This window comes from Equus quagga, unplaced genomic scaffold, assembly GCF_021613505.1.
Source record: "Equus quagga isolate Etosha38 unplaced genomic scaffold, UCLA_HA_Equagga_1.0 146_RagTag, whole genome shotgun sequence".
Lineage (NCBI taxonomy): Eukaryota > Metazoa > Chordata > Mammalia > Perissodactyla > Equidae > Equus > Equus quagga.
In genome coordinates this window covers 10,720,683-10,977,495 of record NW_025796728.1, presented here as the reverse complement: position 1 = coordinate 10,977,495, position 256,813 = coordinate 10,720,683, and the positions used below count along the sequence as shown (strand labels likewise).

Sequence of the window (256,813 nt, the reverse complement as noted above, 5' to 3'; positions counted from 1 at the left end):
TGGTGTGGCCTTCCCACATCGGGGGAGGGGAGGAGGGGGGGAATACTTAGGGCAGAGGAGAATTTGTGTTTCTTGCAGGCAGCTCGCTCCCAGGAGGAAGAAAGGAAAACCTGAGCTGAGCACGCCCAGTATTGTTCCCCAATTCACCAAGTAGGTTAAGCCATCTCCTTCCTCTCCTAGCCACTACAGAACGTGAGAGGAAGAGAGTCCAGGAGGCCACTCTTCACAGAGAGGAGAGACATCAAGGAGCTTAAGAGGAGTTCGCCCTTACCTGTTGGCAGAGTGTCGTGAAAAGGGGATAAAAAAAACTATCACAGTTCTTGAGCTCAAGTCTCTTACATATATGTATAGTCTAATCCTATTGTTTTAAATTGATTTTTATGAAGATATTGTATTTGTGCACGACTTGTGTAGATAAAAAAGAAAGAAAAAAATGCATGAAAGTAAACATCGCGTGACCTCCACTTCCATACAGGAAGGAGTGGTCTATAGTACACCAAATCTTCTGCCAGGAAAAACTGGAAAATCTAGACACCATAAAAAAAAATCTTTTAAAAGCGTCAGAGAGCTGGATGAAGCAATAAGGATTAGAAGGGACCTGAGTCTGGACAAGGGAGAACTGCAGGGAGCTGAGCTGCTAATTGGCAGCCACGTTTCCCCTGGGGGCTCCTCATCCTGCAAGCAGCAGAGCAACAGCCACTTCCTCGAAGGACCCTACCTTTATCCTCCATTACAACTGTCTGGTAGCATGCACTGCGATTTGTAATTAAATGTTGATTTAATTGAGTTTTTATCTGTCTTTACCTTTAAACTATAAATTTCTTGCAGTCAGGAAAAGAGTTTATCTATCTTGTTTACTGTTGTATTCCTAACTTCCACACAGTGCCTGGTACACAGTAAATATTTAGTTGAATTTGTTGATTTGAGTTGAGTTGAATTGAATTAAATTGAATTGAAAACAGTGAATGCTTTCTGGCCCTTTCAGATTTCCTGGATTCCAGAAGCACCTCTTCCCCCTGGAGGCCCTCTTCCCATGAGACTTTGTCAATAGGGTCAAATTCAAGCTCCTTTCTGTCTACAACTGAATCCTCTGTATCTTGCTCTAATATCTCTAGGGATTGGAAGTGGGTGGGGTTGGGAGCCTTACTATCAACCCTCTAAACTCCCAGGTCACACCCAAACCAACACCCTTAGGGCCCCAGGCCCCTCTCTCCCTAACCACAGAAAGTCCTGAGGCTCTAACAGAAAAAATCTAAGAACTTCTACCGTGAGACCCTATCAGACATCCAGTTTATGTTTAACTCAACCTATTTCATGATCTCTCCAAAGCTCTGTAGGTTCCTGAAGTCCACTTGCTCTCAAACACCTACCTCAAGATTCCAAAACCAGGCTTGTCCACCTTCAGTCCCACTGCCTCGCCTCTAGGCCCCATCTCCCTCATTCCCCCCCCCCCCCCCTGGGCTTCCCCCCCCACTGGGGGTTCCACAAAGTCCCCAACCCGAGGGAGCCCACGCTCCATGAGTGAAGACGCTGATAGGAAAAAAACTACGTGGGACCTATTTAAGCCCTCAATTTCGAGTTACTTTAAAAGTATGTTTGTAAGTGTGACTTGACATTCTCCAAACTTTATTCCTGTGCATTTCAGGTCCTCCTTTCCCTTTCTTTAGTATGAAGAACCGTGACTACAGCCAAGGAAACTGGGTTCTAGTCCTAGCTCTGCTACTGTATGATGTTGGAGCCTTGTTTTCTGATGGCACTCTGACTTACTCGCTTTCGAGTTTGGTCCTTTGATGTTCCCAGCAGGGAATTTTATTTTCTTTGAGCACCCTGAGGCTACGAGGCTCAGGGAAACCAACACACGGCCCACACTTACAGGAGACTTGCATATAAATCTGATGCCACATAATTAATTGCAATGAGAAGTATGCCTGAATTGAGTCCTACCCCCACCCAGGATCAAGTGACCAAGGAATCCAAACCGCTCATGAGAGGCTCTTTTGGTGCCTGTAGAAGAACCCCTGGTGCTGTGGGTGAGAACAGAGGTCCTGGTGCCAGGTCGCCCCTCTCTGCTACCTGACTAGCTGTATGAGATATTCACCTTGAATAAATTACTTAACTTATCAAAGCCCCAAATTTCGTAGTTGTCGCGGAGACAGTACATCTACTCCATAGATTCGTTGTGAGGATGAAATAGACCATCAGATGTCAAGTGCTTAGAACAGCCCTGGGCACAGAGGAAACCTCTTTAAATACTAATGCGACAAACTCACCCAGGTATGGAGAGTTTGAAAAAGCTTTCTCCGGCTTAGGCAGCTCACACGTCTCCTGATCAGAACCTGGGCCCCGTGGGGCTGGATACACACCAATGGAGTGGCCTCAAATACCTCCTTTCAAGGATCCATATTGGCCACACACTTTTATTGTCACATTGAGCTTTAAACACTCGGATTAATTCAGTTGACTAAGTTACACCTTTCTGTGTTTACATTTAGTCCCAGATTGTGCTCTGAGGCACCTGAGGGCCAGGGCTGGGGTTTGTTTCACCTTTAAATCCCCACTGTTTCACATAGTGCCTACAGAGTATAGTCCTCCCTCAGTATCCGAGGAGGATTGGCTCCAGGACCCCCTCCCCACCGCCGCAAGTACTCATATCCAAGGATGCTCAAGTCCTTTTTATATAATGGCTAGTATTTGCGCATAACCTACTCACATCTTCCCATATACGCACTTTAAATCATCTCTAGATTACTTACAATACCTAATACAATGTAAATGCTGTGTAAATAGTTGTTATACTGTATTGTTTAGAGAATAATGACAAGGAAAAAAGTCTGTACATGTTCAATACGGATGCAACCATCACAGGCCTTTCCGTCCGCAGCTCGTTGAATCTGAGGATGCGGAACCCAAGGACACAGAGGACCGACTGTATTCCATAAATGTCTGTTTCATAAATGCATGGATTTGATTTTGAGTGTTTTGAGTGTCCCTGGCAGCGATCTGCAGCTCATTTTGGGGGTGGGTTAGACCTGCAGATAGCCCAGCTCATCAACTACTTTCTCCCTAGTTTCTCAGTGAGTGACATTTTCTGACCTCTTTGCCAGAATCTGGAAGCAACTTTCCAAAGCCCACTACATAGAGGAGGCCCTTGCTCAGAGGGCTGTGTACCCTACTAGGGTCTTCCCTTTCCTCAAACCCTTATCAAATCTTTCTAGTCTTTCAAGGATAAACTGATAACTGATAAATGGATGATCAATGTCTCTCCCAGTTTCTTTCTTTCTTTTTATTTAACAATCTACTTTAAACCTCGACCAAGAAATGGGAATTTCAAGAAAAATGGGGTAGATGTTTTTAGTTAAGGCCCTAAAAACAAGTAAAGAAGTTCAAGAAATTATCCAAATGGAGTTGCAGGCAGAGAGAATCGCTAGACACGTAAGGGTGCTCAGTCCCAACACAGGGGCTTTTCATTGTTCCCAAATTGGCCTGTGGGCCTGTGAGCTCCTTGGGGGCAACACCAATGTCCTCCTCGTGGAAATGGATCCAGGACCCAGCCCAGCGCCCAGTCAGAAGAGCTCTAGAAATGCTTGTGAATTGAGCTAAATTGGAACTTCCAACAAATTAAATAAGGTCAACACCACCATGGCTCATGGTCAGGCTCTCTGTCAGTGTTTCTTCAAGGGAAGTTGGTAAATGAAAGGCAGTCAGTCACAGTGACTTTGGACCCAGAGTTTGAGATTCAGACTTAGATAATCCTGGGCTCAAATCCCAGCTTTGCCTGCTTCCTTGAGTGCACACAGAGCCTGTCCCCTATTTCACAGGATTATGAGAATGGCGTGAAATCACGCGTGTGAAATCTACATTAGCAACTGCTAATACTTTCCCCACATTACTTGAGTCAGAAGCCATTCTAGAGCTTTCTCACTTAGTCCTCATACAACCCAAAGAGCAAGGTGCTGCTTTTTTTCTTTTTCTAACAACTTACACACACTTTTTTTCCTTGATGGAAAGGCTTCTCATGGTCCATAACGTGTTTTGTGTAGTTGATCTCAGCTTTGTTCACATTAACTTCAGTGAGTCATACTTTGGTTTTCTGTGCTCAAGACTGCTCAGTTACTGCTGTCGCCAGTCGGTTTATTCTGTTTCAGGATCAAGGTGGGTACTTCCATACAGAATCTTATTTTTAGTTCCTTCTCTGGCAGTTCTTTCCTGGACTCTTAGCTCTACACACTCACACTTGCGTGGAACCAGCATCCTAAAGTCGCCGAGATAAATCCCCCTACGTGGACATCACATGATGTAAATCTACCTTCTCCTTCCTGGGGTCACCAGGCGCCACCGCCTTGGCTGTGGGGTCAAGTGGGCACCTCCAGCCCTGCCCTCGAGGAAAGAGCTTTTAACCACTCTACTTCTTAGAGGATGTTGAGAAATAGAGGGGTTAAGAAAAGTCCCCAAGGTCATGCAGTTAGTGAGTGGCGGTGTGGGGACTCACGAGCAGCCCATGGTCTTCACAATTAAGGGAGAGCTATGGAGTGCCACGCGTGGCAAGTAAGTACTCGGTAAAGGTATGCTATTATTATTGCTGTTGTTGTTGTTGTTGTGTTTGGGGAGCTCAGAACCTGAGTTCCCGCAGCTACTGCACAACAGAGCAGGAACCACAGCTGGCCTCAGCATTCAGACCTGGGCCACCCTGGCTTGTTTCTCGGCTGTTCTCTCCAAGGCCTGTCCTGGGCAGCCACACCCAGCGTTCTCACCACACCCTTGTGCTCTTGCCACCCCAGAAGTTCTGGCCACACCCTGCCTGCTCCCGGAAGGCAAACAGGGCCACGGAGAAGGGCTGCATTGTTGCGCCTGTGGTCTTGGCCCTGGAGGTGGAGCGCTTTGGCTTATAAATGCCACAAATCAATAAACAGTACAAGTCAGAATTGAGGCCCTTTTGAACTTCAGCTGACCTCAACTCCCAGCCAGTTAGTCACGAGGATACATGCCCAGAGAGCTGATTCCGGGAGAGAAAACTTCCATACGGCATTTGGTCAACTACCTTGAAGCAGGGAGCTTACGTCTGGAAGAGGTGAAGTGAAGGGGGAAGTCATGTTCTCCAGGGGAAGACAGGAAGTTTGCCAGTGCCACTCAGGGCAGAAAAAACTGTCCTGGCACCAATAGAGATCGCAGTAGTGAGCGGGCACAAGATTCCTTTTCCACGGAGGGCTGGGCGGCTTGAGTAGGTTTAAACACAACAGCTAAAATTTACTGAGGGCTTCCTGCGTGCCAAGCACTGTGCTGAAGTCCTCACGTGTTTTCATTTATTGCATGCGCTCAAAGACCCTCTGAGGTGGATTTTACTGTCTTCATTTTACACATGAGAAAACCATGGTACAGAGAGGGTGAACACACTGCCCAGGGCTGCTCAGCCCAGAAGAGGCAGAACTAGAATCTGAACCCGGGTAATCTCTGATAGCCGCTCCCTGGAGGCTGGCATTGGGGTATTTCTCTCTCTGTTTCCCCTCTCATTTAATTTTGAACCAGATTTCTTATACCAAAGTATATACAGAAAAAAGATCACTTGAAGGGGCGGATGAGGGTCTCCTGAAGCCCCCTGGGGCTCCTCAGGGCAGCTGGGGAATGGACAGGATGTTGGAGAAACTTGTATTCCCAGGCAATCAACTCTGTTGCTGCTCCTAGTCTGAGAGACCCCCATTAAAGGTTAGGCCCCTCACCCATCTTTATTGCAGAGTGTTACAAGGTGGAGGGAGTGTCTGGGACCGGGACAGACCCCCCACGGAGCCGCTCTCCTCCCGACATTGTGAAAGGGACACATTTTGCCAACCCTGGTCTCCTGGCATTTCTGTTTGTGGTGCAATTTGAAGTTTGGCCCTCTGGGGTTCCTCCTGTGAGCTAATTTCCTGTAAAGGATGTGACAAAGGTCACTCGAGAGAAAACGGCTCAGCCCACGTTCCAAAGGGGCAGTGTAGCAAGTACAGCATGGGCCCCTGGCCTTACAAACCAGGTGGAAGGAGCGGGGTTCGAGGCCACCCCGAGAGCTGGGCTGGTTTGAATAGCATGCCTCCTGAGTGCAGTGAGGAAAATCCCTGCCTCCAATGTCGTTGTGGTTTCCCTGGAGTCAGGAAGCGCTGCTCTGAGCTGGGGCTTATGCAGGTTTATTGGGCTTGTGGTGATCCATGCCCATTGCAGGTCCTCCAAGAAATGTGCTGGATCGTTCAATTGTCTTCATTTATTGAAGTGCTTCTTTGATTAACACACTGTAAATACTTCAAGAATGATAGACACAGTTTTAAGCTCAGGACTTTTCGTGACAAGGGTCAGGAGTTCTGGTTCTCAAGAGCCAAGTCATCTGTGGTTAAAAGGGAATGAAGGAAATGTGGACTGTGGGCGCCCCCTGCTGGAGAGGGGGACCCAGAAACTGGGGGCCTGAGTTCAGAGCCGCCAGGTCTGAGAGTTCTTGGAGCATTTCCTGCTCCCCTCAGATGGCTCTTCCACGACTGGATTGTATAAAAGTAGCGGAAAGCAACCTGACTTAGCAGTAAAGAGGGTGGACTCTAGGGTGAGACTGCCTGAGTTCAAATCCTGTCTCTCCCACTGCTGTGTGACTTTGGGCAGGTCACTAAACATCTCTGTGCCTCACCTTTCTCATCTGTGAAATTGGGATGATAATGTTAGAACTTACCTCACAGAGCAGTTTTGAGATACAAATGAAATAATATGTCAACCACTGAGACGTATATGAGGTAATATGTGTAAACAAGTATTATAAATGTTAATTATACACTATATAATTATATATGGTTGGTTACTGCTATTATTAATGCTATTATCATTATTCTCATCTTTATTATTAATAAAATCTAAGAGAAAATTTCCCTCCTCTCTCTCAGCCCTAAAGGTCTCTCTCAGGGCCATCAAAAATTCTATCAATTTTAGGGGCTGGCCCCGTGGCCGAGTGGTTAAGTACACGCGCTCCGCTGCAGGCCGCCCAGTGTTTCGTTGGTTCGAATCCTGGGCGTGGACATGGCACCGCTCATCAAACCACGCTGAGGCAGCATCCCACATGCCACAACTAGAAGGACCCACAACGAAGAATATACAACTATGTACCAGGGGGCTTTGGGGAGAAAAAGGAAAAAAGTAAGATCTTAAAAAAAAAAAAATTCTATCAATTTTAGGGGCTGGCCTGGTGGCTCAGCGGTTAAGTTCGCATGTTATGCTTCCACAGCCTAGAGTTCGCTGGTTTGGATTCTGTGTATGTACCTATGCACCGCTTGTCAAGCCATGCTGTGGCAGGCATCCCACATATAAAGCAGAGGAAGATGGGCATGGATGTTAGCTCAGGGCCAGTCTTCCTCAGAAAAAAGAGGAGGATTGGCAGCAGTTAGTTCAGGGCTAATCTTCCCTTAAAAAAAAGAAAAAACACTTCTATCAATTTGGGAGTCATTAACAGGCAGGGAGGGGGTAGCGTGTAGATAATGATGTACATAAAATACAGCCCCCGTCCCACCCCTCAGCAAATATTCAAATTACTGTGAGCTGTCAGTCATTCACAGCTTGGCCTGTATCACAGGAAACATTCTTCTAGACACCAAAGGAAGGGGAGAAATCATGAACACAATTCCAATAATAAAGCTTTCTCAAAGGAAAAGGGTAGAACAACTTTTGTATCAGTCAGGCACTTTCAAAGTTGGTTGGGTCGTTGGCCTTCTCTTTGATAGCCAGATAAGCTGTAGACTGCCTTTTATTTTTGTTTCTGGGGAAATTTAATAAAGTTTGGTGTCTGAGGCAGCAACAGGAACCCCAATTAAACAATTAGTTTTCTTGGAAACTTAGAGATTATACGTATGTATATCCACATATATGTACATGCATTGTTGTGTGTGTATGCAAACATGTATATCTATATATTACATTTACAGCATTTTCATATATACATATATAGTGAATATTGTTGACTATACATACATACATACATACATACATACACACAGAATGCCTTAAGGATGTTCATGCCCTTTTGACTGTCACATTGGTGGTCGTGGGGAAGCAGCTAGGCACGAATGAGGTTTTGATAGCTATCAGGCTCCACAGGGCACTGTATCCTTAAGAAGTTTGGAAGCTGGGCAGGCATGGCTTAGAAAGGGAGGTAATGATGATGATGTTGGTGGTGGTGATGCTAGTGCATCTAAATGATGCAGCTGGCAAGTGGAAGACCCCAGTAGCCTGATTTCAGGGGTAGCTGGTAGCTGTAGTAGAAAGAGCTTTGCCATCCTTTCACCTGGAAAAACTTGTGCCTGGCATCATTACTTGTGGAATGCCTTTCCCGGCCCCAGCTCCTGAACCAAGTGCCTTCTCCGAGCCTCCACAGCACCCTGTACTGGCTGTAGCATTGACATCCTCCTCTCTGACTCCTCCTTCAAGTGGGAGCTTCGTGGGAACAAGGATGTGCCTTTCCTTTCACTTCTGCATCTCGAGCACAGAGTCAGCGTGCAATACATGTTTGTTGTGTGGATGAGTGGATAAGCAGACAGATGGACACATGCATGAATGGACAAACGAATGAAGGAGGAGTTAAATGAATAAGAGAAGCAGAGGGCCAAGAGCCTGGAATGAGAATTATTCCCACCTGAAGCCTTCCAGAGAGGCAGAGAGCACCTCGGATTCAATGTCTGCTGGAGGCTGCCTCCTGGTAGAAAGAAGGATCCATGGCAACAGCAGTGTACCACAGCCCAAGGACACAATTTAGTATTCTGAGCCAGGAAGCCTTTTTTCTGAGACCGGGGAATCTCCTAGCTGACAAGATGCTCTCCGAGGCAGCCAGAGCTAGGTGGGAAGTCATTTTGGATGAAGCTACCCTGTGGCAGTTAAAAAACCCCACAATTCTATCAACATCTAGAATCTGTGATTAGAGTATTTTTCTATACCCATTATAGTTCAAATTTCACGTCAGCCCTGTGAAGTTGGCATGATTATTCTACAGATCAGAAAACTACACCTCAAAGAAGTTGGGTGACCTGCCTGAAGTCATACTGCTGGGAAGTAGCAGAGCCAGGATTCAAATCAAGCTCTTGGATCCAGTATCTCCCCTGAAGCTGTTGGGGAAACAGGAATGATGAAGCCGATGCCGAAACAGTGAGGAAAGTCTCTCTGCTGGTTGGGGAACACTCGCTGCTACAACAAACTCTGAAATTTCTAATGGCTCTAACACTAGAATTTCGTTTCTCTCTCATGTGAAGTCTAACGTGGGGCTCCTGATGAGCAGATGGCTCGCCTCCGAGCAGGAATCCACTACGCTCCTTCCATCTTGTCATTCCACAATTTCAATATGTGACTTCAAGCCACCATGCCCATTGGCATCAAGCTGGCAGTAAGGGGAAGAGCATGGAGGATGGGAGGTTTTATGGGTTAGGCTGAGAAACAGCACATATCACTTCCAATCACATACCTTTGACTGGAACTCAGTTACCGCATCAATACTTAGCAACAGTGAAACAGCGAGGGAGGCTGCAGAATGCGGTGCAGCTCGTGCCCAGGAAAAAAGGGAAATGAATCTTGTGGATCTGGGCAGTCTCTGCCACAACCCATATCCGACAACTAGGAACAGGAGATTGCAGGACAGAGTGAAAGCACAGGGCGGACCTCCACTGGGGACATTAGCCCCCAGGTAAGCTCACAGGAAGCTAAACTTTCTGCTGCACCTCAAGCTGCAAATGTACCCAAAGCCTTTCTGTGGTGAGTCTTGATTGTTCTGCCCTCTTCTTTGGGGAGCTACTCGTCTCCAGTTTCAACCTTGCCAGTCCCAGTAACCCCAGGCCCCGGTGAGAGATGGGCACATGCCCCAGGTGGACCCAATCATAATTCCTCTTCCCCTTAGAATCAAGGGCTGGTTTCAGGAAAGTCATGTGATCCAAGGAAAGCCTATTGGCATCCTTTCCTAACCACCTAAGAAGGCTCTTACTTCTCTGGCTACGAGGCTGTAAGGATGAAGAGTGGAGGGGTCTAGCATCATGCCTGCAGCCTCATGGAGACAGCTGGAAGAATGAAGGCAGCGTGCAGAAAGGACCTGAGCAAGAGAAAGAGATTTAACAGTTTAAGAGTCCCTGGATCCTTAAGGCCGTTCCTTCCCTCTCATTTCTGTATTTTGATTATATAACCCAATACTTTCTCACTTTACTTAATCTAGTTCAAGTTGAGTCTCTGTCGCTTGCAATCAAAAGAGTCACATTTAACACATCCAACGTGCCAGAAGCCAAGAGACATTCAGCAGGTAGGTGGGCTCCAACGAGAAATCTTACCTCCCCTGAACTTTTTTGTCCAAGGCTACCCCTGCTCATGTTTTCTCTTACACACACACACACACACACACACACACACACAAAGTCTTCTATACACTGTTATTGGTTGAATTGTATCGCCCCAAAAAGATGTGTTGAAGTCTTAACCCCCGGTTCCTCAGAATGTGACCTTATTTGGAAACAGGGTCTTTAACACATGTAATCCAGTTAAAATGAGGTCATCAGGGTGGGCTCTAATCCAATATGACTGGTGTCCTTCTAAAAAGAAGAAATTTGGGCACAGAGACAGACATGCACAGAGGGAAGACCATGTGAAGAGACAGAAACACAGGGAAGACGCCACGTGAAGCAGAAAGCAGAGATCAGGGTGATGCTTCTGCAGGCCAAGGAACGCCGGAGACTGAGAGCAAAGGCCAGAAGCTAGGAGAGAGGCAGGGAACAGCTTCTCCCTCGCCGCCTGCAGAAGGAACCATGCAGATACCTTGATCTCAGACTTGTAGGCCTCCAGAACGGGGACACAATAAATGTCTGTTGTTCAAGCCCCTAGTGTGTGTCTCTTTGTTACAGCAGCCCTAGGAAACTAATACACACACTTAGTTTATTGGCAGATAACCTGAGACTTGACCAGAGTTATCTATTCCAGGAAGAAAAGCAATGGGTATATTTCTTTGTTGTCGTAAGCTCTCCGGAAAGGCCTTGAGGAATTCCATTTCTCCTTTCATGTTATATATTTATATACCGTGATTGACCAAATGAATAAAGAAGAAGGTTAAGGCAATGTAGTACACAGATCTTTGCTATTGTGTGTGCATGCGCGCGTGTGTGTGTGTGTGTTTTGGACTTGAGGGAGGAGGTTGCCATAACGATGGTAACAATAATTGCCATTTATTAATCGCCTACTTTGTGTCAGATACTGTTCTTGGGCCATTTTAAAGACATCATCTCATTCAGCTCTGGAAAGAGACAGAAGTGTCTGTCGATGTGAAGTCAGTTCAACCTGAGTTTGAATCCAGTTCTGCTCCTTATGAGGTATTTGACCTTGGCCATGTTGATTAACCTCCACGGGCCTTTTTTCTCAATGGAATAATAATTTCTATTTTGTGGAATTTTTGTAAGATTAATACAATAAAATGTCTAAGTTGGTTGGCCTATAGTAAGCCCTCTAATAAATGGTAAATATTAATATTCATCTTCAGAATCACCTTATATGATAGGCATTTATAATTCCTGTTTTATAGATAAGAAAACTTAATCCCATACAACTAATAAGTGGCAAAAAACTAAATTAGATCTAGATCTGTCTGGTGGCTTCAAAGCCAAGGTCTTTCAACTATACCCTCCTTGAAAAGAAAATGGCCCAAAAAGCAATAATTGGCCAGTACTACAACTACAGTTTAAGTGAATTTGAGTTACATGTATTTGAAGTTGTGTGATACAAAATATTCACAAGGTCTCATTTTGTGTTCTAAATGAGAAATCATGCAAATCCCCAAAATTAAAAAAGAAATCAAGAATTGCTCAAGTTTGAAGCTGCTCAGACAAGTAAATTTCAAACTGTACCACTTTGGTTCTAAAACAAAATCCTCTCATCTTTTTGTCAGCATCTCAGCAGCATCTATGCTGCTCTTCACATGGCTCAGAATTTTCATCAAGTGATTTTGGTGACAATTGTGCAGTTACTATATTTTAAAATACTTTTAAAAATTCCTGTGACCACGTCATCTGAGTTTTCATAATGTGGTAATGCAGAAAAACCAAAAGCCATGTGTTTATTCCAGACTTTGGATGTCATTAAAGGGCTCTGAAGAAGACCTAACAGCCACTATGATATGATATGCTTGCAATTTAGCAGATTCATTTCTGCAAAATATCAGGGACCATGCTGAAGAAATGAAAAGCACCATTAAAAGGAAGTTCCAGGCCAATGGGTATAGATTTATGTGCTCTGGGAACACATTCCACCATACTTTAAATTTATTAATGTGGGAAAATTTGCTTTGAATTACAGGAGTTTTGAATAATGCAAAGTCTTCAGGAATGCATTTATTGCATAAAATGAACCCATGCTAAAGATATCATCACTTGCTCCCAGGAATCAAATATCCAATGTACTTGGTAGCTATATTTCTCACTATGATTTATAAATTGAAAGTTTGATTTGTACATCAGTCTCTAATGAGCTTGATTATCATGAGTTGCCTCTGGATATCCTGAAGAAAATCAGTTTCCCAGTTTGTAAGCTGAGGGCCTGTCATTTTACTGTGGCCATCTGGTCTCGGGTATGCAATAGCATCTAGCATACCCAAGTGGACCTCCGTTCCATTTTTCCATTTTTTCCACAGCATGGACAGAGAGCCACGGCTTTCTGACAGGCAAATGGAAGATGTACAGTGGCATACAGTATACGGCTTACAATAGTAGCTTCCATTTATTAGCTCTTTTTTGTGTCTCAGGCACAATTCTACGTACTTTAGATACATTATTTCATTTTGTTGACCCAACAATCCATGTGTGTAGACAAAAGAGGAAACTAAGGCATGAAATATTGAGTAATTAGTCCAGGTCATTAGTTAGGATGTGGCAGAGATGATTGTTTCAATGTCTATAATCTACTTTTAAGTACTTCTGTATGTACAGTGTGATATATGGTTACTTTGGTTAAGCACCAACTCAGGTGGTCCATCCCAGTGAAGAATCCACAGGCTGGGCGTGGTCAGTGAACATTTGGTCAGGAAGCCTGGGCCCCAGAGGCAGCTACCGCCCATGCTTCCGTTATTTGTATCTCGATCAACATCGAATGTGTTACCAGTCAGCATAGCGAACGCCAGAACGCGTCTCCATTTGTGACTCTAGTGGTTTGTTAACTAACATGACGGATTTTAGAAATGGGCTCTGATTAGAGCAATTTATTTAAAATATGTGGCTTGCCTAAAACAGTTGAGATACTCCCCCCGATTGCACGAATGAAATACGTGGACCCTGGACTCCTGTGCCTTTCACCCTCAAGGGTAAAGCTCCAGGCTAAAGCCCTCACTGGTTCCAGGTGCGGCCACGGATGCGGAGGACCCCAGCTCAGCCTCCGTCCAACACCAGGTGAGAAGGAAAGACAACCTTGTGTCCGGACGTTCAGAGTCTGCTCTGAGTGACTTTATCAAGCAAGGGGTGGGTGAAGCACCTAAAGGGACAGAGGGCTGGGGTTTCCTTCAGCCTAGAGAACAGGTTCCAGAAATGGTTCCATTCTTGCTTGCTAATAAACTTTTGCTTAATAAATATCTATCTGTGTGGCAGAATTATAACCTGGTAGCAAGGCTGTGAGGAAGGGAGTCACTAATCCTCACTTAACCTCAAATCTCTGCTGTGACTATAGAAGAGACCGAGGGTTGTGTCTGACTAAATTGACTCTGGTTAGTTTCAACACTGGTGTTGAACCCACAACTGTCTGTCTCCAGAGGCAGTAATCTTAACCACTAGGCTAGAGTAAGAACTCTGATGGTTAAAAAAAAAAAAAAAAACAAAAAAAACTCGTAGGTAAAATAAGGGAGGAATCTTGAGATTCTGAGAAATAATGTATAGCCGACTTCAAATAGGACCATATCCGAAGATGTTGATCTCTCGCAGAAACGACTGGCATGGGTGAGGGGAGAAAAGACTGGTCAGCAGTTGGTGCTCTCCTACAAGCCCCTACCACACTCACCTCTTTGGGTCAATGTGTCAGAGATGATCATCACCTTTAACTCTAGAACGGATGGAACTAGGCTAAACCCAGTTGAGATGCTCTCAAAAGGAAGTTGGACCAGGTACTTATCATTAAATGTTGAATACTTCTTTGGGAATACTGACATATTTTGAAAACCAGAACACATATTCTGTTTAGGAAGCCTTTGTGTTTATTGGAAGGGGTGGGGGAGATTTGTTACCCATTGAGGGCCTTACTTCCCAGGTGCTGTGGCCTACATCCCAGCGCTCAGCTTCCTCCATGTTCAGGTCTCTGTACTTTCCAGCTTGCCCAGTTCTCCACCTCCACCCCAATGTACTGGGCCTTGACTAGATTTTAGACAGAATTTCTTCACTTCTGGTTTCATTAGTGCATTATAGAGAAAACTACCAAGTTATCCAAAACTCTGCTCACCACAGAGCATCTCAAATAGTCACCTTGACACAGATGCTGCCCTCCTTCTGCTGAGGTGATGAATTACACTGATTTTTGAAAGGGAGATCAACCTTGAATTTCCAGAATAAACTCTTCTAATGAAATAACTTGGTCATGATGTTTTATACTTTTCATACATGGCTGGATTCAGCTTACTAATATTTTATTCTGAATATTTTCATCTTTATGTGGGATTGGCCTATAATTTTCCTTTCTTATAATGTCCTTGTCAGATTTTGGTACCAAGAGTAGGCTAGCCTCTTAAAACAACTTGGGAATGGCTCCATCCTTCTCTATTCTCTGGAAGAGTTTGTGTAAAATTGGTCTTGTTTCTTGCTTAAAGGTTTGGTCAAATTCTCTGGTGAAGCTATTTCAGTCTAGAGTTTTCTTTGTGGGAAGAATCAAATTACAGATTCAATTTTTAAAAATATTTATAGGACTCTTCAGATTTCTCATGTCCATTTTGGCATGTTATTTTTCTAAGAATTTGTCCAATTCATCTAAAATTTTTGAATTTATTATTGTTTAGAATATCATCTTATGATCTATGTAGCATCTAAGGTGAGGTCTCCTTTTCCATTTCTGATATCGGCAAAATTCTTCTCTATTTTGTTCATGATGAGTCTCACCAGAGTTTTGCTTTGGACTTTGCTGAATTTCTCTATAGTACATTGTTTTCTAGTTGATTTTCATTTTATCTTCATAATTTCCTTCCTTCTGCTTTCTTTGGGTATAATTTGCTGTTCTTTTTCTAATTGCTTGAGACAGTTTATTGATTTTCAGCTTTTCTGATATAAACATTTAACACAAATTGGACACCTATGGAAATATAAAATCCTATACTAACAACCAAATTTAGCACCCCTAGGAAATTTTAAAGGTCAAGATTGTGTCCAATAGGAATTAAATTATTGCAGCTCAGTATAGATTTTACCATTACATTGTTTGAATTCTATCACTCAAAAATCTTGTTAAATGTGGCAAGTTGAAAACATCGGTTACAGTTTTGCCCCTACCTCCACCAGTCCCACCAAAATGACAGTGAATGGTTAAAAAAAGATATAAATCCACAATGACAAACGGAACATAAAGTGGAAAAGAAAATAAATATTTCTGGGAGCTGGAAAGCATATGGACAAGTGATTACTGACTTAGCTGTCTGAAGGATGCTGAAACCAATGTTAGCCCTTGGGCAGCCTGGAGGCAGTGATTTGGGTCACAAAACCTCGGAGAAACTCGGGAGTTGGTGCCTTCAGGGTGAAAGAGAAGGTGAGAGCAGAAGACTGGTTACAAGTCTGTGTGAGAAGCACACAGATACACCCTCTCCCCAAGGTCTGCCGACCTCTACCCTCAATATGCTAAGTTCAGAGGCTGACTCTCTAAAGAAGGTAGGCCAGAGACACTCTGAGATTCAGTGACATCAGGGCAGGGCACCATAGAGAGGACTGGGGGTCAAGTGGAGTTCTACATCTACAACTGTGGACCCCTATTCCCTTTCTTCCAGTCTAGTCTCAGAATGCTGGCAGCCAGGTTTATATCTCAAATAAGAGACTGGAGGATTCCTCTCTGGGGAAACTGACTAGACTAGAAGGGAAGACCCAAAGAAACTAACAAATGGAAGTCTCCCAGTGAAAGAGCTCAGAAAATCACCTTGCAGAAAAGTCCTTCCATTGGCAACTCCTTATAGCCCTCAACACCACATGTGCATACATGCACACACACACTAACACCCCTCACACAGCTTCTAATCAGTTCTTTAGTGACTTACTCTTAAATATGAGATGGGAGCTAAGAATGACCAAACATTTGAGAAAACTTTCTAATAGGAAAACTAAGATCAAAACAAATAATGCTTTGTTAAAGAGCTTGGTAGAAACAGAAATAATGTGAGGAGCAGAAGAAAACTTCAAAAAGTTATATCTAATATGCTCAGGGAGAAACAAAGAGAAAGAAATTAGGAGGCTATATAAAATCTCATTGAAAGACCAAAAACTGAGCTCTCGGAAATTAAAACTATGACAGCAGACATGCAAAATACAATAGAAAGATTGGAAGACAAAGTTTGGGAAATACTCCAGAAAGCAGAAGAAATATCAGAGATGAAAAATATAAGAGAAGAAAATTTAAAAATTTGTAGACCAGACCAAAATTACGAGATTCAAATAAAATAGGAGTTCCAGAAAGAGAACAGAGAAAATGAAGGGATTAAAATTATTCAAAAAATAATTCAAGAAAATTTTTGAGAACTGAAGGATATGAGTTTTCATATTGAGAGGCCTCACTGAGTCCCCTGCATAATGGGCATATAAAGTCGCACACCAAGACATACCATCAAAAAATTTTGGAATTCCAAGGACAGAGAAGATTCTAAACACATCCAGAGAGGAACTAACAAGCCTCATTCTAAAGATAAAATATCAGACGTCCCCATGGCTGCACTGGAAGTTAGAAGAGCAATGCCTTCAAATTTCTAAGGGAAAAATATTTTCAACTTGGAATTCTATACCTAGCCCAAGTATTGATCATGTATGAAGGTGAAATAATTTTTTAGACATTCATGATCTGGCAGCTGCTAGAAGCCGTGCTCATTTAAAATGAAAGTGTAAAGCAAGAAAGAGGATTCTGTGGGAGAGAAAAAAAGAGGATCCAACACAGAGGAGAACTGAAAGGAATGTTGAGGTTGATAAAAGGAAATCCCAGGGTGACGACTATGCAGCAGACATACAGAGCGGCCAGTGCAGACTGCAGCAGGAGGAGAGAGAGCTCCAGAAAGGATATCTGTACCCGCAAATTTACACTTTTAGAACGTATTGAGAGGAGATTTCCATTTCTGGTGGAAGGTTTGGGAATGACTTTAAGTAGAGGTATGTAGAAAACTAAGCAAACAAATAAACAAGAAAAAAAACCCACAATAATTATAAACTCCAGTGAAAACAAATAGTTGAACAAGAAAGAAAATACAATCCTAAGACTCTATGTGGCTCAGCGATAGATATTTACAAAGCCCTAATAATGTAGACACTAAACATTGATCTTAAAAATGTATGATGGAAAAATATTGGCCAGATGGCAGGAAGGGGAAAAGTGTGTGGGTGTGTGTGGCAGGGGGTATGTGTAAATAGAGTATTGTAACAGAGCTAAACATAATGTTTATGTAGCAGAAAGATAATAGATAATAACTAAAACTGAAAAGGTAATATAATAACAACAGTGCCAGGCACTGTTACAAGTGCTTTTTCTGAATTAATTCCTTTTAATGCTCACACACCAACCTTATAAACAGCAGTATAATCATATAATTTAGAAATATAGAACAACTCTAGAAGAAACAGCTTTAAGAAAAAGAACAAATCGCCCCTGTGCAGATGAACTCAGGGATGGAAAAGGACTGCTGGTTTTCAATAGAAGCCTTAGAAAACCATCTGACTTGTTAAACTTTGTACATGTCAAACTTTGATAAGGTTAAAAAAACAATTAATAAACACATACTCATAATAAATTATTTTTAATTAGCAAAAGGATCTACTTGTTATAATCATTTCTATGTGAAAAATTCACAGAAAGCAGCTCTCAGACTTTCCTCTTGTCTGCCTCAGCTTCTGGCGACGTATTTTCCTGTCTGCAGATTCCCCAGCCCAAAGAAACTGCCATCAATTCCCCCCTTCATGGAAGCTGGGCAGCTCAGTGGCATAGATTGACGGCCACTCTTCTTCCAAGATGTTTAGTAACTGTGTGCACCTACACACATGCACATAAATCAGATTAAAGACAGCTTAAACCAAACACATCAATAATCATCATTACAAATGTTTTTAAAGCTGGGAAAACCCTGTGCAATCACCTTCCATCTAAATAATCACTCTGGGAACTATGTGGTCATTTGCTTTATTTTCTGAGGAGAAATCTATTAAACAAATAGATGTAACAATAAAACCCAATTATAACATCTAGTTTTAATTAAAACACAAAATTAAACATCACCTTTATTTTGGTCAGTTTTAAGGATGATGATCCCACCGATATTTTTATGGAAAACAGTTGCTAATTTATAAATACTAGAGAAAGAAACGAAGTATCATGAATGCTTAATTCATTATTCAAACTGCCCTGGAGTGCTTGTTTTAATCTCCTCCTAAGGCATTCATTTAGTTCTGTGCCTTTTAAGGCTGAAGTTTTTTCACTGCCACTCAAGGCGAAAACAGAAGACTCCTTAAATTATGTTAGAAACACATCAGCTCCCAGAGAACACGCTCCACCAAAGAACGAAGGAAGGAAAGGAGTCCCGAGGTAAATGAACCCCTGATGGATATGGTCCAACTTTACCCTCAGGCTCCAGAGCAGTGATGCAAACACTAAAAATTCCACCAATGATTGCACAATTTGTTTATTTGCGAGAAGGCTGGGGAGAGGAAAGGAAGAGCTCCTGGGCACTTAGACAAATACAACCATATTTAAATGACTATTTTTTTAAAAAACAGCCTTTATTTTTTAGAGCAGTTTTAGGTTTACAGCAAAATCGAGTGGAAAGAAAAAAGAATTGAACAAAAGTGCAAAGATTTCCCATGTAAACCCCAGTCCCCACACAAGCACAGGCTCCCCCACCATCAACATTTGCTACATTCGATGAACCAACACTGATACATCGTTATCACCCAAAGCCCATAGTTTACATTAGTGTTCACTCTTAGTGTTGTGCATTCTATGGGTTTGGACAAATGTATGATAATGTGTATCGACCATTATCATGTCCTCTGTGTTCTTGCTATTCATCCCTTCCCCCCCAACTCCTGGCAACCACTGCTAGTTTTCACTGTCTCCATAGTTCACCGTTTTCATAATGTCATATAGTTGGAATCATAGAATCCATAGCTTTTTCTGAGGGCTTCTTTTACTTAGAAATGTGCACTTGAGTTTCCTTCATCTCTTTTCATGGCTTGCTAGGACATTGATTTTTTAAATGAATCTCTTCTACTATAATATAGTAGATATTTATAGATATTTATGCCTTAAAACTTTAGAGAAACGAAATAGAGTTCCACTCATTTCCTAGAATAGCTCTTCTTTTCCACCTTCTAGGTGGGCCCAGGGGTCTGATAGAACTCACAGTCAACCATTCACTAACATGTTTAGTGTTTGTCATTGACCACTGTTCCAATGACTATGGCTTCATAACAAAAACTCCAACATTTAGTGATGCAGTAGAAATGTTTATTCTGCTCACAGATTCTGTGGGTCAGGAATTTGGACACGGCACACCAGGGGTGTCTTGTCTCTGCCCCACAGTGTCTGAGGTCTCAGCAAGAAGACTTGAAGGCTGGGGGATGGAATCATCTGAAGGTTCCTTTGCTTATCTGTCTGGCAGTTGAAGCTGGCTGTTGACTGGGGACATCATTTGGTCTCCACATGGTTTAGTTTAGGCTTCCTCGCAACCTAGTGGCTGCTTTCAGGGATGAATGTCCCAAGGGAGAGAGTATCAGGCAGAAAACTCACTGCTTTTTATAATCTAGCCTTGGAAGTCACGCATTGGGCAGCATTCTATTAATTCAGGTCATCACAGAGTTCACCCTGTTCCCATCCCAGGTCTCAGGTGAGGGGAGAGAGATTCTGCCTCATGATGGGGAGCAGACAGTTTGTGAAAGATCACATGAAACTGGAAATACTGCTGTTGGCATTTTTGAAAAATACAATCACCTTTGTATGGCAGGGACTTTGCTAGGTCCTGGGGATTCCTCAGGAAAAGCCAAGATTTCTGACCTCAAGACCAGAGAAAGGATACATGAAGAGTGGGTGGACAGGCCACAATGCTATCAATTTCAAGTTCAAGGGTAGTGAATAACCGGAGCGCTTTGGAAAACATAGGAAAAGCATCATAACCCAACTTTGGAGCTCAAGAAAGGTTTCACAGGGAAACTGTCGCAGAATCTTACGCAAAATCTCACCTGCATTTGTGAAAATACAGATGTAGATATGCGGGATCCCACTGCAACACAGGCCACAGGGCTACCTCCCAAAGCCAGCAGCACAGAACCTGTGGGTACTCACCACCCATATGTGTCACCACAAATCTTCCTCAGTCTCCTTGAGAAAGACATGATGTTGGCAGGAACCTTCCACACCCCCTACAACGTGGCCAAACCAGCACAGAGGCAGTGGCTCTGACCTCTGGGGTCACCTGGAATTGCTGACAGAGTTAGCACGTCACAGAAACAGGCTTGTGAGAATGAAGTGCTCCACCACGTTGTGTTGAAAATGGTCTGAGGTCAAAGATGACAGAAACAGACATGGGCTAAATGGCTCAAATATCTCCATTTCCCTTCCTCTACCTATTCCAGGCTTCAGCGAGGACTCAGGAGGCCACTGTTTGGAAAGAACTGATCTAGTTGCACCTTCATTTGACAGAGAGGAAACGGAGACCAGAGAGATTCAAGTGACTCACTCGACGTGACCCAAACCCGAGGGTGGCTTGTTTTTCTCCACACTTCGCCAAGCACTAGAAAATATTCCTTCGAAATGCGTGAACAAATGTCCAATTTGCAGCAGGGTTTTGGAAGATGATCATTCAGTCAATTCCCTAATTCATGAATTAGCCTTTGGGATGCCACAGATTGAAACACAGGCGGGTATCCTACTTCTTAACGTTACCACCCCACCTCTGAGAAAACACAGCCCTTCATGCTCCCCCCGCCCCCTCCTCCTCCTCTCTCCCGCTCCTGGACGCCCTGCTGTACACTCAGTTCCCTCAGGGCTGTGAGAGGCGACTGCCGCCGAATGAATGATAGAGCCTTTTAATTTGCTTTTAATTATCATGGCCTGGTAACCCTTCCAAAGACCCTTCATGGAGAGTAGTTTTATTTTTCTACTTATTAACCTCACTCACTAGACTGGAAAAAGAATTCCCTGTCCCTCAAGACCTCTCACTTTCATTCTTCTAATTCCTTCTTTTTGCAGCACCAGGAAAGTAGTGTGTGTAAAACCAGAGCCAAGTATATTGTGGTTTCCAACGCAAGCCTGTTTGGAGCAGAAGCCCGTGGGATTGCTGTGATTCAGCCTCGGGGGATGGACCCAGTGGCCTCCGTCTGTGAAAAGGAGGGGTCTGAATGGCCCTTTGATTCAGCCCAAATCTGGAGGTGGAGAGTGGTAAGGGGCAGGCCTGTCATTTGACACCCTCTGTTGGGCTTGGCCCTGGGCCTCTTTCCCTATTCAGGCCTCCCTGGAGCCTGCGGGCCTCTGGGAGGATGTCCTGACTTGGCTAGTGCTGCAATGCCTGGAATTCCTTGCTCCTCGGGAAGTATACCAGCAGTCCCAAGGGTCTGGCGAATTCCATTCACTTTGAGAATGCTGCTCTTCATAAAGTTCCTCCTCCCAACACACACACACACACACACACACACACACACACACACCCCGTGCACTGCTTTAATAGGGCATAACCAAGTGCTTGCTAGTTGCCTTTTAAAGTACTTACTTTACTGTTTTTGTTGTTTACGTGGAAAACCTAAGAGAATAGACATGCAAATTATTAGAATTAATGCAAGAGCTTAACAAGGTTAAGAGGCGAATATGGTGTTGTGGTTATAGCCCTGCATGTTGGACAATTTACATAACCTCCCTGCACTTCAGATCCCTCATCTATAAACAGTTATAATAATGCTAGCTCTTTCACAGAGTCATTGTGAGATCGAATGAATTCCATACACACAAAATACTTAGAACAGTGCCTGGCACATGGTGAGGATTCTATAAATGTTAGCTAGTATGATACAGATTGCTGGCTTTGAGATCAAGATACAAAAATTAATTATGTTCTATACACTGCCAAAAATAGTTAAAAGATATAATTTTTTTAAAGATCACATTTATATTATTTATAATAGCATAAAAATAAGATTATCTAGGAAGAAATCTCACAAATGATGTGGATGCTTGAAGAAGAAAATTGTAAAATTTTGTGGAATATAATTAAAGATGACCCAAAGAAGAGGAGAGTTCATATTCATGAGAGGAAAATTCATTATCTTGAAGACGTTTTTTCTCCCCATATTAATCTTTAATTCAAAGAAATTCCAAACAAAATATTGGTCGGTACTTTTAGTGTGTGTACGTGGAACTTGACAAACTGATTCTAAATGAACATTAAAGAGCAAATAATGGAGAAGTGCAGTGTCAGCACAGAGGTTGATGAGCAGAATAATGAAACAATAGAGTCCAGAACGACACTCCTGCATTTATGGAAATTTGATATATGGCAGAAGTGGCTTTACAGATCAGTTCGAATGGGACAAATTATTCAAAAAACAATGCTAAGGTAATTGGTCAGCCATTGGCAAAAACTCAAAATTGGATCCCTGCCTCACCCATACTCAGGACTATTTCTTCCCGTGAGGGCTTGTAAAACAGAATACCCACCAGCATGTGAACTTACCTGGTCAACTTGGTAACTATACTTTTCAAAGCAAACTCATGCTTGGTCTTGAGAGCAGCCTGTCTAACTCTGTTACTTGCCACAGTTGTTTTTCTGTGTCTGTGTAGGACCTAACCCTGCATTCTAAGTGACTTAACCACGGCAATACTTCCCAGGGAGGGTCACCTTAGCCTCTAGGGGTCTCCTCTGAGGCCCTCATTCTCCAATGGCAACACAGAGGACAAGAGGAATGGTCTAGATGGAGCACAGAGGGCAGGAAGGGAGTGGCAACAAGCAGGTTGGCTGGTGTAAGATTTTGCTTTGAAAACCAAGGTAATCAGAATGAGCATTACCTCACATAACCAGCTGGGTGGAGGTAATTTTGAGTTGGGGAATAACCCAAACAGAACCATGTTTTAGGAAAATCATTCTTCCTGGGGTGTATAGGTTGGAGAACAGAGGGTTGGAAACAGGCCGTGGGCTCTGTTTGTTTCTATGCACAGCTTTTCAAGCTAGAAGTATAATCATGGGCAACTTCTCTGAAGTCAGTTTCCTCATTTGCTACTCCACCAAAGTCTGCCGTCCAAGGCCAAGGCCAGCCTGATCCTCTGGTCATCAGAGACCAGATGAAATCAGGCGTGTTCAGGAATGTATGGTAGAGCATCATTAAAGCATTTGGCGTGTGCTTCCCCATGGGGGCTCCCAGACCGTGGGCTGTGAACCCTTTGGAGATCTTTGGAGCTATGGCCAGAGGCCCCAAGTCGATGTATGCCTCAAACACCCTGAGGGCTGGGTAGATATCGTATCACAGACACCTGTACTACTCTTCCCAAGATATATATACATGCTTCTACAAATCGTATAGAAGTGATTGGGTTTAATTCAATGCAAATTCATTTTCAAGAGTTACTACATTTAGAATAATGGTTTCTTGTTAGTATAGATTTTTCTCAGCCAACAAATACTACAAACAAAATTGCTGTCAGCCTGAGATCTACAAAACAGAGATAATGTAGTGCCTTCTTCACTGAACTGTTTTGAGGTTGAAGTGACTAAAGGCATCCAGGCGCTTAGAACAGTGCTTGAAACAAAGTAAATGTTCAATAAATATCAACCATTATCATAAGGTGATCTTCATACTTAAAAGGTGGGGACCACTCCTCTAAAGGGTTGCCAAAAGGGTCTTTTGCGCCTCTTGTATTTTAATGACTTTATGAATTTTATGAAAAATCTTGTGAAGAGGCAAGAAATTCCTTGAGCTCTGTTAATCCTGCTGTTTCTAAGGCACAAGATGACTAAGCCTATAAGCCGTTCTAAGCTCAAGCAGAAGCCGTCATTGGAAGAGGGCCCATATCTCCTCAACTGGCAGCGTGGAGGAGAAAGGCCGAACTCGGAGACCTGTGGGCACTAGGACAACTGTCAGGTCCTCTGTTTCCTCCAGGGACTGACAAATACACTAACAGCTGTTGTGTCACACGTAGCTTGCCAGCCGGAAAGCTCAGCAGCAACTACTATCACAACCACAAGGTGTCGCTGTAACCCCAAATTTCACACAAGGGCCCCGCCCCTGGGGGCGAGACCGCAGCTCATTATTAACGCTTTCTTTCCCAGTGCTTCTCAAACCTTGCTGTGCAGAGGAAGCAGCCGGGAATGTAGTGAAAATGCAGATTCTGATTCAGTCGATCTGGGATGGAGCCTGAAATTCTCCATTTCTAACAGGCTTTCAGGTGAGGCAGCAAGGTCCTCTAGCTTTCCATGGTTTTCCATGGAAAATTTTCCATGGTTTCCAAGTGTGTTTTCAGTTGTGTCTGATTTGGGGCAGGAGTAAGAATTAAGTAAATCCGAAAAGCGTCCCCATTCTACGCCTTTCGGAGGTAGTGAAGGGGAAGAAGAATAGTGGGGAACAACAAAAGAAAACCAGGGCAGCTTTCTTGTAACATTCCAATCCCACGCACGAGTCGCTTGCAGTTCCGCCGTCTGAAGAATGTGATGTGGCAGGTGCCCCCGGTCAAGGTGAGCTGCGGAGGTCAGAATGGTTCTCACGGTACATTCTTTCCCTGACACGAGGGCTCATTAAGCAATTTATTGCAGAATTTACAAAACACTAAGTGGCCAAATGCTTCAGCAAACACTCCATAGCTTCCCGCAAAAGCCTAATCAGGGTTTCTAATAAAGTCCATATAAATGGGTTGCAAAGAGGCAACCTGAGAATTGAAGAAGTGGTCTAATAGGAAGAGATGCTTTGCTGATGGCGTTGCTCTTGCATGCACAATGGGATCTATTTTCATGTCATGAACTTCTGCTTTCCGAAGCCGGAAGGGCCAATGAGGGACCAAACGACGAAGTGAAACTGCGTTTAACCCCAGCGCTGGGCGTTCGGCTTCTCCGGGGCCCTTGCTGTAAGCGTAGATGCACACCGCAAAATGAGAAGTTGCCTTACGGCGGCTCCTGCTGTTTCTTTTTCTCTTGGTCTTTTTCTTTTTCTTTTTTTACTTGGTTTGGTTTTTCCTTTTTAATGATGGTCCTATATCATTTTGTCTTTTTTATTCTTGGGCCTGAAGCTGAGTTTTAAGACAGAGGGATTTAGAAATTAAAAACAAAATCATTGTTTGTTTCTATTAGTTCTATTATTTTTCTATTAGTCCAGCTTCCTGCTTGGGAAAGCTAAGATGTTTGCTTTAAGGTTTTTCTAAGATTGTGACAATGGAGTTAATTTCTCCCCCTCCATCCTCTCCTGGGCCTCCTTATGGGACAAACCTCCTCGTCCAACTTGCATAGAATATGTAGCAGAGTCTTAGCTGAACCCCAACTGGGAATAGACATTTGGCAGTTGGGTGAGGTTCACTCTCCATGTATACACACCAAGCGATATGCATAGGTAGGAGGAGGGAAGGGTATTTTGGGGGTTGAAAAGGAGAGGTGGGGAGGAATAAAGACAGGGAAAGGATGGGGTGCTGTTTCATGCTCCGTGCCCCCCTTGACTGGTTTGGAGCTCCCATGAAGTGTGGGAGTGAGTGCTGAACAAGGGGATTTCACCAGGGACTCTCTGAGCCTCTGGATCCCAACACGGCAGCTTTGGAATGCCGAGACGTTGACAGCCAGTTTTGAGGAGAGATCCTGAAGGTACCACCACAAGGAATTCTGCATAGCTCCTCACCTCAAGAATAAATGGCTTTGGGATTATCAGGAGAAAGCATCCTTAGCAAGGACATTAGCGTTGTCTAGAAGGAATCTTCATTCAGCAATGTCCATAGTGAAGGGCTCTTTCAAGGACTTTGAGAGACCCCAGGCCTAGCCACCTGAGTTGGCTAGGGCACAGTAGATGTTGATGGCACCAGATAGTGAGTGTAGCTGATGGTGTGGTGTGTGAACACAAGCTAGGCTTCTTGGGACTCATAGAAATACTCACAGGGACCTTTGCAGGAGGGCCAGAGACCTGCTTAAGCAGGTGGGAACGAGGATAAGAATTTGAGGTGGTTCATTTTGATGTCCCTTCTTTGTAGCCACAGGCTACAAAGGTGAGTACTGGTACCATTTGGGTTACACACTAAATGATGAGAATTGCTCTTAAGCAACAAGATACCTCCATCCAACACTAGGGTCTAGCAGGAACAAGTACTTCCAGGGTGACTATAAATATGAAAGAAGCCAAGAGTTAGTGACTAAGCTCTGGGAAGTTAGGAAAGCAGAGTAGATATGAAAGCAGGCTTTTTAATTAGAATGTCTTGGATTTCTGTCATTTACTAGCCATGAAAACTTAACTTTGTGGTACCTTCAATACTTTATCTGTTAAATGAGAATAAGGATAAGTTTTAATTCTTAGGTCTATGAGAATTAACAAATATAACTTATGACATCCTTAGAACAGAGGCCGTCACCCGTAAACCTCAAGAAGAGTTAGCAATTTGTATTGTCACACACAAGGCTAGGATATTATAGATAGCATCATGGAGACTGATTCAACTCTTTTCCAGAAATAAAAGAACGAGGAGGAGGTTGAGGGCTGATGAGTCTCTGGATCTCCCCAGGGCTAGTGAGTCCAGGAACCAAAAGAAGATATTAGTCTCAATAGACCATTAAAGATAACCTGGTATAGCTTCCTCCAGCATCTTTCTCTGGCCTATTTTTTTCCCAGGGTCACAAAGGTACTGCTGCCAGGAAGTTAAACACTGCAGGTCCTTAGGTTTAGAAAGTTCCAGAGCACAACAAAGGATCTAACTTCCTCTAGTGGGGGAACAGAACTTAATAATGTGGTGCTTTAACACATCATGACATAAAATAAGAAATCCCTCTTCCCCTTTCAGTTTTTTATAAAACCATGAGAGGAACTTCCAAAAACCTTAATGTGGTTCTAGTGTTTGCCTGTTCCATTCTGTCGGACCCATAAGTCTCACCACTGGATTTCACCACATCATCCATTAGCACTTGAAGCAAACACTGTTCTGCTGCCGGTGACTTACTTACTCTGAAACGAAAACAAGTCGTTGTGCCACCAAGAAATAAACAATATACCTCCTGGCCGCATAAAGCAGGATACTGTCTTTCTCAGAGCTACCTCCATGGTGTGCAGAGAAAAGATTGCTTGCAGTGCAGGGCTTCTGTCTATATAAATAATCTGATTTTAAAATCTTTCACAATGTATGCACCCATGTTAGGTATAGTGACTTATTAATGGAGGTGGGTAGAGAAGAGTTACTTATGTCTTGTTTACTGTCCAGTTGGTGAATGGAAGATTCTTTGTAGGGTCCAACCACCATCTCTTGCTGTTCAAATCCAGGGACCATCTCTTCGGGCATTTTATTGCCCAATGCACTGTTCCTGGTTAATTTTATATCATCCACCAGCAGCAAATGTTAGCAGTGCTGTAGTTAATTGTAAGGAGATGGCTCTTCAGCACCTGTTGACATTAAACAGTATATCTTCTTGCCTCCTCAGCTCCCTAACAGCATGTCTGTAATGTTGGTTATGTTGCTGCTCATGATGCTTCGTCATCCATCCACACTTCCATCCAGTGACTCTCTTAAAGGTTAGTACTGTGTTTCATTGATGCAAGTCTTCCCCAAAGTATGCAGGAAGATGTGACCCAATAATTGTTTTCTGGTCCTAAGTTTACCATTCAGAATTTTATGGTGTATACATAGAGCTAGGCATCTTCTAGCCATGTCATCTCTTGGACTCTTGAGGTGGTAATCACTGCATTCCTAGAATGGGAGCTGTTTCGATGTTGACTGAACTCTTCCCTTCCACACACAACCACAGTGGGGAGGGCAGGTGAGGGGTTCATGCATGAAGAGAGAGGCACATTTCCACTCCCACAAGATATGTCCTTCCCTCCTCAGTGTGGCTTAAGACAGAGAGAGCATTATGTCACCACGTCAATGGGAGGCAAGAGAGGACATTGACTGAAAGCCCATTGGTGTTCAGTCTTGAGAATCATCCTCGAAGGACTACCTAAAACATGGCTCAGAGCCTCCAGCAATGGCGATTCTCATCCTGGATGCTAGAGGCTGGGGGATGAGGGGGAGCACAGGGTAAGGATCATCTGCCACCACGCCTGCCATCCTCAGGTGCTGTAGACAGGAGGTGGCACCACAATGAAAACACAGATGGACACAGGCCCTCCCCACACTGGTAGCTCAAACCCAAGGGTTGGTGGTAAAAACTTGGTAGCCCAGACCCCTGAAGTTGTCCTGTGTTCATTGTGAGAGTCGCCCTAAATCAGCGTCAGCACCATGCTGGTGCTCCAGTCTTGGGTGACCCCACACTGCTTCAGCCAGCAGGAGTGATCTGCTTGCCAGGCTCTCTACCTCAAATGGGGGCCAAACCGCTGGTCTCTGAGAGGACCCCATAGGTGCGAGTTCCAGAGCTCCTTGGGATATATGGTTTGACTGTATGTGCAAGGAGGAGGGTCAGAAAGCATCTCAAAGAGGACAAATGAAGACCAGGGTCCATGTGGGTCTGGGTCTGGGCCAGGAACATCCCACTTAGAGAATACTGCCAGTCTTGGCAGTCCCAGGCCCTAAGATGAACTTAGAAAATTCAAGGAAGACTATCCATAGAGCTGAGGATAGGGGAGGGGAAAGAAGACTGAGGCAAAGGCAAGTGGCAGAGGCCTTATTGGGCCAGAACTTCCCCTTCTCCTCTTGAAAGGCTAATACAGCAACAAGAATAGGGGCAGCAGTGGGGGAAACCCATAAACCCCTTTTGTGGTGATTTATAGAATCTGCAGACTCTGAAATAGTGCAAGGGCTGCCCACGGCAAACCCCTGAGATCAAGAAGATCCCAATAAGAAGAAGTAAAGAGAAGAGCCAAAGGTGGAGGGTGAGGGGAGACAACCCAGTGATGGCAGGTCCCAGAAAATGTAAGCAAAAATACACTATTGAAGGTAAAGAATGCTTCCTGATGAGTAAAATCTATACCTCTGATTTACAACAATAAGCACTGACACTGAAGTGGGCAGCATCAGAAGAACAGAAGAGGCCAGTCAATAGCAGGTCCACAAACTATGTTTCCTTCAGGAAAATTTGGAGAGTAGCTATGTGCCAGGCACTGTTCCAGGCCGAGGTGGAGACAACATCTGTGAGCAAAACAGACAAAATGTCTGCTCTAAAGGAGTTTGCAATCTAGTATGGGAAGACAGAGAATAAGCTACATAAATAGAAAAATGAGATGGTAGTTTAGAAGGTGGCAAATGCTATGGAAAAATAAAAAGCAGGGAAGGTGGATAATGAGTGCCGCCATTTTCAACGAGGTCGTTCAGGAAGTCTTCACTGGAAATGTGATTGGAGCAAAGATTTGCAGGGAAAAGGTAATATTGACATGTTTTGGAAAAATGTGAATGGATTTAGAATCCACTCCACTGGATTTTCATTCAAATATTTCAAAGTAATTTTTAGAATATGCATGCATTGTTAGTATTTATCACTCAGTCAGCTTGGGCACCACTAACAAGACACATTCTAAAGACAAGTACCTCTCATTGTGAAGGGAGAGATTTGCAGCTGGTATTTGGAGTTGTGCTGGCCAGGAGGTCCAAACCTCCCTAACCCTGACCCTGAATAACCCCACCCATGGCTGCATCTTTGTCCTTGGACAACTGGAACACAACATATGCCGGCATCTGCATGGCCCCTTGTGTGTGAAGGGGAGCAATGTATCACAGCTGGCTGTTAAAATAGATGTCTAGCTGTGGACCACCTCCTAATCCACAGTCAGGGGTTGTTCACTGTGCTTGCCACCTTCGGGGACTTCAAAACGCGCTATCAGACCCCTTTCCTCAAGTGATCGTTCAAGGAGCCCTGTAAAGGGCTGAGATCAATACCAAGAGCACACCATGTGGCACAACACATCAGGTGAAAACTGAGCTCAGGGATCGTGGGAAGCATCCCCTGCAGGGTACCAGTGATGAAGTTGTCCTCAAAACCTCCAGGGGAAACCATGCTCTCAATCATTCTTCATCCGTTACATAGAGAACACGTTCTGCGTTGGGGACAAAAGGTGGCTAATCTGAGGAGCAGCCTCCGTAGTGAGTTCCGGATAGAACAAGAATGTTGTTTCAGGGATGTGAATCAGGGGGCAAATACAGGATGCTTTGGCAGTAGGGAGAGACTACCGACAGGGTCTAGATCTGAAATGATTATGGGAGTATAGGCAGGATATGCAAAGGGCCCAATCCAGAGCTCTGATCTTGAGAACAGAAATGAAAGGGTCCAGATAATAAAATCAAATGCAAAACATAAAAGCCACCTTGTTGTGGATTGGAAGGAAGAACATTATCTCGGAGTTAAAAGACTAATGTTTGATCTCCAGCTTGGGTGAGTTATTTAAAATTCTAAAGCCTCAATTTCCCTGTTTGAAAGTGAGAGTTATGCTTGAGAAACTCTAAATTCTCATTCAGTTTAGATATTCCTAGTCTGTGCTTTTCTTGAGCGGTTCACTAAAATAGATGAAAGAGTTGGACCTTAGGGAACGTTTGCCATGAGTTAGATTTAAACCTCGTCACTTCTTCTCCCAAACCACTTGAATTTGAGGATTATGACCCCATTTCAGTACAGCCCTCTTTGCCACATTTAGAAAATGTGGACCATTGTCAACACCAGACTGTTGACATCCAGAAAACATTGCCACTTATCTGCAGAGATGCATGGGGATTGTGAAGGCCGCTTAAGGAGTCCACAGACAGACTCCAACCACATCGATACAGAGCTCAGTCTCCTTAGGAAAAAAAAAGGGAAGAAGCTCCAGGTTGGCAAATGGCGGAGAAATAAAAAGAAACTTGCAAGTTCACCTAGAGTTGTTTTCAAAACACAAGCAGAGTTCTTACACTGGCATCTCTTAAAGCACACAGCCTGTGTGTGCTCTCTTTCCCATCAACATCACGATGCAGGAAAGTGGGTCATTTGCTGAAATCTGAAATTTCTTAGATAGAAGTATATCATCAGGGTTGCATTAGGCTAGGTCCTACTTGTATCTCAAGCCCCAACGTTAAACTCATGTAAAATTACTTTTCTCTTACCAGGAACCGAAACAGTCAAACCAAGCATATTAGGAAATTTTGGATGGTATGGAAGTTGCTGAGACAGGAACAATGCAGTGGTCTGATAGATTAGATTTAAAGGTTGTCCAGCTGCTGAAACAACAGTTGCTGAGAGCTAGGCCTAATGTGTTATTTACTAAGTTGTAATAAATTATATCTATTTTTAAAACTGTATTCCTAAACTGAGAATTTTACCATGGAGTAACTAAATCCTGGTGACTTTAGCGCTAATGTTACTTTCTTTGTAAGTTCCCAATTAGTTAATCTTTAGAAGTAAGAGTCTTGCACTGAGAGACTCAAGATTTCCTCAAGATTTCCAAAATCCTCGTACAGTTTCTGTCTGACTCCTCCAGAAGCCATGAGTCACACTAAGATCAGCAGCCCAGCTACTGAGAGCCTGGGAGGAAAGGTGTTCTCACCGTTCTCTGCCCTCACTCTACTGTGGTTTCCCCCTTCTACCAAAACAGGCTGTGGGCTCACCAGGGAGGAGGAAGAGAGACACTCAGCCTCAAAGTTGCTGAACTCTAACTCCTCCGAGTAGACTGGTCACCGACCAAATGGTAGCACAACCTCTCTTCTAAATAGACACCCAACCCTCTCCGTATACTCTCAGATTGACCATCTTGAGTACAATTTTTCAAATGACCACTAGTATGAGGAATTCATAAGAACAAAAACTATATGGAAATAAAATAGATGCTGAACCCAATCATACCCTGCTTAGGTTATCAGTTTTATTAGATTAAATGAGATGAAATAGATGTTTTTGTAGGTCAAGAGCAATCAAATATTGGCACTTTCACATGATGCAAGGTGTACTCAGGAATCCTTCAATTCTAGATTCTCTTTCTTCTCATTTGACTTTAACCTACTTCTGCTCTTCCTCTCCAGCTTCTCAGAATTTTGCCTCCAAATTCCACTACCTTTCCTGAAGCCAGTTGAGTCCCTACTAGCGAAGTTCCTCTAGCAAACACAACATCCACTCATTGAACACCTTCTCTGAACCAGGGACTGAGCAAATTGCTACTCATACAAAGGCAGAGGGAAGTCTATCCTAGCCTTTGAGGCGTTCATAGTCTAGTGGGAAAGGGAAACTTTAAAAACATATTTAATCAATTTTGTAATAGAGATATGCCCACAGTGTTAGGGAGAATCAAGGAGCAACATGCTTAGGGGAAGAAGTGAGGAAGGTTTCAAAGAAGAATTGACATTTGGATTATGCCTTGAAGGATCTGAAAGATTTCCTGAACAAACCAAGGCAGGAAAGATATTACAGGCAGGCACGATGCCAAATTCTAGGGTCTGGGGGCATGAAAGAAGATTCAATGTTCGGGAAATGGCCAATAACTTGATAGGGCTCAATGATAGGATGAGAGGAGGTCACAGAAGATTGGTGTCAGATCTTAAACAAGCATGAAATTTTCTTCCTTTGTCATGTGGGTGAGCCACAGAAATTTTTCTAATCAGGGAAGTAACATGATGTTTGTTTTTGAAATGTAATTTTCCAAAATTCAGGAGAGAGTGTTCTCTTTCTACGATCTGTGAGACTAGAAGGGAAGAATCAAGCAAAATGAGTAGGATACGTAGGCTTTAACAATTATCTTTATTGTTTTATCTACTTGCAAAAGAAATACAGATTCATTCTAAGCACGTCCAACATCATAGAAATGTACAACATAGAAACCAAATGCTCCCTATAATCTTACCTCCCAGACCCAAGCCACTGTTACTATGCCAATGTACTGGTATGGATTCCTTTAGACTTTTATTTTAGTGTATAAACCAATATATTAATATAATTCTCTTCATACCAGTAAATATATAACTACCTCATTCTTTTTAGTGGCTGTGTAATATTCTATTGCATTAAGGTACTATAATTTATTGAATCAATCCTTATTTTGTGGATATTTGAGCTGTTTATTTTTCATGATTATAAACAATGCTGGGATGAACACCTTTTTACACAAACCTTTGCAAACTTGTGTTTCTATAGGATACATTCTTAGAAATCCTTCAAGGAACTGACATAAAGGAACAATTGTTTTTCGTTTTAATAGATATTGCTAAATTGCCACCATAAAGATTGTATTAATTTATATCGTAACAGTGTATGTAGACCTCAATTTCCCTAGAGGAGGGGAGGGTTTTACAGGCAGTCTGTTCTTATCAGAGAAATTGCAGACCCTTGAGACTCTTCATTCAGCTCTATGAATGTCTGTAGTTCACACGTCTCTCTGGTTTCTACTAAATTAACATGAATAGCAGCTCGAAGATTTGCCCAAAAAAGTCTACATTTACGCCTATCCTTGGGCCATTCCAAGTATGCTTTCTTTTCCATGAGAGCTTTCAGCTTAGGATACCTGGTAGGAATGCAGTAGAGTGGAATGGGTTCTAGTAAGATAAGAATTATGTAATTAGAATTTTCATGACAGAGATTGTGATGGGTAAAGTCGAGTTCATAACGGTACCACTCACTCTGAACAAAGTCTGGAGACAAAACTAAGATGATTTTATAGCTTTTCTCAGTGTGGTTTATGATATTTTCAGTAATGCTGTTGCCAGGGTCAAAGTTTCCCTCGTGAAGGCAAATTAACACAGAACCATCTTCTTTCTCTAGCTTGGGGATCAATTCATGCTTCACCCAGGCGGAATCACGTTCACTATATGAAATAAACACATGGAATTGGACATTTCTCTTGAGTTGTCCTTGGGTTGCCTTCCTAACCCTGTGCCATGTCTGTGTCCATTGATGTAGCATCCTAAGATACCAGGGCAGGTCAAAGTGGAGGCAGCAGAAAGTCGCAGCCATCCCCAAAATGAGCATGACAACCACAATGGTGACAATCAATAGAGCTGTGTTGCAAGATAGTTCAGGAAGGTGAACATCCTTTAACTGAGTCCCCTTTAGACTTAAAGGGTACTCACAGATGTATGAATCTAACCATCCAACCATCATGCCCTCTGAATATTTTTCAAGCTGAATGAAATCTCTTAATTCACAAGTACACCGAAATGGATTTCTTCCTGCATTTAGAGTCTTAACTTCCTGGCAGCTCTGAAAAAAATCCAGAGATGGGCTGAGAATTAAGTTCATTTCAATGTTCAGAATTGAGAGTCTTCTGAAATGACTGCACCCAGGAAGATCAGTTAGAAAATTAAATGCAAGATTTAGCTCTCGCAAAGACTTCAGATGAATCATCTCTTTAGGGACAGTTTGAATTTTGTTATTATTCAGGTCAAGTATTTGAATACTTTGGGGCAAGCACCTGAAAACAGAATCAGCAAATTTATTGGATGACAGGTTCATAGTGATCAAGGTTTCTGGCCACCAGCAATTTTCATCATTTTCATGTTGTAACAGATTTTGGCTCAGATCTAAGTGCTTCAAGGATGTGTTGTTAGCAAAGCAACTCACTAAGGAAAGTGTCTCCAATTTATTGCCCTTCAAAATGAGAGTTTTCAAATGAGGCAAGTGGATAGATCTTTTAAACAGGTCATCTGTTAAGATATTATTAGCAAAATTTAAATATTGGAATTTTGAAGGACAAGTCGGGAACACCATATGTGGCATTTGTGCATCTGATATTGTCAGGTTTTCTATACCCATTTTGGTAAAAAGCAAGTAGACTCTCTCTTGTGGAATATAAAAAACTCTGTAATGTACATGCTCCAATTTTACAGCTCTCATTACAGTATTTGAGTAGTTAAATGAATTGTGGTCAAGATAAACCTTACCTCCAAAAGTCACATTTTGGATGTGGAAGTATTCCACTGATGTATGCCAAACAAATTGGAAGATAAGGAGGAGGTCATCCCAGAGTAAATCAACCTTATTAAGTAACAGAATAGATGTCTTGGCATTCTCTAAAATAAGATTTTGTTGAGTTTCATAGCTTGCAAATTGGCTTTTGCCATCTACATTTGTCATTTCTAATATTTTTGAAGTCTTGATTCCATCATGCAAAAGAACCCAAAAATTTGTGTTCATTGGTAAAACGATGTGAAGTTTTGTGGTGTTTAAGATGGGCAAGCTACCTTCTTCATAATGAGAAAGAGTTCTCAATCCTAAGAAGACAGTATTTAGATGTAAATGGGCAATTTTCTGGAAATCTGATTTTTGTATTTTTGCCCCACTCAAACCTAGGATTTCCAGGTGTGACATGTTGCCAGTCTCCTCAGAGATAGGCATGGTGTCAAAGTCATTGAAAGAAAGATCTAAATGTCTGAGACCTGCCAGTGAATACCAAGTTACAATCTTCAGTCTGTTGTAAGACAAATCTAAATATCTTAACTCCTTGTTGAATTCAAAGGTCTTGATATCCAGTTCTTGGATTCTGTTATGGCATAGAATCAAAACTTTCAGTTCAGAGACAGAATGAAAATCTGAACTCTGGAGTTGAGAAAGGAGGTTGTAGGATAAATCCAGGGTGGTGGTGGTTGGCGTCAAGTCCACAGGAACCTTTCTTAGAGACATATTGGAGCAGTTGGTTGTCAATTCTCTTTCTTCTGGCAGCTTTGAAGCCCAGCCACATGCTGACATAACAATACAACAAAATACATAAATGCTTCTGATGTGTCTCATTGTAATTCCAAGGATTTTATTGCTGGTTTCCTCATGTGAATGATGAAGGGGAGTTCAAAATCCTAGAAAGACAGCATGTAATGTTAAGTGGTTATGTGATTTGTTAAATCCTGTAGGGTTTTTATTTTTTAAAAATTCCAACATCTGACTCTATTCACCAAGAGTCTGGAATAGGGTCTCAAACTATGTACTGAGTCTTTGACTTGATCTCAGAGATTGGGTAATAAATTTCCAAATCAGTAACTGTGCCATATTCCCCTCTCTGAGGCAAGTCAGGATTCCCAGAAGGGAGAAATATAATAGTTGGCAGAAGTGCCTCAGTTCAACTTAGGAACTTCACTGCCAGGTCATACTCAACACCCTCCTTCACATCTCCTTTGGGTAGCCTGAAAGCTTTAGGAAATTTGAAAGTAATTTTTTTTTTCTTTTGCTGGCAAAGATTTGCACTGAGCTAACATCTGTTTCCAATCTTCCTCTTTTCTTTTTCTCCCCAAAGACTCAGTACATAGTTGTATATTTTAGTTGCAAGTTCTTCTATGTGAGCTGCCACCACAGTGTGGCTACTGACAGAGAAGTGGTGTGGTTCTACACCTGGGAACTAAACCCAGGCTGCCAAAGCAGAGTGTGCTTAACTTTTTGAATTTTTTAGATTAATTATTATTTTTTCTTTTTTTTAGAGCAGTTTAAGGTTCACAGCAAAATTAAGGGAAGTTACAGAGATTTTCCATATCTCCTGTATCTGCCCACATTCACAGATTCTGTTATCAACATCCTCCACCTGAGTGGTACATTTGTTACAATTGATGGACCTACATTGACACATCATAATCACCCAAAGCCGTTGTTTACATTACAGTTCACTCTTGATGTTGTACATTCTATGGGTTTGGACAAATGTACAATGATGTGTGTCCATCACTATGGTATCATACAGAGTATTTTCACTGCCCTAAAAACCCTCTGTGCTGCACCTACTCATCCTCCTCCTCATCCCCAACAACCGCTGTCAACCACTGATCTTTTTATTGTCTCCATGGTTTTGCCTTTTCCAGAATGTCATATAGTTGGACTCATACAGAATGTAGCTTTTTCAGATTGGCTTCTTTCACTTAGTAATATGCATTTAAAGTTCCTCTATGTCTTTTCATGGCTTGACAGCTCATTTCTTTTTAGCGCTGAATAATATTCCATTGTCTAGATGTACCACGGTTTATTTATCCATTCACCTATTAAAGGATATCTTGGTCGCTTCAAAGTTTTGGCAACTATGAGTCAAGCTGCTATAAACATCTGCGTGCAGGCTTTTGTGTGGACATAAGTTCTCAAAGAAAGGAATAATTTAACACCGACCCTGTGGACCTCTGAATTAATGTCATGAAGTTGTTCCTCAACTTTTGTATTTGTGGACATAGAGAGTCCCTTGAGCTAATATCTCACTTTCAACAACACTTACCCATACGTGTGGAAGGTCCAAAACATAGAAACAAACATGATGGTTCCTGTCCTTATGCCTCCATAGGTCTTCAGGTTGGTGGCAAAAGCAATCTGGATCACTGCCAAATAATAGTAATAATGACAAAACCAGTTTCCACTGGAGTTTCCTTGGAGGCTTTCTGTGTGCCAAGATATATATTACCCCTTCATATATATCATGTCATCTATTTCTCCCAAAACTCTGTGAGGGAAGTACTATTACCTGCATTTTACAGATGAGGAAACTCATGGGTGTAGAATTCTGAGGACTTTGAGAGAAGAGCCAGGCTCCAAGTTGTTTGACTAGACACAGAAGAGATGGTTGGAGAACTAAGATTATCACAATATTCATTATTCAAGATATTTATTAAGTACCGACTCTGCCAGGAACTTTTCTAGGCACAGGGGATATAGCGGTGAGTAGAACAGATGGAATTTCTGTTCCTAAGCTGTTCCTACACAGCTTACATTCTAGCAAAGCGTAAGAAAAGAGAGACAGTAAAGAAAATAATAAACGTATATGTTAGGTGGTGATGAGGGCTAGAAAGAAGAATGGCTAAGATAAGCGGGACAGGGGCAACTGGGGAGTGAGCTTTTGCATAGGGTGGTCCGAAAGGCCTCTCTGACACAGTGACCTTCATGCAGAGATCTAAAGGGAGGGAGGGAGCGAGTCATCTTGTCTGGAGAAAGAGTATTCTGCAGAGAGAGAACAGCGGGTACACGTTCAAAGACCTGATGTGGGAGCATGCTCGGAAAATGTAAGCAATGACTAGAGAGAAGTTGGGGAAGTGGACTGCAGACATCAGATGTTATGAGGACGCAGGAATTTCCTCTGGTTGAAATAAGAAACCAGTGGAGGATTTAGAATAAAGGACTGGCAGATTCTGACGTACATCTAAAGACTCCTCTGCTTGTTGGGTGGAAATAACTGGAAGAGTGCAAGGCTGGCAAGGAAGACTCCCTGGGACACTATAGGGCAACTCATGCAAGAAAGAAGGTAGTGGGGGAGGTGGCGAGAAGTGGCTAGATTCTAATATTGAATTAATAAACTCTGCAACTTCATGTCCTCCCACACCAGGCACTCTGAAAACACCAAGGAAAGGTGATCAGCAGTGGTGAGGGCTTTCCTGCTTCTACCGGCATGTGTCCAATACACATTGACCTCAATGTCCCACAGACTGGTCACTCCCGTAGACAAGCAGGAGGAACAAAAGGCATACTCTGCAGGGAAAACATGGTATAGCAAGACTTCTTGGTACTGTTCATGCTTCCTGTTGATCTGAGAAGCTGTGTGTTGTGCGCATGCACACGTGCACCCATGCACCCATGCAGGCATGGTGAGGGGACAAACTAGCAGAACTAACACAAAAAGACACCTGGAATAGGTCCTCACTCTCATCTGGATTTTTCTTTCTGTAGAATCTGACCAAGTTTGGGTTTTTTTTGTTGTTGTTATTGAAATGAAGAAATTCTAGAAAACGTGGCTATTTCCCGAAATAACTTAAAAATGAAAATACTTTATAAAACTGTTTCATAGAAAACAGGAAAATGGACACAGAAATGCTCAACCATCTGTGACATAACTGTGGAGAGAAAACTGATTTTGGTGTTCCTTGTCCATCTCACACTCAGTGGAAGAGGGTCAGGAAAGGCATTCTGTGGGATGGGATTGTGGAGATAGTAGCCTGGACCTGGCCTAGGGCGTTCACTTTCCACTGAGATATTCCCTCCAATCCATCCCAGGTAGTACTTTCTTGGTCACATCCTTTTTATATAACATTGGATACAGCATCCAATATCAAAATAAGAACAAATCAAACAAAAAGAGAGCCTCTTTGATGCAGCTTTACATCCATGGTAATTTTCCAGATTTCTGGAATCCAGCAAAATTAATTTGTTACCAGTACCATGATTCTAATCCATTACCCACATTTAAGATGACCTGAGTCATTTGTTCTGTTTGATGGATTTACATGTTTATATCAACTCAGCATGTCGGATGGCATCTCCCCTCCATACTGACTCTATCACGCAAATAAGGCAGTGGCCACTTGCTGCCTTTTTGGGTAACAACAACTACCATTCATTGGGCTAAGTAATACTAACTTGACATGGAGTGATCCTTACAACAACCACTTTGTAAGGTAAGCGCTATCATTATTCACCCTTTACAGATATGAAAAGTTGTGGTTAAGGAGGTCAAGTAACTGCCTCACAGTCACAAAATTAATACGTGGTGAGTCCGCAGCCTGGGCTCCCAGCCACTATGCTATCTTGTCTCTCTATGGTGAGTCAAGGTAAATCTATTTTCAAAATATGTTACAATACATTAATCACAATAAAATTATATCTCACTGAGTCATATTGATTCTTCAAAGTTTCCTAATACACAGTCCAGGGAACTGTAATGCCACCCAAATGCAAATGCAATACCACTCAATTTAGGTTTTATATCATTACTTACAAGCTCTGGCATGGATTGAGCCATTACATTGAGCGTTATCTTCTTTAAGCCACTGTATTTAGGGGTCACTTGTTATATAAGGCAGCTTATGTCCCAACTAATGTATTATTACACTTACGATAAAACCCAAACTCCTCCTACTGGATGACAACACCTCCACAAGCTGCTCTTGCTTCCTTCTGGGATCTCACTTCACATTCCTCTTCTTCTGGCCCTCCACACTTCATTCATACTGCCCTTCTTTTTCCTTGACCACACCACACTTGCTCTGACCTTAGGGACGTTGCACTAGCTTTTTCCTCTGCTTGGAATGCTCCTCTCCCAATCCTTCCTCATCTGGATCTTCCGTCATTTAGATCTTGACTTAAAAGTTTATCTCCTCTAAGAGACCTGACTTGACCACCTAATCTAAAGTGGCCAGCTTGCTACTAGTTCATATCACCTTATTTTATTTCTCTACAAAACAGAGCACTTACCACTATCCTAATGTTTTGTTCATTTATTTATTGACTATCTCCTCCACTTCTCATGCCCATGAGAGAAGGGAGCTGATGATCTTGTTCAGTTTTTTATCCCCAGCACATAAAATAGTGCCTGTCACATAGCACATGCTCAGTAAATACTTTTTTAATGTATATGAATGAATGAATGATTTCAATTTTATTCCTTAGCACAAGGTGGTAACTAACATGCTCTCAAAAATATGTTTTGAACAAATGAATTCATCTTGTGAATTCCTAATATGGTGCCGTGCATGATGGTTAGAGAATGAGTTTAGTGTAGGGATTAATAAATCTGTTTCAAGTCTAATCTTAGCCACTCACTGGCTGTGTTAACTTAGGTCATTTATTTAACTGCTGAAAGGTTCCATTTTCTCATCTGTAAAATGGGTTTTGTGCAGAGGCATAAAAGAGATAATGTATATAAATCACTTGTCATCATGCCTAGCATATCACAAATGGTAGCAGTTGTCAGGGCCAAGACTAGGGTGATTTCAGGCACAAATTATAAGGGGTGTCAAGAAACTCAGTAATCAAGATAAATAATGTTTTAATGAAATATTTTTAAAAGTTAAAATTAATGCAAAATCCGAGATGAATGAAATATCAAAATTTGTCATAAAAACAGGATGAGTATCACTGATTTTTCCTTTTGTCTCAGGCTCCAATATGGCTTGGCAGGACACTGGCAGTTATAGTCCTTAAGCTGACAAAGTTGTTCTTAACATTTTCTCACAGAGTACCTCAATTCTTAGAAACTTACTTTAAGCTCCTAGATCTGAAAAATGCAGCAGAATCTATCCCATTTGCTTTATCTGGAATCAACTGAGTTGAGATGTCTAGCTTCTATATTTACCCACCTTTTCTCACTGCCTAATACCACAACCTCATCTGGAACTTATGCTAACGAAGGGAGAGGCCCTAACTCTTCTTGAACTTCTCTTAATATAATAAAGCAAAAAGACATTATCTCTCAGGCAATGTATCTGCATTGTGACATTTCATTAAAACATTTTCAAAAGGAGGACTTGAACTTTTGATGGAAGATGCATTTAATAAATGTTATATATTATTATCACATTCCCAATACTATTACTACTATGCTGAGAGCAGACAAAAAGCAGAGAATGACTTTCCTTAATAGCTTGTGATTTAAAAATCCAAGTCAAAAAACACCATGAATGACTATTGGTAACTGGCCAAAGAATGCTTAATCATCCAACTCTTCCAATGGTGAAAAAAAACAGAAAGGACTTAAAAATCTATTGAATGTTGAATGATCTTTGCAACATAAGAGTAAGAATGACTGACCTTTTTTGAGTGTTTCCTATCTGCTTAGTATGGAGCTACGTGCTTTCCATACATTATCTTGTTCAATTCTCTCAACAACTCAGTGAAATGCTGGATATTTTTATCCCTGTTTTACAAATGGAGGGGTTAAAGCCCAGGGGTTAAGTGACTTGCCTAACGTGACCCAGTGAATAAGTGATAGAGTATGAATTTGAACCCAGACCTATCCGGTCCTTTCCAGAACCCAGATTGAAGGTGTTTCAAACCCTGAATGAAGTAGCTTAGGATGTGATTTCCAAGGTTGATTCCATTGGCAGGACTAGCTGCCATGGTGGCCTCCTCTTCCCTTCTCACCCATGTGCCTTTCTCCAAAGTGGTAAGCAGCTGCTGTGGGACACTCTGATAGATGTCACAAAGTATGAGAGGCTTTGCCTACATGCATTCTTAAGAGAGTTATAAGTTCGTGAGAATTGAAATAAAACTCAGAAAGTGGACACAATTCTAATTGATAGCTCAGTTTATGCAGTCTGTGAGAAAGCTCTTCTAGAAATCAAATGCTAATCATTCTCTGCTCTACAGCAGACATGTGACCATCTTTGGCCACTTTTGACTTTTAAAGGAAACTGAGAAAGGACTACATTATACAAAATTAAGATCAGATGTGCCCCAACTTTTAGACAGACCACACAAATGCAGAACTTTAAAAACTGGTAAAGGAGCAACGTTTGTTTTAAGTAGCCAAAGAGCTCATCCAGCAGATGTTGTTAACATGCATTTTGGAAAACAAAAGCTAGAGAAAACTCACCACAATGCCTAGGACCATCCACCCTGGGTAGAAGGACTGACCAGGTTTAATCGATAACCAGCGAAAGGAAACGCAAACCGTCCAGCGCCTGCAACACCGCTCCTCGGATCAATAGCCTCAAGGCCACTCACTAATCATTAATCTTTAGATTAATATAGGCAAAATTATAAATTCTAAAACTGAATAAGGCCGCTTTCCTCCCATCCACATGAGTTCCATCTCTTCTTTAGAAAAGACCCAGGGAACCCTTATTTCTTCTTCACGAGGTCACAAAAACAAAGATAACAGTTCTTACCCACCGAGATCACACCGGCTCCGGCAGAGCTGCAGGTGTGGATGACTGGTTGGCACGGCCAGAATTGGCTGCAGGAGAGTTTGAATCAAGCGTTTCTGTGAAGCTTAAGCTCCTTTGCCCTCTACTGCATGCTGCTGGCATTACATGTTGCATAGATTCATTGTAGTCTTACAGGACTTTTCAAAAAATTGCAGTAAAATACACAAAACACAAAATTTTCCACTTTAACAATTTTTTAAGTGTACCGTTCAGTGGCATTAAGTACATTCACATTGCTGTGCAACCATCACCACTCTCCATCTCCAGAACTTTTTCATCATCTCATTCATTTCATTCCCCCCTCCCCTCAGCTCGTGGTAACCACTGTTCGACTCTGTCTCTATAAATTTGAGTACTCTAGGTACCTCATGTAAGTGGAATCATACAGTAATTGTCCTTTGGTAACTGGATTATTTCATGTAGCGTGGTATTTTCAAGATTCTTCCATTTTGTAGTATGTATCAATTTCCTTACATTTTAAGACTGAATAATATTCCGTTGTGTATATATATATATACACCACATTTTGTTTATCTATTGATCCATCAACGGACATTTGGGGTGTTTTCACCTTTTGGCTATTGTAAATAATGCTGCTATGAATGTGGATGTACAAATATCTGCCCAAGTCCTTGCTCTCAATTCTTTCGGGTATATACCCAGAACCCAGAACTGGAATTGCTCGGTCATACAGCAATTCTAGGTTTAATTTTTTGCAGAACTGCCATGCTGTTTACCACAGCATCTTAGACCACTTTGATGGTGCCTTACTTCAAGCTTCGGGTAGTTATCTTGCTCATCAAATTGGATGGGAGGCCAAGCGGTGCCGAGAAGGAATAGGAATGGTGGCCCCATAATTTGAGCAATCTGACTGGACGAGCACAGGAAGGGGTAAGCTAGAGGCCTTGTCTTGAAAGGTAGTGAGAAAACAAGCATGGTGTTATTTATGCAGATTGCAGAGTACAGACCAATTTTTTTAAAGCAACACTTTTCAAGGTTTTTATCATACTTAAGATTCAGGTGACACTGCTGGAGATCACTAGTGAAGATGAAAATTTCCACATGGATTTGTCCACAGGAGGAACGACAATTTAAAAGGAATGATTATAATAGTTTTACATAAATGTGAGATTGAGGAGGGAGTGTGTTCTTAAAACAAGAATTTTTTTTACAATGATATTGGTGTTTTTTCGTTAAAATGTAATGCATGTATTTCTACATATATTTTAGGGGAAAAGTCATAAAATGAATACTGTATCAAGAAAAACAAAAACAGTCTGTTCTACTGCCCACCTTAAACATAGAAACATGTCTACATATACACGAAAACAGGTGCTGGGTGCACACCCTTCAGGAATGTTGGAGAGGGTACTCCCAGCTTGTTGGATGAACCAAGCTCTAAAATCTCTTCCATCTCAGAAATTCTCAAACAACTCTGATCAGCACATTCACGTTCTCTATTGCCCTCTCAAGGAAAAATAACCACTTGGGGTTTTTGGTATCCAAATACATATTCTTCCCTTTCCCAGAGCCCACTGTGTTTAAATACTTTACACCGTCAGCGAATGGAGTTTTCTTTCCTTATTTTTAATTTAATTAGTGAATCATGCCAAGTTAGAAAGTAGTATTTTGTGTCATCATCATCATCATCACCATCACTGTTGTTTGCATTTACTTTCTAAGTGCAAGATATTGCCTAATCCACACCACAAACTACATAGAACATATAGGTGACTCCCACTTGAGAGGTGAGGAAACTGACTCAGAGAGAACAAGAAACTTGCCCAAGGTCATCATCCAGTAAGAGATGGAGTCAAGGTTCAAAACTGAGTCTGTCTGGCTCCAAAGCCTACAATTTTTTTTACTACTCTAGGTGCCCAAGAGTTTGTGTACCACTCCCTCTGCCTTCACCTGGAATTTCTAAAATCTTTAAATCTTTATTTGCAATGAACACTAAGAATAATATGCTCAGAACAGTATGTGCTGATAACTTTGAGATGTAACATTTTTTATTCCCTTCAAAAATCTCTCCCCTTTTTCTCCCCCCATTTCTTTCTCCTCTTTTCTCATGCTGGTATTCAAAGATACCTGCCATTCCCTCTCTCTCTCTCACATACACACACACTCACACAGTCACGCGCTCACACACGCATACGTTTCTCCCCTTATACCCTCCCGTGATTTCAGACTTCTGCCTGCCCTATTTCTGCCTTCATATACAGGTTGCAATGAACAGAGAGCTTTGGGTTACTTCAAATGGATGGAGGTTTATTTTAAAGACACTACAGAAAAATAACTACATAAAGATACTACAGGAAGTAAGGAAGCACAGTAGCACACAGCCGGGACTCAGAGACATGGAACGAAGCCTTCTCAGGACTTCCAGAGGCAGTCCTGGTGGTCAGGCCATCTTGTTAAATCCTTCAAAGTGGGTAAGGGCTCTTCTCTACTCTGTTATGACTCGGCGTCTCTTTGACTCTTCGTCTTTCTCAATCTGCTTCTCTTTCTATTCCCAACTTCTCTTTATTGCTTCCTTTGCTTCTATTTCTTCCTACAGCCCCAGTAGCATGGCTTATAGGTAGGGCAGAGGCTCATCCTGAGGGCACTTCTCCCAAAATAAGAAATCTGATTGGATCCTATCTCACCATCCAAAATGGAGCATCTCCATTGGGCAGAGGACCCATGGACCACCTGATAGTCTGCTGGCCTATGTCATGTCTTGGCTTTGATAGGGACTGTGGCCCTGATGCAGGCAGGTAGGAAAGTCACATGACCCAAGGGTGCCCACTGGGTAGAAGGAAGGGCTGGGGCTGCTTTCACCCTACAGCTGCTGTGGGCTAGCTCATAGTCTAGTATGAAGCAAGTGTTAATTGAGAAAAGCTTCTCTAACTTAATTATAAGTATCAGTAAGAGGAAATAGTGACAGAGGTTATTTTTTCTGAATTATATTTCTGAAAAACAAATAAAATTCTCACGTGGTTAGGAAATTCAAATAGTTTATCATGCATTTACTACACTTGATGAGTATAAGGAGGGGAGAAATTTTTAGTTCAACTAAATAAATCAAAATGGTCCTGATAAATAGTAGGAACCTAAGTAAAGACTGCAGAAATTTGATAAATACTTTATCATCAAGGACTGGAGCAGCACTGTCCAATAGAATAAAGAAATAATGGAAGCCACATAAGTAACTTTAAATTATCTCGTAACCATGTATAAAAAACCAAAAAGAAACAGGTGAAATTAATTTTAATAATATATTTTATTTAATCCACATATCAAAATATTCACATGCATGCAATATTAAAAAAACTACTAACGAGATACTTTACATTCTTTTTTCACATGTTGTCTTAGAAATCTTGTGTGTGTTTTACACTGAAAGCACATTTCAATTCAGACTTGCCACATTTCAAAGACTCGATAGCCACGCATGGCTAGTGGCTACCATATTGGACAAATAGAGCTAGGGCCTCAAGTCAATAAATGACCCTCCTGCAATTAGCCAAAGAACTGGAACTCTTAATTCACCCACAAAATTTTCCCTAGTGGTGCCAAATATTGCTATTTCTCATGTCCCCACCTCTCCTGATTCCAGCTTCTGCTCCCTCTCTCTACTGACCCTGATCACTCTTGTGAATAATCCTGTTGTTGAGACATCTATCAGGACCCACACAAGAAAGAAAAAATAGATATATTAGAGGTGGAATGGGGAAGAGAAGAGGGAGGGTAAACAAAGACTAAGGAAAGATTAAAGAGGAAAAGAGAGAAACTGGAAGGTTTTGGAAAGCAGAAAGGATGGTAGGTTAAAAGGAGAAAGCAAAAAGATGGGGGAAACAATGGGAATGACAAAATGGGGAAAAACAAGATGGAACGCGAGGGACGGGAAAGGAATGGAGGCAAAAAGGAGAGAAAATAAAATTTATGGGCTAAACAAAGGAGTGGAAAAAGGAAATGAGAAGGAAATGGGGAGTATCTGAATTTCTCATCAGGTGCCAGTTATTACTACAACTTTATTAATGACTTTAACATTTATCCTAGACACAGTTATAGAGAAACTCAATCATGTAATAAACATCCTGTGAGACACATCAGCATGCAGAAATCCCCTGGATTTCCTTGTTTGCATGCAAACCACATGCCATTGTTTTCAAAGAGTATGAAAAAGTTATACATTGAATCCTGCCTACTAAAATATCCTCCAATACATCCAGTGGTCTGCCGGAGCCACTTTATACCAGCTCATGAGAGTCAACTTTTAATTTCAAGAATTTTGTGAGCCAGTTGTTAAAAATTAAATTATTGATTAATTATTAGTAGTTAATTATTATTAATTATTAAAAATTAAAGTATATATACTTTCAACTAAATAAATTATGTTAAAAACAAAATAAGAGATGCTCGAACCTCATCACTTCCTAATTATTTTACTGTATAGTTACTACCATTACCCGCTTGAGGTTATTTATGTCTAATGCATCTGTATGGTGGAAATACTATACAATGTACACTACTGGTGGATCTCCTTCCAGCTCCACCTTTAGTGACGTGGTGGCATTGGTACCTTGAAATTGACGATGGTGGGAATATTTACACCATGCAATTGGCAATCACTATAAATCAAGACTTTACTGTTTTGACAATTTTCTAGACTTATGAAAGTAATGGAGAAAATGTTCATTATTTGTCATAGAACTTTTTTTTTCAGAGAGTCTATTGTTAAACCTTTACCAGCACACCACTACATCTGGTGTCATTTATATCTATTTTTAAAGAATGAAATCATTTCTCTAATTCAATGACTTACTTTTTCAAAGAGTTATCTCTTAATTTTGGTTAAATCGTTGTTCAGTGTTTACATTATTGTGGCCTTTGTAAATGTTGGGGCACCACTAAAAACTATGTTATATATTATGATTACACTCCATGATTACACTTCTCAGTTTTCTTCTAGTTAATACTTGCCTTGCATTTCATTTTGTTAGTTTTCTATGTATCTGTGACAATTTTCCCCACATTCTCAAATCTCTGTCAAGTCAAATTTTTTAAATGGTCCGGTCTATCAAATAAACTGTCGCCTCCTCCTAATGACCAGTCATCCTGTCCCAGTATGGACTGAACGCTCTACAGGACTGCTGCAGAGTTGACATCCTCTGCCTTTAAGTTGCTGCCATCCTGGAAAGTCCTTGCTCCTCTTTCCTGGATTATAGCTCGCCTGTTTCCTGGAATGCATAGCATTTTCTTTCTTGGTTTGCACCTGTTGCAGTGGAACACGTCCTCCAGTAGTTTCCTAAGAAAGAGTGCTTTCATGGTTAATTTGGAGTGGGAGTTTAAATGTCCTGTCTCATATTTGATTGATTGAAGATATTGCTCTATTATTTTCTAGAATTGTATTTCTAGCATTGTATTGAGAAGTGCGTGCCATTTTGATCTCTTGCTCCTTGTATCTGCTTTTCTCTCTCTCTTTCTGGAAGCTTTTAGGATCATTGTCCTTGGTATTCTAAAATTTCAAGAGAAGGTGCCTTGTACCATTCATTTTTCTGGGCAGTTAAGAGATTCGTGTACTTCAGTGGAATTACTTTGTTTTATTTCTTTGATAATGTCTTCCCCTCCTTTTTTGTTTCTGGAACACCTATAAGATGGATGTGGACTTCCCAAATTTAGGCTATTTCTTACTTTTTCTCTTGCTTTGGCAATTAATCTTTTTGTTCTAATCCTTTAGAAATTCCCTTAGGATATTTTCCAATGCTTCAATTTCTTTGGGGGAAGAAGCTGTCATATTTAAATTCTAAGAAGTACCTCTATCTTCCAGTTGTCTTGTAAGAGAGCGAAACGTCCTCGTAGGCCTGCTTGTGACTGGATCATCAACATGCAGCACTCCTGTCCCCCGACTCTCAAAGGCATGGTGCCTGGGACATTGTTGATTAACTTTGATAACGGATTTTTATTAAGGGTTGTCTTCTACTTGTGTGGGTGTTAACTTGCAGTGAATAAGTGACTGTGTCCTAGTATGAGGATGAAGTCCATCGGAGAGGTCTGGAACAGCCAAGGAAGGCAGTGACTAGCTGCTTCAAAGTGTTGGGGAGCCATGGGAAGAAATAGTTCAGAAAGAGAGACCCTGAGAAGCAGCCAGGAAATTCAGCACGCCTCTGAAATCCTCAGAAGGGACTGCTTTCCCAGAACCAGGCGAGTTGGAGACTTGAATTGTTTTACCTGAAAATAAAAGGAAGTGATAACCCCAAACCTAGAAACTCTGGTGACACTCAGGTTGCATTAGTGAAGTCGAAGCTTTTCATGTGTTTGTTTTCTAACTGGATCCTGTTTTGAGCTGTCCATGCTCATTGCCAATATATCGATTGGGATCCTAGTACTTTTCTATTTACTCTATTAGTTATTTATATAAAAAAGGAAAAGAGAACTTTGTGATATTTGCTACCAGATTACTTTCCAATTTCTTGTTTCCCCATTTGTCATTTTTAGTTGTTTTTATTGCTTTGACTATTCATTTGCTTGTTTGTTTCCAGTTTTTATGTTGTCAAATTCTGTCTCTTTTCTCATTTTATTTAATCTTAGGAAGCCCAGGACAATCCAGGCTGAACATGATCAGCAGCTCAGCTCCAGTTCCACATCTGGTGGCTTGAGATAATGGAAATAATAATAATAACAATCATAATGACATCATCTTAATAGCTAACATTTATTGAACTTTCATTTGGGGCCAGACACTGTTCTATGCGCATTGCATATATGAACTCATTTAATGCTCCTAACAACAGTATGAGATAGGTGTTATTATTCTTCTCATTTTATATCCAGTGTAAATAAAACAGAGAGGAATTACAGAACCACTCAGAGTCACTAGAAGGAGGTGGAAGAGGCAGAATTCAGGCTGGGGTGGTCTGTCTCTGGAATGCTCCTCCTGCCCACTGTGCACTGCCAGCTCTGGAGTGAAAAGCCAGACCCTGGATATCCACACATTATACCACTGATTTCTCATAACAACCATATGAGAGAGGCACCATTACTATGCCCATTTTACAGACGAAAAAAAGGAGGCTGGAAGAGGTTAAGGAATTCATCCAAGGGCATAGAGCTACAGAGAAATTGAACCAGGATTTAATTCCAGAATGCTTGTGGGCAGAACCCACCTTTATAATCTTTATTCTCTGCTACTTCCAGTTCCGACAGTGACCTAGTTTGATCCCCTAAACCCCATTTCCTTTTTTTTTATTGGTTGCAAATTTTTCAAGCACAGAAAAGTATAAAAGCAAAAGCAAGCACCAACCGCAGCAAGCAGTGATAAATGTTTTTGTTTATTTTCATCCAGACTTTTTTTCTGTGCATATTTTTGACATATTGAAACTATACCGTGCATATAATTTTGTATCCTATGTGTTTCATTTATATTGTAACATAAGCATTCTCTTATGTTAAAAAACTTCCTATACATTATATTTTAAATTGTGGTAAAAAACATAACACGAAATTTACCATCTTAACCCTAAACACTGTCTTTTAATGGTTGTAAAATATGTCACTAAATGAGCACAGCACATTTCTCCATTGTTGGAAGTGTGGAGTGTTCCAAATTTTTCACTGTTAACAATGGCCCTGCAGTTAACGTACTTGTGAAGAAATATTTGTCCAGATTTCAACATATTTCCTTAGGATAGATTTTGAGAAGTGGAATTACTAGACCAAAGAACATGAATATTTTAAAGCTCTTCATATAGATTACCAAATTACTTTACCCTCCTGATATCACTATATAAAATGCCCATTCCACTGCAGTCTTGTTAGTATAACAGGCTGATAAAAATGGAACTATTTTAATATCAATTTGGCTGAGGCCCCTGGAGTGTGGTATGATATCAGATAACTGGCTTTGCAAGCCTTTGCTGACTTCTAGCCAATAAAATGGGTCGGAGAGTCTGAGAGGAGTTAAAGATTGGAAGATGACTTTGAAGAGAGCTTTTGGTGTGTTATGAGTTCTGTTTACCCTGAAGAAGGATGGATGGGGTGTGCCCCCTTATTCCTCAATTCAGGAGAATGGGCCTCTACAGAACCACTTGGAAAGCTTGCCGCGTGAATTCTGTACTTTGGGGGACATATTGCAACTAGTCTTTAATTCATACCTGGAGATCTGAAGGTCTTGGCTAGCTACTCTAAGGGTACATTTTATAAATAGTGAAATTTAGGCTTACAAAGTTGAAGTAAATTGTCCAAGGTCATTCACAAATAAGTGATGGAACTAGAGTTGAAACCCAGACGTTTCAAACTGAGCTTGTATATTTACCCATTATACAATATTTCTTCTCATTTACCTATGAAATCTTTCTTATTTTCATTACGTCACTTCTTATTTGTCCATATTTTGACCTGAATTCTTCATCTCCTCACTGGGAATTCTTCGGCAGGAAACTCCACCAATGCAATTTCTGCCTCCTAGCAGCCTCCTTAAAACCACTTATGAGAGCAGATATTTATATATAGGATTCATCTAACTTCTCTTCTCAAAACCTAGAGTTTGTTAGATAAACTTTAACTGACTTTATGCCTCCCTTTAGGGATTTTTGTTTTAGACCTGCTAGATGTAATAGATTGAATTGTGACCCCCCAAGATTTATTTGTTGAAGTCCTAAACCCCAATGCCTCAGAATGTGACCTTATTTGGAAATAGAGTCATTGTAGATGTTGTTAGTTAAGATGAGGTCATTAGGATGGCCCCTAATCCAATACTATTGGTGTTCTTATAAAAAAGGGAAATTTGGATACAGATAGGCATAGAGGGAAGACAATATGAAGAGACACAGGGAGAAGATAGCCATCTACAAGCCAAGGAGAGAGGCCTTGAACAGATCCTTTCTTCCTACCCCTCAATAGAACCCAACTCTACCAACACCTTGATATTGGATTTCTAGCCTCCAGAACTGAGGGCCAAGAGCTTCCATTGTTTAGGCCACACAGATTGCAGTACTTTGTTACATCAGCCCTAGTAAGCTAACACGCAACAGTGCTGAGCAACTGAAACTTGTTATGAAATCTTGAAGTTCATTACAGGAAGTTTAATCATCACAGAGAAAACTGGAAAATCCAGTTCTAACAACTGTTGCAACTTCTATTGCAGAACAAGAGCTTTCATACACTCTTAGTAAATATTCATGGTTTGAATTTACTTCCCACTATTATGCTTCATAGAAATTTAAATGATAACTTTCCTATATCCCTAAGTTTTAACTCCATAGCTGGACTTTCAAGACCCTTGACAATATGATCTTAATCTAACTTTCCATGCTTGTACTTCACTGTCGTTTTTCATAAAACTCATGGGTCCTATCAAACTGGGACACCAGTCCCAGAATAGGACTGGGTATTTCTGTCCTTGTTTTCTTCATCTATTTAGAATGGCCTTTTCATTATTCATCATCACACATTGCAAAATCCCAAGTCAAAAAGTCTTCCTTCAAAGCCCAATGGAAAAAACATCACTTCTGTGAAGATTCTTTTCACTCAATCTAAATGTTCTCTGAACTTCCGTTGTATATTTTTGTTTCATTGATTTTTATTTTAGCTAGCTGGATACATGTAATGTCCCCTGATTGACTATAAATTCCTTAGGGCAAGAAACCACTAGTTTATGAACTAATGGGTATAAAGGGTTCCTCCTCCCAAAACTGGAGACTGAGACAAGAACTTTGTGTTCAGGTCATTTGTATGAAGAAATAATCTCAGGGCTCAAGAGTGAGAGGACTGAGAAGAAGGAAACAAGGAAGAAGGGAAAGTCAATCCAAGAGTGCGTTATTGAGCTGGTTCCTCCTGTGGGTAAGCGAGGCTTAATCCCATTGGAGATTCTGAGAAATGGTGTAGACTATGCCTCTTTTTTGTGTCTGTAGACTTTTCTTTTTAATTGACATATAACTGACATATAAAATTATGTTAGTTTTAGAGGTACAACATAGTGATTCGATATTTGTGTATACAAATGATCACCACAATAAGTCTAGTTAACATCCATCCCTAGACTATGCCTCATTTTTTTACCCAAGAATAAAAGAGAGGAATATTTATCTAATATCTCCCATCTCCTAAATGGTCAAGGATCTCCTCAGAGGTATCTCTGGCACTTCTAGTTTTGTGCATATCCCAGAATGGTTGAATAGGCGTCTACAAACATCTTGTGCAGTGGCATTAGTGAAGCTATGGGACATAAAGTGAGAGATACATGGTGCAGTTATAACAAGGTGCTGTTAGGCTACACCTGCCCAGAGCTGGCTGCCAGAGTAAAAGGGTAGACAGAGAAAATGTTTGATGAGTACGAAAAATATCTGCTATAATAAAGCTGGGGAACAAATATCTACTACAGCATATCCCTTGCACTGCTCCAATCTGCTCATGCCCTATTTTAATAGTTCCCCAGAGACAGGGATGCTATTCATAGAGGCAGTACACATCAACTATATTCCTCCTTCTGATCAAAAGAGCAAAGGTTCTTGTGCACGCCAGTTCAGACAACTAGAATTTCAGCAAGATCTCCAGTCACAGAAAACCAGATTCAGAATTTCCATTTGGCCTGAGATGTAACACTCTTGGTTTGGGTTTCTCCAGATACAGACCCTGAGACAAGTATTCAACTGCAAGTAGTTTATTTCAGAGATGATCCCAGGAAACATCCCTGAAGGAAGAGGATATGAGATAAGAATAGAAAGGAAACCAATAAAGAATACCTTATCAAGCCATTTCTACTATGGAGAATCAGAATTCTAAGCTACTGGGTAACTCCAAAAGAGTTTAAAGTACACCCCAGATTTATCCCAAAAAGGGCTAAGAAAGTTGGAGTATTTATCCCCCAATTGACTTTCTGACATTGGTTGAGGGCTGGTTCCAAGGACAACTTCCAGCACTTCTGAATTGCCCTTTGTGGGCATTTCATGCAGAGGCAATGCTGAGTAGAAAGGAGGAGGGCACCCACAGCTACATTAATCTGCTGAAGAAACCCAGCAACAGGTGTAAAAGGCATGGAGTTTTCTAACATCGACCCTGGCACACAGGAATATATATCGCTGAAGTTGTTTGAACAGGTGCTTCTCTTAATTACATGATAAATTCAATGAATTCAGTCCTATCAAAGAAACAGGTGAATTCCTCATATGTTAGAAATTGGCTGGGGCCGGCCCGGTGGCCGAGTGGTTAAGTTCGCGCGCTCCACTGCGGCGGCCCAGGCTTTCGCTGGTTCGGATCCTGGGCATGGACATGGCACCACTCATCAGGCCATGTTGAGGCGGCGTCCCACATGCCACAACTAGAAGGACCTGCAACTAAGATATACAACTATGTACCAGGGGGATTTGGGGAGATAAAGCAGAAAAAGAAAAAGATTGGCAACAGTTGTTAGCTCAGGTGTCAATCTTTAAGAAAAAAAACAAATAGACCAACTGTTTAAATCAAGATTATATCACTTCATTAATTTTTATTACCACATATAAATGGTGAACGGGGGCCTGAAAGTATACATGTTATCTACATCATAAATCCAAAATCGTGTTTAGATTCAGGTCAATGCAAAATAAGGTCATTGTTGGAACTTCCAAAAGCAGCAACAGTGAAAAGAATACTTTTAGATCTACATGTGATCTATTTATTTTGATTACTCCATCAACTTAATATTAATGGCTGCTCTTAGGTTAGCCCAAAAAAGTCCATGTTTGCTCTTCTCCTTGGGCCATTCCAAATAAGTCCTCTTTGCCATGAGAATTTTCAGCTTGTGATAGCTACTGGGAATGGAATATTGTGGAATGGGTTCCAGCAAGATCAGGATTAAGTTATTAAAAGCTTCATGAAAGAGATTGTGGTGGGCAAAGTAGAGCTCATAATGGCACCACTCACTCTGAACAAAGTTGGGAGACAAAACAAAGATGGACTTGTAACTTTTCTCAATGCAGTTTATGATATTTTCCACAATGCTCTTGCCAGCAATAAAGTTTCTCTCATGGAGACAAATCTGTATATCCTCCTTTTCTAAGTTTGGTAGTAATTCATTCTTCACCCAGGCAGAATCGTGCCCACTATATGAAATAAAAGCATGGAACTGGAGAGTTCTTTGGAGTTCTTCTAAGGGTATGTTCCTAGCCCTGCGCCGGGTCTGCGTCCACTGACACACCATCCTGAGATACCAGGGCAGATCCAGGTAGATACAGAGGATGCTCACAGTAACAGCCAACACCAGCACAGGGACCACAATGGTGACAACAAGCAGAGCTGTGTTGCAGGATAATTGAGACAGATGAAAGTCCTTTAGTGGGGTTCCCTTATAGCTTTCTGGATACTCACACTTATAAGAATCAGGCCAACCCTCTACCACATCACTTGATACTTGGCCTATACTTTGGATAAATTCTCTTAGCTCACACGTACATTGGAATGGATTGTTCCCTGCTTTTATTGACCTAATCTTCTGGCAGCTCTGGAAGAAGTCAACTGATGGGTTGGAAATTGAATTATGGTCAATGATCAGTGTAGAAAGGCTGTTAAAGGCACCACATCCAGGAAGGTTGGTTAAAGAATTGAGAGCAACATTGAGTTTTTGCAAAGATTCTAGTTTCATGATTTGTTTAGGGATGCTCCTTATTCTGTTATTGTGAAGATCAAGTACCTTGATCCTGGGAGGTAAACATCTGAAAACAGAGTCAGTAAGTATATTTGAAGACATATTTAAACTTAATAAACTTCTAGTCCAAGAGCAATTTCCTTCATTTTCATCATACCTTAAAAAATTCTGGCTAATATCCAATTGATGTAGAGACTTCATCTCCTTGGTCATATGAGCTATATTTGTCAGTTCTTTTAATTGATTTATTTGTAAACTAAATGTCTCCAGCTTAGTCAATGTTCCACAATCTCTAAAAATCGTGTCTGTTAAGAGATTATTGGAAAAATCCAAATGCAGAAATGGGCTAATTTGAGATGGGCAAAGCATGTGGATCATGTGTGTACCAGATACTGTGAAATTTTGGATGGTCATATTTGAAAAGATTTTGTAGATAGAACTTTGTGGAAAACTGAACACATCACTGACAACTTGGTATATAGACAAGGCCTTCAGTGAAGTGTTAGAATAATCAAAATCTCTGAAGCCAAGGTGACCTTGTAGTTTCACATTTTTAATCGAGAAATTTTCTACACTTGTATGCCAAACCAACTGGAGGATCATAATAAAAGAATCCCAAGCTGTTTCAATGTTGTTTAAAGTAAGACTTGATAACCTTGGATTCTTTTGAAGTTTTGACAGAACATTTAGGAAATAAGAACATCGGTTATCATCCAGCACACATTTGATATTAGACAGTTCCAGATTTACTGCAGTGCTGAGGGACACATCCAAAATGAAATGGAATTCCTTTCTTGTCGGGAAAACAATGTGCAGACTCTCTGTGTTAAGGTGTCGAAGGCTCTCAGAGTCTTCTTTTTCCCCATAAGGGTCTCCTAAGACCAGTAAAACCTTACTGATATGCAAATGAGCAATTGGCAGCACACTAGATTTTTGTAACTGTGTGGCACTCAACCCCAGAAATTCTAGTTGAGACATGTTGCCAAACTCTTTGCATATGGGCAGGGCATCAAATGCATTAAATGAGAGGTCTAAGTGCTTGAGGTTCACAGTAGGGTGGCAAGAAATCTTCCCCAACTTGTTGTGGGACAAATCCAAGTATTCCAATTCCAGGTTGAATTTGAAAACACTGATATCAAGATACTGGATTTTATTATGAGAAATTATCAAAATCCTCAGCTTTGATAGTAATTGGATGTCAGAAGTCCGAAGCTCAGATATATAGTTTTGTGATATATCTAAGATTGTTGTTTTCAGAGATAGATCTTTGGGAACATGGGTGAGACCTGCTTTAGATCTGTCAACAAAAAATTCCCTTTCATCAGATGATTGGATTCCAATCTCAAGTATTAACACAAAGATGATGGCAAAGTGGAAGATGCCAGAATTAGTTTTAGTCATTTTCTAACACTAGAGATTCCTAAGGGTAGTTGCTATTCTTCAGAGTATTCTGATACGCAGATCCTAAAAAAAAACCAAACAAACATGAAATGATTGTATTAAATTAGGCATGGCTGACATTAAACATTTTTTACTGAAGACTCATAAAATGAAAGCAACTTTCTTTGGAGTCATACAACCTGAAGCCAGGGAAATATACATATTGATAAACAATTATACTACCTCTAATCAAATAACTTTTAATATGGATAGTGTAATGGATTGAATGGGAACCCTACCCAAAAGATGTATCCACCTCCTAACCTTGTCTTAATCTCCAGAAATTGTGAATATTATCTAATTTGGAAAAAGAGTCTTTGTAGAGATAAGTAAGTTAAGGATCTTGAGATGAGAACATCCTGGATTATCCAGGTGTTCTCTAAATCCAATGACAAGTGTCCTTATAAGAGAAAGGCAGAGGGAGATTTGATGGAGACATCAGAGATAGGAAGGGGTAGGCTGTATGAAGATGGAGGCGGAGATTGGAGTGATACAGCCACAAGGCAAGGAATGCCAATAGCCCGATAGCCACCAGAAGCTGGAAGAGGCTCTAGAGAGAGTACTGCCCTGCCGACACCTTAATTTTGGACTTCTGGCCTCCAGAACTATGAGAGAATAAATTTCTATTGTTTTTTTTTTTTTTTTCTTCTGAGGAAGATTAGTCCTGAGCTAACATCTGTGCCCATCTTCCTCCATTTTATATGTGGGACACCTGCCACAGCGTGGCTTGACAAGCGGTGCATAGGTCCGCACCAGGGATCTGAAATGGCAGAGTGCATGAATTTAACCACTGCACCACCAGGCGGGCCCCAAATTTCTGTTGTTTTAAGCCACCAAGTTTATGATAATTTGTTACAGCAGCCACAGGAAACTAATCCAGATGGTTTTACACACTCATGGAAAGTCGTCTGACCCCAACCCTTCAAAGATCATTTAGAACTCAACCTAGAATTCACAGCTGATGTGCTTTTTACCTTTGACACATACCCCCACGACTTTCTTGAGAGTTCCCTTCCCACGTGGTTGAATTCAGAGTCTTCTTGCATTACCTCTTATTACCTACACATGGTTTGGTGCCTAATTTTGGTCTTACTCAAAAGGTAATTAGATCATGATTAAAGGTCTCAGAAAATCCATCCATTCATCCATTTATTTATTAAACCAGCATTTATTGATAACCTACTGGCCATGTTTTAGGGACTGGAGATAGAGCAATGAGCAAGATGAAGTCCTAATTCTCCAGTTGCTTATTATCTAGTGGGAAGGCAGAAAATAAGCAAATAAATGACTAAACGTAATTTCGTGTAGTGACAAGTGCTATATAGAAAAAAAAAGCAGGGTAAATGAATCAAGAATAGTGGTAGTTATGTAACAGTGGTTGGGGGTGGCTTTTTTAGATTGGTTAGTCAGAGAGGCCATTTCTGAGAAGATGGCATTGGAGTGGAAACCAGAATGAAGTAAATGAGCAATCTATGGGAAGATCTGGGGGAAAGCGTTCCTGGAAAAGGAAGAGTCAGATGCAAAAAGAGATGGGATTGAGGTTAGCTTGTCTGAGGCACAATTAGGAGGTCAGTGTCAGCAGGGAGTGAGCAAGGACGAGAGGAGTTAGGGCCAAGATCATACAGGGTGTAAGTCATTGCAAGGATTTGGGATTCTATTCTGAGAGTGATAAGGGGACAGTGAGCACGGGAAGGTTCTGCGGGTGGGAGCAGTTTACTCTTCTCTCTTATTCAAAAAACTCTTTTCATTCATTCTTCCTATAAGTATTTATTCCCTATACATTGTAGGCATTGTTCTAGGTTATGCTCATTGCACTAGTTACCATCACACTATGGCTCAGATACTATTTTGTTAGCACCATTCCAAGGGTGGATGAGACCAAAAGGAGTTGTGTTGGTATGAACCCTAGAGAGTGATACATCCCCTCCCCACCAGAGACCCTTTCAGCTGGGGCTACGTGGCTACACAGATCTTTCAAGGAACTGATTCAAAATCCCCCAGAGCTGCATTAGACAAACAACCCATCAGTAATGGCAAAGAGTCAAATTATTCTTCACATATTGCCTCACATCTCTCAATGGGTACAGAAGAAGCTAAATAAACCAAGTCCCAGAAATAACCCTGGGTTGCAAAAGTTCCCCAAGTTGGATATGCAAACTCATCTGGTTTTTGCATTTCCAAGCATTGCTTGGACTTACGCTTTTGTAGAGATGCCCACTGATGCTTTGGTTATCCTTATTTCTTTGAACCCAGAAAAGGACCCAGTATACCTCCTCCATCACCGCTCGGAAAGACTCTACAAGAAAGGGGACACATATTAAAATACATGTTAAAAGTATAGTGGCATTTTTATGGCATTGATTATATTTGGCTGAAAGACCCAGAAATTTCCCAATTCTTCTTCTCCAGCTTCCTGAAAGAGCTACTTCCACAAGAGACACAATTAAATGAGAATAAATACCCAGTTACTTGGGTATTTGTACCCAAGTACAAATACTTGGTGCCATTGCCTAGCATCTCAAAACACTGCCAGTGCCTAATATTTCAAAACAGAACTATCTGGTAAAAGCTAGGTCGAAGTAGAAGTGGTTTGGGTTTGAGGCTCCAGTGGGCTTCCCTACTTATTGCTAAGGCTGAATCCAAGTCTGGGGATCTTTCTACTTTCTGGCCAACTCCTGAGTTCAAGACGGCAGTGATCAGCGTAGTCAGGCACAGTATACAGAGAGTGACCAGAGAGTCAAGGGGCGGAGACAGGACCCCATGCATGGATGTGAATGCTTCATGCATGGTGAACCCACCACAAGCAAGACAAAGTTGTCCTTGTTTTCTTAACAACAGCAACCACCTCAAAAGATTTAAATTTATAAAACTGCCCATCCCAAACGTTTAATGAAAGCACGGCTTCAGTTTTATATCTAGCTAAATTAATTGACTCAAATATCTTCTATTTACCCAAGCTCCATTTTGCCTTTTCATTTGTAGTCATTAATTTGAAGCACTCAGTTTATGATACTGTCTTCGTTTCTGTGATTAAGAAGTCAAAGTATTGGGGCTAGCCCCGTGGCCGAGTGGTTGAGTTCGCACGCTCTGCTTTGGGCTTTGGTGGCCCACGGTTTCGCGGATTCGGATCCTGGGTGTGGACATGGCACCACTCATCAGGCCATGCTGAGGTGGTGTCCCACATGCCACAACCAGAGGCACTCACAACTAGAATATACAACTATGTACTGGGGGCGCTTTGGGGAGAAGAAGAAAAGAAAAAAAGATTGGTAACAGATGTTAGCACAGGTGCCAATCTTTAAATAAAAAACAAAACAAAAAAGAAGCCAAAGTATTGTATGCACGAGGAACTGATGTTTAGGTACGTACAGGATCTTTAAATTTTACATACCAAACTTGCTAAATCAGTGAAAATCAATTTTTGATCAAAGTCCTAATGACTGAATCTCATCTATATTAGAAACTTAAAACTATTTTATTACCAAATAAAATGATTATTTGCTAAGTTGATTAGTAAAGGGTGCTTTAATTTGAAAGTATAAAAATATCTCTAGGTGCCTTTATGTCCATTTTCACGATTCTGTTAGGTTTAGCCTCACATTATATGGTACAATGCATTTGAATTAATTTGTTTGGAGCCTTTGGCGGCATCAAATCAGGACCCTGACTTCTCTTAAGGAATAATACCCATACAATCAACGTGCCCCACAAATTCAGTCCTGCGAATAGTAATTGAGCGTCTTCTCTGCACCAGGCCAACTAGCTATGAACCACAGAACAAAAGGATGAAAACCAGGTCAAGAGCTTTTCTGCTTTGTTTCCTATGTGGTTTTGTGAACTTTTGCCTTTTGTCATAAAGACACACTCACTTTCAACTCTTTTGATCAAATTGGGTGTAGCCTGGGAAACATTCTCAAAACCTACAATTCCACCTGACCAGTAGCACCCCAGAACAGTTTCAGCGGTCTGAGAAAACAGAAAAGAATAGCTCACGGGAACAGCCTCCAAAAAACAGTAAAATAAACCTGCCCATAAAAACAGAGGAAATGAACATCATCACTGCCTCCAGCAGTAATCTACCTACATCTCATGTCCCTCAGCATTCTCACTGGGAAGAGGTGGATGGAGAAGGGTGGGAGGAGGGGCAATACTCCCCGAAATTAACAACTAGTTGCTCTGTAAGAAAACCAAGAGACGTTTGTGACCTGATTCATCTCCCAACTCAAACATATCTCTTGAAAGCAAATCATGCATGAGATGAGGTGCCATTCAAGAAAAAAGTCCCCCTCGCCAAAAAAAAACCCGTTTTCTCTGATTTAGGACAGGGATCTGATAAACAAATGCTAGTTCAAACCACAGTAAGTACATCTCAGAAATAAGGAACTTAGAAAAACATCCAGCACTTAGTCTTAGAAACTTTTGAGATTTTTGTGTCCCAAAACTAGTTATATCATTATTTCCTTCTATAGAATTAAAAAAGATGCCGCTTACCAAGACAACCTGCCCGTCTGTCTCATTGGCAGTCTGTAGGAAATTCAAGTACTTCCTCAAACATTTATTTCACTGGTAAACACGTTTAATGTTAGGGCGGGAGGGCGGGGAGTGGGGGGAGCAGTTTTATGCCATCTACCGAATCCCAGTGAAATTACATTACACAGGAGGTGGAAACCTGCTTTCTCCTTTCATGTGTCGAATGGGGCCTGTGGGTTAATTGATAGACCTGTATTAAAATAGAATCACATCTACACGGCTCTGTATTTCACTGCAGTTGACTTACTATTGTCTACAGTAATGCAGTGAAGGAGGTGGTGTTAATAGTCCACAGATGATTATCGGCTGAATTCAAAATGCTTATCGTTGTAACTGTGCTGGTAGAGGAGGGCATGCAGGTCTGGGCATATTTCAGATGCCTTGCTTCTTGCCTTTTGATCAGTGCACTATTAAAAGTGACTGAGATGGGCCAGCCCAGTAGCTCAGTGGTTAAGTTTGCACGTTCCGCTTCTGTGGCCCGGCGTTCACCGGCCTGGATCCGGGGTGCAGACATGGCACCGCTTGGCAAACCATGCTGTGGTAGGCGTCCCACATATAAAGTAGAGGAAGATGGGCACGGATGTTAGCTCAGGGCCAGTCTTCCTCAGCAAAAAGAGGAGGATTGGCAGCAAATGTTAGTTCAGGGCTAATTTTCCTCAAAAAAAAAAAAAAAAGAAAGTGACTGAGAGTGGAAAGATGGTCAAGATCAAACTTTTGCTAAAACTCATTCATAAAGAGGGAAGATCATTCGTGTACTGATACAGAATGGATGCTAATCATGTCTTTTTTGACAAATCGGTTTTCAGAGAAAATCTGGTGCTCAAATTTTTTTCCATTCATATTTTCAAACTTTCTTCAAAAAAGTGATTTTTTTAAAACTCCATGTGAAAAATATGCTATCTAACAATCTCTTTTCTCTGATGTTTTCTCAGATAAGCACACTCAAGGAATCCTTTTTGATAGCTCCGCTCTTGTCTTTGAAAATAACAAAAATAACGAAACAACAAATAGGCAAATAAAGCTAAGAAATGCTAGCTGTCTGCCTCTGAACTTGTCCTCAGCCTAGTATTGCATAATGTCCAGTCACAGACTAGACGCAATTCTTCACTGTAATCAGCTTTGCTGCCACAGTGAGCAAGGTCAACTTCCCTAAACTAAGAACCCCGGGATTCTTTTTGACTTATTCTGTCTCTCTCTGTTTCTTCCTACCCGCTCATAATTTGTTTAATAGGGGAAATGCGTCTATAAATATATTTCTGAAACTGAAAGAATGAACCTCTTCCCCCTTCCACTCCCAATCTTTCTTCCCTCAGATCCATAACTGGAGATGAGGGTGGTCTTTGACTAGCCATTCAGTTCCTGGCTCCCAAAGGTATTTGACTCTGAGAAACAGGTCTAGAGTGTAACGCTCAGGAACAGGAAGTCAGCAGGGCAGTAAGCAGAGCACTTTGGCTCTCTAAAGTCCTGCTTCTCTTCAAACTCATCCCCACCTCTGTGAGTTGCCCACCTGCCTCCATTTTCCCTCCCTATTGTCATTGGACGAACACACACTTGTAGTCATGGACACCCCTGCATTGATATAACTACATCTCCTAAGGAAAAGCTTTAATTCTCAGAGAATATGGTTTCTTTTTAAAATTTTAATATTTTATTTAACCTAAAGTGTCCAAAATATTATTATTTCAACATGCAATCAATATAAAACATTATCCATGAAATACCTTATTTTTTTTCATTCTAAGTCTTCAAAATCCAGTGTGTGTTCTACACTTAAAGCACATGTCATTGGGGCCACCCACATTTCAGGTGCTCAATGGTCATATTTGGCTAGTGGCTACCATATTGGATAGCCCAGGCCTAGATAGAGTCATCATAACCGTGCAAATAAGTACAAACCTATATTCAGTTAATAGCAGCCCAAACAGCTAGCTCAAAATAGAGGTTCCATACCTTGGATTCTAGGCTTCTCTCTGTTCTCTCAGCAGCAGTTTCTGACCAGTGTAAATATCCTGCCAATTAGATGTGACCTCTAGTTGTTTGTTTGTTTGCTTGGTTGTTTTTTTTTTTTGTTTTTTGTTTTTTTGAGGAAGATTAGCCCTGAGCTAGCATCTGCTGCCAATCCTCCTCTTTTGGCTGAGGAAGACTGGCCCTGAGCTAACATCCGTGCCTATCTTCTTCTACTTTATGTGTGGGATGCCTGCTATAGCATGGCTTGACAAGCAGTTCATAGGTCCACACTCGAGATCCAAACCAGTGAACCCTGGGCCACTGAAGTAGAACATGCAAACATAACCGTTGCACCACTGGGCCGGCCCCTGTCAGTTTGTTTTTTAACAAGTTTTATCGAGATATAATTCACATACCATAAAAAAATTTCACCTGTTCAAAGTGTATAATTTAATGGCTTTAGGTATATTCACAGAATTATGCAACTATTACCACCATCAATTTAGAACATAGAACATTATCATTATCCTAAAAAGAAACACCACACAGCTTAACTGTCACCCTCCATTCTAGCCTTAGACAACCACTTTAGATTGTACTAATCTCCACAGATGTGCCTATTCTGGACATTTCACATAAATGGAATCCTACAATATGTGGGTTTTTGTAACTGTTTCACTTAGCCTAATATTTTCAAGATTTATCTATGTTGTAGCAGGTACCAATATTTCACTTTTTCATTACTAAATAATTTTCCATTGCATAGATATACTACATTTTATTTTGGGGCATCAGTTGATGGACATTTGTGTTGTTTGCATGTACAGCTTTAATGACTAATGCTGCATGAACATTTGTGTACAATTTTTTCTACAAACATGTTTTCTCTTGGGTATATACTTAGGTGTGGAATTACTTCATCATATGGTAACTATGTTTAGCCTTTTGAGGAGTGCCAGGATATTTCCAAAGCAGCTGCACCATTTTATATTCCCACCTGCAGAGTATAAGGCTTCCAATTTCTTCAAATCCTTGTCAACACTTGTTATTATCTGAGTTTAATTATAATCTTCTTACTGGGAATGAAGTGGTATCTCATTATGGTTTTAACTTGCATTTCCCTGATGCCTAATGATGTTGAGCATCCTTTCATGTGCAGATTGACCAATTTTATATCTTCTTTGAAGCTTGCTGAACTTGTTGTTTAGTTCTAGTTAGTTTTTTAGTGGATTCCTAAGTATTTTCTACAAACAAGATCATGTCATCTTCTTCCTTTCCAATATGGATGCCATTTATAATGTGTTCTTGCCTAATTGCTCTGGCTAGCATCTCCAGTACAATGGTGAATAGAATTAGGGAGACCAGACATCCTCATCTTGTTCCTGAGGTCAGGAGGAAAGCTTTGAGTATTTCACCATTAAGTATAATATTAACTGTGAGTTTCTCATCTATTCTTTTCATCAGGTTGAGGAAGTTCCCACCTATTCCTAGTTTGTCAAGTGCTTTTATCAGGAAGACATAGAAAGTATGATTTCTTAATCAATAAGGAAGAAAACAAATGCTATGACCACAGTGCCTAGTCTGGGAGGCTCCCCTCACAGCAGGGTTAGTACTCACACCATGTGCAAAGCAGTAGGGTGCCTTTCCTTCCTTCCTTCCCTACTCTCCCCACGCAACAATCCCCCACAATTCCTCTCACCTATCAGACCCTAGAGTTCAAATTGTGCCCTACAAAGCTGACTTGGAATGAAAAATGGCATCACTTGGAGATTTTCCTTTTAATTAATTTTCCCTTAACTACTTAAAGTTTTCCAGCCAAATTTTTCAAATTGCCACATGAGTAAATCGTAGGCCAAGGCCAGCCTCTTGTCTAGCTAATCACCTGAGGGGAGGTTCCTTCTTTCTGTTTCACAAAATGTCAACAAGCACCTTTGACCTTTGTACACAACTTTGGTCTGAGTTTTCTGTTGCTTTAGGATAAACCTCTGAAAGTAAGGGATAGGTTAAAGGGCATGCATGGACAATTTCATATTCCTGATGCATAACCACCAAAGAGCTCTCCATAAAACTTAGTCCAATCTACCTACTCCCAAGGGTGCGTCAGAGTACTCATGCTACCTGTTCTCCACAAAAGTACATTTTGTAGACCCGTCAATTTCATAGCTCATTCTTGTTTCATTTGTATTTTCTTTTATTATAAATGTCTTGGATGGTTTCTCACGTTTATGGGCTATTCATATCCCTTTTGTGAATTACTTGCTCATGCCATTTGCCTATTTCTACACCAGGATTATGTTTTTACTATTTATACATTCTCTTTTATGTTAGACAGACACTGTCTGTCGAACCTTTTGCAAATATCTTCCCTCATTGTCTACCTTTTCATTTCATGATCTTTTGAACAAATAAATATGTACGTTTTTATATAAACCAGTAAGTTGACTTTTTCTTTGCTGTTACTGTCATTCTGTTGTGTGCTGGTAAACCAATTTACCAAAAAAAGAGCCTGATTTGTAGCACTAGCCAACATCTGCAGCGTATACATTTCCCCTAGAGCTGATCTCTAGCTACCAACTGACCTGCTTGCAAAATTCCTGAATATTTAACAACTGACTCACACGAGTCTATACAAATCAGCTCACTACTACATTTTGCTTTTAGGTTTAGAAAGTTCTTCTCCATAACAGGGTCAAATAAATATGCATATGTGTTCTTAAAGATAATTTTTTAGTTATCTTAATTTTTTGTTATCCAAGTAATAAATGTTTGCTGAAGAAGAATCAGAAGATACAGAGAATAAAAAGAAGAGATCTCAAATCAACAATCATCTCACCACATAAAGATACATCAATATTATTTTTGTAGCCACCATGCAGACTTTCTCCCATACAGATGAACATGCTTTAGGCTCTTGAAGCCTGCTGCCAAGTTGTTGTTCAGAAAGTTTGGATCAATTTATGTGCACACAGACACACACACATACGCTTGGATGGTATTGCACTATGTATACTGCTTTGTAATCTGCTTCTCTTAATCCATACTACGTCATAAATACCTTTCCATGTCAGTAAACATCCATCTACAACTTCATTATTATTAGCTGAATAATATTCCACTTTACTTTTAATGCATTTTTAAAATATTTTAATTAATATATTTAATCTATCTATCTTCTATTGCTGGATATTTAAGTTGTTTCCAATTTTTGCTATGATAAACAATTCTGCAATAAGCAGCATTGTTCATATATTTCCTTAGGATGTATATGAATAATTATTTCCTTCAGTTATATTCCCATGAAGTGGACTTTCTGAGCCAATAGACACAAATCCAAACCATTCTTCTCTACCTTTTCTCCTGTTCCTGTGAATGATACGTCTTTTCCTTGGTTATTTAATCCAAATTTAGGATAGATTTTTAGGTTGCTCATCTGTCATGTGATTTAATAACCTGCCAATAATTCCAGTTTCTCTTCCCATCTGTTGGTTCTATTGATTACATAATGGGGTATTGACTGGAGCTTTTCCTATGACTTGGGTCCAAAACCAAGGACAAGGAAGTGTTACATACCGCATATTCTAAAGGGAGCTGCCAGCAATTGCGGCCTAGCACTTCCCTCAGGGCATTCAAAAGCAGTCGAACCAGATACTCCAGATACTACCGTCCCCACTATCACCCCACCCTCATATTTCCCAGCCACCTAAGAATGCTGGGAGGGCAATGAGAGAGTCAGCAGCATTGGGGTACTAGTGTTGATGATGTAAGGCTGAGCCCTCTTCTGGTGGGAGAGTTGACACCCTCTCCTTCCCAAGCCAAGTGAAGGGGGCATGTCAGTAGAATCACTGACAGAGACTGGGCGGGAAGGCTGGGCATCTCCTTCCTCAGGTGGATACTTGCTTTGATGCAGAAGTGTTAGGACACCTCCCTCCCAACTCTCCCTGAGGGTGGTCCCTCTCTGAGCAGTCTTAGAGAACACTACATGTGCCACTGGGAGTTCAGGAGTGTAAGTGAACAGAAGCACTGGTATCTACTCTCCTGGAGATTTCTGTTGGAGTAGCTCCTTCTGTAGGAATAACCAAAGGCAGTTAGAGACTGTGATGTCATGTGCCTGGGACAGGGAGTGTATCTCCAACTCAGCCTTCCTTGGTCCCACACTCAGAGAAAACTCAAGAGGACTTCACTTGTTCCCTTGGCTTCATCTAAAGGAGAATGGAGGCTGGAGGAGAAGATAAGAACTATGGAAACAGCCAAATGGCCAGCCTGAGCCCTAGAATGACTTTGTGGAGTAGAGACAGCTACCTATCCTAGACCTCCTGCCCATATTTGACCTTTTACTTAGAAAGAAAGAAATTTCAATCTTATTTAAGCCCCTGTGTTTGGGATCTCCCTGTCCTGAAGCTTAGACTGTATCTTAACCAACACAATCACAGAAAAGTATATCTGCCTCGCTACCCCTCATCCCTAGCCTCCACATCAGAAAGCTGGATCTGGGAGAGGCAGGAGCAGCAAGTGTGTATCTCCAGTAAACCGTGCCCATCCCCCATATAGATACCAAGCTTGAACTAAAGTCTAGGCTGTGCTGTGGAGAAGGAGAGGAGCTTTAGATGGAGCTGGAGATTAAAAACTAGACTGTACTGTTAATACCTCAAAAGGACCGGAGAGCTGGGCAATCCGCTCGAGATATCACTAAGGGGTATGAGGGGGAGAATTTCAGAATCCAGTTGATGGAATGGCAGGAGAAAAATAAAAACTGCTTCATATTTAGACTTGACTCTGCTAGATTCCTCATAAACTAACTAATTAAAAGCTCCCAGAAAGTCCCTGTGGCTTTAGAAACCTTCTTTCACTTTCGAAAGGTCTCTTTCACTGCCTGTCATTTATTCTCATTCCTTTTTAATCAAATCACTCTCCAGAAACCTGGACAGAAATTTCTAGACAGAAGTTGACTTCCTCCTTTCCCTGTCGTTTGTGTTCTCGTTCGCATTAAAACTCAGACTCTCCCCCATTTATATGCCCATCATCCCGTCACCGCCTCCTTCCCGTTCTCTCAGCCTCATCCATTCTATTCCCTGCGCCAGTCTCTCCCTTTTTTGCAGATATGACTCCCCCAAAAGCTTCTTCCATATTCTTTCCTCTCCCCGAGATATCATTTATTTTTTCTACTGCCACACCCAGCTGAGTCTTCAGGCCGTCAGAGACAGTGATGCTAACCCCAGGGTAGTAGACTGAATCCGGCGCCCCGCCCCCCACCAGAAAAACTGCCTGTGCACCTAAAACCTCAGAATGTGACCTTATTGGGAAATACGCTCTTTACAGATATAATTAAGAGTCAAGATGGATCACACTCATTTTGTTTGTGAGGCAAAAAATGTTATGCTCAGAGATTAAGATTATCTTTGCCAATAATTTATTTAACACAGGTTCACTGTGGGAATTACAATGATTTCGCAAGCCAACAGTATACAAAATAATGCCTCTTAATAAGCCAAAAAGGAAATAACACACCCAAAACAAATGATAGATTAATCACACTATTGTTCCAGGTTAAATGGAGATGAAAGAAATAAAGCCCAAATTTCATGAAAGTTCCTTGCTGCTAGAGCATGTTGCTAGAGAACGAAGATGTTGGTGTTGGTGGACAAGATAATCTCCTTCACGGGGTGGCTGCCTGGTTTTGTTTTGTTTTTTTTCTGTCTACTTTTTTCTCTTCAGATCCCCCCATAGTTGCGTATTTTAGTTCTGGGTCCTTCTAGTTGTGGCACTTAGGACGCTGCCTCAGCGTGGCCTGATGAGTGGTGCCATGTCCGCGCCCAGGATACGAGCCAGCAAAACCCTGGGCCGCCACAGAGGAGTGCACGAACTTAACCACTTGGCCACAGGGCCGGCCCCATGGCTGCCCGGTTTTCACCACTGCTGATGAAGAGTCGCCTTACCACTGGAGGAGCTGACACCCCACGGTCTTTGGAGATCTATTTAGATCAGCAAAGAGTCACTTTGCTCAGACTGAACACTCCTGAGTAAGTCCTCACAAACTCTTGGTATTTAAAGACTAAACATCCCCTAGCCACAGTTGGTTCTCCGCATGCTCTTATCCACAAGCCCCCAGCAGTGTCCGTCATCAGAGGAGCTGCTGAGCGCTTATCAATGACAACATCCTGACGCAGCTCCCTCAATGTGAACAAAGTCACTCATAGATCAACACAACTTCATTTAAGCCATAAACAAGTGGGCTTCAAATCATATCAAACCAATGCATGACAATCCACCCTGTGATTTCAAATCACTCACGCACTAATTAATCCTAAGGGCCTAATGTCCTGTACAAACCTAAGTTCACGAAAATGTCAACCCACCCTGTGATTCTAAACCACTTTCACTCTTAATCACAAATAACCGTATTATGTGGGGTTTTTTCCTTTAACACACATTGTTTTATATCATAGCTTAAGCAACCATATTCCTAATATTGTCAATATAAGCATGGTAAAGAACTCTTTAATATGAAGTCATGTCCAATCACCAAACAACCAAAAGTTAAGCTTCTTAAACCACTCAATTAAACTTCCTTGACAATTGTGTTTCCTTGGAAAAGCCATTTTTATAAAGCTCTAGGGGTACAAGCTTGCATGGCACTATCAGGCATGTGCTTGATTGCCATAACATCAGATTTCAAGGCTGTCATTATTTTAGAGAATGCATGTTTTTCTTCTCTTCAATTTCTGCAAAGTTATTTTTATTTTATTAGTCTCATCTTCCAGATATTCTTTTACTTGTCTTAATTTTTCTAATGTATGATTTACATTTATTAAATTAATTTTAGGAGGCTCAATGTGAAATATTTCTCTGGTTATTTTAAGGTTCCTCTATATCCTATTGACCTTGAATAACATCCTTTTCCTTCTATCATCACATTCATTACCTGTTCTATTTTTACACATCTCATCATGTTGTGTTTCTTATTTTTCCCTTGACTCCAATAGGTTAAGGTAAGATTCAGATTAAAGCATACTATCATGGTCCACTTTCCCATATTACACATAACTGATTGAGGAGGCATCAAGGCCATAGTCATGGATACTTGTACCATAGGTATATCCAAAGGTCTAGCAGTGATAAGATATTTTGGTTCCATTCCACCAATGTATCCTTAAGAACATGTTTTCCTTCTATATTAAAGGGGCTTTCTGTGGCCTGTAGGCTCCACTCTCTCTTTTGATATCAGGTAATCACAGAAGTGTGGTAACCCAATGTCATGTTTCCTCCTTTAAGTGCCAATAATCTAATTTCACAGTTATCCAAGGAATCACAGACATTAGGATGTGTGGTATCTCCTCTAGATCTGGTTAGATTGTCCATTATCTCGAGTGACCAGTGTTGCCCCATGATTACGGCTGCTCTAAGAATATTCCACATATCAACCAATCTCAACTGCAACCGTTGACAAACTACACTTAGAGAAATATCTTTTATGTCATTTTTCAATATTTTGTTATTTTTAGTGTTTTCTCCAACTGCCTTATGTAGAATTTCCATTGCTCTATTTACTTCCGTATGAAATTCATTTGTGTTTTGTAATATATTGCTAATTTTATCCATCTGTGTACCCAACGATGACAAAGCTGCCATTGCATGTATGTTAAATTGAGATTGTTTGGTTTCAAAGTTTTTAAAATTTAATGTGATTTGACAGGTTGGGAATTGAGAAAAAGCGCCCATCATTGCTCCTCCAATTAAACCTCCTACCAGTTCAACAAGGAACTGTAAGGGTTTCCTTCCTTTCAGGGAATCTGTTTAGGGCACAGGTTGTAAATTGGGCATAAGTGAAGATGAATAAAACTGAGTACAATTTAGGGATCAATATCTAGCTTGAAAGTTTTATATATTAAATTTCAAGGTGTAGGCTACTATTGTGGGTTCCAATATGACCATAAGAAGTTTTATTAGCATAGGTTCTCATATTCCTGGGGTAGAAACCTGTGGTGTGAGATGAAGCCCAATGTATACCCCCAAGGAAAATGACATGTATTATATGCTAAGTTTCCTATGTGTCCTCTATACACCTTACAAGTTATCGCTGTTCTTTTAAAGTCTGTACATGGTGGCTATGGATCTATTGTTAATTTTCTATTAAGTGAATATGGATTAAATTTGGGTTGTAGTAAATGATTGATTTTTGGCCTATTTATATTTAAAGATGTAATGGCCCAGCAGTCCTTACATGAATGTGCTGTTACAACATCTATTCCTAAAGTATTATCATTACCCATGGCTGGAACTACATATTTAGTATCCATGTGGTAAACTCATCTCTGTAATTTTTTAATGGTTTTTCTAGGTTATCCCATTTTTCAATTTATGATTTTACTTCTCACTCCCTGTTTCCACCAGTCATCTATTAATTCTTCGGGTGTTCTGTTCCATAAATAGAACACAATTCTGCTCCAATTGGCTATTTTCTCCCCTGGAGGAAGATTCGCCCTGAGTTAACATCCGTTGCCAATCCTCCTCTTTTTCTGCTTGAGGAATATTAGCCCTGAGATAACATCTGTGGCAATCTTCCTCTATTTTTTTGTATGTGGGATGCCTCCACAGTGTGGCTGGTAAGTGGAGTAGGTCTCCGCCTGGGATCTGAACCCAGGTTTGATGTAATATGACTTTTCCTTCGGTCATCTAGTAAGTTTTATTAGCAGCAGGTGCTGTAATTTCCCCAGTACCATATATCATCATGTTTTTAAATTAATTTTTTTCCTTTTAATTTAGGTTCTGGGGTACTGTTAGCACCAATTCTTATCTCTGTGGGTGCCTGCAATGTTAATTCAATAGGAGTTTTTCCATTTCTTCCATATCTATGATTGAGAAATTTTGCTGCCTTCCAGATCGCTTTTTTTTTTTTTGAGGAAGATTGGCCCTGAGCTAACTACTGCCAATCCTCCTCCCTTTTGCTAAGGAAGGCTGGCCCCTGAGCTAACATCCGTGCCCATCTTCCTCTACTTTACACGTGGGACACCTACCACAGCATGGCTTGCTACGCCCGGCCGCCCCGAACCCCTGGCCACCAAAGCAGAACGTGCGCACTTAACGCTGCACCCCTGGGCCGGCCCCTCCAGATTGCTTTAATCCAAGCTTTCATATCTAGATTGTTAGTAAGCAATCTAAGCTTTTGCTTAAACCAGCCATTATACCTTTCAATTGATGCAGAGCCAGCTGGATTGTAGGGTAAGTGAAAGTTCCACGTGATGCCTGTTCTTTGGCCCAATGTTCTATTATTTTTCCTGTGAAGTGGGTTATCTGGTCTGAGTCTATGAAGGTTGGGATATCATAGCAAGTAATACAGATTTCCAGTGCTCTGATGGCGAATTTTTGATCACTTTTCCTTCAGGGGTAGGGTAAGCCTATTCCTGACCATGTGTCTACAGTAGTGCATGCACATAGTTTATTCTGTGATATGGGCAAGGGTCTTACATAATCTATTTGTATAATTTGGAAAAGTCTGTCAGCTTTGACCTTATCTGGAATATTCATTGATAACCTCCAAGCTTCAAACCATCGGCAATTATCATATCTCTTAATTTGGAATTGGAGGTATTTGGTAGGTATATACGTGTTTCTTTTTTCTAACCATGTTCTAGTGCCATGAATGCCAGCATGACCTGTTTGGTGATGTACCCATGCAATGATCCTATCGATTGGCATACCTGTTTGTTCAGGTTTTATGTTCCATTATCCTTCTTGTTCATGCATGGTTATGTTTTGAATAGGTTCTCTTTCTATCTGTGAATCATTGTATTTTTTGAGATAGACTTTAGGGATTCTAGCCTCATTAGTTTTTCTACTGAGTTTGTCTACCTGGTTATTACATTTGGTTATTTCAGAGCTGTCCTTCTGATGTGCAAAGACATGTGTGATGAACATGGACATGTTAGCCAGTGCTATTTTCTGCCATATGTCCTTCCCCCCCATGTCCTTGTTTCCTATTTTCTAGTCACTTTCCTGCCATGTTACTGACCAAATAGCTATTCCATTAGCTACTGCCCATGAGAAGAGATATACCTCATTCTGATTTTCTGTGACAAAGAATTCAGTCACCAATTTTATGGCTATTAGTTCAGCATATTGTGCTGATTCCCCTGAGCCCAATTCTGTCAGGTTTAGACCATCTAACCCTCAAGGCTGTAGCCTGCCAGTGTACTCTAGATGGTGTCGTGGATGCTGATCCATCTGTAAACCAGGCATTATTGAATGCCATGGACCAGGGTCATCCCCATTGCCCAATTACTCGAGCTTGAATAGGTTCACCCCTTGGAAACTCCAGCAAATCCATCATTGGCATTGTTGAGATTTCCTCAGTTAATGCAGAGGGTCGACCATCCACCCATATGTCCCACTGGGAAATATACCATTTCCATGTTAGGACTTTATGGTCAGGGGTAGTTCCCTCTGTTTGTCAAGGATCTGTTTTACTCAATCCAGAATAGGTAGTTGGATTTAAATATAATTGGTGTATTCTCTGTTAGCGGCTTTGTGTCTCGTAGTGTAGAGTGCCCAAGTGAGCCTTTCAATTGGTAAGTATCCATTCTTGGACCACAGAAACTTCTTAGTACAAAACCCAATTGGGTAAAATTTGGGACCCTCTGGTGTTTTAGTCTACAGTGACCACGTTGCAAACCCTTATGAGTAGAGGCACTCTAGTTTACATTTAGAATCCTCATTAGCTGGTGCCAACGTGTTAAAAGTTCTGACAGCATTTTTCAAATAAGTAAAGGCTGCCTCTTTAGTCTCTGTCTATCTGAATTCCCTTTTTATTTTGTAGTTGGGTTTTTTTTAGCTTTAAAAATGTTTTAATTTTTTTAAACTGAGTTCATAATAGTTAACATCAATGTGAGATTTCACTTATACGTTATTTCTTGACTGTCACCACATAAGTGGTCCCCTTCATCCCCTGTGCCCCTCCACCCCCCTTCCCCTGATAACTACTGAACTGTTTTCTTTGTGCAAGTACTTGTTTATATTCCATATATAAGTGAAATCATCTGGTGTTTGTCTTTCTCAGACTGGCTTATTTTGCTTAGTATAATTCTCTAGGTCCTTCCATGTTATTGCAAATGGGATAAATTTGTCCTTTTTTTTGGCTGAGTAGTATTCCATTGTATATATATCCCACATCTTCTTTATTCAATCATCAGTCAATGGGCACTTGGGTTGCTTCCATGTCCTGGCTATTGTGAATAGTGCTGCAATGAACATAGGGGTGCATATGTTACTTTGGATTGTTGATTTCAAGTTGTTTGGGTAGATACCCAGTAGTAGGATAGCTGGGTCATATGGTAGGTCTATTTTTAGTTTTCTGAGAAATCTCTATACTGTTTTCCATAGGGGTGCACCAGTTTGCATTCCTACCAGCAGTGCGTGAGGGTTCCCTTCTCTCCACACCCTCTCCAACATTTGTTATTTTTAGTCTTAGTGATTATAGCCATTTTAACAGGTGTAAGGTGGTATCTTAGTGTAGTTTTGATTTGCATTTCCTTGACGATTAGCGATGTTGAACATCTTTTCATGTGTTTATTAGCCATCTGTATATCTTCTTTGGAAAAATGTCTGTTTCCTCTGCCCACTTTTTGATCAGGTTCTCTGCTTTCTTACTGTTCAGCTGTGTGAGTTCCTTATATATTATGGAGATTAACCTCTTGTTGGATGTATCATTTGCAAATATTTTCTCCCAATTGGTGTGTTGTCTCTTTGTTTTGATCCTAGTTTCTTTTGCATTGCAGAAGCTTTTTAGTCTGATGAATTCCCACTTGTTTATTTTTTCTTTCGTTTCCCTTGTCTGAGAGGACATGGTATTTGAAAAGATCCTTTTTAGTTCAATGTCAAAGAGTGTACTACCAATATTATCTTCCAGGAGTTTTATAGTTTCAGGACTTATCTTCAAGTCTTTGATCCATTTTGAGTTTATTTTTGTGTATGGCGTGAGATAGTGGTGTACCTTCATTCTTTTGCATGTGGCTGTCCAGTTTTCCCAATACCATTTATTGAAGAGACTATCTTTTCTCCATTGTATGTTTTTGGCACCTTTGTCGAAGATTAGCTGTCTGTAGATGTGTGGTTTTATTTCTGGTCTTTCAGTTCTGTCCCATTGATCTGTGTGCCTGTTTTTGTACCAGTACCATGCTGTTTTGGTCACTATGGCTTTGTAGTACATTTTGAAGTCAGGGATTGTGATACCTCTAGCTTTATTCTTTTTTCTCAGGATTGCCTTAGCAATTTGGGGTCTTTGATTGCCCAATATGAATTTTAGTATTCTTTGCTGTATTTCCGTAAAGAGTGTCATTGGGATTCTAATAGGGATTGCATTGAATCTGTAGATTGCTTTGGGTAGTATGGACATTTTAACTATGTTTATTCTTCCAATCCATGAGCAAGGAATCTCCTTCCATCTCTTTAGGTCATTATCCATTTCTCTCAGTAATGTCTTATAGTTTTCATTGTATAAGTCCTTCACCTCGTTGGTTAAATTTATTCCTAGGTACTTTATTCTTTTAATTGCAATTGCAAATGGAATTATATTCTTGAGTTCTCTTTCTGTAAGTTCGTTATTGGAGCATAGAAAAGCAACTGATTTTTGTAAGTTGATTCTGTACCCTGCAACTTTACTGTAGTTGTTAACTATTTCTATCAGTTTTCCAATGGATTTTTTGGGGTTTTCTATATATAAGATCATGTTGTCTGCAAACAGCAAGAGTTTCACTTCTTCACTCCCTATTTGGATTCCTTTTATTCCTTTCTCTTGCCGAATTGCTCTGGGCAAAACCTCTAGTACTATGTTGAATGAGTGTGATAGTGGACATCCTTGTCTTGTTCCTGTTCTCAGGGGGATGGCGCTCAGTTTTTGCCCATTGAGTATGATGCTGGCTGTGGGTTTGTCATATATGGCCTTTATTATGTTGACATATTCTCCTTCTATCCCCATTTTGTTAAGAGTTTTTATCATAAATGGCTGTTGGATCTCGTCAAATGCTTTCTCTGCATCTATTGAGATGATCATGTGGTTTTTATTCCTCAATTTGTTGATGTGGTGTATCACATTAATTGATTTGCAGATGTTGAACCATCCCTGTGTCCCTGGTATGAATCCCACTTGATCGTGATTTATGATCCTTTTGATGTATTGCTGAATTCGGGTTGCCAAAATTTTCTTGAGAATTTTTGCATCTATGTTCATCAGCAATATTGGCCTGTAGTTCTCCTTTTTTGTGCTATCCTTGTTAGGCTTTGGTATCAGAGTGATGTTGGCTTCATATAATGTGTTAGGAAGAGTTCCATCCTCCCTAATTTTTTGGAATAGCTTGTAAAGGATAGGTATTAAATCCTCTCTGAAAGTTTGGTAGAATTCCCCAGGAAAGTCGTCTGGTCCTGGTGTTTTATTCTTTGGGATGCTTTTGATTGCTGTTTCAATCTCTTTCCTTGTGATTCATCTATTCAGATTGTCTGTTTCTTCTTGACTCAGCTTTGAGAGGTTGTAAGAGTTTAAGAATTTATCCGTTTCCTCTAGGTTATCCATTTTGTTGGCATGTAGTTTTTCATAGTATTCTCTTATAATCTGTTGTATTTCTGCAGAGTCTGTTGTTATTTCCCCTCTTTCATTTCTGATTTTGTTTATTTGAACTTTCTCTCTTTTTTTCTTCGTAAGTCTGGCTAGGGGTTTGTCAACTTTATTTATCTTCTCAAAGAACCAGCTCTTTGTTTCATTGATCCTTTCTACTGCCTTTTTTGTTTCAATAACATTTATTTCTGCTCTGATTTTTTATTATTTCTCTCCTCCTGCTGACTTTGGGCTTTCTTTGTTGTTCTTTTTCTAATTCAGTTAGGTGTAATTTTAGATTGTCTATTTGGGATTTTTCTTGTTTTTTAAGGTGTGCCCATATTGTGATAAATTTCCCTGTTAATACAGCTTTTGCTGCATCCCATATGAGATGGTATGGCATTTTATCATTTTCATTTGTCTCCAGATATTTTTTGATTTCTCCTTTAATTTGTTCAATGATCCGCTGCTTGTTCAATAGTGTATTGTTTAGTCTCCACATCTTTGTCCCTTTCTCAGTTTTTTCTTGTAATTGAGTTCTAGCTTTATAGTATTCTGATTGAAGAAGATGCTTGTTATTATTTGAATTTTTTTAAATTTACAGAGGCTTGCCTTGTTTCCCAACATATGGTCTATCCTTGAGAATGTTCCGTGTGCACTTGAGAAGAATGTGTATTCTGCTGTTTTTGGATGGAGTGTTCTATATATGTCTATTGAGTCCAACTGGTTTAGCCTTTCATTTAATTCCACTGTTTCCTTGTTGATTTTCTGTCTGGATGATCTGTCCAATGCTCTAAGTGGGGTGTTGAGGTCCTCTACTATTTTTGTGTTATTTTTAATATCTTCTTTTAGGTTTGTTAACAGTTGCTTTATGAACTTTGGTGCTCCTGTGTTGGGTGCTTAGATATTTATAAGCACTATTTCTTCTTGATGTAGTGTCCCTTTGATCATTATATATTGCCCCTCTTTGTCTCTCTTTACCTGCCTTATCTTGAGGTCTACTTTGTCTGATATAAGTATTGCGACATCTGCTTTCTTTTGTTTGCCATTAGCTTGGAGTATCATCTTCCACCCCTTCACTCTCAGCCTGTGTTTGTCATTGGAGCTGAGATGTGTTTCCTGGAGGCAACAAATTGTTGGATCTTGTTCTTTAATCCGTTTTTCCACTCTGTGTCTTTTTATTGGAGAATTCAATCCCTTTACATTGAGGGTGATTATTGATGTATGAGGGCTTAATGTTGTCATTATATCACTTGTTTTCTGGTTTTCCTGCATTTCCTTTGTTTCTCGTCCTATGTGTTTTGGTCTACCCATTGAATTATGTAGTTTTTAATGATGTGTTTCCTTATTTTTCCTTATTTATTTTTTTGTGTCTCTGTTCTGCTTTTTAGTTTAGTGGCTACCCTGAAGTTTGTATTCAGAATATCATATATAAGATAGTCCATTCTCTGATGGCCTCTTATTTCCTTAGTCTAAACTGATTCAGTCCCTTTCCTCCTCCCTTCCTAAGTTATTTTTCTCATATCTTATTCCAACTTGTGTTGTGAGTTTGTGGTTAAAGTGACAGGATTGTCTTTATGTCTGGTGTTTTCCTTCCCTTTACCCTAATGCTATAGTTGAATGTTTGCTATCCTATTCTGATTCTGTCTACATATTTGTCTCCTTATTCTGTGTTTTGTGGTGCTTTTCTCCCTTTTTTCTTTTTTCAGGTTTGAGGGCCTTCTTGAGGATTTCTTGTAGTGGGGGGGATGGGGGGGGGTCTCGTGGCTATGAAGTCCTTTAGCTTTTGTTTGTCTGGGAAAGATTTAATTTCTCCCTCATATCTGAAGAACATTTTTGCTGGATAGAGTATTCTTGGCTGAAGACTTTTATCTTTTAAAGTTTTGAATATGTCATTCCATACTCTCCTAGCTTGTAAGATTTCTGCAGAGAAATCTGCTGAAAGTCTGACAGGGGTTCCTTTGTAGGTTATTTTCTTCTGCCTTGCTGCCCTGAGTATTCTTTCTTTGTCATTCATTTTTGCCAGTTTTACTACTATATGCCTTGCAGTAGGTCTTTTTACATTGACAAATCTAGGAGATCTGGAAGCTTCCTCCACAGCTATTTCCCTCTCATTCCCTAGATTTGGGAAGTTCTCTGCTATTATTTCTTACAACATGCTTTCTGCTCCATTCTCCTTCTCTTCACCTTCTTCAATACCTATAATTCTTATGTTGCATTTCCTCATTGAGTTGGATATCTCTCAAAGACTTTCTTCATTTCTTTTTAGTCTCAGTTCTCTCTCCTCCTCTGTCTGGAGCATTTCAACATGTCTATCTTCGATTATGCAGACTCACTCCTCTACTGTGTCCACATGAGCATTCAGAGAATCATATTTTGTTTTACTTCTTCCATTGTGTCTTTCATCTCTAATATTTCTGGTTGATTCTTCTTTATAGTTTCAATCTCTTTTATGAAGTGGCTCCTGAACTCGTTGAATTATTTCTCTATATTCTCTTCTACCTCATTGAGTTTTTTGATGATAGCTATTTTGAATTCACTGTCTTTAGTTTACATATTTCTGAGTCCTCAGGATTGAGTTCTGGGTGCTTGTTGTTTTCTCTCTGATCTGGAGATTTGATGTAGTGCCTGATGCTGGAAGGATGGGTCTTTCTCATTCTGATATTATTCGTTTGTGGTTACAGCCTAGTGCCTCTGGGTGGGGGTCAAGAGCCACATATTCTGAGCCCTCTGCCTTCAGCCAAGATGGTGCAGTGCCAGTTGGAGGAGGGGTGCTTTCTCCTGCATGCAGTCCTGGGTTTCCTGATCAGCTCTCACTATCTGGTCTCCTGGGGTCTTGGCTGGATGAGGCCACCCTGTGTGAAAGCTTTCTCCCCCACTAGCCCCTATTAGAGGGCTTCCCTCTAGGCTGCAAGGGCCCTAGGGAGTCCTGGGTGATCCCACAATGTGCAATCCCTCCCCCACTCCTTCCCTCTCAGAGCCTCCTGTGATCCCAGTCTTTAGGAGAGGGAGCAAAGTTCTCTTTTATCCCATTCCAGCTCCTCTGAGCGGGGCTCCAGCCTCTCCACCCTACATCATGTGGCCACTTGTCTCTGCAAGGTTTTGTGCTTTTAGGGTATTTTCTTTTGGAATATGGTTGCTCCTTTTTGTTATATGTTGGAGATGAGAGAGTCCCGGGAAAGTTCACTCTGCCATGATGCTGATGTCACTCTCTTGCAGTTATTTTTAAAATTATCTCCATATGTGGTATGTGCTGTTTACAATATCCAAACAGTCCTTTCAGTTTCTGAGCTGCGTCTTTTCTGGTAAGAGTTGGTTTTCAATCGATATTATTTATGACTAGTCTGGTATTTTCCTACCTTCAGAAGACCAAATTATACCTACACATTTTACTGTAGTTTTGTGTCTTTGGACCTTACCTGGGTTGATTGTCCATCCTCTGAATGTAAGGAATTCAATTAACTCTATCTTGAGCCTACTCTGTTCTTCCCAAGTTATCACCATAAATAAGGATATCATCAATATAAGAAATAATGGTTTGTGTGTGTGTTGTGTTTTCCTGAAAGGCCTGGATGTCTTCTGTTAGGAGGTTGTTGGCTATATCACTAGGTTCTTAGTGTAAGAAAGTACTTACCTAGTAAACTGATATTATCTACCTTCCCATGTGAATGCAGTCATGGGGCAGCTCTCCTCATCAACAGGTATAGCAAAGAACGTGTTAGCTAAATCTATTACTGTATACATTCCAGATCCAGTGGTGATGTTGTTTATGATAGTGTCCATATCTGGGGTGCTCCTCAATTTTGGGAGAGTGTTTGTTTAAGTTTAATCTATAAACTTATAAAGTTTGTTTAAGTTTGTAAATCTATATGATGCATCTGGCTTTTTAACAGGCCAGATTAGATTATTATACAGTGAAATAGTAGGAATAATAATTTGTTACTTTAGGTGTTCCTGAATTTTTTTCTTCCCTTAAGATTGTATTAGAGTATATTTGTTATTTCAGATCAGATAGGCATTTAAATTGCAGTCCATTTTGCTATAGCCAAATTAGTTTTAGGAATTGTTTCATTCTTATTTGTTACATGATGCCCTATTACATCCATTCCAAGAATGTTTTCCAAATTGAGATGTATAAGGCATTTAGCCTTAATGGGTAGTCTATTATCAATTGTTAGGAATCTATGCACCCATGTCCCTGGGGTTAATTTTCCTCCTAATCCCTTGATTAGTCCTGTTTTATTGTCAAGGTTTTCTAAATTAGTAGGATGTCCTTGTATGATTGTCACTTGTGATCTTGTATCTAACAACGTAGTATTATATATAGTATTTTTATTTATAAAAAGGTTTTTATTGATATGGCCACTGTAACACATGGGTGATTGTCTCTGGCTTGAGCCAGGAGACAGACAAGGTCAAGTCCCTCTATGGGCTCATCAGTCTTCCTCTCCTTTGCCTACAGTGGCTTGTCTATGAATGGGATTAGGTTTAATAAAAGGGTTATTATTTATAGTAAATGGGTTATTAGATGTATATGTGGGTTTGTTCCCCCTAAAAGGTTGGTTATCCATTTCTTTGCCACTGTAAGTACCTTCTAGTATCTACACTGGGCTTTTTACTTCTATAACTAGGATTAGAGGGTGGTAGTCTAAATGGTCTAAATAGCCTAGGCCTGATGGATTTTGTTGTTAGGGTTATTTACATTAGGTGTAGGCCTGTTTTGTCTATATGCATTACTGTTAAAGCTATTGCTTTTATCTTGATTTAGTTTCTCAGCTGTTCTTATCAAGTCAATCAGTTCTCTTGTGTTCCTGGTGCCTGTAAATACCTTAAATAATGCTCTTCTGTCCAATGGGGTGCAGCTTTTAGGATGACACTTTTAATTTTTTCTGTTGCTTCTGCATGTAGCAGTGAGGGTATCTGTCCCCTATCATAAATCATAGTCAATAGTCCTAATTTCATTATAATGTTAGTAGCTTCCCCTGCTGTTTTCCATGGAGGTGTTTTAAGGGATAAAATATTGGGTATAGACCATCTTATTCTCCAGGCTGCTGCTATCCAGTCAAACAAAAGTCTTTGTATATTAACATAATTTTCTCCAAATACTCTAAGGTGTTGACTAAATTTAGCATCAGTGGTAACGGGTTCGAGTTGCACAACCCTTGCTCCTGTGAGGATCAGGTTATGTCCATCTTTGGACCATAAATTGAATAGCCACTGGGTTTCTGTGTCTGAACCAGTTTGTGGGAATTCCATTCTAATTTTTGTCATTTCTTGTCTCGTATAAGCTCTCTGTTCAGTGCCTAATTGGTTCCAAATTATCATTAGTGTGGTTTTGCTTATTCTCATGGGCCTGGCTTCCAGTAGGTTAAATTTACCAGAGCAAAAGGATTATAATAATTATTGTCCTTAGGGTGTGGGTTTGTGCCCGTAGAGCAGAAGTGGATTTCCTCCTACTTAGAAATTACTTTTTTGTGCTCGTGTTTTCCTTTCTGCCTATTAGTATCTATGTTACTTAATGCTCCTAATAAGAGCACTGGAATTTCTTCCTTATTTGCTCTTTTTAATATAGGATATAACTCACTGGGTTGGGTGATCAGGCCAACATCTGGATTTTCCTTAATTCTTTTTCTGGACTAAGTATTCAATAGATCTCCAGGGATCCTCAGACATTAATATATAATCCATTCTACCCCTAAACCACCTCTTGAGTAATTTGTATAAGGTTAATGGTGAGGCATATTTGCTATTGTCCTCCTGCCTTTCAAAACAGTGTTCAAAATGTTTTATTACAGAGAAACTTAATAAAACATTCTAAACCATTTACAATATGGTAAAGCAGTATTAAGATAATTACTGTGGCTAGCGTTAGCATCCAAACCATAACAGCACTATCATTCTGTCTACTCACAGGCTGTTTATAACTTCAGTAGGATGCCATAGATGCTAAGTATACACACATACCTGTTTTATTGCACTTTGCTTTATTGCACTTCACAGACTCAGTGTTTTTTATAAGACCCCCCACCAGCAAAAAGATTATGACTCACTGAAGGCTCAGAGGATGGTTAGCATTTTTAATTAAGGTATGTACATCGTGTTTTTAGACATAATGCTATTGCTCACTTAATAGACTACAGTATAGTGTAACCAAACTTTTATATGCACTGGGAATCCAAAAAATTTGTGTAACTTGCTTTATTGCAATATTCACTTTATTGCACTGGTGTGGAATGGAACCCACAATATCTCCAAAGTATGCCTTTATTAGGTTTAAATTTTGTCAATCCAGTAGTGGGCTTTACCAGATTTTGGTCAGTTATAAATTTGGCATAATTTCTTAACCTGTATTTCAAATTTGACATGGAGTATGGGTACCTTCCACAGCACTGACCAATATTAATTATTACTTTGGGTTGGGTTGCTGACTACACCAATTGTTTTGTTTGCAAGGCAAAAATTATGGTTAGAGACTGAGATTGTCTTTGCCAATAATTTATTTAACACAGTGTCACTGTGGGAATTATAATTTCACAAGCCAATAATATACAGGATAATGTCTCAATAAATAGATAAAGAAATCACATGCTCTAATAATAGATTAATCCCACTATTGTTCTAGGCTAAGGGGAGATGAAAGAAGGAAAGTCTAAATTTAGTTTGAGGGGCCCGCCCAGTGGCGCAGCGGTTAAGTTCGCACGTTCTGCTTTGGCGGCCAGGGGTTCGCCGGCTTGGATCCCGGGTGCGGATAAGGCATCACTTGGCACGCCATGCTGTGGTTGGTGTCCCACATATAAAGTAGAGGAAGATGGGCGCGGATGTTAGCTCAGGGCCAGTCTTCCTCAGCAAAAAGAGGAGGATTGGCAGGAGTTAGCTCAGGGCTAATCTTCCTCAAAAAAAAAAAATTTAGTTTGAGGTGTACCTTTCTACGAGTTGATTCTTGGGAGAATCACTGTAGCCAACCAAGAGCTGACATCCAGCTTCCAGAGCAAAGTGAAAGCCCCTTGTCGCTAGAGAACATTGGCATGGATGAAGGCAGTGGTGCTGGCGGGCAAGATGACGTTCCTCACGAGGCTGCTGCAAGGTTTTCCCCCCTGCTGGTAAAGAGTTGCCCTACCACAGCGGGAGCTGATGCCCGAAGGTCTTTGGAGAGCTGTTTACATCAGCCAATAGTTGCCTTGCTCAGACTGAACAACCTTGAGTAAGTCCTCACAAACCCTTGGTATTTAAAGGCTAAACATCACCCAGCCACAGTTGCTCCTCCACGTGTTCTTATCCATAAACCCCAAACAGCGCTGGTCAACAGCTGAGCTACTGAGTGCTTATCCATGACAACAGATGTCAACGACAACATCCTGACACAGCTTTCTCAACGTGAACAACTTCATTTAAGCCATAACAAGTGGGTTTCAAATCACATCAAACCAATACCTGACAATATTGGATTAAGGAGCGCCCTAAATCCGATGAATCCGGTGTTTTTAGCAGAGGCAGAAGAAGAGACCCAGAAGAGAATGCCACGTTGCCCTGTGACGACAGAGGTAGACGTTGGAGTGATGCATCTACAAGTCAAGCAACATCAAGGATTGCCAGCAACCACCAGACGCTAGGAGAGAGGCATGGACATTTCTCCCTCAGTGCCTCCAGAGGAACCAACAGTACCAACACCTTGATTTTGGACTTCTGACCTCCTGAACTGTGAGAGAATCAGTTTCTGGTGTTTGAAGTCACCCAGTTTGTGGTAATTCGTTATGGCAGCCCTGGGAAACAAACATATCCAGCAAAGCTGACAATTTGATCATTTCTTTGTTCATGGTGCCGTCCACTTCCACCTTTGCACCAACTGTGCCCTCCCTTTGGAGGGCCTTCCCACCCACAGGCCCAGGACGCTTATGCCGCCCCCGGGTTGCCCAAAGACCTTCCAACAGGGCTGGTCTGAGCAGCCCTCCCTAACCAGCTTTGCCCATGTCTCAACCCTTTTAACTTGTCATCTTATTTAGGAACCTAATTTTTATTCTCATCACAGTGTTAAGAACTGGCAACATATTAAGGCAAACTTCTTAAATTGTGGCAGTAGATTGGGGGCATGTGAAGGCACCACACAAACATGGATGGAGAGGATATTCCACGTATGGGTTTTTAAGATAAAAATGAGGACTTCAAAGACGTTTTATGCCTGATGCCATTCAGAGCTATTCGTGCATCCAACAAGTATTTGCTCAGTATCTATAACGAGCCACACACTGTTCTCAGCACTGGGGATAAGCAGTGAACAAGGTACAGAAGGTTCTCATTCTCCTGGAGCTTATAGTTTAGTGAAGAGAAACAGAAAAGAGGTGAACAAGATCATTTCAGAGGTGATGTGCGCTGTAAAGAAAACCAAGGGGAGCAACGTGGGGGAGAGTGTCTGGGGGGAATGTCCCCTTGGACTGGGAATTACGGAGAGGCCTCTCTGAGGAAATGATGTTCGAGCTGAGACACAAGTGGCAAGAACAAGCTAAGCATGCTCCAGGGAAAGACTAATCTCAGGGCAGGAGTGACATGTGTCAGGTGCAGAGGTGACAGAGACGGGAAACAACTTGGCGCATTGAGGAACAGCCAGAAGGCAATTGACGCTGGAGTGTGGTGGGCAAGGAAGAGAGAGGAAAGAGACGTACAGGTAAGTTCACAGTGGCAGGCAGGCAGACCACAACAGCAGGTCATGATGAGGAACTCCACTTTTGTTCTAACTCTAAGAACTCATTAGAAGCAAGAGAATGGCTTAATATAATTTACACTTTAAAAACAATCACTCCCGGGCAGGCCCGATGGTGCAGCAGTTAACTGTGCACATTCCGCTTTGGCGGCCCGGGGTTCGCCGGTTCGGATCCTGGGTGCAGACATGGCACCGCTTGGTACACCATGCTGTGGTAGGCGTCCCACATAAAAAGTAGAGGAAGGGGGGCATGGATGTTAGCTCAGGGCCAGTCTTCCTCAGCGAAAAGAGGAGGATTGGCAGCAGTTAGCTCAGGGCTAATCTTCCTCAAAAAGAAAAAAAAGAGTAAGAGCAAGGAGGCCGGTTAGGAGGTTACTGCAGTCGTACAGGTGAGAGGTATTGGTGGCTCGATCAGGATGGTGCGTGCTCTGATCCAGGTTGCACAGTGGAACATGCACACTCTTCTCTCGTGATAGGTGTACGTAGCCAGGAAATGTTCAAAGGCTGGACCACCATCTGTGGGTTGTAAATGTCTGTCTTCATGAGGGTGCAGACAAAGATTCTGTATCAGAGGGAGCCAAAGTATGGTGGCATAAACAAGGTAATTTACTTCTCTCACATAACAGAGGTGAGCAGTCCAGGACATGGGGAGAGGCTGGCATGGGCAGCACAAAATGTTAGACTGAGGAGCACATCATCAACAGGAGGCTTTCATCTCCAGGTTCTAGATGGCTCCTCCAGTTCTTATCTCTTAGACAGAGGAAAGGTCGTTTGGGCAAAGGAATCCATACTCATCTTTCTTAGAGACAGGACTCAGAGTGGCACTTAGGTTCCAGCTACATCCCTTTGCTCAGAATTTAGTCACGCATCCACATCAAGCTGCCAGGGAGACTGGGAAATGTAGTCTCTAGATGGGTTGTGAGGTGCCCTGATAAAATTCGTGCATTCTAGTATTAAATAAAGGGAGAATGGATATTGGTGACAGCTCACAACGTGTGTCACAACATCTTCAGTTTATCTGCATAGACATCTGTTATGGGCTGAATTGCATACCCTCCAAAACTCCTACGTGGCAGCCCTAACCCTGCAGTACCCCAGACTGTGACTATACTCGGAGATGGGGACTTTAAAGAGGTAACTAGGGTTAAATGAGGTCATAAGTGTGGGGCCCTAGTCCAATACGTCCTTACAAAAAAAGGAAGAGATACCAGGGATGTGTGCACACAGAGAAAAGGCCATCTAAGGACATGGAGAAGACAGACGTCTGTTCCCAATGAGAGGGGCCTCAGGAGAAACCAGACATACTGGCATTTTGCTCCTGGACTTCCAGCCTTCTCGATAATGGTCATGAGGCAGGCTGTCCCAGTCCTCACTCCTCTATCCCTGCCCTTACCCCCAAACAGCTAATTGGTCTGGAGTCGAGAGAGTGGAGATAGTGAGAAAGTTTGAGTGGTTCACCATCTCTGCTCCCCAACCTTCTTGGAGCTCAGTTGGGTCCCCACCTTTGAATTCTTTGAGACACCTCTGTATCCTCCAAATAAACACCCCCTTTCTCAAGTTGATATCTGCTACTTGCAACCAGAAGAATTCAACAGAGGAAAGAGGATTCCTGGAGATAAAAAATCTTTATCTAAAAAAGAAATTGATCTCTTACAATAGAATCTTCATGTCTGAAATGCGTGTGTTTTCATGAAGCAAAAACTGCAGGCTTTGTGAAATTCTGTTAAAATGTCAAAATTCTATATGTTCAATATCAACAATATTTTGTGGGCAACACTGAAACAATTTTAAAACATCTGATCGTTTAGAGTGTGTGACACAGTTTGTGATTGTTTGCTGAGCTTTGTCATTGTTGTTATTTTTGTTTAGGAAACAGTCTAACAGAGGCTGAGGAAATTTACCATTTCATAAAGGGAAGGAAAGTAAGTCCTCTCCTGAAGCACAAGGAAGGGCTAGCGCAGCCAGATGACTCTGATAAGATTTCACTAAGGCTCATTTCTTTACCATTATTAATTATGAAACTGGTTTATGGAATGAGCTAAGTCCTGAAGGAAAGGGCTTTATCTTTCTCTCTAACCACTGTCTTATAGTCAGGTTTTGTTGAACCTCCCCCTGTCAGGATCTGTTTAGGATCTAGCCTGAATCTTGGGCAGGTCCCATATATTTTAGTGACATGTCTCATTTTAGTAATTGCACCTGTGTTTCAGGCATTAAAATGTCCACGTCAGTCCAATTTAACATCAGTCTCACACCTAATTCAAACTTCTGCTTGGCCCCTGCTCAGGCCTTTCTTGCAGTGAAGTGGGGAAGGAGTGTGGTCAGTTTCTTTACTCTTCCTCCATCTTCTCTGCCTTCTCTATATTCTGGATGTCCCCAGGCCACTGCAAGAGGAGAGTGTATTAGACAAAGAGCAGCAAATCTCCCTGCAGTTAACTGTTGGATAAGGCAGATAGGCCACCATGCCTCTGTCTCTTACTACGGCAGAGTCCAAATATTGGCTCTTTTCACAGATGCATCAGTGGATTATTTAGAGGCCTCGGTTGGATCCCACATTGCACAGTTCTTTGACACAAGTGGCACATTCTCTGGTTGACCTCTTGCAGCAACCCCCCACAATACGCCTCTGCCCCATGACCCCATGGCCTCTCACCACTATAGTCCCCTTGCATAACAGGCTGCCTTTTAGCTGAGGCCCTATCATGAAAACTCAAGCCCAGCTACCCTTCCCATGATCAACATGGCCCACAGGAAACTCACATGCTTTTGCTGTGCCAGATAATGGAAGGGAATGTTGCAATTGCTGCTTCCCTTCTCTCCTCATCTTGCCATTTTGGGCTGATCAAGCCAACCTATCACCGTCTGAATTCTTCAGGTGGGAAACATTCGTCCATTTATTCAATAAATATTTATCAAGCACCTATATTTGTCAAGCATCATTCACAAATGTCTCATTTACCTTTGGAAGAAATCCAAAGCAATCTCCCCACACGTGTAAAATCTCTACTAATGACTCTCCAATCACCCTTTTGAATCTAGTCTTCTGGAAATGGGTAATATGGGTTGATAGTCACTGGTCTCTTTCTGCTATTTCTTAATAATTCCCCCCTGGCTATGTCTAACATCTCTTTTTTAAATGTGGTGGCATTTCCTGCCTTTGTCAGCTTCGAGGCATTAGCCAAAATTCTAAGATAGCCAGAAAAGCCCTATTCAATAACCAATTACAAATAAATTTGGCTCTGAATTTCCTTGGCAAGCAGACACATCCATGTCTTGGGCCTCAACAGCCAATGACTAAAGTCTATATTTCCCTCCATTTACATAAATGACTATGCCATGAGTCCCGATGGTTAATTGCATATTCATGTGGCAGTGTCCAAAATTTAATAAACTATTATTCGGATGTGAAGAAAAAACACTTCTTTATTTTCCATAACTCATCCAAATTTTTCCCAAGGCCCAAAATTGAACAGGATGACAAAGCTCACCCAGAGGCCAATGAGGAACCATAGGACACTCCAGGGACCACTGCATACTGTTCTGAGGTTGATTCTTTCCTTGCCGCCATGAAGTGCCATAAACTCCTGCTCACACAGAATCCATTTTGGAGAGGAGAGAGGAGAGGAAAGGTCCTTGAATGACTGAGCACTTACTCGAAAGAGACTGTTTGAATGAGAAACAGAGTGGTTAAACCAGAAGAGACTGAGCTATCTGTAATTGGCAAGTTTGAGCACCACCTCATCCTCCAGCATGGTTCCCCAGCTCAGTTCAAACACAGTTTTCACTACTGAACCCGTGCAGATAATGGAGGCACAATCCAGACAATAACTTAAAACCATAGAGTTCATCAGAATTCAAGTCGACGGTTTCTTAAGTTAAGTTTGGTTTCCTGACTTGTTTTTTAAGTTTTCACATCATTGTTTTCAATGACTAGTGCTACTTTCATATTAAAAGCAGCTCTAATGTTAGCCCAAAAAAGTCCACGTTTGCTCTTCTCCTTGGGCCATTCCAAATAAGTCCTCTGTGTCATGAGAGCCCTGAGCTTGTGATACTTGCTGGGAATGTTGTTCTGTGGAATGGGTTCCAGCAAGATCAGGATTAAGTTATCAGATCCTTCATGAAAGAGATTGTGGTGGGCAAAGTAGAGTTCATAATGGCACCACTCACTCTGAACAAAATTGGGAGACAAAACAAAGATGGACTTGTAACTTTTCTCAATGCAGTTTATGATATTTTCCACAATGCTCTTGCCAGGAACAAAGTTTCTCTCATGGAGACAAATCCGTATATCTTCTTTTTCTAAGCAAGGTACTAGTTCATTCTTCACCCAGGCAGAATCACGTTCACTGTATGAAATAAAAGCATGGAACTGGAGAGTTCTTTGGAGTTCTTCTAAGGGTATGTTCCTAGCCCTGCGCCGGGTCTGCGTCCACTGACACACCATCCTGAGATACCAGGGCAGATCCAGGTAGATACAGAGGATGCTCACAGTAACAGCCAACACCAGCACAGGGACCACAATGGTGACAACAAGCAGAGCTGTGTTGCAGGATAATTGAGACAGATGAAAGTCCTTTAGTGGGGTTCCCTTATAGCTTTCTGGATACTCACACTTATAAGAATCAGGCCAACCCTCTACCACATCACCTGATACTTGGCCTATACTTTGGATAAATTCTCTTAGCTCACACGTACATTGGAATGGATTGTTCCCTGCTTTTATTGACCTAATCTTCTGGCAACTTTGGAAGAAATCGGCTGATGGGTCGGAAATTAAATTATAGTCAATGATCAGTATAGAAAGGCCGTTAAAGGCACCACATCCAGGAAGGTCGGCTAAAGAATTGAAAGCAACATTGAGTACTTGCAGGGCTTCCAGGCTGGTGATATCTTTAGGGATGCTCCTTATTCTGTTATTGTGAAGATCAAGTACCTTGACCCTGGGAGGTAAACATCTGAAAACAGAGTCAGTAAGTATATTTGAAGACAAATTTAACACCACTAGACTCTCAACCCAAGGGCAATTTCCATCAGGTCCATGATATTCCAGAGAATTCCAGCTAACATCCAGTATTTCCAAAGATGGCATATTCTTAGTCATGAGGCCTACTTTGAAAAGATCTTTTAATTCGTTCTTTTGTAAGATAAGTGTCTCCAATCTAACTAAAGTGGAACAGTTTTGAAAAATACTATCTGTGAAAACATTCTGGGTAAAGTTCAAAAACTTAAATGTGCTCGGTGCCTGAGGACAAACCATATGTATAAAAGGTGTATCTGATATGGTTAACATCATAATGTTCATCTCAGAAAACACTGTGTACAACACTTGCTGTGAAAAAATATAAACTCTGTTTGTAATATGTTCTATTTTCAATGCTTTCAATGCCGTTTTAGAATAGGTAAAATCTTCTTTACCAATGCTTTTAACTATTGTTAAATTGCAAATATGGAGAGATTCTACAGGTTTGGGCCAAAGGAATTGAAAAACTCTAACCAAGCATTTCCATGTTGTTTCCACATGGTTGAGGGTAATATTCAGTAGGGTTGGCTGTCTAATGGGGTCTGACAAAAATTTAATCAAAACTTGACAGTTGTCATCATTCAATTTAATATTAGTCAGTTGTAAGCACCCTAAACTATTAAGTGATATGTTCACTTGGACAGAGAATAAATTATATGGGTGGAAAACAAGCTGAAGTGTTTTTGTATTTGGAATTTGAAGACTTTCTGTCTGGTTTTCTTTCACATAATAACCTTCTAAATCAAGAAGGATGCAACTTAGATGCAAGTGAGCAATTGGTAGCAGATCTAATTGCTGAAACCTTGTAGCACTTAATCCCAAGAAATCCAGTTGAGTCAAGTTGCCAAATTCCTTACAAATGGGCAGGACTTCAAAGTCATTGAATGAGAGATCTAAATGCTTGAGACTCATGATAGGATGGCAGGAAATCTTCTGCAACTGATTGTGAGATAAATCCAAATATTCTAAATCCGGGTTGAACTTGAAAATACTAAAATCAAGGTACCGGATGCTATTACGGGAAAGTCTCAAGACTTTCAACCCTGAGAGAAAGCTCACGTCGGAGAGGTGAAGCTCAGATATGCAGTTTTGAGACATGTCTAAGACCTTGGTTTCTGGTGGCAAGTCTTTCAGAACATGAGTAAGGCCTATTTTTGACATGTCTACTGCAAATTTACTTTCATCAGAGAATTGGATTATGGTTCCAACTATTAAGGTCACGATGTAAACAAAATTAAAGATTCTAACAACACATTTGTTGTCTTTGGTCATGATGTTCAAGCGGTAGTCCCTCAAAGGGTTGTTGCTGTTCTTCAGAGCATCTTGATACGCGTCCAAATTCTAGAAATATAATATACATTAGGATGTATAAAGACTGGAGGATTGCTCTCAAACTTCCACTTACTAACACAAAATCTCACTGATTCCCTCATTTACTTTCAGAGTCATTTCTTCCCCATAATTTAATGTGGTGTTTTTCCCAGTTGTGCAGCCTGCTAGGCGGAGGCAATACAGACCTCATTATCAAGAATTGCGGTTGTGTGTTTTAACCCATCTGGTGGCTTTCTGAGGGATCCACTCAGCAGCTTGCCTTTGTTTCACGCCCCTCAGAACTTCCTCAGGGCTAGAACAGCCTCCCCGGCAGTGTTTGCTGAAAACCTTTAAAGGTAAATATACTAGCCACAGCTGCCTGGAGCAGGGAATAACAGATGGGACAAGCAGCAGACACACCAAAAAGCCAGAGAAGGAAGAGGCTGGGAAAGGAGATACATGGGAGAAAAGTCTTTGGAAAGCTCCACGTACGAGGGAATCTTGGAAGCCACACACATGCCCAGGGCTGGAGGCATGCTCAGAAAAGACATGCATGCTGAGAAAATATTCAACTTTCACCTCTAGCTAACTTTTAGCTTCTGTACAAGCAGAATGTGAAGGCCAAGGAAGAGTTATAAACAGCCTGGGTCAGCATTGAAGAAGAGCTTCAGCACAGAGCCAATCTGCCAAGATCAGGAGTTTTGTTTTTGCTTTGTTTTATTTTATCTCAGAGTATTTAAGAAAATCTCCACTGGGGCTGGCCCGGTGACACAGTGGTTAAGTTCATACGTCCCGCTTCTCACCGGCCCGGGGTCTGCCAGTTCAGATCCCAGGTGCAGACATGGCATCGCTTGTCAAGCCATGCCGTGGCAGGCATCCCACATATAAAAAGTAGAGGAAGATGGGCATGGATGTTAGCTCAGGGCCAGTCTTCCTCAGCAAAAAAGAGAAGGATTGGCAGCAGATGTTAGCTCAGGGCTAATCTTCCTCAAAAAAAGAAAAAAAAAAAGAAAATCTCCATCAAGTCACTAACTGACCACTAAGTTAATGGAACAGAGAATGTGATGGCTATACACAACAAAGAATACAGTTTTTATAAAAATAGTTTAGAAAAGTTACTAAACAAACAACCAACCATACCCCACAATAAACAGCAACAACAAATCCTGGGAGAGAGGATAATCTGCGTTACCATATTATAATATTCAAAATGCCTGCTTTAAACAAAAGAACTATGAGGCATGCAAAGAAAGAAGGAAATATCGACCATTCATGGGGAAAAAATAAATTAAAAGAACAAAGTTAGAGAACTGACACTACCCAATTTCAAGACTTACTATAAAGCTACAGTAATCAAGACAGTGTGTTATTGGCCAAAGGACAGACAGATCAAAAGACCAGAATAGAGAGCGCAGAAACAGACCCACACAAATACAGTCAACCGATCTTTGACAAAGGAGCAAAGGCAATTTACTGAAGAAAGGATAGTCTTTTCAACAAATGGTGCAGCAACAGCTAGACATCCACATGCAAAAAAACAATGAAGGTCTAGAGACAGACTCTACACTTTTCATAAAAATTAGCTCAAAATGGATCACAGAGCTACAAGTAAAATGCAAAACTTTAAAACTTCTAGGGAATAATAGAGGAGAAAATCCAGATGACCTTGGGTTTGGTGATGGCTTTTTAGATACAACATCAAAAACAGAATCCATGAAAGAAAAAATTAAGCTGGAATTCATTAAAATTAAAATTTTCTGTTTTACAAAAGACACTGTTAAGGTAAAGAAAAAATAAGCTACAGACTGGGAGAAAATATTTGTAAAACATATATCTGATAAAGGATTTGCATCTAAAATATACAATGAACTTTTAAACTCAACAATAAAGAAAACAAACATCACAATTTCAAAATGGGAAAAAGATCTGAACAGATACCTCACCAAAGAACATATACCAATGGAAAATAAGCATATGAAAAGATACTCAAGGGCCCACCCCGTGGCCCAGTGGTTAAGTGCGCGCGCTCCACTTCTGCAGCCCACGGTTTCGCCAGTTCGGATCCTGGGCACGGACATGGCACCGCTTGTCAGGCCATGCTGAGGCGGCATCCCACGTGCCACAACTGGAAGGCCACGTGCCACGTACCCACAACTAAAATATACAACTATGTACTGGGGGGATTTGGGGAAAAAAGCAGGAAAAAGAAAAAGAAGAAGATTGGCAACAGTTGTTAGCTCAGGTGCCAATCTTTAAAAAAAAGAAAGAAAGAAAGAAAAGATACTCAATATCATCAAGGTCATCAGGGAATTGCAATTAAAACAACAAAGAAACACCACTATGCACCTATTAGAATGGCCAAAGTCCTGAACCATCAAATGTTGGTGAGGATATGGAGCACCAGGGATTTTCATTCATTGCTGGCCAGAATTCAAAATGGTACAGACACTTCAGAAGACAGTCTGACAGTTTCTTATAAAGCTAAACATAGTCTTACTATATGATCCAGGATTCACACTCCTAGGTGTTAAGCCAAATGTAACGAAAAATCTATGTCCACCCAAAAACCTGCATGTGGATGTTTACAGCAGCTTTATTCATAACTGCCAAAAACTGAAAGCAACAAAACGTCCTTCAATAGGTAAAAAGATAAAGATATATGGTACATCCACATAATGGAACATTATTCAGCAACAAAAAGAAATGAGCTATCAAGGCACAAGAAGTCACAGAGAAACCAAAATGCATATTGCTAAGTGAAAGAAGCCAGTCTGAAAAGGCTGTCAACTATATGATTCCAACTCTATGACATTCTGGAAAAGGCAAAACTAAAGAGACAAAAAAAAAAAAAAAAAAGCAGTGGTTGCCAGGGGTTAGGGGGAGGGAGGAAGGAATAAGCAGAACACAAAGGATTTTGGGGGCAGTGAAACTATTCCATATGATAGTGTAATGGTGGATATATGACACTGTGCATTTGCCAGAACCCACAGAACTATACAACACTGAGACTGGATCCTAACGTAAAGTATGGACTTTAGTAATAATAATGTCCATATTGATTCATCCATTATAACAAATGTGCCGCACTAAAGCAAGACGTTATAATAGGGAAAGCGGTGTGCAGTGGAGAGGGGCTACATGGGAATTCTCTGAACTTTTTGTTTTCAACTTTTCTTTAAACCTAAAACTGCTCTAAAAAAGAATGTCCGTTAATTTGAAAAAAGAAGAGACGTTAACAGAAAGAAGTCTCTGAAGAAGTGCAGGCATTGAGTTACTAGACAGAGACTTTACATCAACTGGATTAAAAATTAACTACATGACTATGATCTTTTCTCTCTGGACTCAGAGAATACTTTATTCTCTTTTAAAGATCAGTCCTTTAGGGGCCGGGCCGGTGGTGCAGCGGTTAAGTTCATACATTCCACTTCGGCGGCCCAGGGTTCATCAGTTCACATCCCCAGTGAGGATCTACGCACCGCACCACTTGTCAAGCCGTTCTGTGACTGGCGTCCCACATATATAGTAGAGGAAGATGGGCACGGATGTTAGCTCAGGGCCAGTCTTCCTCAGCAAAGAGGAGAGTTGGCGGCAGATATTAGCTCAGGGCTAATCTTCCTCAAAAAACAATAAAGACCAGTCCTTTTGTCCCCCCAAAATGTGATACCAGCCAGTTTGATAATCTAAAATTGTACAAAAGGGTAAGCAAGAAGCTCTTCACCGAAACCTCAAGGCATTCTCAAGAGTCTACACTAGTATTCAATTTGGCACTAAACTCAGTCATCTGCAGCAACCAGTGACCCATGAGTGAAGGGTTAAAAACGCCATTTCCCTCCTTCTCCATGGACTAATCTGACCTAGCATCAACTTTCTAGCTCTTTTCTGAAAACGTGATACATGTAGAATGTTAATTATGTTACCGGAAAACCGTTATGTACAGTGAAAATGACCCTTGAACGGTAAATAACATTCAGGCTGAAAGGACTATGTGTGAACTATAATACCAGGTAGGAAACTCCTGCTATGCTTCCTCTCCTATATCTCTCTGAGAAAGCTGGGACCAACTGTGGTCTATTAAGACTTGTGAGTCTGAATGTTTAGATGAGCCTGAGAAGAAAACCTCCTGTCTGGCATTGCAGAGTCATGACAGCAGTGGGCTTGACTTTCAGATCCTCAACTCAATTTGGCCAAGGCAACATGAGATGAAAGAGATGGGGAGGAAGGTGGTTGACAAGACACTGAGGCCTGATTAGAAGGCCCAACCACCTGTGGCTTGATGATTAAAGCTCTCTGGTATATGCCAGGGGATAAATCCTTTTGTGAGGGTGAATGAGGGTTGGAACAAGGCCAAGTTTGTGTCACATGGAAAAACTACCTACTCACTTCACCTCCATGGATTGGACATCACCAAAACCAGCTGTAGCTGGGCTGGCAGAGATGATACTACCATTCATGGGGCCATTTGAGAAGATACAAATAATACAGGCCAAACCAGGCATTGACAACTGGCCAAGGGGTGGAAGCAGGTACACCAGCCCAGAGACCCCATGTTTGTGACGGGACAAAAGGATGGGACTAAAATTGTGCAAAAGGTCAAGCAAGAAGCCAGTCCAGGAAACTCAGACATAAACTCATGAGTCTACACTGTTCTGGCTCTGATCTGCACAGAAAAGCATCTATGAGCCCTCCACAGGGAACAAAAGCTGGCAAGGCCAGACAAGGCTCCATGGTCACCTAACTCCCACAGCAACATCATAAGAGCAGCAATGGAAGCTGTGATGGCAACATGGCAGCATCCTTGCACCTACACAAGAGGGCCCACAACCACATTTGCCTGGAGCCACCTACAGATAGAAGTTAGAAGTGCTCTTACAAACTAGCAAGGGGTGTAGCCGCCCCTGACGCAGGAAGGGTTAATAATCACTGGAAAAGGCTTGCCAACAAACTGTGACCCAGAGGTGAGAAGGCCAGTCAGCCAATGACGGGTAAGACCTCCAGGAAGAGGCAACCTAAGCCAGGAGTTGTTGCCTGGGGGCACAGATGGAGACACTATAACGATATTGGGAGAAGGAGGGGCCGTTGCCTAGGAGGCCTTGCCTGCTCCGAGATAAAAATATACAAGCATAGCAAAAACATGATAATATCAAAACAGAGGCCGAGGGAGGGCTCCTTGAGAAATCACTAAGAATTCTTGGCATTCGCTAATTACTTCATCCAGAACACCTGTGTATGTTTAACAGATGTAAGCTATGTATATATTGAAACACTGGTTATGATAAACTCAGAGTGGCCATCAGCCCTCTCCGCATCTATCCTGATGTGTACATTGGATTGTGACACCGACAAGGGGCAGTTGAGATAACACATATACTCCACTCATTCTCATCACAGGAAATTTTGTTAGTCACAGGATCTCATTTTTTGACACAATTCCCATAAAAATGGATGTGTATTTTTCCAACTCTCATTAGACCAGAAGCAACAAGGTTTCAAGAGACAGGGACACAGGATTCAGTGCTTGATAATCCAAAAACATCAAGTTCCTACAGTTGACACTCTGATAAAACAGGAGAAGATAGAGAAATATTAAAAAGCACATTGAAGAAGTCAAAAGGTGTGTCAGGCTAAAGCTGCTGTATGTTAAGAGAGAGCAGTTTTCCCAGGGCCAAGAAGGTCTCACTGTATTACAACAGATTTAGACATTGATGTTCATGGCAATGATACTAAGTGAACAAGAAAGATTACCTGGCTGAGGGGTGGAGGCATGTGCATGAGCCCACAGACCCCATATTTGTGACTGGGACAGAGGGTTGGAAATGGGAGGATCACTCAAGCCTATTTAGGATCTGATCTGCACAGAAAAGTATCTAGGAGTCCCCAGGGGACAAGAGCAAGCAACAATATTTCTTAAGTTGGGCCTTGTGTAGCAGGAATAATTGAAAGAAGACTTTCACTACTCGTTTAGTTTTATTAAAAAAAGGATCCATTGTCCATCACCAGAGGGTATATTGGAAATAGTAAAATAGTCAAGAGATGAGTAGGGTTTTAATTAACCATTTTTTGGAAAAGTAAAAACTCTTCTTGGCTGGGAAACTTTCATTCTAAAATGGCATATGGTTAAAAGTCCCTCACTGCTCCTCTCATACAACCTCTCCCAACTGCCCACTAACACACCCAGGAAAACACAGAAACACTTGAAAATCCAACTTGCCACTAAAAATGGTGAAAGAATGAAACAATGAATACACTGAAGAACGGAAAACTAATGGCAGGATACAAAAGCATCTCCACTCATGGAAAAGTAACTGGAGATGTATTAAGGAAAGCCTGGCATACTCAAGCTTTGTCTCAGGAAAATAGACACCCTGACAAAAGTAGGAAGAAATTTAGTTCCTCTCTCTGTCTCTGATTGAAATACCAAGGATGAATGACAAGCAGGTAATTAAGCAGCATTTCATTTACCCAAATAACACTAAGGTGAGTGGGTCAGAGTTTTGCTTCTACAGACCATGCCTTCCAACTCTCCAACATTTCTACACCTAGTCAGTGATGGACGCTATCAGATAAGAACTGCTCAAGAAGCACTCTCACCTCTCCTACTCAACATAGTACTGGAAGTCCTAGCCAGAGCAATTAGGCAAGAAAAAGAAATAAAAGGCATCCAAGATGGAAAGGAAGAAGTAAAATTTTCTCAGTTTGCAGATAATATGATCTTATATGTAGAAAAACCTAAAGACTCCACCAAAAAAAACCTGTCAGAACTAGCAGAAAAATTCAGGAAAGTTGCAGGATACAAAACCAACATACAAAAATCAGTTGTGTTTCTATAAACTGACAACAAACTATCTGGAAAAGAAATAAAGAAAACAATCTCATTTACAATTGCATCAAAAAGAATAAAATATCTAGGAATAAATTTAACCAAGGAGGTGAAGGATCTCTACACTGAGAACTATAAAACATGGATGAAAGAAATGGAAGACACAAATAAATGGGAAGATATCCCATGTTCATGAATCAGAAGAATTAATATTGTTAAAATATCGTACTACCCAAAGCCATCTATAGATTCAACGCACTCCCTATTAAAATTCCAATGGTATTTTTTATAGAAATAGAAAAAAAAAATCTTAAAATTTGTATGGAACACAAAAGACCCCCAATAGCTAAAGTAATCCTGAGACAGAACAAAGCTGAAGGCATACATTTCCTAATTTCAAACTATATCACAAAGCTATAGTAATCAAAACTGGTTGTATTCACACAAAAAACAGACATATTGACCAATGGAACAGAATCGAGAGCCCAGAAATAAATCTATGCATATACGGTCAACTAATATTTGACACAAGAGTCAAGAAAAGTTAATGGGGAAAGTATAGTCTCTTCAATAAATTATGTTGGGAAAACTGGATATGCACTCAAAAGAAGGAACCTCTTTCTTACACCACTCACAAAAATTTACTTGAAATAGATGAAAGACTTAACTATAAGACCTGAAATTATAAAAAATCCTAGAAGAAAACATAGGAAAAAAGCTCCCTGACATTGGTCTTGGCAACAATTTTTTTTTGGATATGACACCAAAAGCAAAGGCAATAAAAGCAAAAATAAACAAGTGGGACTATATCAAACTAAAAAGCTTCTGCACAGCAAAGGAAACCATCAACAAAATAAAAAGGCAACCTACGAAATGAGAGAAAATATTTGCAAATAATATTTAGGATAAGGGACTAATATAAAAAATACATAAAGAACTCATATAACTCAATAGGAAAATAATACAATTTTAAAAAGGGTGGAGGTGGGGCTGGCCTGGTGGCACAGTGGTTAATACGCACGTCCCGCTTTGGTGGCCCAGGGTTCACCAGTTTGGGTCCCATACATGTGGACATGGCACCAATTGGCACGCCATGCTGTGGTAGGCATCCCACATATAAAGTAGAGGAGGATGGGCATGGATGTCAGCTCAGGGCCAGTCTTCCTCAGCAAAAAGAGGAGGATTGGCAGCAGTTAGCTCAGGGCTAATCTTCCTCAAAAAAAAAAAGGGCAGAGGAATTGAATAGACATTTTTCCAAAGAAGACATACAAACGGCCAATAAGTACTTGAAAAGGTGCTCAACATCACTAATCATCAGGGAAATGCAAATCAAAATCACAAAGAGATATTGCCTCACATCTCTCAGAATGGCTGTTATCAAAAAGACCATAGATAACAAGTGTTGGTAAGGACGTAAGAAAAGGAAACCCTTGTGTACTGTCAGTAGAAATGTAAACTGATGTAGCAACTATGGAAAACAGTATGAAGGTCCACAAAAAATTAAAAATAGAACTAACATATGACCCAGCAATTCCACTTCTGGATATATATTTGAAGGAAATGAAATCGATATCTCAAAGAGATGTCTGCACTCCCATGTTCATTGTGGCATTATTCACAATAGCCAAGAGATGGAAATAACCTAAGTATCTATCAACAGATAAATGGATAAAGAAGAATTGGTATAAGGTCATGCACCAAGTTTCACTCAACAACAGATTGCATATACAATGGTGGTCTCACAAGATTAGTACCATATAGCAAGGCATGACTGTACATACATATACACACACAATGGAACATTATTTATCCATAAAAAAGAAGGAAATCTTGCCATTTGAAACAGCATGGATGGACTTAAGGGCATTATGCTAAGTGAAATTAGAGAAAAACAAGTACTGTATGATCTCATTTATATGTGGAATCTAAAAAGCAGAACTCGTAGAAATAGAGAATAGGATGGTGGTTGCCAGGGGCTGGGGGAAATGAGGAGATGTTGACCAAAGGGTACAAACTTCTAGATATAAAACGAATGAGTTCTGGGGATCTAATGTACCGCATGGTGACTGTAGCTAACAATACCGTATTATGTACTTGAAAGTTGCTAAGAAAGCAGATCTTAAATATTCCCACCATACACACACATACACAAAAGGTAATTATGTAACGTGGTGGATGTGTTAACTAACCTTATTGTGGTAACCATTTTGCAATATTTGTATATGTATCAAATTATCACATTGTAAACCTTAAACTCATACCATGTAATACATCAAATATATCTCAATAAAGCTAGGGGGAAAAACTGGGCAAGAGGTAGGGAGGGACTTGAGGGGGCACACTGCATTCTGAGCTATGTAAACCATACAATGATACTAGTAAATAAGGACAGAAATAGGAACACTAGTAGCTGTGTTCATCAGGAATTGCAATTTGTATACATAATACTCCATTAGGTAAAAGTATCAAAGAATTGGACAATGAGGATAGGAAAAGCTACTACTTCATACTGGTTATGTGATCAAAACAAATAGCTCAAAAGGATAATATAACAGATAAGAACACTAATGCAATGAATAACATTGCATCAAATTTTCCAAAGTGAAAATACTAAAAACAAAAGAAGACATTGACAGTGAAAGTATCTACTATATTTCTCTGGGTCATAGTTAGATCAAGGAGCAAAAAGTAAAGATATATGGAGGATTTGAATAAAATAATAAATGATTTAATACTTATAAACTTTGTACACTACAAAAAGAGAATATTATATATCTAAGTCCTCAGAGTTCATGGAGCATTTAGTAAAATCGAGTGCTACTTAGGTCAAATAAATTTTTAAATAAATACCCCAAAACAGAAATTGTTAAAGTCATACTTCTGACTACAAAATAAACTTTTTAAACCACTTTTTAAAATGTTCTAAATATTTTATGGGTCAAGAAAATTACATTTTCAATTACAAACATTAAAAATCATGAGAGTCAAGAGTGTGGTGTGCACATGCTCCAGCCCTCCTCTTGCCCTAAATCCCCAAAATGATGAAAAAGATACACGCACATACACACACTTAAAAGCAAGAAGGAAAGCCTTTAGGGAAACTTAAACCAGAAGAAGTCCCTGAAATCCACAAGCAGATCAGACCATGATAGACAGAACACTAGCCTCCCAAAGATGTTTGCTTCCTAATCCCAGAATTGTGAACCTGTAACATGGGAAAAGGGAATTAAAGTTACAGATGGAATTAAGGTTGCAATCAGCTGACCTTAAAATAGGAAGACTAACCTGTATTGTTCAGATGGACCCAACACAATCACTTTCAAGTGTCCTTAAAAGTAGAAGAGGGAGGCAGAAGAGGAGGTCAGAGTGATGTGAATTGAGAAGGACTTGATCTGCCATGAGGAAGGGGGTCATGAGCCAAGGAATGTAGATAGCCTCTAGAAGCTCAAAAGGCAAGTAAATGGATTGTCCCCTAGAGCCTCCAGAAGGAATGCAGCCTTCCCAACATCTTGATTGCAGCCCAACAAGACCTATATCGGACTACTACTCTGCAAACTGTAAGACAATAAATGGGTGTGTGTTTTAAGCCACTAAATTTGTGGCAATATGTTACAGCAGTAATAGAAAATTACTAGTTTGGTCCACCTTCCCACAAGTATGCTATGGAAACAGATCAACAAGCAGTTTTCATGGAGCCTCAACCACAATTTTGGTTGCACAATCAAGAAGCATGACACTTTCACACAAAGCAAACACCGTGATAGAAAGGAACCAAACTCAAGACATGAGAGAAGTTAACGCCCAAGGCAACAGACACAAAAGAGCAGAGCAGGCATTTGTAATAGATACCCTATCTAGAGCAAGGTAAGATTCTAAAAAAGAATGGAGCAGGAATCATGAAAGTTAAAAATTTGATAATTGAATTGGGAAAATTCATTGGCTGAGTTGAATTGCAGAGTGGCACCACTTATGTGTGAATTAGTGAGATAGAAGACCAAGAAGAGGAATTTTCCCAAAACACAGCACAGAAGGCTAAAGAGATGGAATATACAAAAGAAATGCTAAAGGACATGGAAGACAGCTCTACTATCTGAATTATCAGAGGATGGACTCTATCCTATAAAAAAGAAACTGACTCTAAAAAGAAAATGGGATGCAGAAAGGAATACTTCATAAAGAAAGTAGTAAAATTTACCACTAAGTCCCAAAGGTATTGATGACAAAAATTTTAATAGCAATCTGGAACTAAAATGGCCAAGAATAACAAGGGAGTTAGTGGACAGTGGGAAAGAGGGAGAGAGTGGACTAAAAGCATGAGAAGATCCTTGCCCGATAGAGGAGAAGCTATAGATACCAATTAACTCAAGATGTTGTTAGAAAAATATGTTTGAGTAGGTATATCGTAAAATTAAGAGTAATTATTAGAAAATACAAATAAAAGGGGAAATTTCCAATCATTTGGTGGAGGGGAGACTCTCAGAATAAAGAAACCTCAATCGATCTAGCTCTGTGCTGAAGGAATAATATACAACGATTAATTAAGGTGTTTCTGGAATTGTAAGAATGGTTTATTATTAGCAAATCTATGACAATAATACATCAATAGGTCCAAAGGAGAAAAACAGATAAGCATCTCCATAGATGTTAAAAATTCATTTGATAAAATTCAGCATTCGTCTTTGACTAAAAATACAATTTTAATTAAACTAGATATTAAAAAGAAATTTTGAAAACTTCATAAAGAATGTATCAAGTATCTAACTTAAACCAATATCCCACTCGCAAGGCATTCCCTTAAAGTCAATGTCAAAGATGCCCACCATTATTTAACACTGTTCTAGAAGTTCTAACTATTGTAATTAAGGAGGAAAAAAGTAGAGACAGAAATTTGGAATGGAGGAAATAAAATTATCATTATTTTTAGATTATACGACTGTCAATGTGGAACATCCGAGAGAAGAAATTGAAAAACTGTTAGAATCAGTAAGAGAGTACAATAAAGTGGCCATTACAAAATAAATTACTCTTAGAAGAAGAAATCTGATTGTCCAAAAACAGCAGGTTGTCAAATAAATTATGATGTATCCATATAATTAAATATTACTATGTGGCCTTTAAAAATAGTGAAAATCTAATATCATGGGCTCACTATATGTAAGTGACAAAAAGCAGTTTATTAAAAAAACACACAGCAGTAAATATGTACACATACATGTGAAAAAGTTAGTAAGATACATGCCAAGATAGTTAACAGTGACTATCTCTGCATGGTAAGATTATAAGGGAGGTTTATTTTCCTCTTAGTTGTTACCTGTATTTTTCAAATTTTCAACATTCGAAATTAAGTAAAGCACATTTTTTACTCAGAAAATTTACAAAAAAATCACTTAATAATATGAATCATGCCCAATTTCACAAAAAATAACAATGCAAATTAAAACAAAATAGGACAAAACATCTAGATCAAACTTATGATCCTGGATTGGATCCCACTTCGGACAGACCCGCTGTGAAAGTTACTTGAATTACAAGGGGGAAGGGATTTTAAGAGGGAGCAGATACTTAGATGATAGTAAGAAATAAATGTTAATCTTTGATAATGTTATTTGACTATGTAGGAAAATGTACTTTTTTAGAGGTACACAATGAAGCATTTAGAGATGGAATGTCAGAATGTCTATAATTTACTTTAAATATTTAAGCATAAAATGATAGGGGCCCGCCCTGTGGCTGAGTGGTTAAGTTCGTGCGTGCACTCTGCTTCGGTGTCCCGGCGTTTCGCAGGTTCGGATCCTGGGCGTGGACATGGTACCGCTCATCAGGCCACGCTGAGGCAGCGTCCCACATGCCACAACTAAAAGGATCCACAACTAGAATACACAACTATGTACTGGGGCGATGTGGGGAGAAAAAGCAGGAAAAAAAAGAAGATTGGCAACAGTTGTTAGCTCAGGTGTCAATCTTTAAGAAAACAAAAAAGATAAAGTAGGGGGCCGGCCTGTGGCCGAGTGGTTAAGTTCACAGTTTCCAATCCTGGGCGTGGACATGGCACCACTCATCAGGCCACGCTGAGGCGGGATCCCACATGCCACAATTAGAAGTACGCACACCTGGAATATACAACTATGTACTGGGGGGCTTTGAGGAGAAGGAAAAAGAAAAAAAGATTGGCAACAAATGTTAGCTTAGGTGCCAATCTTTTTTTTTTGAGGAAGATTAGCCCTGAGCTGACTACTGCCAATCCTCCTCTTTTTGCTGAGGAAGCCTGGCCCTGAGCTAACATCCATGCCCATCTTCCTCTACTTTATATGTGGGACGCCTACCATAGCATGGCTTTTGCTGAGTGGTGCCATGTCCACACCGGGGATCCGAACCGGCGAACCCCAGGACACAGAGAAGCAGAATGTGCAAACTTAACCACTGTGCCACCAGGCCAGCCCCTTAGGCGCCAATCTTTAATGAAAAAAAAAAAGTGGGTCAAATAGGAATTTTTGTTTCCTAAAGATTAAGAAAAAAAGTGTGATTATTTTCCCCTACCAAATTGGGAAAATTCAAAAATATAATACCCAGTGTTGGTAGGTGGGACTAAAATAAGAACTCTCATTTACTCCTGGCAAGAATGAGAAATTACTACAACCCTTTTGAAGGGTAAATAGAGAAATTCCTTAAAAATAGGCTTACCCTTATTTCAGCAATTCCACTTCTAGGAATTTTCTTCTAAAGGAATTATTAGAGATATACATAAAAATATGACCATGAGGATGCTTGTGTTGTGAAAAATTGAAAATTATAACGTCTAACGTAGAAAACGGCTTAATCAATTATGGTACACCCACAACATGGAACAACATACAGTCTCAAATATTGTACTTTTGGGGAAAAAAATGTCTACAATATAAAGTTAAGTGAATAAAAGAATACAAAATTGTATATGCAGTAGGACTCTAATTTTGTAAAATGTGATGAAAACCTGACATCTACGCAAAGCCTAGGGGGAAAAAGAATGGGAAGAAAATACCAGATGCTAATAGTGGTATCTCTAGGTCTCTGAATCAGTTGAATTTAATTTTCTTTCTTATGCTTTTGCATATTTGCAAAATTTCTAAGTTTGAACATCTTTCACAAGTTGAAAAAGTTGTCTTAAAATAGAGCTAATGTAAAAATATTTTATATTTAAAGAAACATGCTTGTATTATTGGTGTATATGAGAGAGAGAGAGAACTTCTTCCACATTATGCTAGATAATTGACATTCATGAATGAGAACCCACCTAGAGGTCCCTCCGTGGTGTCTGTGCTCAGGGGACTGAAACAGCCACCGTGTGGGAAAGCTATCCACTGCCCTCATAGCATCCTCCCCCCATAATACAAATATCCCTCTGGGGGCATTTATACACTCAAGCAGTTCCTAGTGTATACTCTTAACAAACAAGCCAGGAGCTTTTCTCTTTAATTTAAAAAAAAAATTAAAAAAGGAGAGGAAAAAAGGGAGATGAGAAGTGAAGATCAGAGAGCTCACAATTTTTTTTAAAGGAAGTAAGAAGAGATAAAAGGTAGGGTTTTTTTTCTTTAAGGCATTAAATAAATAGAGGGAGAAAAAAGACAGCTGGAAGAAGCTCTATTTCAAGAAAAAAGCAATAGTGGATAGGATCTATGAAAAGTAAAACCACAAGAAAGAAAAGATCAGAAAAAAATTAAATGAGGTAAGTGTGATTTCATAATCAAGTCAACAAATACGCAAGAAAAACATTTGTTTTATTTTGTCAAAGTTTAGTTGAGAGACCTAGAAGAACCAAGTTCTAGAAGAGTCCCTCCCCCTTCCTCCATTCAATAAGTGTTTATTCAGAGTGTAGTACGTGCCAGCACTGTGCGAGGGGTCAGGTACTGGGACTACAAATATGAATAGCACTGACATAATCTTTGCTTTTAAAATGCTTATCAATTAGTGACAGTTACAAATAAACAACGATAAAACCATATGACAGGGGATGTCAAACACTCATGTCTACTATAAAAATGCACACCACGTGATAGGTGCCATATCGATGGCATTAACTACTATAAATGTTACTGAAAACAACGAACTAGAGAAAGGTGAAAAGAGAAAAACGTAGTAGATGAAAACAGAAGAAATAAATAACACCAGTTAGTTTTTGTCCTTAATGATTACAAGTGCTAGTTATTTTTCTATCTTTTCAAGATAGCCATACTGTTATTTCTTGTATAATTAAAACGACATTTGCGATATTAAAAAAGAAAACATGAAATCATTTTCCAAAAATTTCAAAGAAATGTTACCTATTTTCTTGCTTATTTGAAGTAATTATGCCATAATTTGAAAAAGCCACAAAAGCCTTACTTACCAAGATTTCTTTCTCAGAAGAAGAGAAAGTAACTTCTAAAAGCACGGAAAAATAAGTGCTTGGCAAAATGCAAATCCTTGGTTTCAATTTAAAGCAAAACCTTAGAAAGTTTTGTGCCATCTGCTGGTCCTTACTGGAATTACTCCCACATGTGAATTTCCCTTTCAAAGGTCACGCGCAAAGCACAAAGGTTTTTCTGGGCTACAGACTAAAACAGGTATCAAATTTTAAAACTCATATGAGCAAGCAGCTTATGACAATTTCAGTGTGAAGAAAAATATTTTCCTAAAACAATACTTACGTGTAAGCTTTTGCAGCCTTAATGTTAAATTGTCACCAGAGTGGAAAGTTAAGAACTTTGCCTATTTTCTATTATCGCCATATTTAACATTTTCAAAATAATTGCAAGTACCATTATCAAGCAGTTTCAGAGCATTATTTTAGCTGGATGAGATACTTTAAAATAAAACAAGCTTAGGTTCAAGATTTGTGTTTTAAAAAATCAACTGTCAAGGACAGTTTAGTAGTTGATACATATATAGCCACACCAGGGGGGAAATTGTGTCTTGTTTCTCCACATTGTGACCAACATTTGGTATTATTAGATGCTTTAATTTTTAATACTAGACTCTAGAATAATAAATAACACTGAGATCCTGGACTAGTTAAAAAAATCAATTTTCTAAAGGCCATTTGGAATAATCTTAGAACGATATCAACAGGAGTTGACACAAAGAGAAAGTGTCTGCTTCACCAGATGCTCCAAGTAGCCACGACTGATCCCAAGACTGTCCGCTTAATTGAGGTTCTGTAAAGAACTGAGTTAAATAATCATTCTACAATTAATCCCACTGTCTGGCATTACCTCCTTGTTACAAAAAACAAGTTAAGACTACACAGTTTGACCCATGACAAAGTTGGACAATTGGGTAAGAATCACTTCTGCTTTCTGGAGGAAGAGAAAGACCAGCTTCTTCCTATTAATTCTTACTCATCAAATAAAACAGGAAGTCTTCTCAAGCCTGGGAGGGTCAGCAAGGAGTGGATGGGTCTCTGCTGGACCAGCAAGAGCAGACAGCTGGAGAGCAGTGGGTATCTGTGACACCGGGAAACCAGATTTGTGAAATGGGCAGAGGAGAAAGGGGCCAGCTGTAGCTCTGAGGGAATTTCAAGCAACACTGGACTAAAGTCTTTAAGAAAATACACACTCACACACAGCAGCACAGATTTGGTCACGTAACACGGTGACTTTCAACGAACACTCGTAAGGGCATTGCATAATAACACTGGTTTTTAGGAACAAAGAGATTATTCTTTTTGAGACTGTTATAATTCTTAAAAATGTCTTTAAGAAGATGACAAAACCCACAAAATTCAGGTAATGTGGAAGCAGCATGGCTATGGAACAAACAGACAGTACTGAGCTGACCTCTTCACAATGCCTCCTACCAGCTCTGTGGCTTTGGGCAAGTTGCTTAACCTCACAGAGACTCCACTTATTCATCTGTAAAATGGGAGTGAGTACTTGTGACTTATAGGGAAGATAAGAATATAAAGTGGATGGAATAGTGACTGACAGAAGAGAAGTCATTACAGTAAGGAGCTTTGGAATTCTCGGCAAGCCTTCCATCTTTATGTGCTGAGGTGGAAAGTAAAATGCAGAATGGTAAGGTACAGAGTGAGACATCATTTGCATAAAATCTGTCTGGCACATATTTACATAGGTTATCTTCTTGCCAGGCATTGTTCTGAGTACTTTACAAGTATTAACTCACTAAACCCTCATAAAGGTGCTATGAGATAAGTACTACCATTATCCTCACTGATGGGGGAGGGAGGAGCAGTAGTTAACTGTCCAAGGTTACACTGTTGGTCACTGACGGGGCTGGGGTTTGAACCCAGACACAATCTATCCCCTGCATCTGTGTGCTTCAGCATTACCCCACGGTACCTTGTAAGACACCATCCATCCTATGAGACACACACAGAGGAGAGACACAGAGAGAGAGGAGCAGGTCTTGTGAAAACAGAGGCAGAGATGGGAGTTTTGCAGTCGCAAGTGAAGGAATTCCTGGAAACACCAGAAGCTGCTTGATTTTGGACTTCTGGCTTCCAGAACTATGAGAGAATAAATTTCTGTTGTTTTAACCCACCTAGTTTGTGGGAATTTGTTATGGCAGCCACAGAAATCTAGCAGAAGGGTCTACATACAGAGGCTGACATATGCATAGAAGTCTTTTTTCTGAGAGGATACTTAAGAAACTGTTATCTTTGAGCAGAAGTACCCAGGGAGAGACATATTATTATTCGCCATTTTATGCTCTTTTGTCCTGTTTGAATTTTTTAAATATGCGCATGCTACTATTTTATGCATTTTTACTTTATAAAAATAAAGTAGTATCATAGTGGGATAAGTAAAATAACATAGTCTAAGGCCAGTAAATATGTTGTCCCAACGTAGATAGAGGTAAGACTGCCTTTCTCTTTCCCTGGAGAACCAACAGATAAATATTAATGTCTACCAACAGTTTTGAAACAAATTATATGAAAATTATCAATATCATGGAATATACAAACCACAAGAAATAAAATTGATAACAGATATTAAATAATGATATTAAATTAAGATCTTCTGCTGAGTTAAAAAAAGACAAGCCACAATCTGGAAGAAGACATTTGTAACATATACAACCATAAAAGGATTAATATCCAAAATAAATAAAGAATTCCTACAAATCAGTAAGAAAATGACTAACAAACCCAATAGGGGGATTAGCAAAGAATAAAACAGATGGATAAGATGAAGGGAAATGGAAATAGCTCAAATACATGACAAGGAATACATCCTCATTAGAATATGAGAAAATACAAATTCAAACAACCAGGAGACACCATTGTACACTCCTGAGATGGACAAAAATTAAAACATTTAATAACATCAAATGTTAGTCAGAATACGAGGGAACAGCTCTCACACATGTCCAGGGATTCTGACTTAAATAGTCTGGGATGGGGCCAGTCATCAGTATTATTTTAAAAGTTCTGCAGGGGATTTCATTCCAGCCTGGTGAGGATCAAGGCACTCTTGAGACTCAAACTCTATCCTAAACACATCGCCCTCTAGTGGTCCCTGTTTTCTCAACTGCATCCCTCACACCTTGGAGTCTTTGACTCTCACTGCTACTTCCAGATCACTGTTCCTCCCTCCAACCCTTGAAACTTACCCCTTCTGGTTACAGTCATCCACAGAGCCCCATCACTACCTCATTTGCTGAGTATTTTAGCACCGCTCACTGTGTAAGTCCAACATCACCCCTATTATAATTCTAGTGATTTCAATAGCTACGTAGAGATTCTTTCATTCCCCTGGCTTCTTAGTTCTTTGATATTCTCTCTTCTAACAATCTTGTCCTGCAACCTACCTCAGCCATGCATTCCCTTATTACACCCTAGATATTATTATTACCATTGGCTGTACCCTCTCCACAATCTCAACTGCCGGCATCCCACTTTCCAGCTACCACCTCCCCCTCTTTCCTTCCAGTGCCAACGATTCCCCAGCCCCACAGCCCTAGACTGAAAGGTCGTGATCTATCCTTTTAATCATCCTTCTGCCTTCACCCTCAGCTACCTTACTCCTCTTTCCTCAACTCAGGTTAAATTCAACTCACCGCTGGACTATACTGAGCCTGAACAGCTGAATGTAGTTGGAAGAAATACACACTTTGCTGTGACAAGAGATTTTCACATATTGAGGTATATGGGGTAACTATTCAAGTTCAAAACTGATTCAGCTTGAACTAGAAAGCCTGACTTATGGCCTATCAAACATACATTGTACATCTGCTTATCCATTAAAGTAAGGAATCACTCTTGAGATAAAGAACGCATACTTCCCTTCCTACACCCTCTTGGCAACAACACCCTAGTGGTAACGCCCGGTTTAGTCCCTTTCCTGGCATCAGGGTCATGTTGATCTGCTAATTTGCAACTGAGTATCTCTTTGAAAATGTATCCTGGGCGTGTTTAATGTATCTTCTTATGTTCTAAAAAGATATAAAACTGTACTGAAACCCATGCTTCTCTGGAACGCCTTCTAAGTCCTTCCCGGGTTACAATCCTCATTTTGCCTCATAATAAACTCACCCCAATTTTGATTTATAGGTTGGTTATGGGTTATTTGCATCAACAGCTGACTGTCTCACTTGAAATTCATGACTGGGTCCCAACCTCAAGATGAGCAGCAATGCTAGTAGTCTTCCTATTCCCCTCCCTAGCCCATTTACTCTCTTCTGTCTTACACCTCCTCCTCTCTGTTAGCCATCCAACACCTCCGTCCCTTCCTCATTCTCAGCTGATGATACTTCATTTTTCATGAAAAAAATTAATGCAGCCTGAAGAGCATTTCCACATCCTCCCCCCAAAACTCTACTAGCCTCCCTGCACCTGTTCTACTTTACTTTCCTCTGTCTCCTGAATGAATCCTCTGTGTCAAGAGCCATTTCTTCCCTAGTAAGCACTGAATCCCATTCCTGTTTGTCTACTCCAGGAAATCACTCTTGCAATTATCCTCTCTCTACTGCATCATCATTTTTCTGCTCTAATGTATGATTCTGTAGGGGAGAAAGACATTTCCTCTACCCACTCTGGGTCCTTCTGCTCAGACTACAAATTAAATTGACATGAGACAGAATAACAGGAGAAAATTAAACAAAGCTTTATAACATGTATACATGAGAGAGACCCAGAAAAACTGAGCAACTCACCAAAATGGCAGAAGCTCTCACCTTAAATACCATCCCCAGCTAAAGACAAAGGAGGATGTTGGGGGAAGGGGGAGTCAGTTATGAGAGATTACCAGAAAAGTACAGTAAACAAGAGTAAGGTTATTATGTAAATTTAAGTCCTTACCTTCAGCATTGATAAGAGTTTTTAGAGATACAGTCATCCCCTCTTCTTCCTGGCATAGAGAGGGAGACACCTTTACAGATGGAGATTTCCGTTATAATGTAAACGTTTCTTCCAAAGGGTAACTTCTACTTTTCAGAGTTTCTCTCACGTCTGCAGTTTTTAAAAGTAACCAGCCAAAAGTAATCCTCATGCCAAAGAGACATATCTTCAGGTGGCCAATTCCAATCCCCCACAATTCCAATTAGCATAAATGCTACTATTTCTCTAATTTAAAAAAAATTGCTTCCTTTTAACCCACAACCTCATCCTCTTTTCTCCTCATTACACCAGAACTCCTTGAAGGAGTTGTTTTTACTCACTGTCTCCAATTATTCTCCCATTCTCTAAAATCTTCTCCAATCAGGTTTCTTTCCCCACCACTCCAGAAAAATAGCTCTTATCAAGGTCACCAAGGACCTCCACATTGCCAGATCCAAGGGTCAATTCTCAATTTTCACCTGAACTATCAGCAATATTTAACACAGTTAAAAGATTTTGAAAAGTCTTCTTACTTGGCTCCTGGGACCCTACACTCCCCTCCTCCACTCCCACTCCCACACAACTCCCTCCAATTTTCCTGCTTAATCACTAGCATTCTTTCCCAGTCTCTTCTGTGTTCCTTATCTCTCTAACTGCAACACCCAAGACTCAGTCTTGGACTTCTCTTCTTCAACTCCATGCACTCTCATCCTGGTCCATGGCTTGAAAAACTATTTATTTGCTGATGACTCCCCAATTACTATCTCCTGCCTAGACTTCTCTCCTGAACTCCAGACTCCAAGTGTCTGCTAAACATTCGCTAAATTGTTCTTGTTGAAAATCAAATGCTTGAATTCTCGCTACCTCAAACCCCAAACCTGCCCCTTTTGCATCCTCCTTGATCTCAATAAATGATATTTCTATTCTTGCAGTCATTCAAGTCAAAATCCTTGCAGTAATTTGTAACTTCTTTCTTTTGCTCAAACTCCACATCCAATCCATAAGCAAATTTTGTTGAGTTTTTCTTTGAAATATATCCATAAGCAAGACACCTCTCATGCCCTTCACTACTCCCATAGTGGCCAAACCATCATCATCTCTCACATAGGTAACTGCAGCGGCCTCCTGTCTGGTTTCTCTGCCTCTGCCTTCACCTCCATGCATCCACCCACCCCGAGCCCATCCCAATCCAATTAGAACCAGAAGCTAGAATCATGGCACACTCCTACTCAAAAGCTGTAAGGATTCCCTTCTCAAAGTATAAGCAAAACGCATACTGTGGTGTGCAAGGCGCTGCCTGGTGTGCTCCATCTCTCAGTCTCCACTACCTCTATGGCCTCATCTCCTTCCACTCTGCCGTATCCTCCTTATGCTCCAGTCACACTGGCCCCCTTACCATTCTGCGAGTGCACCAACCATGCTCCCACATTGTTCTTGCAGTCCCCTCTGCCTGAAAATGTCCCCAGATATCACCATTGTTCACTCCCTTACTTCCTTAAAATCTACACTGAAATGTCACTTAGCGGCAGGGACTTCTCTGTCCATGGTTGCTCCCCATCATTCTCTAGACCTTACAGACTCTACATCCTGCTTTATTCCACCACCTGATATATTATGTAGTTGCTCTATCTCCCTTTCAATGGAACGTAAGTTCTCTGAGGATAGGACTTTGCTTTGCTCCTTATTGTATTCCTAGCACCTAGAGCAGTTCTAGGTACAGAGCACATGCTCAAAAAAGTTTTGTCGAATGAATGATTGAACCACACTACAGGACAGTTTCACAATACCTGGCGAAGGTGAACTGGCTGTTCCATTTCTAGCTTGGGATACAAGAAAACGTACAAACATGGCCATTGCAGCACTGTATGTAATACAGTAGTTAGCACTATATGTAATTATATATAATAGTGAAACATGAAACACGCTAAATGTCCATTGCTTGGGGAATGGATAAACTGCAGCATACTTATACAATGGAACACTATAAAGACTTTGAAATGAATGTGCTAGAAATCCTATAAAGACTTTGAAATCATGTACATTTATGAACATGAATGAGTCTCAAAAATATAATGTTGAGTAAATGAGTGTATGGGACATTACTTATAACTGAAAAATAATTTTGTATGATGTTTACGGGTGAGGATATGTGCAATAAAGTATAGAAATATGAGTGGGAAGGATACACAACAACCTCAGGACACCTCCAGGGAAGGTAGAGAAGGGAGGGACAGGGTTTCAGACATATGTGTAATATTTTTTTTTCTTTTAAAAGAAGGTTCTAAAATAAATAAGACAAAAAACAAAATTTGTTAAATCTACTTGTCGTGTATTCTTTACGTTTTTCTTTACAAATAAATATTTGTCATATTATTCTCTGCTTTTCTATATGTTTTAAATACTCCAGAATTCTTTAAATGAATAAAAAAATTTTAAGTTGCAAAAAAATAAAAGTTTTGAAATAAAAGCTGGTGGGCTTGGAAGCAGCAACATTTGAGTAAAAGGGCATAATTTGCAGGCAGCAACAAAGCTTATTGCTGGAGTTGCTTGGTTGATATTATTTTATTGGAAAGGTGTGGTTTGGGTCAAAGGAGAAAAGGAAACCAGCCCTTTAAAAGGGAACGTCTGCTTGAGCTGTTGCCATTCAGCACAGCACAGAGGGTCAGGTGTAGCAAAGGTGCTTGCTGTCCCTAGGCAGGCGCAGACGTCACAGGCATGCTGTGTATCTATGGCACACCAAAACACACGCCACAGCTGGAACACAATTTGCTACCACAATCGCAAAACTCAGAAAGAATCACTGTTTTTAAAATCATATTTTCCCTAACTTTTACATAAAATATATGCATACGTATATATTTACAGGAATGGGTTTATACTCTACATACACTTTTGTAAGTTTATCCCACTCTCGACTTAATATTCAGCCATGACCTTCCTTCCATGGAAACAAATTGGATGTAGTTATAGTTTTTAACAGCTACAGCATATCCGATTGTTTGAAGTGACTATAGTTTACTTCTTCTATCCCTTCTTGTGGCACTGATTATTTCTGGGTTTTCTCTGACATAAACAACCACAATAAACATCCTTGGACATACACATTTGCACTTCTGACTGTTTACTTAGGACAAATTCGCAAACGTGGAATTCCCGGGCCAAAGCTAATGCATTTGAATTTTGATCCACATTTCCAAACTGGCCTAGCAAGTGTTTTTGTTTGGTGGGTTGATTTTTAATACATTCCCCCAATCAGGGTAAGGGAAAGCGGTTTAACACACACTCAGGGGACCGCAAACTCTTGCTGAACTTCCGCGACCTCTTCCCGGTGAAATTGCGGGGCTTTCCAGGAGCTTTTTGTTGCTTTTTTTTAAGATTAGCACCTGAGCTAACATCTGTTGCCAATCTTTTCTTCTTCTTCCTCTTCTCCCCAAAGCCCCCGAGTACATAGTTGTATATTCTAGCTGTAGGTCCTTCTGTTTGTGCTATTTGGGAGGCCACCTCAGCATGGCTTGATGAGCAGCGCCATGTCCACGACCAGGATCCGAACCAACGAAACCCCGGGCCCCAGAAGCAGAGCGCGCTAACTTAACCATTCGGCCATGGGGCTGGTAGCTCGGGGCGCTTTTAAAGGAAGGAAACAGATCCAGAGAAACCCGCGACCCGCCCAGGGGTGGGCGCCCCTTTGGTTCTCCCTGCCCGGAACAGAGCTAGAAAAGCAGTTTCCCAGGGAAGGTCGCAAGCGCAGCCGGGCCCCTCCCGCCCGGGAAAGGGGGAGCGGGGCGCCTCCGCGGTGCTCGAGGCAGGGGCGGGGCGCGCGGGGGCGGGGCCGCGGCCCGGCCGCCCCCTTGTCCCCCTCCGGCCCGCCCTCCGGCCGCGTCCCCGCCGGCCCTGCCGACGTGGCGGGGCGGGACCCGCCGGGCGCTGCTGCGCGCACTCGGCCGCCTGAGCGGTAAGAGCCCCGGGTATCCTCTCCACATCCCCTTCCCCGGGCCAGGGGTGAATGCGGGGCCAGCTGCAGCGGGGTGGTGGGGAGACCCTGCCGTCGCTCCTTGTCCTGATCCCCGAATCCCGCCCGCTGCGTTAGGGAGAAGCTGTCGACAGGGACTTGGCACTGGGCGCGGGACCCGGGAGGACCGGCTTGGGGGTGAAGGTCCGGGGAGGCGCGCGCGGCGCGGCCGAGGGCCCTGCGTGGGTGCGGGCGTGTGAGTGTGTGTGTGTGAGTGTGTGTCGCTCCGGGTCCACGCTCATGCACACACCCACACGCCCGCACTCCGGGTCTGCCCCCTCGGCCGGCGTGAACCCCTTTGGAGCCTACCTTGTCCTTCCGAAATATCCACTCCAGGCACCAAGCAAGTCTGAAAAAGTTTTCCCAATGTCTCTGGTCCAAGTCAGAGAGGCAGGATGCAGGGTCCCCGCAGCCGGGTGCACAGGCCTCCATCCCGGGTTCGCCAAAACTGAGCTCAGGCCTTGACCTCCCACCCAAGCTCGCCGGTCCCTCCCTCTGCAGATCCACGCCCTGCCCTCTCTTCCACCCCAGCCAACGCCCTAAGCTGGCACCACCTCGATTTACAGCCCAAGGTTGAGACCCACTCCCCCTAACCCTCGCCTCTCCTCCCCGCCCCGCCCCCCGTCTTCCCATCTTCTCCCCTGGAATCTGGTGAGTATTTCCAGCCCTCTCACATCAAGCTGCTGAACTTGGTTGCCCTTTCCTAGAGAGGGAAGTCATCTCTGTGTGGGCTGTAAGGACAATATCTATGCCCTACTGATCCCGTCAGTTCCCATCCTAAACATCTTGAGGGCTACAAGCAGGTGGCTTTTCAAATCTGTGTCTCCTGAACTTCAGAAACCCTCAGCTAGCCTGAGGTAACAGAATGAGCCAGGCTTTCTCCCGAGAGGCCGCTTTCTGCTCTCTTTTTCTCCTTGTGGCCCCCTTTCCTACCTCACCCATATTCATTCCACACTCTCTCCTTCCTTTCCTCCATCAAAACCTGGGCTCAGGAAGGAATCTGATGAACTCCTTACATTCTAAGCTTTAAGCAAAGGAATGAAACTTTGAGGGCGGAATTTGAGGCACAGGGGAGCCAGGGCAGAGGAATTTGAGAGTGGGCGGGGGCCTTCCTGAATCTCAGGGATTCAGTCCATGTAAGTAGCCATATATTTGTAAGATGAGGCTTCTATCAAACATTCTTTGTCTTTAATCGATATCAAACAATGTATTTCAGTTCAGTACATATTTAAGGGTCAGAAACCAAGCTAGGTGCTTGTTGGTCACAGTCCTGGAGGAGAGAATGACGTAGAAACAAACATTCCTTAATAAATGCCATAGGAGTCCATGCAAAGTATCGCAAAAAACCTGGGAGAGGGAGCAATTAATTCTTTGGAAGGAGTGGGGCAAATTAAGGAAAATTTCAGAGTAAAAGGTGACCTTAGATTTTGAGAAACAAATAGGAGTTTGCCAGGCAGTTGGAGGCAGGGTAGCGTGGGCAAGGAGGTGGGATGTTTATAAGCCCTGAGGGCGATGGTGGAAAGTCTGGTGAGGCAGGAGCGTGGGGTGTGTGGAGAATTACAAGAGGTGGATAGAGAGATTGGAGCTGGATTATGATGGGCCACAGATGCCCTGCAACGGTATTAAAACCTAATGGTTTTTAAACTGGGGAGCACATAGGTCCCATCCATGTTTCAGAAGAATATCTGGCAGACATGTAGAGTGGAGGAAAAGATACTGGGGCCTGGGCACGTCTACCGGTCAGGGTCCATAGGAGCTCTTGCAATCTGATTAAGAACCTCTCATCCAGAGATTCTGTTCCTGTGCCTTCACTGACCAGCACACTTTTAAATTGGGGGCAGTGATTTCACACAGGTTATTGTGTTACCAAATTCTTATTTTGCCAAATGAGGCCATTTTAAAAAAGAAATCCATCCGCTGCACCACTATTTCGTAAATTAAAAGACATTTTAATACCAAGAAAAGTGTGAAGGCTAACCTTGCAAGATGAAGGCAGACCTTTATATTTAATAAATTTAGATTGATTAAAAACTCGCTTTCTTGTCCTCATTCTTCTCTGTCATCATGGACTGGTCCAGTCCTGCAGTGGGGGTTTTGGGAACAAAGTATCCAGATCATTTTGTCCAGCCTTACTCCACAGGGAGGAAATGAGGAAGCCTAGCAGGAAGGAGTGAGAGAGAGGTGGGACCAGAGCAAGGCTCTTTCCACTTCAGAATTTATCTTTCCCATCCCTCGATATTCCTGCCTGCAGCCTCTTAGCCTGGTCACACAGACATCCATCCTGAATATCTAGAATTCATCCCTGATGCTGGGCATATACACATGCTCTTATCCCACCATGCCATGCATATCAAAGCCACGTTCAAGGTTCTCTCTTGCCCGAGGTCAGCCTAGTTCAGGTACATCTTTCCCTTATTTATTATGTGCTGGTTTGCATCATCGTTTAATCATTTGGTGTAAGCTGAAATGGTTTCTTGAACCTTCACTTCAGGAATAAAATGAAAACAGATTATTCATTTTCTGAAGGATAGTAACCATGTCTTCCGTTTTAAACTTATTTTTGGAGCTATGATGTTGCTGCTCCAATACCTAGCATAGTTCTGAGAGCATTTTAGGTGATGAATGAATTTACTCAAGAGAACCTAAGTTATTCCCAGCCCACAAAGGCCTCTTTATGTGCCACTCTTCCTCTCCTTGGAGTTCACTGAAGAAGCCTCCTTGTTTCTGTGGGTTGAGTCTCCCCGGCATCAAAGCCATAGGACATGGCCACAGTGATCAACATTCCACACCATAAATCAGGAGAGGTTTATAAGTCTGCCTGCCTGTGGCACCAGGCAGAGATGGGGACCGTCCTGGGAAGCACAGCACACCACAGCTGTAGTCCTGGTGGGCTCCACCGGTCACTGCTCAGAAACAGCTGTGCGTTTAGAACACACCATTTCTAATGGCTTCAGACAAGAGGGCAGAGTTTTGAAAATGATTACATCGCTCCTGTCATAATAACATCTAGAGTAAATCAAGGTCTACCAGAACAACCAGAAGAGACTTTTTTTTTTTTTTTTTGCTTTTGCTTTTGGTTTAGGGAAAATGTAGACTTGTAACAGGTAGAAATAAATATAGATTAGAGAGATACACGACCAGAAGTTAAAGTAGGGCTGAATATTATGGTGACCAATTTTATTATTTAAACCAATGTGAAAATGTAGTCTTTCTGAAATTTATAGGTTATCCATAAATATTTCTCAGCTATCAGTTCAGGACCTCACAGCTCATTTTTTGGGTATTTCTGAAGGAAAGGCTTCATGTTGCTGGTTGAATGCAGAGCAGCCGGAGAGAACAGATGTTTTGTTTCAGCAATTTTTCTGCAGTTGAGGTGAACTGACCTAAGGCAGTTTGGCCGTGAGAGATGGGTGAGGGCTGCAGGTTTCCTCCCATGCAACCTCTCTACCAAGAGTAATATTATTATGCATCCAAGTTCTCAGATAGAGTTCTGCCGCACACCACGCGTATATTAGCAACTGGCCTCCGTTATACAGCCTCTTGCAAGCTTGATGAGGTCCTAGCTCTCTGTTTTTTTAGGTCTCTGGTGAGGACTGCTCTAGAGGCAGGACTCAGCTAAGCTTCTAATCAGACTTTGGTGTTCTCCCACTTCAGCTAGAAGAACTAGGAAAACTACTGCCGAGGGCAATAAGCTGCTGGACCTAATAGAATCTTTTGTCCTGGAAATAGAAGGGCAGAAAGCACCTGTATGTTATTTCTCGCCAGTCGACTTATCTTAAGCACTATTTCTATTTCATCAGTGAAAAATGATGTCTAATATCCCTTATGCTAATTAGCACACCCTGGAGTACCAATCAGAAAGGGTGATAGTTGAACCCTCTCAAGAGGTAAACACTGAATCCCAGATTTTGAAATGCTAACTAAAGATCTCTGAAGAGTATTTTCCTGAATGGGGCATCTCAAATGTTAACCAACCACCACCAGGGTATAAATTACAACTAACCCACACATATGTCACATGGTATGTGCTGAAGTATTTTAGCATTATGAACAGCAATACAACACATTTCGGGCAAAGTATACACGTCACAGTGTCCATAATGCTTTTTATTTGCCCATGAATGTTCATGATAGCCAGGTTTATTCATGTTCCCGCTTATAGAAAAGTGAAATAGTTTGGAGCTTCTTAATAATCCAGATTGATAATAAGAATTTTCAAACGATCTTACAAAGAAATTAAAATATCAGACAGTGACTGTGAGCAGCTATTGGTGAACAAAAAATGGGAATAAAAATGATGTCCAAGCATCATTTATTCATGGGCCCATTCTCTTTAGGGTCATGCCCCTAGGACCCAGGCAAGGATAGGATAAATTAGGACAGAGAACTCTTTAGGCCATGGCAGTTGAGCATGGTCCTAGGCCACAGGTCAGCAAACGTTTTCTGTAAAAGGCCAGATAGTAAATATTTTAGGCTTTGCAACTTTGCAAGCCATATGGTCTCTGTCACAACTACTCAACTCTGCCGTTGTAGTGCTAGAGAAGCCATAGACAGAACATAAATAAGTATGTCTGTGTTCCAATAAAATTTTATTTACCAAAACAGATGGAGGACAAGATTTAGCCAGCAGGCTGTAGTTTGCCAATGCCCGTCCTAGACCAGTCCTGATTCAAGGTTTTCACAAAGATTTTATAGGCTTCCAAATGACAGTAGCTTTTCGAGTACCCTCCATTAATTCCACCCCCTTCCCATGAACCACAGTAACTACCCCTTTTCTGTACAGTGACCTTGTATCATTCTTTACTACTTTGACTGAGCTTGACCATACCCATTGACAGACCATCTCCAACTTTGAATATCCTAAACTTCTGGCTAAAGGGAAGTGTGCATTCTTTTGCCTTTCCCACCTGTAGACTTGTTTGCAGGAGTGCTGTCACTCAATTCAAGGGTTTTTGTTTAAAAAGAGACCTTCTAACTCAGTTAACTGGGAGGTGAAGGAACAAAAGGAAAATAATATGGGTCATTTGGAACCTCTTACCGTGAGATAGCTCCTGAGCAGTAAATGAGGTAAAGGCATTTTCTGCTTGTTTTCATTTCAAATTACATTTTAACTTTAAATCTCTACACTAATATTAATATAATTCAACATACATATTTGTTGAGTTTCCCATTATGATCAAGAAACCATGTTAAGCGCTGTATAAAATATGAGAACAACAAAAGGAAGATCCTTGTCTTCACAGAATTTACAGTATAAAAGGAAATACTCAAGCAACTCTAATCAAAGAGGATTGTGGTGCCAGCCTGGTGGTGTGGTGGTGAAGTTTGCCTGCCCTGCTTCAGCAGCCCCAGGTTCATGGGTTTAGATCCCAGGCGTGGACCTACATATCACTTATCAAGCCATGCTGTGGTGGTGTCCCACATACAAAATAGAGGAAGATTGGCACAGATGTTAGCTCAGTCACAATCTTCCTCAAGCAAAAAGAGGAAGATTGGCAATGATGTTAGCTCAGGGCCAAACTTCCTCACCAAAAAAAAAAAAAAAAAAAAAAAAAGAGGATTGTAACTGTCCAAGGTGAGATAGACACAAAGCACTCTGGAAGTTCAGAGGACAAAAAATTATGTCTAGTAGGGAGGAATAGAAAAATGACAACGGTGGTTATTTTAACTGAGCCTTAAATGTGTAAAAAACAAGATGTTGAACCAACAGCCATCTGAGAGTCTTTTGAATGTCAGGCATTGTCCACATACTTGCATTGTCTCATTTAAGGATTTGGAAGGTCATAGAGGGAGTTAAGCCTAGTGAGATCAGAGCACAGAGTGGCATCCTTGGATGCCAGCTGAAGCATGTGGCCTCATCTCAGTAATAAGTGGGAAGCTCCCAAGGATGTCTGACCAGGAGAGAGATGTACTTAGAGCTGTGAGATGAAGGATGGGGAAGGATGGGGTAGGGAAAAGGAGAACAACAGTGGAGGGGTGAACCCAATATTGAAATCAACATGAACCATAATGAGGACCTGATCTAGGATGGTGGCAGGAAGAATAACAGTAAAAGAAAAGACAGATTCTGAATAAGGAGCCTCTAGGATTTGGGCACTGGTTGAATCGAAGAAAAGAGGCAGGTGGCATTGCAGGCAGAGCTCTATCATGGTTCAGTTTCAAAGTCAGATATGGGTTCAAATCTGCTGCTGACTAAAAGTGTGACCTCTAAGCCTCAGTTGCCTCATCTGTAAAATGGAGCTCCTAATATCTAAGTCACCTGGAGATGATACATTTAAAGAGCCTGGATTTAATAGGCACTCAATAAATGACAGCTATTGATATTATATATTCTTGAGAGAGTGAAGGTTTAGTTAATGACAGCTCTGAGGTTTTAAGCCTGGGTTATTGAGGAAATCTAAGTGTTGTTAAAAAGAAACACAAAAGTCAAGAGGAACATCTAGTATTAACAGTAAGACAACAGGTTTCCTTTTGGACAAGAAAAGATGTCCAGCTGGCCACTAGAACTACTTATCTGGAAGTAGAATTTTTTTTAATAGTGTTATTGAGATATAAATTACATACCACAAAATTCACATACTACAAAAGTTACTCTTTTAAAATGTGCAGTTCAGAGGTTTTTAGTATATTCACAGCATTGTACAGCCATTACTGCTTTCTAATTTTAGAACATTTTCATCACCCACGAAAGAAATCCATACCCATTGGCAGTCACTACTCCCTCCCCCTCTCTTTGGCCCCTGGAAACTACAAGTGAAAGGAAAATAGCCAGACAACCTTGGGGAATGGTTGTTTGAGGAGACAAGAGGGTTGGCATGTGCATATGAGTTCCAAGCCTGTATCCCCATGTGGCCAGTATGTTAAAGGGCTTCTCACATACTGTGGTTTTAGCGGCAACCTGAGATTTGACCAGTTGGTAAACGCTGAGGTCAACAAAAATACCCACAGATCTGACTGAGACTTGGCTTCTTGTGTAATGAGAATATGGTGTCTTCATTCTAGTCTAAGAAAGTTATCATCTCAAAATAGCCTTCTAGAGCTGTACTATCCAGTAAGGTAGCCAGTAGCCGCGCATGCCTATATAAAATTTAAATTTAAATTATTTAAAGTTAAATAAAATTAAAATTTTAGTTCTTCAGTTGTACTAGCCATATTTCCTGTGTTCAGTAGCCACATGTAGCTATTAGCTACCACATTGGACATTGCAGAAATTGAACATTTTCATTATCACAGAAAGTTCTGTTGAAAGATGCTGTTCTCCCTGATGTCAATAACTTGCAAGCTTGGTAAAGAGTTTTCTGCTTTGTAGGTTATTTCATAATGGCTACATTCCTCATTTAGCTAAATACCTCACTTCTTTCAATCTCATTCTTGTGTTTCCCTATCTAAACTATCATCCAAACAGAGCCCAGGTCTTCACCGCTGGTACCCAACGAAGCACACTTATGTCTATGCAGGTCTCTTTCTCAATGTGAATCTCTGACAACATTCCAAAGCTAAATGTCAGCTTTAGTTGTTGTTGTTGTTGTTTGGTGAGGAAGATTTGCTCTGAGCTAACATCTGTTGCCAATCTTCCTCTTTTTTTTTCTTTTTTTGCTTGAGGAAGATTAGCCTAGAGCTAACATCTGTGCCAATCTTCCTCTATTTTGTATGTGGATCACCACCACAGCATGCCTTGATGAATGGTGTAGGTCCCCAACTGGGATCCAAACCTGTGAACCTGGCCACCGAAGCAGAGCATGCCAGAATTTAACCACTATGCCACAGGGCCAGCCCCCTTAAATGTCAAGTTTTTAAATAAGCTCTCAGGTATTTTCTATGCTTGTTCTCATTATTGGTACAAATATAATTAATAAAGTCATTTAAATGAATAATTCACAGCTACAGAAAGTACCCTTAGTTCTCATATGTGTATCCCTGCATACCAATAAGAGACCCATGAAAGTTTAAAGATGGCACTGTAGGTTTGTATTAGTTTCCTTTTGCTCCTGTAACAAATTACAGCAAACTTAGTGGCTTAAAACAACAAAAATTTATTCTCTTACAGTGCTGGAGGTCAGATGTCCAAATCAGTTTCATTTTGGCTAAGGTCAAGGTCTTGGTCTGGCTGGTTCCTTCCGGAGTCTCTGAGGGGAGAATAGTTTCCTTGACTTTTTCGGCTTCTAGTGGTCACCCATATTCCTTGGCTTGTGGCCCCCTCCTTCATCTTCAGAGTACATCGCTCTGATATCTGCTTCTGTCATCACATCGCCTTTTCTTCTTTGTAGTCAAATCTCCTTCTGCCTCTCTCTGATAAGGATGCTTGTGACTTCATTTAGGACCTACCTGGATAACCCAAGATAATGTCCTCATCTCAAGATCCTTAATTTAATTGTATCTGCAAAGTCCCTTTTGCCACAAAAGGTAACACTCACAGGTTCCAGGGGTTAGAACATGGCTATCCTTGGGGGCCATGATTCAGCCTACCCCAAGGTTACATAAAGTTTCTTATCGGTAGAAGAAAGTTCACGCCTACCAGATTTAATTTTATTATTCAGGGCTTTGAATTAAAGTTTAATAATTCAAATTAAAGCATCAAGTGTTTGTAATCATGTTAACAGATATTAAAATGTCTGACGATGTCGGTGACACCCTAGCCACTGGAGAGAAAGCAGAAATTACTGAGATGCGTAGCAGTGGTTCTTTACCCAAAGATGCAGAAGTGCACTGTGATTCAGCTACGATTTCAAACGAGCCAACACCAGCCAACCCCAGAGGAGATGAGCATGAAAATGCAGCCATTCAAGGTGCAGAGACTGCTGACATTAGGCACCCTGAGCAGCCCAAAGACATCAGCGCCATGGAGCCCCCCGTCAATGGAGAAGTGACTGAGGACACGCTTACTGAATGCATTGACTCTGTCAGCCTCGAGGCAGAACCTGGATCCGAAATACCCCTGAAAGAACAGAGTAATCCGGTAGGAGTGATTCATTCGATTCAGTTCCACCTAAGTTCTTACTGATACCTACCATAGGCATAGATTTGTGCCATACTCTGTGAGTGGGGTTGGGGGTTCAGAATACACTATGACATCACTCTGTCTTTGAAAATGTGGTGTGTGGTTATAAAAGGCATATATGAGGATAATTGGTCATTATAATATTTGTATTTTGATTATTGTGTTATTAATAATAACAACAGCCACCAATTATTGGACACATCCTGTGTGCCAGGCACTCTCCTAGCCGCTTTATATGTTATGTAATTCACTCCATACAACAGTTCTTTAGAGGATCTAAGCTGGATATTATTAACCTTAATTTAAGACAAGGCAATTAAGCTCAGAGATATAAAGCAATCCCGTAAGACATTAAGCTACTTAGTAGTGAATGGAAGATATTGTAATATTGAACATGAGTCCAAATTATTAATGAGCCCGATTTCACCCTAAACAAGTCAATGTTTCTTTAATATCACTTAAATTTTAGTGCATACTTACAAATCCACTAGGGAGATCTTGAACATTCAGGTCACTATTTTATCATCACACATCCCTTCCAAGGGACCAGACGCAGAACATGTTCATTGCCCTTTCCCTTCAGTGCCTGCACCTGTCTCTCTGGGGGATAAGATAGGCCAGTGTCTCCCAGTTGGTACCATGTGCCATATCAATATGACCGTCAAGCTGGGTTTTCTTGGCATCTTCACCTCCATCCATGTGGCGACTGGTAGGGGTGGGGAGTCACTCAGCGTGAAAGGAGGAGGCAGGCCACTCTCCTGCAATCCCTGCAATCCTACCTTCTAGAATGATGGTATGGGATGGGGAAATTGGGGTCTCTTCCCTCAGCCAGGCCGCAGCCCTGCTCACCCCAAAGTGTGCTGCCACAGCTCACCTCCTTGAAGGGACTCTACTGCATGCAGTAGGGAAGAGAACTCAACAGGCAGCCAGGGCCCTGGGCTTTTATCCTCCAATCTATTGTTAACTCTGTTAGTTTGGGCGAGGCACCTAATTTCTCTGTGCCTCAGTTTTTTCCTCTATAAAATGAGGAATTCGCATATGAAGACCGCCAGCTATGCTTCTGACTAATGTTTTGTGATTCTTTTATTTAAAATCAGGCTTCTCATGCTTCAGTTTCCTCAAGGGGACGCTTGAATTGTTCTAAGATGAGATGGGTTTCTTTGGGGAGGAGGATGTTTCCTATCATTGGTAGATGTGGAGGGGATTTGAAGACCAGCTGGGAGTTTGGATCAGATAGATGAACATACGTGCAAAATTTTGTTTATGAGTTCCAAGAGTTTCTAGAGCCTTTGAAGCCATCCATGAACCCCCTAAGGGATTAAGAACTCCTAGACCAGGGGTTCTCAACCCTAGCTGAACATTCCAACCATTGGGAGAGCTTTAAAAATTACTGATGCCAGGGTCTGTATTAGTCTGGCTTCTCCAGAGAACCAATAGGAGATATTATATTGTAGGGAGCATTGGTTCCCAATTTTTATTATAAGTGCTACTGTTAATATCTTTGTACATTAAGAAAAATCTATCTTAGCCACACCATTCTGACCTCCGATAACTTAGAGAAACTACACAAGTTCTACTAGCTCAAAATATATACGCTCCTGATGGATAGATTATACTTTCCAATTTCAGACTTCTAATAATTATAACAAGATTGTTAGTAAAGATGGCACAATAAAAAGTCAGTATGCCCCTACACAACTGCCTTTTGAAATTTTTGAGCAAGTTGAATGAATCCTGCTTTTGAAAGCACTTTATAAACCTCCTTAGTGCTACAGGGGTAGAGCCGACTGGCAGACAGATACTCCTGTCCCCTCCCTGCACGACACTGATAGCTTTCAAGGACTTTAGAAAGGTAAGCGTTTCCTCACAATGAAGCATCACAAAAGTATCCGGATGGAAGTGCAAATATTGGCCACAGAGCTAGGACCGTGGCTCTGGATGTATGTGTGTGGCATTGCATCAGGAGCTCAGATAGAACCAAGGTGTGGGAGGAATACCCAAGAGTGTGTTTGTTTTAAGAAGGCGGAAAGCTGATACAGCTGGAAGGGCCTTGACGGGAGAGGAGCTCTCTTCAAACCCTTCTAAGCAGGTGCAAATTCAGTCTCTTTTTAAGGTTTACCAGAAAAGGGGATTATACCATCTCTCTTGGTAACCTATCCTTTTATTCATATTAGAAGAAGTTAATTTTGTGCCTTGTCTTCAAGCATTGTTCATTTGATCTGTTTTAATTGCCCTTTGTTGGACACATATAAGAAGTCCTTTTGCATTGATGAAAACAACTATTTTTCCGTCGATCCAGAAGAGAATAATTTCAAAGAAAAATCTTGAATCAGAAGATCATTTACATGTTGGCTGTTTGGATCTTGAACACGGGTACACCGAGGAATGAGAGGTCCTACAGGAAAACAGCCAAGCTCAAAAGCCTATTTGACCCCAGGTGTATCTGAGCCTAAGGGAATCTCATCACCTCTTTTAAAAAGTTTCTATGGGAATATGTCTGCTTTAAAAAAAAAACTTGACAGAATAAGCTTTGAGGAAGTCTAAACCAATGTCTTCTAGGACACATTAGATTTTGTGATAATGTGGTTAAATGTATATATATATATTTATAAGTGTTTGGCATCTGCATAGTTCCTTTGGGTCTGGGCCCCCTTAAAATCCACATTATTAGCTTCAGCTTTGCCTCAGTCAGCATGGAGGCCCTAGCTTGGCAGATAGGGTGGTGTGACTAGGCAGGATCCTAGGCCCAGTGGTTCTGCCAGCTGCTTAGCTGGCACCTCTGCTTTAAGGGATCACACCTTTCACAGTTTATGCACTCAAAGAAGCCATCTCTGTCTTTGGGGCTCCTTCTCTTTCTCATCCATTCTGATGTACAGACTCAGAAGCCGTTGAGTTGAGGCTTCCTGCAGGAATCCACTCTACAACATCCGTGAGGCATGGTATCCAGCCTCACTTGAACCCTGGAGGTTGGACTAGATTCTCTAAGGCTCTACCAGCCCCATGACACCATGCATTATGCCCAGGAATCTGAGTGATGCAACTGTCTTCGGGATGCCTACAGTCTAGTTGGGGAAGACAGTGTTGTCTAAAAGCAATTATAGCATGTCCTACAGTACTAGACAGGAGAGGCACCAGTAAGCCTTAGAGGGAGCACTTAATCAATCTTAAGGAGTCAGGGAAGTCTTCAGCTTCAATTCAGAGATGTTTGTCTTGGGTGCCAGTCAGTAGTGACATTTATTTCCAGAGATCTTGTGGGACCTTATAATACACTAGTCCATAAGCCCCTAAAAGGTCCAATCTAGATCAAATTTTTCTAAATTCTTTTTTTTTTTTTTTTTTAAAGATTTTATTTTTTCCTTTTTCTCCCCAAAGCCCCCCAGTACATAGTTGTGTATTCTTCGTTGTGGGTTCTTCTAGTTGTGGCATGTGGGACGCTGCCTCAGCGTGGTCTGATGAGCAGTGCCATGTCCGCGCCCAGGATTCGAACTAACGAAGCACTGGGCCGCCTGCAGCGGAGCGCGCGAACTTAACCACTCGGCCACGGGGCCAGCCCCAAATTTTTCTAAATTCTTAACACCAAGAAATGTTACCAAGAGTAAGAAAATGTCGTGCCTACTGGCCAACACCAATGCATAATGCCAATTATGAAGAAGGTAAAGAATTCCAACATTACCACTAAAAGTACTCTCAAAGAAAAACATAGACTACTACTTGATAGTCTCTTCCTAGAAAAGGAAAAGCAGAATCTTTAAGAGCCATAAAATTGCTGTCAAGGGAAACAAAGACGAGAGAACATAGGCCAAGACACATTGATTGCAAATTTTTGCCTCTTAAATGAGTGAGTAGTGTTTGTTCCAGTTCTGTTTGAGTATTGCCCTTTTTAAGCCTGCTCTACATCATAGCGCACAATCTTTGGCTTGGGCAACCAAGTGGATGCTGGTGCCATTTGGCCATGTTAGCAATTACATTCCTAAATCCATTCCATTGGCAGTATTTCCAATTTAGGTAGTGCTTCCTAAATCTGGTGGTATATTGGAATCACCTGGGGTGCTTGTTAAAAATTCCGATTCCTGGGCTCTACCTTAAGAGATTCTTATTCAAAAGATCGCAGTGGAAACCAAGACTCTATTTTTAATGTTTCCCCAGTGAGACTTGCAGCCAGTCATCTGTGGACCAGTGCTTGGGAACCACTAATACTAGGACACAGAAAGAGCTAGCTGGGGGATTGGGTGAGATTGAGAAGATGGTGAGTTCAGTATTGAACATGCCATGGACATCCAAGTAAACATATCTTGTGGACAGGTGGTTATAATGGTCTGGAGCCCAGGAGAGAAAGAGAGATTTAGAGGCCATCAGTACTTGGACGTTTTTAAGTAATGGGAGTAAGTAAGATTTCCCAGGTGTTATATATAAATAAAGAAGAACAGAGGCCAAGGACTTGACCCTGGAAGTTCTCCTGTCTCTAAGCCAGTTTGGTTATGCACAGCTGTTAGATTCTTTTTGACGGGTTGCGGTAGCAAGCAGAGAAGTTGAGATATTGAGAGGTACCTCTTCTCTCCACAATCTCACCATCACATTCTATAGATGAAATCAAATCTCAAATCACATTGTACCACACTCATATTTTTATTTAGTTAATTAATGTATTTATTTATTTATTTTTATTGAGATAACGTTGGTTTATAACATTTTACAAATTTCAGGTGTACATCATTATATTTTGATTTCTATATAGACTACATCATGTTCACCACCAAAAGTCTACTTGCCATCCATCACCATGCAAATGTCCCCCTTTACTCCTTTCGCCCTCCCCTACTTCTCTTCCCCATTGGTAACCACCAATCTATTCTCTGTATCTATGTGTTTGTTTGTTGTTGTTATTGTTGTTTTTATCTTCCACATATAAGTGAAATCATACAGCATTTGGCTTTCTCCGTCTGACCTATTTTACTTAGTTTAATACCCTCAAGGTCCATTCATGTTGTTGCAAATGGCAAGATTTCATCTTTTTTATGGCTGAGTAGTAGTCCATTGTGTGTGTGTACTAATGCCACATCTTTTTTATCCATTCATCCATTGAGGAGTACTTAGGTGTTTCCAAGTCTTGGCTATTGTGAATAATGCTGCAATGAACATAGGGGTGCATATATCTTTCTGAATTAGTGTCTTTGTGTTCTTTGGATAAGTACCCAGAAGTGGAATAGCTAGATCATATGGTAGTTCTATTTTTAATTTTTTGAGGCACCTCCACACTGTTTTTCTTAGTGGCTGTACCAATTTATGTTCTCGTCAGCAGTGGCTGAGGGTTCCCTTTTCTCCACATCCTCTCTAACCCTTGTTATTTCTTGGTTTTTTTAGTAATAGCCATTTTGATGGGCATGAGGTGATATCTCATTGTGGTTTTGCTTTGCATTTCCCTAGTAATTAGTGATGTCAAACATCTTTTTATGTGCCTGTTGGCCATCTGAATATCTTCTCTGGAAAAATGTATGTTCGTATCCTGTGCCCATTTTTAAACTGAGTTGTTTGTATTTTTGTTGAATTGTATGAGTTCTTTATATCTTTATAAGCCCTTATCAGATGTATGATTTGAAAATGTTTTCTCCCAGTTGGTAAGTTGTCCTTTCATTTTGCTGATTGTTTCTTTTGCTATGCAGAAACTTTTATTTTATTTTATTTTTTGAGGAAGATTAGCCTTGAGCTAACATCTGCTGCCAATTCTCCTCTTTTTTGTTGAGGAAAACTGGCCCTGAGCTACCATCCGTGCTTACCTTCCTCTACTTTATATGTGGGACGCCTACCACAGCATGGCTTGCCAAGCAGTACCGTATCCACACCAGGATCCAAACTGGTGAACTCCAGGCCACCAAAGCACAACGTGCAAACTTAACTGCTGCGCCACCAGGCTGGCCCCAGCTATGCAGAAGCTTTTCAGTTGGATGTAGTCCCTGACATTTTTAAATTAAACCTTAATTAATAAGAAAGTTAAAAACAGTTCATAAGAACTGTTTCTCTTGTAGGCTTGAGAATGTCCTATCGTTCTGTCCTTTCAGGTGCTTTGACCACCACTTTGAGTGAAAAGTTCACTCAAGGCAAATGTCTAGAATTCTAGAGGCAGGGTTTTCCTCCCTGATAACTGGCGTCAAGAAACTAGAATTCCCCAGAGTTCAGAACCAGATAAAAGATCATTTAGCACAGAGCAAAGTCCTTTCCCGTACCCTATTCATGTAAAGGTAGGAAGAGGCTATAAAATGTATTTACCCATCTACAAATCTTGAATACCTTTAATGTCACCATCTAGTACCCCTTTCAGATATTCAGAATGCTAATTAACAATCCACCATGTTTACCAGTTAAAACTCGTTTCTGCAATTCAATGTGCTAATTACATAGCATCAGATGTTAATACAGTTTCAGATAATAGAAGTGCTTATTAAAGGTGCCTCTGGAGTATGAGTTTCCTGATTAGGATGCCAGCTAGCCTCCTTGGACTGTACATATTCCTTTGGAATGCTGGCAGTACTTGGATTGTGGTTAATCTAAGGAGCCCCCATAGTGTCACAATAAGCATGTAGAAACTTTCTAAAATCATAATACTACAGGATGGAGAAAAAAGTGAGAATCAGAAGATAGGGTATGGAAGCCAGGGGAATAGACTATTTTAAGAATATAAAAGTGGTTACACTTTAGATGCTACTGAGAGGTCAAGAAATAAAATGAGTTCATGGCTTTGGCAACAAGGAAGCCATTGTGACCTTGGTGAGAATGGTTTCATGAAGTAGTGGCCATAGGAGAGTTACTGTGGTGGTTGGAGGACTGACTGGGGGTGGTTACAGAAGGTAGGCACCTTTTTTAAGAAGTGAAGAAGAAAGATGTGGAGCAGAAACCAGATAAGTTTGGAAGAAACATTTCATCATTGTGATTTTCATTTGTTGGTTTAAGATGGAGGAATCGTGTGCATGATAAATGTGGGAAGTAAAGAAAGGTTGAAAAACCAGAAGAGAAGGGAAATCCAACCTACGCAGGCCCAGAGAAGTTCAGATGGAGGTGATAATTGTAACTAAGAAGAAGACACAACTTCCGTAATGATAGAAGGGAAGGAAGTAATTGTGAGTCAGGGTGCACTGAAGTTAGATTTGTGTTTAGATGGGGTTTTGATATAGGCCATTGTGTGTTTTGTGCATAAAAAGGACTACTCAGACTTAATTTGATTTAAACAATTAGTGTTCAATTTATTAAAGTTACAAATTCAAAAATTCAGTTCTTCTTAGGCTTTACATTCGTCTCACAAATCTTACTCCATATAGAAGTCTAGCAAAATTCAACAGTCACTTTCAAGGAACTATTGATTAATGCTTGGTCCTTTCTACCAACTTAAACCCATTCAAATATTTTTAAATGGCATTTGTAAATTTAATCTTTTCTGTTTCCTTTTAAAGTCCCTCATTTATCTACTTAAACAAAACCTTGCTGAGTAGTTAAGAATTGTTATAAATCTATTAAATTAAATTTATTGAGTGGACCTAAAGACTTCTTAGGTGTTATAGTACTGTGCATAAAATGAGGAAGATTTCAACTTAAAATCAGAAGTTGAATAATTCAATTATTCGTTTTAAATTGGCTTTCAAGGGCTGGCCCGGTGGCACAGCAGTTAAGTTCGCACTTTCTGCTTCAGCAGCCCAGGTTCGCCAGTTCGGACCCTGGGTGCAGACATGGCACCGCTTGGCAAGCCATGCTGTGTCAGGCGTCCCACATATAAAGTAGTGGAAGAGGGGCACAGATGTTAGCTCAGGACTAGTCTTCCTCAGCAAAAAGAGGAGGACTGGCAGAAGTTAGCTCAGGGCTAATCTTCTTCAAAAAGTAAACAAATAAAAATAAATTGGTTTTCCAAAATTGTCACTCTAATCAAATTCCTTAAACATTAGAGTACAGAAAAGACCAAATATGCATAAAAATGTTAATAACATGACTTTGATGCTTTAAATCTTTCTATATTTAATTTTAAATCTTCCCAGAGTAGAATATGCATACTCACCAAGGAAGAAAATTACCTGGAAATAACTGAGACCATTTTCAATCAAATATTTTGACAGAACTGCAGGCACTCAGAGCAATTTACATCCTCCCAAATGTCATACTGAGCCCCTTTTTAGAGCAGCCATGTTGTGAGTTACAAAACTTAAAAAGGGTTTGGTCTCCTAGCTCCCATCCCTGGATGGAAGTTCTGCACAGTGCCTGATTCTTGATCTATGAATTAGGACTACCAGGTTGATCTTTGATCTTTAAGACAAGTACCTGTATTTCCATCTAGATGTTAAAGTTTTGATCAATGGAATTCTAAGATTTGTACATTTTTTTCTATCTAATGGTACCTTTGAATTTGACAGCCAAAAATAAATAAATGTGTCTTCAATTTAATGATAAAGACCTTTAAATGGGATACCAGATATGTAACTGTCTCTTCTATTTAAAGAACTTTGAACTTGATGGAATCTTGCATTCTTTCATATTCTTAGGACCACACAACAGTTACAGATGTTTAAATGATCTCCAGTTGAGTTTTGGATATCCCTTTTGATCAAGCCAAGTCTGATTTGCTGTTACAATATGAGGCCATTCTTCTGAGAGTTTATGGGGAGGGGACAGGAAGTTAAGAGAATTCTCATCTGGTGGCTTCTGTTTTCTCTGTGAATTAGGATGCAAAGCTATCTGTTAAAGGTGGTGGGGGTTACATGGGGTGAGGGTGAGAAAAAAGTTTTAAAATAACCATATTTGATAATGGGAAATCTGAGTAGATCCATGCTGCTTACTTCATAGTCTCATAGTGTGTGACACTAAAGTCATTTAAAGTGGAGACAATACTCAAGATGAGATATATTTATAATTCATGTTGAACATTTAGTTTATATGGTTTTTATATTAAATGTGCACATTTAGTCATTTGAGTATTTGCCATTAATAACAGGTATTCTTTGTAGCTGATCACGCGGTCACAGCTCAATGTCAAAGGAGCTTTATTAATAAAGCAGTTGAAATAGTCTCTTACACTGCAAAAAGTTCTAGACTCATTTAACATTTATTTTCATTTGCTAGTCAATTACCAGCTGTCAGAGCATATTAAGTATTGTAAATTTGAGTCAGAAGCTGTCACCCCTAAGTGTATTAACTCTCCCTAATCATATAGGAAGTGATTTGTCCCGTGAAAGAATGATATTAATCACCAACTTACATCTGTCTTCATGATGGTATAAAATTGCCACTGGCTTCCATTGCCAAAGTGAAGTAAATCAATGTAGACACCAAAAATGAAAGCAGACAGTCATGAATCATGAGTATTTCCATTCATGTTAACAAGCTTCTCATTGTTTCCAGACAGAAAAAAGTGTCAGCCTACTTTCAAAGCTTTTTCTTTGTAGTGTGAAAAATGTAGTTTATTATTATTCTTCTTACTAGTTAACATTGATGGGGTATTTAGTATGTGCCAGGCACTATGCTCAAAGCTTTGTATGAATTATTTCTTTTAATTTTCACAATGACCCTGTGAGGTTGTTGGTCCTTATACTTATGGTTCCTACACTACCGTACCTCGCATTTTGTAATGAGTAAATGGTGGCTTAAAAGATTTGAGAAACTTGCTGCCCAAAATGGCAGAGCCTGGAGTCAAACTCAAGCAATTTATTCCATAACCATTTCTCTTGACCAGTAGTCTACACTGATGGATGGTGTTTGATATTTACTAGGTGAATCAGTTAGAAATGCATTTGGGTGCAAGTAACTAAAATCCAATATGTAGTAGCTTACAACATAGCGATTTATTTTTATCTCACTTAACAGAAAGAATGGAGATAGGCAGCTACTCACATTGGTTTAGTAGCTCAGCAGTGCCAGGACCAGTGACTCTGTGATTCCCAAGTCTTTCCTTCATGGCAGCAAAAATGGTTGCTTTAGTTTCAAGCATCATGTCCACATTCAGGCCAGGAAGAAGGGAGGGGAGAAGAGTTGGTGCCAGCCATAACTGTATAATTTATCATGAAAGCAAAAATTTCCCTGTTTATATCTCATTGGTCAAAACTATTTCACATAGCCACCCTTATCTGCAAAGGTGGAAGACAGTGGGGAGAAACAAGTTGGGGATGACTGATGGACCAGCCTTGGGTCAAAAGTTATAAAATCTGCAAATGTCTCTAGGAATTTTTCACTTTCTAACTTCCTTTTTTTTTTTTTTTTTTGGAGTGGAAGAGCTATAAGTCTCCAGTTCCTCATGTATTAACTCCTAATGTATTCTCTCCTCATTTTCTAGAATGTATTCCTAGATTTTAAAGGAAAGCTGTGGTTCCACTAACTGAGTTAGGGCTCGTTGGTTGCAAGTAACATAAACTATTGCACTCCTAAGAAAATGGATGAATTTCAGTCATTTATTCAACAAATAAACGTATTAAGCACTCATTGTATGCCATGTACTCATCTAGGCTCTGAGGATACGCCCGTGAACAAAACATTTTTTAAAAAGAGACAGACAGACTGACTGACTATTCAGGAATCTCATGGAACCCAAAGATAGGAATGCAGCAGGGCCTTGAAGAGGGACAGAAACCAGGGACTGAGAAGCTATCAGGGATCTAAAAGGCTTCTCAGAGCATATCTCCTTCATTCTGTTCACTCTGCACTGTGAATAGAATAGGGTCACCCTGCATTGCCTGAGTTTTCATCTTCTGTGCCAACAACCAGCTCAGGCTGAATCAGAATCTCTCAGTCCCCATCCAAATACCTCCCCAAGAGTCTGAATCCTCAGACCCCAGGGATGGTGAGAGATATAGTTACAGGGGTCATTATGAGTGGAGTAGACGCCTTTGAAGGTGTCTACCTCAAAAGGCTATCCGTTGCTGCTGCCCACCTCCAGGCTTCTTGATGCTTTTCTGGACACTTGCCTATCATCTGTGCCAAAGCTCCCTCCTACCACTGCAGAGATTGGAAAGTTAACTCTTCTTTGAAGAGAACATTTGTTGAGCTATGTAAAAGTTGCCTGAGTTTTGGATTTTTTCAAATCACTTTGTGCCCCAGTGTATTAATAAATCTTTTCCCCCTGCAGCCCTTGTCTCTGTATTCCAGATAATGGGAGCTTTGGATCTTGGTTAACCTCAATCTCCCTTCTTTTCACTTCAAGCCAAGCCCTCAGAAGCCAACACCACTACTAATTTGGTTCCAAAGTACACCTTAAAATGTGGGTTGGTATCTTCTTTTATGGCCCTTGTAAACTATAAGCCAGTGAGACTTGGTGGTTGGTGATTTTTTTTTAAAAAAAGCTTTCTGTTTATTTCAAACTAATGAGTGTTTTTCCATTCAGGAACAAACTGAATTGCTGACCTTGCAACTAATCTGTTTTTCCACAGGCCGTGGATTCCCCTCCACATGGAGGAGGATGGGCCGGCTGGGGCTCCTGGGGCAAATCTCTGCTCTCATCAGCATCTGCCACAGTAGGTAAGCATTATATGTTGCATTTGAATGGATAAGGTCCACAAGCCTAATAGGGTATGACATTTTGATCATACTATGTACTGATAGAGTTTAACATTAGCCCGTGACATAATATGAGCAGTTCATTTTTAGTGTTTACTGTTTTAAGTGTTTCGTGTGTATTAATACATTTACTCCTCAAAATAACCTTATTAAGAAGTACTCTTATTTTTTCCATTTTAGAGATAGGGAACCTGAATCACAGAGACGCTAAGACTTGTCCAAAGTCAGGAGTAGTTGGGTTGATATTTGAACCAAGTAGAATGGCTCTTAACCACTATCTTATATCAACTCTTAAGATATAATATTTGAGCTTTTATAATATGTTCTTAAAGCTTTGTGCTCATTATCCCACTTGAATGTTTTAAAATGCACAACTAACCTACTCTCTAAAAGGATTTGAGGTATCTCAGTAAAAAGCACTTCAACAGCAGGGCATTGAAATTCAGATTAAAAAATATATATGGAGGTTGGAAGGGTATATATTACATGTATCCCAAGGCTAATAGATTTATTGTAATTGAGCATTGACCTTAACTCTGAGCTTCTTGGTGACCAGTAGATTATCTATTTCTCATTGAATGATAAACCAAAACTTAGTTTATCTAGATAAATTTATTTTCCTGGTATTAAATTTTTGAAGAAATTTTTGGTATTTGCTCTTATACAAAGAGAAAATATCACGGACAATGTCTTCGTTAGTGCAGGTTTGTCAAAGTATTCTTCGTGTGACCATTTCTTACATCCAGTCTTCGTGAAAACTGAAGGTATAACATCAACATGTCTAAGATAATCTAGCAAAGGTATTTCATCTTGAAGGGGCCGAGTGAGGAGCAGGACAAGGGAAGCCGCAGGTAATCTAGCTTTCAGATCGTCTAACTCAGGCATTCTCAAGGTGTAGTCCATAGCCATAAGGATCTTGTGATGGGCCATGAATTGGTCCAATTCACTGTTACTTCTTAAACCAGGAGACATAGGAAGGCCTGAAGGTCTTGTGCCACGAACCAATGGATTATGATCACCAACAGTTGAAAGACCAGATGTCTAATTTGATAGGATTTAGATTGCCTGGAAGGATGAATAGATTGCATTCCCCTAATTCCATGTCTATGAAATATGGCGAGAGCTCTGGCAGGAAGTAGATAGTGGTGGTCGAATAAATGTTGACCTCCCTGGTGAGAGCCTGGAGGGCAGATTTTTCTATTGCTAATTGAAGGGGCCAGGTGTGCCATGCATACTGCATATGCAGATAGCAGGATTCACCAAATTAAAGTAGAGGAGCCTGCTTTGTTTGAGAGTGAGGACAAGCACCTGCAGGCAGCCCGCTTTCTGGGAAAAATGTTTGAGCTTTTGCTGGCTCTCCAAAAGATCTTGCCACTGGCAGCACCTGGGAGTGACATGCTTTCTGAGCCAAAAACTGGACGTGTAGAGCCTAAATGTTTTTGAAATTAGGATAAATCATGGAAAAGTAAATAATATAGTCACAAAACTATACAGCTCTCCTCATGGTTTATGTCATAAAACAGTAAAGTGTTCTGGGAGCTTCCAGTTATCCTGGTGTCCAAAACTGCCCTGACTTATAATGAATTCAGTGCTTCAGAATTCAGTGCTTCTATTATAGACAAAGGACTATTTTCTCATTAAAACTTTAAATATAAGTTCCCTCCACAGTAGATACAGAAGTCAACTGCCCGGTGCGTAGCAGTTGTGGGTGTTTTTTGTGCACACTTACAGGCGCACTTGCCTGTAACTGCTGTGCCCCTGGTTGGTCTGACTGTTTGCTACTGATTCTCGTCAGTCAGCAGCTGCACCTCTTCATTTGACTTTGGGCTTCACTGGACCCTTACAAGGTTTTCCATCTACCAACTGCCCATTGAATTTACTATCTAGCATCTTCTTAGGTGTCCTGTTGTAATCTGACCTTTGCACACCTACAGCCTAGTGCAGCCTTGGTCCAATGGACTGTGCTCCAAGGCCTCTGGGTTCCATTACCTGGTTCAAGTGTAAGCAGTAGATGATGCTGGCTTTACCCCTTAGAAAGCAGGGTGAAATTTCTGTGGCAGGTCCCACCCCATACTGGTAGGCACTCATCTTTTAACTTGATCTGAAATCAGTGTCTTAATCTGTAGCCTATGCTTGTTTTTGGTGTTGCTCTTGAAGTTTCCCACTGTCTATGGCACCACAAAGATGATAAATGTTGTATCTTGTTAATGTCACAACCACTTAAAAGCTCTGGTGGTTCTCACCTGGCTCTGTGCAGTAATTGACCCAGAAGAGCCTAGAGAGATAACTGCCCATGGACCAGCGTGATCATTGTGCCAGTCACTATTGCCACTTTCCCTCTTAAGGTTCCTGGAGATAGGACTTCCGTGAGAGCGTATGACATCTGCACATTGCCCCATAAAGTATTAGAATGAAGTTTAGCATACCCTCTTGTATTAGGTTGCATTGCTGTGTAACAAATTACCGCAAATTTAGAGGCTTAAAACAAAATAGACTAATTATCTCACAGTTTCTGTGGGACAGGAGCTCAGGTATGGGATAGCTGTGTTCTCTGCTTAGTGGCTTACCAGGCCAAAATCAAGGTGTCAACTAGCCCCATTGTCATCTGACATTCAGGGTCATCTTTCAGGGTTATTCAAGTTGTTGGCAGGATTCAATTCTTTACAGCTGTAGGGCTGATGCCCCTGTTTTCTTGCTGGTTATTGGCCAGGGGTCAATCTCAGCTCCTAGAGGCTGCCCTCAGGTCCTTCTTCAAAGCCAACAGGATAATCTCTCCCAAGCTTCAAATCTCTCCCTTTAGGAAGAGCTTAGTCCCTTTTAAAGCCTCACCTGATTCGTTCAGGCCCATCCAGGATGATATCCCTTTTGATTAATTCAAATTCAACTGATCAGAGAACTTAACTCCATCTGAAAAGTCCCTTCAGCTTTACCATATAACGTAACCTAATCATGGGAATGAAATCTCATCTATTCACAATCCTGCCCACACTCACAGGGGAGGGGATTACACAAGGTGTGTACACCAGGGGGCGAGATCCTGGGTGCAATCTCTCAATACTGCCTGCCACACTTCCCTTTTCTATTTGAAATCCTCATCAGTTTAACCACCAATTCCAGAAATTTTGCATTTTTTATGGCTCTGGCTACATACTGGAATTTTGAAAAGCGTTTGAATGTTGGCATTTTTCTCTTGTTTGCACACCCACAATGGCCAAAGGGCACAAAAGGGAGATGGAAGAGATTTTGAAATGTTCATGCTCATTTTAAGAATCCCTTTGGACAAATTGGATCTATATTTTGAAAAGTAGACACTAACTGTTCATCACCACTGGTCATCACAACCCCTGTGAATTTAATAGCCATATAACTGAATGTCATCCCTAAGTTGCTTCTAAGGCATATTTTGGAGATTTCTGGTCAAGACATGCTGTGACTTTACATAGTAATAGTAGCTAAAATAATAGCAATGTATGTTAAATATACATAAAACTAGATAAGTATCTTTGTGATAGAAAACTAAAACTTATAGCATAAGGGGAGGCTGAAGCCATGGGATGGGTTCCAAGGCTGGAAACAGGCGGTGGTGGTAGTTGGGAGCTTGACTCCCAAAAGATAATAGGGATCACAAGTGTCCTGCAAATGGAGAGGTGCCATAACCGGGCTCACAGCCTGAAACGAAGGGTCGAATAGGGTTCAACCATCTGTGAACAGAGGCTTTAAAAAGTTTTGGGTGCCATCCTGGATGGTGGTCTACATTGAGCTGCTACCTTGGGATTTGGAGAGGCAAGCTATGCACACCTTCCGTTCTGTACAGGCATAATAGCCACCCAGGGCTTTAAGAGCATTAACAGTTTATTATCACAGGGCAAGGGAATTAGTGGAAAACAGAGCACTCACAGCAGTAGACGAGCTTTTGAAGGTTTATAACTTGCCTGTGGAAAGTAGAGAAAGAGAATCACCACGTATTCCATTGCAGTTGATGCCCATTCAGAAACCTCATGCTGCCTCCAGGGTAATTCCAATTGTAGACAGGAGTGCAAAATACATAGTCTGTAACAAAACACAGAGCTGTCAACTTAGCACTGGAAATAGAAGTACTTCTTACAGTTGTTGAAAAACTGCAGTCCCAGTAGTTAGAACTGTTTAGAGTTGACAGGAGGATAATTGGAGAATGGAAACATTTGGAAGGTGGTTCTCTCTTGAAAGAGCCCTGTACCAGGAGTCATAAGACCTGAGACCTAGTCCTGACTGCTACTAATTTGTGATCACAAAGGACTGTCACCAACCAGCTACACCATGCACTTAACCTTTCTGAGACTCAGCTTCCTTATTTGGAAAAGTATGGTGGGGGAACTTGAAAAATTCTAAGATTCCTTCCAACTTCCGGAATATGATGCTTCCATAGTCTGTGGCTATATATAGAAGGAGAAAAATATTTGTAAACACATGCTAAGTGGAAAAATACAGAAAATTGATTGACTTTTTGATACTCTGTATTTTAATATTTTGTCTTTTGCCTCACTACTTTGACCCCAGGTTTAAGGGAAACTGAGAAAAAGCAACCTTTCCAAGACATATAAAATCAAACATTTCTCAGCCAACAATTATTTTTGGAAAGGCCATAACTCCTGCATTAGTTTCATCCACAGCTATACTATCCTCACATTCTAAGAAGACTTGATCACCTGTCACACATGCCTTTGGACAAGTTCATAAAATGCAATAAAAATGATTATTATTTAAGATCCAGGCAGAAACCAGAGTGGGAAAGGACAATGTAAAAAAAAAGAAAGTTATTTTGATGATACTTTCAGAATGATGTTATGAGAACCAGATGTGATTTCCCACCAGCCCTGACTTATTCCTAGAATATATTGCTAAGTGATAAACTGATAACTGAAATGAACGTCGATGGTGCCAAAACATATACAAATATACAAAGGTAAAAATTCTATAGTAAAATAGAGCAGTTTATTGCTAGATACTACAAAAGGCTTAAGTGTTTATTTAAAATTCTAGTTTTGACAGTTTTATGAGTCTAAACACTTCACACGAGAATACCTGAGGAGGGGGAGGCTCATCGGATCTGTGTATTCACCTTTTCAAAGTCATCCTTGTTACCTTTCCCCATCCTCTGCCAAGTTACACACTTTCTTCCTTCTGCACATTTTAATGAAACCCTTCTGCTGGCACTGTCAGAAATAATGACAGTGTTTATTAGAGGGAATGGCAAACTTGTCAAAATGATACTACAATGAGAACGCTTAACTGGGTGAATCACTGTCAATATCACATGGATTCATTCATTCACTCATTGCTGATGTGAAAACTCTTAAGGATCATCGATACAAAAGATAGTAGGATTAATGCTTGGAGTTTGTTCACAATCCTTTACGATCTATGAATAAGGCCCAGGGGTTAGTGAATTTCTGTTTTGCAGCTAGGCAAACACTATCAGTTCAGAAACACTGGTCAACTTTGAACCTAAAGAGAAGTGAGTATCTGATGACAGAATGGACGTCAACCCTCCTCATGGAGAGGGAAGACTTCTCCAAAAGGAACGCTGATTGCTTCCTCTTTTTGCTGCACTCAAGTTTGCTTTAGTTGAGCACGGCAACATCATCCATGTGTTTTGCTAAACAACTGCTCCTCACAACTTTTTATAATATCTTGAATTCATTGATAAAAGAGTCTGAAATGCAGTCAGTATTTTAAAATTGTTCTATTCCTCGAAAATTCACCCAAAGAAGAGTGTAAAATTGGTGCAACTTTCAGAAGAGTAATTAGCACCATCTATAAAATTTCAAATTCACGTACCTTCCAGCCCAGCAGTTCCACTGTTGATCCTTTGCAAAGAGTTCATTAATATATATGTACAAAGATGTCCATATAGAATTCACTCAGCAAACACTTGCTGTGTCACGTGCTATTCAAGGCTCTTGAGATAAAGCAGTGAGCTTATGAGACAAAGACTTGCCCTAGTAGAGGTTACGTGCTGGTGGAAGGAGACAGACAGTAGCCAATACGCATAATGAATAGGAAAATTACGTAGAGGCTAGAAAGTGGTAAGGCTATGAATAACATAAAGTGAGGTCAGGAGTACAGGTTAAGGTTTTAATAAGGGTGGTGAGGGGTAGACCTTGGTGAGGTGACATTTGAGCAAAGACCTAAGGAGGTGAGGGAATTCACTAGGCATATATGAAAAACTTGAAGCAACTAAAGTATCCATCCATAGAGAACGTTAAAATGCGATATAGCCATTCAGTAGAGTAATACTATTCAACCATTAAGAAGAATGAGGTAATCAGTGTTCTAGATCAGATGCTCAGGAGAGAGACTGAGGCAGAGATTAGTGTGCTGGAGTTTTGCGGTGAAGGGCTCTCAGGAGCAAGCCAGCCTTGCCAGACAGTGACGGATTGCAAAGCAGCGCTGGGCAAGGAAGAAGTCGAACTGCAATGCAGCTGCCTCAGAGGCCTTGCCTATCCCACAGGGAACTTGGGCTTTGGGGTGCCTCTTCAGAGATGTCCCCCATTAATGCACAGGGCCAGGCTTTTGTATCACCAACTCCTGCATTGCCCAGTCATTATAGTAGAGTCTTGGGGAAACTGACTCCCTTTGGTGAAGGGCACTTCGGAGGGACGCATTCAGCTGAGAGCTGTCAGCAGACAACACTCCAAGCAGTGGGAGAATGAGCATGGTGCTCCCTGGGCAGCATACCAGCCTCCACCCGTGTCTGCGTGTGCTGAGACGTCCACTGCACTGTCGTGAAGTGGAAAAAGCCAGGTCCAGAACACTTAGATGTAGTAGATGCTTTTTTGAAATTTTTCCTGAAAGGAATCAAAAGAAACAAATTGAAGTTGTTCTTTTTAGCGGGAAATGGGGCAGTGGGAGCGGGAAGGAGGGCAGGACCACTTTAAGTCTTCTGAGAACTTTGAGCGTTCTTTTGGAAGTGTCTCTTATATCACAGCAAATATAATAAAATGCATCCACGTCTGTCATTAAATATATAATTTATATATAATCATGTAAGAGTTGAATTTACTTGAAGTATAATTGATGAGTTGACCTAATATTACATTTTGAATACATAAAAAAATATTAATTTCTATTTTGCAAATTTTCTTTTTTATCTTTTAGAATCAATAATTTTTTTCAGGTCCTAAATATTTCCATAAGCCCTTATAAGCTCATAGACTCTATTGTCTATTATGTCAGTGGAACCTGCCTAGGGAGAAAGAGTCTGGTCCACCTTTTCTGTTTCTATACATTTTTTTTTTTTGACCAAGATTAGCCCTGAGCTGACTACTGCCAATCCTCCTCCTTTTTGCTGAGGAAGGCTGGCCCCTGAGCTAACATCCATGCCCATCTTCCTCTACTTTATATGTGGGATGCCTACCACAGCATGGCGTGCCAAGCGGTGCCATGTCTGCACCCGGGATCTGAACCGGTGAGCCCCGGGCCACCGAGAAGCAGAACGTGCAAACTTAACTCCTGTGCCACCAGGCCAGCCTCTGTTTCTATACTCTTTGAATTTGCTAATATTATAAATATTATTATTTTAAAAATCAACCAGATCTATCAGGGAAGTGAGATTATGGGATTTTTTTTTTTAAAGATTCTTTTTTTGTGTGTGTGGAAGATTAGCCCTGAGCTAACCTGAGCTAACATCCACCACCAATCCTCCTCTTTTTTTTTGCTGAGGAAGATTGGCCCTGAGCTAACATCTGTGCCCATCTTCCTCTATTTTATATGTTAGATGCCTACCAAGATCCTTTTTTTTAAAATTTTTTTTGTTATTTTTTTAATTGCAGTAACATTGGATTATACCAATATATAGCTTTCAGATGTACATCATAATGTATTTTGAATTCTGTGTAGATTACATCATGTTCACCACCCAAAAACTAATTATAGTCCATCCCCTCACGTGTGAGCCTAATCACCCCTTTTGCCTTCCCCCCTTCTCCTATGGTAACTGCCAATCCAATCTCCATTGCTTTGTGTGTGTTTGTCGTGGTTTTTATCTTCTACTTATGAGTGAGATCATACAGTATTTGACTTTCTCCCTCTGACTTATTTCACTCAGCATAATACCCTCAAGGTCCATCCATGTTGTCACAAATGGCTGGATTTCATCATTTCTTATGGCTGAGTGGTATTCTATTGAGTATGTATACCACATCTTCTTTATCCATTCGTCCCTTGATGGGCACCTAGGTTGCTTCCAAGTCTTGGCTATTGTGTATACTGCTGCAATGAACATAGGAGTACGTGTATCTTTATGCCTTTGTGTTTTCAAGTTCTTTGGATAAATACCCAGCAGTGGGATTGCTGGATCATATGGTAGATCTATTCTTAATATTCTGAGGATACTCCATACTGCCTTCCATAGTGGCTGCACCAGTTTGCACTCCCACCAGCAGTGTATGAGGGTTCCCTTCTCTCCACATCCTCTCCAACACTTGTTGTTTTCTGTCTTGTTAATTATAGCCATTCTGACCGGAGTGAGGTGATATCTCATTGTAGTTTTGATTTGCATTTCCCTGATAGCTAATGATGTTGAACACGTTTTCATGTGCCTGTTGGCCATCTGTATGTCTTCTTTGGAGAGATCTCTGTTCAGATCTTTTGCCCATTTTTTAATTGTGTTGTTGGTTTTCTTGGTGTTGAGATGTATGAGTTCTTTGTATATTTTGGATATTAACCCCCTGTCTGATATATGGTTTGCAAATATCTTCTCCCAATTGTTAGGTTGTCTTTTCGTTTTGCTGATGGTTTCCTTTGCTGTGCAGAAGACTTTTAGTTTGATGTAGTCCCATTTGTTCATTTTTTCTTTTGTTTCCCTTGCCCAGTCAGACATGGTACTTGAAAATATGCTGCTAAGACCGATGTCAAAGAGTGTACTGCCTATGTTTTCTTCTAGAAGTTTCATGGTTTCGGGTCTTACGTTCAAGTCTTTAATCCATTTTGAGTTGATTTTTGTGCATGGTGTAAGATAATGGTCTACTTTCATTCTTTTGCATGTGGCTGTCCAGTTTTCCCAACACCATTTATTGAAGAGACTCTCCTTTCTCCATCGTATGCTCTTGGCTCCCTTGTCGAATATTAGGTGTCCATAAATGTGTGGGTTTATTTCTGGGCTCTCAGTTCTTTTCCATTGACCTGTGTGTCTGTTTTTATGCCAGTACCATGCTATTTTGGTTACTATAGCTTTGTAGTATATTTTGAAATCAGGGGGTGTGATACCTCCAGCTTTGTTCTTTTTTCTCAGGAATACTTTGGCTATTCAGGGTCTTTTGTTGTTCCATATAAATTTTAGGGTTCTTTGTTCTATTTCTGTGAAAAATGTTGCTGGAACTTTGATAGGGATTGTGTTGAATCTATAGATTGCTTTAGGAAGTATGAACATTTTAACGATGTTAATTCTTCCAATCCAAGAGCACAGAATATCTTTCCATTTCTTTGTTTCTTCTTCGATTTCTTTCAACAGTTTTATAGTTTTCAGTGTACAGATCTTTCACCTCTTTGGTTAAGTTTATTCCTAGGTATTTTATTCTTTTTGTTGCAACTGTAAATGGGATTGTATTCTTAATTTCTCTTTCTGCTACTTGGTTGTTAGTGTATAGAAATGCAACCGATTTTTGTATGTTGATTTTGTATCCTGCTGCTTGACTGTATTCATTTATTGTTTCCATAAGGTTTTTAGTGGATTCTTTAGGGTTTTCTATATATAAAATCATGTCATCTGCAAAGAGTGACAGTTTCACTTCTTCTTTTCCAATATGGATCCCTTTTATTTCTTTTTTTGCCTGATTGCTCAGGCTAGGACTTCCAATATTATGTTAAATGAGTGGTGACAGTGGGCATCCTTGTCTGGTTCCTGTTCTTAGAGAGATAGCTTTCAGTTTTTCTCTATTGAGAATGATATTTGCTGTGAGTTTGTCATATATGGCCTTTATTATGTTGAGGTATTTTCCTTCTGTACAATTTTATTTAGAGTTTTTATCATAAATGGATGCTGTATCTTGTCAAATGCTTTCTCTGCATCTATTGAGATGATCCTGTGATTTTTATTCTTCATTTTGTTAATGTGGTGTATCACGTTGATAGATTTGAGAATGTTGAACCATCCCTGCATCCCTGGAATGAAACCCACTTGGTCATGATGTATGATCTCTTTAATGTATTGTTGTATTCGATCTGCTAGTATTTTGTTGAGGATTTTTGCATTGATGTTCATCAGTGATATTGGCCTGTAATTTTCTTTTTTTGTGTTGTCCTTGTCAGGTTTTGGTATTAGGATAATGTTGGCTTCATAGAAGGAGTTAGGAAGCCTCCCCTCCTCTTCAATTTTTTGGAAGAGTTTGAGAAGGATAGGTATTAAGTCTAGGTAGAATTCACCAGGGAAGCCATCTGGTCCTGGACTTTTATTTTTGGGGAGGTTTTTGATTGCTGTTTCAATGTCCTTACTGGTGATTGGTCTATTCAAGTTTTCTACTTCTTCTTGGTCCAGTTTTGGAAGGTTGTATGTTTCTAAGAATTTGTCCATTTCTTCTACATTATCCAATTTGTTTGCATATAGCTTTTCATAGTATTCTCTTATTATCTTTTGTATTTCTGGGGTGTCCGTTGTAATCTGTCCTCTTTCACTTCTGATTTTATTTATTTGAGCCTTTGCTCTTTTTTTCTTGGTGAGTCTAGCTAAAGGTTTGTCAATTTTTTTAATCTTTTCAAAGAACCAGCTCTTGGTTTCATTAATTTTTTCTATTGTTGTTTTAGTCTCTATTTCGTTTATTTCTGCTCTGATTTTTATTATTTCCTTCCTTCTGCTGATTTTGGGCTTTGTTTGTTCTTCTTTTTCCAGTACCTTTAGATGCACTTTTAGATTGTTTATTTAGGATTTTTCTTGTTTGTTGAGGTAGGCCTGAATTGCTATAAACTTCTCTCTTAGAACCGCTTTTGCTGTATCCCACAGATTTTGGCATGTTGTATTTTCATTTTCATTTGTCTCCAGGAATTTTTAAATTTCTCCTTTGATTTCTTCATTGAGCTGGTCGTTGTTCAGTAGCATTTTGCTTAATCTCGACATTTTTGTGGTTTTTCTGGTTTTCTCCCTGTAGTTTATTTCTAGTTTCATACCATTGTGGTCAGAAAAGATACATGGTATTGTTTCAGTCTTCTTAAATTTATTGAGACTTGTTTCGTGGCCTAATATGTGATCAGTCCTGGAGAATGTTCCATGTGCATTTGAAAAGAATGTGTATTCTGTGGGTTGTGGATGGAATGTTCTGTATATATCTACTAAGTCCATCTGGTCTAATGTGTCCTTTAAGGCCAGTGTTTCCTTATTGATCTTCTGTTTGGATGATGTATCCATTGCTGTAAGTGGAGTGTTAAAGTCCTCTACTATTATTGTGTTACTGTCTATTTCTCCTTTTATACCTGTTAATAATTGCTTTATATATTTAGGAGCTCCTATGTTGGGTGCATAGATAATTGCAAGTGTTATATGCTCTTGTTGGATTATTCCCTTTATCATTATGTAGTGCCCTTCTTTGTGTCTTGTTACAGTTTTTGTTTTAAAGTCTATTTTGTCTGATATAAGGATTGTTACCACAGCTTTCTTTTCATTACTATTTGAATGGAATATCTTTTTCCATCCCTTCACTTTCAGTTTGTGAGTGTCTTTAGGTCTGAAGTGTGTCTCTTGTATGCAGCATATACATAGATCTTGTTTTTTTATCCACTTGGCTACTCTGTGGCATTTGATTGGAGCATTTAGTCCATTGATGTTTAAATAGCTATTGATAAATATGTATTTATTGCCATTTTGTTACTTTTTTTCCTGGGTGTTTTAGTAGTTCTTCTCTGTTCCTTTCTTTTTCTTTTGCTCTCTTCCCTTGTGGTTTGATGGCTTGCACACTTCCCAAACCCCTGGAGCGTACCCTGACGCTGCACTGCAGAGGCCCCCACCTCTCCACCAATGCCCCCCACAGTTCACCTGGTCCTCACACAGGACCTGCGCTACAGAGGCAGACACATTCACCTGCCTGTAGAGGATTAAGGCACCTTGTCAACGCAGTCTGAAAAATAGCCTGAGGGCTTGCTATTGAATGGGGCCAGTCCCTAGGGCAGGCTACCTACCCTGGCTGAACTGGATAAAATCTGTGCTCTAGTGGGTGTGGCAGACCCCTGTGCTAACAGGCCAAGGGAAGAACCTCAATATCACCCACCGGGGTCTGTGTCAGCACACCTGGACCAGGTCAGAACAATGGCCCCCACTAATGTCAGTCTCTGGAGAGGTCCCTTTTCTCACCAAGATGCCACCACAGCCCACCAGGTGAGTCTCATTTCACCAAAGGACTGTCAGCCTTCTCTCTGGTAATTTTAGGTTGCTGCACTGAGATTGTGCATGGGCCCTTTAAGACCCGGGTCTTTTTAGCTTTCAGCCGATAGCTTTTCTGGGGGTGTCCTAGCTGCAGTTAATAGCCATTGAAGCCAGACAGTAAGACCCCCATCTCAGTTGGGCTGAGTCTGAAGTATGCTTATAGCAGTATCAGCCCCCGCTCCGGACCTCACTCCTCCAGGGAGGGCTGCGTACCTTAGGGTGGCTCCCGCCTGGCCAGCTGAGAAGCTCTGCTGCTCCCAAACATGGGTTTTTTTCCTCTCCAGCAGGAATTTTTCTGCCTTTTCTGCCTTAGTCAGGACTGTCCCTTGTTGTGTGGGTTCTTTTTATCCAATTTTCAGTTCTCTATCCAGGTTAATTTTTCCAAAAATAGTTGTATTCTGGTTGTGTTCGTGGGAGGAGATGAATTCAGAGTCTGCTTACGCCGCCATCTTGGCAAGATCCCTAAGATTCTTTTTTATATATCCATTTTGTAAAAAGAAAAATGAAGAAAGAAAGGAAATGAAGAAGGAAAGGTTATGTTAAAAATTAAAGCAATCTAAAAGGGGGACCCCTCTGAGTGAGTTAGCTGGTGCCCCAGTTAGGAGTCCTTTACCGTATGAGACAGCTAGAAAGTATGGTAGAGCTACCTAATCATCCAGGGTGCTGCCCAGAACTGCTCTTGCTCCCCTAAGTTACTACTCCGTCAGAGAGACCCTCCCACAAATGATTTTCATCTTTCAGAAAGAAGGGAGCCCTCCCTTCAATGGGATTTTGGTCTTGGTGGAACTCACAAGAAGAGGCTTGGTGAAATCACAGTGCTTTTTGAGAAAAAAATTAAACTGGAGGTATAAGATAGCACAGTGTCTTAGGATGGATCTGTGCCCCACAGCACAGAGATGATCCTAAAAACATCAAGCTATGTCAACCCAAGGCATGGCTAGCAGGGGTAGGATTAGAGAAGGTTTCACTGCAGTGACCTTCCTTCACCTTGCTGTTTGGTCAAGGTAGGGTAAGTCAACCTAATTTTAGCATAAACCAGTCTTTTAAAAATGAGGAAGGTCCTGATCAAGGATTTGATTTCCAAGGAGTTATAGAAATGAGACTAAATTGACATTTAATCAACTATAAATCACATATAAAACTTTCTTAATATGACATAGTGATTGAGTGTGTGAGTTCTAGAGTCAGAAGGACTGGGCTTGAATCCTGCCTCTGCCACTTATTGGCTTTGGGACCTTGGGCAAGGGATTTCACATCACCAGGTCTCAGTTTCCTCAGTTGTGAAATGGGTATAATAATATCCCTTACTTCATAATGAGAAGATTATATGAGATAATTTACTGTACTAAAAACATTTAGTCCAGTGCCTGGGACATAGTAAGTGCTCAGTAAATGTGAAAGCCAGTACCAAGGCTTTCACGTATTTCTCTTCAGTGACCTTATAAAACCCTAGGAGATAGATGTTATAACCTTCCTTTCAGAGAAAACACAAGAGCAGAGACTCAGAGAGGTTAAGTAATTCGTCAAGATTTCACAGCTAATAAATAGTGGAACCAAAATTCCTTCAGAAGGCTCCTGAATCCTAAGTTTAGAGTTTTCCACTAGAGTATATGTGATAAATTAAACACTAGCCAGGCCAGCCCCAGTGGCCTAGTGGTTAAGTTCAGCTCACTCCACTTCAGCGGTCTGGGTTTGATTCCCAGGCACAGACCTACACTGCTCTGTTAGAGGTCATTCTGTGCTGGTGGCCCACATACTAAAAAAAATAGAAGAAGACTGGCATGGGTGTTAGCTCAGGGCGAATCTTCCTCAGCAAAGAAAATAAATAAACACCAGCCAGTCATTCAACATTTGTCTTAAAATGATGCAGTATCACAGCATTTATACAACATTCTTGTCTTTGTAATACTCACCTTCTTTTTACTGTAATAAGTCAAAAGTTAAAGGATATTCCATCTTTAGAACTATGGAATTTGGAGGAGTTTTACTTCTTTGAGGATGGTTAGGGTTCATCCTGACATGTGAAGGAATGAATCTGTGAACTATACCCTATGGTATTATTCATATTTGTTGTTTTTCTCTGTTATTGGTAGAACCCAGTCAATATCTCTGAGAATGAATCACTCCCACTCAAAAGGCAACAATGACCCCATTTTATTACTTCCTTATTCTGGGCACTAGATGTCACACTAAGTAAAGTTTTAAAAGTTATTCTTCAAAGTAGGGTGTGGCATAGAGTCTAAACCTTAGCTGTGGAAAACCATAGCTTTGTGTTTCTAGTAGAATGCAGTAAAGATGTACTTTCACTAACAAAAGAATTCACAAAAGAGAATTGTTAAGCAGAAAATATAACTGGAGAAACCTTAAGTATGTGCAATTCTTTGTATATCACTTATACCTCAGTAAAGCTATTAATGTGTGTGTGTGCGTGTGAGTGTGTGTAGTTGGAGTTGCAGCCTATTGTCATGTCTGTTAAACAGACACTTCCCATTTATATGCACATAAAAGTGGTATTTTCTTCCAGAAACAACGTAATTTTCCTAGAGGCAGCTTTTGCATACATGTCCGTGATCATTTGTGTTCTGAGATGGTGAGAGGCTGTTCTTCTCTGGGAAGAGAATCAGACATCCCTCAGCTGCACGGGGTGTAGAAGGGGAAAGAGGAGATAATGACAGTGAGGTTCATGAAACCCTGAGTGGTCTCAGAGAAGGATGTGGAACCATCTTTCTCGTATGGCTTATGCAGAGTAGATGTGGCAGATGCCTCCCAGCCCTCTCAAACTCGTTTATTCCTTGATTGGAGCCCTCAGAAATCTAGATGAGGATCTTAGCTGAGGTTGGGATGTACATTATTTCCTTTTGGAAAACATGTTTTTAAAAGATGGCAAGGAATATGGGCTCGGTGTATAAATAAGTTAGATGATTATATCCTAACTTAAATATGTTACTGAAACTCCAGTAAGTTTCCATCGAAATGCTTGGAATTCGTTGGAAGCGAGAGAGAATTAATTCAAGACTTAGCTTTAGCAGTTCCAGTGCATCTTTTTTTTTTCCGAATAACTCAATAAAGAATCTGAACTGTGTCTAATGATCTGCACATGAATATGGACATATTTCTGTATGCAATTAGTGTCGTAAATGTTATAAATATAAATTAAGTTTCATTGTTTTCTAGATAGTGTATAATGACAGGTGATTCTCACTGGACATAATTAGCCTTATGTCTATTTGGTAAATATCAGTGCCCTGATTATGTTAAGATTGCTCTGATAAGAGGGGCCCTTCACCGGCTTGCTTCTACACACCCTGCCTCTGCATGTCCAGAAACCCTGCGGGGCTGCCCAGGCCGCACGAGGAGAGGCGTCATAACAACCTTGGTCCTAGCAGCATCAGGACCAGCCACCTTGGCAAGTTCCTGCTCTGAGTTGGGAGAGTGCCACAGCCACGCCTGGGGGCGTTCTCCTTGAACTCCCGCAAGGAAGTCCTTTTACTTCACAGGAGGAAGCGCAGGCTCAGAGAGGTTTAAACAGCAACAGCAGCGGAAACAAAAGGAAGTCTGAGGCTCTCAAAATCTTCACGGGCGTCTCATCCCATGGTCAGTCTTAAAGAAGGACGTTTTCTGGTCTACAGGAAGTGCAGTGCAAGGGCGGCATCCAGACTCACCCCCTGAGAGCCCCCCCAAGACCCTCCAAGTCAGCACTAAATAAAACCAACACAGATGCCACCCACAGGGCCCCAGCGTGTGCTCCCCACTTCACCCTCAGCATGGATCCGGGAGATTGTATGGCTAACCCACTTTACAGACAAGGAAACCAAAGTCAAAAAATTTACCTGAGGTCCCACTGAATGGGGTTTTTCTCCTTGTTTGAAGATTCCAGGCTGCATTTTCTTTTGCTTGTTTTCCAAAATAAAAGTCGTGACTTCGGAAAAAAAAAAAAAGAGATTGCTCTGATAAGTAAAGTTACAACTGATAAAATACTGCTATTTGGGTTTGGGATTCATCCATGTCTTTCTCTTATTTGGGAGATGGACAACTGGTAATTTTAACATGCCTTCTGCGACTAGGTGCTTCTCTTTGGCTCTCAATCCTGCCATGATGTGGGACTTTTTTCCCCACATATTAATATTGCTACTGCCTTTGGTTTTAACAACCTGAAGTTGCCCAGGTCCCTAGTGAAATCTTTCATTTTCTCCCTGATTGCTAAGGGGGAGATGAGTACCATGAGGATGGCAGCTCATGCTATTTCTCCTTCAAGAACTCAAACAGCACTGAGGACCGTTAATTTTTACTTTCAGTTTGGGAAATCTGAGAGAGGCTATTATAGCTCATCATGGGGGCCTCTACGGAGAAAAAAAAAAACTCTCCAAAATAAAATGTAGGCAAGACTATTTCTCTATCAGGCCAAGGGTGGTCTCTGTGTGTTGGGGTGGAGGTGGGGGTGCAGGAATGAGAAGGTTGACTCTGTATTGAATACCCACTGTGCTGGGCTCTGGGGAGTATGGGTATTGTCCCCGCTCAGAGGGAGTAAAACCAGTGCCCTTCACCTGGCTGACCACTGTTGTAGCTTGTGTTTGGACTGTACTGTTTAAGACAACTGTCAGAGCTGTTGGATGCCCTTCCTGGTTTTCCCACTGACTTGTCTTTTGAGTTTGACACATCAGCTCCAGACTCTGCGCTCTGCATGCTAAAGGAATGACCAACTTTGAAAGAGTATGTTGAGGCTCGACTGATTTCAGTTCAACGAATAGTCATGGAGCACCCGCAATGGGCTAGGCCTGCAAGGAATCAAAAAAATGAATGATGCAAAGGTGCTTTGAGCAGCTTAGAAAAGAGTAAAGAGGATCAGACAAGGACACTATTCACAGATAATGTCTTGGGTTTGACACCCCAGGTTGCTAGTTAGATGGTGTGAGAAGCAAAAGGGAATAATAAAATATCTGGGAGCTCTTTACATATGTTTATTTCATTGCTGCTCACAACAACCCAATGAAGAAACTGAGTCACTGACGGGTCAGGTAACTTCTCCAAAGTCACCTGACTAGGCAGTGGTGAAGCTGAGCTCAGATTGGAACCACACTGTGGAAGTTCTGTTAACCGCCACACTTTCTCCCAGTCAGGATATACACCTACAGCTGACAACAGCTCTGGAAGATGAGCGATTGAATTGTATCTATGAACCGCATTTTTATTTCCTGACAGGTCATGGATTGACAGCAGTCAAGGAAAAAGCAGGGGCCACCCTGCGGATTCATAGTGTAAATTCCAGCTCTTCTGAAGGGGCCCAAACTGATACCGAAAATGGAGTCCCTCAAAGTGAGTAATATATTTACTTTGGGGGTTTCTTGGACTTGGGCTATGTTACACTATGTGCACAAATAGAAGATTGTCAAGTTTAGGTCAGCACAGTGAACTCTAAAAGGGTTTTTTCTCTTTAGTAGCAGATGCAGCCACAGATGAGAGCCCCGCGGAAAGCCCACCTGCTTCTCCTTCCTCAGGGTCTCGGGGCGTGCTGTCAGCCATCACCAGCGTGGTTCAAAACACAGTAAGTCATCAGCTGCTTCCTCTGTTTTCCCTGGTGTCTTCCAGTGCCTTCTTTTGATATCTCTATGTACCAGTGACCTAGATACATCAGAGATGAGGTGGCTGTGCTCACCACTTGGGATCGTGGTTTTGTTACGCTTTCTCCTACAGAGTAGGCGTAACCTTGGAACTAAAATAATAAGGGTGAAATGAAATATATATTATGTTTAAAAGAAAGGAGCTGCTTAGAAGGAACATTTTTCAGTCTAATGAGGCAGTGTCCTTTCCAATTGCTGAAAGGACAGCCTCCGGCTGTGGGGAGAAAGAGTTCTTTCTTAGAGCTGGGACAGCTGTTTTTCCTAAGATGGTCTGTGTCTCTTAACCTTCAATTTGAAAAATTATAAAGCCATTCAAACAAAAAAAAAAATACCAGTAAGGAATCAGAAACAACATCCCAGAGATGTTTCTAAAGTGTTTCCAGGTAACTAAGACCAACATTCTTTCCCATCCCTACTTCCCAATTCCCACTCTGCCCCTTCCTTGAATAATACTAAATACTGCCCTGGCCCCCCACCCCCAGCCCCTGCCTGCCTCTTAAAGAGGCTTGTTATTGGCAACAAAACACCGATGAATAATGAAAAAAGGGGGAGGGGCCGGCCCCATGGCCGAGATGTTAAGGCCGAGTGGTTAAGGCCGAGTGGTTAAGTTCATGCGCTCCACTTCTGCCGCCCAGGGTTTCGCTGGTTCGGATCCTGGGTGCGGACATGGCACTGCTCATCAGGCCATGCTGAGGTGGCGTCCCACATGCCACAACCAGAAGGACCCACAACTAAAGCTACATAACTATGTACCAGGGGGCTTTGGGGAGAAAAAGGAAAAATAAAATCTTTTAAAAAAAAAAAGAAAAAAGGGGGAGGCACCCCAACTGAGATGAGGCAGCTAGCTGATCTTCAGGAAGAAAAAATTTATCTTCTGCTACATAAAACCAATTAACTAGTTTTTCTAGAAATATGGTTCATCCAATTTATTCATTCATGCATTATAACAAAAAAGGTGATTAGCTCTCACTACGTGCCAGGACTATACTAGATGTTGGGCATATGCTGACAAGCCAGAGGGCATAATATCCTGAAAGACAGAGACAACTCCACTGGCAAATACAGTGTAATGTGGGAAGAAGAAGGATCTGTGGACACACATATCGGGGTATCTTACCCAGACTTTGGGGTCAGGGCATGCCAGAAATAGGAAATGATGGCTCCTCTCCTTGCCACTTAAAGACCTCTGGGCTAAGTAGGATGAAGGAGGAGCAGCAAGTATGTTTTAGAAGTCAAGCAGCAATACAAGTCTAGTGTGCCCACAGGGGAGTTTGTAGGGTTCAGATGGGAGGGAGCTCTTTCAACATCTCTGGTTTGGGAAATGAATGCGTGGTCTCCCTGGGCTGCAACGCAGGGCACTCTGAGTTTGTCTTCAGCATCCTCGCATCCCTTTCTATGTTCTCTCCAACCTTCTGGTCCTCCCTTTTCCCAAGCTCCAGACATGCCCACCAGGTATTCCCTTACTCAAAGTCCTTATGTCCTTTCTTCTCCTATTTTATTCTCCACTGAAGTAATCCCTCACAGGATGTTAGGAGAAAATAAATCAAATTATGCAAAAGTGCGATAACTGATATTCCATTGTCCACCCAAAGTATGTGTATTTTAAAATCTGTTTTATGGTGTATTATTGATTGGCTTCCAAATCTGAACACAAAGTCTAAATGTCCAAGGTGGAAATGGCTAATGAATTATACTAATTCAGTGAAATCAAATATTCCTATTGAAGTGAGAGTTATGAAGATCGGAAAGTGAATATAGGCAATAATATAAAATATAACATATGAATTCGTGTAAGGTGGGAAAAAACACGGGTGTGTGCATATTGTAACTGGAATTGTGTATTTGAATGTATGTACAGAAGAGGCTTCAAAGCAACGTCAGCAGTTCTGTTTATATGAGTGCTTTATGTGAGGACGTCTTAGTTGTTTTCATCTTTTTGTTTTAAAGGAAAACAAAGGGATTTGCAGGAGGAGAACTGTGTGATAGAACCGTTTCTAAAGCTCGTAGTATATGGAAATCAACTTGTCTTATTTCATGAAGATACTAATTATAGGCGGTTATTTCGACTTTCTGAAAGTGTGCAAGAACCAGCTGAAACAGCCTGAGGGTCCTATACTCCAGGGCCCTCGATTAAAGAATTCCCCAAATTGGCAAGAGTAGTTGACATTTTAATAGACTGCTCCAAATAGTTCTGTTACATTTTAATAGACTACTCCAAATAATTCTGTTAAAATTTTTTCAGGCAAAAACAGCAAAATTGGGTCACCCATTAATTTTATGTCCTAGATACATATCTATTTGTACACACAGAGCCAGTAAAACTAATCCCACGTATGCTTTGGTTTTTCCTAAGCATCCTTTTTTAATAACATTGTATGTCCCACAAATTATGTGGCATATGCTCTTCCAAGGAAAAGAAAATAGGATTACATGGATGATAAATCTCCAGATGAGATAAATATCGTGACTTTATATTGATTTTAATATTTGAAGATAGCGCCATCTAGGAGTTGCTGACTGCTACGAAACAGCAAAACATGAAAATCTAATTTCATGCAATTACCTCATGTGTAGGGTAAAAGTGTCTTAACGGGAGGTCTCGATGCTCTGGAATTCATCGGCAAGAAAACCATGAACGTCCTTGCAGAGAGCGACCCAGGCTTTAAGCGCACCAAGACACTCATGGAGAGAACTGTGTCCTTGTCTCAGGTGGGGTTATATACTTTTGCAATTTTTTCTTTCAGTCAATAAAGTTAATACATTTTTATTAGGTATTTTAAAGCACATGACACAAAATAGTAGAGAGTGAAAATTGAGTTTCTAAATCACTTCTTTCTTCCGCCACTTAGTTCCTCATGGGAAGCAACCACTGTTAACAGCTCCTTATGGATTCTGTCAGAATTATCATAGAGCTATAGATATAGGTAGCCATACATATATACGTATGTATATACACATATGCACATATATATGTATATACTTTTTCAACCAAATGGTAGCATATTAACCACACTCTTTTGTACCTTGCTTTATTCACTTAATAATTTCTTGAAGTTTGTTCCATTTATGCCATTTGTCTTACTCCATTTGGGCTGCTATAACAGAATACCATAGACGGCGTGGCTTGTAAACAACAAACATTTATTTCTCATAATTCTGGAGACTGGGAAGTCCAAGATCAAGGTGCCGGCAGATTCAGTGTCTAGTGAGGACCCGCTTCCTGGTTCATAGATAACCATCTTTTGCCCATGCCCTCACGTGGTGGAAGGGAGCTCTCTGGGGCATCTTTTATAAGGGCACTAATCCCATTCATGAGGGCTCCACCCTCAGAATCTGATCGCCTTTCAAAGGCCCCACCTTCAAATACCGTTACACTGGGGAGTAGGTTTCAATATGTGAATTTGGGGGGGACACAGCATTCAGTCCGTAGTCCCATTGCATATATTCCAGCTCTACCACTTTCTAGCTGCATGACCTTGAGCAGGTTACTTAACCTTTCTGTGCCTCAGTTTACTCATCTGTACACCGGGAGTAACATCAATACTGATGTTTTGTTTTGAGATTACTGATAGCTCTGTTGAGAGAATTAATGAGTTGGAATAGAACCTGACTCATAGTGAGCACTCAGGAAGGGTAGGTGTTGTTGTCATTATTATGTATCAGTATAATAGGCAGAAATGTTATCTCATTGAAATTTTGATTTATATTTCCCTTACTCTGTGCAAAGATGGGCTTCTCCTCTCATACTTCCAGCTTTAAGGTTTTCCAACCCTCCTTGAAAAATACAATATGAAGAGTTTAATCTATGTTTTGCTTACTTACAGTAGTGAAGAAAATTAAAAATAATATTTATCTTATTTTCCAAATAGAAAACTCTAATATTGAACTTGCTCTTTCAGATGGGACATGCCGAGCTCATATCCCTCAGTGCAAGAAGGCCCTTTGTCCCCTTCCTCCTTAAGAGTCCGATACACCAGGTCTCGCTGTGCCCTACTGAAATCAGGATCAGCTGAGGTAGCAGCGGATTTTGTAAATTTCACAGGCAAGACAAACATAGCTTCTCATGCCTGGGTCCTGGGAAGCCATGAGGGAGCTGTCACTGACAACATGTGAGTGGCAGTTCCTGAAAAGCTTTTCTTTTAAGCTATTTCTTCCTCTCTTCCAGAATAATCCGCACATAACCACTCTGATATTACAGCCCAGGCGTGGTCATCTACACCATCACCATACTGATCTTTAAAAAAGAAAACAGATTTGTGTTAATCAGATAATTAATACTAGATGTTGTAAAAAGAAAAAAAAACCAACAACAACAAAACCCAACCCTCAAGTATTAATGTGGCTTAGAACAAAAAAGATTTACCTTTTGCTTCTATAGTGTGAATGTTCCTGTTCAGGGGCCCCTGCTGGGCAGCTCTCTTCTGAGCCCACATCTTGTGGCTCTGCCATCCTGAAAACCTTTACTTTCAGCCTCATAGAAAGGGGAAGGAAATATGCAGAGGGCCGTATGGGACAATTTAGGACTAACCCTGGAAGTGGCATATGTCACTATTACCCTCATTCCTTTGGCCAAAACTCTCATATAGTTCACCGAATTCAACTCAGGCAGGCTGAGAAACACAGTTCAGTTGTGTGTGTAGAAGGAAAAGGATATTTGGTGAGCACATAGGAGTATTTTTGCCACAAGATTATGTATATATTTATAAATTATATAGATACATGTACATACATGAAAACATATATGAATTTTTCATTCATTCATTCATTCATTCGTTCATTCATTCATTACAGAAATATATGTCTATATAAATTTGATTCTAGTTAAGAAGGTGGTAACGTGGGGGGAAGTGTGACCAAGTGCAGAAACTGGCTAACTCTATTGGCTTCTTTGGCTTAAGTTTACACACGTGTAAAATGAAGAATTGGACCTGGTCAGTTTCCCAGATTACTGTAGTTTTTGTGCCACTTTCACAATTTTTATCAGATTTGCGTTCAATCTACTGCTAAAAAGTAAGTAGCAATGCTCAGAGAAATGTTTCATCCAAGAATCCACACTGGCCATGTGCGGTGTTTGTTCTACTTACACGTCTGAAACACATGGGGAAAGTGTGCTACACAACATTCTGGGGCACACTTGAGCCTTGCACTTGCAATCCACTTGGCTGGCTTAAGCTGGATCTCCACAACACTACTGACCTTAACCTCCCTCCAAACGGTAATTTTTCATTCATTCATTTGTTCATTCATTCATTCCACAAATGCGTTTTGAATGTCCACTATGTGCCAGACACTGTTCCAAGATCTTGAGATACATCAGTAGCCAAAATGGATAAAAATCCCTGTCCTTAAGGAGATTTCATTCCAGTGAGGAGAGAGAAACAATAATCAACATTATCTAGTATTTTAGAAGATGATGAGTGCTGTGGAAAAAAAGAGAAACTAGAGCAGGAATAGCATAATCAGGAGTGTGGGAGTGAGGGGCAGGTTAAGTATTAAATTGGATTGTGAGGGGGTGGCCTCATGGAGATGATGACATTTGAGCAAATATTTGAAGGAGATGAGGGGCTTGACCATGCGAAAATCTGAGTATAGCACATTCCATGCAGAAAGAGCAGCTTGTGCAAAGGCCCTGAGGCAGGAGTATCTGGTATGAACAAGGAGCAGCAGGGATGGTACGTGGTGGAAGAGGAGTGAGCCAGGATGAGAGTTGTTCAAGATGGGGCCAGAGAGGTAATGGGGAGCAGGTGATGGCAGATCATCGAGGGCATTTGTAAGGACCTTGGGTTTTACTGTTAGTGAAATGAGGAAACCATTGCAGCATTTTGAAAAGAGGAATGACGAGATCTCGCTTTGAAAGGATCAGCCTCATTACTGTGTTGAAAATAGACTGGGTAGCAGGGAGGGCCACAGGCAGGGAAACCAGTTAGCGTGTGTATCAGGGTGCGTCCTCCCAGAAGCAGATGCCAAGTGGGCTTAAGCACGTGAAGATTTTATTAGGGGAAATGCCTGAGTGGGAGAAAGTGGGCAGGGGATACCCGGGAAGGCTGGCAGGGCCATCAGGCCAATATGCAAGTCTGACCCCAGTGAAGGTGAGGGGGAGAGAAGGTAGGGTGGAAGCATCCTAGACTGCTGTGCTCTCTAAGGAAAGTTGGGCAAAGCCACAGAAGGGTCCTCCAGCCAAAGTCCGCTGACAAAGGAGCTCCTGTCTCCCGGGAACAGGTCTGCCCTAGTGTCCCTGCTGCTCCGGTGACGAGTAGGGACAGGTCGTGGGAGGCCTGACCTCCAGGTCAGTGAGGGATTTCAAAGTGCAGCACCTGGGCCTTCGGTCATTTATGCTCTGCTCTCAAAGCCACCTCGGGAGGCCACTGCCGTTACCTAAACAAGAGGGAACGGTGGCTCAGAGGCGCGTGCAGCCATGAAGGTAGCGGCGAACGCTGATTCTGGGTATAGTTAGAAGGTCGATCCAGGTTTCTGGAGGGATGGAATGTGGGGTATGAGATAAAAGGAGGAGGCAGGGATGACCCCGAAGTTTTTGGCCTGAGCAGCTGGAAGGATGACCCGGCCATCGACTGAGATAGAGGAGTCTGCTGTGTTTTTCCTAATCCGCACTAAATAATTATAGAAATCAGAAACGTTCGTCCACGCACTCCCTAAATTTCTCCCGTATTCTATCCCAGTGGTACCCGGACACCTGAATAACGCGGAGACACGGTGCTTCTCCGGTCCCATGGGTCTAAGTCTCAGAGCTGCCCGTCCGCTAGGAAGTCTTCAGGCCAGAATCACTCCGTGCTGTTTAAAACCATCTTTTCTTTTCCAGAGGGAAAATAGAGCCAACACCCTGTGTCAAGCCAGTTCTTCTTTAGGCAACTTTAATTTCACTTTCCATTTCCTGAGTGAATCCTGATCATTCCAGAGTGACACTTCCCCTTTCCCTTCCAATTCGTGCCTTTTCCTCTCTATTCCAAAGTACAGATTTAGAGATGGAAGTTGGTGTAGAGAAAGGAAGCAATTTCCATGTCACTTTGTTATTTTCTTTTACCACCACCAAGCCAGTGAGACCAGTGGGGGTGGTCGGGTTTTATTGTAAGTGTTGAAAATTCCCAGTGATGATTTGCTGGGGTTGTCTTGAAAACTTTAGAATTCAGAGCTTGTACTTATTTCGTCTTAAAGACAGGCAGGAGGGCGAATTCTGTCTGCGGTCCAGTGGGTTTTTGGCTGATAACCTCAAGAACCCAAAAGGAGAATGAGGTTGATTGTTTTATTGACACAATAAAAACCAGAATCTGTTCTTCCATGACCTTCCCGTTGTGACCTTGTGGTGGCCAGTGTATTTATGGTGCTCTTCAAGCTATTAAAGAACCCTATAAACTTAATGCCCAGTAAATTTGATTTAGGAATCCAATAAAAGAGGTTTAGAATCAAAGACTGTGAGGATAGGAAATTGGGAGTAACTGGTGGACATGTGTGTATTTTGTTGTCTTTTTATTATTCACTGAAAAAAATAACTGGAGAAAAATTATCCACCTGGAGAGAAACTCGGTTCACAGTCATACTTCTTGAGACCAATCTAGGAATTGATAAGCTAACATTCTTATTTATATTCACTACCTGGTGAAGAAAACATTAGGAGTTTACATTTTACTAATTTTTTCATCAAAGATTTTAATAACCACACATATAAAATTTTTTAAATAGTATAATTCATATTAAATCAGATCAGCTTACTACTGCTTTGAAGTCTGCTTGGGCGCAGAAGTTGCAATTAATCCTGTCACAGTAGATTAAGTTTTCCAAGTGTACATAAAATTTGTGCATTATAGAAAGTTTGGACATTTTAGAAAACAAGAAAATTAATCACACACGACAAACACTTTAGTGGAAACCACCGTTAAGCGTTTGTTGTGCTTCTTTCCAATTCTGTTCCTGGGCATAGAATTTTTGCTTTGTTTTGTCATGTATAAAATGAACACACAAAAAGTGGAATATTGCGTAAAAATTATCAGTCAAATAAATTTTTTTTTTAGAAATTCCAAAGTGACTAAAACCTGCCCTTCTCAAATGTAAAGTCAGTCCTCGTGTGCTACCCTTCCGTCTTACGCAGGCAGTGGGGCTTTCAAGCGTACATCTAGTGCACAAACACTGTGTGTTTCTGCAGATGTTGAGGGAAGCCAAAGAGAAAGAGAAGCAGAGACTGGCGCAGCAGCTCACGGCCGAGAGGACTGCGCACTACGGGATGCTGTTTGATGAGTACCAAGGTTTGTCACACCTGGAAGCCCTGGAAATTCTGTCCAATGAAAGTGAAAGCAAGGTACGTCTGCGCTGGGTGTTGGAAATAGCATGTCCACTAATATGCTTTTTTAAACATGAAAGAAACTGGAAAATCTTCATTAAAATATCGCATTTTTAGAGCTTCATAATTATTGTGCTAAGGTCACAAATACTGTACAGCCTGATGACCTCCTCATGCTCCATATTATGTCCTCTCTGTCCTGCGCCAAGCTCTTACCCCTCCCCAGCCCCAAGAGGGCCAGCACGAGGAGAGTCATCACTACCCCCCTCATGGTGCAGAAGGCTGCTCAGAAACTCTGCTGTCAGGCTCCTGGCCCTGTGCCTCCCTTTGCTGACGTAGTACCAGGTCAGAGATGCCCTACAGGCCACATCTTCATTCCTACCCAGTGAAAACAAAGCAGCTGATGTTTTTTTCAGACTGTAGGGTTCTAATATATTTAGCTTTATGGGTTATATAGTTATTTTTCTCCCATTTCTTAGAAAGCCTGGGTCACAAAGGGCAGGGTTATCTCACCGGGCGTTCAAGTTCTATTTGGGAATGCTCCTGAACAGAAACCTGGGAATTACCTAACAACCCTGCACGTTCGCACTCCCCACTGTGATCTCGAGAAACAAAACATGAAGAGCAGAAATCATCAGGGTTTGGGGATTTCTATTTTAAGAATCTACGTGGTGAGTGTGTGTGTGTCTTTATTTAGCAAACACAGAGTCACTGTTCTAAGCACTTTAAAACTGTTAACTTATTTAATTGTATATGGCAATTTTGTGTGGATGTCAGGCTGACTGTACTCAGGGCTGTTTTTCCAACGGAGGCCACAGGACAATACCCTCTGAACCTCCTGTGAGAGGCTCTAGGCCATCCCAGTGACATTCACTGGGGAGAGGCAGGTCCTCAGACAGGAAGTTGACCTTGGAAGTGAGCCTTAGAATGGAAAAATGATTTTTTGTTGTTGTTGTTGTTGAGGAAGATTGGCCTTAAGCTAACATCTGTGACAATCTTCCTCTATTTTGTATGTGGGACACCGCCACTGCGTGGCTTGATGAGGGGTGTGTATGTCCGTGCCCAGGATCTGAACCTGTGAACCCCAGGCCACTTAAGCAGAGTGTGTGAACTTAACCACTATGCCACTGGGCTGGACCCTAGAAAAGTGATTTTTGACTCTCTCTAGGCCATGCCTTCTTATATTTGGACTTTGAGGAGATTGAGACATTCTTGATGCCCACCTCATCAGGGACAGATGACCTCTGCCATATAGGCAACCAAGAGCCACACAGGATGGAGACACACACACAGCACACACCCAAGATTATCAAGTTCTATATTACTATCTATATTTATTCCCTTTTCTGTTTATCTGTGAGCCATCATTGACAGTCTTATGGTTAAACTGTTAAAGGATAATTTTTTTCAAAAGCAAAATCATGACTCAGATACAAAATGAACATGAATTAAAGAATTTATTTAGCTCATTAATTAAATGAAGGAATGAGACAGATGTTATAACCAGTTCAAAGGGAAAGTCAAAGCGTAAATTTATATGGAGTAAGGCAATTTGAGATGAAAGTACGAATGGACACAACCTGGCTTTTCCACAGGAGGGGAAATGGTCCCTCCACTGGACAAAAGTCATTCTCATGTCTATGGACAAGAATCATTTCACGCTGCTATCAGCCAGCTACAATTTATATAGTTGTAAAATTGCTCCCATGAAAGCAGAGTCTGAAAATCTGGTAAGTTGCTCTCTAGAAAATACAGTTTTCTACTCAAGCACGAATTTTTCCCTATAAAAGCTGGATTTAGGGTCAGACATCATATTATCAAATACCACTCAATAGCTGTACGATTTTGGACCTGTCTTGCCTCAATTGCCTTATCTATGAAATGAGAATAATAATAAAACCTACTTCATAGGATTATTAAAAGAATTAAATGAGACAATTCATGTGAAACCAGTCGCAGCATACCTAGTACATAATAAGCTCTCAATAAATGTTAGCTGCCATTTTATGCATGTGTACATATATGCATATATAATGTGGGTGACATTTTATTTTTATATGCATTTTTATGTTATATGTATATATTTGTTATTATTATTAAAAACTATTGCAGGGCAGCATGGCCCCTGGAAGTTATGGTGGTAGAGAGAGATTCTACTCTGGCCAGTTCCATCACAGGTCTCAGCTGTGAAACAGCCCCAGGCCCCTAAGCAAAGAGCCCCAAGGGACTGATGTTGCTGGAAAGGAGGCTTGGTCCCTGGAGGGTGCATTTCCCTCTGTTGGCACACTGCTCCCACAAGCGCTGCTTTCTTCCTCCAGCCTGGAGATTTTTGTAGTATTCATAGTAAGGAATGCAGAATTTTTTCTTGGCTTAGTAATGATGGTTACTGGATGCTATAATAAACAGTCCTAAAATGTCTGAGTCAAAACTGGTAAGAGTTATTATCCTCACTCCTAGAACAGCCCAAGATGGGGGCGCCTGGTCAGCAGGCAGCTTTCCTGCCTTTAGGGAGCCAGGAGCCAGGCTCTGTCCATCTTGTGGCTTCACTAGACCCAGCCTAAAGTTCACAGGCCTCTGGCAAGAATACAAATGGAGATCCATACTGGGGTTGTGAGATTCAGCAAATAAAATTACAGGGTGACTAGTTAAATTTTAACTTTAGATAAATGGTGAATACTGTTTTAGTATAAATAGGTCGCATGCAATATTTGGGACACAGACTTACACTAAGAAAATATTCATTGTTTATCTGGAATTTAAATTTAACTAGACTTTTTTTTTTTTTTTTTGGTGAGGAAGATTCACCCTGAGCTAACATCTGGGCTAATCTTCCTCTATTTTTTGATGTGGGATGCCTCCACAGCATGGCCTGATGAGTGGTGTAGGTCCACGCCTGGGATCCGAACCCACAAACCTGAGCTGCCAAAGTGGAGCACGTGGAACTTTAACTTTAACTTCCGCCATGGGGCCAGACCCAAGACATCCTATATTTTACCAGGCAACCTACGCATACCAAATATTTAAAAGTTAAAGGACTTGTGAAACCAATTGTTAAAGAAAATATATTTTGTCAGCCTACCTTGACAAATATACTTTCATAATGACCTAGAAAGCAGGGTTCCCATTTAGAATTCTCAAACTCCTCAAATTTCCACACCACCCTCCTGCCTGCTCTCCTCCCGTTGTCTCCAGCTGTCTCTCGCCTCAGGGAGCCTCATGTGTACAGGTGAGGATGCCCTGGTTCAAGCGCCATTGACACCCCTGCAGACAGCCACCTCTTGGCCATCCCTTGGGGTTGGGGCGCACACTCTGATGGATGGTCTCCCTGTAAGGAGCGCAGCTGAGGAAGGGGTTCACACAGGCCATGGAAAGGAACTTTCAGTCACCTGGAGAGTGCTCTAGAAGGGGGAGTGTGGACTCTGGTGGGCACGTCCCTTTGGCCCTGTGACCTCCGCTGTATCCAAGTCTAAAGTATTGGGTTTCACCGTCCTCTAGAGCCTTATTGTCTTCTTATCCCATCAGCATAAGGAGAGAGAGTGTAGAGGGGACGCTCCCATTTTTTAAAAGTCTTGGTTCGGAAATGATACACGTCACCTCTGCTGACATTCCATTGGCTAAAACTTAGACACGTTGTATGGAAATATCAGGAATTATTATCATTACTTTTCTAATAGATTGATTCCAGGATGGCAATAGGCATGGCAAAGTGGTGTTCTGTAAATCTTAAGGAGAAACTAATAATTTTGCCATTATAGTCAATAGTTAATAAAAATAGTAAACAAGAATCGTCAAAATGGCCCCCCACACCCCCTTTCAGGGAAAAGATTTACAAGGCAGACTGTCCACCCCATGTCCTCGACAACACTTAGCACAATTCCAAGCATATAGTCAGCATTCCACAAATATTTATTGAGGAGCACATGATTATTTATTATTTATTGTTGGATTGAAGTAAGGACTCGATGCACTTCACCTTGGCAGAATGGAATGAACTAGGAGGAAGCAAAAGAGATGCTATAGGAGAAAGATGCCGACAAAAGAGTCCTTAGTTAAAACGAACCCTTCCCAGGGGATGCCAAAAACGTAAAACCCCAGTGCATTCCCTCCTGGAGGATGGCCACCCTCCGGAAGACACAGGGAAATCAAAATGTTCCACGTGTGTATATATGTTTTCACTGAGTGTTGTACTCAAGCACATTTATTCAACAATTACCTTTTTTATTCAGTCTTAGAAAACTGCTGTTTAGAAAATATATCTGAAGCATAAGAATATGATGTGCACACATCTAGGACCCTGAGACCTAAACACAAGGACTCTGAAAAGATCAGGGCAGAAAGGAATGACGGCAGCCATCCTGCAGGGCGACTTTGCTTCCACCCTCTGAACTCTGAGGCTAATAGGTTTCATGTGGATGACTTCCCGCCGAGCTGCCTCCCAGGGCCTTGGCGCCGGTCGCATTATGCCCTGGTGATGTGCATTAGCTACTTTTAGGAAAATGGTGTCCTGGCCTCTCAGAGGCCCTCTCTAACTCTCTCACTTATCCTCATGTACAAATCTACCGCCATCATGAATATTACAACATATTCTGAAGAGCATTGTGGCTCCTCTGCTGGTTCTCCCTCCAGAGCAAGCATTTGATCTGCAGAATGAAAAAATTAAAAGCTTACAAGTACTGTCTAGTCATACGTGACTTTTTATATGGTCCTCCCTGCCCTTTTACCATTTTGGAAATTAAAATCAATCTTAAAATTCACAGAGGATGACTGGCCATCTGTACAAATAATTATTAAGTTGTTTACAAAGGATAGCTACAAAAGAAGGGTCCTGAAGACAATGAGCACAGAGGACATCAGTTCAAGCATCATCCTGTGAAGCCTCCCCACCCCCGCCTTCCCTCCCGAAGTGGGACTGCAGCTCCCTCCCAGGTGCCACACTGTCGCTGCACTCACGTCTGTCATGGCTTTTGTCAGTTGACATGGGTCTCCCTCCTCTAGACTGCAAGATCTCTGAGAAGAAAAATGTGTCTTGTGCCTTTTTGTAACCCCAGTACAATAGCACACATCTAGCAAGTATATATGTGTATATATATATATATCTGTATATATACATAGAACATTTGTTTATTTATATGTTTGTTTACATGTGTGTGTATATATAAATATAATTTATTGACCATCACTATAAATACTTCTAAGTACATCATTTTATTTAAACTTCAAAACAACCTTACAAGGTTGGTGGTATTAGTCTTCAATTTATAGATAAGGGAGCTGAAGCGTGGAAGGGTAAAATATGTTACCCAAGGTCACATAATTGAATCCAGGGTTGACGTCAAAGTGTTTTTTTAACCACCATGATAGAAAAGCTACCACCACCATTTATTTAGCATCTGCTGTGTACACTTGTGCAATGTACTTCCTATTCCTTATTTCATTGACCCCACAAAGCATCACAATGAAATGTGGACCTTGTTTTAAAACTGAGAAAAACTTCCTTTGGGTATATACCCAGAAGTGGAATTGCTAGATCATATGGTAGATCTATTTTTAATTTTTTGAGGAAACCAAAAACAGGATTTCAAAGAGATATGTGCACTCCCATGTTTATTGTAATATTATTTACAATAGCCAAGATAAGGAGACAACCTAAATGCCTATCAATGGATGAAAGGATAAAAAAGATGTCATATATATATATATGTATATATACACAATGGAATATTATTCACCCGTGAGAAGAGAGGATATATTGTCATTTAGGACAACAAGAATAGACCTTGAGCCCATTATGCTAAGTGAGATAAGTCAGACAGAGACAGACAAGTACTGTATGATCTCACTTATATGTGGAATCTAAAAAAGTCCAACGTCATAAAAAACAGAGTAAAATGGCAGTTACCAGGGGTTGAAGGTGGGGAGATTGATTAGATTGATGATGTTTAAGGGCACAAACTTGCAGCGAGTAGTAAATAGGCCAGAGAACTAATGCACAGTATAATGAATATAGACAACAATAGTGTACTGCCATCATCAAACTTGCTAACACACTAAAACTTTATGATTCCAACCACTAAAAAGAAAGGATAGTCATGTGACATGATAGAGGCACTAAACCTCACTACAAGTGCAATATATACATGTATCAAATGAACACGTTGTACACCTTAAATTTACACAGTGTTATATGTCAAACACATTCGATTAACAAACTGAGGCCCAAGGAGCTTATGTAACTTACCCAAAGTTGCACAGTTAGTAGGCAGTAAATCCAACATTCAACCTCCCACACCGAGAATCACCTCAGTCCTGGGAAACCTGAGGACGGCCGTACATAAATGTTATTAATGAGAAGAGATGACAGTTATGCCAACCTATTTCTTTTTTCAGGTTCAGTCATTTTTATCATCACTTGATGGAGAGAAGCTGGAACTCTTAAAAAATGACCTAATTTCCATTAAAGACATCTTTGCAGCCAAAGAATTAGAGAATGAAGAGAATCAAGAAGAACAAGGTAAAGGTAAATAACCTGTTAAAGAGCAAGACAGACTGTAGGTACAATTCTTATGAACTCTGTTAGTAAGCACAGCCCTTTGAACAGGGTGGAATTATTTAATTCAGATGCTCCTCCTCCCTGCTTCCAGAACACTCTGTGCATCTGCTCTTGTCACAGGAGCTGGTCACTTTGATCTGTAACCCTCCCTTTTGCTGGGCGGGAACTCCTGACAGAGCCATCTTTATTTCTCTGGTGTCCAGCACAATCCTGGCACATCACATCACAGACGTGCAATAAATGCATATGGTCAAATGAACAAAGAGCACAGTGTGCTCAATGGGGCCCTGATGCCTAGAGTTTATGCTCCGATGTCTAATGTTCTGTGTGCATGCAGAAGTTGTTGAATGTGATTGATGTTGATGGTGGGCAGGTCTTTCAGTGGATTTCTTTTCATATCTTGTTATTCTTTTTAATTTATATGTGCAGGAGTTAGGGTGTACTGGTAAGTGGCCTACACTCCACCGAAAAAGTACAGTTCTGACAAAGGCACCCAGTGCACCACGGTGTGATGTGTTGGGTTGACAATCACTGAACTAAGCCAGGTGTGCACTCCTGATCATCTTCCAGCTGGACAATGACATGACGCCAAGGAGACTAGAACATATTTTGTGAGAAGCAAGCCTTCCTTGAGAGGGGGAAAAAACGTTCTCAAAGTTGGGCATGCTTAATGATTACGTCCATTTGGGAAGAGAATATAGCAAAATATTTGCTATGTACATGGAGAGTGATCTCTTACTGATGTCACCACCAACCACCACAACCACAGTTGTTTGTGTCGCTTATGTTAAAAATTCAAGAGGCTGGCCTGGTGGCGTGGTGGTGAAGTTTGTGCACTCCACTTCGGCGGCCAGGGTTGGCAGGTTTGGATTCCGGGTGCGGACTTACACACTGCCCATCAGCCATGCTGTGGCAGCCTTCCGCATACAAAATAGAGGAAGATGGGCACCGATGTTAGGTCAGGGCTAATCTTCCTCAGCAAAAAGAGGAAGATTGGCAACAGATGTTAGCTCAGGGCCAATCTCCTCACCACAAAAAAAGAAAAAATTCAAGCAACCATAGACACACAAGGCTGGCTTCTCCTGGGACCATCTGAAGGTCCCATCTGAAACATTTTCGCCACTTACTTGCTGAATGGCCCTGAACAAGCTATATCACCTTTCTGAAACTCAGTATCTTCACCTGTAAAGTGAAGACAATGTTACATATTTCCAAGGGCTATTGTGAGGATCAAATTAGATAATATATATAAAAACGTATGTTACAATGCCTGACGCACAAAGCTGCTAAAAACTGTTAACTATTATTATTTAAAGTGCCAACACAATGCCAGGACAGTAATAAGGGTGTAATACGTTATAGCTTTTACTTATGATTGTACTTGTTGTTACCCAAATGCAGAACAGTGATACTGTGCATTCATACCATGAAGTCACTGGAAGTATTTTCTGCCCATGCATGTTGCACACCTTTAATGAAAGCTCCAACACAAGAGCAGAAATGCTTCAGCCTCGGTGCTCACGGCAAAATTATTCTAAGCATTTGCAAACTGTTATTTAAATACCATCTCCCGCTTTAGCCCCACATATTGACCTTATGTGCATTCACTTTAATGAGATTTATGCTCGTTGCATCAAAATAGAAAAATCAATTAGACAGAAGCATAGAAAGACCCAGTATCAAAGAAGTAGTTGGAGAATAACATTTTTGAGCGTTTGTATGTTCTACAGTCACAAAGGATGACAGCCTTGTCTCTGTTTTAATAATGGAGAAACTAAGGCGTTAGTTGTCAAAGGTCATGCGGCTAGCATGATAGACCCAAGATGAACTAATATAGATGCTTCTTTTCCAGCATAACAATCACCAAAAAGATCCAGGCTATTTCTCTTCAGTTCCATGATGCCTGAGGTAGACCTTGGTCCTATTGGGAATGTCACTCTGAGAGGATTAAAGAGGATCCCAGGGGCTGGCCCTGTGGCTGAGTGGTTAAGTTCTCATGTTCCGCTTCCACAGCCCAGGGTTTCTCTGTTTCGGATCCTGGGCATGGACATGGCACTGCTCATCAGGCCATGCTGAGGTGGCATCCCATATAGTACAACCAGAGGCACTCACAGGTAGAATATAAAACTATGTACTGGGAGGCTGTGGGGAGAAGAAGAAGAAAGAAAGGGAAAAAAAAGAAGATTGGCAACAGATGTTAGCTCAGGTGCCAATCTTTAAATAAAAAAGAGGATCCTAACTTCCCCCTAACATCAAAGAGATACTGTTGCCAGAGCAAGTTAAGGCAATATTGCATCCCCAACTAGTGCTATTTTTTGGAGAGGAAACGTGATTCAGTACTGTTAAATAGAAAGTGTTACTATATGTGATGTGTTCCAGTCTTAATGTAGAGCTTCAGTATATTGAGATTGTTGAATATGACCCAAAAAAATTGAAGTCCTGAACAGCATGCTTAAGAAATGGTACATTTGTCTCTCCTTAAGTGACAGAACCCTGTTATCTCCCATAATATATCCATTTTCCCAGAGGGCATCTCCAGATTATAAAAACACTATTAATTCTAATTAACTTAATTTAATAAATAAATGTCATTCAAACACTTCAAGAAGAACCAAGAGAAAAGAATAGTGGGGTTGTCATTAAGTCAATCCAATTATGATGAAGTGCCACAACTCCAGGAAGGTGGAGGGCTTGTCCTAAAGCCGCGGAGAGGAATCTTATCCTGGGGCGAAGCTCTGGGAGACCAGAGCATTTCCATCAAACTTGTGTCTTGTAAGCACTTACGTTCCTAAAAGCCTCCTAACACCTAAATAATTTGTTTCATTGTCTCAGAAAATGTAATCAACTGTCATTCTGTCATTTTCAGGTAGATTTCCTATTGAGCTCCTCTACATTTAGGATGTTAGCTAGTGATTTGCATGTTCGTCTTGCCAGCAGATTGTAATTTTATCACGCTGCCATGGGTCTCTAATTTGGTTTACCACACTGTTGTGAAGAGATTTTAAAAGGCTGTTTTCTATTTTTATATCCTTGGTGAAGATCTTCTTTTCAGCCATGTGTACAGACCAAGAGTTGTAGTAATAGATATTCTTTGTTGCAATGTTTTGGGGTTTTTTTATTGAGTTCATAATAGTTTACATAATTGTGAATTTCAATTGTACATTATTTCTTGTCTGTCACCATGAGTGCTCCCCTTCCCCCTTGTACCCACCCCCCACCCCCCTTCCCCTGGTAAACACTGAACTGTTCTCTTTGTCCTTGCGTTTGTTTATCTTCCGCATATGAGTGAAATTGTACAGTGTTTGTCTTTCTCAGTCTGGCTTATTTGGCTTAACATAATACCCTCGAGGACCATCCATGTTGTTGCAAATGGGATGATTTTTGTCTTTTTTATGGCTGAGTAGTATTCCATTGTGTGTGTGTGTGTGTGTACATTTATATATATATATATATATATACACCACGTCTTTATCCAATCATCGGTCGATGGGCACTTGGATTGCTTCCATGTCTTGGCTATCGTGAATAGTGCTGCAATGAACATAGGGGTACATAGGTCACTTTGGATTGTTGATTTCAAGTTATTTGGGTAGATACCCAGTAGTGGGATAGCTGGGTCATATGGTGTTTCTATTTTTAGTTTTTTGAGGAATCTCCATACTGTTTTCCATAATGGCTGCACCAGTTGCCACTCCCACCAGCAGTGTATGAGGGTTCCCTTTTCTCCACAACCTCTCCAACGTTTGTTGTTTTTAGTCTTAGTGATTATAGCCATTTTAACAGGTGTGAGGTGGTATCTTAGTGTAGTTTTGATTTGCATTTCCCAGATGATTGGTGATGTTGAACATCTTTTCATGTGCCTGTTGGCCATCTGTATATCTTCTTTGGAAAAATGTCTGTTCATCTCCTCTGCCCATTTTTTGATTGGGCTGTTCATTTTTTTGTTGTTCAGTTGTGTGAGTTCTTTATATATTATGGAGATTAACCCCTTGTTGGATGTATGATTTGCGAATATTTTCTCCCAATTGGTGGGTTGTCTTTTTGTTTTGATACTAGTTTCCTTTGCCTTGCAGAAGCTCTTTAGTCTGATGAACTCCCATTTGTTTATTTTTTCTTTTGTTTCCCTTTTCTGAGAAGACATGGTATTCGAAAAGATCCTTTTAAGTTCTATGTCAAAGAGTGTACTATCTATATTTTCTTCCAGAAGTTTTATGGTTTCGGGTCTTATGTTCAAGTCTTTGATCCTTTTTGAGTTTATTTTCTGTATGGTGTGAGATAATGGTCTACTTCCATTCTTTTGCAAGTGGTTGTCCAGACTTCTCAACGCCATTTATTGAAGAGACTATCTTTTCCCACTGTATGTTCTTGGCACCTTTGTCGAAGATTAGCTGTCCGTAGATGTGCAGTTTTATTTCTGGGCTTTCAGTTCTGCTCCATTGATCTGTGTGCCTGTTTTTCTACCAGTACCATGCTGTTTTGATCACTATGGCTTTGTGGTACATTTTGAAGTCAGGGATTATGATACCTCCAGCTTTGTTCTTTTTCCTCAGGATTGCTTTGGCTATTTGGGGTCTTTTTTTGCCTCATATGAATTTTAGGATTCTTTGTATTATTTCCGTGAAGAATGTCATTGGGATTCTCACTAGGATTGCACTGAATCTGTAGATTGCTTTAGGTAGTATGGACGTTTGAACTATGTTTATTCTTCTGATCCATGTGCGTGGAATCTCTTTGCATTTCTTTATGTCATCATCTATTTCTTTCAATAATGTCTTATAGTTTTCATTGTATAAGTCCTTCACCTCCTTGGTAAAATTTATTCCTAGATATTTTATTCTTTTTGTTTGTTGAAACGTTTTTTATCATCTGTTTTTTTCTCCTTCCATTTTTCTCTGTGATTTTTTTTCCTAAAATATTCGATAAAAGTCACTGGTGTATTTTTCTGTTTTATAGAATGAATACACATTTAAAAACTGAAGCTGCGTGAGTACTTGTATCCTAGTTTAGTGTTGATGACTCCCAAATATTCTTAATCTTCCTATGTTTATATCTTTGTAGCACATAATGATATAGTTAAATCTTTAGTGTTTGCAGGATACTTTCACATTTGTTGTATTATTTGGTCCTTACAACGACGCTAAAGAGGAGATGGGTGGGTTTTATTATCCTAAGTTCACAGAGGCGGAAATGGAAGCTGAGAAGCCCTGTGACTGGCCCGGGTCACGGAGCCACTAAACGTAGAACCCCTCCTCCCAAGCCTCAGCCTGGGCTGTCTCTGCCCTGCAACGCTGCCTCTTCCAGAACCAGAAGGCCCCAGCTGTTTGGGAACGAGACCTTGTTGATGCTGCCCTGATGTGCCCCGGCCCCTTTTATTTGCTGGCCTAGAGAGGATGAGATCTAGACCTCTGCCCAACAGAGAGAGAATCTCAGCTTTGGGAGGAAGTTCTCTCTCTCCCCGTTCCCTCTCCCTCTCTCATCCCCCAAGCTCTCCCTTTGTGCATGTGACTAATGCCTTCTCGTTCTTGAAGGCTTGGTTCAGGCATCACCTCCTCCAGGAAGCCTTCTTAACAGCCCTCTGAGGACTGGATTAGGTGCTGCAAAGCCCCCTCAGTCAGAGCACTTGCCTCTTTTGGTTATAATGATTCACTGTGTCGGCTTCATCAGGAACAAAGACAGCCATCTCTCTCTACCCCCAAGGCACATGACTCCCTCCCCTGCTGCGGCCCCCCTGGCCTCCTTGCTGTCCCTGAATAAGCCGGGCACACTCCCTCCTGGACTTTGTGCTAGCGGTGCCTCTGCCTGGAAATCTCTTCCCCTGAGCTGGTGTGGCTCACCCTTCTCCTCCTCCGGTTCATTACTCAAATGGCACTTTCTCAGCTGCCCTCCCATTTAAAATTGCTACCCCCTCACTGTCCCTATTCCTCTTCCTTGCTTTATACTCCTCCATGAATCTTTTCTCCTGACATATATGTTTTACTTCTCTAGTACGTTTACTGATCTGTCTCCCTCATGAGCATATATAAATTCTAGGTGATGTTAAGCTGGTTAAGCCAAATGTTTTGAACAAAGACCTACAAGTTATCCTGGCTGTCTTCATGAGCTGCTGATTAACATTTTGTCTATAAAACAGAGAGCACGTGCAGATGAGTGTTAGATACAGTATTTCTCGCATGGCTTAGTCCTCCCTGAAGCTACTGCCTTCCCCACTGACATAGCCAGAGTATTTTCTTCTCAGAGGGTTTTGAGATCATGTAATCAGGCCGGATTAATGATGCCTTTATTCCCCTCAAAACTGGTAGTAAACTGATTGTGGAATCAATTCTTCAGCACTTATCAGAAACTTTTAAAAAGGCTTCAACTCGTGATACAAATGAGAGAAATAAGACTATAACTTTTTTTTCCCTCTGCAAAGCCCCAGTGCATGCTCGTATATTCTAGTTGTAAGTCCTTTGACTTCTCTTTGAGCCGCCACCACAGCATGGCTAGTGACAGGCAAATAGTGTGGTTCTGCGCCCAGGAACCAAACCCAGGCCACCAAAGGGGAGCATGCTGAACTTTAACTGCCAGGCCATCAGGCCTGGCTCAGACTGTAACTTTTAAAGATCTTTCTTCTTTATTGCCCACCAATGATATTAATTTATTTTTATTTTTAGATATATTAAATATAACATTATACTTTATATAATCAATATATTATTATCTGTGATATAATTTATTAATGAATTGCTTATTCAATAAATATTCATTTTAGCACCTCCTATCTTCCAGGCACTGTGTTAGATGCCCTGGATTCAAAAGTGAACAAAACAAATTCTGTCTCTGTCTTTAGGTAACTTCCAATCTGGAGGGAAGGCTTATTGTTAAGAAGTATTGTAAGACCAGACAGATGTCCCAGGAAACCTTGGGAAATTTCTCCAGAGATATAACATTGTTACATCAGATAGCACACGACCCATCGAGACTAGTTCTGCTCCCTTAGCACGGTGGCTCTGTAGACAGAAAAGGTCGCCCTGGGTATCGTTAGGGTTGCCTGGTAAGCATGGCAGTACTCTAGGTCATAAACACAGTGTTGTCCTACGGCTCCCAACCCTGAGAAAGGTCATTCATTTGTTCCTTCGGTCATTCTTTCAACAAGTAGCTACTGACCACCCATAGCTTGAACAAGACGCATGAGTCCCTCACTGCGCTCACATTCCCTCTAGGCCAGCCTGGCGGTGCCCTGGCTAGAGCTGCGAGCAACAAGGCTCCAGCAGCCCTCACCCAGCAGCAGTCTCCTACCTCAGTGCTATGCTCATAAGCGAGCGAAACTCATCTTTGCCCGGCAGCTGGAGGACAGGCTGCCGCAGCCCCCACTTAAACTCTGACTGCGGGCTATATGGTTGGGGGAGCTGCCACATCCTGAAGGATGAAAAATAAATCATGCTTCTTACTTCTGTCATTTTCTATTTCTAGGCTTAGAAGAAAAGGGAGAAGAATTTGCTAGCATGCTCACAGAGCTTCTCTTTGAATTACATGTCGCGGCCACGCCTGACAAACTCAATAAGGTCAGCCCCTTCTGAGTCTGAGTCTTTGTCTTTTAAAAAAAAAAAAGGATCTCAGTTATAAAATTCCAGAGATCCACCCAAAATGGAAATACCCCAAATCCCAAATGGCACATAGCAGGAGGGGAGTGTGAGGTCAGTAATTAAGGTTCAAGGGGGCAACATGATGAAATGTGGTGGCAGAGAACATGGTAGACTGTGTCATGAGATCTGCATTTCAGCTGCAACTTTTACTAGTAATTACCTTGTGACCTTGAACAAGTCACTTCTCCTCAAAATAGAATTTTACATGAGAGCAGTGGTTACCTTCAGCATACGGGAGAAGAGAGGGGTGCTGAATCACCAACAGGTTTTTTCAAATTCCATTTCCCCTCCCCCGCTAAAGTGACATGTCAGGATTAGGCAGAAGGAAGCACGTCAGCCAGGTCAACCACACATCCCCACCCCCCTGGAATGTTGTTGCTACATCATGTCTAAGAACATTCCAGCTTTAACAGTCTGGGTTCCTCTAATAGTTACCACAGTACATTTTGCAGGTTAGTGCCAGGTCTTGCTGTAGAGTTTCTTGATGAGGACACTGATTATTATTTACTTAAAGCTGTGTTATTTTTCCTGTTCTTTCTCTCTTTTTTTTCCCTTTCTTCTTTTTAGCATGCAGTAGTTGACACAGGCCCTCACTTATCAAAGTGGGTGAGGAAAGGGCAGAATGAGGCAGTGAGGTGGAGAGAGAGTAATTTCTTTATCTCTGGTAGAGGTCACCGACTGTGGCAGGTCAATGACTTGAACACAGTGGGAAATTGCCTCATTCATCTCCGTGCAGCACCTGCCACTGCTCAGAGCGTGTATGATGCCTCCAAGGTCCCACTGGTTTATTTACATAGCCAGGTAAACCTTTGTCTCTAAAAGAGGACACACCAAGGATGGTTTTGGTGGGTTTTGTCTCCCTAAATCATCTTGCCATTAACTGGCCATTCAACACTGACGTTAAACTTTGACGTGTAAGCTTTAAGATGAGAAGTAGGTTTAGCATAAGCTCAGATATAACTTTCACTTAAGCAAACGGCTTAAACTATAATGATCAAAGCTGGGTGACTCTGTCCTTTCTAAATTCAGGGAATAACAGGCAAAGTGATTTCTGCTTGTTCAATTTAGCCATAATTTTTTAGGCCACAGGTTGTTCAAACTGCACCCATGTGAAATTAAACTAGTTGCAGAGCAGAGCCAGGTCATTCCCACAGCTCTTCTCTCCTGCCCCTTGAGCTGGAAGACGTGGCATGACTAGAGAAGAGCGGAGCCATCCTTCGTCTTCCCAGCACAATACGTTATTAGGTCCATGAAACATTAAGGGCTTTATGAGACACTTCAAATGAGGAAATTTGCTGTAGCAATGACCGTGGCTAAATCTCTAACCTGTGTACATTTAAAAAGTACTATTATTCTTTTACAGTTGGTCAGGCAAAGTGAAAAATATACTATCGATCTTTCAAGGTGACTGTCATTTTTATTCTTATCTGAATATCACATTAGAACGCTCTGTGGAAAGTCATCCAGCCCTGCACTGTTCTCTCTCTACTTTCTTTTTATTCTGTCCCCTTTCTTACTTTATATTTACCAGAAAGCAACAACAAGATGTTTTTAAGGAGGTTCAGGAATTGCCCCATCATGCTTTAAATTTACAGAGAATGACCCTTAAAGGTTTAGGGCAACTTGATCCTAGTCTTGGGATTGGAATTTCTTAGTCTCCATGTTGACACGATAAATGTGTTGCTCTGGTTGGGGGCCTTTGCAGGCCATGAAAAAAGCTCATGACTGCATGGACGAAGATCAAACCGTGGTGTCGGTAGATGTGGCAGAAGAGTCAGAGGAGAAAACTAAAAAGGAAGAAGGGGAAGAAAAACCTGAAAACCCCAAAGAAGACGGAAAGGAAGGAAGGAGAACGAAGACAGTTGAGGTAAACTTATATTGTCCACCTCAAAAGCAGTAATATTATGTTAATTTTATTAGCAGCCCAATTTTAAATGAGGAGAGGCCATTTCATTGTCATTTGTACCCTGTTCTACATTATAGAAATATGAGTATTAATGTAATAAACACTAAAATTTCCCCATGCCAAGAGAATTCATGATTTAGCATAGATAGTGTAGCTTTTCTCCATAGCTTTACAATTATAATTTAAAGGAAAAAAGGTCTTTACGAACACAGTTAATTTATCTTTAGGGTAAAATTCCATCTTGTATGCAAATTTGTAACTATAAAATGTCTTTATGCCCCTTAATGAATGAGGTAATTGAAGCTTTTTCCAAAAAAATTTCATTGCCGCAGTTTTTATTCTGTAGTTTAATAAATTTCTATGTGCATAATTTATATCCTGCCTATGTTCAAAAATGAATTTGCAATAACTTCATCTTACATGGGATTTAATTTTAGAGAAAGTAAGTTTTTAAATTAGATCGGTCTAAAGAAAAATGTCCCCTGAGGTCTATTATTTCGGCTGCCCTTTCACACACCTTCTTGAGTACCTGCCTGTCGTGTGCCCAGCATTGCTCTGAGTACTTGGCATGCAGCTGTGAAAAAGGCTTGCCATATCCCTGGGGACCTGGCAGAGTTCCCATTTTATGGCAATATTTCCACTTAGAGAAGTTGTAGGTACACCCATTAATCTTTGGGTAAGCTTTTAAAGGTCATATTTGGTTGTTTATTCAAGAATTATATAATAGGTTTAGTGTCACAGGGTTTTTTAAAAAGCACCTGCTCAGTGAATTATTTTCTTACTTGCATTTGTTTATTTCAGGAAGTGTACATGCTGTCCATCGAAAGTCTGGCAGAAGTAACAGCACGCTGTATTGAGCAGCTTCATAAAGTAGCAGAATTAATTCTTCATGGACAAGAAGAGGAAAAATCAGCTCAGTACCAAGCAAAAGTTCTCATAAAGTAAATATTACTTTTAATTCTTATTTTTCCAATTTTATATATATGTGCCACTCAAATACACATACACACACACACAAACCCTAAGCTACTAAAGATTCAGATTTCCAGTCAACTAATTACATCGTTCTATGTTATGTTAAGAAAAAGGACTCTTTTAAGAAATAAACTATGTTAGCAAGAATAATAATAATTAACTAAATTCCAAGAATTATTTATGAAGAGATTTAAGGGAAGACACACTAAATCATTCAGAGCTGTGTGAGTGTTTATTTTAATAGATCAAAGTCTTGAAAGCACAGACCTTTGAGGGTAATTACATTTTCAACATACCAACATAGAGAAAGGACACCTTAATGTGACGTCTCAGCTAGCTTCACAAAAGTATGCAAACACACCCCCACTGTTCCTAGGGACTTATACCAACTCTGCATATTCTGAATTCTGGCAGTGATGGTCACTAATGTAAGCCAGTTCGCTGTGGATTGCATGTGTGTGCATATGTGCGGTCATATGTTATGTTCTTCAAAAAATAGTAGCTATTATTATTCATTTATCTAGTGAAATAAAAATGTGTAGATATGTAACTTTATATACGTGAAAATAGTTGGTATGGAGTGTTCATTACAATAGTTGGTATGGAACTGAAAAATGAGCCATTAACTTTTATGTGCATAGCTGTATATTGTGGTACAGAAAATTAGCACAGGTTCAAACAGCCTCTCATTATTATACAGACACAGGAACCAAGATAAGAGCCTCCTAGAGGTAAATGCATACACACACACACACACACACACAGGTTTCAACACACTCATTCACCTTGCTAGCTAACTAGTCTTTGCTTCTTATTGTATTTGGCATTGTAGATTGGGGAGCAAATTTCTACCGGAAGGACCTTCCAAAAATTTGATATTAGTGTCTTTATACTACCGATGGCATTTTTCCTCACTTGTCAGGATCTGTCATCTAGTCTAGATTTTCATATCTAGAAATGTGAAAATCAAAGATATTATAACAACCTCACAATCCTGACCTTGCTATGCCTAGAAAGAATATGTACTTGCCTCAGTGTTTAGAAGGAAGAGGAAAGGGCAAAAAGGAAGAATTTAAAATATTGATGAAAATACCTAGGTACTATTTTATATTTGCAGTACTGATTTGAAAGAGAAGGGCTAAAGTTCAAAAGTCCCTGAGTATGGATAGCAGGACCTTACTCTTAGCTGCTTTCTGATTCTCAGCCCTAGTTGTCCCAACCTTATCAAGCTGCACCAAGCAAAAGGTAATAAGGCTTCATGTTTGTCTGTAAAATAAATGCCTCTTCACGCACCTCCCCAAAATCATAGACAGAGTGGCTCTGGGCTGTCTCCTGGCCCTACTCCTGACCCTCTGCAGATAGTTTTGGATGGATAGATGGATGGGTGGATGGGTGCATGGATGGATGGGTGGATGGATGGATGGGTAGATGAGTGGATGGATGGATGGGTGGATGCGTGGGTGGGTAGGTGGGTAGATGGATAAAGCTCAACAAACCTGAATACATACATAGCTCAGACAGAACCCTGATTTATCAAAACAAAACTTACCTCTGCTGACTTCATTAGATCTTTAACATGTAAGGTTCTTAACTTGGAGTTACTGTTTTTCTAGTAGTGTTTTAATCCCTATTCATAAAAGTCATATACACTAATTGTAAAAGAAAAATCATACAATACTGACATCGCTAGGTAATTAGATTGTTTTCAGTTTTTGTTATCATCTGTAATATTATGACAAACATTATATTGGTTAAATATTTGTGTCCATCTTGCATTATTTTCTTGGAGTAAAGTCCTAGAAGTGGAGTGGCTGGAATAAACTTCGAGTTTTGATATAAGTCTTAAAAACATATCCTACAGGATCTTTATTTTGAGGCATCTAATAAAAACATAATCAAAATGTCGAGACACCTGAGTTTGAATCCCAGCTCTGTCACTTACTACTGCTTGTCCTAAGCAAGTTGCTTAATCTTCTTAACTGTCAGTTTCTTCATCTATAAAATGGGAATAACCACAAAACCTATAAGGTCGCTATAAAGATTAAATATGATTGTGCATATGAAAGTACCTAACATAGTACCTCAATGAATGTTCATTATTCTTTAAAAATGACCAAAAAGCTGGAGAAAAGCCAGTTGGCAAGAATCTTATACCCCTATACATGTGGGGCTCAAGCCTGTTATTTTCCTGCAAACACTTTTGACTCTAAAAAGATGTAGAGTGAGCTAGCTGAATATTCTTTAATTAAGCATGCAGAGAAAACCAGGATTAGATTAAACTGTGATTGAGAATCATGGGAGATTATTGAGAAAAACATTTCTGCAAAGCATCTTCAAACCTTGTTCCTCTAAATGGAATATGGTATTAATATCCGTCAATTGTCTTGACAGTTAAATTATTTTACTTTATTGAAAATCTCCAAATCTCTTTTTTTGTTTTTCAGATTAACTACTGCAATGTGCAAGGAAGTGGCCTCTTTATCAAAAAAGTTTACGAATTCTTTAACCACTGTTGGGGTAAGATTATAATATGGATTCTTTCTCCACCTTTTTAGGGGAGATGGGTCTATGAGGAGCTGTGAGGAAAAGTATAGCATGCAGTGCCTTTTTTGATAGCTCCACAAAATGGAAGCTCCACCGGGATATTTGCTAAAACCAGGCCAAGAGCACCTTCTCTAACCACAGGCACCTCAGGGCTCTAACCTGACTGGGTTCCAGCCCTGAATTTGTCATCGCGGACATACAAGATGTTGAGTGACTTTCCAAACCTCTCTGGGCCTCATTTTCTTTGTAAAAAAAAGAAATGTCAAATGAAGGTTCCTTCTAATACTTAATATCTGTTGTATGTAATTCAAGAATATCTCTTAAAATAATTAATCTTGAATATTCACAATCTTGTTGCCCTCAGAGGCTATTTTATAAGCCACACAAGATAAAAAGTTGCTTTTCTTTGTTGTATACATCAACTTTAACCAAAAGAAAAAATTTACCAATTGGCATAAATGTTTCTGTTCTCAAGGTAATAACTTTGAAAATTTCAGCGTTCATTTGGAGGTGTGGCTTCTGGTTGTTTCCTTTAGATATCAGTCACGGTATATAGCCCCACCTTAGTGGGATTGGGGTTGAGGAGGCAAGTGGAAAATATTTCTTTTTAACCTTTCTACTTTTTCTTTTAAGGCCCTGGATGTAAGGCCAAATGTTTCTTTCCATGAGAAGCATTAGGTTTTACTTCCTGTTTTAGGTAGGGTGTTTTTTGGTTGCAAATGTATTCGTTTCCTAGAGCTGCCATAAGAAATACCACAAACTGGGTAACTTAAGGAAAAGACATTTATTGTCTCACAGTTCCAGAGGCTGGGAGTCTGAGATCAAGGTGCCTCAGGGCCGTGCTTCCTCTGAAGCCTCTAGGAGATGATCCCTTCTATTCTCTTCCAGCTTCTAGGAGCCCCAGGCGTTCTTTGGGGTGTGACACCATAACTGCAATCTGTTTCTCCATCTTCACGTTGTCCTCCCTCCATGTGTGTCTGTGTCCAAATTTCCCTCTTCTTATAAGGACACTAGCCATATGGATTAGGGTATGACCAGTATGACCTCATCTTAATCAATTACATCTGCCACGACCCTGTCCCCAAGTAAGGTCACATTCTGATTTACTGGAGGTTAGGACTTCAACATATCTCTTTGCGGGGGACACAATTTGACCTATAACAGGAAGTAATAGAAACAAAGTAGTTTAGACAGAAAAAGGACTTTATTAAAGGCAACGGAGGAATGTGAGCAGCTCTGGGGACCCGGCACCAGAGATCATGTGCCCTCTCTCTAGTGTTGCTGTTAATGCGACTCAGCTACAGCAGTTCCCAGACCCCATGTCTCTCCATCCGAATTCTGGGTTCCTGCTTGAGAAGGTTTGAAAGACTCATCAGTGTGGGTCAGATGTCCATCTTGGTATGACTCAGCAGTGAGTAGGGCTAGGGTCACATCATGTAAACCTACCTGGCTGCTGGGGTGTACCCGCCTCCCCCAAGCCAAAGGCAGTTCTCACAAGAAGCAGAAGTGATTATGGACCTGACCGTCAAGAGATGTGTGTCTGTCACAATTCTCTAAGTGACTCCGTTAATAAGGAGTGAGCTACATAGCACCTACTTGTTCTGCTGTCAAGGAATCTGGCTCGCCTCTCCTATTTTGTAAGACGTCAGCTTTGGCATTTGTCTAATTTTAGTCCTTCAGCAATGGAGCTTCACTATATGCAAGCAGAGTGAAGCGGGAGGGGGAAGTTCATGGATATGATAGGCTCAATAAAATGCATTTGTGTGCTCAGTGTTGTCTAAGTTGACTGATACCCATGGGCTTTGGCATAACTGGTAGGTTTATAGAGAGGTGTGAGGTCTTACCAGGATGGGATGGCCTCAGTGATTCGGCTTCTCTAGGCTCTTCTCTAGCCTCTTCTCACTCTTCCCACAGTTCGCTAGGTGGGAAACTGAGGCCCAGAGGGGTGGACTGATTCACTCAAGCCTCTCAATTGATCTCTCAGCTCCTAATCGGCTGTCCATCAGACACAGCAGACAGAAAGCCAACTGTTTGGTTCTCTATGGTTGTCCAGTGACGAGGATGTATGTGTCTGCATGTGTGTGTGTTATATGTTCTATGTGATTCCTGTTATTTATTCACATTAGTGGGTAATGTTCATGGTATTGGTTTCCATTCCTTTTAACATATTGTATTCCGGGATGGTGCTCCTCACACCTTAATGTGCAAGCAAATCACCTGGAGATCTTGTCCCTGCAGATTCTGAGCTAGCAGGTCTGGGATGAGGACTGAGATTCTCATTTCTAACGAACTCATGGGTGATAACAATGTTCCTGATCCACAGTCTACATTTTGAGTAGCAAAGTTCTGGCAGATGGGTGTGCACTTGAACATATATATATGCATATATACACACATGTGTACAAATGTTTGCATGCACAAAACCAGAAACACACAAACGATCATTTTGGAGAACGAAAAAGATAAGTCTAAAATAAAGTTCACTAAAATGCCATCTCACCACAATACCCTTCATCCTGTGCTATGATGAATCATTTTCATCAAGTCATTGTTTCTGTTCTCTGAAACAGCCATTATTCATAACTCGAAGTTAATGAGTGTATATTGCTCTCCAGACTCTATTTAAATTGCTTGCACATCTCATTGATTCTGAAAACCAATGTCATTTTATTGCCCTCATTTTGATTACATTTTAGAGGTTTATTGATAATCAAATAAACATGAAAGCAAATACCATAATGGATTTTCTGGTTACTTACTAAAATGACTGGGTTTTTAAAGAGGTTTTTCCCAAGACTCTGTTATAGTTTCCCCAGTAAGACATTACTTTGCCCTCAGTGGAGTGATGTCAATGAAAGTCGGCTGCTCTGGGAAGATATATTTCATTTATATCCTTTTGTTTACCATAAAGTCTTCTGAGTAGTGTAAGGGAAACCAGTCTAGTAAAATTGCTCTCTCTTTTTCAGTCCCTTGAATTATTTATTGTCTAAGAGTAGATAGAACATTTTAGATAGAGAAGACTGTTGACTGATAGATCAATAGTGGAAATAATAATAACAATAATACTAACACTAGCTCTCACTTTTTGAACATCTGCTTTGTATCAGGCACTGTATTCTGTGCTTTCCATGGGTTGTTCATATTTTGCAAACTGGAGTCTGCAGACCTGTTTGCAAGTTACGGTTAAGAATGTTTTAATTTTGCTGCTAATCTGGAAGACATACCCTATAACCAAATATCCATGCTTGCATTTAAAAGAAGAAAGAAAAAAAGACTACAGACTAGGGCTGGAATTAGGGTAGGCGAGTAAGGTACTTAATTCACCAGCAAAATTTAAGGGCCCCCCCCCCCCCCCCCAAAAAAAGACAAAGAAATAACTTCAGTCATCTAGCTAGATATTTTAGTGCAATATTTTTAAACATCAAAATGAAGGCAAAAAAAATTATGATGAACAAAACACCAAAATTTTGAGTAAAGACAGGATTCGACCCTGCCCTTGTACAACTCATCCTCATTCATCTCACCTAATCCCAGACCTGCCACAAGCTGTAAATAGTTAAAAAAAAGGCCTAAGTTTAAATTTCTAGCTATGTGACCTTACATAAGTTACTCAACCTTCCTGGCCCCTGTTTCCTCATCTTTAAATTGGAGTTATCATGGTACCTGCCTACCTCCTAGGATTTTTGTCAAAATTAAATGCAATTATATAGGGGAAGCACCAAATAGGAAGCCTGGTCTGTAGTAAGTATTCCACTTCTCCTCCCCTTCGTCTCTAAGAGATTCCTCAACAAAGCTGCTGTATCACATTTTATGTGTCAAGCTCTGTAGTGTGAGAATCTGATCTGTTAATTTCATCCTTTTGCTTCTGCAGAGCAACAAGAAGGCTGAGGTCCTTAACCCCATGATCAATAGTGTGTTGTTAGAGGTAAGTGGCCCCTGGAGAGAAAGCCCTTCTGTATCAAAGCAAATGTTGGAGCTACATTTTTTGGTCTTTCTCCCAGACAGCAAGTGTTACTGCAATCCTAAATCTTATCAGCAGTCTTTTTTGAGTACCTTTGTGCAGCTCAACCAGCTGTAAACCCGCAGGTGAAGCAACAATACCTAATTTTCAAGAATTCCTGATTGTAAAGAGAAACGCTAAGCTTGCATGTTATTTCTGTCGCTGTTTCCTCCAGCAGAAGCAGATTTCTGCCGCCAAGTTTGACACCAGATTTAACAGTGTGATTATTGGCTGCGATGAGAGATTCTTGCTCAGTGGTGATTTTTGTAAAAATGGGCACTTCCTTCCATTCACAATAACCTATGATTTAGCTGGGTCTGAGCTCCAGACTGGCAAAAATGGCAAATAGGATGTTTAGCCTCTGCCCATTCAGTGACCAGAGACACCATCCTCTGTGACTACTTGCTCTGTGGCCTGCCCGCCCGCCAGGACTTTGTAGCATAGGTTATGAAGCGCCCCTGACACTGCTGTGTCTTTGCCAGAAGCAGAGATGTAAGAGAGAGGAAAAGAGGCCCAGAGGCCTTCTCATTCCTGAGTCATAGGCACTCTGTTCTATCTGTGGTTGGTGGAGGAAAACCTTCCGTAGCGGCCACACTATAAGAAACTGGCACATCTGTAGCCACAGGGCACCCGGCTGAAGCCACAAGTCTGAAGTAGCTGTCAATTACAAAAACTGGAAATTAGAAAACTTCAACTCAGGGAGGGCTACCCATATATTTATAGCAGTGTTTGTAGGAGTTGTGCCTTACTGCTAAGGAAAACTACCAAAGTACAAAAGTTACAAAGTGGTGGCACCCAGTGTTATTGTTTGGGACACAGCCACACAGAAGGGACAAGGAACTGTAGGGGCAGGTTCTGGAGGGACAGACACAGCTAAGAGGAAACCAAGGCAATCAGAGGCAGAATATGGAACAAGAAAATCTCTCGCCTGGCTAGCCAGAAGGCATGAGCAGATTAATGCACCATATCGGTCCTGAGGAATATGAGGTCAAATGTCGATTCATTCTCCCAATGGAAGTTTTCTCAAGTTTTACTTACCTGAAACTTTAAATGGCCTCTCCCTCTAATACTGTATGTTAGGGCACCACAGAACATGAATAGCAACATCAAATATCCAAACCAAGCAGAAGGTACCAACATGCATGGGAAGATACTAGCATTCAAGGCTTGCCATGAATAATTGCACAATGACATCTCCAGTTAGCTTTATGTAGACCATTCTTGTTTATTCGTCTATAGATTCAGACAAACTAGAGCCTCCTTCATACTGTGCTTTTATTTCAGGGCAGTGGGCTTGACCTGAGAAAAGCATAGGCAAGACTGGACGTGTTGTGTCATAAATATACGCATATCGATGTACCCTAAAAGTCGATGGAAATGTCTTGCCTCATTTTGAGTGAATCCCTCTCTCTGTTAGTATAGATAACTGAGACTTGGATGTACTCTATCCAAAGGAGTGTGCTTACATTTGCTTTAAACAGCAACATTAAAAGAAAAATATTATAAAATATTGTGGGGTTTGGGGAGAGGGAACATTATCAAATTGGAAGACTTGTCAAGATTAAATCTGAAAATAACCCTTTAACCACATGTTTCTCCTCTCACAGGGCTGCAATAGCATGACATACGTACAGGACGCCTTCCAGCTGCTACTGCCCGTTCTGCAGGTTTCACACATCCAGACCAGTTGTTCAAAAGCACAGCCGTGACCTGGCCAGACTCCATCTAATTAAAGGAAATGGCAGGCCATGTTGCTTTGATATATATACCATTTAATGGGATGTTTCCTACACATCTGACCACAGATGCCCATTTGAGGACACTACAAGCAGTTTTGCACAGACAGTATTGAGAATGCAAGTTTAAAGAAAGTATCATTTCTCTTAATGTATATGGTTGTTTTTAGAAATAATTGTATTTTTCTTCATGTTAATTTAAACTTACATGGCTTTGTATTAATAATTTCCTTTAATCTAAAGTTCATTCACAAATACTCATTTCCATTTTCCTGGTCAAGCATGCTATATTTAGAAATTCATGGGCAGACCCAAGACTTTCTTTCTTTTTTTTTTTTTTCCCCAAGACTTTCTTTTAATCCTTTAAATTTCCCATTCTTTTTTTTTTTTTTTTGGAGAAAGATCAGCCCTAAGCTAACGTCTGCTGCCAGTCCTCCTCTTTTTGGTGAGGAAGAGTGGCCCTGAGCTAACATCCGTGCCCATCTTCCTCTATTTTATATGTGGGATGCCTGCCAAAGCATAGCTTGATGAGTGGTACCATGTCCACACCCGGGATCCCAACTAGCGGACCCTGGATCACCGAAGCAGAACGTGCAAATTTAACTGCTGTGCCACCAGGCCAGCCCCTAAATTTCCCATTCTTATTGTATTACTTTAAGTCAATTCTTACACTGAACTTAGTTTTGTTACACAGGTGTCATGGGTAAAGATAACACTACTTATAGGTTTTACCTATTATGGTAAAAGAGGAACATAAGTATCTCTTTATAGCCATTCATTGTCTAAACAAGGACTTATTGAGCTCCTACTGTGTGCTCACAATTGAGGAACGTGATCTCATCCCAGTAGGGACAGATATTCTGAAAGGAGGTTTATAATAATTCGTAAAATGCCTTAAAGTACTAAAAAATTTTCTAAACCTTAAAAAATTTGAACAAGCTAAATTAGTGGTTTTTAAAATGTTCTACCCTTCAATTTATTGTATTTTCCCACATTCCTTGAACTTTTTTATCCCAAACTTTATATATGGGGCAAAATATATATATGAAAAGGGGTACTAAGAGTATTTAGCTTAAAATTGACTTCTTATGATCATAAGTACATAATAGCATAATTACAAAGCTTGGAAGTATTCAAATAAGAAACTAAAGGGATTTCAATCAGTAGACCCCAGGACTGCATTTTTACGTCTAGTACAGTTGAGTCAAGCTGTTCCAAAAATACACAGATCGCTCTCACTGGTGGCAAATACCGTCATTGCTTCTAAAGAACAGAAAATACTGATGTGTGAGTTGACCCACTGGTATGTTGATTGCTGAGAGGCTGCACAGAAGACCCTGTAGCCAGAAGAGGCAGAGTCAATGGGCACTTTGACTCCTGAGCTCCTACGTTCATTCTGGGTTGGAGTTCTGTATAATGCTCCTATTTCAGAGCCCCTCCTTACAGGCGCTGTCACAAGACATCTTGTCCAGTGGCTCTCTCCAGGTCAGATGAAGCCTCTCATTTTGCAAGGGTGAAAATGGCTCCTTCACGTTTCCTTTTATTCCCCTGATAGAGTAGATTGCCTTTGCCTACAGGCAAAGTAGGGGTATTTTAATATCCTACATCTTATTAGCATTTCATTTGTCTATGTCCCGTATTTCATTTGTGTAGCTCCTGAAACAGCCAAATAGAAAACATGAGAACAAATTATTTACAATCTAGAAAAAAATCCTCTGAGGAATCAATTAAAGATGGCTTTTTTTCTACTTGCTTTTTGATTGCCTGAAATGTTTCCGTTATTCAGTCTAGAGAACAATTATAGCTGATGAAAATGTTGGGTTGCCTCTCCATAAATTTTAGACTTATTATGTATAGAGCAAAGCAAAGGACTTAGATTTACAATTTCTTCACAGCAGATTTTTTAGTATCAGATAGATTTATAGACATTAACTGGAAATGTAAAGAAACAAATAGTTTCAAAGGAGCTCGATTCCTGGAATTAGACTGTAAGCCTAACTGTACCCATTTAATGCATAGCAAAATTTTAATCATAAAATAAAATAGAAATCTGTAAAAGAATAAGAGAGATAATTATTCTTTAAAAAGTAGTTGACTCTATTTACATTACATTTGCATATCTTTTAATGGTAGACTATTGAAGGGTGCCAGGTGGAAACGTAGGCTGAAAGATGATTCCTGGGGCCTAGGTCCATGGTCTGTGAATTACGTTATTTAAGAGAGAATTATCTCTTAAACTATATCCGCTCTCCAGGATTGCTGTCTTTCAATACTGCTTTTCACCATCACTTTTAAATAATTGCTTCTTTGCTTTGCTTTAAAACCTGGCAAAGCACAGGACCCAGATCTGGGCAAATGTCAATCAGTTACTGAATGAATGATTTAGCAGGCTTCCTTTGGAAGTTTTCTATTCCTTCAATAATCCTTTACGTAAATTGGGTTCATTTCACTCTATGCAATTACCCTGAATGAGCGTGCCAGTTTTTTTCTTACATCAAGTGCAAAATAAGTTCTGGTCTAAATAATGAATGTAGTCCTGTGCCTATGCCTTATTAAATAAAAAGCATCAAAAGCATATTTCAAATTCAAAGCAAAATGCATCCAAGAAAAACTGCTTTGGGGTATGGATACACACAGCGCTAAAGGGCGAAATTGAGTCCCAGATCTGAAAGCAGAGGCCTAAGTTTAAATATTCTGTCCCACTGAGAACAGAAGTCTCTCTTTCTCTGGATCACACGCTGGGCTGTACATCAAGCTTGTGATTCAATGAGCAGTGTGACTAGTGAGGCAGCGGCAACACTGAGCTGGGATTGCAGCAGCCTCGGCAACACCATCCAAGGAAGCATGGAACCTGGGAGCTGCAGGGCTCATGGCGGGTGAAAGAAGCACCAGCCTCGGGTGGGCTAAAGGAAAGTGCTAAATATAGGGAGAGGTCTGAACCCAGAAATGAGAGCGTTTCCTGTGCATTTCCCACGTTTGTCCCAATGTGCCCTTATGTCTAGGAAGTCACCTTTCTGCACAGGTCAGCCATGCTGCGCTTAAGTTAGAAACAAGAGCAGACAGATTCCAATCATAGCCACCCCAGAGATCCAGGACAGAGCATCTCAGGGAGGTAATTCAGCGAAAATGTGAAATAAACGTGTCTCTCTTCTTTCCTAAAAAACAAACAAATATATATAGTATATGTATTTGTATCTACATATGTACTGTATATTTATGAGTGTATGCTGAACAGATGGGGTAGGTCATAATACGTGATTTCAGTCTGTGTTTAATTTTATAAAAGCAATTATTCTTCAGCATCAAGCTATTTTTTGTAATGTAAAATTGCCCTTTGATCTTCCTCTTCAGCGTGCCCTACATTCTGATATTCAGATTCAGGCTTCAACTCAGCTTCTTCAATGATTGTGTCTGTAAAGGCACAGTGGAAGAGACCATGTGCCAATCCATCCCAGAACTGCAAGTATGCCTGGGTTCTGTAGGTGATTAGGATTCAAAAAGCCGTAGGACTGGATTCAGACCGGCCATTCTTCACTTAAAAGAAAAGATCATGTGGTTAACCACTTGTCTTATTTTTCTAGATATTTCATAACCTATTCAGGTTTGTGTTCATTTTCTATATGCTCGCCTATAACAGATGGTCCTCTGCACTATGTGCTATTAAATCTGAGGAAAGTCACCATTCTGTCCTTCTTTTTTTTTTTTGCTTAGACCCTGAAAATAATCTGAGTTATTCTACCCTTTGAGCATTTTACCTTCAGCAATGATTAAATTATTACAACCCAACAGTAAGAAATGTATTGACGGTTTTTCTGATATGTCTGGTGTCTAGGGTCATCATAGACTGGGATAGAAGCTGATCACGGAGGAGAATTTTGTGTTGGGATTTAAGCTACATTTACCTTTGTCTGCATCGGAGAGTATTTTTCTCTGCGTGAGCTGTCAGCCAAAAGGCAATAGGATTATATCTGCCTGTGGTCACTGCTGACTTACTTGACAGGCCTGTCTCTTCTGTTAGTCTCAAAGGAATTCTGTACTGCAAAAGAATAATAGGTACATTTCTTATATGCCTTCCACGAGCACCGAAGTTTAGGGTAATTCAAAGATGGTCTAGCTCCCTGCCCTGGGTGTCACCACTGGGCTTCCAGAGCTGTCATTTGGAGGAAAAAACCAGCAGAGAAGCCAAGGCCAGATGGATGCAACCTTGGCAAAAAACACAGCCGAGCCTCTGCCTTTGAGTCCCTGCCATCTTCATCTTTTTTCTCTCTCAGGAGGTTTTCTTGGACAGTCATTAGGTGCCTCTCTTCCAGGATCAGCTTTTAACAGCCTGCCGCTCTTTGCCATCTCTTCATCTCTTTCTCTTTCTCTGTGTTTATACTCTCCTTCCTCCATTTATCTCACCAGAAAACGATCCACAAGATTTCAATAATAATAACTAATATGTATTTACTGTGTGCTGGGCACCATGCTGAGTATTTTTTATCCATTATCCCATTTAATCTCCATAATCACCCTGTTAATTAGATACTATTACAACCTCCACTGCACAAATGAGGACATTGAGACCCAGAGAAATTATATATCTCATCCAATGTTGCACTACTGGTAAAACAGAGCCGGGATTCAAACACAGGTCAGTCCAACCTGACTAGCTAGCGTTTTAAACTATTATACAGAGCCTCTCAATGAAAGAGAAATGTAGCATGTTATTTTTAGAGGCAACTGAACACTTATATGCCAGGCTATCTTTACGCTGTGGGATGGATTTGTAGCTGAAAGATTTGATCATCAGCTTCGGGTGTTTCTGTGCAACTGAGAACAAACTGAGACTAAAGAGACAACAGAGTGAAGCCACGCGAGATTATTGGGCCCCTGGGTGGTTCTCCACAGGCCCCCTCACCACTTCACAGATATTTACATCAAGCGGCTTCCTGGTCATCATCCACACAGCATCCCATCTCACAGGTGCTTTTGACATTCCTAATGTGGCTCCATTTTCTCCTCCCCGTCTCCTGTTTCTAGTGCCAGGGAAGACCATTCATAAATCACCATTCTTCCTGCAAATCCTTAACCCTCTACAACCTGCCTGGAGTGTGGGGTTTTTTAATGCTTCCCTTGCCTTGAAGATTACCAACTTGTCTAGGCAGCCTTTCAGCTAACTCTTCAGTACCAAGTGCTGTGAGATGCTGATAAATGTTTTAAAGATGTACTGAATAATGCTTTCTTGTCCCCAAACTTGGTGCTATCCCCTAGTAAGCCCAAGAAATGATGATGGTGATGGTGGTGATCATGATGACAATGATGGTGGTGTACTTATTTATTGAGTACTTAACTATATTCCAGACACTTTACCTCCATAATCTCATTTAATCCTCAGTGTCAACCTTATGCGATAGCTACTATTATTATCATACCCATGATGAAAAATGAAGCTCAGAGAGATTAAGTAATCTGCCTAATGTTATCCAACTGAAAATTGGAAGAACTGAGATTTATAGCCAGGCAGTATATAGAATGCTAGACAGAGCCCATGGACAAGCAAATATCTGGTCATAAAAAGAAAATTTGCTCGTTTTCCCTTGGGTTCAATTCTTCTCTTCCAGCTATACCTGGGCTCTCTCCTCTCCATCCTGCGGTCTCAGGCAGAGAAGGAATGTTCCACAGATCTCCCTGACAGAGGGCTAACCATATTTCTTCTGCCAATGCATCTGATACCAAGAGAAAGTAGGTAGCCTGTATGTGCCATTCTCCCTCATGTTGAGGGATTCACTGAAAACTGTGGTTGCCCTTTGACACTTCTGCAGGAAAGCTCTAGTCTGCTATCTTTGGGGGAAATTCCACTGCTAGAAAAAGCGATAAAAGACAAGAAACCAATGATGAGCTGCTGGGCAGGAAGACTCTGGCCATTTCTTTGAGAAAGAATTGTTTGGTTCTGGAGGGCATCTGAACAATGCATGGGGTACTTTTCTTTCAGACAGCCTCACAGCTTCCTCCCTCACTCATTTCAGGTCTTTATTCAAAAGCTACCTTCTCAGTGAGATCTCTCTGAATCAAACTGCAACCCTCTCAAAGTTTATATTCTTTCCCTGCTTTGTTTTCTTCTCCTTAGGATGTATCACTGTCTAACATCCTGTGTGCCTTAATTTAGTCTGTTATCTGTCTCTTGCACTAGGATGTAAATTTCATGAGACAGGAATTTTTGTCTGTTTTGTTCATTGCCATTTCCCAGCACCCACAGCAATGCTTGGCACACAGTAGGGGTTCAGTAATTATTTGTTGAATGAACAAATACATCAAAGTCTTAAGTGTACAATCTGTAAAAGCTGAATGAGAGAATGGAAACAGCCATATTTCAGGGTAATTAATGATGGGAAAATGGTTGAGTTATATTACTACATTTTAACTATAGAAGTAATTGGGTCCATTTTAATGGTATTTGGTGTTGTGGCATAAATGGATATGATTTGGGGATTTAGAAATGCATAAACATTTTTCAATTAAAGTAAATGGAATTTACATTTTTTACTTAGAAGAATTCAGTCTATGAAGAATTTTTTAAGACTCTTCACAAGGCAGGGCTAGACTATAGTGAAAAATGAGAACCACTTAAATAAGTAACTGTGGTATATCAGTACTATGGAATATTATGCAACAGTTAAAAAGAATGTGCCTTAGGGGCCAGCCCAGTGACATAGTGGGTAAGTTCATGCACTTTGTTTCAGTGGCCCAGAGTTCACAGGTTCAGATCCTGGGTGCAAACCTACACACCACTCATCAAGACATGCTGTGGCAGCAACCCACATGCAAAGAAATAGAGGAAGATTGGCACAGATGTTAGCTCAGGGCCAATCTTCCTCACCAAAAGAAGAAGAAGAAGAAGAAGAATGTGTCTTAGTCAGTTTGGGTTATGGGCTATAACAAATAAACGTAGGCTGAATGACCTAAACAAACATTTATTCCTCCAATTCTGGAGGCTGGGAAGTCCAAGATCAAGGTGCTGGCAGATCTACTGTCTGGTGAGGGCCTACTTCCTCGTTTGCAGATGGCGGTCTTCTGGTTGCATCCTCATATGGCAGAGTGCAGAGAGGGAGAGGAAGCAAGCTCTCTCGTGTCTCTTCTTATAAGGGCACTAATCCCATTCATGAGGGCTCCACCCTCACAACCTAAATACTTTCCAAAAGCCCCACCTCCTACTGCCACCACATTGGGGATTAGCCTTCAACATAGGAGCTCTACAGGGACACAAACACTCAGTCGATAGCAGGATGGAATAGATCTCTGTGCTAACAGATAGAGCTCCAAGATGTGTCATTGAGCAAAAAAAGAAAGCTGCAGTATGGTACTGGGAGTATATTTATCGAAAATAACACATGCATACACACAAAAACATACTACACACACACACACCCCTAGAAGAAGATCTGGAAAGATACACACAAAACTATTAACAGTGCTTGTGGGCCGGCCCAGTGGTGCAACGGTTAAGTGCACGTGTTCTGCTTCCATGGCCCGGGGTTCGCCAGTTCAGATCCTGGGTGCGGACATGGCACCGCTTGGCACGCCATGCTGTGGTAGGCGTCCCACATATAAAGTAGAGGAAGATGGGCACGGATGTTAGCTCAGGGCCAGTCTTCCTTAGCAAAAAGAGGAGGATTGACAGTAGTTAGCTCAGGGCTAATCTTCCTTAAAAAAAAAAACAGTGCTTGCGACCAGCGTCAGGGAGATGGTCAGAATTTGACATGGTAATCAAAGGAGACTCTGGTGTTATTTGTAATATTTAAATATTTTTATAATGAAAATGTGTTAATGGATGACTTAAATAAGGAAATTTTTAAAAATCAAACCGAGAAGCAAAAGAAAATTGCCTCTGATCAGGGAAGTGAGAGGATAGGGCCCTGCCGGAGACTTACGTTGTAAATAAACTGTAAAATGCACAGGGTATTTTTCAACAGAAGAACCAGAAGTGTGAGAGAGAGCATCTAAATGATTTCGATTTGTTTGTCTTCAGTGTTCCTAAAAGGTTCTAAGACAAATTTGATGACTATACAAATCTCTCCTTGCTTTCCTCAGAAAAGCCCAAACTAAGTATTCCAAATGCATGGTTTGTGAAGACTGATGATGTAAACAGAAAAATCTGTCATTTCCATCTCATTGGAAAAAGACTCCAACTTCCTTAGCCAGACAGTCTCTCTGATCTTCCTCCTAAACCCGAACAGCTCTGGGATACATAATGACTACAGAAGCAATTTCAGAAACTTCTGGAGGGAACCGCCACACAAATAAATGAGTCTCTGGTTCAGAGTTATTAGCTTGATGCCCAAACGCATACCATATCTGCAAGAGGCAGTTTACAATCTGCTCATCTTGACAAATGTATCCCAAGGGGTTCAAATCCCTGCATTTGCAATTCCTGTCTCTCCCTCTCCAAATTTATGGCGAAATTGTAGACTCGGATAACGTGTCAGGGCTGAACGAACCGAGGTCTCTGCTCTGCTCCCGCAGCTCCATTTCCCTCAAAGAAGAGTAATAAATGGAAAGCAAACTCTCAGCAGATAATGAATCTGAGTCCTAATGACCTTCCTGAACTACAAAATGGATTCGTAATTTCCTTGGCATTGCCCAAACCATTTGGTGCCTGTAGTGACGTATGAAAACATTTTAGCCATTTGGGACCACGACTGTGCGTTTTTAACCATTTCCTCAATGATTCATGAAAGGTCAGAACTACTTTTCCCTGGCAAGGTAAGAATTGTCCGTCAATGGTATTGGAAGACTTCTTTCCCACCTGCCCTGTGTATTGCCTTGATGGGGGTGTGATTGGTTATTAACAAGTCTTGGTCTATTCTGCAGCCTCTGGGACCACAGTATGGCCATCTGTGTAAGATATGGGTGTTACAAGCCAATGCCTGGTATCCTACATCTCTCTCTCTTTTAAAACCACTTGGTCTCTGGCAAGGAAGGTAGAGTGAAGACTCGCATTTATTCAAAGGAAGTCTTGTGCAAAATAACATTTGCTTGCTGAACAATGCCCAGTCTGTCACTCGGCTGGTCGTCTCCATCTGGATTTGCTGAAAAGGCAGCAGTTGGTCATTCACTGCTGGGCAGCAATACCAAATGGGAGTAATATACATCAAATCGTCTGAAATTAGTTGGCTTAAAAGATGAAAGGCTCATTGATTTTTAAAAGCCTTCCATGTATTGCATCCAAATGTTGCCTTTTTGCTTCTTTGAGGTTGTAACATATTTTTCATTCCAGAGCTATAACTGAAACAAATCATGAGGTAAAGTAAAAGAGGAGAACATCTATTGATTTTCATGAACCTATACTCTTCATTCATTCAATCATCCAGCCAGCCAGCCAGTTCACAAACACTTATTGCAACTGCCATGCAACTCTACTAAATAAAATAGGGTTCAATTTGAAATTCACCTTGTACTTCTATCATCCAAAATTATATATATCATTTTGAGCAAAGAAATCCATTGGACATATCCAGAGCTTCTTGCAACCACTCACCTATATGCTGATGACACCCAAATTTCTGACATCAATCTAAATTCCAGCCATATAGTCAACTTCCTACCAGACACCTGTACATCAGTATTTAGGTGTCCCACTAAACTTAGTCTGAACATGTCCAAGTTGAATTCATCTTCTTTCCCCCTCCTCCTACCATCACTGTCCCAGGTGGATGCATAGTGTTACTCTCCCAGAAGTCTAGCTGCCACCCTGGGTTGTCACTTTTTTTCATCCTCAGCAGGGCAAGTTGAGGTTTTCAAGCACTATCAATTACTACTTCTTTGTTTATCTTCCTCCATCCCATTGCCTTAGTCTTGTTTCATTTTCTTCTCATCCATCCTGTGAACTAGTGTAATAGATACTGAGGGGTAGCAGAATATGCCACCCCAAATATGACTGTAGGAGTTCAAGATACGCTACCCCAAAGTATGCTGCTTTGGTATGTTGATTATTTTGAGCCGTAGGCACTTGAAAAACAGTAAATGCAGGGAGAGACTTTCTCTGAACTCCCCTTATCTGCTTAAAGACAGATCCTCCAAAAAGAACTCAGTTGTCATAGATCCCCTCCCCTGGAGATTCATCAACTAGGGAGGATTGACTCTTATCAAAGGAGAGGAGACTAGAAGTCCATACCACACCCAGAGAAACCTAGTCACAAACTATCATACCTCCCATCTATTCTTATAAAGGCCCATTCGTGTTTCCTAAAGTCATTTATTCTCCCTAAGAGGCCTATACGCCCTCTCCCCTTTCCCTATTAAGATGCTATTTAAGCCTGAATTCTAAGTCACCTCAAGGAGTTACTCATTTTTCCCTGAGTATCTTCCATGTATACATGAAGATACATGTTAGTAAACTTCTGTTTGTTTTTCTCTTGTTAATCTGTCTTTTATTACGTGGTCTCAGCTGAGAACCCAGAAGGATAGAGGGAAAATTACTTTTCCTCCCCAACAATACCATGCTGGTGTTGACGCTGAACCTCTTAATCTCAAGTTCGTGTGCCTGATGCACACTAAGCCAATCACGAGACATCAGTGCTTTGAGATGGAAAAAGGTTTATTCAAATTGGCCAAAATGAGAAGACAGAAGGATAGGTTCTCTCAAATCCACCTTAACAAGAGAAGAAAGCAGAGGTTTTAGAGAGCTAAGGGGCTAGGCAGGAGAAGTTTCAGAGAAACAAAGGGGTAATCCATGTTTCTCTCGCTCCAGATAAGCTCTTGGACAATCTGACTTCTGGGGGTCAGTGGCAGCTGGGGGCTGGTTATCTGGTGATCATATCTTCCTTTAAGGCATTCTTTTTCTTCTGTAAAACAAACTCACAAATCCTTGTGACCCTTGAGTCATCCCTCAAGTTAAACAAGAAAACAGTAAATGGACAAGATTAACTTCTTTTCATAACAAGGTGGAAAGGTAATCTTATTGAATATTTACAGCAACCCTCAGGCACCCAGCTTCATGGTCAGCACAGGTCTCAGTCCGGTTCTCATCGCCCATGATGGTGTGGTCAGCATGGTCTCTCTCAGAGCACAAATCTGGTTGTTCCTCAGATTAAAACCCTCACTGGCTCACCCCAGCATTCAGGAAAATACCCAAACAAGACCCTCTCCAGTCTGGTCTCTGCCTACCTTTTCAGGCACCTTCATCAATTCTTCCCACAAGACTCAAGGGTAAAACCCACCGAGATCCTCGTGGGTTGCCCCTTGCACCATGCTCTCTCTCACCTCTGTGCAGTGGCAACTTAACTTATGCGGCTGCCACCATGCATTGATTGGAGCCCAAGAGAGACCTATATGAAATGAAGGACAGCATTGACAATGTCATAGACAATGCATTTCTAAATCAGTACTGCATCGTTAACACAAGTGAAATTGGGCTTTAATGGAATTTATCTTTCACTGGATTTTTTAAAAATCTGGTTATAGTATAAACCCAAAAGAGTGGATGAAATTCCATAAATCCTCCAGTGTCTCAATCTTCTCTTACTGCAACCATTCAAAAACTGGTATTTACGGATAATTGGGAAGGAAAAAAAGGATTTTCCAGGGAAGTATGTTTAACCAATAATAAACCCTTTTTTTTTTTTAACTATAGAAACTTCCCAAACGTTTTAGTTTATTATTGTGCATTAGAACTCTCCAAAAAGCAGATTTAAGGTATAGCTTTTCTCCAGGTTGAACAGAGAAGCCTGATTCTGGAACATCAATTAACAGGTCCTACAGTGGTGTTCCTCTGAATGCAATCTGGCTTCTCTCTGTTCCAATAAGCTTTGGTGTAATAAATCACTCCTTCAGCTGTGCAACAGCATTTAAGGCCTCTCTCCTAAATCTTTAATTGGTTAAGCAGTTACAAGCTCAAATTATATAGCGTAAAAAATATCATAACACATCACAGTATTGTCAGGTTTCTCTTGCAGAACTCTGACATTCTCAAGCTTAATAAAACCCACCTCTCTCTCATATTAATTACCTCAATGTCCTTGAAATAGAGAATATCACAGTTACCACTATTTGCAAAGAGAGCATATTTCTGTCTCCTGTCTCCTGCATGCCAGGAGCCCACTCTGTGTGTATGTGTGTATGTGTGTGTTTTGGAGGACACATAGATCTTGAATGAGAGCCCCCTTTTCTGTACATCACTGCCCAAGTGCCTGTATATGTGTTCCTTCCTCCCTGTTCAACTTATTCTTTAGACTCAGATTGTGTCCCCTCCTCCAGGAAGTCTTCCCTCACTTCTGTCTTCCACCTTTATTTAGCTGTCCCTTGTCTGGGCTCCCATACCAGTCTATCCATTAAGTTCACAAATTTTCACAAACACTTACTGGGTAATTTCTCCATCAGGCAGCTGGCTTGGTGCTGGGACTTCAGAGAGAGATAAAACCAGTCCCTCAAGGAGTTAAGATGCAGCTCAGCCCTTTTCTGACTGCATTATAATTGTTTGGGTTACCTGTCTTTGCCATCGGACTGTGCCTGGCATAATGTAGGTATTATGTTAACAAACGGATGGATAAATGAAAGACCTTCACCTCAGCAATATGTTAATAATCAAAAAGGAGCCCATCGGAGGCCTCCGTATGTAAAAAACTTCAATTAAATTTCACTGAAAAAACTGCTAATACACTAGGTCTAGGTGCTGGGATGGTGGGGTAGGTTCCACACTGCTCAACTGTTCGGGGGTGTTAATTAAACAGGAAGGAGAGATGGAGGCTCAGACACTGGGGCACAAGTAGGCCAACCTGTCTCCCTGGGGAGGGGAGGCCTACATGCCCAGGGCTCATACAACTGGTTCCCAAGAACTGGCTCCCAAGAGAGGTGGGATAACCTGGTTCTTCCACCCTTACCCAACCCATCTAAACGAGCAGATTCTGCAGACCACAGCCTGTGTGATTTCTGACTATGATGAAATTTCAGGCGCTACATTGATCTGATTATTCTGTAAAAAAGCAACAATTACTGAATAATGGAGAACTTTTCTTGTAGTATTAGTCTGCTATTTAGATAGCTAGAATACAATAGTCAATTTTTTAAAATACTCTTTTTCTCTACTGAATTTTTCACTCTGAATAATCTAAGAAAAAAATCTCACCGCGATGTAGTCATTGAGCACTGTGGTTTGTTTTGGCAGAGAGGATCTTTGTTATGATAAATTGCTTAAAAATAAAACCTACGTTGTTCGTTTGCCGAAGGAGGAAGGGGAATAGAGATGATTTCCTGTCTCTCTGAAGCAAATTTCAAGTATAAAGATGTGTTTTGAACCCAGTAAGCAGAAAGGGACTTTTCAGGTGCTCAGTTCACAGTCTTTCCTCATCAATATTTGGGTGTTTTGCATTATAATTAATATCATTCACCACAAGGGATCTTGACATGAGTTGAAAGACTTTAACTCTTTTAAATAATCGATTGAACAATTACTCATTGATCCCATTTTATGAGCATGCAGAGCAAAAAGCTTCATTTCCTGCAGTTCTCACAACACCAAATAATTGAGCTCTTTAGAGGTACTTTGGTGAGAGACAAGAGAAACATTTGTGTAAGAGTGCTTGTGGCAGAGTATTGTCCGTAAGTACACCCTCCAAGCACTGTGGGGCCACAGACCTATGATACAGAGCCCCCTATTAGAAGTGCTTGTGAAAGGCATTTGTCTGTTTTGCACAATCTTTGTTTTCTAAGAAAAAAGAATCTACTTTTACCTCCGCAGAGAGAGAGGCCATGATTAAGATGCAACAGAACAGAGGGTTAAGAGCACGGACTTTGATCCAGACCACCTGGGTTCAAATCTCAACTTTGTCACTTAAATGCTGTATGACCTTGAGCAAGTTATTTAACCTCTCTTTGCCTTAATTTCTTCAACCTATAAATTGAGGTGATAAGGGTACTTATCTCTTAGTGTTGTGAGATAAAATGAATTAACTAATGCATGCTAAGTGCTTAAAATAGTGTCTGGCACATAATTGTACTATTATTATTAGTCCCTTCCCCAACTCCTATCCCAACATTGGGCAGTGGTTGTATGAGCTATGACTGCCCTAAAGCAACTGAAAAAAGATAGCAGATAGATATCTTTTCGTGTGAGTCAAGGAAGCCTCTCCCCAAATGCACACAGCTAGAAGCTAGACTTAGAAATGGTAAACAACCCTTTCAGAACCCTAGTCCATATGTCTCCCTAGAGAATTGACTTCCTTTGCAAACATGAATTTCATGTCAGGGGAAAATAAACATTTAAAGGCAGCTGGAAAGAATCAAGGCTCCATATAAGGATATAAACTGATGCCTGTCTTTACCAGATGCCAAATCCCTGAAAGGACTATCTCTGAAAAAATGTTTAAACTACACAAAACAAATTGTCAGTTGCAGGGGGTGGAGAAGAGAAGATTTTTTTTTTTTTTTTAAAGATTTTACTTTTTGCTTTTTCTCCCCAAAGCCCCCCGGTACATAGTTGTGTATTCTTCATTGTGGGTTCTTCTAGTTGTGGCATGTGGGACGCTGCCTCAGCGTGGTCTGATGAGCAGTGCCATGTCCGCGCCCAGGATTCGAACTAACGAAACACTGGGCCGCCTGCAGCGGAGCGCGCGAACTTAACCACTCGGCCACGGGGCCAGCCCCAAGAAGAGAAGATTTTTAAGTCACCATCCTTTATTCAGCATTGCAGAGAGAGGGGCAGGCTATGGTTTATACTAAAAACGGACTAAAATAAAAAGCAGAGCGCACTACCGCGGGCAAAGGAGACCTTGTCTTATTCCCAGTTCCATCACTGATGAGCTCAGTGATGTGACCTTGGGTGAAACCCTCCACCTCTGGGGGCTTCAGTTTCCTCAGCTATAAAATGAGACAGTTGAACCAGTTGATCTCTAAGATTTCTTACAGCTCAGACATCCTGTGGTTTTATGAAATAAAATAGATGTTAGATGTTGTACCCAGCAGGCAACGGAAACCAACTCTGGAAATTTAAGCAGGAAATGGATCTTTTTGCAGGATATTACTGGTAGCTCACAGAATCAAAGGGAAGGCTTGAGGACCAGGCTCAGAACCAAGGCAGTTTGGTGGGAATAGGGGTGTACTGGAGTGTCTAGAAGCAGGAAGAACGCAACTCTGCTGCTGGAATGAATAACCCCCAATCATTTTTTCCACCCCCATGTCACTGTACCCATAAATCACAGTCCTAAGATAGAGGGTCAAATTGGTCTAGCTCAAGTCACATGTCACCCCTGGTCTGGTGGGCAAGAACCTGATTTACTGTCCTACCAAGACATCATTCAATGGGCGAGAGGTGATTCCCTACAATGAGACTGGCATAAGGTTGTGAAAGAAAAGTAATGACTACTGTGCCACTCTTCACTACAAATGCTGTGTTTGCCTTCATGGTATCACATACTGGTATCACTATTCTGTGAAAATAGATGGACTATTTCTACAGTTCGTCTGAAAACAGACATATCTTTGGAGGGGGATAATGGCCCCATGACAACATTGTGGACATCCATCACAAAATGTTGGGCAATGACACATGCTTGAAGAATATCTTTAGCACGCCTCAAGAGATTGTCCTGAGGAAAAAAACAAGCTCGTGCTTTAAGTCAGTTTCTCTCTGCACATCTCCTTGGAATTGAGGAAGAACATTCACAGATGCACCTAACAGTCATTTTCCTCTTCTTCCACGTTTGGAAAGCCTTGTTTTTATTCTAATGGTCAATTCCCCTCCCCACCTTAAGAACTAGACAAATCTTTTTTTCTTTTCCTTTTCTTTTCTTTTTTTTTTTTTTTTTTTTGCTGGGGAAGATTCACCCTGAGCTAACATCTGTGCCAATCTTCCTCTGTTTTGTATGTGGGTCGCCACCACAGCATGGCTGCCAACAAGTGGAGTAGGTCCACAGCCAGGAACAGAACTCAGGCCTCCAAAGTGGAGCAGTGCACCAAACTTAACCACTAGCCTACAGGGCCAGCCCCAGAACAAGACAAATCTTGATCCTTCTAAACTAGTCATGATGGTCCCATTTCCCCTGTCATTGCTGGTTTAAGGGTGGGTCTGTGATCCAATTCTAGATGCTCTGGCATGAGGGAAAATCTACTGGAGTAGGGGTGGGGGGCTTCTTGTAAAGGTTTCTTTACTCTTAAAAAGGACATTGTGGTGTAAGGATATGATGATTGTTGGTGCCATTGTACCACCATTTAATACAATCTCTCTTGAAATCGTGCGAGGGGAAGCCTGAAGACAAAAGTCAAGAAATTGAAGGTGGCAGAGAGGAAAGGGAGGAAAGAACCTGGGTGCTTGATGAAGTGAGTTCTTGAATTAGCCAACCCTGGAAGCACTCTATTGAGAATTTCTGCTAGGTAAGATAAGAAATCTTCTTATCATTTAAGTCATTTTGAATTGAGCCTGCTGTTATTTGCAGATGAGAGTATCTTATTTGATAACCCACAAAACAATATTCTTCCAGTAAGTAGCAGTGTTATCTCCATACTTTCCTCTGGTAACAGAACAGCCTTAACTCTCAGGGGGAAAATAACTCATCCAGAGGATTTTGTGAAGTATGATTTTTTGCTAAGATGTTCTGTTTTCTGCCTGCTCATACATGCACACTTCATCTTGTGCTTCAAATCACAGACACTTCTAGACCACTCTGTCTTTACTAAAGTACATGATTCTCAGTTCACAGAGGATATTTTTTAATGTATCTTTTAGTTGTCGTACTTCTCAGTTAATCTGATAATATATCTTATTTAGATTTTTTAAATGTCAGAACTTCTTTCCACTTATTATCCTAAGATCACAACCCATCAGAATAGCACAAATAGGTGAAGGTGGTTAAGAAAGATGTAGACAGGGGTCGGCCTGGTGGCACAGCAGTTAAGTTCACATGTTCCGCTTCTCAGCAGCCCGGGGTTTGCCAGTTCGGATTCTGGGTGTGGACATGGCACTGCTTGGCAAAAGTCATGCTATGGTAGGCATCCCACATATAAAGTAGAGGAAGATGGGCATGGATGTTAGCTCAGGGCCAGTCTTCCTCAGCAAAAAGAAGAGGATTGGCAGTAGTTAGTTAGCTCAGGGCTAATCTACCTCAAAAAAAAAAAAAAGATGTAGACAGAAAAGAAAAGTAAAATAAATAGAGAGGGAAAGAAGTAAGCTCAAACTATGAAAATAAACTGTGTCAGAAAATTCTGTCCAAGTCTTTATTCCACATGTCTTACATGAATGGAAAGGAATATAGTTGGAAGAGAGAAAGAGAGATAGAGAGACAGACAGACAGAAGCTATCTACTGACAGAGGGAGAAAGAAAGACACAATTCATACAATATTTGCCTTTTGTAAAATTTGATTGTAATAAATATTGAGCAGGTACAAAAGTGTATTCTAAGATATATGGAGGAGATGATGTCAAGATGGTGGCATAGACAGAATCTGAACTCACCTCCTCTCAAGGACACAACAAATTTACAACTACTCTTGGAAAAATTACCCCTGACAGAGAACTGAAAACTGGATAAAAAGAACCCCCACAACAAAGGACAGTGCTGACTGAGGTGGAAGAGGCAGAAATTCCTTTCTGGAGAGAAAAATGCCACCTTTGCAAGCTGCAGTGCTTCATGGCTGGCTGGAAGCAATCCTAAGGTATGACGCGTTCCCTGGAAAGCAGGGGATCTGAGTGGGGGAGCATTACTGCTATAAGCAGCTTGTGGACTCAGCACAACCGAGACAAGTGTCATAATATCTGGCTTTGCTGGCTACTAACAACAATAGGGAGTACTCCCAGAAAAGCTATGGGACATAAGGGGGAAAAAAGCCTGCTCTTAAAGGACCCACACACAAATTCACAGAATTTGTATCAGAAAGCAACCTAAAATCACCAGAAAGAAAGGTGCACAGTCCTTTGGTGAAAAGAGACTCACCTGATGGGCTCTGGGTACTTCTCAGTGAGAGGTGAGACTGCTCCAGGGACGGAGACATTGGTGGCAGCCATTATTGTGACCTAGTACAGGAGTGCTGACATAGACACTGGCAGGCCATTGGAGTTCTTCCCCTGGTCTGTTAGCCCAGGGTCTGCCCCACCCACTAGAGCACCAATTTAATCCATCTCAGCCAGGGCAGGCAGCCTACCCTAGGGACTGGCCACACCCAACAGCAAGCCCTAAGACAATTTGTGGGCCTGCACAGGCTGGGTGCCTGGAACCTCTGCAGTCAGGGTGAGTAGGTCCGCCTCTGCAGGGTAGAGCATGCACAAGGAGCAGGTGGAGTGTGGGGGCATTGGTGGAGTGTGTGGTGCCTCTGCAATGGGGTGACTGGGTCCACTTCAGTGGGCTGGACATGTGCGTGAGGCAGGACTGTGTTGATGGGGTGTATGGCCCTGTGAGTGGTGGGGCTTGTCAGTTGCAGCAGATTTGTGCTTCCCAAACAGCCACATAGGGGACCAGCCCCACCTTCCAAAGCCTAAAGCAAATGGGTGCTCCCATGCCTGAGCCTGGCCCCACCCAGCTGAAACCCTGAGAGAGTTGACAACAGCCTTGTAGGCCAGAGGCCTACAGTAATTGTAAGCCCCTGAGCCTAGCAACCAGCCACACTGGGGGCCTACTCACTTAACAGAAAAAGTGTAATGGGAATGTGCTATTAGACCTTGCAGCCAACTGTGCTGGGGCTCCCCACACCTGATAAAGTGACTGAAGGGTCCATAGCAGCCACAGGGAGTGGAGTATTACAACCAGCCGGCCAGGGGGACAGCCTAGTCTCCCTGGGCACCTGTAGCAAGAGCAACCCTGCCACAACAGAAGGACACATGTAGCCCACACAGGGGAATTCCTGGAATATTTGGAACTGGTGACAAGAAGGAAGCACACTGCTGGGCCTTATAAGGCCACTTCTTCAAGATAAGGAGACATAGCTGACCTACCTCATACATATATATAAACACAGAGAAGGAGGCAAAATGAGAAGACAAAGGAATACGTTCCAAGTAAGGGAACAGGGCAAAACCCCAGAAAAAGAACTAAATGAAGCAGAAATAAACAATCTACCTGACAAAGAGTTCAAACAAAAAGTCATAAGGATGCTGACTGATCTTGGGAGTAGAATGGATGAACTCAGTGAGAACTTCAAAGAATTGGAAAAGATAAAAAAGAACCAATCAGAAATGAAGAATACAATACCAGAAACGAAAAATTCATTAGAGGGACTCAATAGCAGAGTAGATGATACAGAAGAACAGATCAGCGAGCTGGATAAAAGACTAGAGGAAATCACCCAAGCTGAACACAGAAAAGAAAAAAGAATTAAAAAGAATGAGGACAGTCTAAGGGACAATATCAAGCACACTAACATCCATATTATATGTGTCCCAGAAGGAGAAGAGAGACACAAAGGAGCAGAGAATCTATTTTAAGAAATAATAGCTGAACATTTTCCTAACCTAAGGAAGGAAACAGACATGCAGGTACGAGAAGCACAGAGAGTACCAAACAAGACAAACCAAAAGAGGCCCACACCAAGACACATTATAATTAAAATGTCAGCAATTAAAGACAAAGAGAGAATCCTAAAAACCACAAGAGAAAGTCAATAAGTTACATACAAAGGAAACCCCATAAGGCTATCAGCTGACTTCTCAGCAGAAACCTTGCAGGCTAGAAGGGAGTGGCATATTTAAAGTGCTGAAAGGAAAAAAACCCACAGTCAAGAATACTCTACCCAGCAAGGTTATCATTCAGAATGAAAGGAGAGATAAAGAGTTTCCAAGACAAGCAAAAATGAAAGGAGTTTATCACCAAGAAACTAGCCTTACAAGAAATGCTAAAGGGACTTATTTGAGTGGGAAAGAGAAGACCACAGATAGGAACAAGAAAATCATCAAAAAACAAAAAGAGAGCAGTAAAATCACTGATAAAGGCAAATATATAGTAAAGGCAGAAGATCAACCACCTATGAAGGTCAAAAGACAAAAGTACTAAAATTATCTATTTCCATGATAAGAGGGTAACAGATATACACACACACACACAAAAGAGGTTAGATATGATATCAAAAACATAAAATGTGGGAGGAGGGAATTAAAAGCATAGAGCTTTTAGCAAGAGTTCAAACTAAAGAGACCATCAACTTAATATAGATTGCTATATATGTAGGTTATTATATCTGAATGTCATGGTAATCACAAATCAGAAATCTATAATAAATACACAAAAAATTAAGAGAAAAGAACCAAACATACTATTAAAGAAAGCCATCAAACCACAAAGGAGGAGAGCAAGAGAAGAAAGGAACAGAGAAGAACTACTAAAACACCTAGAAAAAAGGCAACAAAGTAGCAATAAGTACATACTTATCAATAGCTACTTCAAATGTCAATAGACTAAATGCTCCAATCAAAAGGGATATGGTGGCTGATTGGATTTTAAAAAGCAAGACCCATATATATGCTGCATACAAGAGACACACTTCAGACCTAAAGACACTCACAAACTGAAAGTGAAGGGATGGAAAAAGATACTCCATGCAAATAGCAATGATAAAAAAGCTGGGGTAATAATACTTATATCAGACAAAATAGACTTTAAAACAAAAACTGTAACAAGACACAAAGAAGGGCACTACCTAATGATAAAGGGAACAATCCAACAAGAGGATATAACACTTGTAAATGTCTATGCACCCAACATAGGAGCTCCCAAATATATAAAGCAATTATTAACAGACATAAAAGGAGAAATAGACAGTAACACCATAATAGTAGGGAACTTTAATGCTCCACTTACACCAACGGATAGATCATCCAAACAGAAGATCAATAAGGAAACATTGGCCTTAACTGACACCTTATGCCAGATGGACTTAGCAGAAATATACAGAACAGTCCATCCAAAAACTGCAGAATATGCATTCTTTTCAAATGCACATGGAACATTCTCCAGGATAGATCACATATTAGGCCACAAAATAAGTCTCAATAAATTTAAGAAGATTGAAATAATACCAAGCATCTTTTCTGACCACAATGGTATGAAACTAGAAATCAACTACGGGAAGAAAATCAGAAAAGCCACAAATATGTGGAGATTAAATGAAATGCTACTGAACAATGATTGGGTCAATGAAGAAATCAAAGAAGAAATAAAAAAATATATGGACACAAATGAAAATGAATATACAACATGCCAAAATTTATGGGAAACAGCAAAAGCAGTTCTAAGAGCGAAGTTTATAGCAATACAGGCCTACCTCAACAAATAAGAAAACTATCAAATAAACAATCTAACAGTGCACCTAAAGGAACTGGAAAAAGAACAAACAAAGCCCAAAATCAGTAGAAGGAAGGAATAATAAAAATCAGAGCAGAAATAAGTGAAATAGGGACTTAAAAAAATAATAGAAAAAAATCAATGAAACTAAGAGCTCATTCTCTGAAAAGATAAAACTGAGAAACCTTTAGCTAGACTCACCAAGGAAAAAAGAGAGAAGGTCAAATAAATAAAAATCAGAAATTAAAGAAGAGAAATTACAACTGACACCTTAGAAATACAAAAGATTATAAAAAAAAAAATACTACAAGAAGCTATATACCAACAAATTGGATAATCTAGAGATGGATAAATTCTTAGAATCATATAACCTTCCAAAACTGAATCAGGAAGAAATATAGAATTTGAATAGACCAATCACCAGGAAGGAGATAGAAACAATAATCAAAAACTCCCAAAAAATAAAAGTCCAGGACCAGACAGTTCCCCTGGTGAATTCTACCAAACATTCAAAGAAGACTTAATACCTATCCTTCTTAAACTCTTCCAAAAAATTGAAGAGGAGGGGAAGCTTCCTAACTCATTCTACAAAACCAACATTATCCTGATACCAAAACCAGACAACACACAAAAAAAGAAAATTACAGGCCAATATCACTGATGAACACCGATGCAAAAATCCTCAACAAAATACTAGCAAACTGAATACAACAATAGATTAAAAGGATCATACACCATGATCAAGTGGGATTTATTCCAGGGATGCAGGGATGATTCAACATCTGCAAGTCAATCAACATGATATACCACATTAACAAAATGAAGACTAAAAATCACATGATTATCTCAATAGATACAGAGAAAGCATTTGACAAGATACACCATCCATTTATGATAAAAACCTAAGTAAAATGCATATAGAAGGAAAGTATTTCAACATAAAAAAGGCCGTATACAACAAACCCACAGCTAATATCATTCTCAATGGAGAAAGACCAAAGGCTATCCCTCTAAGAACAGAAACGAGACAAGGATGCCCACTGTCACTACTCTTATTTAACATAGTATTGGAAGTCCTAGCCAAAGCAATCAGGCAAGAAAAGGAAATAAAAGGGATCCAAATTGGAAAGGAGGAAGTAAAACTGTCACTATTTGTGGATGACATGATTTTATATATAGAAAACCCTAAAGAATCCACCAAAAAAGTTCTAGAAATGATAAGTGAATATGGTAAATTTGCAGGATACAAAATCAACACACAAAAATCAGTTGCGTTTCTATACACTAACAATGAAGTAGCAGAAAGAGAAATTAAGAATACGATCCCATTTACAATTGAAACAAAAAGAATAAAATACCTGGGAATAAACCTGACCAAAGTGGTGAAAGATCTGTACACTGAAAACTATAAAACACTGTTGAAAGAAATTGAAGAAGACATAAAGAAATGGAAAGATAGTCTGTGCTCTTAGATTGGAAGAAATAACATAGTTAAAATGTCCATACTTCCTAAAGCAATCTACAGATTCAATGCAATCCCAATCAAAGTTCCAACATTTTTCACAGAACTAGAACAAAGAAAGCTAAAATTTATATGGAACAACGAAAGACCCCAAGGGGGCCAGCCCTGTGGCTGAGTGGTTAAGTTCACACGCTCTGCTTTGGTGGCCCAGGGTTTCACTGGTTTGGATCCTGAGCGTAGACATGGCGCCGCTCATCAGGCCACGCTGAAGCGGTGACCCACATGCCACAACTAGTAAGACCCACAACTAAAATACACAACTATGTACTGAAGGGATTTGGGGAGAAAAAGCAGAAAAAAAAAAAAGAAGATTGGCAACGGTTGTTAGCTCAGGTGCCAATCTTTAAGAGAAAAAAAAAAAAAAGACCCCAAATAGCCAAAAGAATCCTGAGAAAAAAGAACAAAGCTGGAAGTATCACACCCCTTGATTTCAAAATATACTACAAAGCTATAGTAACCAAAATAGCATGTTACTGGCACAAAAACAGACACACAGGTCAATGGAACAGGATCGAGAGCCCAGAAATAAACCCACACATTTATGGACAGCTAATTTTCAATAAGGGAGCCAAGAACACACGATGGAGAATGGAACGTCTTGTCAATAAATGGTATTGGGAAAACTGGACAGCCACATGCAAAAGAATGAAAGTAGACCATTATCTTACACCATACACGAAAACTAACTCAAAGTGGATTAAAGACTTGAATGTAATACCCAAAACCATGAAACTTCTAGAAGAAAACATAGGTGGTATGCTCTTTGACATCGGTCTTAGCAGCATATTTTCAAGTATCATGTCTGACTGGGCAAGGGAAACAATAGAAAAAATAAACAAATGAGACTCCATCAAACTAAAAGTCTTCTGCACAGCAAAGGAAATCATCAACAAAACGAAAAGACAACGTAACAATTGGGAGAAGATATTTGCAAATCATACATCTGATAAGTGGTTAATATCCAAAATATATAAAGAACTCATACATCTCAACAACAAAAAAACTAAAAACTCAATTAAAAAATGGGCAAAAGATCTGAACAGACATTTCTCCAAAGAAGATACATGGATGGCCAACAGGCACATGAAAACGTGTTCAACATCATTAGCTATCAGGGAAATGCAAATCAAAACTACAATGAGATATCACCTCACTCCAGTCAGAATGGCTATAATTAACAAGACAGAAAACAACAAGTGTTGGAGAGGATGTGGAGAGAAGAGAACTTTCATATACTGCTGGTGGGATTGCAAACTGATGCAGCCACTGTAGAAAACAGTATGGAGATTCCCCCCAAAATTAAGAATAGGACTACCATACAATCCAGCTATTCCCCTGTTGGGTATTTATCCAAAGAACACGAAAACACAAATGCGTAAAGATACATGAACCCCTCTGTTCATTGCAGCATTATTCACAATAGCCAAGACTTGGAAGCAACCTAGGTGTCCATCAAGGGATGAATGGATAAAGAAGAAGTGGTATATATACACAATGGAATACTACTCAGGCATAAAAAAATGAAATCTGGCCATTTGTGACAATATGGATGGACCTTGAGGGTATTATACTAAGTGAAATAAGTCAGAAGGAGAAAGTCAAATACTGTATGATCTCACTCATAAATAGAAGATAAAAACAATGAGAAAAATCATGTAGAGACAGAGATTAATTAGAGTGTTGGTTACCAGAGGGGAAGAGGGAGGGAGGGAGGGAGGAGGGTGAAAGGAGTGATTAGGGACACATGTGTTGTGACGGATGGTAGGTAGTCTTTGAGTGGTGAATATGATGTAATCTACACAGGAATCAAAATACAATGATGTACACCTGAAATTTATATAATGTTACAAACCAATGCTACCAACCAATGTTACCATAATAATATATATAAAAAATATGAAAATTAAAATTAAAAAATAATAAAATAAAATAAAATATATGTAAGCTACATAGAATCATGATACAATGAACTCTCATATACTCACCACCAAGTTTATAAAAGAACATTGCCCTCGTGTTAGAAGTCCCTGGTATGTGGATCCTCAATCCCATCGCCTTCCCCATTCCCTGAGAGGTGACCACTGTGCTGAAATTACAACCACCATCTGTCAAACTCCATTAACTAAGATGAGTTATGGCAAGGGAGGGGCAGGTAGGCAGAAGTGAGTACCCATCACTGGGCACTCAGAAGCTGGAGAAGATGTGGTTCCCACTCTCACTCACAGTCTAACGGGGAAGCAGACATGAATACAGCTAGTTGTGGTACGAAGCTCCATGGGAAGGTAGCCTATCTGCCTTTGAAGGGTGGAGAGGATTTCTACAGATGGAGGGAAAGGGCAAATGTAATAGTCAGAAAAGAGGCAGGGAAGAGCAAGGTGCTCTGAAGAAGGACTGCTCCATCCAGGCTGACTAAGTATAGGAGGGGAGAGAGTAGAACTTAGGCTAGGTTGAAAGTAGAGTTTGAAGGGAATCTTCTGGAAAATGAAAATTCTTCCAGAAACCAAAACTAGCAGCTCTAAGTTTCGGCAACATTGTTTTCTACACACAGAAGTCTGGCGGGTTGGCGTCTGAGTCTCTTCTCTCCCCCTTTCTCTGCCCCAACCTCACTCCCACCCCTGCATCAAATCAGTTGCTGAGTGCCACCAATTCTCCCTTCATATCCTCTCCTCTGTCTAACCCTCTTTCTACTGTTCTAATTCTACCGTGTCCGCTTGACTGTACAATTCTGGCAGCCTTCTGGCATGGTGCCATGTTTCCTCTCTGCCCTTCCCAATCTACACCTGAATTCCTTGGCATGGGGGGCTAGGGTCCTGGCTACTCAACAGGACACAGAGGTGAGTATGAGTCGCAGTTGGGGATAGAACCACAGATGCAGGACTAAGCTGTAAGTCTTAGGGAAGGGGAACAGGGTCAGTTAAGGTCAGGTTCGGAATCAGTTGAAAGGCCATGCATGCTAAAAGCCAGGGTCAGAGGTGTAAATTGGAAGCCATGAATCGCACCAGGCCCCAAGGACCACAAATTTGTTTTTAGTGGAGTCAGTTGGATGAGGAGGGGAGCAGGACTGTCAGGTTAACAGAGACAGGCAGGACCAAACAGCAGTTCCAGTCAGATCTTGTCCAAGGGTACGGTTAACCCAGCCTCCTTGCACTCCCAGAAGACAGCGTTGCTGGTGCTCTCGGCTGGAGCCCCTTTTCTCAGGCACCCCCTCCATGCACCCTGCTTCCTTTGCCCAGGCTCTACCCTGCAGTACCAGGAGCAGCACAGGATTTGCAGCCCAGCGCACCTAGGATTGAATCCTCAAATTAGTCCTGAGAAGGCGGGCAAATTGGTAAGCTGCTCTGGGCCCAGCTTCCTCAGGGATAATGATACCTGTCTCGAGGAGCGGTTGTGAGGAAGAAATGAGAGCATTCACGGCACATGCCTGATGTATAGCAGGGCTCAATAAATAGTTCTTCATCCAAAAAATATTTATTAAGAAGCTACTGTGAGCCAAGCATCATACCAGCTGCTGGGGATACTATGGTGAGCAGAAGCGGACTCGAGAGGCAGACACTAATTAATAACCATGAAAATAATTGTAAATAACAGATATGAAAAGGGCTATGAGGACTGAGAAAGTGTACACTTGGGAGATTTGACCTATCCTGAGAGATCAGGAAAAGCCATCTTCCAGACTCTGCTCCAAAGCAGACTTCTCGAGAAGCCTGTCCTGATTACCCCCAGCAGGAGACGATTCTCTCGGCCTATGGATTCTGAGCAAGAAGCGTGGAGCCTGTAAATGAGCTAATCTCACCCTGCAGTGTCTAGCATTACAACCTGTGGTAGGCATGTCCAGTCTCCTCTACCAGATTGTGAACTCTTTGTGGGCAGACAGCAGGCCATCTACATCTTTGAAAGCATCACAGTTTCTGTTAAAGTCTATTATTTTAATAAACAAGGGAAATTAGCTTCCAGGAAGCTGCCACAATTTAACAGAACTTGAGCTTAATTTATGCCTTTTGTAAGCCAAGTTCCCATGGATTTCCAAGCCATTTGTCTGAACGGAATGGGTGATTGTAAGGAAAAGATAATTTGGCTTCTCAGAAACTGTATCATATCCATACCTTATAGAGTGTGGCACCCCTAAACTCCTGTTGAATAATCCCAGACCTGAGCCTGACTCACCTATTAATCAGGGATACACAGACAAGAAAAAGCGAGACTGGGAGAATTTCTTTTGCCAAGTCTTCAATCTCTAAACCTTACAATTAGAATCTCAGTTTGTGATCTAGCCCAAAAAATGGAGTACCAGAAAAACCTCTGTGTGCTGAAACATTCATTTCTGTTTGTTTTCTTAATGTTAAATCTGACTCTGCAGTTCAAGTCTAGAAATCTACTCAGATAAACAATTTTAACTATATAATGAAGCCAGGAGATTAAGTTCTTCCTTAACTCTGGGAAGGTATTTTTATATTATTCAATATGAAGAGCTGCTTTTTGATGATATGTACTTTTATTGTAATTAATAACTATAATTATTCTTCACATCAATGAAAGCTATAAAAATACGAAAGCCAAAAGAATCAGAGAAACATTTTGCTGTTAGATTTAAAAATTCCAATATTTCAGTTAAATTCATTTTATTTTGGCATCTTTGAATTTTTTTAAACATCCCAGTGCCAAAAGGAGACAAGATTGATAAATCTAAACAAATGTATAAACAAACAGTCCAGGCTCTCTGAAGCAATTTGCCGGATAGAAATGGTCTATTTGAAAACCTGTCAAATCAGAATCTGCAATGTGGGAAAAGATTTTCATCCTTGGCTCTGTTTTTGATTCCTCAAAATCGAAATCTTGGGGTTATTGTAAGCTATACAAGTGAAGTGCAATATAATGAGGTATGCCTGCATAATGATGGATAAACAAGGAGAGTTAGTGTTCTCTTGCTGTTTCCGTGGGTTTCATCAGCTTGTTTTCCATGACTCATAATGGCTTCCTGAAAAAACTCTCCTTCCTTTGATCTCCTGGGTCAAAAGAGTGCTCTTGAACTAGTGTTCATCAACCAGTCAGCATTCCTACTGTTTCCTATTATGCATCTTCAGCTGGACCCAAATATTTACCAGTTTACTCATTCTCAAAATAAAATTGAATATTCCTCAAAAGGGTTCAGTCCAAGTTGTCCAGAGCAATTCAAAAGGATATTCTGAAGATTAAAAAAAAAAAAAGGCAAATATTATTCACACAAAAATGTTGTCAAGTATTACCTGAATAGAATTAGCAGAAAACAATTTTAAAACCATTTATTAAAACTGTGTCATGTAAAAACACCAAAAAACTCCCCAAAGTCACTGATTAAGGCCTCTTTCCAACCCTGTGTTATGCAATGGAGCCTCCATTATAGACCTAAGAAGAAATTGTGGTTAGTGCTAATAAACTTCTCAGCCTAAGAAAAGCAGTGTCTCCTCTGGGCTCTGCCACTGCCAGTGTGTTCGGCTTATTTTCCACTTCTATAAAATGAAAGTATGTGTTCACTCAAGTTTCTTTGGGTTATAACATTCCATGACTCTATTAGAGAGACAGAGAAGTTGGGACTTATTCATTCACTCAACAAATGTGTACTGAACATCTATTAAATGCTAGGCAACATGTCCTTTGAGTGAGGGGGTCTCTCCATTATGCTCCCCTGTCCCCTGTGAATACCTCTATCACATTACTTGACCATCTGTAGGAACTCGGGGTTCCCTAATCTGATTCCTCCACTGACTGCACATTACTTTTGCCAATGAGTGGCGGAATTCTTGGCACACAGTAGGTGCTCAAATAGTATTTGGTGAATGAACAAAGGAGAGCTCTTCACATGCAAGGTTGAGCATCCCAGAATGAGGACCAGAATGAGAGGTATCAAGCTTAATATCCAGTAATATTTCATTAAAACAATGATATGATGACGTTATATTCTACCTAGGAGTTTCTGAGCCAACAGCAGACCCTGATTACACTAAGACCCAAGCACTAAGACCTGCCTCCCTCTAAGTCCTCAACATACACATTCTTGGCAGTTAGTTTCCAGTTTGACATATTGAGCCTCCTATGCTGGATCCCTTAGGTTGCCTCTCCAGATCTGCTCTCCACTTTTCCCCACCCTGCTTGGTGCCATGGGAAGCCAGTCTATATAAATTGCCTCCATCCTGCTCCAGTCCTCTGGCTCTGGTTGGGTTTGGTCAATGGGAAGCACTAGCCCATGGCGGAGAAGGAGAACCACCAAGTTGGGATATTTATTCTCTTCTTCAGGGCAACCACAGGCTGTGGTGTCCCTTGACCAAAGGTCACATCTCCTGTCAGGCAGCCCTCCCCACATATTCTGTCTGTGTGCGTATGTGTGTGCATGTGTCTGCCTCTCTGTCTCTCTGAGTTCTTTGCCCCTTTAGTCTTAGGGACAGTAGTGGCACCCTACTGTCATTAGTCCTAGGGTGCCACACTCTCCTTTTTGGTTTTCCCACATGCTGGCTTAATAGGCCTTTTATTAAATTCTCCTCAAATTATTCAATTTGAGTATACCATCATTGACCAGTATAATCAATGTGCATTAATCTAAACCACCAGATGTTAAATTTAGAGGAATTTTTTATTTCAGTAATTGAGGGTCCATAAGTAGTTCTGCTTTACAAATTTACATTCTCTCCTTTCTCATGCTCTGACTGAAACAACGACTGGCCTGCTAGAATTATGACTCAACCCCAGGAAACAGTGCCAAGGGATGGAGTTTAACAGGCTAAGAGATTAGTTTACTGGTCCTTCCTAGACCTTGGAGGAAAGAGTGATTTTATTTTATGTCACTTAATGTATATGGACTGTTCTTGCAAGTTCATCACTTTCTATCTCCTACACCCAGATAGAAATGCAGTTGGGGGTAAACTATACCTCCTTGGATCTATTTGCATTTATAGTGAATAAAGTCAAACCGTCAATAAAGTCAAATCAGCACTCACCGTGTACACTGATTTTGCTGATGCACTGTGGAAGTGACTTCTAGTTCTGGTATTGGAGGAAGCACTTCCTTGATCTGAGTTAAGGGCAGCCTCTGCTTTGTCTCTGCTATTTAAAAAGGAGAACTGTTTTAGTCCATATTTAGTCAACAGCAATGCAAAAACAGACACCATATTTTCTGATGTGGTGGAGAACCACGCTCTACATCTAGAAAGGATTTTGGCAGTTTCTGCCACTCACTACACTTCCTGCCTACAAATCTGACATCTTTAACTCATTTCTCTTAGCTGTCTTTCTTTCCTTTCATTCCTCCTCTCCCCCCACTTCCTGGGCACAAGCCCTGAAGCATAGTTAAGGAGCAGCAAAGAAGAGAAAAAATTTTTTAAATACAATATCAAGTAGCAAGAAAAGAATTTTAGTTTGAAGACTGCAAAGATTTCCTTCTATTACATATTGTTGAAGTGTGTCCCTGAGAATATTAACAACGTCCTTGATTTCAGGGACAATTTTACCAAGAAGCAAAGTTACAAATTAGATGAAGTCTAATCTGTCTTCCTTTACTATGACTATGTGACTTCTAATATTATCTTCAACTGACTTCAAGATAGGAAATGAAACTTCGTATCCATAGCATAATGGATCTCTTTCATCCACTGGGGTCTGGGGTCTTGTTTCTCTAGTTTTATATTGAAACTTGAGTTCTACATAATGTGTGTGGGTTTTGCTTCACAGATGGTTCTACTTTTTTCATACACAGCCCTGAGCATAGATGGAAAGGAGGTGACCTATAATTTAAAAAGAAGTTTGGTTAGTTGCTTCTGAAGAAGAGAAATCAAAAGGGAGGATTTGTGTCATCAAGAATGTGATGCTTCTTGTCCATGAAGATGATTAAACACTGCTATAGGTTACCAAAATAGAAATATTGTCAAACCTTCTCTCAGAATTTTATTCTTTTAATTAGAAAAATTTTGAGTAAGAGAAACACTTTTTGGACTTAATTTTCTGAATAAGGAATACATTCGCGTGATTAAAAATTTAAAAACTGTGAAGGGATATTCAGCAAAATGTCTCCCTCTTACCCCATCTCCCAGCCATTTCCCAGCGCATCACATATTTCCTTCTCTTCTCCGCTTCCTCTGCCACAGGCAACCAAGGTTATTAGTTTTTGTGTATTGATAGATAGCTAGATGATGGATTTATATTTATATATGGATATCTTATTTTTGTCCTTCTTTACACAATTGGTAGCATACTATATAAACATATACACATAACGATGTGTCTTGGAGATCTTTCCACATAACTGCTCCCTCATTCCTTTTTACAACTTCCTGGTATTCCACAGTTTGGCTGTATCATCATGTCTTTAAGCAGCTTCCTATTTAGATTGTGTCTAATCTTTTGATATTGCAAACACAATAGCAATAAACATTGTACATATGTCATTTCTCTCCTATATAAGTAAATCTATAGGATAAATTTCTAGAAGTAGAATTGCTGGCTCAAAGGGCTTGTACATTTGGAACTTTGAGAGCTATTGCCAAATTACCTATCATAGAAGTTGTACTGATTTAGCCTTCAATTTGCCTTGGGAAAGCATGAAAGTGCCATAGAGTGTGATGTCAAACTTCTGGATTTTTGCCAATCTAATAGATGAAGATGGCATTTCAGTGGAGCTCTGATTTGCATTTCCATCTGAATGTAAGCTCCGTGGGAGCAGAGATCTTTATTTGTTTGGTTCACTGCTGTGTCTCCTATCCCCAGAAGGCCAATTGGTACCTAGTAGATACCAAAAAAAAATTTTTTGTAAGAATTTATTCTGAGTGAAACTGAACACCCTTTCATATGATTAAGATCCATTTGTATTTCCTTTTCTGTAGACAGTCCATTCTCATCTTTAACCCATTTGCCTACTGGGTTATTGTCTTTTTTCATCATTTATTAGAAGTTCCTTATATACGAGGAAAGTTTGTTTATCTGTGATGAACTGCAAATAACTTTTCCCTAACGGTTTCTGCTGTGTACGTTCTTTTTCGCATGGTTCAATTTATGTAGGTGAGTTTTGTGTCATGATTAGAAAGGCCTGCTTTATGGTTATGAATTAATTCTACCATTGTGCTTCTATTACTTTTATGGTTTCACGTTTGCATTAAAATCATCGATCCATTTGAACTTTACCCTAGTCTTAGCATGCGAGCTTGGGATAAAGTCATTTTTTTTCCATAGATAGTTATTCAGTTGTCCCAACATCATTCATTCAGTAACCCTTTTTCCTACTAATTTGATATGCCATTTTCATCATTTGCTAAAGTCCTGAACTTTCTAACTTTTCATTAGATATTTTTATCTACTTATGTACCAGTGCCATGATGGAATGGATGCTTCTCTTTATTATACTATGTCATTTTTTTCCTGGCTATTATTGACAGTTTATTTTTCATTGGGATATTAAAAGGAACTTATTGATTGAGGAAGAATTGGCATCTTTATATATTCATCTTCCTAGTCAAGAACATGATATTCCATTCCTTTTGTTCAAGTCATTTGTAGGTCTCTCAGGAGCATTTTTCCAAAGTTTTCTTCAGAAAGATCTTACACATTTCTTATTAAGTCTATTCCTAGTTATTTTATCTTTTTACAGTTGTTTTAAATGCAGTGTATCTTCTAACGGGTGGTTGTTTAAATATGTGAATGCTGTTGCTTTTTTATATTAATTTTATACCCTGCCCCTCACTTAATTTTTTTTTAAGATGCATTTTAGGGAATTATTCTAGATTTTCCATGTACACATCCTACCATCTGCAAAATATGTGATCATTTTATCTATTCCTTTCAATTTGTAAACCTTGTATTTCTGTCTCTTCCCTAATTGTATTGACTAGCCCTTCCAGGACAATGGTAGACAAAGTGGCGAGAGTGGACATCCTTGAAAATGTCTGGCTTTAGCTAGGCATGCTTTCAGTGTTTCCCTGTTAGGCATGATTCTGGATTTTTGATTGAGATGGATGTATTTTATCATGTTAAAGAAGTACCTATTCATCTTATTTTTATTAGCAGTTTTTATGAAGAATGGGTATGGTATTTTGTCAAATGCATTTTTAGCATCTACAGGGATGATCAAACAATCTTCCCTTCGTTCTATTAATATAATGAGTGACATTAATAGATCTAATGCTGAACTGTTCCCTTATTCCTAGAAGAAGAGCCCCATTTGATCATAGTAGGGATGAGTGTGTGTGTTATACATATATATTTTCTAACTGTGTTGCTAGATTCTTTGTTAATATTTGTTTAGAATTTTTGTGTAGATATACATAAAATTGCCCAATGGTTTCATTTTAGACACGGTGAATATTAATATTTATTTCATAAATAGAATTAGGATATGTCCTTTTTCTCTATGGTCTATAATAGTTTAAATACCATTGGAAATACCTATTTTTTATAAATTAGTAAAATTCCCCCGTGAACTACTCTTCCTGTTACTTTTGAGGGATAACTGACAAATTTTCTAATTCTCTATGATAATTTTTTTTTGGATTTTTAATTTCTTCTGGTGTCCTGTTTTGTAAAATTTTCCAGAAAATCATCCATCTTAACTAGAGATTTTAAAAATCAGGATAGCAACTACTCCTTAAGCGGCAGGAATAGATGCCTTTTTGAGGCTATTTCTAGCAAACATTGAGGGCCCTTCCGTTCCTACGAAAATGCTATAATAACCACCAAAGTTAGATTTTCTTCTTACAGAGCATTTAGCCTTCTAAGGGGTAAAGGACAAAGCTTTCCAACTGATCAGGAAAAGGTGGAAAAATGAGACCAGTCTTTCCCTGGATGCAGAGCTCCCATCTCCTTGCTCTCTTCTACACAGATGCATTGCACTAGAACCCCTTAGCATCCTTTATTTTATTTTATTGTCAGTAAGTACCAACCACAGCTATGGGACCACCTCCAACAGCCCTGTTTGTCTCAGACTGAAAAGTTCCTAGGAGTCTGTGACTTTTGTCTTTTTAAATCTGTGTTTCTCAAAGGGTGGTTGTGGTAGGCAGAATTCTAAGATGGCCCTCAAGATTCCTACCCTCTGCAGTGCATCCTCTGTAATCCTCTTCCCTTGAGTGTGGGCAGGACTGTGAATAGGATTTCACTCTTGTGATTATGTTACACAAAGATGAAGACATTTTGCAATCATAATAAACATCCCAAATCAGTCGATTTTGAGTTATTCAAAAGGGAGTCTCTTTTGGGTAGGGCTGACTTAATGAGGTGAAAGCCTTAAAAGAGAGACTGGACCCTTCCTGGGGTCAGAGAGGATCTCTTGCTGGGCTTGAAGAAGCAAAATGCCATGCTGTAAACTGTCTATGGAAAGAGTCACGTAGCAGGGGTCCGCAAGGGACCTGTAGGACCCGAGGGCAACTCTGGACACAGCCAGTAAGAAGCTAGGGCCCTCAGTATACAGCCTTAAGGAAATGAATTCTGCCAACAACCCAAATGAGCTTCGAAGCAGAGTGTCCTGATGAGAATCCAGGCCAGCTCACGCCTTGATTTCAGCCTTGTGAGACCCTGAGGTCCAGAAAGCTGTGCCCAGATTTCTGACCCATGGAAAATGAGATCATAAAGGTATGTTGTTTTAAGCCACCAAGTTTATGGTAATTTGTTACACAACAATAGAAAACTAATAAATTGATCAACAGACCCTTGACCTGAAAATCACCCGAGGTAGTAATTTAAAAATGCAGGTTCTAGGACCCTGTCCCAGATCTTTTGAATGACAGTCTCCCTTCCTAAAGGCCTGGGAGCCTGAATTTTTACAGACATCCAAGTTGATTCTGATGCACATTAAAGCTTCAGAATGAACTTACCATGTGAATAATTGCTTAGACAATCTTTGACAAAGCATCTTACAATGTCCAGAGGTTTAGATTTGGAGATAGTTCTTCTTAAGGTTAAAGTATCAAAAGAGCCTATCCGTGAAAGCAAATAATTATTGAAGAAAAGTAACAGAGCTGTTCTGGTTGGAAAGCCAAACTGCTCATCCTTTGCTCATTCATTCAGTTTGCTGATGTTTTATAGTGCGGTATAACCATAACTTACTATAGAAAGCTATTATCTGTCAAAATGATGGCTAGTCCAAAGTAACTCTCTAGTGGGGTGTATTATCTTCTGTTTCTCCTAGCATCCAAAGTCATGTAACTTATATGCCAATAGGAAAACCTCTGGAAAATTGATAAAAAGGCAAAAAGATAGGATATATGTCATTTTAATACTTTCTTCAGAATGGCTAAAATGGGCGGCATTTTTTCTAGTTTTACACTGGGAAATAGAGTTTCTTTCAAATAATATTAATTCACCAACACTGGTTAAAGCAGCAGAAGCAGTCGGAAATATTTTAAAATTTCACAGAACTCTTTTTCATGAATTTGTCAAATCTCTGAATCAAACATTTCTTTGACTTTTTGCAGGAACCTCAGAAGAGCCTAAAAAATTAAAAAGAACCCCAGTCTGAGTTTTGACCTGGTTGAATCTAGCCAACAAAATGGATTTCCAGTAGTAGAAACTTGATTAAAAATAAAACTCCATGCTTTATGTTTTCAAATAAAGCACCCATCACACTGTCCATGACAGTGTCCAGGTTGCCCTCTGATAATTCTTTTCTTCTTCTTCTTTTATTTAGATTTCTATCACTTTTCAAAAGTGCTTCTTATCTATGACATCTGGCATCTAACCTCAGCTCATCCTTCCAAAGTGATTTTTAATTCGCACCAAGTACCAGAAACTTGAAAGGCGCTTTCTCCACTTTGTTCCTGAGGATTTTCATGTAAAAGACAAGGAGCATCTCCCACAGTGAAGACACATCTAAAACCTCCTCCTTCTGGCCAGGCTGTCTTGGCTCAAACAGAATTTGCCCCATCAATTTTTGATATTCTTGTCTCCAAAACTACTTGTTCAGCTATATTTCACTTGGTTATTAAATTGGAAATCCAAAACAGCTAAAAACAAAACGAAACAAGGAGGAGTAAACAGGGTTATGTATCCATATTACGTACGGCCCTCTGTGACCTCTACTTCCCCCATAGTGACGTATCCAGTTTTGTTGGAATTGTTTATTTGTCTGCCTCCTTTTGTACAAAGATACATTTTATGCACAGCTATATCCCCCAGAACACAGCCTGGAGCATGACACATAATAGGTACTCAACAAATATGTGTTGAATAACTGGAATACTGTCATTTAACTTCCTCATGCCTCATTTTTCTTAATAAAAGGGAACAGGTTCAAGCAGCACAACATGCCACCCAGGAATTTGGGGATAAGGAAGATAAGCTTGCCCTCTGAGAGTTAATCTATAAAATTGACCCCTAATGAGAGCACAAACACACAGAGTCATCTTCAGATATGATTCCCAGGCCAACGCCTGTTAGATGTTAACAGTGCTGTGTTAAACAAGACAATCAGGCTACTCCTAAAACGGAGAAGGTGGCCTTTCAAATGAGCTGGGCGAAGGAATCCACTTTAAGACCTACCAAACAAGCCTTGGCTGTGATTTGACTTCCTACATAGTTCTACCAAAGGAGAGAGGACACACGTGTTTGCTGTCAGAAGCATTTTGGTCTGTATTTCTCACAATCGTATTATTCTTTGTGAATTAATACCTTGGCCTCCTGGTTTTATGAATCCGTTAGTGTGAGCCGAATACACAATGGATCCTTCTTGATGTGTTATTATTGCAGGAGGCTGAGACCGCAGGCCAGAAAGAAGCGTTGGACCAGGTAAATTCCCCTAATGTGAGGCACCTGTGTGGCCTTGCGGGCGGCAGCAGCTAGGCAGCCAGTCCTAGCAGGGCCCTGGCCTCGCCCCACGCATTCTGTTCAAAGGTTGGGCAGTGGGTACTGACACCTGAACCACCGAGATGATTACCTTGTGGCTTTAGCAAAGCTAGTGTGACTGCCTCGAGGCCAAAGAGAGGAAAATAAAGGTAAGGGCAAATGAGGTAAGAAAGGTGTATTTTGATGCACTTTGAAAAACAGAAAGCACTACCAAGTGCAAAACACGATATTTTTAGCAGCATCTTTTTAAGCCCACTTGAGGGATCTGCTCAGAATTTAGTAGAACCCAGACATGTGCTCAGCAGGGCAAGGCAATGGACAGTTAACCCTGGACATGATGACCTCAGTGCTTCCTTTGTTTCCTTTGAACAGAGATTCAGTCATGACTGCTTGTGGAGACAACGATAATAAATGCCTAAACTATCACCCACAAAGTGCTTGGTTTCCTCATAAGATCTTCTCCAAAGATGAATGAATTCAAGTTAATCTTCACAGATTTTCAGTCAAGACAGATGTGGAAATTTTCAGATGGTTTGGTGATTCTTAATCAGTTCTCTCATCTATCTTCAAAAACCCTTCCAGTCTTACTTGTGTTTTCATACTGCCATAGGAATGCAGAACTTCAAAATTGTTATGCATCATTTTGACCTTTTCATCACATAAAAACATTGGCATTTTTGTGCAAGCCCAAGAGAGCTAGTAGCCTTTTAGGACTAATAGAACCAATTATGGCAGCTTAAAATAGATTTCTTTTATTCAAGGTGCCAACTCCCTGCTATGCTCAAATCTCCATCTGTTATTGTTAACAGTGATCCTAAAACTGCTCATCTGCTCCAAATCTGGCCAATGTGAAAATCAAATGAGGATAGAAAAATAAATGACTGCGAAGTTATCTAGAATTAAAACTAAAGAAAAACTCCTTGAACAGACAGTTGCCAAAACTCTGAGCCATTGACTCAGTTCCCAGTTTATTCACACTGCAGGTGTTAATACTGCAAGGAATGCAACTGATGAAGTGTTTAGCCATTCTCCTTTCATTATTTTGGATAGGCATTATCAAAATTTATAATTTAGGGGAAAAAAGTATTTGAAAGATCTTTGTAAGGCAGCAGCAGCCATCCTTTCAACATAACCAATGTCGGGTTGTATTTATTTGACAAATATTTGTTGGGCACTTACTCTGTGCCCTCATGTGCACCATGTTATGAGCTGGGGACACAGTGATGAGTATTATCAGATAGTGTCCCTGACCTCAAGGAGCTACCTGGCTCATGGGAGAAACATCAATCAAATAATAAGACAAAAATATAAGATTACAGGGGCCAGCCCCTGGCATAGTGGTTAAGTTCAGTGCCCTCCACTTTGGCAGCCCAGGTTCATGGGTTCAGATCCTGGGCACAGGCTTAATGCCACTTGTCTGCCATGCTGTGGCAGTGACCCACATATAAAATAGAGGAAGATTGGCACAGATGTTAACTCAGGGCTAATCTTCCTCAAGCCAAAAAAATATATAGATAGATAGATATAATAGCAGCAGTGATAATTGCCAGAAAGAGAGATTTGTAGTGTTATGAGGGTGTGTAATAAGTGGAATTGACCTAGTCTAGGAGGTTCAATACGACTTGCCTGAGGAAGTGTTAGTTAAGCCTAGATCAGAAGCCAGGGTCAGAAGGCAGGGTTGGAGTTAACTAGAAGAAGGCAGAGTGGGAGGAAGGGATGTTTGCAGGGGGTGGCAAGGGAGGCAGGATGGTTCAGGCAGGGAGAGCCTGTGCAAAGATGGAGAAGACATTTATCTGCATATGTTTTATCATTGGTTCTTCCAGACCTAGCATAAATGGCTGTCACATAAAGGCATTCAATGAATAAACAGAATAAATCATCTTATTCTGCCTATAGACTCTTCACACTTATGAATTTCTTCCTGTATATAGAGTTACCCTTTGCATTTTGATCTCTTCTGTAACCAAGCAGATGGCTACAACCTTTACTGTTTTATGAACCCAAATCTGTATTTTAAAAGCCATAAATATTATAGTTAAGCAAGTAAAAATTAAATTCTCATGTTATCTTGCTTTGTTGCTGGTCACCAGTAATTTATCTTCTCTTCTGCAGAAAGTTGAAACCTGCTTAGTCTTTATTACACTGGCCATAAACATGTTGCAAATTATAATTTTACCTTGCCGTTAGTTTTATTTTGGGGTAATACAAATTACTGGCTCATCTACTTTTGGCATTTAGTAATTCTCTTTCACAACAAAATTTCGTTCTCTTTGATTCATGGTCCCTTAAGAACCCACCCACATTAACTGCAAAAGACATTTCAGCCAATGCTGAAATGCTGCTTGGCAGATGACTCACATCGTCTCACACAGGCTCCTACAACCTTATAGGGAAAATGTCTTGTTTTGGTTTCCTGTGTTAAATGTAAAGGAGCAAGAAGAGTTTTGATCTGTGGCTTGAGCCAGCAGCGGTAGACTCCCCAGTTCACCACTGCCAGTAAGTGCTGTGCTAGAAAGTGCATCTGTTGGACAAAACTGAGTTTGAACCCTGACTCTGCTAGGAACTGGCTGTGGGTCACTTACTTAAACTCTTTTAGCTTCAGTTTTCTCATCAGGAAAAAAGTGAGGTTCTTGTGAAGTGAAATAAAATGCTGTATGTGAAAGTACTGTGCATATGGAAGGCGCTTAATGAGTTTTTAAGCAACCACAGGTAGCATCTCCTTAACAGTGATGTCAGCTCTATGACGGCAGGAACCGTGCTGTGGATGTGCCACTGTATCATCAAGGCTTAACATAATGCCTGGCCCAGAGCTGGTGTTCAGTAGATTTTGGTTGAATATCTAAAGGTGAAGAATTCACCATTTTTGATCGAGGGGAGAGATGAAATGACCCCCTTAATAACCCATGCAGCAGGAATATGTAGAAGCGCTAATTCTGGAAACCTGGTGTCATAGACATTTATTTATTGACTGACCAGCATGTGGACATCTCAAGTATGCAGGAAGCCACAGGGGCAGGTATCCCACACTCAGTCGATCAGATACTCCTCCTTGGTACCCGCAATCCTGGGCAGCGATGCAAAGCTGCAAGGTGGTCTAAGGGTAGCTCTGGCAGCTCAGACGGAGCTCAGACACCAGCAGAGGAGTTCGCACCAAACCCATTCCTGTGGTGTGACTTTGGCTGTATTTTAGGCTCCCTGGCCTCCCTTAACTCCTGTTTTCCACGCTCAGATTCTCTAATCTTCCTGCTGCTTCTATGGGTTACCTACTGATTTTCCATTGGATTTCCTCTCTGTCAAGGTGGTTTCTATTGTTTGCATCCAGTGATTCAGGTCCTAGTCCACTGCTCCTGCCCCTGGCTTGGGTCTCCCAATGTGGTCAACTCATTAAGCACAGTTTCTACGGATACATTTCAAAGTTACTTTTGCATAGTTCTCAAAATCTCTTCTTCAAGATGGTCAATGTTACTCATTATTCTCTGATATTCTTAGCAATTCTACAAAATGTGTTGTATGTTCTTTAATGAAATGGAATTATGTTCCCTCTGCTCACTCTCTGTCTCTTCATTCATTTTCTCCTTTCCCAGCCCCCAAGATTCATTTCTTGCCCATCCTCTCTTTTTGATCTGCACTCATTTCCCCTTAGGGTTTCTGCAATTTAATAAGCTTTTATTGTGCATGAACTACATGCCAGATGTTATGCTAGGGACAAGGATCCAAAGATGAATAAGACAGAGTCATCACCTGTGTGAAGACAATAGTCAAACAAATAAAATGCAAAGTAGATTAATGCCAAGACAGACAACCAAAGCCATCGTGCTTCTCAAAGCAAGGAAGAAAATATTAGACACATAAAAGCTTGGGATTTGATTCTGCACAACATCTCTTTCTACAGCACCGAGCCTTGTTTCTTTTCTTCTGTCAGTGTTTACTATGCCCCCAGTACACGCCGGGCCCTGTGTGGTGCCAGGGTCTTGGTAATCAGTCCTTATTTCTCTCCTGTCTTTTGGAGGGTGTGAACCTATCTATATCACTGTGCGTTCGTGTGCAACAACACTTACTTTGTAGTACATGAACAACCGGAGAGACCTGGAAAGTACAGCCAGAGTCGACAGCAAGCCGCTCTGCTGAATGTAACTATAGTCACTGCTCTCTTTGAACTACATTTTTTTTACTCATGTTACTGCTTCTCCAGAGAACCATGCTGGCACATTTTTCCCTTACATTCTCCCTGCCGCCTATAATCCATCACCACAAGGAGAGGCCTTAAAAACGGCCCTCGAGGGAGACATTATTTCCTTTCCATTACTCTCTCAGAAAGAGCAACTTATAATGGGAGGGGGAAAATTGCATTTAGATTAAAGGAGTATAAATAACAAGAAAGAATCTGCTTCTTTCTCCCTTTAAGATGCTAAAGCCTCAAAAGGACTCTTAGTTTTAAAAAAGGCCATCACCTCTTGGCCTGCTCTAAACCTTAACATTATAGACCTGGTAATAAAGCAAGAAGACTTTTAGCGAGAGCCATTAAAGGGAAAGGCTGGCCAAGACAGGCTTCTCTGCTGAATGAAAATCACAGGCTCGTAAATACAACTTGCGAGGTTAGTCTTGCGGTTAGCTAGTACTTTAAATTTGTGATTCCTCCCGATTATATGGGTTGACAGGGGAACTACTGACTTTTTCTCAGACAACCCTGCAGTGCTCAAAATTATGACTTGAAAAGAGAAAGGACCAGGATTCCTGAGGCCACATGAAAGCTCCACAGAACTAGGTTAAAATATTCCTGATGTATGGATGTCAGGCACGTCTACTGGATAAGAGCGGGGACCAGGGGAAACGCCATTTTCTCCCTTTAAAAAATAATTTTGCCATTTGAAACAACCCTGTAATTTTTATTTCATTAATCAAACAAAATTGTCACTGCACAAAATTTCCATCAACTTTTCCCACATTTAGCTGGTGTTGAATGATTATTTAGCTCATACTTATTGTTACCAGTCGGTTAATAATTTTACTGCTAACGCTGAGAGTGGGAAGTCTAAATTTTTTTTTTAATTGAGCTTTTTAGGTTCACCCAATCCAATTTTTCCTCAAGCTAGGGGTCTGAGTACCTGCTAATTTAAATAGCTAAAAACTCCTTGGCATCGATGTCCTCAATGAAATGCCGTGCAAATCTCCACGTGGCTACAGACGCAGCTGCAGTGGGAGACTCAGGGGTTGTTTGGCTTCCTTTCGTTTTTGAAAACCGTTTACCCACCAGCCTTGAAGCTTCCTTATCTAACTTCTCACAAAGTATGAAGGTGCCTGTGCGCTGGCTGTGCATAAGGACCCGGAGGAATATCAATCATAATTCTGTGGTTTTCAACGAGTCAAGGATATGATTTCTCTCTGATGAAGAGGCCCTTGCCCGTGTCACATTCTCCCTCTCTTTCTTTTTAATATGATTTGACAGCTTGAATTCAGAAGGAGGCTTTACAATTAGAAGAAGGAAATCGAACAGCCGCATCTGTGCTAACAGCCCCCTTACTTGCTCTAATTAGGATTCCCTTCTTCCATTTCTATTTCTCTGCAGAGGACAGGGACTTTTTAATTGGGGCTGTTAGAAGTTCTCTTTACACAATGACACCCTCTGCTAAGTAAAGGCTCCAGCAAAAGCCATGCCCACTCTGCAATTACTTCTTGCAATTCTGAGGAATAATGGTAACTTGTCTCATTTAAAAATAAATCTGAGACTTATTCCTTACTGCCTTCTCTCCTCTGCCTACTCACATGAATTTCTCCTTGCCAATTAATCAAACTTTCCATTATTTAAGGAGGTAGTTTTGATAGTAACTGTCCCCTGATAATAAGACAGATTAAACTAGATTTCATTTGCCCACAGCTCCTTTCTTCCAGAGACAAAGCTAATTTAAATGAGCTCAGATCTCTCGATCTTGAGTTAACTCTGCAGTGAAACAAGGACGCTTTGGAATTTCCGAAGCGGTGTTCTATTTGCACGCCACGGAACTCACCTGAAGTAACCTGCACATTCGATGTTTGAGGTTTCTCAGAATCACTTCCTCTTAAGCGAATAGACGTAGGTTTGTATTTATGACCTATTCCAAGAAAAGAAATTAAATATTTAGATGATAAACAAGCACATTCTTAGCAGATATTTCCCATGTTGATTCAAAGGATTACCAAGGACAATGGGCCATTCAGAACAGGGCCTGGAGTAACAAGACGTTAAGATCTCTTCCTTATTTTCCATTAGCAAATACATACAGATTCTTTCTAAAACCAATGGCTTCGTCACTAACATAAATGTCATTATGCCATCTCCTCTAATGAAAAGCCTCAGCTCTTATGTACAAAATATTATATTATTGATATTATATATATATGATATATAGGGTATTTAATGTATATTTAATATTCAATGTCCTAAATGGTGTGACATTTTCACTACTTTATATGCTTGGATTTTTAATGCAAGCCTTTGAAGGCCACTAAGCCTGTCATTTGAGTAGATGTTCATAAGAACTTAATGTTACTCCCCACTATTGATCTCTTTCTAGACCTTTTCTATTTGGCTTCTCTCTCTCCTAATATGTAACCATATGGAAAAATGAAGCAAGAAACTCAAAACCATGCACTAATTGCAAATAACACTTATTATTTAAAGTAATATAATTTTCAAAACTAGAAAAACCCTGGGTCTTAACTCGGACATTTTATTAGCTCTATACCTTTGGAGAAAGCACTTAACCTCTCCAAGGGTCAGAGGGTTTTTCATTATGAAATGAAAGTAATAGCACATACCCTGTTCACATACTTTGAGCATCTAGTGAAAAGTTCATAAAAATACTCTGAAAATGGTTCTTCTACAAATATACAATATTGATGATGTTACTAACCAATGCATTAAGGGCCTTGTAAACTAAGGCATCAATGACAAGACTTGAAATGAAACTGCTCTCAGAACGTCTGCAACAAATACTTAGCCAAAAGAATTAATGGCACCTTCACTCAAACCTAGAGGCAGCCATTCGTTCTCCCTACTGAAATGACTAACACAGCCTTGCCCGCTAAAGGACGTAAGAGCCTTGGGAAATAATATAACCAGCACAATACCACTTACTATTCTTTATTGAGAACTGCTATGCATTAGACATTGTGTTAAACTTCTATAGAATCTCTATTTCAATTCTTACCTCAACCCTGTGTGGTAAAGGTGATTATTCATGTTTTACCGAGGAGAGAAAAGACAGAGTAAGCGACTTGCCCAAAGTCACATAACTAGTAAGTGGTAGTACTAGGATTTCAACCTAAGTCCCCCTGTCTCCAAAGCCTGTTCTCATAGTGATACATTTTATACTGTCTTTAAGAAACCAACTACTCATGTTATAAATTGTCCATCAGGCCTGATATTCAGCCAGTATATGTGTGGGGACACACCAGTAGGACTAGTCTATGCATCGGGACACCCACCAGCAGGGCCCATATATACGTGGGTGCAGACCAGTAGAGCCAGTATATGCATGGGGACACACCAGTAGGGCCGTGCCAGTAGTTAACAGTCAGTGTCTATCTTGATAGGCAGGTGCCTGTGTCATATTAGTTATTAAATATTTTTATTTATTTATGAAACATTTTATTCCTACTGTCTTGATTTCCAATTACACATTTTAGCTCAGCCCAGCCAAAAATCTGACACCCTCACACTTATTAAAGATTGACTCCTGGTCTCACTCATCACCTGGAGTCGCTCTACTCAAGATCTCCAACTCTGAAATTCTTTATCACCACTCCCCCTATTTCTACCCGTCTTCTGCCCTCACTTCCACCAAGCACCTGCTCAACCTCCAGACCATCACCTCCTTCAGATTCACGCAGCCTTTCTTCCCCCCTTATTCACTTGTCTTGGTAGGAGAAAGACACGTGAAGCTCCCTGAATGCTGACACCATGTCTTACTTATGCTTACATTCCTTGGATTACCTAGAATCACCACTTACACACTGTAGGTGCTTTGTGACCGTAAATTGAACTAAAAAAAGAAATTGAATCTACAGATAAGATTAGGAGTTCGTTGACACTACATGGATTATCCCAAATGATGGATTTATTTCTCAGTACTTACTCTGCCATTTCTGCACTCTCCTGTGGCCTTCAAGTATTTTGTGGATAACAAGGGTGAGCAAAAATATAAAAACTAATAGAACTAAAACATACCAAGTGATCTTCATGGAACAAGTGAAATCTGCAAAGAAAAAAATACTTTAAAAATACAATAAAATGATGCAACAGAAGAGAGGCTGTGTAGTGGTGTAGTTGGGTTCTACCACATATTCTTCCCTGAAGTGGAAAGCTGAATATACAATCTTCACTCCTACAGGGTCACATGCTCTCCTGAATTCTTGCCTGATGTATTAAATGAGGAAACTTGACCAGGTGGCTTCCAGGGATCCATTTAGTTCCAAAATTCTAGGGTTAATTTCACTTAGAGTTTTCGTTGATGTTAGTTTCACTCATCATTTGTATGACTAGGTTAAGACTGCAACATAGCAGCATCCCAGAATCAGAACCATTTGTAATTAATAAGTTTGGCACTGGGTCCAGCAGCCAAAAATTATGTCCTCAAATTGACAAAGATGCAATGAGTGTAAGGTAGATGGGGAATAAAGGGAAAGATAAAGAGAGAAGGCTGGACTGAGGCGTATAAGAGGCCAGGGCAGATGAATAATCAGACCCCTTTCTGCAGGGACTCTGACGACAATGACCACATAAGTGCACGTATTAATTAAACATGTAGTTACTGTAGCCTAAATTTAATAACGATACAGTAGAAACTTGTTCATTCAAATGACAGTAAGGCAATGTGGGAAGGATAGTCACCATCCAGCAATAGCTTAGCACCATCTCCTTTGGTCCCATAAAGACACGCTGGCCACCCGACGCAGAAATCAGTGACTTAAACAAGGCCAGACTCACCATGTTCAAGACACAACTGCCTACCGACTCTCTAAACCACTCTAGGAAGCCCTGGTGGTCTAGTGGTTAAGATTTGGTGCTCTAAGCCACTCTATGTACCCTCTTCCTCACACACAAAACACAGGCAGCAGTTATTCAACTTAGCAAGATGTATAACTTGTTTGCCCCATTGGATGACTGTCTTTGTGGGGCTCATGATCTGGAAATCCCATCCATGGGAAGACGTACATTAAATAGGCAGTCTATATTCATTCAGAGAAGAGGCTGAATAGAGAAAGGGTAGAGGTTGACTGGGGTGGCAGCACTCAGCCTCCCCAATATCATTCCATGCTATTCAGCCATCAAATCTGTATTCCTCACTCAGCATGCAGTTCACCGACAGAGAAGATTTGCAGTGCCAGCAAGAGCCAAGCTGGGCCCAATGACTAAGGTGTCACTAGGAACTGAGCAAGCTATAAAAAAAGAACCATGCATTCACCAACTTTATATTGCAATAGCAGAATGTGCACAAGTGGGGCCAAGCCAGCCAGGGCACCCACCAAAGCACCAGAAGAGTGTGTCCCAACATCCTAGGCTGTCAACCTACCCCCCATCCCTGCAGCCATCTTGGAGAAGAGCAAGGGGAAACAGACAGGAATCTGAGAAAATCTAAAAAGACAGTTTAAATTGTTGCTTCAAAGTAAATTTACCAGATTGGACTGAATTTAGTTTCACCCTCTGGTAGATAGGGCTTTTAAAGAAGATCAGATTAGTCTTTGCACAACAGAGAAAATATGAATAGATTTTCAATCTTGTACACATGGCAAAATGGGTATACTTTTTCCAGAATACAAGACTACGTATTTGTGCACCAATGTTATCTTTCTGAAATATAGACCCAAAAAAGATGTTAACAATCATTTCACTTTGACTCGAATTCATAGATTTTTCTATTAGCACAAAAATAAATTCTCTTAAAATCAAAATTATGGAAATGCTTATTTTTCTTTTATGTTTTAGAAAATGTAAAAAGCAATTAAATGGATACATAAATGTACATTGAAATAAATATAAGTTTTAATATCTACAGTCCAAACCTCTTTATCTTTCAGATTTCTTCATAGTTGCCTTCTCTCTGCAGCCTTTCCAAAACCTGCCTTCCGATCTCACTCTTGAACCGGAGGGAACCGACCCCTCTGTTCAGATCTTCTCAGATCCTCTCCAATACCCCACACACATACACATACCTTGAAATACCCCCTAATTGCAGAGGCTGTAGTGCCCTGGGCAAGCTAACTCACAGGAGAGCTTTCTTTGAAGTCTTATGTTTTACTTTAAAAACACATGCATATTATACGTTTGTGTTTGCTCTACAATAAGTATAACATTTCAAAAATAATTACCTCTCAAATAATTAAAGCTTTAGGAAAGTGTTCTAAGCCATCTGAAAGGCTCCCATATGTCCGGAACATCAAAAAGCACAGCAGCAAATGGCTCTCCCAGCCCCTGACACACTGAATGCACTTGCTCAATTGTTTTACATTCATCTCTCTGTGTCCCCAATGCCTGGCACACTGCTTGGCATACAGCAGGCACTCATTAAATGATTACATCACAAAATACTCTTCAAGGATAGGTTTTATGGGTGAAGTGAGGGCACACTGCTTAGTAGAAAGGATCAACTGCAGTAATTCAGAAAAGGGTGACTAGGAAGTTAGTCAGCCTTAAATAGAATTAAGGTGTAGGTAAGTTTTGTCTTTTGGGCTCTTACCTTTTCCTCAGAGTCATCAGTGACCCAAGGGGCCTAAACTGCACCCTGCCTATCTTTGAGGCTTTACATCAAAAATCCCATTTAATCCAGGCCTGGTTCTCAGCTCTAAGAAACAACATGCTAAATCAACTCAAAATAAGATTTTAATAGCACATCACAATGTACATAGATATTTACATTTAAAAACAAGTCTCACCCTTCGATACCCAAGTGTGGTAGTATTGCTTCAAGCACAGCTAACAGGCATGTCCAAAAGTTATTCTGGGGCACAGGGTCTTTCTAGTGACCCTCAAATCACAACCCATAGATGTCTCCTCTGCTTTTGGGTACAGCTGGGCCCCATGAGAAGCACATTTTGAAAGAAAAATAAGCAGATAAATGGGCTAACATTTTCTCCAACCGTATTATTTCATCAACAAAATTCTTCAACTATTTAACTTTCAGTGAAGTTAATGTGGTAGCCCTTATTTAATTGTGTCTACGTCCGATTCTTCTTTTCCTCTAATGTCCTTAAAAACTTACTTTTTACATCCATTTCTTGGTGCAAAGTAATGTGTATACAATTATTTGGGTATTCCATAAATCTACAAGTGTGGTTTATAGACTTTTCCTTGGCTGGATCTTCCTCCATGATTGCTGACCTTCTAGTGTGGGTTTTTGGATCACAGGTAAGGTTATATTCCTCAATGTGGTCAACTGTAGGAGTTACAGTGAAGTTAAAATGTTGACAAGGTGAATGAAAATCATTTGTCTTCCCTTCCATTGATCCTTTCATGATAAGAACTAGGAAGAAATTAAGAAAATGTTATTCACAAAATAGTAATACACGGTAAGAAAACATATACAACTCAGAACTAAGTCTCCTCCCTCCTATACAGAAAAGTAGAAACAAGAAGTTACCTACACTAAAAATAATGATTAAAGGGCTTACATTTTTTAAGATTGTGAAAACCATAGAACCAGAGCATCTCAAAGAAAATACAGACATTTCCCTGGTGACTTGTGGGACAGATTGTATTCCCCCAAATTGTCGATAATATTTCCCATTTCATATTATCCTAGTTTACTAGGGCTGCTGTCACAAAGTACCATAAACTAGGTGGCTTTAAGAAGAAAAATGTATTGTCTCACAGTTCCAGAGGCTAGTTATTCCAGATTAAGGTATTGACAAGTTTGCTTCCTTCTGAGGACTATGAGGGGAGGATTGATTCCATGCCTCTTCTCTAGCTTCTGGTGGTTTCCTGGTAATCTTTGGCATTCCTTGACTTACAGAAGCATCACCCTGATCTCTGCCTTCATCCTCACGTGACTTTCTCTCTGTCTCCATGTCTGTGTCCACATTTCCCCTTTTCGTAAGGGTACCAGTCATGCTAAATTATGAGCCCACCCTACTCCAGTATGACCTCACCTTAACTAATTACATCTGCAAAGACCCTATTTCCAAATAATATCACATTCTGGAGATACTGGAGGTTGGGACTTCAATATAATTCAATCCATAACACACATGTTAACCTAACACTTTGCCACTGCCCATAAATAGATAGAGTCTAATATCTTTCCACTTGAATCTGGGTGGGAAGGGTTGTGACTTGCTTGTAACCAATCAAGTGCAGAGGAAGTGACACTGAATGGACGAGGCCAGAAAAGGTCAAGCAATTTCTGCCTTGTTCTTTGGAGCATTAATATTGGAGCCTTGAACAACTATGAGTTCAACAACTCAAGGCCACCATGCTGTGAAGGAGACCAAATTAGCCCAAGTAGAGAGACCACATAGGAAAACTCTGAGACTACATTAAAAGAGAGATGCCCACCTGCCTCTAGCCCCTCTTGCCCCCTCCATTTTAGTTCCAGTAACTGTCTAACTCCAATAGCATGAAATGCTCCAAGCCAGAAATGCCCAGTTATGCTCATTCTGAAACCCTGACCCACCAAAAAAAAAAAAAAGAAGTGATAAAATGATTGCTGTTGTTTTAAGCCACTGAGTTTTGGGATGATTTGTTACACAGCCATAGCAACTGGGATAACTTATCACTGAACTGCTTTTGCTTTTCAAGGAGGCAGAGAAGTAGCATCTGTGAGCTACCAACTCTTAACACATTTCCTCATTCTCTATTATCATAAAGGTATCTTTCCCAATTTGCTTTCTAGTGAATTTGACCCAGAACCCTGCAATAGTCACAGCACTACTTGAATAAGAAGAGAAGAAAAGACGTATCTATATTGCTCTTCATCTAAAGTCAACGCCAAGAAATCTTGGTCCCATTCAGAAAGAAGGGAAAAAATGCCAATATAGAGCAATACAGGAAGCAGTCTTGCTAAATAAGTGTAAGCAATAAATCAGATGTTTGGCCTTGAGGCCACTAGTATATTTTATGACTGTAAATGAATAATTTTTCAAAGATCGATTTGGTTTAATCAAAAAATTGATTCAATTTAATTAAATAATAGATACTGACCTCATAATAAATGCAAGGTTCAGTTAGGCACTACAGATAATACATATTCTTCTATTTGTTCATTCATTCATTAAACAAATATTTACTGAATGCCTAATGTCAGACATTATTCTAAGATATAGAAATATAATAGTGAACAAAGACAAAGTCCTTGCCATCAAGAGCCTCATTGGATAGGTAGCCAAGTGAAAAGACAATTGTATACCATGGATAAATGTTAGGCAGGAGTAATTACAAATGCATCAAAGATTCAATGACTCCTTGGAAAATCAAAGTGTGATTTTACTATGAGAACCTGCTAGTTTACTTTGATTTTTTTTTTTAAGGAAGATTAGCCCTGAGCTAACATCTGCTGCAAATCCTCCTCTTTTTGCTGAGGAAGACTGGCCCTGAGCTAACATCTGTGCCTATCTTCCTCTACTTTGTATGTGGATCGCCTGCCCCAGCATGGCTTGACAAACGGTGCCTACATCCGCACCCAGGAACCGAACCGGGGAACCCCAGGCCGCCAAAGCAGAGCACGTGAATTTAACCTCTTAGCCACCGGGCTGGCCTCTACTTAGAATATTTTTAATTCACTTTTTTCAGTTCATTTTTTTAAAATTCAATATCTTTGAAGACAGCATGTTAAATAATCCTTTACCCATCAAAGGTATATGAATTACAGTGGCACTTTGATGTATTTTGAGAATACATATTGTGTTTTTGATAAATCAAAGTAAACCAAGAATGAGTGATATCCCAAAGCTTTGTGCATCACTCATCAAGAGCCACACCACCAGGAGTTCCAGTGCCACTGGACTTGAAATTGGAATATATCATTAATACTTTTTTTAACAGAATAAAGTCATTTATCCTTAATAAATTTTATTCTTACTTTCCCTTTTCACGTACCTTTTGATGTTTGTTCCTGAGAAATAAAATCCATATCTCCTTTAGACTCACAAACCAAACATGAGGAGCACATTTGAAATTCACTCGTGAAGTCCTGGCAAATCCTGGTGAAGTTTTGAAAGTTGGTGTGATTTAGAAAGATTCCCATAATAGTCTGAGTTTCCCTTAGTGGTTGTAGGAAAGTCACGAAGGACAAGTTCACGGAGGAGAGTGAATAGGTGAGATTAGTTTGTAAACACCCTTCCAGACATGATAGCTTCAAGATGTTTCCTATAAAGAAAAAAAAAGAAAACTTTCTTTACTGTGAAATTCTGAGTTTTGGGCATTCAGATAAATACACAGTAAGCTCACAGTTTTTCTGAGGCAAATTCAGTACATTTCAGCTTATCAGTGACAAGACTTTGTTCTTACATGAATTAACAATACCTACTCCATTGAAATATTTCTTTTTAAAATTTGCCAACATTCCCTATTAATTTCCAAAGAACAGAAGTCCTTCTAGAGCAGTGCTCGGAAACCCTAGCATTTTAGCCATTCTCTCTTCTGGAAAAGTTTTAATGGACAACCCTTAGGTTCCCCTGAATCTATCTCTTCCAAAATAGAGGTTCAAGTCAACTGCAAGGAGTTGAACAAGGAAGGGCAAACTTGAACAGTTTCTCTGTTTTAGTTTTTGAGGGCTGCTGTAGTAAATAACTACGACCTTGGTGGTTTAAAGCAAGAGAAATTTATTCTCATGCAATTCCAGAGGCGAGAAGTTCAACACTAGTTTTACTGGTTTGAAATCTAGGTGTCTACAGGACCACGCTCCCTCTGAAGGCCCTAGGGAAGAATCTGTTCCTTGTCCCTCTTCCAACTTTTGGTGGCTGCTGGCATTCCTTGACTTGTGGCTACACGATCATTTGCCTTCTACTCTTGTCTCTGTCTTCTACTCTTCTGCCTGTGTCAAATCTCCCACTGCCTCTCTCTTATAAGGACACTTGTGATTGGATTAAGAGCCCACCAGAATAATGCAAGATAATCTCCCCATCTCAAGATCCTTAACTGAATCACAGCTGTAGAGACCGTTTTTCCTCACAAGGTAACATTTACAGGTTCCAGGGGTTAGCACCTGATATCTTTGGGTGGCCATTAGTCAACCTACCTGGACCTCCAAAGATGCAATTTAACAGGGTGACATCATAACTTTTATTTTTGTCTGAAGGCAAACATCAGGTATGGAAATGATGGTATAATAGAAAGAACACTGAGTTCAAAACAAAAGACAAAGACTCTAGTGCTATATCTGCCATTAGCCAAGATGCTTGGACAATTAGTCTCTGTGAGTGTTATCTTCTCATCAGCAAAAGAGAGATAATAATTCTAGACCCTGCTAACCTCATGGGATTCTGGCAGCATCAAGTGTTATAGTGCATATGAAAATACTTTGGAAATTGGTACAAATGTGTATTATTTAAAATGCAAACCCATATTCCAAAGTAAAACTTCAAAATTCATGCTTCATTTAGGATAGCATTATCTATGATTTAATCCACACAAGTAATTAAAGCTGACCATATAAAACTTGGGAATCTCTATTTAACAGTATTGATCACCTAAGGAAGACGTAACTTCTCTTTCAGACATTCCCAGTCTGGCAGGCATTTGCTAGTATGAGGAAATAACTGGCATGCTCAATTTCACCTTTATGTCTTTCTTTACTATCTCTCATATAATCATATAGGGCAAAACGTATTATTGAAAGTTTCTAAATAATGTAGAACACAATGAAAGAATTACTTCATTTTTTGGAATGATTACTCCTAGTCATAGATTTTGGTTCAAACTTAAAAGAAAATCAAGCTATTGATTTATATTAAAGCATGTTTTTTACTTGTGGAGTTTGTACTGTAATAGCAATTCCATAAGTGTTTCACTTACTGATGATAATATTTTTATTATTTAGCAAATTAAAGGCTTGCTTCCCAGCCCTCTACACTTGAAATAGCTTCTGTAATAACTGACATGTGATTTCCAGCTATAAAAACACTTCATACTTGAGTTGCTATAAAGGTTTTTTTGCAGGAGGAAATGGTATTTTACTCAAATACACAATTTTATAATGTCTTAATATATTTATAAATAAAATTGTAATCAAATTGTAACTGATTTTTAAAAATAATAATAATGTCCCAGGAAAGAGACAGAAATGTACCATCTGACAGAAGTCTATAATCTATAGCTTTTTTATATTACTAAAACACATGAAAAAGTTCTTGCCATCTCTCCATTTTCCTCACTGGCATTTTTCATCTTATGAAATTTTAAACTCCTCGAATTTATATTCCTATTATATGACCAGCAAAGGAGATAAAGAAATTTTTATGTGAACGTTGCAATCTTCTTATCCAAAAAGTGACCAACTGGGCTTTATGGAATTGATGCGATGTCCTCTATATTTAGCTAAGAGGTCATTTTATGATGGCTTTTAAACCTTAGTTTTAAAGAATTCAATTGAAAAAGAAATAAATAGAGGACATATCCTTCCCTGGCATAATTTTAAGAAGTAAATGAATTCTACTCAATCATTGTTGTTATCAGGTGAGCTATATTCTCATCTCCATAAATAAGGATTTATGAATTTAACTATGCCATTAATATTGCTAGGAGTCAGACATCTGAATTCTCACTCCCAGAGATAGAAATGCATTCCAGAATTACTCCAGTACTAAAACTGCCATCTCTCAGAGTAAGTTTATAAAATACTAAATAGAATTAGGAAAATACATTACAGTATAGGACAAATGCCCAATTCAGCTATTTTTTCTTTTTAAAAAAAGCAAAGAACAAGACTAAAGAAACATCAACTATCTTTATTTTCTTTTTACACTTTTATTATAAAAATATACCACACATAAGCATATACGAAATACATTGTGCCAGTTAAAGAATAATAAAAATAAGCAAACACCCATGTATCTAGCACCCAATTAAAAAACAGGATATCATCAACATCTCTGAAGCACCTTATCCCTTTCCATTCCTACACACTCCTTCTTTCCCACAGGTTAACCAGTCATGAATTTTGTGTTTATTATTCCTTTTCTTTATCTTAGAGCCTTTTCAAAATGTACATATTCTCAAATAACATTGTTTCATTTAACATAGTTTAGAAATGTATGCACAGGTATGGAATATACTGTATTATCGTCTATGACTTGCCTTTTTTGCTTAATATGTTTTAGTCATGTTGCTGCAAATAATCGTAGCTAATTACCTGTGATATCCTTTTGAATGAATATACCACAACTTATTCATTCATTCTTCTGACAGTGAACATTTGGGTTGTTTCTATTTTTGCTGTTATGAATAATGCTGCTATGAACTGTAACTCTCATACGTTGCTGGTGGGAATGTAAAATAGTACAACCACTTTGGAAAATAGATTTTTTATTTTCTTTAAGTTAAACATATATTTAGCATATGACCCAACAATTCTACTCCTAGGAATTTACACAAGAGAAATAAAAACATATGTCCACACAAATACCTGTACATGAATTTTCACGGCAGCTTTTTATTCATAATAGCCAAGAACTGGAAACAATCCAAATGTCCAACAACTGGTGAATCTATAAACAATTCCTGACATACCCATATAATGGAGTACTACTCAGCCACACAAAGGAAGAAAATACTAATATGAACAACAACATGGATGAATCTCAAATACATTATGCCAAGGGAAAGAAGCCAGATAGATACAAGTGACTACATACTGTGATCCCATTTATACGAAATCCTAGAAAATAGAAAACTATATTGACAGTGGGAGGAGAGCTCTTCTGCAAAGGAAAAAGAGGAAGCTTTGGGGAGTGTTGGAAAGTTTTATATTTTGATTGTGGTGGTAGTTACCTTGGTATAAACATTTGTCAAACCTGGAACTATACACTTAAAATGGGATCATTTTATTATAAGTAAATTATATGTCAATAAACTTTTTGGGTTTTGTTTGTTTGTTTTTTGCTGAGGAAGATTGGCCCTGAACTAACATCTGTGCCCACCTGCCTCTATTTTGTATGTGGGACACTGCCACAGCATGGCTTGATGAAAAGTGTGTAGGTCCATGCCCAGGATCCAAATCTGCCAACCCTGGGCCACCGAAGCAGAGCACACAAACTTAACCACTACACCATCAGGCAGGCCCCAGTAAAGTTTATTTTTAAATAATGTTCCTATGAATGTTCATGAACATGTCCCCTGGTACACAAATACAGAAGTTTCTCTAGCATACACACTGAGCGAAATTGCAGGGTATTCAGTATGTGCATCTTTGATTTTACTAGAAAATGCCAAATTATTTTACTAAGTGGTTGTACCAATTTATACTCTTACCTGCAATATATAAAGGTTCCCATTGACACATTCCTTGGCCAGTGCTTTTCAAGTTTTGCCAATTTGATGAGTGTTAAATAGAATCTCATCATGGTGTAAAGTGTATTTCCTAGTTTTCCTTACTTTTCCTTTTTCTGTTAGGTTGTTTGTCTTTTCTTATTAATGTTTAGGAGTTCTTTAAACTTTCTGTTTAAAAATGTAAGAAGTTCTTTAAATATTCTGTTTACAATTTTAAGAAGTTCTTTAAATTTTTTATCAAGGTATTGTCTCACAGTTTGTACCTTGTCTGTTCATTTTTACTATGTTCTTTTTGTTAAAAGGAAGTATTTAATTTGAATGTAGTGAATTTATCAATCATTTCTTTACAATTTGTACTTTGCGTCTGGTTTAAGAAACCCTTCTCCCTTAAAGTTTAAAAGATCTTCTCCTACATTTTCTTCTAAAAGTTTTAAAGTTTTGCCTGTTACATTTAAATTCTTAATCTATCTCAAATTGTGCACAGTGTGAGTTAGGAAACCAAATTTACTTTTTCCATATGGATAATCAATTGTACTAGCATTTATTGAGTAATCTGTCTTTCCCTCATTATCTGTAATAACACCTCTGTCATATATCAAGCATCCATGTAGGTATAAGTATGTTTCTGGGTTCTCAATTTTGTTCCATCAGTCCATTTATCCATCTTTCCAAAGATCATACTGACTTAATTACTTCTGCTTTGTATAAAAGCTTTTATATCTGATAAGAAAAGTCCCCTCATCTTGTTCATTTTCTTTGGGAGTGTCTTACTATTCTTGTCCTTTTGCTCTTTCTGATAAATTTTAGAATCAGCTTGTTGAGTTTGATGAAGAATCCAGTTGTAATTCTTAATTGAATCTCAAAATCAGCTGGAGGAGAAAGACATGACACTGAGTTCCTCCTCTCACTCCTTTCTTCCTTTCTTTCTGTTTATATAGGTTTTCCCTGATATCTTTCAATAAAGTTTCCAAATTCTCTCCATTATGGCCCCATACATCTTTTGTTAGATTTTTCTCCTAGGTATCTTACTTTTTATTGCTATTATCAATAGCATCTTTTAAGAAATATGTTTTCTCTTTATTTCCACATAAGAGTATGTGGAAATACAATTGATTTTTTTTCTTTTTTTTTGAGGAAAATTAGCCCTGAGTTACCATCTGCCACCAATCCTCCTCTTTCTGCCGAGGAAGACTGGCCCTGAGCTAATATCCATGCCCATCTTCCTCCTCTTTATATGTGGGACGCCTGCCACAGCATGGCTTGACAAGTGGTGCATAGGTCTGCACCCAGGATCCGAACAAGTGAACCCCAGGCCACGGAAGCAGAATGTGCAAACCTCACCGCTGTGCTACCAGGCAGGCCCCCAATTGACTTTTGAATATCTCATTCTTGCCACTTTATAAGCTTCCTTATTAATTTTCATTTTTTCCTATAAGTATTTTGGACTTTCTATGCAGATATGCATATTGACTACAAATAATGAAAACTTTATACCTTACACCTTTTATTTCTTCTACTTGTCTTATTGTACTGACTTGGATCTCCAGCACCATGATGAACAGAAGTGTTGAAAGTGGGCATCCATGCTTGCTCCTGATCTTAAGAAGAATACTTATAATGTTTTGTCACTGACGATGATATTTCATACCACCATTTTTAAATAGCCTGTATCAGCTTAAGGAAGTTCTCTCCTACTCCTAGTTTGCTAAAAGTTTTTCATTATAAGCGCTGTTGAATATAACTGAATGCTCTTTCAATAACTATTGAGATGATTAGATGGCACTTCTTCTTTAATCTGTTAATACAGTGAATTATATTGTTAGATTTTCTAATGCTAACTCAATCTTGCATTCCAGGAATAAATCTAATTTGATCATTTTTATACATTGCTGCAATCAGATTCTTAATGTTTTGCCTAAAAGTTTTTATCTATGTTTCTAAATGAGAGTGGCCTGTAAATTTTTCTTTTTTATACAGTCTTTGTTGTCTTTGGATACCAAGATATGCTAGTCTTAAAAAATAAATTAGAAAATGTTCCCCCTTTTCTATTTTCTGAAAAGGTTTATTATAAAATTGAATTTATCTCTTCAATCCATTTCTTGAAAGTTTGTCAGAACTTGCATGTAAAATCATCTGAACCTAGTGTTTCTTTCAGGGAAAATTAAATCATTGGCTCAATTTCTTTAATTATTGTACAACTCTTTGGATCTTCCATTTCCTCCCAAGTTTTGGTAAGCTATATTTTTCTAGAAATGTGTCCATATGTTTTAAATTTACTAACTTAAAGCTATTTATAATAATCTCTCATTACATTTTTAATTTCTGTTATGTCCCTTTTTCATTCCTAACACTAGTTACTTGCATCTTCTCATTTTTTGATTATTAAGTTTTGGTAGGCAGAATATCGGCCTCCCGAAGATATCCACATCGTAATTCCCAGAATTGTGAATATGTTACATTACATGGCAAAGAGAAATTAAGACAGAAGACAGAATTAAGATTGCTGATGAACTGATCTTAAAATAGGTAAATTACCCTGGATTATCCAGGTGGGCCTAACGTAATCACAATATAGAAGATGGTGGCAGAAGCATCTGTGACAGAGTAATACCACGTGAGAAAGTCTCAACAGGCCATTGCTGGCTTGGAAGATGGAAGAACGCCACAAGCCAAGGAATGCAGGCAGCTTCCAGAAGCTGGAAAAGAAAAGAAAATAGATTTTCACCTAGAACCTTCAGAAAGGAATACAGCCCTACTAAGAAGTTGATTTTAGCCCCGTGAGACCTCTGTTGGACTTCTACCTACAGAAATATAAGATAGTAAGTTTGTGTTGGTTTAAGCTACTAAGTTTGTGGTCATTTGTAAAGCAGCCATAAGAAACTAACACATTAATCATTGCAGAAGTTTGTCCATTTAATTACTCTTTCCAAAGAACCAATTTTTTACTTTATTGACCCTTTCGATTGTGTCTTTTAATTTCATTGACTTTTGCTCTTGTCTTCATTATTTCCTGCCTTCTACTTTCCTTGGGTTTATCTCACTGCTCTTCTGCTATCTCATGTATAAGCTTTGAAAGCTATACATTTTCTTCTAAATACCTACTATTTTTGTAGCATCCCACAAGTTTAAATAGATATCATTTTCATCATTATTCAGTTGTTACTATTTTCTAATTTCCACTATGACTTCTTCTCAAATGTGGGTTATTTAAAAGTGAATTTTTTACATTTCCAAATACATTGTTTGGTTTTAGTTTTCTTTTTGTTATTAGATTCTAACTTAATCACACTTAGTTAGATACATATATTAAAGATCGTTTGAAATTTATTGAGGCTTGCTTTTATGCCCTGGTAGGTGGTGAATTTTTATTAGTGTTCCATAAGTTCCTGAAAGAATGTGTATTCCCAAATGTTGAGTTCAGTATTCTAAATATGTCCATTAGATAAAACTAGTTGTTTGAATTGTTTGAATCATCTATATTCCTATTCTTTGTTCATTTGATTATATTTTATACTGAGAAATATGTTTAGAATCTCCCACTGTAATAATGGATTTATAAATGTCTCTTTTAAGCTATCTTATTAGGGACATTCTGATTTGGAATTGATAGGTATTCCTGTGAATGGAATCTTTCCTCTGTATATACTGACCTTCTTTACTGCTAGTGATGTGTTTGATCTTACAATCTTACGTTAATGCAATGATACGTGCTTTCTTCAGTTACTATTTCCTCCCTATATTTTTCTCATTCTTTTACTGTTATGTTTATTCCCTAATGCTTTAGAGAGATCTCTTTTAAAGGTCATATTGCTTGAAATTGTTTTTTCTTCCAGTCTGATAATTTTTTGTCTTTTTACCTGAATAGATTTGCCTATTTACATTTACTGGGATCATTGATATATTTAGATTTAAATATACCATATTATCTAGTGATTTCTATTTGTCCCACTTTCCCTATTACCTTTCTTGCTGTCTATTGAATTGATTTAGAGGGGTTTTTTTCTCATTTCATTGTTTTTCCCTTTAGTTATTTGAAGGTTAGACACTATATTTCTATTATTTTAGTAAGTCTTAACATGCATCTTAACAAAGTCTAAATTCAATCCATAGTCTTACCCTCTCTCAAACAATATAAGAATCTAAGAATACTGTACTCTGATCACATCATTCCTGACTTAAATGATATTTTTGTATAGCATTTTAATTCTCTTGTTTCTTCATTGACACATAAATTAGTAGGGTTTTCTTTACAGTTCATATTTTCCAGATTTATTTAGGTTTACTCAAATGTCTATAATTATTATTGGAGTTTTTCTCCTGTCATTTCTTCTTGCATCTCTGGCCTTTCTTCTGGATTATATTCTTTCTCCTGAAGTTACTTCTCTAAAAGTTCCTTCACTGAGGATCTGCTGATTATAAACTCTCTGCTTTGTTCAACTGAAAATGTACATTTCACCAATTCTACACTGACCGTAATTTCACCCCAGAACTTTGCAGCCATTATTCCATTGCCTTCTGATTTTCATTGTTGCTTTCAAGAAGGGAGCTGTCAGCTTAATTATTGTTCCTTTGAAAATAATATGCCTTTATCTCTGGTTATTTTTAAAGATCTCTTTAGTTTTCACGTTCTACATAATTTCTTATTTATTCTGTTTGGGATTTGTTGGGTTTCCTGAACCTCAGGCTTCGTGTCTTTCATCACTCTGTAAAATTCTCAGCCACATCTCTTCAAATATTGCCTTTTTCCCATTCTATCTCTTCTCTCCTTTTGCGCCTTTTATTAGAAATATCGCCCTTTGTTCTCTATGTCTCTCAACCTCTGTTTCATATTTTCTACTTCTCCAGCTCTCTGAAATATGCTCTTGATAATTGCTTCAGATCTATATTCCAGTTCATCGTTATTCAGTTGTGTCTAATCTGTTTATTCTATTCCTCGTGTTTCTACTTCAAGTTATTATATTTTCGTAATTAGAATTTCCAGTTGGTTCTTTTTCAAATCTGCATGGTTATTTTTAATAATCTTGTTTCTTATTCATATTTTTGATATTATTTTTTATTTATTGAAACAAATTGAAAACTTACTTTATATTATATCTTGTAATTCCAATGTCTGAATTCTTTAGAGATCTGATTCTGCTATTTGTTGCTTCTGTTGACTCTTGCCTGTTGAGTCTTTATGTGTTTTATGATTTTTATAGTATCTCAGGCTCCTTAGAATTTTACTCAGGAAATATTTGAGATCTGGGTTGAAAATGTTTTCCTCCAGAGAGGATTGGTATTTGCCTCTACTTGGTGTCTAATGGTACCACTAACTCAAAACCACTTTAAATTAAATTCTTGGGTTGGGCTTTTCTCACCTCACAGAAAATGACCCTCAATATCCAAATTAAGTCCAGCTTATCTTCCCAAACTCTCAAGGGGGATTTTTTCTTTTCTCTATCCAGAGCCTAGGTGGAGGCAGACAGATTTCCTTATAGCCAGACAGATTTTATCCTTAATTACTCTTTCATGAAGCGTGGCACCTTTTCCAACCCAGCCTAAGGCTCTGGCTTGTGTCCCCCTATGTGAGGCTCAATGCAACTGAGACCCCAGGCCACCAAGAATTGGTAGATATTCCAGAGATGACCAATACATTCGCTCTTGCTAATCCACCTAGATTTGTAATTTCTAGCTGTTTTCAACATTTGAGGAGTTTTCTTGTTTTCTTATAAGTTCAACTATGTATTTTTAATCTGTCTTAGCTCACAGTTTTAGATATTTTATTCCAGGAATGTGTCTCAAGGTTTGATTGCAAGAACAGAAGTCACACCTATCTGTTGACCTTTAAAAATGATAAGTGGGAATTTATAATAAAACCTTCATGTTTGACAGACAATAGGAACTCCAGAAAATACTCTACGTCAAGTCATATTTTCCCAATACCTAAGCTATTCCTCTGTTAACTAGTTGTCAGGGAACTTTGGAAGAAGCATGAGATTTTTCTCAAACAATATGTATTTTAAGTGTTATTGCTTCAACATAGTAAATGTAAACTAGAGAAAATAAGAAATTTTGCCACTAAAAACATAGCTAGTATAACCACTTTGAAGAAGCATTTGGCAGTTTCTTATAAAATTAAATATACTCAGCTATTCCACTGCTAGTTACCCGATAGAATGAAAATATATGTTCACATAAAGACTCGTACAAGAATGTTCATAGCAGCATATTTATAATAACCGAAAACTGGAAACAACCCATGGCTGAATGGACAAATGTGGCATATTTGTACAATGGACTATTTAGCAATAAAAAGATAGGAACTACTGATGCACTTAATAACGTAGATGAATCTCAAAAACATTATGCTTAGCTAAAGGAGACAGACCAGAAGTAGATACTGTGTGATGACTCCATTTATATGAAGTATAAGAAGGGACAAGACTAAACTATGGTGACACAGGTCAGAAACCTCCCTTGGGGTTGGGAGGAGATTTGGCAGGAAAGGGCAGGAGAAATCATTCTGGGAGTGATGAAAATCTGTGTCTTGTGTCAGGTGGTAATTACACAGGTACATACAACTGTCAAAATTCACCGAACTAGCACTTAAGATCTTTCCATTTTATTGTGTGTAAATTATGCCTTCAAAAAAAATAACCAAACCAAAGCAAACATAGCCAATTGTTTCTAAAGATGTTTCATCATTATTGGATATTCTGTAGTATAATTCAGCAACTGAAAAATATTAGCTGCCAGGATAGGGGAGAGCTTTTGGTTTAGCGGCCTAATTTACAGAGACATTGGTTAACCTATGTTGTTTTCCTTTGGTTACAGATCCGCCTCTTTAACAACTGGCATAGACTCAAAAGAGTATCAATTTCAATAGTAACAATTCAAACAATTATATTTCCATTGTGGGTCCAATAGTTGAAGCTTCTCTGCTAATATTGAGTGGGAAAGGGAAAAAAAAGAAAAGATCATGTCGTGCACAGATGATGCATCCATGACATTAACCAGGTCAGAAACAGAAGAGTCTAGAGAAGAAATGGATTTATTCATAGAACATTTGGGGAAGGCAATAAAAATATTTTCTGGGGACCAAGGGCAAAATTTTGAGTTACTTTTAACTTATGATAGTAGTATATGAACTACAGATTTGGAACATAAGAGACGTCTGGCTTTACTTGTCAAAAAACTGGAAATAAGTGCACATTATGAAATTCTTCATGGGAAAAAAAGGGTAGGAAAATGACTTAGGGTAAAGAGATACATATCTTTTAAGTAAAAGGTTCTGTGAAATAAATTTCACAGACTATGCAACCTAAAAGTCCTAGGTTTGTAATGAAATTTTTTGTTTTGAAAATGTAAGGTGAGAATAATGATGCCTGGCTTGCCTAAATCAAAGATGGTTGTGAGGAGGGCCAGTCCGGTGGTGTAGAGGTTAAGTTCACATGCTCCGCTTTGGCGGCCCAGGGTTCACAGGTACATATCCGGGGCATGGACCTAGCACCACTTGTCAAGTCACACTGTGGTGGCATCCTACATAACACAGAGGAAGATTGGCAACAGATGTTAGCTCAGGGCCAAGCTTCCTCATGGAAAAGAAAAAAAAAAAGATGGTTGTGAGGATCTGATGAGAAATGCTTCCCTCAAGAATGTTTCCTTTTTTTCCTTTACAATATGAAAATTCACTCAATCAACGAATACTCATTGAGTGCCTCCTAATGTGACAGATACTGTTCTAAGTGCTTGAAATATGAACTAAATAGACAAAAACCTCATTTTCATTGAGCTTACATTCTTTTTCTTATTTTTTTGGAGGAACACCAGCCCTGAGCTAACATCCGTGACCATCTTCCTCTACTTTATACGTGGGATGCCTACCACAGCATGGCTTGCCAAGCAGTGCCATGTCCGCACCTGGGATCTGAACTGGTGAACCCCAAGCTGCCAAAGTGGAACATGAAACCTTAACTGCTGTGCCACTGGGCAAGCCCTGAGCTTACATTCCATTCCGAGAAATCAGACAACAAAAAATACACACAATAAATGAGTAAATTATATAGGTGATAAGTGCTATGGAGGAAAGAAAAGCACAGTGTAAGGGGAAGATGCATTACCTCGTCAGTGTTTTAGAGCAAGTCATTTTTTCTAGAAAAACAAAAAAGATATACAGAAAGAATATTTCGTTTATCCACCATGAAATGAGATAAGCAGTTAGAAAGCATCCCCAGCAAGGGTTGTTGCTATGGTAACCTAATAGATGAGAGAATAAGGCTTGTTCTGCCAAAACAGGGAAAAGCTTTATATTCACCAGAATTTTTTTTTGGTCAGCATATGTTGTCTAAAATATATATGTAAAAATATTGTGTCTATGAGTAGCCATTTTAAGACTATAATGATTTAGAAAATCCAGTAAGAAAGAAAATCTTACAACAAAGTAAATGTATCTATCTAAGTTTATTCCTTCTTTCTCAAGACTTTCAGAATAGACTCTCTGCAGAATGATGCTTCACCAGGAATGAGTTGAAATATTTAATGAGTTAAAATGAGTTATTACATGTAAAAGTACTTGTTACTTGGTACACGTATAAGTAGATGTTAAATTTTTAAAAATTTAGGGCCCAGCCCAGTGGCATACTGGTTAAGTTCGCACGCTCTGCTTCGGCAGCCTAGGGTTTGCAGGTTCAGATCCCAGGCCCAGACCTACACACCATTCATCAAGTCAGGCTGTGGCAGCTTCCTACATACAAAGTAGAGGAAGAGTGCCATAGATGTTAGCTCAGGGCCAATCTTTCTCACACACACACACACAAAAATTTAAATAGTTATAAAACTATATCCCAAACCTCATTGGCAATTACTGATTAAATTATTAGTGAGCCAGTTAATAAGAAGAAAATAAACTGCCCATTTTTGAGACCTAAGATAACACTTTGAGGCAAATTAATTGCAGCTACCCTTGAAAACACTGTTCTTTATAATATGGATATAAGTAACGTACACATATGCTCACATGCTTCAGGGTTTATCCTGTAGTTGCAAGTATTTAAAGTTCCTTTGCCTTTATTTTCGTCAATTTCACTGCTCATTAGACTACCATTTCCATCAGAAAGTGTGAAATGGAAGGGGAAATGAAAGCTGGTAAACATAGTTAATGTCAGTTTGGCTCTTAAAAGTAAGTGAGGAAGTCAGGACAGCTTGATAAAATTAGGTTTGAGGTGTTTTCATCTGTGCTATTCCTGTCCCTCATTGCCACAAATTACCAGGAATACGCTTGTATAACTCACTACAATTTTTAGTATCGAGAATTTCTGAGATATTAACATCAGTACATTTTATTTGAAAATCAATAATACTTGCTTCTCTTAGAAAGTGGTCCTGCAAGTAGGTAAGAAGAAATATTAAGTAATCATTAGAACTCTGACCGTTATTTCTCTTTGCAAATGAAAATGGAAGAAACATCCTCCCCCAGACAGGCCTGGAAACAACTTTTACATTGCGATCGTGACTTTTTACATCACTATTTTAGTAATTACAGTATTGCGTTTAATTATTTTCCAGACAATCCTCCCTCTGACTAAAAACTTCTTGAAGGAAGAATTGCCTTTCATTTTTGCAGCCCTGGGTTCCTAGTACAGTTGAAACATTATTCATAAGTGAAGGAATATGTAAATAAAAGATCAGTGAGATTTACATGAGTTAACCAGGTCTCCCGCTCTTAAACACCGTAAGTCCAACAAAGGCAGGTTAGTGAAGTCTCTTGTTTGGAGCAACCCAGCTGCCTAATTGCAAGAAGCTCTGAATCAAAATATATCCATTCCCTTTATGTCTCCATTATCTACATGCAATATAAGTGTATCAAACCATTATTTTAACTACTGTATCTTAGTATACGCTGCCTTTCGAACAAACTGAAAGTTAGAATAGGCTTTCTTGCCAGTGCATACCCAATGCAAATTCATTAAAAGCCCAACACCCTTGAAGAAGTTCCTCTTCTTTGGTCGTTCGACTAATTAGCTTATACTGTGTAATTATGATAATTGAATATCCTGAGTAATGATTATTCAGAGACTCAGATACATTCTTGATGGAAAATGATCAAACACAGTGCTCTATTTTTAACCTAGGCCTTTAGAGGGTTTATTATTTTGAATCAAATCTATTAAACCTTATGAATACATTATTCCTCATTAAGATTCCTTTTGAATTCATTTGACATGTTAAAGACAGTGTATCAGCAAATAATTTATAAGTAAAAGTCACCTTATAATATTTATTTTAGAAATTACAGTGAAAGAACATAAGAAAAGAGTGAAGAAAAGACACAAGTAACTGATAGGGAGGGTAAGACAACACAGCAGAATCTCAAGGTTAATTTCAGCGTTTCTAGAACACTCAACTTATCATTAAATAATTTCACTAAGTATTTTATTTTATGAAGTACACTGGTTGACAAGTCACCGCATTTCATAAGGCAACTATTATTGTAATTAAAAATTACTTTAGAAAAAGGCAAAACAGTTATGTGCCCTTAGTTTAATCAGTATAAGACTTTATAAAATGAGACTATATGAACTTGTTCCTGGGGACCCACAAATCATTATAAAATATAAGGCATTATTATTACACTATTTCATATGTGAAACATTTTGCCTAATAATCAACTTTTCATTTATGGTGGCTCTGTGCAAAATTACATCAGGACAAAATGGTGGTTTTCAAACATTTTTGTTTGTTGGCCCCAAGGAGGCTTCCTTTGAAACAAAATTCCCAAATAAATCCATCACCACAAAGAGTTTGAGGAAATATCTATGCTGTTCTTGGAGCAGGAAAACAGAAATCACTATTTTAAGTTTGGGCGGGGGCAGTAAAGGTAATATTGGGAGCTGATGTAATCAGCCATGAAACTAAGAGAACAAAAATCCTCATCATTGGTGGTTGATTACTGTCAAGGCATCTGCTCAAAAAAGAAAAACTTTTATCACTCTCTTCTAGTCACCAGTTCTCATAAAACACTAACTCATAGTTAGCAAATACTTTTTTAGGCTGATTAACTGGTTATCATTAGACCCAGCCTGATTTTTTGGAGGTGCTGAGTATGTCGATATGACCCACTCTAGATAACTACTAAGTGAGCTTACTCTCAGGCCACAGAAGCTTAAAATTGAAATAGGTTATCTCTATTCCAATTCTAACTATTCTTCTTATATATTCACCCAGTGAAATCAAGAATTTAAAATATATGCTATGATTGCTTAATCTAAGCAACGGAATGCCAGGAAACCAAGAGAAATTTGAAAAATTCAATCATTCACAAAATTTCACAGTCATGGTGTTTATTTAGCAAAAATATTTTTACCTAGTATTTAGCGTCATGTATATGCAACATTAAATAATCATTGGAATATGTCACCAAATGTAATTAGCAAAAATATTTTTATCTGGCCACAACACTATGCATATGCAACAATAAATAATCATTGCAGCAAGTCATCACATATAAATAAGCTTTTCTCTGATTTTCATCAATTCATATGATAATATTTTAATGACAGAATACAGTGTTTTCTTTTTACTTTCTCTTTTTATTAAATTTTAGGGAGCACAATTACCATCCAAATCACATTAATGTATTTTAAAATCTTTTACTGACATATAAAAATAGCTTAAATTTACATCTATTTATTTTTCTCCCCTAAGTTTCAGCAATCATATCACAATTCTCTGAAATATTCACAGTTAATTTTGTTCCATTTTTCTCTAGTTACAAACATACATAAACATTCATCTGCTTAAATCTGCACTCACCTTATTTTAATTGTATTTTGAAAATATCAAAATACTTTTGTTTTTCAAAAAAAGCAACAATAATTTATTTGTGTGACATAACTGTGATGGAGGGAATTCAGGCAATTTTGATATAAGAAATGTTATTTTCTTTATAAAATAATTTCAGAATGTAAAAGCATACTTAAAATTGTTTCTAAAGGAAACCTTTGAAGAGCAAAATCATACAATTAGATTATTGTAAACTCAATGTTTGAAATCTAGACTAGAGATTTTAAATATTTCTTTTCCTTTTTTCATTTCATTATTGTATGCTACAATAATTAAGTACTAAAATAAGTTTACTGTGCTATGTAACATAACTATAATTGCAATCTTATTTTATTAGCTTTCAGACACAGAGCTTCAGCTCATGCAGCATATATCCAAAAAGGAGACCTTTCCTGTAACCATTAGCTGACGTTATTTTTAAAAATTAAAAAAGTAAAGATAGATTATAATTATATACTCACCTTTTGGTGTCTTGAAATATTCTGGCAAAATTAAAATGAATGTGATCACTATTGCCAAAAGTAATTTAAGAAGGGCTGTTTTTGTCATGTCTACTCACATGACACACGTGTTCCCATCCAGTACATTGATGGCATGTTTCTTCCTGCTTTAAGTTTTGTCTCTGCGGAACTTCAAGTTTATGCAATTTACCTCATACTCACTTCCTTTTGGGTAAGATGTGAAAAAAAAGAGGCCTTGAACTGAGACTTCTTCATTTTGAGTCACTTTCCATTAAGAAAACTACCTTCAACTAAGCACTTTCAAACTATCTTCTAAACAAGAAATGTAAAGAAGTGATGTCAAGAAGCAAACAGGTCTTGTCCTCACCTAAATCTGAAGCTATTTTCCCATGTTCACCAATCTGTATGAGTAAATATAATGTAAACCTATACTATACTTACCAAAAATAAAATGATGAATGTCAGTCATGTCTAGGTCGTATGGACATCATTGATTCATTTACTTATTACGTGATTGTTGACCCGCTATTAAGTGCCAGGCACTATGCTGGATTCTGGCGTTCAGGAAACAGTATGTCTAGAAGGCAGTAAACAGTACAAAATGTAAGGATAAACTGAAGACATATGCAAATTTTTGGTTCTACTTTACTACACTGTATAAAAGCAGCAGAATGGGACTCATTAGCATTATGCCTGTAAACACTGTGATTATTGTACAAAATCCATGTGTTCAGTTCTCATTTCAAAGAAAGATCTTTCATTATGACAATCCCAGTGAAATAAAATACTTTGTCTTAGAATATAAATGAAGGGTAGGGAAAATTCATGGCGAATAAAGAATATGTACAAACAAATATTTTTATTCCATTGCTCTTGTTTTCTGGTTTAAAAACAAAAAATGGTACTGACCATCTCCAATCGTTTTCTCCCTGCTCACCATCTCTTGTACCCCCACCACTCATCTGTTTCCATTTATCCTATTTCTTGTTTTTTTGAGGAAGATTAGCCCTGAGCTAACATCTGCAGCAAGTCCTCCTCTTTTTTGCTAAGGAAGACTGGCCCTGAGTTAACAGCCATGCCCATCTTCCTCTTCTTTATATGTGGGACACCTGCCACAGCGTGGCTTGACAAGTGGTGCATAGGTCCGCACCCGGTATCAGAACCGGCAAACCCCGGCTGCCAAAGTGGAATATGCACACGTAACCGCTGTGCCACCACCATGCCAGCCCCTGCATTTATCCTATTTCTTGTTCTTACCCACCCAACACTGGGCTTTATGGAACGTGGGTGAGTGAGGAGTA

At 40.2% G+C, this 256,813-nt stretch overlaps 5 protein-coding genes across 10 annotated transcripts; 1 reads left to right on the top strand and 4 right to left on the bottom strand.

The window, feature by feature from the left end:
* Positions 1–33,337: 33,337 nt before the first annotated feature.
* LOC124232968 (toll-like receptor 10) lies at positions 33,338–37,525 on the bottom strand. The gene is made up of 2 exons (XM_046649944.1): positions 37,425–37,525; positions 33,338–36,033 (listed from the first exon to the last, which is right to left on the bottom strand). Exon 2 carries the CDS (start codon positions 35,969–35,971, stop codon positions 33,536–33,538), a length of 2,436 nt encoding a protein of 811 aa, XP_046505900.1. The 5' UTR covers positions 35,972–36,033; positions 37,425–37,525; the 3' UTR covers positions 33,338–33,535.
* A 16,760-nt stretch (positions 37,526–54,285) lies between these two features.
* Positions 54,286–61,408, bottom strand: LOC124232971 (toll-like receptor 1). Its single transcript, XM_046649949.1, has 3 exons — positions 61,373–61,408; positions 59,080–59,177; positions 54,286–56,905 (listed from the first exon to the last, which is right to left on the bottom strand). The coding sequence occupies exon 3, from the start codon at positions 56,840–56,842 to the stop codon at positions 54,482–54,484; it is 2,361 nt and encodes a 786-aa protein (XP_046505905.1). The 5' UTR covers positions 56,843–56,905; positions 59,080–59,177; positions 61,373–61,408; the 3' UTR covers positions 54,286–54,481.
* A 24,524-nt stretch (positions 61,409–85,932) lies between these two features.
* On the bottom strand, positions 85,933–116,808 carry LOC124232970 (toll-like receptor 6). Of its 3 annotated transcripts, XR_006886947.1 has the most exons (4): positions 116,387–116,808; positions 112,051–112,099; positions 89,118–91,990; positions 85,933–88,013 (listed from the first exon to the last, which is right to left on the bottom strand). XR_006886947.1 is itself a non-coding variant. In XM_046649947.1 (3 exons), exons 2-3 carry the CDS (start codon positions 112,057–112,059, stop codon positions 89,531–89,533), a joined length of 2,469 nt encoding a protein of 822 aa, XP_046505903.1. In that variant the 5' UTR covers positions 112,060–112,099; positions 116,387–116,808; the 3' UTR covers positions 85,933–89,530. The 3 variants fall into 3 exon arrangements, 2 of the variants coding, with proteins under 2 accessions (XP_046505903.1, XP_046505904.1); XM_046649947.1 differs by having other exon boundaries at positions 85,933–91,990; XM_046649948.1 differs by lacking the exons at positions 112,051–112,099; positions 116,387–116,808 and adding an exon at positions 107,140–107,231 and having other exon boundaries at positions 85,933–91,990.
* Positions 115,944–188,648, top strand: LOC124232972 (protein NOXP20). Of its 3 annotated transcripts, none has more exons than XM_046649951.1 (14): positions 115,944–116,020; positions 124,678–125,033; positions 136,469–136,556; positions 154,183–154,296; positions 154,422–154,525; positions 157,176–157,310; positions 162,757–162,909; positions 169,279–169,408; positions 176,894–176,985; positions 178,772–178,933; positions 179,774–179,913; positions 182,392–182,464; positions 186,363–186,416; positions 188,099–188,648. In XM_046649951.1, the coding sequence occupies exons 2-14, from the start codon at positions 124,686–124,688 to the stop codon at positions 188,198–188,200; spliced, it is 1,695 nt and encodes a 564-aa protein (XP_046505907.1). In that variant the 5' UTR covers positions 115,944–116,020; positions 124,678–124,685; the 3' UTR covers positions 188,201–188,648. The 3 variants fall into 3 exon arrangements, with proteins under 3 accessions (XP_046505907.1, XP_046505908.1, XP_046505906.1); XM_046649952.1 differs by having other exon boundaries at positions 154,419–154,525; positions 169,279–169,402; XM_046649950.1 differs by having other exon boundaries at positions 154,419–154,525.
* Positions 188,649–215,572: 26,924 nt separating this feature from the next.
* Positions 215,573–255,751, bottom strand: LOC124232967 (transmembrane protein 156-like). Of its 2 annotated transcripts, none has more exons than XM_046649942.1 (7): positions 255,513–255,751; positions 238,843–239,112; positions 236,012–236,272; positions 232,889–233,008; positions 230,780–230,863; positions 217,955–218,060; positions 215,573–216,168 (listed from the first exon to the last, which is right to left on the bottom strand). In XM_046649942.1, exons 1-7 carry the CDS (start codon positions 255,598–255,600, stop codon positions 216,156–216,158), a joined length of 942 nt encoding a protein of 313 aa, XP_046505898.1. In that variant the 5' UTR covers positions 255,601–255,751; the 3' UTR covers positions 215,573–216,155. The 2 variants fall into 2 exon arrangements, with proteins under 2 accessions (XP_046505898.1, XP_046505899.1); XM_046649943.1 differs by having other exon boundaries at positions 217,955–218,057.
* Between the last annotated feature and the right edge of the window lie 1,062 nt (positions 255,752–256,813).

Excerpts from the sequence above, each read along its gene's own strand:
- LOC124232972 (XM_046649950.1), top strand. The coding sequence starts at position 124,686 with ATGTCTGACGATGTCGGTGACACCCTAGCCACTGGAGAGAAAGCAGAA. Across the intron at positions 125,034-136,468 it reads TGAAAGAACAGAGTAATCCG|GCCGTGGATTCCCCTCCACA; the intron begins GTAGGAGTGATT and ends GTTTTTCCACAG. Across the intron at positions 178,934-179,773 it reads GGAGAACGAAGACAGTTGAG|GAAGTGTACATGCTGTCCAT; the intron begins GTAAACTTATAT and ends TGTTTATTTCAG.
- LOC124232967 (XM_046649942.1), bottom strand. The coding sequence starts at position 255,600 with ATGACAAAAACAGCCCTTCTTAAATTACTTTTGGCAATAGTGATCACA. Across the intron at positions 239,113-255,512 it reads ATATTTCAAGACACCAAAAG|GAAACATCTTGAAGCTATCA; the intron begins GTGAGTATATAA and ends TTTTCTTTATAG. Across the intron at positions 218,061-230,779 it reads GAATGTGCAGGTTACTTCAG|CAGAGACAAAGCAGAGGCTG; the intron begins GTGAGTTCCGTG and ends CTTTTTAAATAG.
- LOC124232968 (XM_046649944.1), bottom strand. The coding sequence starts at position 35,971 with ATGAGACACATCAGAAGCATTTATGTATTTTGTTGTATTGTTATGTCA.
- LOC124232971 (XM_046649949.1), bottom strand. The coding sequence starts at position 56,842 with ATGACTAAAACTAATTCTGGCATCTTCCACTTTGCCATCATCTTTGTG.